Source organism: Cnephaeus nilssonii, assembly GCF_951640355.1.
Source record: "Cnephaeus nilssonii genome assembly, chromosome: 6".
Classification (NCBI taxonomy): Eukaryota; Metazoa; Chordata; class Mammalia; order Chiroptera; family Vespertilionidae; genus Cnephaeus; species Cnephaeus nilssonii.
The window spans coordinates 69,048,747-69,318,112 of NC_137077.1; the positions used below are offsets into that span (position 1 = coordinate 69,048,747).

Here is a 269,366-nt window from a genome sequence, read left to right on the forward strand (position 1 = left end):
AAGAGATGAATACTGTCAGTGATTGTGGAATTAAAAGTAATATCTAAAAGGAGTATAAAAATGTCTTAGAAAGGAGGATCTGTTCCTAAAAACAAACAAACAAACAAACAAACAAAAAAAAAACACAGAGCAATAGACTCAATTTAAGATGAGTGACTATATACATTTTATTATTGAGGATGAGAAGTTAATGGGTGGACTAAGAAAAGTGTTAACCACAGATGCAGGAGGAGACACTGGAATAAAATAAAAATACAAAAGAAACTTTTTGATTTGGTAAATTATAATTAGCTAGCTCTAGCTCATGTGTGTAAAAAAACTCAACAAATTAATATCAAAAATATTATCCAGGACATACATAAAACTCCCTGGGATTTTTAAAATCAGTATTCCAGGTTATGGGAAATAAACTTACTGGGATAGACTCCAGCTGACTTTCTAGTTTTCTATTCCTGAATTGGAAATTTCAGGGTTATGTGTGGAATCCTGTCAACTTATCCTTCTGAATAAGGGAATAATATGAAGAATCCTGCTGAGTTCATGGAAAGATCGATTAAAGAAAGCAACCCCTGAGGGAGCAGCTTAGGCTCCTCAGATCTAGCCAGGGAAGTGTAAATGACCCAGGAATCAGCATCTCCAGTTACAGGAGACAGCTTATTGTCAAAGATTCCAAGGATGATTTCAGATCCTATGGGTAACTTAAGTCTTTGCATAAAGAAAATATAACTTTCCCACTAGTCAGACAGTTCCCTTACTCCATCATTTGCGTTACTTGATACATATAATCGCAGCTATTGAGACATGGTTAGAACAGCCACATAATCCTGGATTTTCTGAGGCTGTACCAAATTAAAATTTTCAATCATGCTATTGATGTGTGTGTCCTATATTTGGACTCAGGAGATGATACCCATTTGCCCCCGACATCACTGTGCATTTAAGAAATCCCTACCTTAACTCAGTCAGGGCAAGGAAAAGAGAAGGAATTTTTACACTGTCTTAAAAGAAAGGATTCAGGCTTTGAAGTATCAGAAATCAGAATAGTGAAGGGGTTATCAGAAAATATGAATTGTTTTTAGATAAAGGATACTTAAAGACCATAGATTAAGCTAGACTCATCTGTGAAATTTCTGGTATAGCTACCAATCTAAATTACTATAATGATCTCATTTATCATCATCGGAGCAGTTAGAAAAGACCCTAACATGACCTAGAATTTAGGGTAGACATTATATAGATACATCTGCTCTTGTCTCTTCATTTGTTATGCTGTTTGCACGTGTGTGTGTGTGTGTGTGTGTGTGTGTGTGTGTGTGTGTGTGTGTATGTGTGTCCTCAGCATTCTTCCACTACATTGTGAGTATCCTTGTGAGTTTCCTTAGGGTAGGGATATATTTTTTTGAAAGAAATTTTTCTTAAGATTTTTTAAATGTTTTTATTTATTTCAGAGAGAGAGAGAGAGAGAGAGAGAGAGAGAGAGAGAGAGAGAAACATTGATAGGTTGCCTCCCTTACGTACCCTACTGGGAATCCAACATGCAACCTGGGGCATGTGCCCTAACCAAGAATCAAACTGGTGACCTTTCAGTTTATGGGAAAATGCTCCAACCAACTAAGCCACACTGACCAGGGCAGGGATATATTTTTAAATATATTTTTGTTCTAGAACCTGACATAGAATAGGCATCTAATAAATGCAAGCTTGTTACATCAATGAATCAATGCTGTTCCCAAGATAAGAAAACTAAAAGAGTACGTACATGAGTTTTAGCTATCAAGCTTAAGTGCCTTGATGAAGAAGATAAAATGTTGTTTTTAAAGTGGAATGCAATTCATTTCTCTAGCTTGTATGTTTAAAGCAATAGGGGCATAGACTTGGGATGGTTGCCTAGCAACTGCTTACCACTATTAGGGAAAGGTCTTGGAGAGAGACCCAAAGAAAGGATCCTAAACCACCGCAGCACAGAATTCACTTACTAGCTCACGTACAGCTAGTTCTTGATTATTTAACTCAATTTCATGATATGGCTTATGACTAGCTATGGACCACTTGACGTGCCTCCTAGGAGCATAAACCAAGCAATAGTCCCCATTTGTCATATTCAATCAAACCTTTGAATTTCTTTCTGCCACACTCAATGCTGAAGAAATAAAGTTGAGTCAGCGTTCTCAGTGAAGGGGTGAACAGAAAGGCATGTGGAAAACAGGGAGCCAAAGAACCTGCTTGTCTGGAACCAGATCAAGGTGTGGGGAAGAGCCACATGGAGCAAGGATGGCCACTCCTGATGATGCTGGGAGCTAATTGCATCCAATGTAACTAACTGCATTGCTTACCTTAAAATCTGCAGGTTGCACTGTGCACCAACTCATGACCTTCAGACTGGACATATCTGACTAACATGTTTTCTTCATTCTATTCACTACTGGTCCCATGCTTTTTTAAGAGTTGATTTATCAACAATCACAATTTGGGATATTTCACAAACAAAATGTGTAACTTTACTCTTCCTGAAAAATTGGAAGTTTTGGCAATACTGGGTGATGACAGCTGGGGCTTTCTAGTAGCTACTTCTTTTAAACAAAGGGGATAGTCTTGAATCTACCACAATTTCTGTCACTGCCAAATAATCAAATGACTGTCCTGTCAGGACTCTTCATGAATACAAACGTCCATGGTTGGACTGAGGCAGTGTGGTACAGGGGCTGGCTGCCTCTCATTCAAGAGAAATAGTACGCGCATAGTATGCATACCTCTTTCCAATGTCAAGTTCTGTGGCATCATGCTGGTAGCCTGAATTTGGCCAGGGTGGAAATATTGATACAATAGAAATCTGCAAATGTTATCAGTCGGTCTCTCCACCCAACCTCAGAGACCAGTGATAAACATTTTACCAGGGCAGCAGTGGACTGAGGTGAAAGGAAGAGCAACTGCAATTCACAAACCCACTTTAGTTACTTAGTTACCTGACTTACAGAGTAAAATCATACCCTCTCCCTCCCCCCCAAATTAACACATACAAATCTATCATGAATCTACCATTCAGCCATACTGAACTATTTGCCATTTCTAAGATGGGACACTTTTTCTCTGTTTTTTTGTAAATATTGTTCCTTTCTGGATCTTTCCATCTTGTCCATGATCAATGCCTGTCTGTCCTCTAAGATTCAACTCAGGTATCCTACCGTCTGCCGCATTACCTCTTAACTGCCCTCAAGGCACATGCTATGCTCCACCTGTGTGCTTCTGAAAGAAAGCGCACACCTCTAGTAGTTTTCCAGAGTTGGGCAAAGGCCTGTTTGATTGTCTTTTTCTCCTACTGGATGTTGTGCTACTTGAGAATACAGTTTTGCTTTTAAATATCCTTCCAGAGTGATACATTGCCTGCTACCTAATAGGTGTTCAATATAAGTTTCTTTATTTTCATAAATATTTAGAATCCAGGAATTTAAGTTCTTTGTATTTTGAGACATTTCATGTCCGCTTGTTATAGTCATGAGTACTTTCTGTCTCTTGAAAGGAAAGTGCTTCCCAGGCCTGAAACATCAGAGGTAAAGTATGGTGAGGAGAAACAAGAGAACAAAGAGAAACAGCATGGCTCACCCTGAGCCCAGGCTCTGGGTAATGGATTGAATTAAGACTCTAGTCCAAGGCTACTATTAACAATGCAGTTATCTTTCCACTGGGTTTCAGCTGCTGCTCTTGTTTAATTTTATGACTCAAACTTTGCCTCCTTACCGCAAAAAGTCCGGCACAGGTATTATTTATCTTACTCTTAAAAGCACAGAGATTCAGTAAATATCCTAGATATCTACTTTTATTATTTAACACTTTAAATCTCTACTTACAATGTGAGTCCAATACTACCTTTCCTGGAGTTCCTCAGAGACATCCCCTGTCATCATTTTATCATTCAGATTTATTGATAACATTTCATGTACCAACTACCTTTTTCACTTTATATCAGATGCAGATGTTCAAGCTGGCATCTTCGTCAGCTGCAACCAATGTGCATAATGCCACCGCTCCTTGATTGGCCTCAAAACATTTTCCTGTCTACAAACAGGAAAACAGCTTAAGGTTTCTGTGAGTGAGGTGACTTTAAAGGACCTTTCTCACAAAAATCATAATAGACAACACACAAATGATTTTTTAAATAATTTATTTGGTTTCTAGAGCTGTATTTACTTTGTTTTCTTATTATAAATTATTATTTTTTTATAAAGATTAAAACAACCTGGTATTTGGAACATCAAATATACTGGATTTTAGGTTTTTACTCTCCATTTAAAGATATTTTAAAGAGTTGTTTTAGCAGTTTCTGGACCAGAGCATGGCCAGGATACATCCGGAAGGCAGCATGAGGTAAGTGCTTTGCAAAGTGACAGTTATAAGTGAGTAAGACATAAGGAGATGCATTACTTGGTCATCATATTGATCTGAATTCTTGGAGGAAGAGATCACACTTTTGAAGGAGAAAGGCAGTGCATTTCTGCAAATGGACAGTACTTGAGTCCCTAAAATGCTCCTTGAAATAAATGGGGCACAAAAGAGGTTTCTTTACCCTAAAACCCTCTCACATTCATTCTCGACAGATTTCTGAATTCTTGAGATTTCCAGACTATCGCCTTAGAACAGTGTATCTTTAAGCGGCTAGGGAGTGGGGTTTTTATGGATGTAGCATCAGTGGATTCAGGTTTGAAAATAAGCCTCACCTCTTGCTTTAAGAAAGTCACCCAAAGCAAACGAGTCACCCTGAGTATTAATTGTCTCCTTTGTAAAATAGTTTGTGGAAGAAAATCTTCACAGATCTCAAAAAATCACATGATGTATAATAGTGCCATGCAGCCTCATGGAAAAGGCCATTCCATTTTCTCCATAAAGTTGTTTCTGTTTTAGTGGCTAGTGGAAAATATTCCACTAGTAATTTCTGAAAATTCTGATGCCAGATATTGCATTATGTTGATGTAGTTTAGGTTTCAGTAAAATTTATAATTGGTTTATTGCCAAAAGTTGGCAAGCGTACATATAAATACACAAAATCTTGAATTTCACTTTTGCTACATAAGATTTTCATTTTAACTATATAGTCTTAGCCATCTCACTTAACTCCTCTGAACTCCATTCTTTTTTCTTCTACAAAATGGAGAGAATAATCCCAACTCTGATTATATCAGAGGGTTATGGAAAAGTAAATTAAATATGTAAAAATTAGCTATTATATAACCTAGGAATGGACTGTATATATGAGTACAAGTCAAGAGTCTCTCATAAACAGTGAATTGCTTTAGAGTCAATGCTTGAAAGAGGGACTGATTATCAGGTGAGATTCATTCATTTGTCCAACCCACACTAATACATTTCAATTATTGTACAAAGGTGTAGGTCACTGACATACATAAAACACATCTCTTAATTTCAAGATATGCATAGTTCAGAAAGGGTTGTAGACTCAGCTCATCATGGCCCACAGGTATATATATTTTGCTAGAATAGTTTATTTAAAGTTTGAATTAGAAGACCTTTTGCTATACTCTCTAGACAACCACATGCTCAGTCTCTCCTTTTATTCTTACATTAACATACTTTAATCAAACATGGTACCTGTACTTGTCTCCCAAAGACCATGCATTATAGGTACTCTTTCCCTCATCCAAATGAATACTGCATTACATATGCCTAATTGATGTTGCAATTTGACCTTAAGGCTACTTTCAAGAATTTTTGTTACCATGCAAGCTGTTGGAATAACATCAGATCATCTATTCGTATTTATATATTTATCACAAAAGCTTTTTTCATTTTTCCTGTATACCATGCATACCTCTAAATATTTATTGGATTTGCTGTATTTCATTATAATTTTGCCAAAATGCAGCTCTGCCATATAGAGTACCCTTCTCTTCCATCCCTCTGAGGCCTGTACTACTCTCAAACTCAACAAAGTAATTGAGAGCTTCACCCCTAGACTATTCCAGTCTTCAACTGTTCCCTTTTCTGAATGCCTGTAGCATTTCTAATGCCTATGCCATGAACTTGGGACTGTAATCACATATGAAAACACTTCTTTAGCTACTCCATATCTTTCCAAACCCCATTGTTTATTTTATAAAATACATTTATATTGATTTCAGAGAGGAAGGGAGAGGGAGAGAGAGATAGGAACATCAGTGATAAGAGAGAATCATTGATTGGCTACCTCCTGCATGCCACCTACTGGGAACTGAGCCCGCAACTCAGGCATGTGCCCTTGACCAGAATTGAATTCCAATCTAGTCATGATAACATGACAATTAGAGATAACAACAGCAATAAGAGTTGACTGAAAAGGTACAATTATTAGAATAATTAGTTAATCAATAAGAAAAAATTAAAATGAAGTTGTTTTTTTAATAAATAAAGTGCACTGGCTAAAATAACCAAAATTTCTGTTTCAAAAAATACAAGACAGATTTGATATTTGGTCATCTAGCAATGCCCATAAGAATATTTTTACTCCTATCATCAATACTCTCAAAATTTAACCTGGTGTTTGTATATATTTCAGGATGAGATCAAAGATGGCACTAATAGGCTAACCCACTAGTGTTAGAGGAGTTTCATTCAACTCCATTGTACATCTTGACTTTAGCAAGTTTATCATGAATTAATTGAAAAATTAACCTAAGAAGCACACAAGGCAGAAAAATTAAAATGGTAGTAAGGACTATATAAAAAAGTTGGTGATACTATTAAGCTTCTAAATTGGGCATTTACTTACTTCTATGTGCCAGTGAAATTATCTGAGAAACTAATAATTGAATTGAAGTATGAGGCAGAAAGAAGTTAAATGGTGTGGAAGATGAAATAGGAAGGAAACATTCAGGCAACAGAAGAGTATATAGTCTCATTCAAACGTAAGTAAAGCTAGAGTACTGAGAGCAAAGGGAAGAATGGAGAAAAAAATGAAGTTGTAAAGGTAAATAAGGTTAGGTCTTGAGGCCCTTCTTTGTGGGCCTTGTCAAATATTTTGGCTCTATGAATAATGGAAATTTTGAAGTAAAAAGTCTATGTCTAAATTTAGATTTCATAGAACATTGTGGCTTCAGTGCCAAGAAGGGATTTAATAGTGCAGCATTGGGTATGGGGAGAAAAGTTAGAGCCTATTGCCGTAGGAAGAAGACAATATTGTGTGGACTGGGGCATAGACAGTGGAGATGGAAGGAAGAATCACTTGAGAAATATTGAGGATGCAAAATTTATTCATAATGCTGAACTTTCTGCTGGAGGAAAGGAGAAGGAAGTGGATGCTGATGCTGGAAACACTAGAAGAGATCCCATTTGGGGAGATAGTAATGAGTCCACAGATGTTGATGTGTAGGTGCCTTTAAAACATCCAACTAGGGATATTGGAAACCTAGTTGGCAATACATTTCCGGAGCCCAGAAATCACAGAACTATAATTATAAATGTGAGAGTGATTTGCATATGACTGGAAGTAGAATTGTTGAACAGCATTCAGGCCTATTTTAATTTGGCAATCACTTAGCTGCATTATGAGAATTTTCTCAACAGCGCATGGCTGGTCAAGTGCATTCACAGAGACAGCAAGTGGTTGGCCATATTTATGAGTTGGGTTTTGCTGGAAGGACGTGACAAAGCATAAAGAGAAGCCAGGGAATGGAGAGTGTTATTGAGAGTGTACTGACATTTGGGTTGTAGGCTCTAATGAAATTGGAGATATTTGGACTTGAGATGCCAATGAAGTCAAAAGTGGCTGGAATGGAGAAGTCTGCGATCAGGGTGGAGAGTGCTTTAATTCTGATTGAAGAAGAAATAGTTACAGTGAGAGCATGATGTGCATCCGAAGAAAAGTCGTGGGGGAGTGAAAAAGAATCCCTTTGACAGTGAGGTCAAGGAGCTGAGGAGCTGCTTGTTGAATATTTCATGACCACAAAGCAATGATGAAGAGGAGGAGTGAAGGGTTATCGAAATAAAATCATGAAGGCCCACATACTATTTCCTTTCTTAAGAATATCATTGAGCCCTGGCCCATAATGTTCAGTGGTTAAAACATAGGCTCCACACACTGAAGGATTGCAGGGTTTAATTCCTCATCAAGGGTACATACCTGGGTTCAGGTTCAATCCTGGCTCCAGTTGGGGCACGTGAGGGAGGCAACAAATTGATGTCTCTTTTACATCAATGCTTCTCTCGCTCTCTCCACTTCTTTCCCTCACTTCTGCTCTCTCTAATAACCAATGGGTGAAAAATAGCTTTGGGTGAAAAATAACAAAACAAAACAAAAAAAAAAGAATATCACTGAAACCAGAGCATACACTGTTCCAGGAGCTTTAAGTAAATTATCACAATAAACACTTTGGAGTCTCTCAGTTTTGCATTTCAGTGCCAAATATTTGTACATCAGAACCTAGTGCTTTTGGATATTTCATATTCCAGCTGATGTGACACTCATATGTCTCATTATCATAAAAATAAAATATAGTCCAGAAAATATCTATTTTGATCATTAGGAAGCAGTGAAGACACAAGATATTTCCTAGTAGGCTCTTGGGCAGAGAAAGGAAATGTAATTAAGATGCTGAATAATTCAATGATGTACGTTCTCCAGAGCATATCAACTTTTACTGCTGTTGCTATTTCCAGGTCCTGTTTTCCAGCCAGCGATTTTTTTGAGTTGAGATATTCACTTGAAACCTTACTGACTCTCAGAGATCCAGCTCTAAAATGGAAAGTAGGGCTTTTCCCTCCACCTGAAACTCACTTGAAAGAACTAGAGCTGCTCTGTCAACTGCTTTCAAGAATTACGGAGGGCAAATCAAGAGAAGTGCTTAAGAATAGGTTTTGTTTTTTAAGACACCGGTTACACAGAAACTTCAATGCTGAATTTTCAGATCCCAGGTTAAAATACTGGTTACATGCACCAGATGATCTAGGTAAGAACCTCTAATTAAAAACTATGACATCATAAAATGAACTATTGGTGGCATCTTAAAATAATGTAACTAGAAAATAAGTGGGAAGCAACATTTTTGCACTCAATACTCTAATTTGAAGAATTCTATTGATTAATGTTCACTCTACCTTTAGTATTATTTCAATGAAGTTATTTGCGAGATTCTATCATTTTTACCTAATACTATGTACACACTTTTACCTTTGCCCCAGGCTTTAAAACATAATCCTCATTCAGTCCCAAATTGTTTGCATCCTTAGCTTTGTCTCTTTTGGTCTCCTGGCTGTATCATCGTCTTCATGCAGTCTTTACCTCATGATACTCTACAAAGTGCCTCCTCAATTTTGCAAATGTTTTTCTTTCCCAAGTGAAGTAAAATACAGTGATTGATCTCCTCCCACCATTGATTTCCAAGCTGCAGCAGGCAGAATAATGTTTCCCCAAAGATACCTATGTAATTATCCCAGGAACCTATAAATTTGTTATGTTACATGACAAAGGGGAATTAAGGTTGCAAATGGAATTACATTGCTTATCAGCTGACCTTCAAATAGAGAGGTTATTCTGAGCTGTCCCAATGTAATTGCAAGAGTCTTTAAAAGTGAAAGAAGGAGACAGGAAAGGGGTCAGAGTCAGGTTATTTGATGGCGCTACACTGCTTGCTTTTGAAATGCAAGTGCCCTTAAGAAGCTAAAAAAGAAAAGAAAAGAAAAGAAAAGAAAAGAAAAGAAAAGAAAAGAAAAGAAAAGAAAAGAAAAGAAAAGAAAAGAAAAGAAAAAAGAAAGAAAAGAAAAGAAAAGAAAAGAAAAGAAAAGAAAAGAAAAGAAAAGAAAAGAAAAGAAAAGAAAAAAAAGAAAAGAAAAGAAAGAAAAGAAAAGAAAAGAAAAGAAAAGGCAAGAAACAGATTCTCTCCTAGACACCCTGGAAGGAACACAGCCCTGCCAACATCTTGAGTTTAGACCTGCAAAACTCACTTTAAACTTCTGACCTCAAGCACTGTAACATAAAATTGTGTTGTTTCAAGCCACTAGGTTCATCAAAATTTGTTACAGCGTAACACAAAACTAATACACAAGCTTTTACTCATGTGTCTATCAGAGATTTTCTGCTCTAAATTCTTATCTTGATCAACAACTTCCACAGATTCTCTATTCATATCAGTGACTAGCAATGTTATCAAATCCGCTGGGTTAGTTTACTGCACTTTAGTTAGGGTTTTCCATTACTCAGAGAAAATATCATAATATTGAAGAAACGAAGAGTGTCTTAATAAAAGTCACATAGGAAAACCCAGCATTAGATATGATGGAGGTTTACGGTAACACTGCAGAAAAGGGTCACTTTCCTTCCTGGATGTCTGTTGATGTCATTCACCAGGCTATTTCATCTGCGGGGCTGTTTTACCTCTACTCCTGAATTCTCTTCTCTCATTGTTTACCAGATCCAGAGTCAAACCTATTGGGATGCACTCGATGTGTGCCCCTAATTCTGTGTCTCAGATACATCCTAATGTCCCTATTGTTGCTTATTCAACAGCTGGTGAAGTATCTCTTCTTCCTAGGTATTCCACACCTAACTGGAAGAGACATGTTGATCATCTAATTTATCTAAATAAATAACAACTTCCAAATGCATTAACTTCTAATAAACTCTAATAACAAAAATGTAAACTGTCATAAAACCTTTCTAATTAGTATTAAATGCTAAAAAGATGAAGAAAAGTCCATAGATGAGGAAATGTGAATTGTAAGATACATATAAAGCACAACGTTTTAAATTTATATCATTTGACCTAATATGATTTCTAGTAGTTGTCAAGTATTGAGCTACTTTTCTTAAGATAATATCAAGGTTATGGGTAGCCTATCAATGTTTGGATGCTTAAAGATGCTTTCAGGTTGTGAGAAAATAGCTTGTCCTCAAAAAAAATAAAATAAAATAAAGGTAGAAAACTAAGTTCTTGTGCCCAAGGTGTTAATTTCTATGTTAATGAGCTAACAATTGATTGGGTTACTTATGAAACTGATGCATATTTGTCCACACCTATGATTTTTATGCTAGGCTGTGGCATCTATAGGCAGAACCCCTATATTATGGAACAGGAATAAAAATGTGGTAGATGCATCTTTTTTTAAAATTAGCAGTCGCCAAAACTGGTTTGGCTCAGTGGATAGAGCGTCGGTCTGCGGACTGAAAGGTCCCAGGTTTGATTCCGGTCAAGGGCATGTACCGTGGTTGTGGGCACATCCCCGGTAGGGGGTGTGCAGGAGGCAGCTGGTCGATGTTTCTCTCTCATCGATGTTTCTAGCTCTCTATCCCTCTTCCTTCCTCTCTGTAAAAAATCAATGAAATATATTTTTTTAAAAAATTAGCAGTGGTAATGATCTTAGTTATCAATTTTTTCATCTCTGAACCGACAAGTCCTAAATTCTCAGGCAGAATGTTTTAACTAGAAAATAGGATATAATAAATACATTATCTTGAAGGGCTATCATGAAAACCACTATCCTGATTGTGTACATCAGAGAATAATTTCAAAACCTATTTGAAAGAATTAATATATTGATGATTCAGTTAGAAAACAGGTATTCTTTTTTTATAATTTTTTAAAATATATTTTTATTGATTTCAGAGAGGAAAGAAGAGGGAAAGAGAGATAGAAACATCCATGATGAGAGAGAATCATGGATCGGCTGCCTCCTGCAAGTCCCCCACTGGGGATCCAGCCCACAGCCCAGGCATGTGCCCTTGACAGGAATCAAACCTGGGACTTTTCAGTTCAAAGGCCGACATTCTATCCACTGAGCCAAACTGGCTAGAGCAGAAAACAGATATTCTTAGAATGTCCTTTCTGTGGAAAAGAAATGTCATGCTATAGTTTACAGGAAACATGAGCAATGGAGAAATTAACACCAAAATAATAGTAATAAATTAATTAATTCCTGCCACCAAGGATTGAATATGTGCCTTAGATTGATACTGAATAAAAAATATTTTTTAAAAGTTCTTCCCAGAGAAACATAATACCACAACATTTTAAGGAACATTTTATTCTGAGATGGTAGCCTTTAAAAAAAATCTAACATGTGTGCAAGTCAGCATAAACTCAGATCATAGGAAAACAACAAAGCCCAGGAAAAATATTCTGAATCTTTTTTTCTTACCTTTCTTTCTTGAAAGTTAAAATGAATAAACTTAGCTTTCTTCTATTTGTGGAAAATAGCTATTCACTTATAATAGTTAGAGGTTGAAAAGTATTGAAAAAAACACTTGTTTTAATTACTTTAAGTAAACATTGTACTTAAGAAAGGAAGAAAAAGGAGAGAGAGAGAGAGAGAGAGAGAGAGAGGAATGGAAGTGGATTGTTGCAGAGTTTGATGATTAAAATAAAAATGCCAAAAAGTCAGGCCTTTTTGCCTATATATAGATATCCCCATCATGCCATTAAACTTTTCAACAGAAATATTTTATGCCAATAACCTCATCTGAACTGCCACAGAAAATAATATCCTTTTTAGTCTCTTCATAAAATAGAGCTCATGGAAGGCTCACAATTTTGCCATTCTGAGTCATCAAACAATCTACATCACTTGAGATAGAGTTTTTGTAAAGAGGCATATAATCTCTCTTTACACACTGTTACTTTAATAGTCAAGAATCCTTCATTTTTTTTCATAAAGCTTCATGCATACCACACAACATAAGCAAAGTTTCATTATTATCCTAAGTTTCCCACTGCAATTTAAATTATCATAGAAATAAAATAATGGGTATTCACCTTAAGGACAAATGCAACTTCCTACATTTTCATTGATAGAATTAAATGGCCCTCTAATCCTTTGAAGTTTAAATATCTTCAATAGCTGAAATATTAATTTCATCTTTGAGAATTCATACCTTCAAGAAAAAAGACTACTAGTGCCAAATATATTATATTACCCTCAGGATTATAAAACAAGTTCATTTCTGGGTTACATAATCAACTATAAATTTGGGAAGATTTTCCTTTTTTTTATACTGCCATGCATTTCCATAGTTGCCAAACCAAAGATAGATTTAAGGAAATATATGAAAAACAAGAGTAATTTGGATCCAAAATCTCATCACTAAGTCATGGAATAAAAAAGTACTACTTTTATTCAATTACTAGAGGCCCAGCACACAAAATTCATGTACGGGGGGCGAGGTGTGTGTCCCTCAGCCCAACCTGCACCATCACCAATCTGGGACCCCTCGAGTGCAGTCGGACATCCCTCTCACAATCCAGGACTGCTGGCTCCCAACTGCTAGCCTGCCTGCCTCATTGCCCCTAACCACTTCTGCCTGCCAGCCTGATCAACCCCTAACCACTCCCCTGCCAGCCTGATCAATGCCTAACTGCTCCCCTGCCAGCCCGATTGCCCCTAACTGCCCTCCCCTGCCAGCCTGGTTGCCCCCAATTGCCCTCCCCTGCAGACCTGGTTACCTCCAACTGCCCTCCCCTGCAGGCCTGGTTGCCCCCAACTGTCCTCCCCTGCAGGCCTAGTACCTCCAACTGCCCTCTCCAGCAAGCATGGTCACTCCTAACTGTCCTCCCCTGCAGGCCTGGTCCCCCACAACTGTCCTCCCCTGCAAGCATGGTCACTCCTAACTGCCCTCCCCTGCTGGCCTGGTTGCCCCCAACTGCCCTCCCCTGCAGACCTGGTTGCCCCCAACTGCCCTCCCCTGCAGGTCTGGTCTCCCCCAACTGCCCTCCCCTGCAGGCCTGGTCTCCCCCAACTGCCCACCTCTGCCAGCCCGGTCACCCCTAACTGTCCCCCCCTGATTGCCTGATTGCCCACAACTGCCATCACCTGCAGGCATCTTGTGGTGGCCATTTTGTGTCCACATGGGGGCAGCCATATTTCACCATATGGGGGAGGCCATCTTGTGTGTTGGAGTGATGGTAAATTTGCATATTACTCTTTTATTAGATAGGATGCTCCAACAAGAAATTTATTTATAGTGAAAAATGGCCTAGAATATAATCTTTAAATATTTCATGAGCCCTAGCTGATTAAGCATCATCCCATGCACAAAGAGGTCAAGAGGTCACCAGTTCCTTCAGGGGACTTGCCCAGGTGGCAGGCTCCATCCCCAGCAATGGACATGCAGGAGGCAGCCAATCAATGTGATGTTTCTCTCTCTCCCCCTCCATTCCTCTCACTCTCTCTAAAATCAATAATGACACATTTTAAAAAATATTTCATGAAAGCTTTACATTATTAGATTAGAACCTATTAACAGATTAGAACATTAGCTGTTATTTTGATTGTTTTGTCAATTAATTATAACACAAAAATCAGTGTTTAGGAAAAGATTGAGTTGTTGATTTTGAATTTTTTAACAAAACCAATTTGGAAATTTTAAAATTATTTTTAAATTTTTATTTAAATTTTTTTTAAGTTATTACATTTTTAAATAATTAAGGAACCCAGAGCATCAGCTTCACATAGGAAACAGTCTTTGTTTACTGATGTATCCAAAGCATTTAGAAGAATGCCTGTAAAAGAGGAAACAATCAGAACATATTTTTATCATACTCTGAACTAAAGCTACCACACACTTAAAAAAATTTCAGAGAATAGACATCCATCTTTCTCTTTGAAATCATGTACCAATGTTTATTCATTCTATTCAAATTTAAGTAAATAAAATATATTTTAGTTACTGAAAATTTGATAAACATCTTGAAATAATTATTTTTTAATTTTTTCTAACTTTTTCTTTTTGATGTGATATAGCAGAGATTCAAAATATAATATTGCAGTGTGCATTTAATAATACATTCAAATTACTGGTCAATTCTATTTTAAATTTAAGCTACATGTCTTCAAGAACAATAGATTTATAATTTTTCAGCAGTTTACATCAAGAGTTTTCTAAAGTTGAAATATAAAGGTCTTTAGATTCTACTTTTGAGGGTGCTTCCATTCATAATAACAACATACATTACTTTTTTATTTAGCACACTGAATATAAGCTTAGGTTTATACCTGCCTTCCCTCCTCCCCACCCCATCATCGGAAAAATGAGAGCTCTGATTCTTTAGTGAATACGACTTTTGCAAAGAAAATGAAACCCACTTGATCATGAAATTTAATCGAAGGCATCTGTTGTTTTTTTTTACATTTTGTTCTATTTCAGAATGAAGATATTAGAACTTGTGAATAAACTTCAATCTGTAAGTTAAAGTGATCTTTTGAAAAATGCATGCATAAAAATTATACCTTTTTTATCGATATTTAATACAGAAACTCTATATTGTACTATGTAGCCCAAAGTTTATTCATATTAGTAATTATAACATAATCCCACTGCCACAGCAGAGTTCTAGGTAAGATAGTCGGTATATATTTTATTATTAATTTGGTATGTGAAGAGAGAAGCCCCATAATTATTCCATTTGCAGAATATTTCATTCCTCCGGTAACAAAAATTTTTCAATATTTTTTTTAGTTTTTTGTAGTGTATATGTGTGAATATATTGAAATAAAATGCTAAAGAAATGTATTTTATGTAGTTTTATTTAGTCACAAATGTAAAATTTCACTTCTCTGATATGTGGTATTTTTGTAGTTTATGATTACTATCCATATCTGTTGTCAGACAATATCTCAGGACAACTGCAACTGATTTTACTTTCTAAACAAATACTGTCCTGCTAATTTATAACCTCAAATTTTCCAGTTTTTTATTTCTGAAGAATAGGTATCTTTGATAATTATTTTGCAAATAACTATTATCTTAATTCATTTTCCCCCCTTTGGTCCTCAAATGATAAGAATTGAATTAGTCACTCTCAACAGTTCATGGCTCTCTTTTTAAATTTCATTTTATTTTATTTTATACTAGAGGCCCGATGCATGAAATTCGTGTAAGAGTAGGCCTTCCTTCCTCCGGCTGCAGGCACTGGCTTCCCTCTGGTACCGGGGACCGGGCTTCGTCCAAAAGGTCATCCAGAAGGACATCTGTTCTAATTAGCATATTATGCTTTTATTATTATAGATTTTTATTAGCAACTATAACCACTCAGTCTCCCACATAAATAGTTGTTGTAAAATATCTAATTTGTGACCAGAAAATATTGTATACATAGAAAATATATGGGCTCTTCTTGTGTGTAAGTTGTGTTGTGGATCTCATTCTTCCTTAAATTTTCCCCTTGACATTACGGTTTTAAGACCCATTCATGTTGTTGTATGGTATGCTATTACTGCTTCAGAGTGACCCATATTTTGCTTTTCCATTGTCTTAAAACTACAAACCTGTTTCTTTCAGTTTTCTGCCACCAAATTAGTATTATGATGAAAATCTCCATACGTGTACACTGGCATACCTGTGTGGGATTGTCTTTGTAATCTCTGAGTGTGATTGCAGAGTACATGCATACTCACTGTAATATAGCAACATTGTTCTGTGGAACAGTTACGACCACTTACACTTCTTCTAGAAACACATGCTTTCCACAATTCCCCAATGCTTGGAAATAATCTGACCTCTTAAATATATCAACTTTTCAGAATAAAATAGCATTGCATTGTCATTTTAATTTGTACTTTCCTGATGAGGTTATGAACATTTTTACATATGCTTTTTAGTCATTATTGTTTATTTTTCAAATATACTTTTATTGATTTCAGAGAGGAAAGGAGAGGAAGAGAGAGAGATGGAAACATCAATGATGAGAGAAAAATCATTGGTCAGCTGCCTCCTGCATGTCCCCATTGGGGATTGAGTCTACAACCTGGGCAGGTGCCCTTGACCATAATTGAACCCGGGACCCTTCAGTTCGTAGGCTGGTGCTCTAGCCACTGAACCAAACCAGCTAGTGTTAGTCATTATTGTTTCTTGTTCTATGAATTACCTCTTTTGCCTATATTTCTATAGAAGTCCCTGGGATGTGTATGTGCGTGCATGCATTACCACATTTTCTTGGAAAGACTAATCCTAAACACTCGTCTTACTGCTATTGTTAGCAACAGAGGCCAGTGCTTCCTTTTTCTCAAGCTAAATGAGGGCATGCTTTCCATTTTCATAAGATTTTGAGAAATAGCTAAGCAAATAACTACATGATTATAACCATTACTTTAACCAGCTCAGAATAGAAACTCTTCCTAATGTGAAAGAATAGACAAGGTACTTTTGTGAATTTTTATAATTTCCTTAACAATCCTCAATAGACTATGGATGTACCAATACCACACCAAAGATTATGTTTAATTTGGGGTGATCTTAATGTGATCCTAGGGTAATCTTGGAATCTTTTCAAGATTGAAATAGAATATTGAATAAAATAAAATAGAATAATATAGAAATTACATAGAATTATATTTTCATGTTCTCCAAGAATTATGTTAAGACTTCCATCATTTTACATTTTTAAATGCCAAAGATATTCTGCTAATTTCTATACATTAAAAAAAAACCACTCCATCTCTGGAGATTTAGTCTGTAAACTATAAGAAAATCACTTGAAAGTATGTTCATATTGCTGTTAAGATGAATTTAAAAGGAAGATTTCATTATCTTTAAAAGCAATTGGAAATGGGTTTAGAAACTGTTGCCAAAATTTTGTTTAATAGTATCTACTACTATAAAAAATCAATACTAGAGAAAAAATTTACAAATTGCTATACTATAAAATGTCTTGTGAAAAAATCAATGATAGCATAATTATAATCATTATAGCAGTTTACAGAATAGCAGAATGTACACAATACTGTACTAAGTATATAGTAAATGTGTCTTTTCATTCAGAACTCATGAAAATATTATAATGTAGGTGTTATGATTCTCACCATTTGTTTACAGGTTTCTATAAAACTTAGTTTAAATTACTTTCCAGAAGTCATAGCTGATTAAGGCTGAGAACAAGATTCCAACTCAAATTTGCCATGACTCTAAATGTCACTTTCTTTACCATAAGTTACATAAATTTATTTACAAGGCACAATAAGACCTAACTACTTGTGCTAATTGGTGGCATGGGATGAGGGAAACCAGGGAGATCTGTAAAGTGAATTTCTGGTCCTGGCAATTAACTCTGGCATGGCTGTTGAAAAGATTAAAGAAATATATAAGAGGTTTAGATTATAATAACTGTAGAATCTGGTTTAATTTAGACAGAAATTAGTGTTTCAGAAGCTCCAGTCCTGTGGGTGAGGCAGGCAGGACAGCAAGGGATCCAGAGACAGTGATAAATGCTGTATCCCATTTTGTGAGGCCCTGCAGATGCTGAACAAAAGAACCAAACAATAGCTGACCCTACATGGTAAGGAGGAGCCAAACGATAGAATATCTTGAATGGCAAGATTAAAAGTTTGTATTTTATTCTGATGTTGAAAGATTAACAACTAAGAAAAAACATAATGAGATGTGAATTTCAGAAAAATTCAATTTAACAAGTGTTCATGAAGACTCTTCCATGAGCCTGGTAGGGTGCCAGGCAGTGGAGTGATGGGTGTCTGCTGGGGGACTCTAAGAGGCAGTGCCCAGCAAAAGGCCAGGCCTAACTAAATCACTTTATCAAGTTCCTTGGCTGTGGCATGTGAAGAGATGAATGGCTGCAACTTATCAGTTTGCTTACAGCCTTGTGTCAATGTAATCATCTGAGAAAGAAGAAATTAACTGTTTCGAAAAAGAAAAACAAATCACTGATTTTTAATAATTTTCAAATAACACTTCTGATAGTATTAAAATCTTCTAAAAATCTATTTCAAAATTAAAGTAACTAAACAAGGTTGGAATCCACTCCACCCCACCCGACCCCAGTCCTTATAAGTCCTCAAAGCTGTTTGTTATGATTTGCCACAATATAATATCTCGCAAGGAAATGTCAGAGACAGATTGTACCAAAGAGGCTAAAAAAGATTTTATTCAGGAATGTTGCAATAAGGGAGAGAGACTGAACTCAACTCCGCTGCAACAAAAGCAGGAGAATTCTTAAGTGATGGGTGACTAGTGGAATAGCACCGGAGGACGTGAGGGGAGAGGCTGGTCAATGTGATTAGGCCATCTGCCTTTGCTAATTGGCATTTAATTGGCTTTAGGAATCTAGCCTCCCACATACTGGTAGATAAAGGTGCTATCTTTGGTCATTTTTACATTTCAAAGGAATGACTCCCAGGCCCTTGAGAAAGACATTCCTGGGTTGTAAAACTGGCCAGAACTAGAAGACTTACATTTCCAAGGGGCAGAGAAAGAATTATCTATAGCAGTTTTTTGTTTTGTTTTTTAATTGTTGAAAGTATTACATATGCCCGCTTTTATCCCCCAATGACTTCTTCTTGCCCACCCCTGGGCCCTCCCCCCGCCCCAAGCCTTCACCACGCTATTGTCTGTGTTATGCATACACATGCAAGTTCTTTGATTGATCTCTCCTATCCATACACCAACCCACCCCAGCCTTCTCTCTGAGAATCCAGTCTGTCCATAGCAATTTTTAAAAGTAAGTGCTCTAAGACAAGGGAAGTCAGGAAGAAACGTGTAAAGTTGAATAGAGTTGAGGTGAATATTAAGGCATCTTGGTCATAACTACCAATTGGTAGTTCAATGTTTCTTCGGGTAATATTTAACCTCATCGATAATAATAAAAGCATAATATGCTAACTAGACTGAACAGCCAAACGGCCTTCCAATGACCTTCTGGACGAAGCTGGGTCTGTGAGGGCTGAGGCAGCCGCCGTGGCTGCGTGGCTGCGAGGGCCAAGCCCCTTGCACAAATTTTGTGCATCGGGCCTCTAGTGTTTAATATAAGAAACAGTCACATATTTAACTGGGTATGTTTAGATGAGGATAATTTGATGGTGTGAGGCTACAGAAATTTCTGCCTGTCGCTCTCTAGCGTCACATGTCAGTGAAGGTCTTCTAAGTATTAATTCTCTGTGTCTTTTATTCCACATGTCCAACAAATCGCATGTCAATACATGGACATTTAATGCCAAGAAATGCTGCTTTTAAAAGCAAACAGTCTTCTTCTACCTTAACATTTTGACACTCTGTGTTATGGTTGTTATGCACAAAATTATCAGATCTAAAAACATAAGTGGATAGATTTAAACTACAAAAAATTAAATTTTGGAAAATAAATCTTATTATAATATTTGTCCTAGGACTCTCATTGGTCCCATTAAAATATATTTTTATTTATTTCAGAGAGGAAGGAAGAGAGAGAGAGAGAGAGAGAGAGAGAGAGAGAGAGAGAGAGAAACATCAATGATGACAGAGACTCATTGAGCAGCTGCCTCCTGCAGGCAATCCAGGCATGTGCCCTGACTGTGAATTGAACCATGACTCCTGGTTCATAGGTAGATGTGCAAGCATTGAGCCATGCTAGCTGGGCCCCATTAAAAAGTTTTACATCAAAAGGCAGTATGTTCTCAGTAGTATTCTGTCATTAGTTACGCTCTTATAATAAACTAGAGGCCCGGTGCATGAAATTCATGCAGGGGGTTGTCCCTCAGCCTGGTCTGCACCCTTTCACAATCCAGAACCCCTTTGGGGATGTCCAACTGCCCGTCAGACAGTCGGATATCCCTCTCACAATCTGGGACCACTGGCTCCTAACCACTCGCCTACCTGCCTCATCACCCCTAACTACTCTTCCTGCCTGCCTCATTGCCCCTAACCACTCGCCTGCCTGCCTGATCACCCCTAACTGCTCACCTGCCTGCCTGATCACCCCTAACTGCCTCTGCCTCAGCCCCCGCTGTGGCGGCTTCTTTTGGAAGGATGTCGGGAATGACATTTAGAAGGTCATTTGGCTGTCCGGTCTAATTAGCATATTATGCTTTTATTATTATAGATAAGAGACCAAAAACTTTCACAAGTACACTTTTTTACAAATCAAAATGGAATAAAGCCAGTGACATTATATATTTTGACAGTCATTAGTTGACTCTGAAAACATTTAACCATAATATTAATATAAATATAAAGAAAGGATATTTCTTTGTCAAAACTGAAAGAAAAAAAAATTTATAAAGCATCTAAGATAAAAGTTGTGTGAATCCATTCTTCACTAGGGAATGTGAAAATTGGTGGTCTCTTCTCTTACCTATGTTATGCAATGCAAACTTTTCAAGGTCTCCAGTGAAACAAAGTCTGGTCCTTTTATGCAAAATTTATTCTAACATTTATGAAGCAGAATTATAGAATTACTTCTTTACCTGTAACTTGTCTTTTTGTTTATTTCACACTACAAGACCTTGCTTCAGGCAATATTCAGTTTTTGCAGTTTTACTTTGACTTTTCTTGTATACCTTTTCTTTACCTCTGTATATCCAGCTGTGTGTATGAGTGTGTATTTCCATCATTATTATCTTAGATTCTGGAGCTTTTTACCAGCTAGCCATCCAGAATGCCTGCAGATTTTAGGCTTCCTGCTGGCATCCAGTGGGATCAGAGACAGCATGTAGGGCATTTAAACTAGTGCTTTTGTTTTCCAGAGAGATGGAGTTATTGATAAAATGTGAGCTCTCAAGAAAAAAAAAATATATATATGTATATATATATATATATATATACACATATATATATACATATATATATATATATATATATATATATATATATATATATATATATATATATATGGTCTGTTCTTAGGTACTGGCTTCATGCTTAATCCCGGGCAATAAAGTTGTAAGTTTGGTTTGCTTTCCTTTTGTTTTGTTTTTTTCTTTTATAAATTTTTATTTTATTTTATTTTATTTTATTTTATTTTATTTTATTTTATTTTATTTTATTTTTTCCAACACCATTTCCCCCTCTATGTCCTCTTGTTTAGTTTTGTTTTTGATCAGCAGGTTAAACTTTTCTTTAATATAGCTTTCTCTTGGCTTTTAAGAAAGAACAGAATTTACATAACATTTTAGATACTTGCGAAAGGATCTCAAAGGGAAATAAAATCCCGAGGCCACTAATTAAGGAAAGGCTTCAGGAACTGCCATATTCAAATTATATTAAGAACCCTTTACATATTGGTATTGTTTCTAGCTGTTTTATGTAACTTCACTACTTCTAAGAGAAATGTAACATTTTCACGAATGCCAAAATATTTTAATCATTTTGGTGTGATAATATCTCTTTCTGGCTTATAGGGGAAATTTCTTAATGTTTACCTTTAATTTAACAAAGATTAAAAAATATCCCCCCCCTCCCCGGAATAAATTACTTAATTTTGAGTTACATGAAATATCCTTGTCTCATTTTTTTATAATGAAAATACACTGAAAAATTAAGATACAAGCTCTACACTTGACAATACATTCACACTACTTTACAAACAATGGTACATCAAACTTGTTTCCCAAATAAAATAAAATAAAAAGATTTTCCTAATAAAGATGCTTGACTAGTAAGTGAGTAACTAACCTATAAGGTAAATAAGGGCATGGTATTTATAAAATCTATAATGGTTCAATTCATGCCAATTTCTGTATTTTGAACTTAATTAAACAGACCATTAATAAATAATCATTGCCAAGATACATGATATTAATATGATAATAATATGCATAAAGTCATCACATGAATGTTTAACCAACTTTATTCATGATTGTCAAAACTTGGAAGCAACGAAATTGTTTTTCAGTAGGTGACTGGATAAACTGTCACCTACTGGGTGAACTGGAATATTATCCAGCACTAAAAAGAAATGAGCAATCAGGCCATGAAAAGACACATAGAAATCTTAAATGTACATTACTAAGTGAAATAAGCCAATTTGAAAAAACTACGTACTGAATGATTCCAAGTATGTAACATTCTGGAAAAGATAAAACCGTGGAAACAATAAAAAGATTAATGGCTGCCAAGGGTTAAAGGGAAGGGAGGGATGAATAAGTGAAATACAATTTTTAGGGCAGTGCAGGTATTCTGTATGATATTACAATGTTGGATACATTTCATTATACACTTACCTAAATCCTTAGAATGTAGGACACTAAGAGTGATCCCTAATGTAAACTAAAGACTTTTGATGATAATTATGTGTCTTTGTAAATTCATGGATGTAACAGATATATCACCGTGGTGTGGGAAGCTAATAGTGGGGGAAGTTTATGTGGGGAGAGGGAGGGAGCAGATGGGAATTCTGTACTTTCTGCTCTAAATTTTGCTGTGATCTTAAAACTGCTCTAAAAAATATAGTTAACTTAAGAAAAAAAATGAGTATTAGGTTGCCTGAGATTATAGATGGAGGTTACTATAGTCTTTGAAGATCTTAATGTTTAAAATGCATAATAAGTGGTCCATTACTTTGACATGACAGTGTGATAAATAAAAAACAAAATCATATACTACTAATTCAATTAAATTATTTAATTTCATACAATAATAAAAATAGTATAGCCTCAAAGCAGAGTTAAAGGGAGAACAAGAAATTATAAAATTTAGGATCAGTGTTAATAATATTGAACACCTCTTAGAGAAAATTAACATCTACACTAATAAAAGAGTAATATGCTAATTAGACCGGGAGACCTGCTGGAGACCTTCCAGACTTCCTTTCGGACAAAGCCGGGGCTTGGCAGACCTGCAAACCACCCCAAACAGCCCTCAGCCCCTCGCCCATGCCAGCCATGCCCCCCAGCAGGGACCCCCACCCCAAAGGGTGTGTGGCCAGACTGAAAATAGTCGTCAGCCCCTTGCCCAGGCTGTCCATGCCCCCTAATGGGGACCCCCACCTCGATGGGGCATGGCCATTCTGCAAACTGCCCCAAGCCCCTCACCCAGACTGGCCCCATCCCCTAAGGGGACCCCCACCCTGATCCAGGACCCCCTTCAGGTGGCCCCCACCCATGCACCAGGCCTCTGTCTATATTAATAAAAGGGTAATATGCTAATTAGAATGGGAGACTTTCTGGGAGATCTTCCGGACATCCTTCCAAACAAAGCCATGGCAGTGGGGCCGAGGCAGAGGTGGTTAGAGGTGATCAGGCCAGGAGGGGAGGACAGTTGGGGGTGATCAGACCAGCAAGAGGGCAGTTGGGGGCGAGCAGGCTGGCAGGGAGGGGCAGTTGGGGGCGAGCAGGAGGCGGGAAGGGGGTGTAGTTGGGGACGATCAGGCCAGTGGGAGGGAAGTTGGGGGCAAGAAGGCCAGCGGGGAGGGCAGTAGGTGGTGAGCAGGCCGGCAGGCAGAGTGGTTAGGGGCGATCAGGCAGGCAGGCAAGTGAGTGGTTAGGAGCCAGCGGTCCCGGATTGTGAAAGGGATGTCTGACTGCTGGTTTAGGCCCAATCCCACAGGCCTATACTGGCAGTCGGACATCCCCTAAGGGGACCCAGATTGGAGACGGTGCAGGCCTGGCTGAGGGACACGCCCCCTCCCATGTGTGAATTTTGTGCACCAGGACACTAGAATACATATATCTATTGTTTAATAATGTTCAATGATTTAAACCATTAATTAAATTTTGGCAGGGGAAATTGGAAGGATTTAATTCTTTTTCAATAAAAAAAAAAACATTTTAAACCACCTATTTTAATCATTATAAACTACTAGGGATTTTAATGTTTTAATAGATTCACTTAGCTCTAAATGTCTTCAAGCACGTTATAAATTCTTTAGAGTTCCTGCTTAGTAATATTGCATTTTAACATATTCATTGTCTCTTTCCAAGTAGAAGTTCTCTATTGCTATTTCATTAGTCTGTCTTATGATTTATTTCAAAGATAAAGTGAATGTCTTCACTTTTCATTTATAATGATTTAATTTATTTTTAAATAAAAACCTGATGGCAATTATCATCTATTAAAATGTATTCTGTCCCCCTCATACATATTTTTTTCTTTTTACAGTAAATCCTACATTCTGATACCATCAATAAAAACATATATTGGTAATTATATTTAGACATATACCATTTTTCTGAGCTCAGTTTCTTAATAGTCTCTTAAAAATAAACACAGCATTTTTAGACACAGAAAAGATTCTGTTGACGCATGATGGGGAAATGTTCAATTTGCCAACCTGGTTTCTCTTTTTCATTTTACCTTTCCCTAATCCTATGCTTTCATAGAATGTTACAGGGTAAATTGACATGTAACCCCACAATGTAAGCAAAATGCCAGATACATGTGGTGTGCTGCAGAAACCGAGGTCCACACCCAATGTGAGACAGAAGTTATCTTGAGATGATAGGGTGTTTACAACTAGAGGCTCAATAAATATTTCAACTATGAGAAGTTGTGCCAGGGAAGATGATCAGTGGCAAAAATATAACTGAACAGTTCTGCCTCTCTGATCTTCCATTTAATCATTAATAAAATAAAAGCAAAACGTTTCTCATTTCAGAACTGTGATGATTAAGTTGGAAAGTGTAAGTGAAAATTCAGTATTAATCATAAAATGCCATATACATATCAAATACCATAATAATTCATAATTTGGCTATCTCAAGTTATAAGAAAATTTAGATAGACAAAGCACTTAGAAGGGAAAAACACTGGCTATGTGCTTGAGAGTTGAATGAAAGCAAGTTACGTATATTTATAAATCCTTTCATCCCAATTTCTTTCTTATGTGTGAGCGTCTTGTTTGGTACCATGAAGCATAAAGATAATAAAGCCTGTTGAGAACTCCAAAACAAAGAGAAGAATATGAATAATTGAATCAGATGAGATTCAAGCTTATCCCCAATTTATTTGCCTTTTATTCTGGATTTCAGTTAGTTACATTTTCGTGGTTATCACCAAGGTTGTACATGCACCTCGAAATGCTCACAAAAGGTCCACAATACAGGGGTTCATAACTATGTTATATATTATATTCAGAATCCCAGGGGAACTAATAAGTTCTAGAAATATCGATTAAGCAAGAAGAAGAATTATACAGTTTCAGCAACAACAGTTTTAAAGACAAGTACAAGCTTTGTTTGTCACAAAACTCACAAAAAAGTAATTGATTGAAGAATATCTCTTTTATGCAAAATATACATTTTAGGATATAATTTGATTAATATTCTACTATATACCAACATTGCTCCTTGATCATTTAGTAAAAAAATACTCTCATTGCCAGAATTTTTTCTATAGTTTTTATAATTGAGGTAACAATGACAAAAGACTATGAATAATGTTGAGTGTGTGTGTTTTTTGCCATAGCAATTTTTCAAAATTAAACAAATACATGACTAAAAACAGGTCAGTTTTGATAAATAGGCACTGAAAATTTCACAACGTAATATGACAAGCTGATAACATAAGTGGTTTATAAGAAAATGATACAGTCCATGTTCATGGATCCAATCAAAAAGGAGAAATAAGGGAAATTAAGACAGACGGACACCACACCAAAATCACTGCCTGGAATGATTCACAGCACAACCTACCGCGGGCCCGTGAAGGGTCATACACAGAGGTACGGGCCTTACTTGAAGCTTCAGAGATGTGGATCATGAATTTGGCTTCCTTGGATGTGAGATGGCCAACAACGATTGACCCATGCACACATGTTGGTATTTACAGTTGTTTCACTGACACAGGCCAGTCCACAGCAGACCGCTCCTCTGGGAGCACCGGATGAGTTCCAGCCACAGTTCTTTTATGAGCTTTAAATGCTTCATGAAGACGCCAGGACATCTTCCAAGTGCAATCGGGTTACCTCAGGGCACGTTCAACAGCAGAAGTCTGTTTCCAGTACAGTCCTTGCTATGGCTAAATTCCATCCGTCAAAAATCCATAGTAAATTCTGTGCAACACTGCAGTCAATAACAGCAGCACCAGACAGCATATGAACTCCTTTACCATAAAGTTGTGTGCAATTATAGCTTTCTATGTGTGGTGTTATCAAGAGGATCACTGAATCTCTAAATATCAGATGTGTATGTCTGGGTAAATACATTGCTGTACAAAATCTCTGACATGCAGGTCATGCTCTAGGACTTGGGGATATAGAGTAATACAAGTTACGTGGCCAAGAATAAAAGTGATAATTGTCCTCCTAACAAAAAATAAACATAAGAATTAGAAATTAATCAACAATCATCTCAATGATCTTGAATGCCTTAGAAATATTGTTTATCCCTAAAGATATATTATGGCATTTTTCTTCCCTCACACACCCAATTCACCAGACACACTATTACTTTTGCATTCATGGGGATGTGGAAACAGAAGTTTTTCTACTTGGACTGAATAAGACTCCCTAGGGTTTCACTGAAATGTAGAGATGAATGCTGGTAGCAGAAATGGACACTGCAGCAGACAGCCAAACACAATGGTGACATTGCTGCTGCCTAATTCCTGTTTTTCAGAAAGGTTCACAGTACTGATTAACTTAGTCTACAGGGCATCCTTAATTTACACATGAAGCAGAGAAGCTGTTTCAAGTAGCAAAAAGGCAAGGGGCAGGAGAGAAGACCCAGGACTAAAATCATGAACACCTTATCAAGGCATTTCTGTGCTTTATGGAGACAGATGACATATACAGTTAAGACAGGGAGCTAAGACAGACAGACAGAACAACATTCAGGACAAAGCACCTGATTAAACATTGACTGAAGTCTGATTATTCTTGCAAGTCAGAAACCTAAGGCTAGTCAAGAAAGCCATCTATGAACAACAATGCTCTTTGATGTTTGCACATAAATTAATAAATAAAAATAAAGGAAGGAGGTAAAAAAAAAGACATGAGAGCTTTGGGAAATATTTGGCACTCTGCCTCTGAAAATAATGACAAATTGTGAGGTTTTTAAATAAAAATGACTCTTGTATCAAGCAGCAATTCCTGTTTAAACAATGCAAGCCTGGCTGGCAGTTACCTGTCTCTCATGTTTTGTGCCTTCCCCAAGCCATTAAGTCAGGGATCTGGCCTCGGCTTGCGTGTAACCAGTAATGACAACCTCTTTGTAGTTATCTGTGTGCAAACAACCAGAGACATTCAGAACTCCAATACATAATTTTTGAAGAAAGGTAAATCAATCAAGAAATTAAGCTATTTCAAACAAATATTTCTTTCACAGAATAAAAAATGTCAAAGAGAAACTTGCCCTCCCTGCCCCACCATTCAACATGCAGAACAGTCAACCAGTTTCATATCAGCGGGATGGTTTGATGCAAGTACACATATCCTGAGCCATCCATGATCTCTGAACTCTGTGATATTGCTTTCAGGTGATAGAGACAAGATGGTCCATGCAAATGAGCTGACCAAAGTCATGTTGTATGCAAGCAAGACAGGATCCCAGACATCTTCAGAATGGTTTAGAGAGTCAAAGAAATGAAGGTCGAGTGAAGTGGCTGGCATTTGGAAGCACACTGTTTTAAATATATCTCCCTGAAAATATGTTTGTGTATTAGTGTACTGGCCAGTATGTGATACTACCTTGTTATTTTATTGTGAAAGGAGATCAGGGCAATTAATATGGAGAAAGAGTTCCACTAACTTTAGATGCTCTTTAAAACCAGGGTAAGATTTGTTAGCTACCCACATGGCATTTTCTGACTTCAAATAACATCATGCAGCTTTGTACTGTATTAATGGAGGTTGGAGTAATTCTATGTTTAATTATTTCCATTATAGAGCAGACAGTACTTGAAGTAATACAATTTAGCCGACTGGTGCAGTTTGGTTTACAAGATAGATGGGATAGGAGATCGAGAACGCCTCAGAGGACAAGGAGAGTTGTAGGGTGATGTTACTGGAGAAAGCCTCAGAGCATTGCCTGCCAAGCCAGCTATGTTGTTTAAGCTTCGAGATTTTTCATATCCTTTTATGAAAAAAGGCACAGACATCAGTTGAATTCAAACAGAAAATAGACACAGACAAACAATACCACACAGAATAATCAAATGTGCTATTTTTGAGTTAAAAAAAGAATTTGCTTACAAAGAATTCAATATTGAGACAGTTTTTAATTGTAAAAAAACCCTGAAGTTCACTGTAGCTGTCATTCCCAAAAGAGTAAGCCAGCTTTCACAAATTACAGTTGCAATACTTCAAAAATGATTCCCAAATTATACTTTGTATTGATGTAATTTTGGCATATCCAGAACTCTTTTAGAATTAGGCAAAGCAACTTAAGTAAGATATACATTTGACTAATATTATTAAGTATCAGAATATGTTTCTGGAAAAAAAATGGGCTATGTTTTCTCTTTTCATTTTTTAGTATTTACTAAGCTACTAAAGAATGCTTAACTTTAAATGGACAAGTCTTTTTATAGCATATTTAATCTTCCAGCTTTATGGAGTTAAAATAATAATAAAAATGATTCTCAAATAATGACATTTGATGCCATTATCTACATGGTGTAGAATGAATGCCAATATCTAATCTTTTCAAGAAAAAATAAAATGGATGAAATATAAGTTGAGTCATAATTTCAGTGAGTTAAAGTTATGCTGTTTTCATCTGACTCCCCAACCAGGACTTGAGAATAATTTGAATTCAATTCACCTTTTCTTTATATTATTTTGCATGTTGACCTTTTGTTCATGATAGTCGTGGAATTATAGAATTAAAGGTCCTTCTCACAAGCTTCAACACAGTAGTTCTACTCAAGAAGCACCCCATCAAAATAAGTAAGTAAGTAAGTAAATAAATAAATAAATAAAATATAATTTACAAAAAGAAACACCCATCAAGGTCACCTTTGGAAGAATTTAAATATCATAGTACTGTTTATTAGAAAAGATTAGAGGTAGTTAAATGAGGTAAGGCGTGCCTAGTGTAAAGTTAGAACTTTACTATCTTAAAAGCAGGGCAACTATTGACTGAAAAAGTAGTCATATTACACATCTTAGAAAAGAAATATTCTGACAGCTCCATTGAAGAAGTGTTGTATGACAGGAAAATAAAATTTCAAAAGCTGAGCATATATATACAATTCCAGTCAGCTTATTTGTCTCCCTTAGACTTAGGGTTCACTCCTTGGGCCCTGATTAGCCTGGGTGTGCGTGATGACCCTAGAGAGAGAAAGTGGATCTGTTGTGTTCCTTTCAGCTACTTCTTTCCTTATTTCTATACTTTCATGGAACTTCTGGGGAGGAAGCCACTGCTCTCTCTCTGCCTTTCACTGGGAGAGAGGGGATTGATTTAGTGATGATTTGATTTGCAAGTGTCCAAGACAGACGTGGATAGGGAGTGCAATATCAGCTCTGCTGCAGGGTAACAGCGGACTGGACGGGAGAGGAATCCCTTCCTCACATACATATATACATTTCAGCAGACTAGGTGTCTTCTTTGATATTTTGTAGATGGAAATGTATGCCATCCATTAACTATGGTAAAGTTCTCCAGGAAATAATTTCTGCTAATGAGAGAATTATGTGCCAATATATTTTGTTAGTATTCTGGGCTATAAAACATGGGAGCTATAAAACTCTGGTGAATGATGGAATAGTCAATGGGAAGGTGTCTTAAATAGTTGAAAAAGAATTCCAGGTAATTTATCCTTACATCGGGACCCTCATGTGCCTAGAGGGCTATTAATTTTTGCTCTTTGGTAAAATGATTGAATATATAACTTTGGAAATTTCAGAAAGAATAATTTTTCCTAATTGACTGTGTCACATGAAAATATAAACTTCACCATAAACACTGATTGGTTTGATTAAAAGCAAACTTGTGAATATGCATGAACTAAAGGGGTTGCTAATATTTATAAATCATCTACATAAAAATGTATATCTTATCCTCCAAATCTCCACACTCCCTACAGGACCTCCAAAAATGTAAAAATCTGTTTGACACTTTTATATTAATCATGATAGTTATACATAAATCTTGGCTGTCATTCTAAATGTTTCATTATTTTTATGAATTACAGTTTTAACATAAATATTACCTATTTTGCTTATAAATTCTTTTATTTTTAATAACTATAATTTCAAAGTTCATTTTAAAAGGCTTCCCTTCTAATTTAGTAACAAGTATTTCATTAGTAAAATTATAAGTTATTCATATAAATATGCTGTTCTTTATTCTGCAGGTTAATTTCTGATTAGAAAATTTGATATAAAATTTTTCTCAATCAAAATTTTATTGAATAGAATGTTAATTTGAACTAACATCTAAATACATTATGTTCATTTTATATAGTTCTTAAGATCAGGTATTTATTAGAGGCAATATTGAATCTCCCTATGCATTTTCTATAAATGGGTATGTCTTTGTTTTTATAATGTGATTTTCTAAAAATTACTGCATAAAAAAAATCATAGTTTCTAAGTACTGGGAGCTTACTCTTTTAGGGAATCCATAAGTTTTCTTAATGTATGCCCAACTATATTTATATTTGTCCACAGAAAAAGAGTTCAATGGGAATCCAAATTTTTTTTTCCATCTATATAGGGAAGAATTTTCAGAACTCTAAAATCATCTCAGTAGAGAGACCAATTTAAAAGGTTTAAACAATGGTATAATATAGGAAATAAATGTCTGAGTGTGATTAAAAGGACTAATCTATAATCTACATAAAAGTAAATCTATAATTTACATAAAAGGAAACAGAAGAAAGGAATGAATTCCTGATAGACATGACAAGATAACACACCAAGACAATAAAATGAAGTTAGCCAGAAATGTTACCAGACCTAGATGAAAAACACAAAGCTGCAAAAGAATTAACCAAGAATGAAAAAAGAAAGGTGACTATGGTAAGAAATGACAGAGAATAAAAAGCTCATAGATGAATCTACAAAAATGTTTTCACTGATAGAAAATTTGTATTTTGTGAAATAAGATTGTATGTATAACTTTTCCATACAAACTAAATATCTTATTAATTGCTTTGCTCATGAAACTTACCATTTAAAAAAAAATCTATATTTACATAGTGCTTTATAATTTGCAAAATTTTTTTCATACGTGATCTTTGACAGTTTAAAATTCAAAATATTGTCTAACATGAAGAAAAAACTTGTAAGTTCTTAAACATGTAACCTTAGTATAATCAAAGCATGTGATACATTTTAGAATATGCTCAAAAATGTATGTAAATTTAACCACATATTATATATAAATACTTACATATAAATATATACACATATATACATCTGTAGTAAATTAAGATATGTAATGTACTTAAAATATTATGTTCTACATAAGATATCATTAGTTAAATATTATTATAATGGTTATTTAATGTATGTACATATATTTTGCTCAAGTATTAACTACCTTTATAAAATATTTAAAAATTGTTCTAACATAATATTTACAGGTGAAATAGCAAATGATCGAACATATTCAGATAACTGAAATACATTTTGGTGAAAGGAATAGATGCAGAGAGTGGAAATAATTGAAATGAAGAAAGATTTAAAATATTGCCTACTGAAGAGACAAAAGAAGAACACTTGGTCTTCTGAAACTCAAAGGCATGGAGACAGGACAATGTAAAGTGTTCAGAAGAAATGAAAGAGAAGTACAACATGGGTAATGAGGTATATTAAAGAAACAGGGCATCACAAAATAAATATATGAGGCCTAAAATGGTAACATATTCAATAGGGAGAAACTGCAATGAATAGCAAAGAGCACAATATTTTTTAAATTCATTTGCATGAATATGAAAGTTTTGGAGTGGCTTTTATTTAAATTAAGTCCACTGCATAAGAAATTATTATAGTTCTTTCTCCATTCTGTCAATAAAAAGAAAATAACCATGGTAATAAGGTAACTTGAACCACGAAAGGAGGAGGCAATAAGGAGCATACCATCACTTTGTCAAGGGTGGGTAGTGTCACAAAACTATTTCTTAAGGAGGAGAAAAAAGGCTCAGCTGTCCTTTTTTTGTTGTTAATCCTCACTGGAGGATATTTTTCCATTGATCTTTTAGAGAGAGTGGAAGAGAGAAAGAAAGACAGAGAGAAACATTGATGTGAGAGAAACACATCCATTGGTTGCCTCTTGCATGGCAGGGGAGGAGCCTGCAACTAAGGTAAGTGCTCTTAAAATCGAACCCGGGAACTTTTGGTGCGCAGGCCAACACTCTATCCACTGAGCCAAACCGGACAGGGCTCAGTTGTCCTTTTTTTCTGTAAAGTTTGCTCAAAACAAAAACAAAAACCAGCACCTAGGAAATGGTCAAAGTAGCCCTATTTAGAAAAACAGAACCACGTGATGGAGTGAAGTCTCAGTATTCTGTTACATTCCTTAGTCAAGATGCCTTCCCAACAAAATTTATCCATTCCACACATCTTCTATGTGCCAGGCACTTTCAGTGTGGATTGAAAATTAGTAATAAATTTAAAATTATTACTATTGCCCTAAAGAGAAATTATGTAACCATGTTTTATAAGTACATAAGTAGCCTTTCAAGTGATTGGGTATACTGTTCTGTAGGGCCAAGGATCTTGCACCTTTTCAATCTTCTTTCACTCAGCTAAATCATAGCAAAAAAAAAAAAGTTCAAATGTTGTATAAAAGACTTAACTATAGTATGTTTAATGCTTTTCCTTGAGGAAAAAAAAAGGCTTATTGTTTTATAATTATAAATTACTTATCAAGTATATGCATAGTGCCAATTAGTGAGTTTTATTAGTTGTAAGAGAAAAGAACTTTTAAAAAGACTAATGAGTGACTTATATTAAAATAATAAGATGAGTGTCTTATTCATATAATTTCATATAGTTTTTAAATATTCCATTACAATACTTCCCATAGACACATGGAAAACCAAAAAAAAAAAAAAAAATGGAAGTGAAGAAAAGAAAGAAATTCCTTTCAGATATGATAGCCAAGTAGACTGCTATGATAAAAATTTTTAAATGTCTGTAATGAGAAAAGGTGTGATGAAGAATGATAAAGAGCACTATGTGTGGTTTTTCTTAGAAAATGACGGGAGGGAATTTCGCAACACTCTGGGTATTTTGCAGCGCTTAATTTCTAAGTCACCTGTGAGGATCTGATGAAATGCACGCCTACCTTTCCTGATCCCTCCATCAGAAGTGCACGTGTAATCCCCTGTCGTCAGTAGGAAACACGTTTCCCCTCTTCTGTTTTTGTCTCTGGTACTAGAGCGTCTGATAGGGAGCCTTTCGGGGGGTGATAATGGCGACTCACGTCCCGAACTGTCATCACCTGATAGCACTGGTCACAGCACCATGCCCATTGACAGACAGTGATAGATGAGGAAATGAGACAGACAGTACAGAGAGTTTACACCGAATGTCCATAGTACAGTCGCTCGATATACAAAACAGAATAATCACATCATGATAAGAAAAAGATTGCCATCACTCAACACAAAAATTTACATGGAGCAAAATGGAAATGTGTTGAAAGAAAGATAAATGTTCTTGGGGAAGTTTTAATTCCACTTTGGATTCTATCTAATAAGAAATTTACTTTCACAAAACTAAGATGGATTCAAAATGAGTGTAATGGTGAAGTAGCACACAAATTAATATCTTATAATTTTTTACATGCTATCTAGTTACTGTGAAAGGGATCTTTTTTTAAGTGGAGCCTATTAAGGAAAAACTCCTAAGTAAATATATGGCTTTGCAGCTCTTTAAGACACACACTTCTATTATTTTCTGAGTGTAATTTTTCCCCAAAATCTTAATAAAAATAACTCCAAAGCTAACAAACTTATAACCAGGTTCTCTAGTTTGAAGTGATAAAATAGTTTTAAACATAATGGAATGAGATAAACTTCTCCAAATACCCTTGAAATTTTTGCTTACTTCTGTATATTTGTCAAAGATGGTCACAATCTATCAGCCTGGATACCAGCCTGTTATAACAATGTTTACCCTAGGCTGAGGGTGTGTCCTCTTTATCCATGTTCTTCATAAGACACAGGTACTATGAGAACAGTGTGAGGCCAGCAACACCAACTAAACTCCACCTTTCGTAAAGACATTCTTGGCCTAGCAGTTTTCGGGTATATATTGACAGAATTTACAGAACAATTTACTAAAAAAACAGGAGGACTGTGAATAAAATCTTTAAAAAGCAGTTCAACGACATTTTTCCCCCATTTACTCCATAAAAAACTTCTAGAAGCTAAGAAGGAAACCTATGAAAATGTCACCTGACTTTTTTGTTTGTTTGCTTGCTTGCTTTGTTTAATTGCTGGTATTTCTAAATATGCAATATTACTCACATGGGATTATCAGAAAAATTTTTATACAATAAAAAATTACATATAAACAACTTATAGTGAATGCATATATATATATATTTTTAATTTTCATCATAGGTAATTAAGTTGTTTAATCTACAAAATATTTTATCTGTACGAGACAATAGACTAGAGATGACACTACTGATGATCACTTTAGCAAACTGAATGTCAACTGACAGTCATTCTTATCAGTCTTCTCTGGATTATCTATGGCAATGGAGAGGATTAGGGGTTCAGCTAATGTCAGGCAGTAAATCATACAATATTCAGTTGTGGTAAGGAAGAGAACCTAATGCATTGTGACCAGGTTCTCTAGTTTGAAGTAGCAAAATAGTTTTGAACATAGTGGAATGAGATCAATGTCTCTAAATGCCCTTGAAAATTTTGTTTACTTCTATATGCTTGCCAAAGATGGTCTCTGTGGATAAAAAAGGAAATCCACAGAGAAATTCAATGTTGTCATTGATGAGCCAAAGCACATCATCTATCCCCAGAATAACGATAAATTGATTATATAACACCTTGATCAATCCAATGGGATTAAGTTGAATACCCTACCTAATTTAGAAATAATAAAAATTTAATCAATTCTCCAGAATATTATTAGGGAAGGCCTTCGTTATCCAAAGGGCTACCTTCCATATCACCTCTTTGATTTTTAGGCCTTTGAAATGTAAATATCCATTCCTCTTAGGTAACTGCTTCTTGTGAATTAGGTTGAGATGCATGGCCCCATGTGGCAGAGATAAAGCTGAGACAAACACACCAAGCCAAATGATATGGAGATCAACATTTTGAGGATGAAGGATGGAAAATGGCCAATATCATACCATCACATCGTGCAGGGAAACAAAAACATTGGCACAAAAGCAACACACAGGCAAAAGAAAATATTGGCACCATCAGCAAAGGGCAGGAAAACTCTATAGACCAGATATGCAGACTTCTACTTGGAATTTATTTAGAAAGGTACAATCTAGCTATCTATAAGCCTGACACAAACACATGTTTTGTGAAGGGGAGAACTGAAAACTCATGAACATTTGCAGAAAATGAGAATGAGTGCCTTCTACCTATTGGATAATACTGGTCTATAAAGTACGTAATGGCATGCATTTAAAATTGTGCCTTACCTGATCTATTATGTTCCAGAAGTCGATTGTCTTTGCCCAGACAGGTGTCACCCTGTGTGCTGTTGCAGGCCATATTTAATTCGGTCTTGCAAAAAGTAGGTGAGCTTGCCTGAGGGGCAGGAGGGATGTGCTTCTTTCTTTTCCGTGGAAGTTTCTGCTTCGCCATTGCCAAGGAGTAGTACATCCCAAAGTTGTTGACAATGACAGGTACCGGCATGGCTATTGTCAGCACTCCAGCCAGAGCACACAGGGCTCCTACCAGCATCCCCGACCAAGTTTGGGGGTACATATCCCCATAGCCCAATGTAGTCATGGTCACCACAGCCCACCAGAACCCAATAGGGATGTTTTTGAACTGCGTGTGCTCACTAGCTGAAGGGTCATTAGGTTGAGCTCCTACTCTTTCGGCATAGTAGATCATAGTAGCAAATATCAAAACTCCCAGAGCCAAGAAGATTATCAGCAGCAAAAATTCATTAGTACTAGCTCGAAGAGTATGTCCAAGCACCCTCAGACCTACAAAATGGCGGGTGAGCTTGAAGATTCTCAGGATCCTCACAAATCTTACCACCCTGAGGAAGCCAAGTACATCCTTAGCAGCTTTGGATGAGAGCCCACTGAGTCCCACCTCCAAGTAGAAGGGTAGAATGGCCACAAAGTCAATGATATTCAAGAGATTTTTGATGAATTCAAGTTTATTGGGGGAAAAAACAATACGGACTAAAAATTCAAAAGTAAACCACACCACACACACCCCTTCTACGTAGGTCAAGGCAGGATCCGTTTCGATTTCATACTGTAGAACAACACTTGTGCCATTGATGACTGGTTCCGTCTTGTTTTTGACAATATTGAAAGCTTCATGGGTCTCCAGGCAAAAGGTAGTGATTGAAACCAGGATGAAGAATAAAGAAGCAAAAGCAATAAACTGTAGGGGGGGAAAAGGAGAGAGTGATTGAAACCATAATATACTTTGACCCAGATCTAAGAGCATCAATCCATCTAGAGGAAAAACATTGAAAGCATTTTTTGAAGATTTCACTTGGGATGTTGCTCCAAGAAAAGATGAGATGTACCGCTAACATTAATTAGAGTTGCACCTGGATTGTGTTTCAAGTTCTGTTATCAGCTGATATAGGTAAAAACTTTTTTGATTTATGTTGGAAAAAAATTCTTGACTATTTTTTATACCTGTGAAGAGAGCATAAAAATCACTTCCAAAGAATGTTGAAGGGCAACAGACTGAAAAATAATAATAAAAGTAGACAATGGCTCCAGATAATTGTTTATGATCCTAGTAATCTTCATGTATTAGATCAAGTTCTACATTATACTATAAGGTGCAGTCCACACTGATGGAAACTAGGAAGCCACTCATATTTACCTGCAGGTTTCTACCTGTACATAAAATGTTCCTGTTATCATGAAAGTATGAATATGAAAAAAATATTTGAGTTATGTTATTATTTAAATGATATTAATTTAAGGTGGAGACTTATCCAAAGAGCAAATCTATAGAAGATAGGCAACAAGACTAAAGAAAGAGAAACAGAGTTAAGGAACAAATTAAAAAGACAATTTTCTTCTTCCCCTAAAAAAGAACTCCAAATGCTTAAGTATCATGTTATAAAGTCGCAAGTGTGTGTTTTTTTTAAATTCAATTCTTTCATTTCTCAAGCCAATAATATATGAATACACACAACTACTAATACAGAATAATCATAAAAGTTCTCACTTATATAGTCCTCACCAGTACCAAACACTGTTAAAAGCAATTTGCTTAATTAACTCATATCAATACTTATAACAACACTATTCCTACTGCATTTTACAGTTCTGGAATATTAGCCACAGAGTTTAAGTTACTTTCCAAAGTCGTAAGATACAAAGTGATAGACTTGAGACACTATCCTGACACATTTCATTCAAGATTCTGTTCCATTAACTACCTAACCCTCAAAATTAGAATACAAATATGTTGAAATACTTATCTTGGGATCACATACTTCTTAATGTTAAAGTTCTACGAAAGTGAAATGTAGTTGTTTGGGTGAATGGCACTGTTGCAGTCAGTACCGAAGCTTTCAAAGTGGCTGGCAGATTCCTAGTGCTCTCTGATTTAGCATACCTAATGAGCACCAAGAGGCCGTTCCTTGACTGTCTAAACCAATAAATTATTCAGGAGCAGGTGGTCATCAGTCAAGTGGAGAGAGGTCCTTATCTATATATATAAAAGGCTAATATGCAAAGTGTGCCCTTGGGAGTTCGACCGGGAGACCGGGAGTTCAATAGCTCACTGTGACATGCACTGACTACCAGGGGGTGATGTGGAACAAAGGTAGGCCCCAGCCAGCAGCTGGCAGCTGGGGAAGGAAAGCCCCGGCTGGCAGCAGGAAGGCCCCAATCGGCCCTGATCACTGGCAAGGCCTAGGGACCCTACCTGTGCTCAAATTTCGTGCAGTGGGCCACTAGTTTGAAAATAAAAGGGTATTCCAAAACCCAAAGTTGCTCCCTAATACCTATTCCTCAATTATGCCATTGAGATCTAAGTTTCCAGAAGAGATTGAAACCAATTCCTTATTTTTTTTTTAACCTCTTCAGGCTCAATGTGAGAGATACAAATCTCACCAAATATGTAAGATATACAAAAGGATGAAAAAAATCTTAGGACTTTTACTATCTGCCCTAAAGAAACACCCAGATTATGGAACTGTCTCTTCGCAGTGTGCCAGTTAGTACAGCATCATACAGTATTATAAGGCATGTCCTTTTCATGGCTGTGACTTATTTTCCCATGTCTATCTTCCAACTTCCTTTCTTGTTTTTTTCCACACTGGAGGATATGTTTATTAATTTGAGAGAGAGAGAGAAAAGGAGAAAGAGAAAGAGAAAGAAACATCACTGTGAGAGAGAAGCATTGATCAGTTGCCTCCCATAGGTGCCCAGACTGGGGATCATCAAAAGCGACCTAGGTATCTGGCCTGACCAGGAATCAAACCTGCAACCTTTGGGTATATAGGAGACACCCGTAAAGGTTCCCTTTGGTTTTGACATTATGATTTGACTTGTCTTTCCCAGACATATTGTGAGATATCAGCTTATTTTTTTCCACTCATATTTCCCTTTGTACACATAAATACAGTCCTTTTGTTATTCAAATACTTCGTAAAACAATATCACTAAGACCCTCTAGATTCTTTAGAGGTTAACAACTTGTGGGGAAGAATCAATTACCTGTGGTTCACACATTACTTCTTAAATTAAAATATTATCTATAGATTTGATAGTCACATTTTTTTCTGAAGCCCCATAAAATCTTTTGGCATCAGAACCATACTAAGGTGTTTACATATTGATCCCCCTCCAATCACTCCATCACATTCTCCACCATTCCCACCTAGTCTCAAGCTTTTCAGGCTATGTTAAAAGTTTTAGTGCACTAATTCTGTCTATGAGGCAGTTAGAGAATATAAGGCAGTTAAAGTAGACTGCAATTTTATTTTATGCTTTTACTATTCCTCAATCAGCATTTTTCCAGCTAATTTTGTAATCTCAAACCCTCTGCACTTACATTCATGATTGAATGTAGTGGGACTTCCCAACATTGTTCTTTCACAATCAGTCCAAGCTTACCCGCCCACCTTCCATACAACAAAAATAGTTTACTAGTCTGCTTTGATGTTTGTCAACTGGGACTTTTCCAATCAGACATTTTCTACGTTTCATTCATTCATGCAACAAGTTGGTATTAGGTGCCTCAGGCTATAGGGCTAGGGTATTAATTTAACAGTAGTTAAAAAAAGTTAATCCCTATCATTAAGTAAATCACAATCTACTAGGGATACAGAATTAAATAATGAACCATTCAAAAATTAAATAATTGCAATTGTAATAAATGCAATAAACACAAATAAGGATCAAAGGAGACTTTATTTAAACTGAGAGATTATAGAAACCTCCGAGAAAATATCAATAGTTTGAAATTTGACAAATAAATGGAGGTTAATGTGATGGAAAGACAGACATATATCACACAGTAGGAAGTTTAAACAAAAAAAAGTCTGGACTTTTTCAATTTCACTTTCTCAAGTGATGCTTTGACTGGAACATCACAGGAATAGCAAATTTTCCAAATCTGCCTCTTGCACAAATCATGGTGAATAACTCCCAACCTGGCACAGAAACCCTGACTTTTTAAAGAGTAACTTCTTTTTCTGAAGAGTTTCAAGTCAACCAAAATTATTATCTTGGTTTTAATATGAGGCTATAAGATGACTTGAGAACAATCTGACTGCAGGTAGTGTTCCATTCGACTTGCTGACCTATTGGGAAACTTACAGAATTCACTTGTCTTAAATTATTGTTGCCAGCCCCATTATTTAGGGTGAAGTGAAAACAAAAGACATATATTATATATACAACTTAAAAGGAAGATAAACAATCCAATCAAAAAATGGGCAAAGGACCTAAATAGACACTTTTTGAAAGAGGACATACAGAAGGCCCAGAGACATATGAAAACATGCTCAAAGTCACTAATTATCCAAGAGATGCAAATCAAAAAAATAATGAGGTACCATCTCACACCTGTCAGAATGGCTATCATCCACAAATCAACAAACGACATGTGCTGGCGAGGATGCGGAGAAAAAGGAACCCTCATGCACTGCTGGTGGGAATGCAGACTGGTGCAGCCACTGTGGAGAACAGTATGGAGTTTCCTCAAAAAACTGAAAATGGAACTCCCATTTGACCCAGTAATCCCATTTCTAGGACTATATCCCAAGAAACTAGAAACACCAATCAGAAAGGATATATGCACCCCTATGTTCATAGCAGCACAATTCACCATAGCTAAGATTTGGAAACAGCCTAAGTGCCCATTAGCAGATGAGTGGATTAAAAAACTGAGGTACATCTACACAATGGAATACTACGCCACCATAAAAAAGAAGGAATTCTTACCATTGCAACAGCATGGATGGAACTAGAGAGCATTATGCTAAGCGAAATAAGTCAGTCAGAGAGAGATAAATATCACATGATCTCTCTCATATGTGGGATATCATGATCAACATAATTTGATTAACAAGAATAGATCCAGAGACAAATGGCAGGGGAGGGGGGGGGTTAGAGAGCAACCAAAGGACTTGTATGCATGCATATTAGCATATCCAATGGACAAAGACACTTGGCCGGGGTGGGAATGGCTTGGGGGAGGGGTCAATTGGGGAAAAGAGAGACATATGTAAAACTTTAGACAATAAATAAATTAAACGTAAATAAATAAATAAAAAGACATATATTAACTGTTTTTTTCATTTAAAGCACTACGAAAATATTAGAAATCATTATTATACATACTTGAGTATGCATTCAAAATATAACAATTAACTCTATATGAACTACTAGAACTTGATGCCTATGTTTATTAAACAAACTATTACATTGGCCGGCAAAGGTCAACAGCTCTTAAGATACCACACTTGGTGGTTGGAATAAGTAACATGAATCATCTTACACTTGGAAATCATTTAAATTGCCCACCATATTCCTAAAAAAGGAGTGTGGCCTAAAGATCACACTCATTAAAATATACTTGGGGAGTACATACAAAGCAAACTCCTTACCTCCATATCAGATGTCAGACTTGTGGGGAGAAATCTGCATTTAACCAGCTTCCCAGGTGATTGCTACGCATACTAAAGACTGAAGACCAGAGTTGCAGTGTTTTTGTTTGTCTGTTTGCAGCAGACTGATAACACAGGATTGATAAATCATTATTAAATGAATTGGATCAGTTTTTTTAAAAAGATTATAAGCATCTGTAAAATTTTAAGAGAACCTTAGTAATTATCGTTTACTACCTCCTACATAATGGGATGTTTGTGCCTTTGTGTGTATGTTGTGACATCATTAAAGCTTTCACACAAATACCTGTGAGCAAACAAAGCAACTGAACAGCCTCTATATAGATACAATTCAAAGACACAAAACTTTGGAATCCAAAAGTTGTCTGTTTTTATAAGTCATTTGGAACTTGCATTTATCAATATTTTTATTGGCATTATTTAAGATACAACATTACAATTTTGTATTTATATTATTATTCTTTGTAATTTTTATAGCTCAGTATATCTAGCTTTACATACTTTGTAAATCTGTGACAATATTATAATAGGAAAGTAAAAATAGTATAAATAAAGAAAACAAACTTTGGCATCTGGGAAATAATATTAATCTCAAAGGTAGGTGCAGTAGGTGATTATTTTGCTTTTTAAAAAAACCCAGCTAGACACTAGATAGCTGCTGTGTGTGTGTGTGTGTGTGTGTGTGTGTGTGTGTGAGTGCGCGCGCACGCGCGCGCATGTGTAAGGAATTAAGGACACGAGGTATGGTCTAGAATGAGAACACTGAAAAGAGAACCAGAGTATGCCTCATAATAACATGGTAGGATATTGGAAGTTGGTTTGACAGTGTGGAAGTTTGAAAAATGTTGAATTCTGAAGAGAAGGAAAAAACGGGAAAGGTATGAGTGCCGACAAGGGAGACATTCCTGCTCATGTACAGCTACAGAACATTGGGGTAACAATGAGAATATTACATTTTAAGATGGTATTCTTTTATGCCTTCAGCAAAAGGAGGTTGTACAGACCAACTGGGTGTGACAATGCTTTGAGTAATGAAGGTACTGAGCCTGGGAGGACAGATAGAGGAGAGCAGTCAACCGTTGCAGGTAATATACACAATGTGGTTCAAAAACATAGGATGGCAACAAATAAGAGTGAAAGGTAATCAGGAGAAATTAGCCTGCACGAAAGACCTTGGAGATAAGGGGGAGACAGAGTTTTCCATGAAAGGAAGAGTAGGAGCTCAGTTTATTAGGAACTTATTTTTCTGTCAAATGAAAGGGTGACCCCAGAAGCCTTGAAAACCTGGAATTACCCAGAGGCAACACTTGATTGCATCAGCAAGGAATTTGTGCACTTTATCTGAACTTAATTCATAGATCCTCGGGTATGAAAATGTATTCTTTTGTTTCTGCCTCACTGTGTTGAATTGAAATGGAAAAATATGAGGCTAGATTAAATAATATTAAGACAAAAATTAAAAAGAAAAGTAATAGAGAAAAAAGGTTTTATTTATTTGTCTTTCTCCTCCACTGAGTTGGGAACTCTTAAAAACTAGAATGATGTCATGTTCATTTTTGTAACTCTTGCTCCTCATTCAGTTGTTAGTATTTAGTATGGCTGGCTGGATGAATAGGCGGAATTTAAGAAAGAATGAATAAATGAACAAAATAATAAAGTAGAACACGTTCTACTGGAAGTAAGAATGATGTAAAAAAAAATAACATATTGAAACAAGAAAGTATAATTATTGAAGCAAAAAATGCCAAATTTATAGCAGAAGCAAATTTAACCAGTTTATTAATCCAAATGTTGCCACTAGTAGCTTCCATTCACGGGGGTTGGGAACTTTTTTCTGCCAATGGTCATTTGGAGATTTATAACAGCATTTGTGGGCCATACAAAATTATCAACTTAAAAATTAGCCTTCTATATTTGGTCAAACACTTAATTAACTTACCCCTAATGACATGGCAGGGCCAGACCAAATGAATTCATGGCCTTACATTACCCGTGGGCCAGACATTCCCCACCTCTGTAATAATGGATCTTGTGTCTTAGCTGGGAGTTGGAAAATAAAATCACATTGTCAGCTTACTTTCTTTTCCCCTGTGATAAGAACACCAATTTCCACAGGCGTTAAATGAAAACAAAACGAGGCATGTTAAATAATCACAATTTAGAAAGCTTTCCAAACAAGGCATGTCATTATGACTGAGTTCACAGAACCGAGATAGCATTCCAGGCATTTTCAAATAGAAAGTCCTGCTAAAGTATTGGCTTGTGGGTCCACTGAGTGGCCCTTTCCTCTATAAGCCCAGTGTCCAATATCCTTAGCTACACAGAGTGCCCAATACCCTTTGTCCAATTAGCAACTATGAAGAGGAAGTCCTGAGTCCAAATTCTACCTAGAAGGTGTTATGTCAATCTACCTCAACGCAAACATCCAAGTAGGTCTTTAGTATGTGTAATAGGCTGAGAGAAAGCAGGATGGGGGGAAGTGGGTATATTTTTATGTTTCATCATTTTCTCTTTCCTGTTAGTATTAAATATAACTAGACCTGATAACTAATTTGAAAATGCCAGAACTTCCAACATGAAAGGAAGACCAGACCCATTAAGTGACCCTTCTCTGTGCTCTCTGAGCCCAAGATCACTGCTATTGTAGCAATGTTCACACACTTTTGTTAATGATTCCACACATCCACAAGTATTCAAAGAGAGGGACTGAGACTCGGTCTGACCAAATACAAAAGGAGATACTCAGTTCTTGTGAAATTAGTTTAGGAACACATTTTTAAAATACGTTCATTTGGTAGATAAAAATTCATTTGTCCCTCAAACAGAATCTGTACTTTAAAGGTCATTTTATCTTCTTTATTCATAATTAGAAATCTCGACATATTTTGCAAACCTTGAAGGCAAAAAAAAAAAAAATGAAAAAAAACAACAACAACTCAGCTCTATTTTTTAAATGAAAATCAGTAAGAGCATTTAATATTTGGAGATTAGCATTGCCCAAACTGGTTTGCCTCAGTGGATAGAGGTCGGCCTGTGGACTGAAGGGCCCCAGGTTCGATTCTGGTCAAGGGCATGTACCTTGGTTGTGGGCACATCCCCAGTAGGGGTTGTGCAGGAGGCAACTGATCAATGTTTCTCTCTCATCGATGTTTCTAACTATCTATCCCTCTCCCTTCCTCTCTGTAAAAAATCAATAAAATATATTTTTTAAATGATTAGCATTAAGGAAGATTTTTAAAACAAGTTAGTTTAAATATAGGCTAAGGAATTTCAGTTTTTAAAATTCCACATGAAGTATATTTATTTTTAGTTTGTATTCCAAGGACATTATATGTTTTCCAAATGGGAATGATTCATTCCTATTTTGCCTATTCTGCTCTTCTCTCTTAAATAATGAAATGAAGACATGAAAAGATCAGGGACTTCAAGTATCTGAGCTCATAGGGCTTCCTGATCCAAAATTTCCACTTTGGAAAATTTACTCTGGTAAAATATTTATATAAAAATACAAGGATATACTCAGAACATTCACTGAAGTATTCTTTGTACAAAACAATGCAGGTATCCATGAAGTGGAGGTATGTTCATAATACAGCATTACAAAGAATGGCATAGCTCAATACACACTGATAAGATATAATCTCCAATGAAACATTAAACAAACAAACAAACAAACAAAGACTGTGGCACAACATTTTTGTATATAACTAATTCATGTAAATAAGCAGAAACTGTATATCCTTAGCACTGGTAATGTCTGGGTGTAAGAGTGGCATGGGTAAGTGTCTTAATAATGGGCAATTCTGACTCTATAAAAGTTTAATGTTTTTTTACAAAAATTGTAATCATGTATTATAGGTTTACTGTTTAAAAATTTCAAAGAAAACAATCACCCAGAGAATATTAAACCTGGATCTGGATCTTTATTCTTAGTGACCATTAAGCTGCTTTTACTAGTCTGTAGAAATTACACACTGGCAGTTTGCCATTTTTCTTCTTTTCTGCAGCATCATAAATTTGGCAGATGCTCTTAATTATGTATGTGTTCAAGTCCCATACACTAGCTTTGCGATAATTAACAAGTGTGCTGTTGTCCACAGAACTGTGGTCTCCAGAGAGAGAAAAAGATTTTCATTACTAAGTCTGTCCTCAAGGGCCAGCCAAACGGGGACAACCAGTGCCCGTGTCTGCTGGTTCCATGCAGAGTTGAAAATTACTTCAGATTCTTCTTAGGCTGGTAAATGGATTTTGCTTTGTCCAAGTTTTACCATTTTTAAGGAGTTCCCCAAACTCTGCTGCATTTGAGGTTATTATTTAAATGAAGGAAGGCTGAGCTTCCTTCAATGGAATACCACACACATTCATGGTAGTACATTCAGAAGTCAGTGAAGATGAAGAAGATGAAGTTTCAGGTATCTGTATAATCACGTGGGTGTTTATAACACATTCTATGTTTTCTGTCTACACCTGCGTATAAAATATGTTTAGTGTATGTATGGATATATATGTATAAATTATATATAGGTATACAAATAGATATTAAAAATATAAGATTTAGATTCTTCAAATCAAGAAAACATACCCCAATAGTACTTTTGGCCTCTGAGATTTATGTGGCCTCTGATAAATACTTCCATGTATGTTTTTTGGTACACTTGTCCAACATAAATACACATCATTCCTTTACTTCTTTTTTCTAGGCCACAGACTGATTTCACTGAAATTTTGATTGTTTACAGTCAAGGCCTATCTACTCACACCCAATTGTAATTTTCTGGGTTACAGGAAATGGGGCCTATACATCTATTAATATTATTGCAGTGAATTATGGTGTTCAAAATTAGGTAACTGGAATTAGAAGTCACCAATTATGAATATGCAGCATCATTTTGCTTTTCTAAGTCTTGCAATAAAATTTAAAGTGTTTGCATAATTAATATATTTCATAAAAATAATTTTTATAATCGCTTCATTAGATAAGATAAATTCCACATTTCTCAGTCATAAAACAATAACAGATTAGAAATAATTATTTCACAATATAAACATGAATTGTAATTCCTAAATTTTCATTACTGAAAACTTTCCCCAAAAGTGTCTATCTTTAACATATTAATTCATTTTAAGTGTATTTTAAATGTAATTTTTGAATGGTTCAATTTGTCTTTGAATGATATGACCTATACCACATGATCTAGGATTACTTAGAGGGCCACATTTTTTAGTCCTATCTACCTGTCTACAAGTCCCCATATATCTTTCATGAGGCTAACAATCACTTTCCAAAAGAAATTATGCATGAATCTGCTTTTATTAAGTTGAAAGTGGAGGGACAGTGAAGGAATGATAAACTTGAAGGTGAAGGGACGTGGCTAGCTTACATGCATCTACCAGAGATACACTGATTTCAATATAACTGTTTCTTTCAACATCATGGCACTGTGGTTATAACATACCCTACACAATGTCTACCTGTGTGGATGAGAAAGGGGCCACATAAAAATCCTGACAAGCTCAGGGGAGCCCTGCATTGTGGCCTTACAAACTCAGAGACCAAAAGTAACCACATAGGATGGTTTGAACATAAAAGTTCCTAACTAAACGTGAGTCGTGGTGGGTAGTCACCTCCTAAGCTAGTGGCTTCCTTGACAAAGGTCAGTCTTTAAGAGAGACTGTCTACTGTCCTTTTGCATATAAGATAATACACTCTTGGAGTGTCATAGTAAACCCTTTTTTGCTGAACCCCTCAGGGTACAACCTCCCAGCAAAGCAGGAGACCACAGAACCCCTCATTGTTATCCATATGTACTGAAAAGTAATTAACTATCCTGTACCCGCCAATGTAAAAGAAGTATGTGTGTCTGTTTTATTCTTTCTCCAATCCCAGAGATTTCCCCACTTTGCTTTCTCCTGCCTCCCTAATCTACCACAAATGGATCTTATATAACCCCTCTCCCCTTACGTCTCCTCCTTTGATTCTCATGTATAAAATAAGCTGAGAACTGCCATTCTCTGGAGCAAAATTGCAATCCATTGAGATTTTTGTCTCCAGCAATTATAGTCAGGCAAAGGAGGTTCAAATAAACTAATAAAAATTCACTACCGGTTTAGACATTTCTTACATTGACACCTGCAGTACTACTTTTGCTGGTACAGGGACACCAAAGGATGCCTAAACTTCATTCTCAAATATTATTGTTCTCTCTTTCCTATATGTACAGTACACTTGCTCAGTAATCCTTTTTAAAAACATTCCATTATGCCTACATAGTGAAATACTCAGTCTTCCCAACCACAGCTCCAAAGAATCTGGTCCTTCCCCCACACATCCTATATAATAAAGAGCTAATATGCAAATGGTCATCACACCCTTGTGCGCTCACGCCCTCGCGCTGGGGAGAGGGGACCTGAGGTTGGGCCGTGGGACCTGAGGCCGGGCCAGGGGACCTGAGGCCAAGCTTGGGGACCAGAGGCCATGCCCCATGCCCCGGCGCCGGGGCCAGGGGACCTGAGTCTGCGCCCCCTACCCTGGCACCAGGGCCAGGGGACCTGAGGCTGTGCCCCCTGCCCTGCGGGGTTTGACAGAGGTGAGGCCAGCCAGGTCTGGGTCTTGGGTTATTTTGAGGTGCACGCAGGTGGGCAGGGCCTTGACTCTGGGTCCCACAGCACGCCCCAGACTCTGACAGGAGGGAGATTTTCATATACATTTTACTAATTTTCTTTCTTCTCTGACACTTCTATTATAGAGAAAGGACAAATAGCAATATTAAAATATTTCCTCTAATTAGTTCCCTTTTCATGCACTGGGATTTCATGCACCAGGCCACTAGTATTTATATATTAAAGTTAGAACTTTTATACTCCTTCTTCCTCAAGTTCATTTTGTTTAGTGGACATTTGCTTTTCCTGACCACAGCCTAAGTCAGGAACCTCCATTCCAGTCTAGTCTACCTCAGCAGGTGTTCTTATGTGGACCCAGAACACCAAAGTTTCAGTGGTTCCTCCTGGGCCTGAAGGTCTTGGGCACTCTTGCAAATAGTTGCAAATTCTTCCCAGAGGGCAGAGGCAAATTTTCTATATTCCATAAAACAAAAGTTCCTATGGAACTTGTAATTTTGTTAAAAGAAGTAAAAAAGCCATTTTTAAAATCTGGAGGGGATTGATTGGCTATGTAATTGGAAATCCAGTAAAAGTCAACATTAGTGTTGCTTGCCTTAGCAATTTAACTGTATCAACTGCTATCAAAGTGTGGTCTGGGGATTTCTGGTGAATCTGAGACCTTCCTAGGGATCCGTAAAATCAAAATTAGTTTTGTAATAATACTATTTTTTTTCTTTTTACTCTCATTGTCTCACTAGTTTACAGGGGAGTTTTCCAGGGGCTGCATGACCTGTGATATCATGACAGAGTGAATGTTCACGTAGATAGAGAACCCAGCCATCTTCTGTCAAGTCAGACATGAGATTTACAAAAAGATAACACAATACCCCTTTATCACTTTATTTTTTCCTTTTAGTGATTTTTTAAAAATTATTTTTCATGAAATATGTGTTTTCTCACACTCAAATGTTAATCACCTCTAGAAACATCCTCACAGACACACTTAGAAATAATGTATTATCAGCTACCTGGGCATTCCTTAGTCAAGTTGACACACAAAATTAACCATCACAGTGACTAGTATACATTTTCTTTTTGATGGTTTCAAAAGAACCTCAAACTCTAATATATCACTCAAATCTGATCTTCCTATTCCATTATATATCTCTGTTATTTTGAACCATTATTTACCAATTAACCAACTTAGTACTTAGACCCGATTTTCTTCCCCAACACCTCTGACTGTTGAATCACTGAATCCTGCAGATTCTCAGACTTGAAATATCTCTAGTATTTTTCTCTCATCTCTCCATTCCCAGTGCCAGTAGCTTAGCTTTTAATTTGCCTTTAATTAGCTTTTCCAGGAGTACTAGGAATAAGCACTCCTTGGAGGGAGCAAATGTGATTATGCTATTCATCTGCTTAAAATAGTTTAATGGCTCCCAATTACAGGGTAACACACATTGTTCTTAATATGTTATTGAAGAAATTTCTTTCTGTGGACCTTACATACCTTTCTATTATGAATATTACTATCCTCTATGATATGCAGGTGCTCCATCCTCATGTCTCTGTACATGAAGTTCTTCTCTCAAAACTACCTCTTTCCTTTGTATGGCTGGCAAAGAACTACTTAGTATTCAAGACTCAGCTCATAAATCAATTGGTCTTTGGAAAAAAAATCCCTGGAATCTGAGACAAATTTAAGCACTTTCTTATACTTATCTATTCATATCTCTACTGTAGCACTTACCTCATTTCTGTAACATTTTATTTTCTGATCCTTTGGTAGAATACAAGCTTTTGCCAGCAGGAATTTTTATTTGTATTTTATGTCAAGGGGTCTGAGTTGGCGCTTAGTAAATATTGATAAGAAGTAATAGCAAAAACTATGGACATACCAAACATAAGGCTTAATTCCATTTTGGTCCATTTATTTACACCAAATACTTCCCCCAGATGTAATATTAAGAAGGCTTATGAAGACAACAGCATAGAAATAAAACTGTAAACTTTTACTTACAATAATAAAACTATAGTATAAGACTAATAAGGAAACAGATTGTCCGTCTGAGTGACAGGAGCAGGGCAATGTCAGAGACGAAAAGAGAATGCTTCGATGAGGAGGAGTTAACATAATGTCAATTTCTGCAGAGTTCGAAGAAGATAAAAATAGAGAAAGGCCTATTGGATGAGATCATTAGGCCCTCATTAGTTTCTCTTGGTGAACAGTTTTAATTTAAAAAAAAGAAAGAGAATCCAGATTTAGGGATTAACAAGCTAATGGGTGTTGAGAAGTATGAGTGGCAAGTAAACACACACACACACACACACACACACACACACACACACATTACTCATTCACAAGGGTTTGAATCCGTTTTGCCCATAGAGATCATTACAAATTTAAACATTTTTCTGGCTATTCTCTAAGAATAAACAAAATGGGCTAATTCTAGAAAATATATAAAGGTAATACAGCACTGGAACATATTTTTGAAAATGTAAAGAACTTAATAATGAAAGCTAATACCAAATATTCCTGAATACTATTACCAAAATTGTCTAAATAGACATTCCTATCCATAATCAATCAGAAAGCTGATGGTTTTGTATTGTTTTTAACTAATTCTACCCCCAAAACCTAACTGTGCTTCCATTGTACTAAGAGGCAACAGGAAAGTAAGAAATTCAGTGCTATACCACTGGTAACAGTTCTACAGGATTAATAAGTAACAATAGAAAAACTAATAATAGCTTTAAGATGCCATACTCCCTTTGCCATTCAAAAGATCACAACACTAAGAAATAAAATGCATGTTTTCTTCTAAAAATAACAGCACTACTAATACTAATCCTATCTAATAAAGAGGTAATATGCTAATTGACCATCACACCCTCACAAAGATGGCACCCACAGCCAATAAGGAGGGAATATGCTAATTGACTGTCACACCCTCAAAGATGGTGGTGCCCACAGCCACAAGATGGCGGCACCCAGTCCCCTCAGCCCACCGGGACGGCAGGCGTGCGGCATGGCCAGGCCTGCCCCCAGGCGGGTCCAGCCACTCCATGCGCCTGCCTCCGGAGTCCTCCAGTCCCCTCAGCCCCGCAGCCGCCCAGGGCTGGCCCGAGGCACAGGCAAGCCTTGGATGGAGGCTGCCCAGCCGCCCAGGGCCACCTGAGGTTCAGGTAACCAGGGCCGGCCAAGGCTTGCACTGCTGGCAGTGGCAGCAGCAGAGGTGTGATGGGGGCATCGCCTTCTCCTGATTGCTGGGTTGCCTCCCACCACTGAGGGCTCCTGGACTGTGAGAGGGGGCAGGCCGGACTGAGGGACCCCCCCCCCCCTCCAGTGCATGAATTTTCATGCACCGGGCCTCTAGTAGGTAATATTTAGTCAGCACATCTGTCCTAAAAAATAATTTTCATATCATTTAATCCTACAAATATACTGCATAATAGATTCTATTATTTCATTTTACAGAGAAGCAAACTGAGTCATAGAAGCAAAGGTCAAAGCTCTCTGTTTTTGTAACATATTGCTTCTCTGAGTTACCTTTTTTCCTACAATAATCTTCAACCCCACTGAACACAAATATTTAGGAAATAAGTATTATAAATAGTTATACACATATGTGCATGTAATCACACACTCATGCACACCTGCCCAACACACTGTAAATTTTGGTCATCAATAGTGCTAAAATAATAAAGCCAGGAAAGTGAAATTCCTAAGCTTTATTCCTGATTTGTTTGATGGATCTTTATTCATAGTACCTCTTCAAGGTCTTTATAAAATAAATGGTTTCGTAACCAAATGCTGATTCTAAATAAGCAAAGATAACTAAGCAAATGAGTTTGAGGCTAAAACGTAATTGTATTTTCACTATTTGAACAAAGTTAACTATACATTTTGGGCCTAAAGTATCTAAAGAACTCAGCAACGTGCATGAATGGACATGGATGGGCTGGGTTCTTCTTCCTCCTTTGTATACTTCTCTTTTAATCTCTATTTTCTAGCTAGAGAAAGAAATGGCTGTTTTCATGGCTTATTTAGCTCATTTCAGAGCTATCATAGCAAGGTTTACAGGACTTGCCCTTGATATAGAGACAACAGAAGAAAAGCTTCTGAATATTTAATAGAGCTAGAAAATACTACATTTAATATTCTCTTGAGCTTGCACAGTGCTGACTTGGAAGGAAACCTAAAGTGTCCCCTTTCCACATGTAGAATCTAAAGAAATGCAGTCAGTAGAGCATTCTATAAAATGACACGCACAACTGAAATGGTTATATTCTTAAAGGTAAAATGATTCTTTTAAAATATGTGCTGAAGGGAAAACATAACTGAACTGGGCTTTAAAGTTGTGTTCATGTTCTATATTTACCACCTTATTACTTCTTAAAACTTCAACAATTTGACAACAGCCAGAATTTTATCTAGCCTTTGTTTATTTTGTCCTGCTTGTCATTTTTGTTTTGTTTTATTTGAGTAAAGGAAAATTTTAGGAACACTAAGCAAATCAGCTATCTACTTTCATTTAACAGTTTTGCACATCCAACATGCTTTGTCAACTTTGATTTTAAGAATGTGAAAATCCTGCCTGGAGGTGTGGCTCAGTGGTTGAGCATGGACCCATGCATCAAGAGGTCACCCCTTCGATTCCCTGTCACAGCATATGCCCAGGTTTTCGGTTCGATCCCCATCTATGTTTCTTTCATAGATGTTTCTATCTCCCTCTCCCTCTCCCTTCCTCTTTAAAAACAAACAAAAAAACAAAAAACACACAAGAGAATGTGAAAATTCCTTTAGACGGTAAGCTCTTGAAAGACTAGAGAAGGAACCCTTCTCCCACATACCTACAGTAAAAGTCCCTTTGAAATGGTTATAGTCCTTCATGTGATTATTTTGTAATACCCTAAAATTTTGTTTTTCTCTGTTCTGCAATTTCTCTATAGGTTGTACAAGAGTCTGTAATTCAATAAATATTTCTTACCCAACTGTTAAGTTGAAGGCTCCCTGCAGTGAGTTATGGAGAAACCAAGGTAACTATGACACTTGTGCACAAGGAGCATGTAATCTATTTGGGGGGAATGATGAACCCCCTGACCTTTCCTCCCTAGAGATAACATCTAGGCTTCGGTTGTGCTTCAGCTCCAGGCCCAGAAGAGCAACAAAACCAGCAGCTGACCTCAGGACCAGCTGCCTTGAATAATGATCCCCTGCCCTGGCACCGGCCAATCAATTAGTGGAGACCTAGACCCTGAAAGGACACAACTGGAAAGCTGCTGAAAATTCTATTGAGATCTTCCCCTGAAACCTCCCTAAACTCTCCACCCTTAAAACCCTTAGGAGGGAGGTCCCAGCACACCCTCCCTCCAGGGGCCCCCTGGTGCCTTTCCCTTCCCCTCCCCCAAGGCCCATTACCATGACTTTCCTCACTCCCACGCTCCAAGGTCCCTTCCTTTACTCCTAAAACTTGTTTCCTAAGCCCATTTCTTCTGGGAATTACTGTTTCTCCCTCTCTGATTTACCAAATAAACGTTCTCTTATAGTTGGAAAAAATAAAATAAAATAAATAAACACCTCAAAGAAAGGTAAAATATAGGTCATTCAGTAAGAGACAACATGCTTAAAAGACAGCCATCAACCCACCTCAGTCTGCCTTCCAGTCGTATTTCTCCAATTGGAATCGCTAGCTCTTATGGAGTCATCAGTTGTAAGCCCCTTTCCAATTCCAATGGGTATTTTTTGTTCACTCTCTCAAAAGCAGCAAAAGCTATAGGTGCTTTCCCTTTGAGACACTCTCATTAAATGAATTCCAGGATACTATATTCTTCTGATTTTCTTCCCACTTCTCTGGACAATACCTTACAGTTTCCTTGGCTTGGTACTCTCCTCCATCTGATCCCCAAATGTGAGAGAAACTTAGAATTTGGCTCCAGACCTCTTTCTGTGTTTAGGTGCCACAGTATGGTCCAATTATTATAACTCCATTAATTTCCTTGGTTCAAATTTATATCTCCAGCCCTGACCTCACTGAGCTTTAGGCTGCTTTCTTGCTCAATTGTTTTCTTGTCATTGTCAGAGGGCATGATGTCAAATAGGTTAAGCACATTTTTTATTTCTTCTCAAATCTGTTCTTCCCCTCCTCCTCTTTCCCACAGTAAATGGAACACTGTTACTCAAGTCAAAACTGAGAGGTCGCCCTAGCTGATTTGGTTCAGTGGATAGAGCGTTTGCCTGCGGACTGAAGGGTCCCAGGTTTGATTCTGGTCAAGGGCACATGCCTGTGTTGTGGGCTTGATCCCCAGTGTTGGGAATGCAGGAGGCAGCCAATCAAAGAGTCTCTCTCATCATTGATGTTTCTATCTCTCTCTCCCTTGCCCTTCCTCTCTGAAATCAACAATAAAAAGAAAAACAGAACAAGACCAAAAAAAAAAAAAAACAAAAAAACAAAACCTGAGAGGTCATCTTGGTGCCTTCCTTTTCTTCCTCACTTCACTGCCTAATCCACTAACTCATCGGAGTCCAAGTGACAATCATTTCTTTGAGAAATTATCATAGTCTCCTAATTAGTCTCTTCGTTCCCATGCTTCTGGACATGGCTGTAGTTATCTATTGCTTATAAATATCACCCCCAAAGAATGACAACTTAAACCAACAAGTGTTCATTATCCCAATTTCATATCAGTCAGGGTGGGTCTGGCTCAGGACCTCTCATGAGCTACAGTCAAGATTTTGGTCAGAAGTTGTGGTCATCTGAAGGTTTAACTGGGACTAGGAGATCTGCTTCCAAGGTGGTTGGCAGGAGATCTCAATTCCTCACTGTCTATTGAGAGAAGACCTCAGTTTCTTACTATGGGGCTTCTCTATGACATCACATGTCAACTGCCTACCACAGAGTGAGGGATCCAAAAGAGAGAACAAGAAAATGTGATGCCTTCAGTAATTGTTTTATGCATCATCACTTTCTCCATATTCTGTTTGTTAGAAACACATCTGTAAGTCCAGCTCACATTCAAAAGCGAAAAATTAAATTCCACCACTTAAAAAAAAGAATATAAAGAATTTAAAAAATATATTTCAAAACCTCCACATCCTTGCTTTGCCCGGAGCGCAGGGCATTTGCATAAAATAAGTCCAAGACCATTGTGACATGTAGTGAAGTGGAACAAAAAGTTTAAGCAAATGAGTAAATTCAAGAACTGTGAATTTGTGTGGTTATTGGTGGAGAGAATAGCATTAAAAGAAGTCTTGGTGAAAAAGCCTGATGTTAACAAGAAAGATTGGAAGAGATTCAGAAAATGTGTGGGTAATTTTAATGAGAAGGAATGACCTAAATGGAGAAAGCACAGCTACAAACTTTACTTCAAACGAGGAAAGCTTCAGTCGTATGAACTTGGCAACAGGGAAGAAAGTGAAAAAGTATTTCTTTCCAAGAAATTGCACAAGGAGGAAACACTAATTGAAAGCAATCTCAGGAAAATTTAGGTTTCATTTAGGCAAGGAGGTAGAAGAATGACAGGAAAGTGAACTATAAACTGGATGTATTAGTCGGCTCAAGGAGCCGTAACAAAATGCCGCAATCTAAGTGACTTAAACAAAACAGCAGAAATTTGTTCTCTCATGGTTCTGGAGGCTAGAAGTCTAAGTTTCAGGTGTTGGCAGGGTGGATTTGTCATAGACCTCTCTTCCTGACTTGTAGATCAATACCTTCTCCCTGTGTCCTCACATGGCCTTTCTTCTGTGTTCATTTCTCATGCCTCTTCCTTTTCTTGTTAAGGATGCCAGTTCTATTGGATTGGGGCCCCACCATTATGGCCTCATTTAACCTTACATATCCCTTTAAAGGCCCTGTCTTCGAATACAGTCACATTGGCACCTGGGCTTCAACATATGAATTTTGGGGGCAAGGAGGAGAAAATTTTCACTCCATAACAATGAATTAGTTAATTTATAGTAAAAACGGATTGCAGGTTTCATGGGACCATGTGAAAGAAGAGAAGCGCATCATGGTCCAGGTTGTTGTAGGCACAGAAAGGAGTTCAGATAGATGCTAAGAGGATGGGGACACCTGGAAGGGAGGACACAGAGTCAGATTCAGGAAGGCAATACATGAGGAATAGTGGGGTGCTGGTCTACAAGCAAGAAAAATTTGCCAGCAGTGCATTGAGATGGAGAAAACTCCCTTGTTGCATGAGTACTATGAGAAGTTGGAAATTAGAACTCATTCGATGTTCAATTCATATATTAATACATTTGATTTGAATTGGTATCAAATTATTAGCCTTCCCAGAGTACTTGCCTGCCTTGTCTAATCCTGGAAGAGTGATTATTCTGCACACAAAAATGATTTCAACACCAAGAATGAGAGAAGTAGGACAGTGATGTGTGTGTTAGCACAAGGCAGAGAGGGTGCAGAGGTGAACAGGCTGTTATTTCATAAACTTCGTGAACTAAATCACCTCAACTATTTCACTCAATAAACAATAATTAACAATGTTGATGGTAAATTCAATAAAATACTTGAGATCTTTTTATGATACATTTTGGAAGCAGAAGATGCATGTGAACCAGAGACAGGACATATCCTTTCACATGGGCAGGTTTAGCCCAATGAGAAGCAGATGAGAATAATTAGATGCAAGGGTAAAACTCGTCCAGTATGCCTACACTTCCTTACCAATGTGTTAATTTTCATAATAGATTACTATTTTTCTCCAAAAAGGATTCCTAACAATTTGGATGAATTTTTTAACTTTGCACCAAACAATTTCATAATTTTCTCTTTCTTGGTGTTAAATAAATGACTTCTTAACTATTAATGCCTAAAACAGGAATACAATAAAAAATTTTCACCATGTTTACAAATTTTATTTATTATGTTAATAAAACTAGATTGATTCCAAGATACATAAATACTGAGAAGCAAAAAGTGATACACGTGTCACTTAATCTCTATCAAATTCTATTTTGAAATAATCTCTCATCACCTCCTTTATTCCATTACTACATTAAAGTGTTATAAGTTGCAATCTCTCTTATTAGATTCTAAAATATTCTAAAGCCAGAAAAAGCCACATTAGGAGAACAGTATCACCTCCCATAACACCTTTTCTCTTTCATCGTGCAGCTCCATGTTATGAATGTGACTATCTTAGTGAGGTGCTCTTGAAATAACTATAACTTTTTACTTCCTGGGGAAAAATACACTAAATGCCACCGATCAAGAAATATATTAAGTATTAGAAGCCGGATGCATGAAAATTCATGCACTGGGGAGGAGGGGGGGTGTCCCTCAGCCCGGCCTGCCCCCTCTCACAGTCCAGGAGCCCTCAGGGGCTGGAGGCGACCCAGCGATCAGGGGAAGGCGATGTCCCCATCACATCTCTGCTGCTGCCACTGCCGGCAGTGCAAGCCTCAGCTGGCCCTGATTACCTGAGCCTCGGGCGGCCCTGGGCGGCTGGGGGGCTGAGGGCAGGTCCGGCCGCACCGTGCGCCTGCCACCCCCCGGGCTGGGCTGAAAGGACTGGGGGACTCTGGTGGGGCTGTGGGGACTGGGCACTGTCATCTTGTGGCTATGGGCACCGCCATCTTTGTGATGGTGCGATGGTCAATTTACATATTCCCTCTTTATTAGATAGGATTCCATGTAACTGTAGTAGAAAGACTGAATAACTATTTCTCTAAATCATATGGATTACAGAGAAGATACGTGACATGTCTGATTTTTTTGTTATTGTTATTCAAAGACAGGTTTAAATTTCTTCCATTCAATTTTTGCTCTAATATTATCAGCAGTGACAATTGTTTTCAACAACATGGATACTTTCAAGAGTGGAGGTGGGTGGGTGAGAAGAGATCAACCAAAGAACTTGTATGCATATATGCATAACCCATGGACATAGACAATAGGGTGGTGAAGGCCTGGGGAGGGGAGGAGGCAGGCTAGAAGAAGATATCTGTAATAATTTTAACAATAAAGATAAATTTGTAAAAACAGCAATGGAACTTATGCTCCAAGTTTATTTCTTCTGGCAGAGAATATCACCTTTTCAAATGTGACTGTTCAGAAAATGTTCTCTTTTTCTCTTTTTTTTATTTTAAATTTTGAAGTTTCATGCTTGAATTTGTGGACTAATGTTCTATTAAAATATACCATTTATAACTTTACTCCAGGCAAAATTTTTTAGTATGCATTAGATTGTGAACATACACACTTCATTATGTGTGTGTGTGTGTGTGTGTGTGTGTGAGTGTGTTTGGAACATAGCACCAACAAATCGATATATATAAAAGCCTAAGTGACTGTTAAGACCGAACAACCAGAAAGACTGGAACAACCAGTCGACCAGTCGCTATGACGCTCACTGACCACCTGGGGACAGATGCTCAATGCAGGAGCTGCCCCCTGGTGGTCAGTGTGCTCCCACAGCCAACCTCCTGTGACCCCTCCCCCAGCCGGCCCCCATCAGCCTCTGGTGCTAAACCATTAGTAGAGACCTGCTTCTGGGTTGGGGTTTCGTATGCAGCAGAGCAGCTTCCTCGCTGCAATCTATTGAAAGTTGGCCCTCGACATAAAGGTTTGTCTCACTCCTGTCCTCTCCCTTCCCTGCAGGCCACCCACCCACCATGGTGGCAGCGCATTGGTGAGGTAAGGAGGAGGGAAGGAGGTCGGGAACCACGTGGAGGCGGGGTGCTGACCGTGGTGTCAGCATGCAGCATCTGTTCCTTCTGTGCCAGCCCGGCAACCATCGCCTCCTCTCTCGATCCCGCTGGGGCCTTTGGGACTCAGGCTAGGACAGAGAACCGGGGGTGGGTGGCAATGGATATGGCCCCTTTCCCAGGGGGGCCAAGGGCTGGCTCATCCTTGTGGCCTGCTGGCCAACCTCCACAGTCCTCCCTCCCCCTGCACAAATTCGTGCACCAAGCCCCTAGTATTATATAAAAATTTGATAAAACTTATAAAACTATGAGTTTATTTTCCCAAATAATATAGACAACTAGATTGGGGGAAAAGAAACTATCAGTGAATTTCTTTACAAAATTAAATATACTTATCAGACCCTGAAAAAATGAATTTCAGTGGTAACACAGGTTGGAACTACTGGGAGTCAATGAATCCCTAGTGGAGACTCAAACAGTAATGGCCAACAAATATTGGCTCGATTTCTTCAAAAGACCCTAACAGCCATGGGAATGTAGTAATTTAATGTACTGGTGTGCCTCAGGTGAAGTCCCAGTGAGATCTAATTCTAGCAACACTTTTGAAATTGATGAACATATGATTTTTTCCTTAAACAATGATAGTTTTATGAATATTTAAATATGTATATATATATTTATGATATTACCAGATATCATTAGTTTTCTCTGCAATTTTAACTTTGTAAATGCTCAAAAACAGTATTTTATATGGTCAGGCTTCCCTTGACGTCTTAAAGTAAAATTACATTCATGTTTCAATTTGCTACATATCCCTTTTGCACCAATTAAAACAATGTCAAATATATATCAAAACCTTATCTTAAAACAATATTAAATATTAAAATATATTGTTCTTGTATAAAAAATATAAGAATAATTCAAGAAGACCTAAATTTATGATAGTAATATTTTCTTTTCAGACTTCTTTATAATTTCTGATTTCTTCATTTATCAGCACTATTTTTTAAAATATATTTTTATCGATTTCAGAGAGGAAGGAAGAGGGGGAAAGAGACAGAAACATCAATGATGAGAGAGAGTCATTGATCAGCTGCCTCCTGAATGCCCCCTACTGGGGATTAAGCCCACAACCCGGGCATGTGCCCTTGACCAGAATCAAACCCAGGACCCCTCAGTCCACAGGCCAATGTTCTATCCACGGACCCCAACAGACTAGGGCACTATCAGCACTAATTTTTATGGTTAACCAATGTTTAAAATATCACAATAACATTTCTTCTCTGCATTGTTAAATTTTGCTACAGATTATTTTGTTACATTATTTCTAATGTAGGTAAGATTAATATTTCCCTACAAAGACAAAGGTTGAAATATCATGTGTTTCTTACTCAATTGGAAGTAGTGGTTTGTTTGTTTTTAATAGAGCGATTTCACTTATAAATTTGGATCACATAATGTCATAACATGTGATTAAATTAAAGTTTCTGAGATAATTTAAGCCTTTGGGTTATAATTGGTGCTCAGTTGAAATAATTCATGTGCATATAAAAATGTAAAAATGTAAATCGAATTACTTACTTTAATTAATTTCACTGAAATGAATAACATTTTATTATTACTGGAATGACATAGTTACAAAACATGGACCCGACTTTAAGCCAGATATTCTTTCTCCTTAAGTAATCAATAATTCATCATTTAATAAATGACATTAAAGTATTAATTTCAATAAGTCCAATATAATTTAGAGTTGGAATTTATCTATGTATCTTGTTCTTACTAGTTAATTGCAAATAAATATTTTCAAATTTATCAGAATGTCTTTAAGTAATGTTTTACCTTCAATATACCAAATAAATGTATTCCAACTCTTTTTATTTATAACAAATAGATAGAAGAAGAAATTTTAAATGTGTAAAGAACTTTAAACTTATTTTAACTTCTTCAATTTATGGATGACAAAAAAAGCCTTAGAAATTAGATAACACATCCAGAGTCACCGAGGTTTGTGTCAAGGTCTAACCCACATGGTATTTAGATACAGTTCTAATTAAAGTTTCGCACACAGATAAATTACACAATGTTATAGTACATTAAGTTCAATTCCAGAAGTTCATTATATGTGCATTCAGCCAACACTTATTGAGCACTTGCAGTATATAAAACCCAAAATAGACCAGCAAATGTGACAGGTACAAACAGAGTCCTATAGAAATGGAGAGACAGAAAAGATTAATCTTCTTGGGGGAATATGCAAAGGCTTCACTGTGGCAGAGATGCTGTATTCCACCTATTCCTGTAAAGACTTCCCTGACACTCTTCTGCGTGGCTAATTGTGTTAGAAGAATCTTATCTAAAATCTACTAAAGCAGCATTGAAAGTCGATTCCAACTTAACTACTTCTCTAAGTATATATAGATCTGAAACGTCACCAATATGGAGAATGCATTCAAGAGCATATCCTCTGTAATCCCCTATGTCCATGATTAGCTCCCCCTTTCCTAATTCTCATGATATTCTACCAAAGTGACAATGTTTCTCACATCCTATCCGCATCACTCCCTATAGACTGTGAGCTCTTGGGGAGCAAAGAAAATGATTTATTTCTCATGTTCTCTTCCTTACACAGACAGGGTCCCCTAACATAAGGGGGTCCAATGGAATGGTCACGGGGTTTATCTCTGAAGAAAAGAAGCTGGGAAAATAACTTCCCAAAGAAGAAAATGAACATGAAGGGTACAGAGTTTTAAAAACTCTAGTGAGTCTGAGGTACAGTTGAGCAAAGTATGCACCTCTGGAGGGAGGGCATGGTATGGAAAGCAGGAGCAATTGCTTGTAGAGTAAATGATGGGTGATGAGTTGGATCTAAATTGAGAATGGCCTTGGAAGCCATAATAACCACTGTGTATTATTCTGTTCAACACAGGTACCCAAAGGATGCTTTAAAAATGGAAGTGACATAATCAGTCTTTATGTTTGTATAATTTTAAACTAATGAGAAGAAATAATTTTGGGAGAGAAGACTTAATAGAAGTATGTCCCAATAGACTAAGCAATAGAGCATGAGGGAAAGGGTTAAAGCCATGGTAATGGCCATCAGAATGAAGAAAGGAAACTGGTTCAAAATGAATTTCTGAAGCAAAACAGAAATGACTAAATATTTTGTTAAAAATTCTTTAATGAGATCAATTATTTGTAGAAAGCAGAATTAGAAATAATAGGAAGCTAAATAGACAAATTAAGGGTGCCTTAATTCTGTAGGCGTTGTCTACTGACAAAAAAAAATCTATAATAATAAAAGTGTAATATGCTAATTATATTGGACAGCTGAACAACCTTCCAGATGTCCTTCCAGATGACCTTCCCGATGAAGCTGGGGCTGTAAGGGCCGAGGCAAGCTGCCACAGCTACGAGGGCCGAGCCCCCTTGCATGAGTTTCATGCACCAGGCCTCTATTTTATATATATTTGTACTGATAAGAAGCTTGATTTCCAAAAAGCCAAAAGAGATTTGAGTAGCGTATAATGAACAGTTAAAATTATTAGGAAGAAATCAAAGAGAACTTAAAATTAGTCTTTGGATTTGGATATGGGAAGTAATCAATGACTAGAACAATTTTTTTATGAGATTGTTGATCCCAGAAGCAAACTGTAATAAGTTCAGGAATGACTTGGGTATTCTTTACAAAACTCTTTATAACACTAAGGAGATATTCAAAGCAAAGTCGTGAAGGAGAAGAACAGTTAAAGAAAGGTCTGTTTGTCTTCGCTTAGTTTTTGCTCCTTTTAGAAGATGTTTTGAGTATGGTATGTTCGTAGGCAGAAGAAAAACCAGTGGAAAGGAAGAGCTTGAATATACAGCAGCAAACACACTTATCTGTGAACATACCTTAACAGAGAATTAAAATTAAAGAACTATTAATTGTGTTCTTCAAAACATGTTCTATTAAAAGATGTCCAAAGAACTAAAACAGCTTCAATCTTATGTAATCTAAAAATCAAAACAATTTTCATCGAATGCTCAGCATACTGTTTCCATTGAATGATTCCAATGGACTAAGATTTCACTATGCAATATGATTGTTACAGAATGACTTCTGGGGACAAATTTTGGTGGTTTTCAGAGATCATATTTCAGTTATTCCTACCCACTCATCATTGGGCTCAATTAACTATTCTTTTTTACCAAACACTTCAAAGAGGAAAGGAAGTCCCTTAACTGGGTATATAAAGAAAAGGAATGCATGTCTTCCCACACCTTCTACCTCTAGGTAGAACTTCTTGCAAATATAAGTGTACATACCTTTTGAATAAATGAAACTTCAAGCCAATGAGCAGTTAATACTTCCTCTATGTCTCAGCTACACTGACTGCATCTTTCCTATTCAGAGAGACCCAGGATAGAAGGTTTGGATCTCAGAGGGTCAATTTTTGAGGCCGTAAAACTGTAATAGCCCCATCTATACATCAAGAAAGCAATAAACAGGATCTAATTGATTCTTCTGCAACAAATTTCATGAGAAATGGGAAATTTCTCTCACTGGTGCCTTTATTCATGCATAGTAATGTGGCTGTTAAATGTCATTAGCTAAACTATATGAGCTAACTTAAGAAAATACACTAATAAGAATATTCTTCTGGTTAATACAAAAATATGATTATGATACATTTTAAGCAACTCTTTAAGTTGAAAAATATTAAAAATTGCAAGGATAAATTATTTTAAAGAGAATTAAATACTTTCAGAAGAATATTTCCATAGTCTTATACTTACATTGCCATTTCATCTCTACCCTTAAGGTGAAATACTACAAATAGAACTTTAAAAAAAACAACCTTTAGATATTCTTAAATACATTACAATAAATGATAAATATATAAATATGTAGGTGTATTTATAGTACATTTAATTTATATGCACCCTTTATAAGATTTATATTTATTTAGTTTAAAAGAAAATTTCATAATTTATAAATGTTCATTAAAATAGCATTTGTGGGAAATAAACGAAGAGTACAAACATTTTGAAAAATATTTTCAGACTAAGGTGCTAAAATATACCCATAGACATATACATGCTGAGACAGAAAATTAATTATTAAAAATACATGTCTTATAATTAATAGTCCATTTCTTAGCAACAGACATATTTTTCACATAAATTCTTATATTTATTTTGCTCAGCTTTTTATTTTCATCTTCCTATACCTAAATACATTTTCATGGTTTAGTAGAAAGTACATTTACAGGATTGGAGTTGAATCATTCTTCACCATTTAGGATCTGTGTAACTCCAGAAAATTTATTTAGGCTGTGTCCCATTTTAGGGACAGAGACACCAAAGCTCTTTATATAGTTACTGTTTGTTCCTCAAAATTATCTTATCTATGTAAAAGGCATTTCATAATGTCAGGGTCTCTTCTAGCATAAAAGATACCTTTGCAGCAATTTAAATAAATATTTGCTCAGAATAGACTAATTTGTAAAAATGCCCCAAAGTCTCACAGTTTAAAGAACTGAGAGAGGGGATTTCAGACCACAATTATACTCAAAACAAGAGCTATTGCATAGGATACGACCTACAAAATCTGTACTCAGCCCTGCACATTGATTGTGGAGGTACTGTAATGAATAAGTATTTTTCACCTACCCATCTTCTTTGACATGCCAGGTTTATGACTAAGAGTATTATAAAAATGTTGGTATACATTTTTAATAAATTTAAATTTTTCATACAAACAATCCATATTTCACATTGTTTATTTTAAATGGTTAGGTCCATAACTTATTGAGAATTATCCAATGTACCTTAGGCATATTAGCTACGTTTTCAAAAGATTAGAAAACAATGTACTATTCGTCCTACTAAAACGGTACCGACCCAATACACTTCTCATGAGTCAGCAGACATTTCAAAATACTCTAATTCCTCAAAGCTGTTATTATGAAGAACAATTAACCACCGTCCAAGTGAGATAGTGAAGGTGTTGGATAATAGAGCACCAAATATAGACATTTTATTTAATTAAATCTCTTGATACAAAAACTCAAAGGGATTATTCTTTAATATAATGTCAACTTGATCTGTGTAATTCTGTTGATATAGAATTAATATGCCTTGAAGCGAGGTGTGAAGTTACATATAGCTCTCTTCACCTCTGTTGATTTATGTGTTTGTAGCTGTTACTAAACATCATGTAATCAAGAGGGTGAGAATTAAAGTGACCTTCACATTTGTGAACACTGTGGCGAGACAAATATATCTAATCTAATTCAATTAGGAGGGTTTTAAGTTGTGGTAATCACTGGTAAGTAAATCCATTATAGGTGATTCAAATTGATATTAAAGGAAATAAAAAGATACAATGGTAAAAGGAAAGAAATTTTTAAATATATTTTTATTGATTTCAGAGAAAGGAAGGGAGAGGGAGAGCTAGAAACATCAGTGATGAGAGTCAATGATTGGCTGCCTCCTGCATGCCCCACACTGGGGATAGAGCCACAACCCGGGCATGTGCCCTGACCAGGAATTGAACCAAGACCTCCTGGTTTATAGGTCCATACTCAACCACTGAGTCACAATGGCTGGGCAGGAAAGGAATTTATTCTTCTGTGATTAGCAAAAACAAATGATACTTCAGAAATATGACTGAGATCCTTCCGAAAGTCCTAATTAAATGTGTATTAAATAAATGCTTACCCTCTTTACATAGCTGACATCTTAAAAACAGACAACATCTGGGAACCCCAAAATATAAAATTTTAGAATAATTAAAAGGGAAAACCAATATAAAAATCAAGTAAGTCCTATATATAAAAGGTTATTTTTATGATTAGCTTTTCAGAGATTCTACAAAACTCAAAAATTTCTCTGGAACACGCTGAGTGCCTGGGAATAACAACCTTAACTTGCAATTTTCTTTTTCTTGTCAGTTTAAATAAGGCCTTTAATATTATTTCAGTAAAGGTTCTTGAACTAAAGATCTTGAAACAGCTTTGATCTGATATGATTTAAAGGCATAAATCTGTCAAAATTGCCAAGTAAATATAACTTGCGGACTATTATAAAATTTAGGTCTTTCAATAAGACAGTTTCCATTGAAGTGAGCAGGACAGTGCCCATTCAAAGGAATAGAAATAGATTCCTCATTACAAAAATGTCCATTTATGTCAAAGAAAAACAAGTATCAGCAAATTGCAGCAAACCAAACTGGAATTATAAAACTCATTCCCTGACTTTATAATTCTACACAGGTTGTTTTTCTGTTGAGAACTGATATTCTATCATCATAAAAGAGCTACTGCCATACTTTTGATTATTCTATACATATAATGTCTGGCTGACTTTAAAGCTGTTCTGAAACAAATGCTGTCATACAGAAATAACAATAATAATAATGTTATTTTTAAAATAAACATAATTCTAAAGTAAGTGCTTGTCTGGCTAAATTCTGCTGGAAAGATCTTTTGAATGTAAGTAGAAAATACATAATAAATCTTTCAAAGTCAAAGGAATATTTCTATACCAATTTCTGAAACTCATTTTATTTGTAATTTTGTGTGTCTTCTTATTTCTTTAGAAATGTAAAATTTTCACAAAATTAAATTTAGGTAAAACTCAATGAGGGATGTCAACATGTTCAATAAAAGCTTCCTCTCTATACTTATAATATTACACTAGTTTCAGGTAGATCCAGACCATTGTATTTTAAGCATGTTGTTTCCTTGCTTAAAATATTCTGCACTGTTAGAAAGACTGCATCTAAATGTAGGAGACTGGGAGTTATTCACATAAACTATGTGTAATTAAGATAACTGTTAAGAGGAAGAAGAATATAAAATTACCAAAGTATAGATATAGATGATTTTCAAGTGCTTATATTGAATAAAACAAGGAAATAATTTAAAATACAAATGTATGGGCTATCTCATTCTAGATAGCAATTATCTCTAAGATATTACTATGTTTTTTCATATGCAACTTTCACTCAATGAATCTAAATAAAACTAATATACCTAATCAAATTAACATGGCTGCTTTGTATTAAAGTTCTTCCTACATAGTTTGGACGAGTGAGTTTTCCCTATAGCAGTTTTACATATAGCAGCAGTTGACCATCCATTCTCTTTCATGGCTCTTCAATTTGTCTACCTATTGAAATTGTAAACATATTGGGAGGAAAGATACCATAAAAAAAGAACCTTCACCAAAAAGAATAGATTTTGAAATGGTTTTAGAATTATAGTAAGAATCTATTTATATTAAAAAATAATCTGTTACAGACCTGGTCTGCATGGCTTGGTTGGTTGGAGTGTCCCCCTCCACCCTCCTGCACAACAAAAGATGGCAAGTTTTATTCCCATTCAGGGCACGTACCGAGGTTGAGTTCGAGCCCCAGTCCACATGTGTGGGAGACAATCAATCAATATTTCTCTCTCACATTGATGTTTTTCTCTCTCTCCTCTTCCTCTAAGATGATTAAAATAAATAAAATAAAATAAAATAATAATAATCAGTTACAATAATAGTTATAAGAGAAATTAAGTAGAAAATCAAGCTGGGACAGAAAGTCTAACCAAGGTTAGCTAGTGGATAGTTTTTTGCTGTTTGGGTAAAATTGCTGTTGAAATTCTGCAAAACTCACCAGTGGCCTGTTTCCAAGGTAGAAAGTATAGAAGAGTCCCTTTAGCCATATCTGAGTTAAACGCAGGGAGGAAGGAAGGTAAGGAGGGCCATGGTGTGTTCTCTCTGATATCCAAATATTTACGGAATTTTTTCTACTTAATCAATTCCACTTTCCTTACTCTTCGGGAAACCTAGCATCAAACTAAGTTGCCTCAATTTAATAATTGCAATAACCCAGATAGTTATAGGTCCAGGCTCGTTTAGAATTTTGTTCTTGATCTGTCACTGAAATCTTAGACTCTTGAGTCCTGTGTATAATTTAGGATTTGGATATAATCTTGGAGGTCCCTTTCAACCTTAAAAATATAAGTCTGGCTATTTGTTCAGGTCTCATTCATTTTATAAATATCAATTATACACCCATCATGTTCCCAACATTAGACATGAGATATTGATACCATAAAGATGTATATGATATATTCCTGCCCTCAAAGAGACATACATTAATAGTTAATGTAATGGTATAATGCATTGTATTAGGGAAAAACAGTGTGCTTACAGAAGCACAGAAAGTGGCATAACTAACTCAGGAGGACAGGGGAGGGCTCACATGAATTAAAGTCCAATTACTGAAGGAAGAGAAGGTGTTCCTGTATCAAAAAGAAAAGAATAGATAGAAATGTTAAATAGCAAGATGTGTTGCTACTGTTGTGTTGTTGGATTAAAGTTTCACGTGAAGGAGGAGAAAAATGTGATTCCAAAAAGATTATACAAAAAGAAATCATTTAGGGATATGCATGTTAATCTACAGATTTTTGAACTTCACTCCCAAAACAACATTGGAGGTCTGTGCAAGAGAGTGACAGAATTAGATCTATACTTTTGAACTCTATTGAAATGTGAAACAGTCATATGTCATTAACTTTTTGTTTGTTTTTAGTCTTGTTTTATCCATTTATCCAAACCCCCAGCACACTAGGCCAATGCTGGTGGTTAAACTGTGCTCTTGTCAAGAGATGCAATGTGGCTGCTGCATCCCGGTGGTGTGTGAAGGCCAGGCACCCTGGACATGGCTGGGAGCAAATTCACTGTGACCTTGGGTGTGACTCAGGGCTGATGGCTCTGACTTGAATACATGCTAGTGGTCCCTGAGGATGCCTACAGCTTCAGCTACCTCTGGAAGGAGGCCCTAGACAAGTCTTACAACTTCATCAGCCGAGACTACCACATGAGCCCCACCAGCTCATCCCAGTTCTGCCAAGATGCCACCACCTCTTTCTCCCTCTTCTATAACAATGGGGAAAAAATTTTAAAAGAGAGATGCTATGGTTCTTCCTCTCATTATCCCTTCAGAAAAAAATACCCTTAATCTCCTTAACTTCTTTGGGGGAAATTTGAATGTCTCCAAACTTACATTCCAATTTTCAGGAAAGCAAAACACACTAATTTGAAGACTGAAAGGGAATTAGTGGAAGCTTCTTTAGGAGAAAAACACATAGATAGTCTTGAATTAGGGTTGGTTGGAAGGCAGATGACAGCTATGATTGTGTTACTGATTTCTAAAATGGTAGAGTCTTTGGCCTAAATGTTGAAATTTCTGACTTTATAGTTTTGAAAATAAAGGCAGTTATAGTTGTATTAATGCTCCAATTTTTTTTAAAAAATTATAGACCATTACTCACATTAACTCCTCAATAAATACACCTTGGAAAAGGCAAAATATAGGATTTTTTAAAATATCCTTTTACAAGACTCCTTTAGAATGGATCAGAATAAATTAATTCCTATCTAGATCTGTCTTAACAAAGATAATCTCTCTTGATACTTATACATTTCAAAAACCCCAATGCACATTACTGTAGCTTCATCAGGGTTTTTTACTTTCTAAGTATTTACTTTAATATTTTGTTTTCCAGTTAAATATATCTATTTTTCTAAGTATACAAATACATTACAAGCTTTATTAATTGGGTTTTAATAAAGATTAAGAGTAACATTTTTTGTGGTTGGAAATATTTTCAAATTTAATCTAGTCAATGAAAAAACATGAGTCAATTTGTAAAAATTTTAGTTTCACCAACTTTTATTATTAGATTTACTCTACCAGTAATATACCTTATTATTGCCAGTGCTAATTTCATTAGTATTTGCTTTGGAAAAAAAGTCACCTCAGGCTTCCTTATTTAAGCAAGAATGTAACCATTTCTATATGTCAAATGCCATTAAATTCAGTCAATTTTCTAAGACTTAATATATTCCTGTTTTTATGGATCTGAATGACTCATTCAATAATTACTTTCCACACATGGCCATTTTGGTAATATTTCATCCCGTGCTGTCTGAGCAAAATTTAAGTTTGTTTCCTTAATGGGATATTCCATGGCTCCAGTAACCATAATGAGAAAACAAAGTAAGATTTCCAATGCAAATCAACTTTGTGGCATTACTCATTTGTTTTATTGTTTAGTCCGCAATACCTTGGAAGGACTAAAATTTCCATCCTTCTAAAGGATGCAAGATACACCTTAATTTTTAACTATGGATCTGTTGATGATCTTAAAATGAACATGGTATCATTAGAATCTTAGGCAATTTAGATAATGTCCTTTGTTAGAATAGCTAAGTAATGATAGGGTAAGACCTCTAAAGCATATTATACAAAAATATAAGTACGAAGGCAAATGAATTGAGTCTCCACTTCCTCTGGTAATTCTGAAAGGAAAAGAGGAGGGAGAGTGGAACATTTAGGGTGAAAATACATAGTATACAAGCATACCAACAGGAGACTGATGTTGGGAAAAACTAAATATCACATATTCAGTTATTCTCTGAGTTATAAGAGGAGATCCCCAATTATCATTATTATCACATCCCACATTCTACTTCAAGACACAAGCTCTCTGGCTGCTTTGTTTTTGTCTTTATGTATCCTTTATACTTGTATTTACCTGTGAATATGTTAAATAAATAAAAGATAATGAATTCAGTCCATTTTAGGTATCTTGTATATAATGTCCATTAGAGAGGTTGGGCCAGTGGGAAAACATAAACTGTGAATGAGTGCTAGGAGAAAGTAGTCTAAATGAAGGCGGGGAAATGCTGGGAGTGCTTGTCCAAGGGGACAAAAGGCCAGAGGGGTACAGAGCCAACCTGGTGGGAGGGCATGGCATGGCACAACAACTCAGGCTTTCAGGCTGCATCAATATAAGGGAGTTTAACTCCCACCTCTGCTCAAACTTATGTATCTGAGCATTCAATTCAATATTTTCACATAAACCTATCTCTTATCATTGTACTGACTTTCAACAATGTGATCAAGAGAATACAGAAAGAGTTGCTGAATGGCAATAGCAATTCCTTCGTCACGGTCAGTCTTCACCATCATCACAGTCAACACTTACTGAGAGCCCTTATTACAAAACCAGTTCTGCACATTTGTCAACTCCTGCAATCCTGCAATCCTCAGGAGAAACCCTTTTGGGGCACATCCTACTCTTTTCTTCGTTTTATAAATGAAGAAAGTGAAGCAATAGACATTAACTTGCGCAAGTTCACAGACTAGTAAGTGGAAGAGCTGGGATTCCAATCCAGTCAGTCTGCTTCTGTATTAACCATGAGAGTGAATTTGACAAGTAAAAGAAATGACTAGACAATGTGTGAGGATACTTTTATTATAATTTAACATTCCTGCTATATGGAAGTTTCCATATTTCTCACTTAAATGGTCTTTGAACTCCACAGGTTAGTTAACTTGCAAGTAGATAGAATCTAGAGGATTCCAAGTTTTACATAAGGGCACAGGAAACTTTATTAAACTGTGCTTTTTTTCTTACTTCATTAAGTTAAGTATATACTAAAACATAAAAGCTTCAAATTTTACCATGAAAAGTTGAAATTAGACTAGGAGGGAAGAGAAAATTGAATTACTTGTTTTAACATAGATCCTAGAATACAATGTCAAATAGTGTTTGCAATCCAGAGAAAATGTTTTGGTGTGAATAAAAGAACATAAGAATATGCTAAAAGGTATTCATGGCTGTACCTCTTCCAATGAGGAAACCTGTTACACTTGAAGGAAGATCAACCTTTTGGTTTATCACATGAATAGATTCGCAAATGCCCTAGAGCTATGATTTCCCCAAGATTCCCCAGAAATTCTCCAGGGACCTATCACAGGGATGAAGTTTTCTCCATCCCTGAATGGAAAGACTACATGTAAAATTTTAATTTCAAAAAAAGTTCAACTTTGAGAAAAAAACAGATCTCAAGCTCTTAAAAATACTATATTTTTGTAATTGGCATACAACATGTATTAAGAAACACTTTAACTAAATGAATGAACTAATAAATGCATACTGAACCCCTTTGCTAGTATATTTGTGTATTTATAATGGATATATGTTTGCATGTGTTTATACAGGGGTGAGCAAAAGTACACTAAGGCATTTTTATATTCTTTTAAGTTAATAAAGCTATTGTAATAATACAACCTGTATGTCTTTTTCTAGTGGAACATCTGTAAACCTATTTTTGCGCACCCTATATATGCTTATGTACTATCTGATCATCATAACTACCTGCAGGTTAAATCTTATCATACATGGTAAAGTAATCAGTAGCTACACTAGGCTGGAATTTTAACCAGAAATAAAACAAAGATTCAGTTATTACTGGATACCAAAACTTTGAATATATCTAAGCATCCAAGTAGCTAACTGAAGCTTACAGCTCTCAATCAGAGTTTCTCAATATAAAATAACCAAATAATCAAAGGTAATTGATAACTAATAAGATAGTTCTCTTAGCATTTGAACATAGCTTTTAGCATTTGAGAAATAGATGGGGGAAAGTGCATCTCTGTATGATATAAAGCATTTCCTTCATGGACGCAACTCTTTTGAGGGAGACAATGATTTCCTGCTCTTGTCGCGAACCCTTTTCCACATTTCATTAGCAATGAGAATAAAAGGGAATAAACGAGATGCTAGGTTTGGCAGTGATGCAGGAGAACGTGCTTGGTCAGTGATTACACTGATCCTTCAGTGAAAACTCTTTCACAACATTTAGTTTTACAGGAAATTGTTTTTTAACTTAAAAATATATCGCTCTTCCTATTTCCTTGCTCAATCTCATGAGATCTGTTGGCAATAAATTATTCTTCCAAAATAAGTTAAGGATTTCATTGAAATTTATTTTCAAAATAAAATATGTAGAAAAGGTAATTAACTAACTTGCTAAGACAGACACAAACATGCTGTGTAAATAATCCTTTCATTGGAGCATTTGTACACCAAGTGTTCAGATCAGAAACTTTTATTTTGAATATGTGAGAGAATGACTGCGAGTTCATAATCATGCATAAGCCCCACCTAGAGTGGTGGTGCTATAAAAGAAAAACTCTTAAGAAACCGCTCAAGTCATCTCTTGATATAAACCAACGAGTCATGCATAAAGAGGACATAGAGTTCAATCTAACACTAGCAATTTAGCTTTACAATAAAAACAAGGCATTATTGAATATATGTAACTTCTCTATAATGGAGATACTGAATTGGGCTAGAATTGCACCAAATGACACGTGACAGATCCCTTTTCAAGATCCAATTGTCCTTCAAGGATAAATCAAGGACCACTTCTACACAAAACCTTCTCTGGTCCCTTTAGCACACAGAACCTTTCTCTCAAGCAGCATGTTAACCATCTAGTCTCTCTCTCTCTCTCTCTCTCTCTCTCTCTCTCTCTCTCTCTCTCTCTCTCTCTCTCTCTCTTCCCCTCTCCAGTGCAGGGTGAAGCATGTATTATAAATCATATATATTAACTGACAGAGATTGATGGTTTCTAATTTTCTCATAGTGAATACCTTCCAGAAATACTATACGCTAGCATAGGATAAAACTGGCGATTTTCAGAATGCCTTCCTATTTTCAATAATTATATTGTAACTCTTGTAACTCTACACACTAGCTATATCCTCTGCATCTATCCTATTATAAATGAGTGTGTTTAAATAACTTTTCCCCAGTGATCATTAAGTTGTGTTTGGTTTTTTTTACAACAAGAAAATGGCAACAGATTTTAATATCAGTGTATTGGTCACATTTAAATCCTGGACAATGTGTACTTTGTTTATATCAATATGTTCTTATTGGAATAAAGCATACACAATCTAACAGTGCCTGTTATTTTTTATTTTTCCAAATTGCTACTTTTTAAACATCTATTTTGACCTTAGAATCCCCTTTAGCTGAAGGCTAACTTTATAGAGACAATAAAATCTAATAACAAGACCTAACACTGAATGGACCAACCTCAAAATGCCCTTGTTCTAGAGATTTATAGTTCTTTCTTAACATAATAATTTGGTTGCTGGTGATAGTTTGCTAAATATCTTATCTACAAACAGTCTGATTCACTTCTTGTAATAAATTCACCTAGCTACCCTGGGAAAGGCTAGCAATAAAAATTTCCATTGCAGGTCATGCCCATATAATAATTTGAAAATATAAGAACATAAGAGATTTTTACTATTTATACCTCAGGAAAAAAGAAGCATAAATGCTTCAATGCACACACAGAATTGAAAATCATGATGCACATTTGCTAAATTTAGAAAATAAGCATAACCCCTATAGTTGCCTTCTGCTGATGTAGCTGATTGGTGCCCAGAAGATTCTGCTGGACCCAAAGTCAATCCTACATGTATCTTTCTACTGGTTTCTTCTCATCCCAAACATCTTGGGAACTATCTCTATATATAAAAGCCTAAGTGACTGAACGAGCAGTTGATTGGTCGCTATGACACGCACTGACCACCAAGAGGTGGACGCTCAACTCAGGAGCTGCCTCTTGGTGGTCAGTGCGCTCCCAAAGCCAACCTCATGCGATCCCTCCCCCTCAGTCCCTCCCCCCCCCCCCCCCCGGCCACCCGAACCTCACCCCGACTGGCTGGCCCCAATTGGCCCCAATCGGGTGGCCAGCCAACCTCCTGTGGCCTCTCCCCCCTGTCGGCCAGCCGTGATGGCCCTGATCGGCCCCTCCTCCGAGCTGGCCAACCTCCTATGCCTGGATTGGCCCTGACCCCAATCGCTGGCCAGGCCAATGGACCCCACCCATGCACGAATTCATGTGCTGGGCATCTAGTTATATTTATAATACAATCATTTTAGTTTCCTACATGTATGCATTTTCATATACTCTCTTGAGAACCACTTAATTTCTGTTTAGGCTTGAACAAGTTGTCTTTCTGCTAAGTATTTGCAGATTGTATAAAAGAGGCACAGCCATACTTATTTCTTACTATTATTTCACAGGGATGGTGTGAAGATCAATTAAAGCACTGTTTGCTGACAACTTTGAAAAGTGCTATATAAACGCAAGGTATTGTCACTTTGAGGAATAAGAAATTATCTCAGGGAAGTATTGAATCTTGGAAATTCAAAATGCACCACAAGGTGTTGGAATCATCTGTAAAATCCATAAAGTCATAATACTTATTATAAAATTATTAACAATATTATCATAAGCATAATCCTATCTAATAAAAGAGTAATATACAGATTGATCATCACTGCAACACACAATATAGCTGCCCCCATGTGGTCAAAGATCCTGCCCCCATGTGGACACAAGATAGCCACTACAAGATGGCCAGCAGGAGAGGGCAGTTGGGAGGCACCCGGCCTGCAAGGGAGGGCAATTGAGAGGGACCAGGCTTGCAAGGGAGGGCAGTTGGAGGTGATCAACCCTGCAGGAGAGGGCAGTTAGGGGTGACCAGGCTGGCAGAGGAGGGAAGTTGGGGGCAAACAGGCTGGCAGGGGAGCAGTTAAGCATCAACCAGGCTGGCAGCAGAGTGGTTAGGGGGTGATCAGGCTGGCAGGCAGAAGCGGTTAGGGGCAATCAGGAAGGCAGGCAGGCAAGCAGTTGGGAGCCAGCAGTCCTGGATTGTGAGAGGGATGTCCGACTGCCCGTTTAAATGGGCAGTCGGACATCCCTCCAGGAGTCCCAGATTGGAGAGGGTACAGGCTGGGCTGAGGGACAACCCCCAGCCGTGCACGAATTTCATGCACCGGGCTTCTAGTATTGAATAATATACTTACTATTTTACTTAAAATTCCAGAATGATAATGGAAGTGAGGTTTCTACCCCTGACCCTGCTACCAACACCAACATTTTATAGTAAAAGGCAAGTGTTCCATAGACAACCACTAGAAAAATGCAGTAGTACCCTTGACATGCATATGAAGGAAGGACAGATTGCATTAGTTATAAAACACTATATTGGGTGCTACAACATACATCACTTGGTTTTACACAATTGTCTCACTGTGTCTAACAACAATCCTTAAGGTATACGGGTGTTGTTTTAAAACTTATTTCAGATTGGTGAAGCAGTTTCTGGCATGGTCAGTAATGTGCTCAGGTCAAACAGCTTCTAATGACCAGAGCTAGCATTTACATTTAGGTCTTCTGTTCTTTGCATTTCAAATGTTGTGTTTCCTTTTCATGATCATTGACCAAAATATAATTAATATTTCTCCCATTTAATGATAACTTAAAATTTTTGAAATGAGAGCAAATGCTCTGTAAGATTAGATGCTTCCCCATGTGGGAGTGGCAATCACTTGGTGTGCAGGTAACTATTGCCTTAGGTATCTGTACATGATTAAAATTTAGCTGTGATTGCCACCGTGCAGAGGACAATTGAGATTGTTAAGATCACACGTAAGATGAAAACACAAAAAACAACCTCAGAAGAAAATGGCATTTGGAACATATGTGACCTTGATTAATATACTTAATATGTAAAGAACTCTATTTTTAAATTAGTTATACAATAATTTTAAATGTGAGATATGAGTCAAAGAACACAGCAGTGAATTCACAGAGTAGAAATATAAGTATCCATTATGTGTTTTTTAATATTTAGTTTCACTAGTAATAAAAAATATGCAATTAAAAACATCAGATATTTGCTGTCAAGCAAATGTATATTTGAACCAGTGTTGATGAAATTCAAGAAAGTTTATGCTTCTTGTTGGAGTGTTACTGGAACAAGATTTCAGAAGATTAATTTAGCAATATGAGACCAAAATCTTCAAAATTTAAACTTTATTTGATCCAGAAATTCTTTAAGAAAATCACCTAAAGTAATTAAGCATTGATGTGTTTTTAAAAATTAGTTATAAAAATAATAATTGTGGTGTTGTTTTTCAAAGTAAAAGTATGGAGATAAGCCAATATCCATGTAATAAAGAATAATTTAAGTAAATTTTGGTGGATTCATATATTGAACTACTTTGTAACCAATTAAAATGATATTCTGGAAAAATACTTAGTGATATGGAAAAATGTTCACAAATTAACTGAAAAGAATCAGGTTACAAAAAATAGTAAAGATTATTCTATTTTTGTTTCTGTAAAGATAGCATATATTTTATTTTTGCATCCAGAAACAGAAATATCTATGTAGAGAGACAGAAATGGATCTGTACAGCTAGAGTAGAACTAGACATAAATTGAGAGAGACAAAGACAGACATACCCACAGAGATAGACTTGGAGATAAACATAGAAATAGATATATATATATATGGAGTAACAGAAGTATATCTATAAATATATCTATATAGAGTTACCAATTAAGATATATACAGTTTGTATGTAGCATATGTGTAAATATATTAATCTGTAATATACACAGGGTATGGCAAATGTAGGTTTATAATTGTGAATGCATGAAACAGAGTTTAGTCTTTTATTATTTTTTACTAATTATTGTATTACTAGAGGCGCAGTGCACAGATTCGTGCACCAGTAGGGTCTCTTGGCCTAGCCTGCACCCTCTTGCAATCTGAGGCCCTCGGGGAATGTTGGAGAGCCAGTTTGAGCACAATACCCACAGGCCAGGCAGAGGGACCCCACCAGTGCACGAATGCATGCACCGGGCCTCTAGTATGCATATAAGATCTTTGGCTAATCTCTTCCCACCCTCTCTCCTCCCCTCTTCCCTCTGAGATTCATCAGTCTGTTCCACATTTCCATGCCTGTGGTTTCCACTCCTGCATTGAGCATGTGCCCCCTGGTGGTCATTGTGCATCATAGCTACTGGCCATTCAGCTGGTCGCTTAGGCTTTTATATTGAGAGAGATTTTCCCATATGAACAACTGTAAATCTACTTTTGTTCCACCCTAAATATATATATAGAAACATTTAGAAGTGGTTATCTACAGGTAGTGAGGGTTAGAATTTTTTTCTTCTGTTTATCTGTCTTATTTTGTTTAGAAATTTAGAAACCTTAGACATTTTCCAAAATATATATGGAATAGTTGTGTTTAGAAAAGGCAATTTGTAAAGAAAAAGGTCAGCATTACCTTACCAAGAACAGTACCACTGCTGTTTTCTGTTAGATGTTTTAATTCATAAAGAATTAAATGTAAAAAAAAAAAATCAAGACCCTTTTAGTCTTCTCTAATCACAAATTAATTTATCTGTAAATTATATTGGTAATTCATTGGCATCACATTTGAAATTTTCTAGGTTTCAAGAAAAATCCTTAAAGATAAGATATTAGGTAAATTTAACTGTTCAATGTGTGAAGAACATAGTAATTTAGTAGTTAATCTAATAAATCTATGAGGGTACATGTTAAAGTTGGAAGATAATAATAAATTAGAAGTCATGAAAATAAGAGCTCTAATCCTGGTTCTGCCATTTATGAGGCATGAAACCTTAAAATGTTTCCTAAAATTTCCATGTATCATTTTCTTCATTTATAAAATTGGGCTAAACACAGACAATAGTATGGTGAGCTAAAATAACTGCCATTCTACCTTAAGAGAGATAAGTGAATATGGACTTTGATAATATGCATAAAATCTATGAAGGTTTCTATTAGCACTAGAGGCCCAGTGCACAAATTCGTGCACAGGTGGGGTCCCTCGGCCTGGCTGGCGATTAGGGCCGATTGGGGCCAGCCTGCCAGGGAGGGACTGCAGGAAGGCCCCAGGGCATGTCCAGCCCTCTCACACAGTCCCCATCAGCTGGACCCCAGCAGCAAGCTAACCTACCAGTTGGAGTGTCTGCCCCCTGGTGGTCAGTGAACATCATAGCGACTGGTCGAGTGGTCCACCGTTTGGTCGGACACTTAGCATATTATGCTTTTATTATATAGGATTATAACTAGTGTTATTATTTTAATTTAAAAATAAATCAGGAAATTGACAATTTGAATTTTTACATTTGTACAAAATATATATATTTTTAAATATTTTTTTATTGATTTTAGAAAGAGGATCGGAGTGGGATAGAGAGATAGAAACATTGATAGGCTGCCTCCTGCACACCCCTTACTGGCGATCGAGCCTGAAACCTGGACATGTACCCTGACGAGGAATTAAACCATGACCTCCTGGTTCATGGGCTGATGCTCAACCACTAAGTCATACTGGCCGGGCTGTACAAAATATTTAAATCTAAGATTTTTAAGCCTTTAGGAAGATGCTTTGCAATAACAAATGCATCCTTTTTGTTATCTTACTCCTTTTTTTATAGACTAGAAATACACTGTACTATAATTAGCAAAAATTCAAAAATACCAAAGATATATCAAATAAAATGACAGTTAAACTCAAAGAATAAATATATTCCTTTTTATTCCTTCCCTAATATATTCTTGAACCTAGTGGAATATGTGTAATCACTGATGTTCCTAAATTAGATGCATCCTTTTAATTAGAATCATATTTAATTTTTGTTTTGAGAATCCCTACCCGTCTTGAAGTATCCCAGAATTAAACCACTTCAAGAGTGTTCACAGAGAAAGTTGCAAAATGCAGATATCAAAGAAAGGAATTTACCCAGAAATATCTATGTAGCATCTCCTTTGCCAAATACAATGGAAACCTTGCTCTCTAGGGACTCATAATCTAGTTGATTACATGTATATATGTATATGTTTTATATATAATACACACATATTAATATATTTATACACATCCTATATACACACATGGGGTGGGCAAAAGTAGATTCATAGTTGTGAGCAAGCAAAGTTTACTCTTGTATTACTATTTCTTATTACATTATTTTCCATATGAACAACTGTAAACCTGCTTTTGTTCCACCCTGTATATATCAGCTAAAAATGCAAAGCAGTAAAGGATATTTTAAACGCCATAGGAATTCACAAAAGTAGGATGTCATCCAGTTTTAGTATTTTTAAATGATTTAGTACTACTCTTAGGTTCCTATGATTAATTAGTAAGTGGCAGATCTAAGATTCAAATCTTTCTCATTTGAATTCAGAGCCTATGCTCTTAATTACTACAGATGACTGACACATTTGAAAACACCATTAACTGCCTTAGGTCACATATAGTAGCTTAGTGTTCTCAAATAGTCATTTCTTGATTGGTATATGTGTCTCTAGGGAGTTTATTAGTCTGATAAAAGCTTTGCCTTTATTACCACCAGACTCTCACAAAATTACTCCCCAAAACAGATTCCACTTAACTGATTATAATCACTTATGTAGTAACTTTCTAAATAAGGGTCCATGTCTTAAAGTATAAAGAACAAGAAAACTAAAGATAACTTCACAGCTGTGTCATTAATGTAATGGTTGGGATGGAAGAAAATTGCATTGACATTCCACACTTGTTGATTTATTGACGATAGCCATTCTGACAGGTGCAAGGTGGTATCTCATTGTGGTTTTAATTTGCATTTCTCTGATGATTACTGACATTAAGTATTTTGTCATATGTCTCTTGGCCATCTATATGTCCTCTTTGGAGAAATATCTATTCAGATGCCCCACCCATTTTTTAATTGGACTGTTTGGGGGGTTATTTTCCAAATGAGTCTGAGCCCCCATGTGTTTTGCTGGAATCTCTATGTTTAGTCTTTAGACCCGACCTTGTGGAAGCATGTGCTTTCTCAAGGATACTTACCCTGCTGATAGTACCTAGAGGTTAATTTTAGTTCAAACTGTTGTTATGATAAAAGCCTAAGGAGGCAGGCAAATTGGGCTGTTTGGATCCTATAACCAAGCAGACCCTTAGCCTCTTTTCCACAGAAACATGTGTCAGAGTAATCCATTCATCCATCGCTCAGGGTCTGGGGGTCAGCCCCCCCCCCCGTATGTAGCAGAATTTTGTAATTAGTTTATGTGTGCCATGAAATGAAAAAGTTTTAAAATCACTGATCTAGAGGGTATTATGCCAGGTAAAATAAATCATAGAGAAAAAGACAAGAATTTTTGGCTTCATCTATATGTGGAATCTAAGAAACAAAATAAATGAACAAACAGAAACAAAATCATAGATACAGAGAACAAATTGATGGTTGCCATATGGGAGAGGGATTGGGGGGTGGGTACAAAGGCTGCAAGGATTAAGAAGTACAGCATAGGGAATATAGTCAATGAAATTGTAATAACTATGTATGGTGTCAGATGGGTACTGGACTTAGGGTGATCACTTCATAAGTTATATACATATTTAATCATTATGTTTTAAACCTGAAACTAATATAATATTGTATATCAACTATAATTATAAAAAAAATGAAACAAAAAAGAGTCAATAGACCTAATTCCCTACCCTCTAAACATTTCTCGTTGAAATATCTTTTCTGCTGAAGTTAGGAGCCTGACCCATGCTCAAACCAGTTCTAAAGTTTGTCATTTTAACACAATTCACCTTTTACAAATAAACATACTTCCCCCTTTATTATATTTCATTCATAGACTAGGAAAGACTTAGGATGCAAGAAATATCAACAGTGACTCTAAAAGTTCTCTACTTCCAAATTCAAGAAGCCACCATTTTACTCTAACACCATCTGGAAAGGCTTTCCTTGTTGTGTGTTGGGTGGGGCAAAAGTGGGGGTGGGGGGGCGGTTAGTGGAAGAGGTAATGGGTGAGAAATCTGGTCATTAGAAGATAAGAACTGTGCCATATGTGTTCAATCACAGCGTGTTCGTGGCTGTTGAGCCATCTGCAATCCCGGTCCTCTGGCAGTTTTGTGATTTAGATAATTTGGAAGAGCATGCATAGAGAATAAGAATAAGAATTTAGCTGATATGAAAAATAAGATACATTCTTCTACCTTAGTTAGCTTAGTATGTTTTACTACTTTGCCACTCTCTCTTGAAATACTGAAATGCATATGAGTAAGTCAGATATTTCTAATTTGTTCTCAACCTACATTTGGTCACGTAGTCGACAAGCTCAGTGAGTCAGCACCAGGCTTCAGGGCTAAAAGGTATTTTTAGTTCACCTTCAAATGAGTAGAATACAGTCCCTTAAAAATAAGATTCATTTAGAAAAAAAAAAAAAAAAGCAAAACTCAATTAAGATAAATGATAAAGGCATAGTTCAAAAAACGAAGGAAAAAAATGAACATTAGAAATGTCCCACAGTAGGCAAGATATTAGATATATCAAGTATTTATGTTACATTCTAAGTGAAGTGGGTTCATTTAGCAATTGGTTCAAATAGTAAATTGAAGTTGAATGAGCATAAAATATGTTTTTACAATTATTTTTAATGTTCAAAAGTACTTTCTGATTCATTTAATTAAATTCATGTAGTCATTCAACAACAAAAAAATCATTAACAGATTTTCTAACCAAGTACTTTGTTAGCCCTTATACTTATGGAACTTGGAATTGAGAAACAAGTCATATAAATAAATTATTGTAATTCTATGTGATAAATACAAAAAAGAAAGAAGTTCAAAAATTTGAACCTTTTATTTTCACAATAACCCCATGAGCTAAGCAAGGTTAATACATGCATCTCATATTAAAGGTTGCATTGGAGTTTAGAGATGTAGCATGATTTTTGTAAGGCCTAAAAGCTCACTGAAAGCAGAATTGAGAATGCTCATCTCTAATCATTCACCTTAACATTAATACATGCCACCTCTTCCACTAGTTAATAAAATATTTTAGAAGTTTAAATTTATAAACCCTTTGGCTTTATTTTAGGTGAGCAGAGTAATATCTATTGGTTGTCTTCGCATCATCTTATAAGCAATTATTTCTATGATTGGTCATTTCAGTAATGTTTAACCCTCTAATAATCATGTAAAGAAATGATACATTTTTTATTAATTAATCTTCCATAGTGCTTTAATTATGTTGAGGTTTGTAACATTATCATTTAAGGACATTACCAATGGTTTTTCTTTTCAATGTCTATGACCTTAGTTCCACTTGTCCACATTAAACTCTTTTAGAATAAATCTCGGGAAACCCAGTTCAGCACTGCTAGTTAATTTACAGTTCTCCATCTGTAGGTGCACATTACTGTGGAGCCTAAAAAAATCAAAGCCTGGGAGCAGGAGGAAAGCTGCTTCCTCCCTTACTAATCCAGAACCACATTCAAAGAACCTTTCCAAAAAGCATCTTCAGGAAGGTATTCCTATGACATAGACCAACGTATTTCAAATGAAACCCTTTGGCCACCAGCACTTAAGACTTTTATTGCCTTAAATGACATAATCATAAATTTCATGATAACAGAAATCAGCTTGCAAAGAAATATGCCTAATAATTGAAGGATGGACTTTTTATCTGACAGACCTGGGTTAATATCCAGTCTATGACATTTATCAGCTATATAACATTGGCAACATATTTATCCCTCATCTGTGAACTGGAGATGAAAAGAACTATTAATCCAATAGGGTAATTATAAGGATTAAATGAGGCAATGAACATAAGTAATTAGCACAGTGTCTGGCATATAGTGAAATCAATGGGACTGACTAAGTTGTACAAAGATAAAATTCTAAGTTTTAGTTCCCACATCCGTGAAATAAAAATAAAAATAATATACTCCATAAACATAAAAAATTTAATAAGGTAATGCATGAAAGTATTCAACTTGGTGTCAGGACTATAATATGAACACAATAAATGTGAACTCTTTATGTATGTATAAGCATAAAGTTACAGTGGAATCTCTCTTGACATCCATTTAATTGACTACCCATATTAACAAAAAATGGTATTCTTTGTGTAAAACACTTGAACTAATACCCAAACTAACCAAATGCAATGGCTAACAATATAATCTCTAGCTAGGGTAACCACAGGCCTCAGTTAATCCAGGCCAATCACAGTTTGTCATCTTTTATTCCCCAAGCATCTAACTTGGATGATAAATCACATGATCAACCTATGAATACACCCATGGCCACAATCCCTGCCTGAAACTGTGTATGCTTACCAAGTACTCCCTGTATCAATCACAATGTTCTTTTGGCAAATTTAACTTACTATAGAAACTTTGTAATTCAAATAAAATCTACATAAACTAATGAAAATGTCTATAGCATAGGACATGAGAGAAAAAACTTTAAAAGATCAAGAAGTAGGGCTGGAGATATTTTGAAAACATGTAAGTATCTACACTCATATTTTCCAATTTTCTTTCTTTCTCTAATTCAGACAAAGTTAAAGGAAAAACTGTAGAGAATGCAAAAAAAAAAAAAAAGTGAAATTTGCCAGTGGATGCATACCCATATATACACATTACAATTAAACTCAAAATAATCTTGCAAGGAAATAATGTGTCTGAGTCCATTCATCTAATAAACAAGTGCTGAGTCACAAACCCAAATATGCTTTAAAAAGAAGTTCCTGCCTTCAGTTGCTAGATAATAGCCTTTCCTGCTCCCCATAACGAATAGACAATATGTAAAGGCTGGAGTGAGCAAAAAGATATAATATCACCATTAGAATGTAATTTATTAATTTTCGAGGACTGACTACAAATCAATTTTTTTATAAGAAAAGAGCATCACAAATTAAGGATAAATCATTATTCTCTACGTCAGCATTCCATATGTATATTTAAATTACAACACAAAAAGAAGTGAACAGAGATTGGGTACATCCTGGTGATTTATTTTCTCTGTTAATATTCAATTCAAACTAAATGTCAAATCAAAGCATAAACTTTTATGTTGAATGAGAAGCTGTCATTGCATCCTCAGCATTTACTAGGTAATACTTCTAAATTGAAACCATCTATTAGAACACTGTGTAGTATAACTATAAAATAAACTCCAGTTTCATCAGTAATTGAGTTGGGCTGTGCTTTGAAAGATTATCTTAATAATCGTGAAACCAAGAAAATAAAAATGCCACCTCGTTTGATTTCAAATATGATTTATGAATTTTTAAATGTGAAACATTATTTTGCCTACATGTTTCATTAACATCAATGGGAGATGTGCAGCTAAAAGATTACATAACACTAGAGGCCTGGTGCACAAAATTCGTGCACGGGTGGGGTCCCTAGGCCTGGCAGGCAATCAGAGCCAATCGGGGCAGGGCAGATCAGGGCCTGAAGGCCCTGGTGGGGTCAGGAGAGGAGGTGACGGTCACCAGGCCAGGTGTAGAAGGAACGGACGCCAGACTCCCATGCTGCCCTGCGCGCCCTGCCACCCTGCAGTTCCCTGCCTCCCCCCTCCTCCTTCCCTCACTGTCTAGCTGCCACAGGGGCCAGCTGGGGGAGGGACTGCGGGAGGTTTGCTGGTGGGGTGGAGGGGCCACAGGAGGTTTTGATCCCCAGTTTGGAACATGCAGGAGGCAGCTGATCAATGATTCTCTATCATCATTGATGTTTCTATCTCTATTTCCCTCTCCGAAATCAATCAAATATATATTTTTAAAATGCAAGCGTTTTAGAGGAAGAAAGGTAGGGAAAGGGAGTTATTGAAAAAAAAAGGACAGGGGGCATTTGAGTTCTTGCTCACATTTCAAATAGGATAACATAAGGTGGTCCTCAGAGGGTGACAGGCGAGGAGTGGCAGTGGGTGGAGCAGGGCGCTGCGGGCTGAGGAATGGGCTGTAATGACTGGGAATGTCTGTGACAGTGACACAGAGTGTGTGTTGGGGTCATCACTGGGATCATTCATCCCCAAGAAGTTTTGATTCCAGACAGGAGGAGAAACACAGAGATCAGTGGGCCTTTCTTAGCCTAGAAGGTGACGTGGGTGGCAGGAGCAGGCTGCCCTGCTTCCCTACAGATGTAAACATGCATATGAATGTCATATATAACTACATATGAATGTCAGTCACGCAGCCAAATCAATGCCCAGCCAGCCCTGGTGGCTGTGTCCTGTCACTCTCTGGCTGTGCTGTGGTGCTATTGGCTGGGAAGGCCGGAGCCACACCCCCAAGTTCACATAGTATACAAAGGGACAGATAGGAAGCCGGAAGCTGGAGCTGACATGGCATGGCCTGGCAGCCCTGCGTCTGCCATGGAGCAGGACAGGAAGCAGCTGGCTTTGGAGTCAGAGGGGCTGCGCTTCCTGCACATCACCAGAGAGTCGCTGCGAGCCTGTGGCTCCCTGGCCGGGCCGGGCGGGACCTGGGAAGTCCTTTCCCTCCTGGAGCCGCTCTTCCCAGGGTGGTGGCATTGGGCCACTTTTTTTTTCCAATTTATTTTTTTTTAATTGGAAAGTAAGCTCTGGGCTTACAGTTCCTGGGATCCCTGGGCCGTAGTGTGTGCCTCCAGGCATTGCTGCGTCCCCCTCCCCCTCCTCCTGTGTTGAGTGTCTGCCCCCTGGTGGTCAGTGTACATCATAGCGACTTGTCAAGCGATCGTCTGGTCATTCCAGTCTTTCCACCCTAATAGTCACTGGGCTTTTATATATATAGATGTAATAATGTTACTCTTAATTGGACCCCTTTTGCTATTTTCTTTATTATTGATGAATTTGGTGGTATTATTACAAATACAGTTATGGTCTCCAAATTGTTAACAATGTACTCTGTTTCTGGTTAAAATATCTAGACCCGTACTATCCATCGTGGTAGCCACTAGCTATATCTATTTAATTTTAAAGTGATGAGAATTAAATGAAATGTGAAATTCAGTTCCTCAGTTTTACTAACCAAATTTCAAGCACTTAATAAACACATGCGGCTAGTGGCTACCATATTGGGCAATACAAACATTGGGCAGTTACATCATCTCAGAAAGTCCTACATGATAGCCCTAAACTAGGCTTTAGTAACAACTGTTTTTAGCTTTGATTTTTTTTCTATGCATATGGTCCAGAGGTTAAGGCTTTCTAAGAAGCTGGAATGAGATATGTTTAAAATAATATATTGTATTATCATTTTAATAAGCCAGTTGAGTTTTGGATGCTACCTTCTAAGGAGCTCCAAATCCTCCTTTCAACAGCCTAAGTAATATCTCTACCCAGAAATTTATACATACCCTCAAACTTATTACTTTAAAAAAACTCTACTCATCTTTCTTTACTGTTCTCTTAAAGTTCTGTTTTCCTGCCTCTTCATTTTATGTTTACCACGTTAAGCACCAAGCCTGTTTTGTCTTCCGGACGGAAAGTATAGTGTCAGTCACCGGTGACTGGAGTGGCACTTAACATGTTACAGTACTTCCATCTCCACAGTCAACTAAACATAAATCTTCAAAATTGTCTTTGCTTTTTTTTTCTCTTCATCTCCTGGTATCTCTGAATTGGCCAATATGCCCTGTTTATTCAACTACATTTATATATATATATATATATATATATATATAATATATATATATATATATATATATTATATATATATATATATATATATATGTTATATTTTTGGCTTTTCCTCCTCTCCACCCTCACTGCCACTGTCATCCATCTTTCTCTCACTGTAATCCATCTTCCAATCAAAAGCCATAGCAGTTTCCTAGAACACAGATTAGATGGCAGCTCCAACTACAAAAAGAGGTGCAAACTGCTTAGTATAGCATTAAGAGGCTTCATAAACCCTTACATGTGCTACCAACTCCCCTCACAAAGCCTTGGTAATTACTGTTGGGATTTTTTTAGGCCTTTTCCAAATACCTGAAAATAAGTTCAAGGTCTTAATCTCTGTGACTCTCAGTTTCTCCATCATAAAGTGGAGGAAAGAATATTGGCTTTCCGGGATAATTTAGAGGTTAAAATTAAAGCATGTAATAAAATGTTAATATCATTATTATTACAACCATGACAGTTTTGTTCAAACTAGAGATAACATCTAGGCCTCAGTTGTATTTCAGTGCCAGGTCCAGAAATGCAGCAAAACCAGACAAAGCAATGCCATGGCTCACATCAGGACCAGATGCACTGACCAATGAATGACCCCCTTCCCTAGCACCAACCAATTAGTAAAGACCGTAACCTTGAACATGACCCTGACTCCCTTAATCACTCCATTTTTTCCCCATACAACCCATTCCCCAGAAGCCATGGGGAGGCAGGTCTTTGAGTATTAGTTCACCTGTCTCTGGGAATAGGCCACTTTCTAAAAATAAACCCTTACTTTGCTGCAAACTGCTGTTTGTTTCCTATTGGGCTCTGATGCATGCTGGCCAACAGACCCCTTTAGTCCAGTAACATCATCATCATCTTCTGCATCATCATTAATTTTGTTTTAGCCTCCAATTTCTAGTTGCATTCTCAAAGAAGTCTGCATAGACAAATTGGTAAAGACCCCAAGTTTCATTTCACTGGTGAAGGAAAATGGGTCAGACAAGGCACCATCTACTTGCCATGACTAATCATATCACCAAGGAGTAGCCTCAGGATATCACTGACCTTCTCATTGTCACTCAAAGTTAATCAAAGGTTATTGAAGTCCAATCCTATGAATGACCTTAAATTGTTTTTATAAGATTTCAGAAAGATTTCCTTTATATTTCTACCTCCTGATGCAAAAATCACATCTGTAGTCTGCTTTATTGCTCAGATGCATAATACCACGCCTATCTAGTTAGTAATGTTATTTATCCTATTACCACCAAATAAAAATTACTGGATTATTTTTTTCAGCTGTTCGTGTAGCAACAATTTAGTAATAGTGCTCAATGAAAATAGCTATCTTTTAATTTAATAAAGGCAACTTATTAGCAAATGCATAGAATTTGCTGAATGACCATAACATCTGTGAAGCTGTCTTTGCAAATTAATCTTCTTGAATCTCAGCCTTCCTCATATACAGTCCTGTTTTGAGTAACAATACAATAATGCTTGAAAAGCAAGTTATAAAATGAGAAGTTTTTAAAAAATAGTACTTTGATCCTCATGGAAAATGGAGGATAATTTAGATTTTAAGTTGCTCTAAGTAGAAGGTCTTCAATTTCTAAGAAGCAAATTGTATTTTCCTTTTCGTTCATTTTATTTTTAAAACAGAGTTTAACAGCTGTTAGAGTATATGAAGAATTCTCTCTCACTGATGTAAAAATATTTATCGTTTTCAAAAATAACCAACAAGTGAGTTGGTCCCTATAGAGTGCTCAAGTATAAAAACATATTGCATACTGAATAAAAGAATGCCATATGGACTGCAGGGAAATATAAAACTGTGTCCTTTAAGATAGATCTGCAAATACTATACATTTTGGTTGTAGGCCAGAACTTATAAGACCTCAATTATTTTATCATAAATGGTAAATGTTCAGCAACTGAATTATGGTAACTCATTCATTGAAAAAAATAATATACATGTAGTACTTCATTATAATTTCCCTCAAATACCAGCATCATTCCATATAACCATAACTCTCAGAATGTGCTTCCTGAATCAACAGTATCAGATCCAACTAAAATGCTAATTTGATATAATGCAGATTCCTGGAAGAAACTAAATTTTAGAGGTAGGGCCAGATCTGCATTTTAACAATCACTCCAGGTAACTTCTAGATACTCAAAAACAATGCGCTATATTATTTAGAATGAAATCAATTGAATGACAAAGCCAAAAACAGATGAAAGGACTTACTTTAGTTTGTATAATTAACCATTAGCATAACATCTAGTTTTCAATTTTCTTGATAAAACTTTGATCATTTAAAGAGTAAAATAGACTAAGGCTTATATACTCAACATAAATTTATTTGTAAAACGATTTTAATCAGTGTAACACTTCTCTGTGGGGAAAAGTTATTTTTCATTGCCTTGCAAACATATTCAAATACATTTTACTTGAGTTTGAATTAAAATTCATTGATGAAAACTTATATAAATATCTTCAAGGCAAATTAAACAAAGACATCTATCCTGAAAAATGAGACTCTCTCTTGAGTAAGTGATTATTATAATAATCAGTTGTACAAAACTCTAAACATAATAATAAAAAGTATAGTTTAAATAAATGAATAATTGTTGATTTTCCTTCTTCTACATCTTCAAATTTCTGTCAAAATCCCTAAAGGAGCCCTAACCAATTTGGCTCAGTGGATAGAGCGTTGGTCTGTGGACTGAAAGGTCCCAGGTTTGATTCCGGTCAAGGGCATGTACCTTGGTTGTGGGCATATCCCCATTAGGAGGTGTGCAGGAGGCAGCTAATCGATGTTTCTCTCTCATCGATGTTTCTAACTCTCTATCCCTCCCCCTTTCTCTCTGTAAAAAATCAATAAAATATATTTTTTAAAAATCCCTAAAGGAAACACATATCAAGTATTACATTTTAGTCCTGAAGACAGCCTTCTTTGAATAAAAGATACAAGTTAATAGCTTTGCTCAAAATTAAACAATAGTTGAGAAAGCTTATAATATTTCAGTAGAATTCATGCTTACATATAATGTTCAATCAGTTCATCACAAATTGTTATTACAAGAATGACTATAAGTTTGAAAGGTCACGAATCCAGCATGTGATTCTAACTTGACCTTCAGATTTAAAAAAAAAAAAAAAATGGCTGTATAGCTATCCTTTCCTTCCCCAGTAGTTAAAAACTCTCAAGGAAATGAGGGTGGAGGGTAGGAAAAACCAATGCAGCAATTGTAATTGTTCCTTTTTAACTTTTCATGAATTCATAGAACCAAAATACTCTGGCAACCATAACCATTAGGAATGTGCATATTCAGATGAAATGGCAACAACTCAAACTGAATGAAATTCTGAAAAGTCTTTTAAAATCTGTTCTCTTTTTTCAACATCAATGGCCTCAATAGTGTCAACTCTGCATATGTTACAAGATCAGTTTATGCCCATAAAAAAAATATGTGAAAATATATTTCTTCCCTCATGTGATTATGGAAAACCACTCCCTGTAGGGAGCTAATGGCCCAGCAAGCCTGATTTCTCCAGATGCAACATCCATTCTTATTGAAAATCAGATCTATTTACCACGGATTGGTCACCCAGGGATTGGTGGGTTATTAAAAGACTTGAAGCCCTCTTTCAGCTTATTCAGGGATAAAAGCACTCCTTTCATCTACAAATTTTGACAACATACTAAAAACTGAAGGATTTTTCTATTGAAAGGGTTAATGAAGTTGTCAAAGTTGCTGACTTTACAGCGGGGTCTGTATGTCAGTATGGAGATCCTAGCACAACCTGACATTGACAAGAGCTTATTGCACTAATTTTGCTCCAATTTAAATGGCCAATAGCAACTAAGACCCACGGTTACCCATAAAACATTCAAAATTTTCAGAAGAATTGTTTAGAATCATAATTATTTCTAATTAGTAAACATATATCTAATGACCAGCAAGAACACTGAGGTAATGTGAGACTGCTTTAGCAGAAGGTTACATTTAAAGGGTTCAATTTAATACATTCTGAATTATACAATGCATAGGCTGAGTGTAGTGCTTCACTAGGTCTTTCTTTTAAATTTTTTATTATGTTTTTATTGATTTTAGAAAGAGAGAAAGAGAGAGGGGGGAGATAGAGAGAAACATTGATGTGAAAGAGTAACATTGATTGGTTGCCTCCAGTCTGGGGACCAAACCCAAAATCTGGGCAGGTGCCCTGACCGGGAATCAAACTGGTGACCTGTTGGTACCCAGGATGATGCTCAATTAACTGAGCCACACCAGCCAGGGCTCTCTTAATTTTTTAAATTATTTTTCTATTAACTAAAGAGGAAACTCTTGGCTCCTTTTTGGTCTGAGGTTCAGAATGCCAGTATTACTCATTTAGTTACTGGTTCACAGTTTGGGTGGGTACAACTTCCTGCTTGTTAAAAGTAAAGTTAAATATAATTTTTAAAGTTGTCTTTTCACTTTTCAGTTACATAAAATTTAAACATGTACAAAGTACTTATCAAAAATAAAGTTAACTGCTCTTCCTACACAAACATCAAATATTCCATCAGCTAATCCTATATAATAAAAGGGTAATATGCAAATCGACCAAGTAGCTGAAGGACAGGTCGCTATGATGCACACTGACCACCCTAGGGGGCAGACACTCAACGCAGGAGCTTCCCTCTGGTAGTCAGTGCACTCCCACAGAGGGAGCACTGATCAGCCAGAAGCCAGGTTCATGGCTGGCACGCAAGCACAGCGGCCTGCCTCTGCTGCAACACTAAGGATATCCAACTGTGGCTTAGGCCCTCTTCATGGGGAGCGGACTAATGGCTTAGGCCCGGTCCCCATGAAGAGGGCCTAAGCCACAGTTGGATATCCTTAGTGTTGCATTAGTCGGACTAATCCCCCAAGGGCTCCTGGACTGAGAAAGGGCGCAGGCTGGCCTGAGGGCTGCCCACACCCCACCCCTGGTGCACGGTTTTCATGCACCAGGCCTCTAGTATTTTATAAATGGATCAACATAAAGCATTGCTCTGCCAAGACAATACATAGTTTAATGGGTGTCATTCTCAAATTGAGCAAAGTAGTAGCCTGATTTGTTAAAGGTAATACAGCAAAACAGTAAAATTATTCTGCTCTTATATGCTTAGAAGTAAATGCACATATTCTCATACTCTCCTAGCTTAAAAGTTGAACTTGAACAGCAAAATTCTCCTTCACCCCTTCAAAATTATATTCACTAATATTTTGCCTTTTCTAAATCAATTGGTGAATATAACCCCTCCTCCAAGAAATGCCTGCCTTGTAAAATCCTTGTTTCTATTTAATAAGAACTTTCACTTTCCAAACAGCAAGGTTTCCATAGGACAATTCAAGAAGACATTGAAAAGTTTCCTGAAATGTTTTAATTGAATTAGAACTGATAAGGATTAATTAATTACATCTGTCCTCCTGACAGTCCTGATGTAGAACTACTAATCAAATGAAAGCTCTGTCAACAGAAATTGGCAGTGATAAAAAGTTAATGCATCTCTCTCTCTCAATGCAAATCCCAACTGCAGAAATTACAGAAAATGATACTATAATGAGACAGAGGATGCATGACCTACTGTGCTTGGAGACAGACCAATGTAGTCTAGGAATAACTAACTCTTTTTAAAGTAACAATGGGTAAAAACAGAAATTCACAATACCCAATGTCTCCTAAATCCTATGTAATAAAAGGCTAATATGCAAATTGACCAAATGGCAGAACAACTGGTTGCTATGACACACACTGAACAACAGGGGGCAGATGCTCAATGCAGGAGCTGCTTCCTGGTGGACAGTGTGCTCCCACAGGGGGAGCGCCGCTCATCCAGAAGCCAGGCTCACGGCCGGTGAGTGTAGAGGACAGTGGTGGGAGCCTCTCCTACCTCCACTGCAGGACTAAGGATCCCTCGGGGGATGTCCACCTGCCATCTTAGGCCCACTCCACGAGAGGGTGCAGGCCAGGCTGAGGTACCCCCACCCCAGTACATGAATGTCATGCACCGGGCCTCTAGTAAATAAATTAAAAGCTTAAAGCGTCATGTTTCACATACAGTGGACTACACATTGTCAGCACATACAAGTACTGAAGGCAGAAGATCTGTATGTATTTACTCATCGGTTTTATAGATAGCAGAAGTATAAGAATAGAAATGGTTCGCAGCTGATCATTAATAAAGAAGATTACACAACCATACTGACTGGCTATTCTCATATCCAACATATAATCTTAAACTTTAAGTGACCCCTCAGTGCTAGAAAGCAATTTCACTATATTTTCTTAGGTTAAGAGGCATGAGTTTATTTGCACAGGGCCCACACAAAGAAGGCCCCATGTTTGGTTTAATGCTTAGCTGTCACTCTCTTCCATTTCTAATAATTCAGTAACAGAACTCTGACAGTTTCAACTTTTCTCAGGCCCTGTAAATTACATTGCCAGTTCAATGCCTAGTCAAACCATTCTTACACTCTTCAGTTCTCCCAAATGACTAGTTCATACATTGCTTTCTTTTATTCCTCCAGTATCTTCTTTCCCTTTCTTGCTCTCAGTTTGTGTATATATCTTATTCTTGATGGTTTGTGTGTATTGTTTTACTACAGAGAAAATAAAAACAATCAAACAATCAAACAAACAACCTACATCTGAACCCATATAATCTTGGATCTCTGCCTATTAAATTGGAAGTATCTTTCTTGCTTTTATCTGAAGCCACCTAACCCACAGGGAACATGAGTTCTACTCAATGTCTGGTCTACTCAGTCCCATGACATGCCCATAAATCTGCTTAATTCTGGAATACAGTGCTAGGAAACCCATTTTGCCCTTGCAGCTGAGCCACATTCCCCATTTCCACCATATTAGTACTAGAGGTAATATTTCTGGATCTCTATCTTTTTGTGTGGTTTTTTTTAGGAAAAAGTACTATTTCTAGGAGTCCTTCAAAGGCTTCAAAAGCAATCATCTAATAAATATTTGTTGAGAGAATGAATGATTGAGTCTAATAATGTTCTTAAACATTTGTTTACTTAGTCTGCCAAGTAACCTTATATTTTAAAATTTTTCTGATCTTGACTTTCCTACCATAATTGTGATATTTTATTCGTATTACATCAATGTGGATAAGTACTTTATTTGTGACTTTACCAACTATAAAAATGTACTTCAAGTAAAATGATAGTGGTCAAAGATTCAGTTTACTTGAGAAAGTAATTTATAATGTCTTTTGGTAAAATGGTAAAGCTAAGTATGACTCTATATAATTCAGGCTTTACCCTCTCCCTACCATAGGCCATCTACAGCTTGGTTGAAGTCCTTAATTTTCCTCATATACCACAATGAAAAAATCCCACAATTTGCTCTTCCATTATACCACTTTTAGACAAGTCGAGTGCAAATAGTTCAGTTCAATTTTATGTTTCTTTAGGAATAAAGATACAGTTCAATTTTCCCATGCATATAGGAGATTCAATTTACATGTGAAAACTGAAAATAATGAATTAGATGAATGTTTTCTATTCGGATTGGCTTCATGAAAATATTTTAGGAATAGTCTTGGGAAGGTGGAGATGGGAAGGAATCCCAGTTACCTTTACTTTCTATCAAAGCAAATCTGTATTTATCTTCCTTATGCATTGAATAACATTTAAGATATTCTGCTAAAAAGTGTCTAAGTTGCCTTACAGTTCTAAATGCTTAAATAAAATATTTTGTTGAGCATAGGAAAATCACATAATAAATTTGTTACTCAAAAAATCTAGATCAAAGAAAGAAATAGTAGGTTTCCTCAGAAAAAAAACTAAGTGACAGTAAAAGTGAAGTTATTTTATGTGGTTACAGGAGAAAAAAGAATAACAAATAACAGAGAAATAAGAGAAATGCAGAAAATACATGCCACAACTACTACCATTATCCTACTACCCCTTAAACATTTAGGAAACTAGTTTACCCAGATTTGAAAATTTGATAAATTTTTGCAATTCATTCATTAGAAAAGAAAATTTAATTTAAAATCAAGTATAACTCCTAATGTTTAGTGCATAAATAATATCCTCATTATTTTCAGGCCTTTAAGGAATTCCCACTTTAAAATCATGGGGAATAATTTCATTTATAGAAATGTAATTTAAAAAACAATGAAATACGTTAATGCAAAAAACTGTACATGAGTGCATATATCAGCTTTTATTTTATTGTCGAACTTTGGAAGAGACCAAGATATTCTTCAAGAAGTGAATAGATAAACAATTGTGATACATCTATACAATAAAATATTATTCATGATAAAAATAAAAATGAGCTATCAAATCATGAAATGACATAGAAAAACTTTAAATGCATATTACAAAAGAAGAAAACTATGGAGAGAATAAAAAGATCAGTGGTTAGCAGAGCCAGGGGGAAGGAGAGAAGGATGAATAGGTAGAGTATGGGGGATTTTTAGCACAGTAACATTACTCTATATCTATACTAATAAAAGGGTAATATGCTAATTAGACCTGGAGACCTTCTGGACATCCTTCTGGACAAAGCCATGGTGGCGGGGCTGAGGCAGAGGCAGTTAGGGGCAATCAGGCCAGGAGGGGAGGGCAGTTGGGGGTGATCAGGCTGGCAAGGGGGGCAGTTGGGGGCAAGCAGGCTGGCAGGCAGATGAGCAGTTAGGAACCAGTGGTCCCAGATTGCGAGAGGGTGCAGGCCAGGCTGAGGGACATCCCCGCCCCTGCCCCATGCACGAATTTCATGCACCAGGCCACTAGTATATATATAAAAGGCTAATATGCAAAATGTTCCCTCAGGAGTTCAACTGGGAGACTGGGAGTTTGATTGCTCACTATGATGTGCACTGACCACCAGGGGGCAGTGCAGAATGAAGGAAGGCCCCAGCCAGCAGTCGGAAGGAAGGCTCTGGCCAGCATCCAGAAGGCCCCGATTGTCCCTGATTGCCAGCAAGGCCTAAGGACCATACCTGTGCACAAATTTCGTGCACCGGGCCTCTAGTGATACTGTAATGGTGAATATACAGTATGTCATCATTGTCCACACATACGAAATGTACAACACAAACAGCAAACTCTAATGTGAACTAAGGACTTTAATTAATGATATGTATCAATATAAGCCCGTCAATTCTAACAAATGTATCACATTAAAGCAAGGTGTAGTAATAATAGAAGAAATGGGAGGAGGGAAAGCATGTACAGGAACTCTGTACTTTCTGCTCAATTTTTCTATAACCCTGAACTGCTCAAAACAAAACAAAATGTCTGTTTTTAAGGCCCATTAAAAAACAAGAAGAAAACAAAAATATACTAGTGAAATCATTCTACCCTTTAAAAAAAGCAATTAGATGTTATATAGCATGGTTTTTAATTGCAAGGACTTTGAAGACAAAGAGGCCAGCATTTCAATTTAAGCTTTGCTATTTACCACCAGTTTGACCTTGGAAAATAATTTTAACCTCTCAAAATCTAAGTTTCATAATTTACAAAATAAGGACAACATCTGAACAGATATCTAGATTTGTTTTTATCAGTATGATATATTCAAAAAAACAAATAAAATCTATTTGTTCTTGTGGAAATAAGAATAGTATCAAGTTATGATATGGTTTATTTGTATAAATTTACCATTTTCTACCGACTGGAGTTCTGTAATAAAAACTTTATTATTTACATTATTATGAATATGTACAATTAAGAAGTATGGCTCATTTTTAAGCCTTAAAGAGAGAGGAAATTTACAGCAATAATGCTCCAATCTGAACTTTATAAGTAGATGCTGCTCCCTTCTAGATAAGGGCAACTTAAGGACATGACCATCTTGTTGAATATTTTATGTTAAAACACATTACCAACATTTAATAGAAAAGAAGTTTGCTTTTGTCCTTCCCAATAAGAACCATGAGCAGCCCTTTAAGTATTCACATGTCTTTCTGAGCACTTATATTACTGTGCAATCTGTTGCTATTTGTAAAATATTTATTTCACATTACTCTGGCTGGTAGACTCAGGTTTTATTTCCACGAAAAACTACAGAGAAGCTTTTCAAACATTCTAAATCTAACTTAAATCCCTTTTCTCTGTGGAATTCTTAAATTGTGTTGGTCTGGTACTAGAAATTATTTCTCAGAAATCATACTAGAAAAATTCTGAAGCTATACAAAGTCATAAGCCAACTGTGGTCTGAGAAAGGCTTGGAGAGCTGATTCACAGAGTGGGGCTTCGCCCTCAGAGAAGCTGGAAAGGTTCTGCCCCAGTGTCCTGCTGATTCATTGTTTGCCCTTGCTCAAGGTCTCTTTCTCACTGAATGCAGCAAATGAGCAAAGGGTGTCAATATCTTGTACATTCATTAATAACAGCTCATGAGTTAAGATACTATATTAAGACACAAATCTTAAAAAGACATCCTGCTAAGAAATGTCTATTTGTGATAAATAATAAAAATCACTATTATTTATGTGCAATGTAATGGGAAAACTAGAATAGTTATTTTGAAAATAATTATGAGTAGAGGGCTGGCACAAATACAAGATGCCACTTGTTCTGAGGTAAATTTACTTTCTAAGATTCAAAAAAAAGAAAGAAATTGGCTATTGCACACAGAAACCCACAACTGTACAAGGCATTCAGGGATTTGGGAGTTGAATTTAGTTGACACTTAAAGTTCAGTTTTTACACACTTTTGCTTTGTTCTGTCCATGAAAGGCCCAGCTGCTTGCCCAGCTGTCTACCAATCATACTTGATCAGAGCCTTATTTGTGGGATTTTGTACTCCTGCAATTTCCTTTGGAACTAAAAATGGTAGACATACATTTTCTTTGTTCGAAGGTCATACAAAAAAGCTCCTGACTTTATGAACATGAAGATTTTCGAGGGGTATTACCACCATTTTGGAATCTCTACTTAGGGATTCTTAAACAAACATATGGCATTTATAAGAATCCAGCCCTCATTGAGTTACTAAGGCTTCGTTAGACAGCTTTGAATGGTCCATCATCTCAAGATAAAGAACTCAGCTTTTGCTCAAATACCAGATTTCTATTATTTCCATTTCAATCTCAAGTCTCTATTGAATAACTTCAAATTAATAAAACAAAACATATCATGTGAAATAATGCCACATCTCTAAGACTAACCATTTGTCAAAATGAGCAGAACCACTGTGAGCTGTAGACGAGTGGAGCCATAGACAGAGTCAGAAGCACTTTTCTCTGACATCAAAGGATGGTGTGACCCTGGGCAAACATCTGCACCTCTGTCCACACATAAAAATTTAGGGAAAAGAATTAGATAAATGATTTTCAAATTGTGTTACAGAACGTCTGTGTTTATTAAATTATTTTAGAGAAGGCTAAGGTGCAACAAAAGAAAAAGAAAATAAGTTCAGATGGGTAGAGTTTTCACTCCACCTTCCATTGGAATCACTTTGTACTTACCCTCCTTATTCTTGGGGTTCATTACAAGGTTTAGTTCTGAAAATGTTTCCTATTTTATTCTTTAAGTAATTGGGTAAATTTCTATAGTCTCTATTACTCAGTGGGGATCAAGAGACCTAAGTCCTTATTATCTGCAAATCTGATCAAATCAGTTCACCATAATAGTACACATTTTCTTTTAAAGATCTCTTTAAATGTTAAAATAGCTAATTCTCTTGGATGGCAAATGAAAAGTAAGAAAATGTAGTTTTCCAAGCCACTTATGCCAAGACATCAAATTTTAATTATATTATTAATAACATCTTAAAATTTTTTAAATCTTTAACTTTACAAAGTGACTTTACATACATTCCTTCATTTTTAGTGCACAGTTATTGTTTTACATATTTTTAAAAATTTTAAGTTCTAATTTGTCAATGTAACTTTTTCATGATAACTAATAAATATTTTATATAATTATATATTTATCATATATGTATCAAAATATATGTATTAAAAACTTATCAATGTAACTTAGTAGTGAGAACTTGCTAGTTAATAGGTGAAAGAAAAGTATAAGTGTGCTGTATGTTGTCACTATAGTATGACTGACAACAATTCCTGAGTTTTCTGGACAACTGAGCCATAGTGAGAGAATATTTTGCCAGATTCACCTACATGTGTATTAAATTTGTTTTTATTGTATTGGAAAAGGAAATCAGCCTCCAAAGTAGAGCTGGTTGAGAGACATCTTCAATCACATGCTGGTATATTAGTTCATTATGACACTGAACTATGTAAGATAATTTGCTTTTAGGGAAAGAAACTACATTTAAGAGGAGGATGTTTCCTTTTCTCTGTTACAAGTATATTGATAAGTTTAAATTAATGTTTCAGTTGTGAATTCTTATTTAATGGCAGATTCATTGGCTATTTTGAACATGAGGTTTTTCATATACTTCATGCTCCTTGTGTTGGAATTGCAAAGCCCACACATATACAAAATTAATAAGACAAGTTTTTACATTAAGGAGACTTATAGCCCATACTCCAGATACATACTTAGAAATTCAATCCAGCTCAGTATAAGAGAACAGTGGTATCAAGTTTTACTTGATGAAAATATGACTATTACAATGAAAATGTTTTCACTTTTATGAGAATGGTTAAACTCCAGGTCACACAGTATTCAGAGGCATGCTAATTCATTCTGGGGCAGTTTCACAAGTTGGAATTATTCTTGGAATACCTAAAATAGGTTTTGATGAGACTAGCCAAAAAGACACCTTGTTTCAGAGTTGGCCATTTGGTCTGTTACATCCATTGACAATACAACTCTGAATTGAACAGAGCAACAAAAGAGAAAGAATTCATTGATTCACTATGTGAGCATAAAGAAACTTTGATTTCTACAGACACAAAAAAGAACATCTTTAAAAAAGAGAAAAGTTGTCCTAGCCGGCTTAGTTCAGTGGATATAAGTGTTGGCCTGCGGACCAAAGGGTCCTGGGTTTGATTCCAGTCAAGGGCATGTACCTAGGTTGCAGGCTCCTCCCTGGCCAGGGCCTGGTCAGGGCTCGTGCAGGAGGCAACCAATCGATGTGTTTCTCTCACATTGATGTTTCTCTCCATCTCTCCCCCTCTCTTCCACTCTCCCTAAAAATCAATGGAAAAATATCCTCAGGTGAGGATTAACCAGAAAAAAAAAGAAAAAACTTGACTAGTCTCTAATATCACCTTTTCTTCCTAGGAGTTAACTAATGTAAACACACTTCTCCTTGGGAGATTAAAAGAACCAAAAATAATGGTTCCATACTGTCCAGTTTAACAGAGATTTTCCAAAGCTTTTGGTGTAGTACTAGAAATTCTGTGGAGTTCTTCTCTATCCTCAGCACCATATTTTCCTCTGTGACCTAATTTAACAAGCTTTGAAATGGCTGGAAAATGAGGTTTCACTTAAGGGGAAGAGAAGGCATTTAAAACAAATCATCAAATTCAAACTGCTTATCCTAGCAATGCAAGCTGACAGCATATGCATATACATAATCAAATGGGGAAAAATAACTGCACATCTCGATGGACTGCCCAGCACGAGAAAGTCAACTGCCCAAGGGAGATGTCAAGAAGAATTTCTTCACATGCATTGCCCTCACGCTACGCTTTGTCACTGGGTGATTTCATCAATGGAGTGTCTGAAGCTCTCAGGCAACAAGACTGGATCTTTTGTTCTACACTGCTTCCTTACAGGGGAAGAAGGAATTAGGTTATCTTCCTGAATCAAGCAGCTCTTTTCTCAGAATAGTGGTGGAAGCTTTTTCTAAACAGCCATATTTCTATGTGTGCACAGAAATTGAGAGAGAAGGAAAAGGAGCTATTTTCAAAAAATGAGTTCAGACCAAAGAGAGAATTATGTGGTGAGGCCTATTTGACTCTTCTTTTCCAGAGAAAAATCCCGTCACTTAGAATAGTTTTTACAGTATAATCATTAGATGCAAATTAGATGACTAAGGTGACATCTGCCCTGCTTACATACCTCTAATTTTGGAAAGGCCTGGTAGCTAGCCCAGGAAGAAAATGCCAGCAGCCAAAACAACCCTCAAAAAGAACCTTCGCATGCAAATGTGGTCTGGACATTTCTTCAAGGTCTGTATTTTTTAGAAACCCCTCCATAATAATTATTACCAATGATCAAAGAAAAGTAGGATTTCTAATTATGTATGCATGTGTATATGCATACTCATTACTCTAATTACATATACTTTAAATTATATATACAGATATTTCTAAGTATATATACACTAGAGGCCCAGTGCACGGGATTCATGCACTGGTTGGGGGCACGGCCGGCAGGGATTGGCCCGCTATGGAAGCACCGCTAATCCAGGTCAACCAAGCAGCTGTGGACCCGCCCTCTGAGCAGCTGCTCCATCTTCCATGGAGCCAGAGCACTCGCCTCTCCAGGGGACCAGGTTGGGCCAGGCCCAGGGACAACAGCACTGAGAGGCAGCGGAGTAGGCCTCAGTCCCACGGCAGCCACGAACCCGCCTCCCAGCCTCTGGGGTCAGCTCTGCGAGCCCAGCAGTGGTGCTGCACAACCTGCGGGCATCCAGAGGAGGCGGCAGGGAGCGAGGAGGAGCCTGGGTCGAAGAGGCGACTACCGCAGCCCGGGTTCCTGCCCATCAGCCCTGAGCTCGCAGCAGGAGCAGCCACTCATCCCGGTCAGCCCAGTGGAGCTCCCACTGTGGTAGCGCACTGACCACCACGGAGCAGCTCTTGTGTTGAACGTCTGCCCCCTGGTGGTCAGTGCGCATCATAGTAGTGACTGGTCGACCAGTCATTCTCGTTGTTCTGCTATTAGGTCGCTGGGCTTTGATTATATAGAATATATTTTAAATTACATATATGTATGTATTTCTAATTATATATTATACATATTTCTATAATATATGTACATATATATATATATGTCATTATATATGTGAATGTTTTTAAGATCAAAGATTTATATCTTAATGGAACTAATAAGGGGCAGTGCCAAAAAAATTATATTCTCACTGACATGGTGAGCTTACAGAAGTTTGCAGAAAGTGTCCCTGCCCATGTCATACAGCCCCTCCTATACACGTTTAGGTTACAGTGTCTTCAATCTTACATGATTTGTTTCAAATAGCAATATATGGAATTAAAGGTTTTTATTTGAACCTCCTATGTGATATAAAATATCGTAACTATTCTTTCTTCAAAACAGGTCTTCATAGTTGGATGAAGGGCACTGGGACATGAGACGCCTCATATGAGTTCAGGCACAACCAACAGAGCCAGGATACCAGGAGGGAGATTAAGAATGTTGAAGACACGTTCTAGCTTTCCTTAAGAAGGTACTTAGTTGCTTGAAAAATAATTTCCATAGGTTCTCTAAATGAAGACGTTTAAAAGGGTTAAATCTAACTCCGTGAAAAACAAACAAGCCAATGAATGTAATTGGAAATTCCCAACCATGACCCAGACTAGATGTATAGGTTCTATATCCACTATTATGATTCCCAAATGTGTGGAGCTTTTTCTTACCTTATTATTGTTAAGTAGAATTGTTAAGGAAAGCCAATGGTTTGTCCTTATCTTTTGTCCTGAAACTTGAAAACATAGCCATTCATCAAATTCCACCAGTAATTTCCCATAAGATATTGAAACAAGGGCGATAGTTATATACCCTGGGCATTGATCCTTATTCTTTACTGCCAGAGTTACTGGGTTATTGGTTTATTTAATCAACCATTCTGTAGGGCACTCTATATTTGTTCCCTCATTTGCTTATTATACCAGACCTTTATGGTGCATAAATACCCTGTGTTGAAATAAGGTAATTCAAGTTTAATATTAGTAACCTGAAGACACACAGCTAGTGGGAGGACTGGGACCACAAACTTATTGCCCAAATCCAAACTCATTGTGTAATGTGATACTAATATTCAGGGATGAATACAGCATGTTCTCTCCCAAAACAGGACTTGAGAAATCTATAATAATAAAAGCGTAATATGCTAATTAGACCAGACGTCCTTCTGACGACCTTCCGGACTAAGTCGGCCTGTGAGAGAAGCCTGGGTCCTGGGTGCCAGAGGGAAGCCTGTGCCAGCAGCCTGGGGAAGGAAAGCCTACTATTGCATGAATTTCATGCATCGGGCCTCTAGTAGTATAATAATGATTGAGTATAATTAGACTGCAATTGTAACCTATATATAATATAACCTGTATATTGAATATAATCAAACTGTAGCCCTGCAACCACCAATATTTCAATATATTTTACTTCTGAGCACAGTTTTAAAATATGTCAAGTTCAGATGTGAGTTTAGTAATAATAACAATAATAAAAATAAACTTATACCTAGGATTTATGTACCAGGCCCTGCTCTAAATGCTTTTCAAATATCAGTTTATTTATCTTTATAATTAAAGGAAATTGACACACAGAATTAAGTAACTCACCAAGGAGCACACAAAGTACACAATAGAGCCAGGATTCAAACCTAGATGGTATGGCTCCAGAATTAAGAACTTACCACTAGGTAATATTGCCTTTAAATAATGCAAACATTCTCTCAACATTAATGGAAATCATTATAATCCAGTTATTCTACAAATATTTTTGAGTGCCTACCTTATATCAGTCCCTAATCTAGGTGCTTGATATGAAGCTAGGATCAAAGTATATCAAAGCCCTTGTCCTCAGGGAGGTTATATTCTAGTGGGGAAGTCAGAAAACTGGCATTATCAATAAGTAAAATCTACAGCATGTCATTCCTACAGAAAAAAAATTAAGCAAATAAGTGGAAAAAGAAAGTCTTGGTGTAAATAGAGTAAATATTTACTATTTTAAATCTCCTTACTGTAGAAGAGCAGTCTATCAAAAGGAATAGCAAGTGCAAAGACCCCGAGGCCAAAGAACATTTAACTCTCTTGAGTAACAACAAGAAGACCAGCATGGCAGGAGTAGTATGAAGAAAACAGATAAACTTTAAAAAGTGAAGTTAGAGGTGACCTAGTTTTACAGTGCCTTAGAAAGACTTTGGCGTTTACTTTGAGAGTAATGACATGCTATTGTTGCATTTTGAGCTGAAGATTGTTTTGGTCAAGAATAAACTAAGCAGGAAAAGGTCAAAGTAGGAATGTCTGTTAGAAGGTTATTGTACAAACTAGAGGCCCGGTGCATGAAATTCATGCACTTGGTGTGGGGGGTCCCTCAGCCTGGCCTGCACCCTCTTGCAGTCCGGGAGCCCAGGGGGGATGTCCAACTGACGGCTTAGTGGGCCTAAGCTGTCAGCCAGACATCCTTAGCATTGCCACGGAGGTGGGAGAGGCTCCCACCACTGCCGCTGTGCTCGCCAGCTGTGAGCCCGGCTTCTGGCTGAGTGGCGCTCCTCCTGTGGGAGCGCACTGACCACCAGAGGGCAGCTCCTGCATTGAGTGTCTGCCCCCTGGTGGTCAGCACACATCATAGTGACTGGTCATTCCACCATTCAGTCATTTGCATATTAGCCTTTTATTATGTAGAATATGCTATAGATGAGGCCCCCTAGAACCATAAGAAATGCAAAAAATTCACTGTTAACTCATTCTCGAATTGCCCCCACTTAAAATCAAATTGCACCCCTTGTGGGGCGTGTGCTGCACCTTGGGAACCACTGAGCTTGACACTTTTCCTCTCTGAGCTTCATTTCTGAATACATACGCATATACCATGGGAACTGTAATCTCTTCTCCGCCTACCTCACTGGGTTGTCATGAGGAGGTTCTGAGCTAATAAAGCTAGAAATATTTCATCAAGTGATGTCTAAATGAGAAGGAATTGTTATTTTTAAGCTCACAGGTACCCTCGCAGGTAGCAGGTGCTGATTAGGGGAGGAGGGCATGATTGTTTCCCGGGACTGTAGCTATGGAAGCTTTGCAGAGGGTTTCGCAGGCCTCCGAGGGGCGGGCTCTGGCCAGCAGCCCTATAGCAGTGGTTGTCCCTGGAGGCGCTGGTGGAGGGGGGGGGGGGCGTTAGTGGTGCGCTAGGGGGGCAGCGAGGCCGAAGCGGGAGTAACTGTCAAACCTTCCCGCTTGACACCATCCTTTAAATTGTACCTGGCTGTTTTGCAGCTGTACCTGCTCAGGGCAGGGCTTCAATCTCCTAGAGCGGGGTGGGGGCCAGGCCAGGGTGGAGCCAGGCGGGCTAGGAGGGCAGGTTTAGCGGCGCCCCTAGTGAGGTTCAGCACACTTCCACTGCAGAGCCGGCACTGCTGCTGTCAGGGGGAAGGGTCTGACCCTGGGGGGCCGCTCAGGCCTGCCTCCACCAGGGTCTGGAGTTGTAGGGAGGAGAGGCGTGCCTGGCCCCAGCAGAGGTGGCCCGGCAATGGCAGGCTGCGGGCCCTGGGGGCCTCGGGGGTGCTGACAGGTGGTTGCCAGTGTGCTATTTTTGTGGGCGCCTCTAGTGGGGGTGGCAGGGGAAGAGATCTGGAGTTGGAGGTGTGGGATGCAGCTACCCCCCGAGTCTGGGTCTTCTCCCCATCCAGGCAGCCTCTCCATCACCCCTGTGGGTGCGGGGGCTGTGGTAGGGTGTCCATCCGTCCCCCCGGGGGTGCAGGGGCTGAGGTAGGGTGACCATGCAGGGGGATTGGAAGAGCTCCCCGTGGCCACTTCCTCTTCCTTCTTTGCAGTCCGGGCTCCTGTTAGGCACTCTCCTCAGACCCCTGGGAACTTGGCTCCGGCTGCCCACCCCCTGCTGCATGCACAGCCTCCTGCTGGTCTGTCAACATGCAAACTGGTCATTACTGGGACACCATAACGGACAATTAGCATATGTAAAGATACAGATGAGATTATATTGGCTTGTGCTTGGGTAGTGTGGTGAAGATAGAGAGGAGTATCAAATTCTAGATATATTTTGAAGGCAGAGCAAATAGCATTTACTAAAGAATAGAATATAAGAAGTAAAAAAAAGAGAAAGAGGTTAAACTTAACTCCAATGTTTCGGCCCATACAAATTACAGGATAAAGTTGGCAGGTCTTGAGATGGAGAAGATGTTTACAGAAGTTGATTTAAAATTTATGAGAATTTCATTTGGTGGCATGTTAAGTCTAATGACTATAAGGCAACTAGGAACAGATGCCAATTAAAGCAATTGAATGCAAGAATCCAGAATTTTGGGAAGAGAACTATATGTATCACCATATACATGAAATTTAAATGTCTCAGACTGGAAAAGATCATCTACAGAGGGAAATCCAGAGGCAAGGTTTGAGAACAGAGAGATTGACAGAATTTAATCCTTAGGACATTAAACAGAGGAAAAAATAGCAAAAGAGACTGAGAAAGAGCAGACAGAAGGTAAAAGGGCAATCAGGTGATCTGTAAAACAAATGTTTTAAGCAGGACGGGATGATCAATTGTGCCAAATGGTGCTGATAAACATTACTGTTGTCAGAATCAATTATTTCACCTTAGTTTTAGCAAATATAGGTCACTGAGGACCTTGAAAATAGAAGTGTCTGAAATTGAGGGTTGAAACCCTGAGAGTGGTAGATTCAAGCAAGACTGGTAGGACAGGAACATAGAAAAGAAATATGGACTACTTTTTGGAGAATTTTTTTCTGTAAAAGAGAGCATAGAAATAAGGTGATGGCTGGAAGACATAATAATATGTTTCTTTGCTGATGAGAAAACATATTATTTACATATTTACCATCTTTTATCCAGTGGTAAAAGAGAAAGCAATGATACCTGAGAGAAGAGGGATAATTCCTGGAGAGGTGTTATTGATGAAATGAATACTGAACTATTAGACTATTTTAGTAACCTCTCTGTCAAGAAAAAATAAAATTCTCTACGGCTAATCAATAAATGACATGGCCAGTCAATCTTCTCAAATCTTTGCTAGATTTATGGTTTCAACTAAAGAGCAGAGGGAAAACATGAAATGCATCCATTTATTTGAATGTGTTTTTTGCACAAACCTTTCACGTGACACAGCTATAATTTTTAAGTTTAAAAACCAGAAGAGTAAAAGGAATGTGATGGTGGCAACCATAAAGTAAGTGAATTTTAGAGTAAGCTGTAAGAGAGCAAACAGAGAAAAACAAGGCCTAAGTCACTGGTTATTTTTACCTTTCCTAAAATATTCAGGAAAAGCAGCAAGGGCATCACTTTTACCTGATATATATTAAAGCATAGAGCTCTCCAGACACTCTTATTTTCTGAAAGTAGCCAACAGAAATCTGTACATAAACTGACTTACTTTTAAATTCTTATTCACATCACAAAAGATTTAAAAAACAAAAAAACAGGGAAGAGAAAGGAAACAATAACAGAGTAGAAAATAAAGTCACCAGTCTGTCCTTAGGCCTCTGACCTCTGGGAGCTGACACATTACTTCAATGAACAGTAAGCAAGAATATTTGCTGAAGAAATCAATGAATAAATACCAAGCAAATATTTGATACAATATTTTGAGTTATTTTCCACATATCTCTTTATAAAATGACCTCTCAGAAGCTAATGAATCCATCTAAAATAATTAACAGCTTGTATTTTAACTTAGAATGACTAGTGTTTTAAAAAATATATATGCAGCCAAAACAGGTTTGGCTCAGTGGATAGAGCGTTGGCCTGAGGACTGAAGGGTCCCAGGTTCGATTTCAGTCAAGGGCATGTACCTTGGTTGCGGGCACATCCCTAGTAAGGGGTGTGCAAGAGGCAGCTGATCGATGTTTCTCTCTCATCGATGTTTCTAGCTCTCTATCCCTCTCTCTTCCTCTCTGTAAAAATCAATAAAATATATTAAAAACACACACACACATATATATATATATATATATATATATATATATATATATATATATATGCAATAGAATAAAATGACCTTGGGCAAGTTGCTTAATCTCTCTGATCTTTAGTTTCCACATCCACCAAATAGAAATATATATTTAACTAGAGGCCTGGTGCACAAAATTTGTGCACGGGGGTGGGGGGGTGTCTCTCAGCCCAGCCTGCACCCTCTCCAATATGGGACCCCTCCAGGGATGTCCGACAGACAGTCGGACATCCCTCTCACAATCCAGGACTGCTGGCTCCCAACTGCTCACCTGCCTGTCTACCTGATTGCCCCTAACTGCTTCTGCCTGCCAGCCTGATCACCTCCTAATCACTCCCCTGCCTGTCTGATCGATGCCTAACTGCTCCCCTGCCAGCCTGATTGCCCCTAACTGCCCTCCCCTGCCAGCCTGGTCACCCCTAACTCCCCCCCCCCTGCTGGCTTGGTCACCCCTAACTGTCCTCCACTGCAGGACTGGTCATCCCCAACTGCCCTCCCCTGCTGGCCCGGTCACCCCTAACTGCCCTCCCATGCCAGCCTGGTCATCCCCAACTGCCCTCCCCTGCTGGCCCGGTCACCCCTAACTGCCCTCCCCTGCCAGCCTGGTCTCCCCTAACTGTCCTCCCCTGCTGGCCTGGTCCCCCCCAACTGCCCTCCCCTGCAGGCCATCTTGTGGCGGCCATCTTTGACCACATGGGGGCAGCTATCTTGTTTGTTGGAGTGATGGTCAATTTGCATGTTACCTTTGTATTATATAGGATGAGTTATTATAGGATAACAAGATAATGCAATTAAAACATTTAAGAAGGGTTTCGGAACAACACAAAATGAGACATCTGCTGTCATAATTACACCTTTCCCTAGTATAGTCTTTCCTAACCTCATTGTGATGAAATATTTTTCCCTCCTGATACATAATTTTTCATAAGCTCAGAAATACCCATGACTGTTCTTTAGCCATCTCACCTCCGCAACTACTTAATGCCTTATATTATCTTATGTCAGTGAATTTGAGAGTAAATTTTACTAAAAATTAGTGGAAGAAAGAATAAAATGGCTAAAAGTTGGTCCCAATTATAGCTCTATAAAATAATTATTTATATTTGCATATTTGGGTTTATCTTGCCTTTTCCATGTTTATTGAACTAAAGACTGTTTGGGGCAGGAGCAGGAAAGCCTCTAGGTTTTTAATCCTCCACAGCCTCTAGAACAATTTCTCTAATATTATTGTTCAAGCACCTCAGAAGCAATTATTTCAAAAATAAGTTCAGAATTGGGAGTACTAGTTATCATGACTAAGCCTTTGACTGCTCTTATCCATTCCCAAACTGAATTTCATAAACCAAACAATTACAACTTGCCCATCCAAGTCTCACAGCTTCTTGTAAATGGACTTCTTGTTTAAATTTATTCTAAACAAAATAGAAAACGATGTTTTTATGAATCCATTGTGCTAATTTCAAGGCTGAGATAGTTTTGCTGGGCATGGATACTTAAGCATTTTTTTCCCTAAGGAGTTCAGCTGAAATTCACAGTATCAGATATATTCTTTTAACTGTATACTACTTATTATCCCCAAGTAATATTTTCATATACATGCTAGAAGGAAAAGATGGACTATTGTATCAATGCTCACAATTTCTCAGCAATCAAGTTCAGGCTAACTTGGAAAGTAAGACACTTAGCTACTGAAAGAAAGGCAAATTGGAATCAAAATCATAGCCACTTTCTAATGCAACTGTGGGCATATTACTTATTTATCTAAGCTTCACTTTCCTCACTTAAAGCACAGCAATTGCCCTGGCTGGTATGGTTCATTTCGTTGACTGTCATCTCATGCACAGAAAGGTCACTGTTGATTCCCTGTCAGGGCTTATTCCAGGTTATGGGTTCTACCCCTGTTGGGGCATATGGAAGGCAACCAATCTCTCTCTCTCTCTCTCTCTCTCTCTCTCTCTCTCTCTCTCTCTCTCTTTCTCTCTCTCTCTCTCTTTTCATCTCTCTCTAAGAAATCAATAAAAAATATATAAAAATTGAGCAATTACTATATATTAGACAAATTGATGTGATGATTTAAACGTAGATACTGTTTGACACACAGTAAACTCCATAAATTCATTCACTTTTATGTATAACTGGCCAGTCTTACAGAAAGACCTGGCCGCATCTCCTGAACTTAAACATTAATATTCCCACCACACTGCCTTGAGCTCTATGGTTCGAGATAGCAGTCACCAAGATAAACTATTCACTAGCCTCTGTGTCTTGATGGGAGTCCAGAAACCAGAGGCCTGGGGTGATGATTTGGACCTTGGTGCACCCAGAGATAACTTCATCTTTAAAGATCTATGAGTTATTTTAAAGAGTTCATGCTTATGTGGGGGCTGATAACCTATAGGGGAGCCATAATTGGGGCCATATTTCTAACAATCTTTGAAGTTAAGTGAGTATCTAAGGCTTGCATTGCACCCTTGCAGGTCTGGAAGCATCCCAGAAGCTTTTAATGTTGCCACATCAGATTTTAAGCCCCCTGTCTATTTATTGCAGGCCCAAAGGAGCAAAAGCTATTGGACTTATCCTCTTCCCTGGTTGGCCAGCACTTATGGGACCCTAATAACCTGACCTAATGGCTACAAATGGGCACTTGAACCCAGAAATCTACAGGAGGACTTTCAAGCAGAAGATCCAAACTGAAGGCTTTTATTTTAAACTAGAGGCCCGGGGCACGAATTGTGCACAGGTGGGTCCCTAGGCCTGCCAGCGATCAGGGTTGATCAGGGCCAAGCCAATCAGAGTCGGGCCAATTGAGGCCTGCTGGCCGGGGGGAAGAATGGGAGGAGGGACCACAAGAGGTTGGCCAGCTGAGGGGGAGGGACTGCAGGAGGTTGGATGCTGGCACTGAGGAGGGAGCCGGCCCTTGGCCCCCGGGAAAGGGACCGCATTCTCTGCCACCCATCCCTGGTTCCCCATCCCCTGGCAGGGTCAGGAGAGGAGGTGACGATTGCCAGGCCAGGCGTGGAAGGAATGGACGCCAGACGCTGATGCCACTGTTGGTACCCTGCGGTTCCCCACTTCCTCCCCTCCTCCTTCCCTCGCCGCTGCACCACCATCGTGGCAGGCAGGCGGACCCTGAGGAATGGAGAGGACGGAGGTGAGACAAACCCTTGTGTTAAGGGCTGACTTTCAATAGATCTCAACAAGGGGGCTGCTCTGCTACATATGAAACCCCAACTCAGAAGCAGGTCATCTACAAATGGTTTAGCATCAGGAGCCAATGGGGGCCAGTCGGCCGGGGGAAGGACCACGAGTGGTTGGCCGGCCATGGGAGGTTGGCTGTGGGAGCACACTGACCACCAGGGAGCAGATCCTGCATTGAGCGTCTGCCCCCTGGTGGTCAGTGCACGTCATAGTGACTGGTTGACCGGTCATTCTGGTCGTTCCAGTCATTTGGTCATAATGGTCACTTAAGCTTTTATAGATAGATAGATAGATAGATAGATAGATAGATAGATAGATAGATACATACATACATACATACATACATACATACATAAATGATAGATAGATCACTAAGAAGAGTCTGATGATAACTAGAAACTAATAAAAAGCAATAAGACCACATAAGGATATCCTTTAGGTCTTAAAAAATAATCTGGATTTTTTTTTCAGTCAATAAAGAAAATGAGGTGAAAGAATTTGCAAAGATCACAAGAGCATGGAAGGACCTATAGAGTGTTATGTTGGGTGAAATAAGCCAGTCAGAGAAAGACAAGTACCACTTGATTTCACTTATATGTGGAATCTAAAGAACAAAATAAACAAACGAAATTAAAACAGACTCATAGATGCAGAGAACAGACTGATGGTTGCCAGAGGATAGTGGAGCTGAGGGTGAGGGATTAAGAAGTACAGATTAGTAATTACAAAATAGTCAAGGAGATGGAAAGTACAGCATAGGGAATATAGTCAATAATATTGTAATAACTACATATGGTACTGGATGGGTACTGGAAATATCGGAGGAAGGGGGAACACTTCATAAAGCATATGATTGTCTAACTACTATGTTGTATACCTGAAACTAATACAAAATAATATTGAATGCAATCTGTAATTTTTAAAAATTGGCAAATATCAATAAGCAAGAATATAACAAAAAAGAGAAAAAATACAAGAATATTTTTAAAAATCATGGGAGAGAAGAGTCTGGAAGAAAAAATATAGGAGACTTGATATGCAGATAGTAAGGTTTTCAGAGGAAAGATAGAGAACAGATGGAGGCGAGAGAATAATCAAGCCAACAATAGACAAAACACTTTCTGAACTGAAGAAACATTTGGGTCACAGATTGAAAATATTTGCCACATTCCAGACACAATTAATGACAAACAAAAGCTCACCTTGGTTTTATATGTAATCTGATAAATCATTCTGAATTCCTAAAATGGGATAAACTGTTGTAAGCTTCCATACAAAGTTATTTTCTTTCATTTAAAAAGAATTAAACTAACATTTGAACTTATCTGAAATCCCAAAAGATAGGAAAAACTCGTATTTACAGATCATGAGAGAAAATGATTGGAATCAAGTAGAGTCACCTGTCACCTGGGAAAATAAAAGTATACCTCTGGATATACACAGATTCTGAGAATATGTCACCCACACATTTCCATCCAAGAAAAATATGTGAGAAGGCACCAAATATTAACTGAGCAACACCGGAGAGCTTGTGATAGGAAAAGGTGAAAAGAGGAGAGAGTGCTGGGTGAGGCATAAACCTTAAAAAGCACATAGACATATGGATAATACAGAACATTACAAACTGTTGAACAAAAATAGAAAGAGGCAAAGAGGCATCGAACAGATTGTCAAACTACAGCGGGAAGGTAGGGGAGGGTTGTGGGGGGGGAGGGTAAGAGATCAACTGAAGGACTTGTATACATGCATATAAGCACAACCAACAGATGCAAGACATTGGGGGCGGGGGGACAAGGGCAAGTGCCAGGGGGTAGGGGAGGCCAGGGGGAGGTCAGTGGGGGAAAAAAAAGAGACATATGTACTACTATTTGTAATATCTTAAACAATAATTTTTTTATAAAAGCACATAGACAAATCTATATGAATGATCTCCATAGAGAGGCTGATAATTGATATGATATGTTATAAACATACATTATTTTCTTCAAATCATTTTAAGGCAATATTTTTATTTATAAAACATGTTTAAAACATATTTATAAAGCATATTTAAAATTATAAATATTATATTATTTTCTTGATTTTTCTGAACTTCTGTTTTTTTAAATACATATGTATATCTTTATATGCTATATTAGTTGCTTTTACTGTTCTTAAGGTTTATAAAAATTTTCATTACACTGTATGCAATTTTCTGGAACTTACTGTTTATGCAATAATAAGCCCCTTAAATTCATACATGTTTTTCTGCAGATAATCTGCTTTTACTGCAGAATCATACACAGAGTGGCCAGATTATTATGATCTCTGAACACATAATAACCTGGCCAGCTCAGGGCAAATAGGTGGTTGATCTACAGCAAAAGTCTAGAATACTTTTGGTACCCATTTGAGATACAAATACACTGAGTGGCCAGATTATTATGCGCTCAGAAATCATAATAATCTGGCCACTCATTGTAATCCACTGCATGAACCCACTGCTCAGTGTCCATTTTCCTGTTAGAGAACCCTGGTGGTTAGCAATTACAAATGCTATTGCTATGAATAACTTTATTCATATTTCCTACTGCAATAGCTTCTATAGAGAATATACAGAGGTAAATATATCAACTTATTATATACTAATAAATACCCATCCTACAGGTAATATTAATTTTCATTGTCACTAAGTATGAGTTTTCAATTATTGTTGTCAAAATTTGGCATTGACACTAAGCAACTTCTAAAATCTAAAGTGATGTATTAAAAGAGAAAGCTTAATTAGTCTGAAAGTCAAAACATTAAACAACATCCTTTAAATCTAGAGTCTGGAAGTGTGTTAGGTAAAGGTGAGAAATATATACATTCAAAAAGTTTTCTTCCTTTGTGAACAGAGGAACATTATACTTGTTTCATTTTTAAAATAATAATCACACAATATAAACTTAAAAACTAACAATGTAAATAGAAAGGTAAGCAGCAGCTTAATGGAAATATGAACTAAAACTCTAAATTTATCAATTTAGAGGAAAGAAATCTCTGATCACTTGATATGAGAAAAATAAGAATAAAAGTAAATAAATTCAGACAGCAGAAATAAAAATCATTTAACAAAACTATCATTAGTTACACTAAATGTGACTGACTTGACTAACTTTCCCTATTGCAGAAGAGGACAGTATAAATAAATAAATAAATAAATAAATAAATAACCCTGAAACAAAACCCTGTTCTCTTTTTTTCTGTTATTTAGTGGTACTCCTAAAACAAAGAGGTTAAAATTAAAATGATGCTCAGTTACTAGATGAATGCAAACCAAAGCAAAGCAGAAATGGCAACATCAGAATAGAATATAAAATCATAGCATTCATAGGACATGAGGCACATGATGAATTCATAAAAGACAATTTACAAAGATCTATAAACTTTGCAGTTAAATATAAAAACTCAAACTTACTAAAAGTACAAGGTGGCCTAGAGAAACATACAATTATAGAATGAGATGCTAAATCACATCTTCTGAATAGAGCAAAATCATTTTTCTTAAGGAATGAGGGGTTTGAAAAATACAAATTGAAAGCTCAGTTTGTCATCTATATTTTCCATCTATTTCTGTATCCTTCTAATTGTGTTTTCACTATAAGTACTGAATTTCTATTCATAACTTATGACCAAAGAATATTTATTAAAATGCATCGTGTGGTTAACAATAAAAATATTCAATATTTCTTAAAAAGAAAGAAATTTTATAGGCGATTAACCAATGAACTTAGAAATGATAAAAAAGGTAACTGAAAAGGTAACTACAATGGCATTTTCTAAATGTTTTTCATGATCCCTGGGTCAAAGAAGTAATCAAAAGTAAATTTACAAAATGTATTTTTTTAATATATTTTATTGAGTTTTTTACAGAGAGGAAGAGAGAGGGATAGAGAGTTAGAAACATCGATGAGAGAGAAACATCGATCAGCTGCCTCCTGCACACCCCCTACTGGGGAAGTGCCCACAACCAAGGTACATGCCTTTGACCAGAATTGAACCTGGGACCCTTGAGTCCACAGGCCGACGCTCTATCCACTGAGCCAAACTGGTTTTGGCGCAAAATGTATTTTTAATTAAATCTTTATTGTTGAAAGTATTGCATATGTTCCTTTTTCTCCCCCATTGACCCCTTCTAGCCCAGCCCCATCCCTCACCCCTGTACCTCCCCAGATCCCCACACCCAAGGCCTTCACCACCCTATTGCCTGTGTCCATGAGTTACATATATGCATACAAGTTCTTTGGTTGATCTCTTCCCATCCACCCACCCACCCCACTTTCCCTCCAAGATTCCACAGTCTGTTCCATGCTTCTATGTCTCCGGATCTATTCTGTTCATCAATTTTGTTCATTAGATTTCACATATGAGTGAGATCATGTGATACTTGTCTTTCTCTGACTAGCTTATTTCACTTATCATAATACTCTCCAGGTCCCTCCATGCTGTCTCAAAGGGTAAGAGATCCTTCTTTTTTACTGTTGCATAGTATTCCTTGGTGTAAATGTCCTACAGCTTTTTTATCCACTCATCTACTGATGGCCACTTGGACTGTTTCCAGATCTTAGCGATTGTAAATTGTGCTGCTATGAGCATAGGGTACATATATTCTTTCTGATTGGTATTACGGGTCTCGTAGGATCTATTACTAGAAGTGGGATCACTGGGTCAAATGGCAGTTCCATGTTTAATATTTTGAGGAAACTCCATGCTGTTTTCCATAATGGCTGCACCAGTCTGCACTCCCACGAGCACTGTACTAGGGTTCCCTTTTCTCCACATCCTCACCAGCACTTGTCATTTGTTGATTTGTTGATGTAGCCATTCTGATAGGTATGAGGTGATACCTCCTTGTCATTTTAATTTGCATCTCTCTGATAATCAGTGGCTTTGAGCATTTTTTCATATGTCTCTTGGCCATCTGTATGTCCACTTTGGAGAAGTGTCTATTTAGGTCCTTTACATAATGTATTTTAAAAGGACCTATTTAGAACAGCTAAAGAGAAAATTTTGTGGACTTGAGTAGCATCATTAATATAAGAACTGAAAAAAGTAACCTCATACTCATTTTAAGAAACAGGAATATTAAATAATGAATAAATTTGGAAAGTAAGGTATAAATAACACATACAAATACAAAAATAAAATAAATATGAAATAAAAGGAATTTTACAAAATATACGCTAATATTTCATTCTAGCTACCTTTGTCAAAGTGTACATTAATTACATTTTATAATTAGCTATCAGAACACATTCATAATAATAAAGGGTTTTGAGTTTTTAGAAAGATGGTCTTAATTAATTCATCACTGTTACTTCAGCTCATTAAAATGGGTTACAAACTCAAATGCTAAACAGATCAGATAAGTGACATGATTAAGTGCAGCCAAACAAGTGAGGGCACAGCAGGGAAGGATGTGCACTGCTGTGAACTGGAACACAGGCTGACCTAAAGGGGCTGCCACCTGCTTCAGGCAAGCACTGCCACGGGTACAGACCCAGTGTAGCCACTTTTTCCGCTTTTCAAAAGAGCCCATTAATTCATTTTTGTTTTGCTTTTATGTAAAACTAGAGGCCCGGTGCATGAAATTCATGCACTGGAGTGGGTGTCCCTCAGCCCAGCCTGCACCCTCTCCAATCCAGGACATCCCTTTCACAATCCAGGACTGCTGGCTCCCAACTGCTCGCCTGCCTGCCTGCCTGCCTGATTGCCCCTAACCGCTTCTGCCTGCCAGCCTGATCACCCCCTAACCACTCCCCTGCCAGCCTGATTGACACCTAACTGCTCCCCTGCTGGCCTGATTGCCCCCAACTGCCCTCCCCTGCCGCCTGGTCTCGCCCCCAACTGCCTTCCCCTGCTGGTCCAATCTCGCCCCCAACTGCCCTCCCCTAAAGGCCTGGTCGCCCCCAACTACCTTCCCCTGCAGGCTTGGTAGCCCCCAACTGCCCTCCCCTGGTGGCCATCTTGTGCTGTGGGGGCAGCCATCTGTGGAGGCCATCTTGTGACGCCGTGGGGACGGCCATCTTGTGACAACGTGGGGGCAGTCATCTTGTGATGCAAGGGCGTGAAGGTCAATTTGCATATTACCTCTTTATTATATAGGATTACTTGGCAACTAACTGAAATTTTTCAAAGTAGTAGGCAATTTATATGAACTATATGAACTAAAACTAGTGGGCCAGATCTATATCAATTTGGTCCATGGACCACTTGTTTTCACTCTCTTCTATATCCTCAAAATTGAATGCTCTGAAGAGTATTACAGCAAACATACCAGCAGCAAATGGTGATTTAATTTTTAAAGTTCCTTCAACAAGTTATCAGTGTTATATATAGGGAAAATTAGACAATTTTAAGATATTCTTGTTGTTTAAAAATAGATAACCTATAGACAACATAAAGAAAATTTGAAAATTTTGAATAGTCCATACAATTTATACTAGATTATTTATCTTGAAATAATTTTAGAAACCTTTGCTATTAAAATATAAAATGTCTGTTATAATATGTTTTAGGTTAAATTTTCTTTACTTATCACTTTATGTAATTTTAAGAAAAATAAAACTACCAAAAAATTACTAATATCTTAAAGATATTATGATCTATACTTATTATTCATAATTCACAAATGAGTCTCTATCAAATATTAAGAAAAAATTTCAAATGAAGTAAAGTTCTCTGAATTATTTTATATATATAAAAGGCTAACAGTCAAAGTGGCCCCTAGGGCGTTCGACCGGGAGACCGGGAGTTCGATTGCTTACTATGGCATGTGCTGACCACCAGGGGGTGGCATGGAACATGGCGGGCAACCAGCAGGGGCAGCGGGGCTCTGAGGGAGCTAGGGAAGGAGGAGGAAGGGAGGTGGGGAGGCAGAGGGAACCACATGGTGGCAGCACGTGGGTGGTGAGGATAGGAGGAGGCGGGGAGGCAGGGAACCTGATCAGCCCTTATGCCAACCAGGCCTAGGGGCCCTACCTGTGCACAAATTTTGTGCACCGGGACTCTAGTATAAAATAATTCTTTCTTGATAGCAACAACTGCTGAAGATTACATTTAGTTTAATAGGACTTCTAAAACCTGAAGATATTTTTAAATATAAAAAAAAATTATATGATTTACTTGTTAACCCTTCCTACAATTCCCTGTCCCTGTTTTTTATTACTGTCTCAAGTGTGGCCATTCCATGTTTATTCAATCTAATCTAAAAATTCTACTATGTTCTACATTTCCCCCCATTTTATCTTTATGCTTATTTATCTTTGTTCCAGTATTTCCTTTCTTTATGCTTCAGCTGAAAATTCCTGCCTATTTTCTCCATTTACTTGTATGATCAGAATGTACCTAAACTAATGAATGCAAGCCTGCCCAGAAGTAGGCATACCACAAGTATCACAAAATATAACAAGCCATCAAAATACATATAATGGGTATAATTTAGCATAAAGAGACCAACTGTCTAGTAGAAATCTTAAGAACACTATTTTTTAGTTAATTGTAACCATACAAGAATAAATACTAATAAAAATTCACTATGCCAAAATTAAAAATTTGAAAATGTGGAAGATATCACTAACAAATACCTCAAGTATACAAATATTTAGTATTTTCTTAACAATCCGGCTTGCCTTGATAGTCAAGTGATAGGAAATTAAAACTTCAAAGAAAATTCTCAAATCTATCAATGTAGTTTAATTAGAAAACCTGAATTCAATTTATTATGTATCTTAAAAGATAAGCAATAAATAACCAAGTATAGTTTAGAAGACACCAAAAGAAGCACATTATATGTCAGAAGACAATAATTATAATTATATACCTAACAACATTTGAACATCTGACATGTTCAAAGTGAGTAGGCACATGATAATGGCTATCACTTGACAAATTTAAATGTTTAAAATTAATATGCTGACTTTAATAACAATTTTCAAAGCAAGGAATTTGGACCAGTAAGGTGAACACACTCAATTTTCATAAGATAGGATCTCAGCATTATCTCTTGAACACTGAATGCCCAACCTTAATTCAAAAGTAATCTTTGAGATATGCAGCCTCTGCCCAAATGAACTTTAAAATCACTATTTCACCTGTAATTTTCCAAAGAAAGGAAAGAGAATTTAGTTCAGTATAATCTTCCAAAATATTCTTGCATTTAGGGTTAGTATTTATAAAGTAGTCACACTATTCTATGCCAGAAATCCTAGACTGATAACTTCCTCACACCACAACCCAACTTCCACATCTCCAGCTCCAAATAGTATACACTCCCTCTTCAAATGGAGTTTTGAGTCACTAAGAGTACATGGACTGCCCACTATTTATGAAAAACTGTCACCTAAATTCAGAAACCCATTTTTGTAAATTCAAATATAACAGAGAGGTGAGGAGGAAAAAACCTCTTATCCACTTACATTTTGATTCTTGAGTTTAGTCTTGTCCATACCCATCACAGGACGTTAGTCCATTCTCTTACCCTGCATCATAAGAATACTGTGCTGATGTTAAGACATGGAACACTTAGCCATTTAAAATCTCCTCTAGAAAAAGATTTTTTTTGATCAATCAAAATTCAACTTAATTATGACTCATTTATTTGTAACTCTATTTTTCCTTTCCCAAAGTCAGCCCCAACACACATATTATTTATGAAAGTTTAATTCCACAGACCATGGCTTAAGATAATTTTTTAAAATCAGACAATTCAATTAATCTAATTTACATTTGAACTTCACCCAACTAAATTTTTAATTTGAAGCAGAATGAAAAACTTTCAAAATCTAATGAAATAATATATTAAAACTTGAACCAAAATGAGGATTGTTTTGACATTTTGGCTTAGACACTCAAAACCAATTACAGATAGATATATTTTAATTTTAAAAATCACTAAACAAAAAAAAAATACAAAATTGAAAGATAAAATTATGGATGGTAGCCAGCTTTAACCCTGGCCTCTTTTGTATTCTATAACCAATCGGGCAGTAAGTATGGTGGAATCTTGTTCCTAAATATCTTGGAGGCATTATTCATTTATCCAATGAATATAGAAAGTATTTAATAAATACCAGGCACAATTCTACCAACAAAGACAGAGTAAGTGAGCAATATTGATTAATCATTGTCCTCTTGAGCCTATATTCTATATTGTACTGCTGCTATAATTTTTATCTAGAAAAATAAATCAGGACAAGGAAATGATAGAGGATAATATTTCATATATTTCCCAAAGAGGTTAAAATTTGATCAAAGCCTAAGGGATGTGAGGAACTGAGCCTTCCTCCAAGTGCAAAGGACCCGGGGTCTTCTCTGTTCTAGAGTTATTCTCATCAGACTGTTTCCTTTATCTATACCTTGGCATATATTGTTCTCTCCCTAAAATGCTCACCAATTTTTCTGCTGCCTTTGGAATCCAATCAGTTCTTTGCATGTTTTTATGACTCTTTCTCCAAAAAGTCTAGACAGTTCAGCTCTTTTCGTAACTAACTATCCCAATTATTGTGATTTGTACCAAATGTCATTGCACTTGGAATCTAAAAGACAAATGATACTTAAAGGAATTTTAATATGAACCAGGAACTCTGCCATTAGCCTTTACATATTATGTCATTTAATATTCACATTTCTAGGTATTACTATTCAATTTTATAGATGAGGGAACTGACCTTTTGAGATATGCTGATCACACAGCTAGTAAACAGCAGAGTCAAAATATGTACCCAGTTTCATACAACTTCATATATTTCATTATATTTATTTATTTATGCTCCCATATAAAAATATAGTTTGTTCATCACTTGTTTCAAAGATAAGAAGGTAGATGAGCCCTGACTGGTTTGGCTCAGTGTATAGAGTGTTGGCTTGTGGACTGAAGGGTCCCAGGTTTGATTCTGGTCAAGGGCATGTACCTTGGTTGCGGGCACATCCCCAGTAGGGCATGTGCAGGAGGCAGCTGATTGATGTTTCTAACTCTCTATCCCTCTCCCTTCCTCTCTGTAAAAAAAGATCAATAAAATATATATTTAAATAAAAGAAGGTAGATGATTTCCAATACCTTTGCCTGGAATTCTGTTGAGCTTCTCCTCTGCATATCAAATTACTTAAGGCTCAGCATACTATAATGTTTTTCCAAAGTAGTTAAGGCCACACTGATATCTCTTCTCTGAACTTCTGGTCCACTTGGGATCAGAATTGTACAGACTGGTACCATTTATTTCTCTACTTGTGTGATTCTTAATCCTTTCTTCTAAACAAAATTATTTTAAAAATCTAGTAAGAGGCCCAGATACCCTCCCTAGAAAAAAGAATGAATATAATTATCATATTATGCATACCTGAAACTCATCCCTAGACTCCTGGCTTTAAATTCATCTACTTAAACTAGCCAAGAAAATTGAAAACAACTATAACTTATTTTCTCTTGAGCTCCCTGCAGTGCCTGGCACAGTGCTGAACAAATACTAAGTAGCTAACCTGTCAAAAAAACAACAACCCTGTGCTCTAGATGATGTTGGTTTTCAGCATAAATTCATCTAAGTCCATTTTGTTAAATAAACAAATAAATTTTTAAAAATGTTGGAATCATTTTGCAAAATCCAAAAATCAGAGGATTATAACTTTTTTTAAAAGTATATTTTATTGATTTTTTACAGAGAGGAAGGGAGAGGGATAGAGAGCCAGAAACATCGATGAGAGAGAAACATCAATCAGCTTCCTCCTGCACACCTCCTACTGGGGATGTGCTTGCAACCAAGGTACATGCCCTTGACCAGAATTGAACCTGGGACCCTTGAGTCTGCAGGCCGACACTCTATCCACTGAGCAAAACTGGCCAGGGCAAGAGGATTATAACTTTTAAAAGGGAGCACAACATTGCTCAACCCCAGTGTTTTGAGGTCAATTTTGAGCTGTGAATTTTGAAGCTGACTGCAGAATCTGGATGTACATGAATGTCTGAAGGGAATGTCGGCACTGCTGGGCTCAACTGGGACTTCATACTCCCTAGCTCAAAGAGAATATCAGCAGAATATTTCCTCCTAGTGATATTGTTGGAATTGCTCATTATAAGTAATAATAATAATTAAGTGAAAGGAATTAATTGAATTTTGAAAAAGAAGACTATAAAAGCAGCTACTAAAAAAAAAAAAACACACACAATTTTGTGAATACTTTCAATTCTTCCATAATATAAATTTCTTATTCAGATTCAAATAAAATGAACATTCCAACTGAACTGAAATATATATATGAATATTCCAACAGAGAAAAATACTGCAAAAGCAAAATAACATTTCAAAATAACCAAACAGGAACAGTAGGAATAAAAGAGAAAACACAGTATATTACTTGTTTTAGCCTGAAATTTAGATCACTAAATAACACAAAGATTTATAAAAGTGGAACAAAGTGGCAATGTTGTAGGAAAGGTTGGGCAAGATGGCACCATTTACAGCATTCTCTGTCTTGGCAATCTCAGCCCAGACCCGACCCTGGACCCACCCGCCTTAGTAGACCCCTCACCCACATATCTCCAACACATAGTGTGATTGATCAACTTATTCCCTGCAGCCAACCACCTCTAAAGAAACCAGCCTTGCCTTAATCATCTAACTTTAAAGGTGGCATCTTCCTTGTCCTAGCTATCATTCCCAGCCCAGCACAAGAAAGCTCCCCCTTTACAATTGTTCTCTCTAAGATTTTATTCACATAGCAACACATTTTTTTTTCTTCTGTTTTGGGCACAGTTACTCCCTGACTCTCATTATAACTGGTAATTGGACTTATTAGCATTGCAGTTAAAAAAAAAAAAAGAAGAAGAAGAAGAAAGAGAATACAAAAAGAAAGAAATAACTTCCAGATTTAATTACACATTTGTCTCCATACATCGAGAAGTTTCTGTGTTTAAAGTCTTAATATTTTTGGTGCTTTCTGATGCTCTGAGAAGGTTTTGTTTTGAATTAATTTTGCCTGCTCTGTTCAAAATATACAAAGGAGAAAATCTGGGGAAGACACAAGCTGCACCATCCACAGGCTGGCACTGTGCTGCTTTGACTGTAGCCACCAATAGGACAGCAGACAATTTACATCAATTATCCAAAACAACTGTCCCCAAAAAAGGCTGGAATGCTGATTTTCATATGTGGTAATTGTTAGGACCATGGATAGTCTTGGAATATCCAAATGACTTTTATGATCAAGCACTATTATTTCTATATCTCTAAGCACTTCACTACAATTTTCATCAGAACTCTTTAACAAAGGTAATGCTAAAGAATATTCAGGAATTTTTTTAAAGGGAAAGAAATCATCAATATTTGAGAACAAACTAAAAATTAGAGCTCCTAGTTTTGAAAATATAAGTTAGAGAAGGCAATAATTAAAGCTTAAATCCATGCAATATATAAATAATGATAGCAAATATACACTCCCTCATATTATAAAGGACTGTAAAAATGAAAATTAAAGTATCCTCCTCATCAGTTTCTTATAAGTATCTGCTTGAGTTAATATTTTAAGTGTTTTAAAAAATGCATAAAGTAATTTAGGGCAATGAAGCTGGGCACTATATACCACAAATTGTTCAAATGGCACCTGCAAAGCTGTTCAATGCTGCAATTCTGCATCGTAATCAAAGTGTCAAAGCTATTTGTCTAAGTACTTACCTACCTCATTGCACTGTGCTCTCCTGAAAACAAGACATATTCTTCATCTTTATACCTCAGTCCTACCTGTTACAGTTTGTTAACAAGGCCTTAAAAGGTAAGTGCTAACATTTTTACAGTTTCACAAAATTCCTAGGAATTTGGAAAAGAAAATATTATTATCCCCTTTAGAAAAACAAAGAAACCAAATCACAGAGTAAGTGACTTAATCAAGAACTTTTCATTAAATGCTCTCTGGTCATTTTCTGAGCACCATTACAAAATACCTGTGGTGTTCCAGACTCCAGGGTATAGCCAAGGACAATACATAACCATTACTATGGATAGCTAATAGTCTAATGGGTGTAAGCAAATAAATAACTTCAACTACTACTGGTGAGCTAAAAAAGAACAATAAGGTAGGGTATTAGGGTCTATCTTGGCTTGGATGGCAGGTGTATATAATATACTTGGGGAAGGCCTCTCCTAGGTGACCTTTGAGTTCCAACCTCTATGCTGAGAAGGTGGTCATGCCAGAACCAGAAGATAGAGCACCCGGGACAGGACATCAAGGATAAAGACTTGAAACAAGCTGGCAAAGAGCACAAGTAAGCCCAGAGTGGCTGGAATGCTATGAGGAAATAGGAGGTTTTAGGAAGAAGTCAGAAGGAAAGGCAGGGTATTATAAGTCATGGTCAAGATATAGATTTTATTCAGGTTACTTTGAAAATCCACTAGATGGCTTTAAGCATAGAAGCAGTGGAATTTCATTTAAACTTTACAAAATTTACTCTAGCTAATATGTAGAAAACAAGGGTAGAAAGGTCAATTTAAGGGCCTAGTGCAATAATCCAGGAAAGAGATTATTTTTGGCATTATAACCCTTTCTACCATTGTCAGAGAAAGAACATCTAACTGAACAGAACATAATACTGATTGAATATTATTTCCTGAATTTTATGATTTTATGACCTACTAGAGGCCCAATGCATGAAGATTCGTGCAAGAATGGGCCTTCCTTCCCCTGGCTGCCGGCACCGCCTTTGCTCCGGCCAGAGCCGCCTTTTCGCCTTCCCATGCTGCCTAGAGGTCCAGAGTGGCTGGGGCAGTGCGGAATGCCCTCGGCCAGCTCGGTACCTGCATATCCAAATTAACCAGCCATCTTTGTTGGGTTAATTTGCATACTCACTCCTGATTGGCTGTGGGCATCACGAAGGTATGGTCAATTTGCAAGTTACTCTTTTATTAGTGTAGATAGGCACAGGAAAAGGGAATTCGCTTACAAGACAATGTGATACCTGCACCTTACTTTTGATCAGCTTCACTGTAGGTTACCAGACCTGCTGATAGTCCATCTAAATCATGGTGAAACACAGAAAACACAAAGAACAAAACAATGCACCAATTACAATGAGCAGTTCTCTGGAATGTATTTGCATCCTGTTAAATCCTTTCCTTTCAGGCATTTCCTTTTCACTCAGTGGCCCTGTTAAACAGATTGATATTAAATGCACAACTTGGTAACTGCAGGGCTGGGATCTGAGGCTGCTCACCGCTGCTTTCAGGAGTACAACCAAAACCCATGGAGAGACTGCACAGGAGCCATTCCATACATAACTTCAAATTGTAGATTTTCTTTTAAAAGTGGCTTTGACCAAACCTAATCACAGCTAGGAAAATAGATATTCTCTAGCTCTAAGGGAGACAGTGAAAAGGAGTTGGTTAAAAGTAATTAAGATTATATACCACTTTACTATGTGTAAAAGAACTTTCCCATGCAATGTCTCATAAGATCCTCAAACTAACACTATGATGTAGGATAATAATAATAATTATACTTATATACAATATAGAGATAAATAAACACATTCAGGGGAGTTAATGACTTAACCAAGAAAACTCAACCAGTAACTGGCCAACTGGGCCAGAACTTGAAACCAGTTTGAAGTCATGCTAGTTCCATCACTCTGCACTGTTGCATTTAGTGAGAGTCTTGGCCCCCAGAAAACTGTGTAGTGCCGGGGTCAAGAGCACAGGCTTTGAGGTCCCATGTAGCTCCATTCAACTGTGCACCGACTCTGCTACTTCATTGGCAATATCTGTGTAACTGAAAGTTTTCAGTTTCCTTAAATGTAAGAGGGGATAACAAACTCCACCTCAAAGATTTTTTCATTGCAGATTAAAGCAATATCTAGAAAGAGTTTAGCACAATGTCTTAAGCAACAAGAATAGTTCAATAAATGATAGTTTAAGAAATAGATGAACCCTGTCTTCAGGACACAACTGTAAAAAAAAAATCAGGGATGCGGTGACTCAGGCAGTTATTACACTCTGCCTAAAGCTTACAAAGACAAAGACAATTTCAACCCATTCTCTACACTTGACATAGCTAATAGAAGGCTCAGGATTTAAGTGTAATAAATACAGAATAAATAAAACAGAAAGTTAAGTCTCTTATGAACTTCAGTTTAATATTTCTAGTCATCTGTATTTAAAGAGTGTTCAGAGCATCTCACTTCCCATTAATCTCAAACATGCTATCATTTAGTAGTTGCAGAGATTTCACCAGTTGGCAGCAGTGTCTCGCTGATGTCTAGGATTGATTTGAGTTGGAGCACAGACCTTAGATTCCTGGGCATCCTGGCAATGAACTTGGCAGACACAGCATCTTGCCCTGGCTTCCCACCAGGAGCTGCAACCTCCCCCTGCTGGCCTCCTTTGACCCCATATTCTAAATCAAGCAGGATGTACAGCTGAGATTGCGTGCACCAGCACTTCTTTATGACGCCATTCCTTGACCCCGGCCAATTCTTTTCACAACTGGAACTAATCTGCTATATGCTATTGCCTATATCCTAGGGAATGACATACTTTTGAGATTCTGAAGATGAGTGGACTGAGGCTAGAAATGAGGCCAAAGCCACCAAAGGAATGTCCTGACCCTGACACAAAAGTTCTACAATTGATGAAAGACTCTAACAACAAGGCGAATCTCTTACACAGCATTCCTTAGCACATGGCTATTAATTATCCTGCCAGGAAAGGCAATTGCTGGTCCTTAGAAAGTGCCTCTGTAAGAGGGTATGTGGGAATTACTTGAGAGGGGCTCCATGTATCTTTAGAAGGCTTTGAGATTATGCTCTCGTTTTTTAGCAGCATACAACTTTTCACTTACTTTTAATCATTGTAACATTTTTTCCTTAAACTCTAGCACTGAGTATAAATCCACAAAAGACTTACTCTATACATTTTTTTTTACAATAAGTAATGCTGCATATGTATCCCCTTCTCCGCAGCTGGTAAGAGTTAATATGAACAACTCCTCAACAGCAGGCTTCTGGACAGTCTGTCCTCTGTCTACTCCAGTCCTCTGTGTACACCTCTCCCTGGGCCCATGGTCCACAGTGCTAAGACTGACCTTCACACCTTCTGTTTTTCCATTCCTAGCCCTTATGATGTTTCTAGTTCTTAATTTGTCTCACCCCTAGTTCCTAATACTACAGCCTTCTATGGCCAGTGCTATTTAATTGGCTATTTGACCTTGAAATACATATCTGAGTTCAATGGATTTCCTAGTCATTACACCTGCTTTGTTTCCAAATTTTCCTTTTTCAGACTCACAGAGAAGCCAAGCATTCTCTCTATCAAGTCAGCTGCTTTAGGACAATTTGCTAACAAGTCTTCCTCATTCTGTGATTAGTTACTGAGCACAGGGCCAGGCACGGCATGAGACACTAAGGACATGGCAGTGAAAAATGGACTTGATCCCAGCCCTCAGGAAGGAGCCAGTGCTAAGCAAATAATCACACGTCTAACTAGAAAGTGAAAGTTGCAATACGTGCCTGGAAAACATGTAGGGGGTAGGAGGGAGTCTGAGAAGGTCCCTGAAGAAGTGATTGCCTTTGTCATAGGATCATAATCACTCTTCTTTGTTTAATTGTGCTTTTGATTAGCAATTGAAATCAGATGTTGTATTAGTTTGGCTAATATTCAGCATGTGGCTCAGATACTCTGCAGCTGTGCCTGGAGAGCTCAGTCCTGTTTCTTTCAGAATGAACACATTTTATAAATTAAAATAAGAGCTACTCATTTTTTCAGCTCAGTTTTAATGTCAGAATAAAATGTTCCATTCTGTTTCCGATGTTCACTGTGATCCTTATCTAGCTCCACTTTATAGAGGAGAAAAGTGAGGTCCTTTATGCTTAAGTGACCTCATCTAAAGGCCTCTGCAAGCTCGTGACAGAGAAAAGGTCAGAACATGGAGCTCTGGGTTATTAGCTTCTTGAACACTGACTCAGTGTTTAGAGTGAGTAACCAGAATCCTCACATGGAGGCTGCTAATGACAGTGCTCAAGGTCACACCTGCAGTGGCACAGTCAAAGTGCTAACAATGATGGCTGGCGCACTGAAAGAGAAAGTCCATTTGGAAAAATCCAAAGCCATGTTCCACCACCACCAACGCAAGCCCATTAGTCTTCTTGCCAGAAAGACGAGGCCATCTCTGCCTCTGATAGACTCAGGGACAATAGAGCTCATTTGTTAGTGTGAAGGGAGAAGGGAAATGGGGACTGCTTTATACAGTCATGAACAGGAGCACTCTACAAAACTTGTCATCCAAATCTTGCAACAATCCTAAAGGGAAAGGATAGGCTCTAATTTTACAGATGCAGAAATTGAGTCCCAGGGCCATTTACACAATGGAAAGAGACAGAGTTCATCTTAGAGCCAAACTTCCCATTATGCCCCCTGACCCCAATGTTGGGGAAAAAAGCAGCGTATAAATTAAAAATTAAGTTTGTTCTAACATATGTACTATTTTCCATTAAATATTCTTGATAAGTGCCCATTTAATATATTTGATTTATCAACAGAATTTTTATTTTTAGGAAGTCAGAAAATCAGGGAAAGAAGTTCAAAGCTGAAGGCTCTGAAGTCAAACATACATTGGTTTTATCCTAACTGCTGCTCACTCACTTTACTATCTCCCTGACCTTTTATCACCAGTAAAATTGGGTCAATACATTAATAATTTTTCAGATACTATCTTGAATAATGCAGGCTTATTGTTTAACTCAATGTTTAGCACACACTCAGGAAATGGTAGCTATCTTTTTTAGTCTATATTCATACGAATGAAATTGTTCCTTGAAACTTTTTAAGTGACTTTGAAAAACCTAGCTGAATAAGTACACACAACACATTTTTCATAAAAGCTGAGCTTTATAGTACATATCCTAAGGATCTTTAATCTTTATGTTCCATTGCTTAAATCTCAACCTTCTGGAAAACGTAGCTGATACATCCTTGAAGCAAAACATAAGAAAAGCCATATAACAAAAGAACCACAGAATTTCAGAACCCAAAGATGAAAGTTCAAATCCCAATTCCTCCCATCTGTAGTTGTGTGATATTAGACATTCACTTAACCCTTACAAGCCAATCAGTAGTCCTATATTTAAGACAAGAAAAATAGGATTCACCTGTTCCACATGGCTTCACTATCAAAGTACACATGTAAAAACATGAAAATTTAGTAAGTAAAACAGAAAAATTCCAGGGTAGAAGTTTCTTATTTGACCTGTTAAGGCAAATAAGCACTAATATAATTAAAAGGAATCAAAGTTAAATAAATCAAAGCAAATCAGCAAGTATAAACTTTTTTTTTCATCTATAGGATATTCATTATCTTCTAACATTTTCTAATGTTGTATAATGAATATCAGAAAGCTGGAAAAATATCAAGTAGTGTTGTAGGTCATAGTATTACTGAAATAAATTTATTCTTTGAAACTCAGATTTTTTAAATCAGAGAATGTTTTAATTCAAGTCTCAGGCCAATCTACCTTGATAATTTACAAAGATATTTTATTAAGTAGTATATTTTTAAATTGAGTGGTAACGAATTCTAGATGAAATAAAATCCCTAGCTAATGAGATCAAACAATTGCTTTAAATGAAATATATTCCTTTAAAAGTAAGTATAGCCCTGGCTGGGTAACTCACTTGGCTAAAGAATCATCCCAATATTCCAAGGTTGTGGGTTTGATCCCCAGTCAGGGCACGTAAGGAATGCATAAACAAGTAGAACAAGTCGATCTCTCCGCGCCGCTTCATTTCTCTCTCTCAAAGTCAATAAATAAGTTAAAATTAAATGTTTTAAATTAAGTACAAATGTTGTAGAAAAAAATTGAAGATTGGTATATACACCCTACTCATTTTAAAGAATGAATATTTCTGTAAGATCATTATATGAATTTGAGGTGCTATGCTAGGACAAAAATCAAAGCAGTTTTATGAGATTTCGGCTTCAAATTTGGGTATAGAAGAGACACACATTAGGTTTTTTAACGCAATTTTTACTGTACAGATTAAGCATAAACACTAAGCTTATTTTACTTGGCTTAGAATCAGTGATATGTAAATCTAAGCAAAGTATAACTTGAAACCAATTCTTTTTCTATTAGTACAAAAATATGTACAATGCAATGCTTCTCTTCTAATTAAATGTTTTAAAGGCATATTTAAGGAGAAGAGCAAAACAAATAACTTGGTATCCACCCACCATCCTAAGCAAATACCTTTCCCAAATGCCTCTTTTAGGTATGAGGGGTAATCCTTACTTCTGCCTGAGGTTCCCTTTCCTAATCATTCATTCTGCAAAGGAAACCACTATAACAGCATCATCGCATACTCCATTTCATATGGGAATCTACCAACTGTATCTGACAAGCTTTAAGGTCTGGATTCTACACCAGTGATTTTCAACCTCTTTCACCTCATTGCACACATAGACTAATTATTAAAATTCTGTGGCACACCAAAAAGATATATTTTTTGCTGATCTGACCCCCCAAAAATAGATATAATTTTGATTCATTCACACCAGATAGCTATTGTTTTTTTGGTTGTTGTCATTTTTACATTTGGCACACTAAAGGAAAAGAGGTCAGTGCTTCTAAGTAGTCATGTATTGCATGTTTTAAAAATTCTTACAGTGCCCTGACTGGTGTGGCTCAGTTGGTTGAGTGCTATCCACACAACAGAAGGTCATGGGTTCAATTCCCAGTCAGGGCACATGCCCCGGTTGCAGGCCTGATCCCCAGTAGGGGGTGTGCAGAAGACCGTCTCTGGATGTTTCTCTCTCTCTCTCTCTCTCTCTCTCTCTCTCTCTCTCTCTCTCTACCTCTCCCTTCTTCTCTCTCTCTAAAAAAAAAAAATCAATAAAAACATTAAAAATTTAAATTTAAAAAATTTCTTGTGGCACACCAGTTGAAAATTGCTGTTCTAGACCAATGAAGTCCAGAGTTAAAAGGTACCAAGTTCCCTGACCTGATGTCAGCCCAATACAATCTGAATATAATTCTGTTTCTGGGTTTTGCACCACTCCCCTTAAATTCTTTCCCACCATGGTGCAATCCCAAGGACCTGATTCTCTTAGGGACCCAGGAATCAGTGAGTATCTCTCAGGATCACAAAGGAAGCACAAAAAAACTTCAAAACCAGCTAGCCCTTAGCACTTTGGTTACAGAGGAAGCTCCAAAGGTTGTCAAAAACCAAAATTGAAGACCACTTTTGCAACACAATGAAGCCATCCTTCAATAAACACTACATTTTTTGAAGCTTTATATATTCTCCATTCATCTAGTCAAGGAAATACAATTTCACTTAAGACTGTTAAAGAACGATAATAGAAATTCCATAAAAGAGGCCAAACCTTTCAAATTTTGCTGCATAAAATTTTATTTCCTTCTGTACACAGGGTTTGGTTTTGTATCAACTTAAATCATCCTTATTTCTCCAAATCAATTTTCCATGGCATATAGTTCCAGAGGAAAAAATAATCTGGCCTCTACTGATCAATTTTTATGCTTCAAAAAAACAGAGATATGATTATTCCCACTTTACAAAACATATCTATGTTATTTATATGCCTTAAAATACCATTACAGCATATTTTTTAAGTTAAAAGACTGCAAGTTTACTTGATTATAATGTTCAGCTCTATGATTTACTACCAAGAAGGAAACCAGGTGTTTTTCTACCTTCACTGAGGACAGAACAAGAGTTTAGATTACAAAGAGAGAGATTTTATGAGACGTGAATATGAATTGTTGGTAGAGGAGGGAGATACTTTAACATGTTATTGAGAATTAACTGTCTGAAATGGTTTAAATATTAAAAAAAAAAAAGAGCTCTGGGGATCCCTTGCAGACCTCTGATTCTGCAGAAATTGGCGATGATACAGGAAATTCTTTGAAGATAAAGATGTTTTCTGTGTCAAAGGAGGATTAAAGATGTACAATTCAAGATGTAGAATTTGCATAAATTGTGATTAAATCTGTTTCTCACCAGGCTCAAAAATTTTTCAAAATTAAAAACAATTTGCTTTTTCAATAGTGACTACAATGTTCTTCAAAAAAGTTTATAATCCTCTCACTAAAATTTACCATCTCATTGAAAGTCATATCTTTCTTACTATTCCTACTGAGACGACCTTCATCAAAATGCACCAAAGGTTCATGGCGAAAACAATAACTAAGCTGGCAAGGAGCATCAAAAAGGTTCATGCCGACGGGCATCTGCCGCCATCCATGGTGGGGAATAACTCTGCCAGTTGGCATTCTCAGGAGGTTACCATTCTCCTGAGCAATTTGTTCACAGTGTGGGTGATAAATGGATTAACAAAGCATACAAAAGTGCATATCTAAATTGAGGATCTTGGAAAATATTCTCTAAGCCTTAGATTTGAGCCCAAATCAGAACAACCTACCTTAGCCAATCAACCAAGAGTTCAGGTCCACATGAAGCTATGGTTATTCTTCTTAACAGAAACCTTTCCAATATGCTCACAATTAAAAGTAATCAACTGCTGCAATCTCAGAGGGAAGGGTGGGGAGTGATTAACCAAAGAATTTATATGCATATATGCATGGACACAGACAACAGTGCACGGTAAAGGCCTGGGGTGGACCAGGTGCAGGGGGTCAATAAGGGAGAAAAAGGGGACATCTTTAATACTTTCAATATCAAAGTTTTAAAAATAAAATAAAAGTAATCAACTGAGCAAAAAATCCAAACCAAGAGAATAGAGGAGCAGGTGGGTTTCTTAACTGCGCTATTTGCATATGCTTACGGAATGGTGGAACCTTTCATCCTTGTACTTCAGAAGGCAGTCATTCTGAGCATGAGCCAAGGCTCTGACTTCTGCTTTAATATTGCCTTTTATAATGTATTTAAGCCAAGATTATTACAACATGTAGGGTCAGTCATGGGAATAACTGTGAAATAGGTAAGTTTTATTGCTATTTTATGTGCCAAACATGCTTTTTGTTCTCCTTTTGCCCTTTTACATGCACTACCATCAAACCCACACATACTCAAGCTGCTGACCAGGACCTTCAGACTAAATTCATCTCTATTTCTTATTCCTCATCAAAATTCTCAGCTCTCCCTTTCCTGGACTCATCCATTGTGAAATCGAGTGTTAAAATACATATTTCCACTTGAATATTAACCTCGGATGTATAAAGTACACATATAAAACCATATATGTATAACATTTTGCTCTTTATAATAACTCCGTAGCATGAGTATCATTTTCTTCCTAAGTGATAAGGGAACTAAGGCTGAGATGGACATCGGGTGAGGTGTGCAGCCAAGATTAAAAAGCAATATTTTTAAACCATGTGGTAGAGAGCCAATGCTTCCAAATGACCCTGACATATTTAAAAATAAAATAAAACAAACAAAAAAACCTGGTGTATAACAACCAAACATTTCAAAAAATGTCCTATCATGCCTACTAAAACAACACTGCGTTAAACATTGCCTATTCTAGTTATGTATTGTGTATCATTAAGGAAATTTGCTTTCTAGTTTGTCTGAGTTAATGTTTTGGTTCAAAGATTTATGAATGCGAACTCACTGTGGAAATTATAGAAGACAGGTAGTAACAATCTGTGCTCTGACAAAAGCCATGTTTTAACAAAGTGAGAATTAGTGGCTACATGACAGCGCTAGTTTGAAATGTAGCTCAAATTAAATTCAAGCAATACTGGAAATTAAAGGATCTCTCACTTGGCTTTCACAGAAAAAGGTCAGTTCTCCAACTGTTGGCAAGGCGTGAAAAAGGAGCTTGATATTTAAGGAAAATTGCCTATGGCTTTATGAAACAATGGAACAAACTGGCAGTCTCAGTGGTCTGTTTTATTTAATCCTAGTGAGGCTTTGAAAGTAATAATTGAGCATGTCAATTGGAAAATATAAAGAAAAAGGATGGGAAAGAAACTAGTCCTTTATTGGATAATCAAGACACGTAGGATCTCATTCCCAAACTGGAAAGTTTCAAAAGGATGATGAGGCAAATAAACACATTGTCTTTAGGCATTAAAATAACAAAGACTAGAAATGACAGAGAAGTAAAAAGGGGGCAGTACACAGTATTTCTCTAAAAGGAGGAGGCAAGTGAAAAAGATATAATTTACCACTTCTTAAAAAGATGCAGATGTGAGCATGTTTGGAAGACAAATGTAGTGACAAGAAGGTTGATTCCATGAAAAGACATTACAAGGGAATATTTCCACCTCACAACTCAATGTACCTTTCCAAATAAGTTATCAATTATGAAATTACTAATGGAATTATCTCAATTTTGAGTTAAATATTAAAGATTTTTCATGGTTTTTACCTGTAGAAAAACAGACTATAACCACCTAAAAAAAATAGATATGACTTCATTCCAAACTAAGAAAGAAGCATATCAAGCCAAAAACCATTAATAAAGGTCATAATGATGAACATATTTTAACATTAAAGTGGTATAGCAATAAAAATATATAGTAATATAATTGAATGTCCCAGCTTCAAACAGAATTCCATGGAAAATTCTTATTACAGACTTCCCTATGAAATCTGTTTTCTATCACTCTCTCTACTAATTAATCTTCTTTTCTTATTATATTTTAACTTGAAAATATTTACAATACATATTTTTAAATAAAGGAAAACCTGCCATATAATAAGCATAAAATTAACCAATGAAGAAGAATAACTCAAATTATGTTTAATTCTGGCCTACAATAGAAATCTATTCTCTCTAATATATTCATTTAGAAGTATAAATATATTCAACATAGAAAGATATGCTTGTAAATATCTAAATAAGATTTATTTATGTAGAAAATGTTCAATGATCAAAGCAGTTGTATGATTGAAAGGTATAAATAAATTCTCAAACCACCTTCATACCTGCTGTGCATTAGAGCATTCCAAGGTAGAGCTCAACAATTAAATTAGTGTACCTGGGCCTCTCAAAGTCCTCATAATTCTATGATTCCAATATCTAACTTATAAAATGAACTGAGTCAACAAACTCCACCATTAAATAGATATTGCTTAAAGACAACTGAATATTTAGAGAGTGAAAGTCACTTATAATTTTAAGGATAAGCACCTACTCTCCCCATTTAGAGATTCAAAGAAAAACATGCTTTGTTACCAAAGAGTCATTCAGCCTTGGTCAGTGTGGTTCAGTGATTGAGTGTAGGCCCACCTACCAAAGGGTTTCAGATTTGATTCCTGATCAAGGGCACATAACTGGGTTGCAGGTTTGATCCCCAGCCCTGGTTAGGGGCTCAGGAAGGCAAACAATCCATATCTCTCGCTCTCCTCTCTCTCTTTCTTTCTCTCTCTCTCTCATGCATGCCCCCACTCTTCCTCCCTTCCATTCTCTCTAAAAATCAATGAAAAAAAATATCCTAAGGTGAGGATTAACAAAGAAAAAAAAGTAGTTCATATTTTCACATCAGGAATTTTAGGCTTTTATATTTATGCATATTCAATGCCAATCTCCTTTTTTCACAAGAAGAAAAGAAAATCATACCTAGGGTTTTGTTCTTTAAATCCTACAAGAGGGAAAAAAATAGATAATCAAGCCTCCAGAGGGTTTCCTGTGCCTGATATTATTCAAATAGATGGTTAAGCTTTAAACTAATTTATTTTATATAGGAGGCATAGAATCAGACTACACCATTGGCGAGTCCATTATTTATTGATTCATGCTTTATTTGTTTCCTTGTTTTCTCTAGAGAAGATGCAATTAACCTCTTACCTGTTAATCAGTTGCATGGCTTCACGCTTCTCAGCATTTCAATTGATATTGATTCATGACAGTAAGGTCAGATTGCCACCAAATATGGAAATCTTCTTCACTTTTACAAGCCAGGTAAGAGAAGCAGTTTGAAGAGCCATTTAAAGTGTGGATCAACAGGTGTGATGAAGGCTTGGGGGCAAGGGTGGACTAGAAGGGGTCAATGAGGGAAAAAGGGGGACATATGTAATACTTTCAACAAAAGACATTTTAAAACAAATCAAACAAATAAAAAGAATTGACAGGATTTTCAAGGGTGTAATGGTGGCAGGAAAATGAAGGGATCAAGGTCTAAAGAAATAAAAAGTTGGCTGTGCTTATCAAATGGTTTGTAGATTGAAGGTTGTAAGAAAAAGAATTTTATTGTCTAAACTAGAGGCCCCGGTGCACGGGATTCGTGCACTGGTGGGGGGCGTGGCCTGCGGGGATCGGCCCGCTGTGGGAGCACCGTCATCCAGGTCAGTGGAGCGGCTGTGGACCCACCCTCTGGTGGCTGCTCCCTGGTCTGGCATCTCCCTGGAGCCAGAGCACTCACCTGGGCAGGCCCAGGCCCAGGGTCAATAGCACTGAGAGGCGGCAGAGTAGGCCTCAGTCCTGCGGTGGCCACAAACCTGCCTCCCAGCCTCCAGGGTTAGCTCTGTGAGCCCAACAGTGGCACTGCACAGCCTGCGGGCTTCCAGAGGAGACAGCAGGGAGTGAAGAGGAAGAGCCTGGGGTGAGGAGGCGATGATCACAGCCTGGGTTGCTGCCCTTCGGCTCGAGGTTCACAGCAGGAGCAGCCGCTAATCCCAGTCAGCCAAGTGGCCTCCCATTGCGGTAGCACACTGACCACCAGGGAGCAGCTCCTGCGTTGGGCACCTGCCCCCTGGTGGTCAGTGCACATCATAGCGACTGGTCGACCACTCATTCTGGTGATTCTGCCATTCGGTTGCTGGGCTTTTATTATATAGGATGATTTCTCACTATTTGTCTAAGTTCTTTTCCTTTCTTTTTGTTCTTATAGACCATTTTAATGAGATTCACTTGTTTCAAGTGTATAATTTAATAATTTTTAGTATATTTATAGAGTGCAATTATCTTTTTTTTATTATATTTCTTTATTGATTTCAGAGAGGAAGGAAGAGGGAGAGAGAGATAGAAAAATCAATGATGAGAGAGAATCATTGATTGGCTGCCTCCTGCATGCCCCCTCCTGGGGATCGAGCCCGCAACCCAGGCATGTGCTCTTGGCCAGAATCGAACCTGGGATCCTTCAGTCCACAGGCCTACGCTTCATCCACTGGGCCAAACTGGTTAGGGCAGAATGCAATTATCAACACAAAATAATCTCTAAACACTTTTAAGTTGTCTTGTGAATACTTTATATTTATGTGGTTTAAAATGGAATAAACATTTTAAGGAAAATAATTTCTCTATAAAATTAATTTATTTCTAAGTATATAAAGTAGCATTGGGATATAGAGCCAGACTAAATTAATAGCAAGTTTTCTGCTTTTGAAGGAAATCAGTAAAATGAGTAGTTTGTATTTAAAGTATTTCAATATCAACCATGATAGATAATACACTTGGTGTTATCAAAATTATCATCCCACCATTCTTTTGTATAAATTAGACTGACTTATAAACCCTAAAATTGGTTTTCTTTAGATTTTAAGACTAGGGGTAAAAGTCAACCAATGAAAAAAAAAATTTTTTTTAAGGCTCATACTGCAGTTGCCAAGGTGCCAATTTGAAATCCTCGTGAGCTAGTTATACTTCTGCTCTGGTGACCATGGTTATATGCTTTACCCTTAATTCCTGCCAGACTACTGTTGTAACAAATGACCCCATGGCCGGCCATGGGTCTTAAGGGAAATGGACAAAAGGTGGCAGATGAGCACAAACAACACATTGACACCACTGGCTGAACAAGTCCTCAAGCACATGCTCTTGCCAAGGAGTCAGGACACCAACACTATGAAAGTCTCTGATCCTCCTACAGCTCTGCCTCGGTTGCCAGTTAGCCTGGGTATTAAGTCAGGACAAATATCCAGTGATATTTTTCATGGGTAAAGTGGCTATATTGAACTTGATGTTCCCTACTGCTCAGTTTACCAAATGCTACTTATTAAATGGCAGCGAGCATTGCACTTTCATTGGTGTTTGTAATTTTTCCTTTGCTTACATTCTAATTTCCTTAAGGGCAAGACTGTGTCCTGACTCTAGTCAGAGGTTCCTTTCCAGAGCAACAAGAATTGCTCCAAATATATACCTTGAAATAGAAGGAACTCAGAAGAGAAAGCAGAAGAAGGACTGGCGGAAGAAATAAAATGATTTCCTAAAATCTGTACCATGATGTGTAAATCATACAGAAAAAATGCCTAGAATAGAAGCCTAGAATAGCCTGACAAATTTCCGAGGAAAGGTGGGGGAGAGGGTGATGGGGAGAGATTAACCAGGGAACCTATATACATATATGCATAGACCCTGAACACAGATAATACTGTGGTGAAGACTTGGGAGAGGTGGAGGTAGGGTGGAGGGGGTCACTGGGAAAAAAATATAAAGGGGACATCTGTAATACTTTCAACAAGATGAATTTTTAAAAAAGTCCATATGAGAAGTGTTTGCTAGAGACAAAATAATCTGAAAGGTCATGACAATCAGCATACTAACAAGACGTTTATAGAATGGTATTATGCCTAAGAGTTTGCTGTACTTTAATACATTTTAAAAGACTGAGAAATGAATGGTGGAGTAATTTGATCATGTATTTACTTCATAGGGTAAATATCTAATCTAAAGACATATGCAGAAATAAATCTCATACATAGTTTCCTAAAATCATTAAGTCTATATAACACTATTTAAGTTCTGTGTGGTATCCGTGATATGCCAGTAGCCTTAATTTTTAAAAGTATGGGGACTGTCCTAATCAGTCCTGATGTGCTATCCCAAAACAGATTCAATAAACCACTCTAAAATATGTAATGTATAGAAACATATATATATATATACTAGAGGCCTGGGGCACGAATTCGTGCATGGGTGGGGTCTCTCAGCCTGGCCAGCAATGGGGGCCAATTGGGGCTGGCTGGCTGGGGGCAGGGACCGCGGGAGGTTGGCCAGCCGGCCCCTGCATTGTGTGTCTGCCCCCTGGTGGTCAGTGCGCATCATAGTGACCAGTAGACCGGTCGTTTTGTCAACTGGTGGTAACAGGTACTTAGGCTTTTAAATATATAGATATATATCTACACTAATAAAACAGAAAGATGCAAATTAACCATCACTCCGCTACACCCACCGGCCAATCAGAGTAAGTCTGCAAATTAACCCAACAAAGGTGGCGACATCCATAGCAGCTAGGCGGCGCTGGGACTGCCGGGGGCCAGATCGAAGACACAAACCCGCAGGGAGGCCGGCACCCAGCAGCCCCAAGCCCCACCATGGCTGCGGGGGCAGGATCAGAGACACAAACCCACAGGGAGGCCGGCACCCAGCAGCCCCAAGCCCCGCCATGGCGGCGCTGGGGCTGCAGGGGGATGGGTGGGGACACAAGAGTCACAAACCCGCAAGAAACCTGTGGGAAGGGAGATAAACTATCATAACTTTATCTCCCTTCCCACAAGATGAGAAAACTGCCCCTGGTTTATTTAGTGATGTGGCCCACACCTTTCTACAAGCACAGGGTATGTTATGACCACTCCCAGGAAGGTCTGGTCAGAATACCGTCTCCAGGGAGTAATGCTACTGTGGCAAATCATCTAAGAGAGGAAACAGGCTTTTGTTGGGTTTATTCTGAAGGTCAGAGAACATGCCACCCCAACATATGCTGTGTTGTTATATTGATGATCTTGAGCTGCAGATGCTTGAAAAACAGCAAATGCATGCAGAGGCTTTCACTGAAGTCTCCTGATCTGCCTAAAATCGGACCCCCCTAATGGAGCTTAAATGTCATAGGTCCCCTTGACAGGAGAAGTGCCATCAGGCAGAGAAAACTGACTCCTGTCATAGGACAGGAGAGTAGAAGTTGACATCACACCCAAACTTTGTTATAAACTATTTCCCCCCACCCCCATTCTTCTTTCCTAAAAATAATTTACTCTCCTCTAAGAGGCCTATATCTCCCGTCCCCTTTCCCTAGGAAGAAGGTATTTAAATCTGCATTCTAAGCCACCTTGGGGAGTTACTCATTTTTTCCCTAGGATCTCCCACATATACACAAGGTACACATGTTAATGAACTTTTATTTTTCTCTTGGTGATTTGTCTCTCATTACAAGGGCCTCCACTAAGAACTCAGAAAGGTAGAGGAAAACTATTTTTCCTCTTCCATAATTCTATCTCGAGAAATCAAGTCCCCAGCTGAACAATGAGGTTGGCTCAAGTACCAAGCAGTCTTGGCTGATGGGAGGGAAGCTTCTAGGGAGAAATCAATGATCTTGGCATCAAAGTGGGACAGAGGGCACATGCATGGTTGCTGGTGGAAGTTTAAAGTGATTCAACATTTTTGGAGGATGATTTGGCAAATTCGAAAGAAATGTTCAAGGTACATCTTCTACTAGGAATCGCATCTGCTGAGATAAAGCACAAGCACATAAGCCCTGGTCAGAACCCAGGATGCTACTGCAGGCTCCCCTTCCACAATAGGAAAACCTGGGAACAACCTGCATTTTTAGGACAAGGTGGCATCCATACTAATAAAAGGGTAATATGCTAATTAGACTGAACATCTTCCTACGACCTTCCAGATGTCCTTCTGGACGTCTTTTCCGACAAAGCCATGTTGGCGGGGCCAAGGCAGAGGAGGTTAGAGGTGATCAGGCAGGCAGGGGAGAGCAGTTAGGGGGATCAGGTTGGCAGGCAGGTGAGCCAGAGGTCCTGAGGGGTCCCAGATTGGAGAGACTGCGAGAGTGCAGGCTGAGCTGAGGGGACCCCCTTCCCATGCACGAATTTCGTGCACTGGGCCTCTAGTGTATATGTGTGTATATATATATTTATATATATATGTGTGTGTGTGTATGTGTATACACATATACACATACACACATATATACATACACATATACACACACACAGTGAGTGGCCAGATTATTATGATCTCTGAATGCATAATAATCTGGCCACTCAGTGTGTGTATGTGTGTGTGTGTGTGTATATATATATATATATATATATATATATATATATATATGAGGCCCAGTGCATGAATTCGTGCATGGGTGGGTCCGGCCAGCCTGGCCAGGGGGAGGGGACACGGGTGGTTGGCCGGCCTGCCTGCTGGTCGATCTCCTGGTCGAAGGGACAATTTGCATATTATCCTTTTATTATATAGGATATATACTGAGTGGCCAGATTATTATGCATTCAGAGATCATAATAATCTGGCCACTCAGTGTATATATTTAATTAAGCATATGCATATATAAAATTGCCCAAGGCAAGTAGAAATCTAATTGCTTATAACATATTTTCAGTCTTAGTAGACCTTCTTTATGAAGGTGTGCAAGCACAAATATTTATATCTTTCAAGTTTTAGCCTCAGTTAGGTCTCTCTCCTCTATCTTCCTTAATACTCTTATTTTAGCACTCATTAGAATGTGAGTGCAAAAGTATGAATTGCCTTGAAGTTGGCAACAGCAGAAAGTGGTTATCATCCCTGGGCCTCAAAGGGACAGTATCAGGGATCTACAGCTTTATGGGAGAAGCATTTGGTCAAGGAATGCAACTATTGCCAGTTTACGATGCAGCAGGAAGGGAGATGGAGGAATAAATATAGAAATTTCTGGTCTTCACCTTCTGCTTTCTGCCAGTTCCTCCAACTGACTGATCCTATTGGGACACAGAGCAAGGAATGTCGCACAGTGAAAGGTCTCTAGAGCACAAAGGGAAGAAAGGCAAAGGATCTAGAGAAGCTAATAAAAAATAGCCTACATGATTCCTATTGCCAAACACAATTCATTCCTTTAAACAACAACAACAACAAAAGTGGGATGAGCAAAAATATTGAGAAGAATTCAAAATGTGGCAGTAGAAGTTTTTCCTGTTCTCCAGAGGCTGAGCCACGTGGCTCAGTAATTCCATTGATGTGGCCTGAGCCAAGTCAGCCCTCTCCCAAAAGTGGTAAAAGGGAACCGTTCCCCATTTAAGTAAAAAGCACTCAGATTTTTTTTAAAATATATATATATATTTTTATTGATTTTTTACAGAGAGGAAGAGAGAGGGACAGAGAGTTAGAAACATCGATCAGCTGCCTCCTGCACACCCCCTACTGGGGATGTGCCCACAATCAAGGTACATGCCCCTGACTGGAATCGAACCTGGGACCCTTCAGTCCGCAGGCCGACGCTCTATCCACTGAGCCAAACCGGTTTCGGCAGCACTCAGATTTTTACCATTAAGTATGAGGATATTAGCTGTAGGGTTTTCTTATGTATATTTCCATTGATTGAGGATATTCTGTTTTATTCCTAACTTACAGAAAATATTGCTTTGTTTTCATATATTGGGAAAATTATATCATTTTCCTTTGTTAGTTTGTTAATATATTGATTTATGTTGTTCTGTTTTCAAATGATAAAACTACCCCCCCTTGTATTACAGGGAAAAACCCCAGTTGATCAAGTGATATTATCTTTTTATATACTGTTAAATTCAATTTGACAATATTTCATAATGATTTTTGAGTGTATGTTCATGATAAATTCTGATCACTAAGTAGTTTTCTTATCACTAATGTCTTTCATTTGAAACCTGGATAAAACTGGCCTCACAAAATGGGTTGGGAAACATTCCCTCCTCTTCTATTTTCTGGAAGAATTTATATTATTTCTTCCTAAAATATTTTAGAGACTCTACCAGTGAAGGTATCAGGGTCTGGTATTTTCTTCATTGAAGTACTTTTAAGCATAAATTTAATTTATTTAATAAATTTGGGGCTATTCATTTTATCAATTTGTTTTTTAATAACATTTTATTGAGATAATTTGCATATCATACAATTCACTTTTAAAGTAGGCATTTCAGTAGCTTTTAGTATATTTACAGAGCATATATATTTACAGAACCACTAATTTTTTGACATTTTTATCAATCCAAAAGATATTCTGTGGGAAGCCACTGCTTGCCAATACTGTCAGGAGAGTACGCCAAGGAACACGAAAGGCCTATGGACCCTGGGCATTAGCAGGGCTGACTCTAAGCACCAATTGTTAGTGTTGAGATAAGTGGTTGCTTAAGGCAATTCCCTAACCTGATAATCCTTTTACTGTTTACCAAACTTTACCTTTGATATGCCTCTATGCATTGCTAAAGGGCAAATGTGTATTCAAGTAAATAAATAGAGGACCAGACCAGAGGTCGTTTGTCTCTTCAAAAAAGAGGCTCCACCTGGCCCCCAATGCCTTCTAAATTCATATTTCTTGTATAGTATTTTCATTTGTGTGTAGGCCCCTCCAGATCCTGAACCCCACCACAAAGGTCACAGCAATATTTCATACCCTTAGTAGTTACTTCCCATTCCTCCCTCCCTTCAGTCCATGGCAACTACTACTTTACTTGTTGTCTCTGTGGATTTACCTATTCTGGACATTTTATACAAATGGAATCATAAATGGTCTCTTGCGTTTGGCTTCTTTCATTTAGCATAATGTGTTTATGGCTCATCCACATTATAGCATATGTTAGTATTTCATTTTTGTGACTAAATCATATAATGTGGTGTGGATATACCACATTTTATTTATCCTTTCATCAGTTGATGAGCATTGGGTTGTTTCCACTTTCTGTTTGTTATGCATAGCATTGCTATGAACATTCTTGTACAAGTTTTTGTATGGACATTTTTTCAATTCTCTTGGGGATATACTAAGAGTAAAATTGCTAGGATATATAGTAACTCTGTTTATCCAGTTGAGGAAGTACCAAACTATTTTAGAATGTGGCTACATTTTACATTCTCTCCAAAAAAATGTGTAAGGGTTACATCTTCACATCTTCCCCAATACTTGTTATTATCTGTCTTTTTAATTACATATGTATTATTAGATGTTGACTGGCTTCTCATTGTGATTTTGATTCACATTTCCTTAAAGACTGATGATGTTGAGCATCTTTTGATGTGCTTATTGGTCATTTGTATATAATCTTTGGAAAACTGTCTATTCAGATGTTTTTTAAATTGAGTTATTTGTCTTTTTATTGTTGAGTTGTAACTGTTCTTTATGTATCACGGATATCAGTTACTTGTTGATATATAATTTGCAAATATTCTATTTCAATAAATGGGGTGTCTTTTCACTTTCTTATTAATGTTATGAATTAGTTTTCATTATATTAATTTTGTTTGTGTTTTGTTGCTTTTTCTCTTGATTATTGGTCTGCATTTTTCTGCTTCTTTGCATAATTTTTGATGATTTTTCAGGATTTCCTGTGTGTTAAATCCTTCCTCTCTTCTTTGTTGGAGCACGAATTAGCCCAAGTCCTATGTGACCTTTGAGATTGTTCTACCTTTCACTTTCCAGTAGTTCTTTACCTGCATACACAAGTAATGACTACTCAATCAAAAACTGAAAGGGACTTTTTTGCATATATCTGAAATAACCTGTGTAGTTCCATCTTATTTCATATTTTGCTCTGAAAATTACAGCATCCCTGGCCTCTCTACATACTGGACTTTGTTTCTACTGAGAGACATTATTGGGTTATTTTTGTATTCTTTCTCCAGGGAGCCATCTGGGGCAGTGGTAGAAATCACCTCATTTGTTTTCCTTCTCTTATGGATCACTACCCTGTGGCCTGTATATAGTTAAGACAGAAACAAATCAAGAGTTTATAAAATCATAAACTCCCTGCTATGAAATTTACCTCTACTATTTTTATTGGGTGTTTTTTTTTTGCATTATTTCCCCCCAAAAGGGACATAATCAGTTAGTTACATAATTAGAAAAATCACAAAGTAGTTGTGTGAAAGATAGATTAAAAACAAAAGTTATGATTAGACGGAAATTGCTGAAATGATGAATGGCTGCATTTAACACTCACTCTAGAAATAAATTCGTTCTGATGTATTTACCACTGAATCTAGAGAGTAACCCAAATGAAGGAATCCACAATGATGCTAAGTTTGTAGCTTAAGAAAATTGGTTATAGCCCTGGCCGGTTTGGCTCAGTGGATAGAGCACTGGCCTGTGGACTGAAGGGTCCTGGGTTCGCTTCCAGTCGAGGGCACATGCCTGGGTTGTGGGCTCAATTCCCAGTAGGGGGGAGTTCAGGAGACAGCCAATCAATTATTCTCTCTCGTCATTTGATGTTTCTATCTCTCTCTCCCTCTCCCTTCCTCTCTGAAATCAATAAAAAATAAAAATAAAGAAAATTGGTTATAATTTTTCTAGGAGAAAAAAAATAAGGAATGAAAAAGGAGGAGTATTATTTTATAGAGAAGAAGCTAAATAGTTAAAATTAGGATATATGTTAAGTTAGGCATTCTATGTTAGCTAAATGCATTAAGACTCAAAACTGTTTCTCTTTGACATTTGTAGACACTATATTTTAGTTGTTTACCCTGTATTTATATAGTAGAAAGAAATTAGAATTAAACAAAAAATCTGTCTTGAAACCAGAGCAGATCAAGTTATTTCATCGCCCTTGAGAAGATTTGTGGGGTTTTGGCAGAAGAGTCAGGATGCCTAAAGACAATGTTGAATACCTTGAACAAACTAAATAAAAAGATGATTCTTACTTAAGTAGATATTTAGAGCAAAGTTGAGCCAGAACTTTAAAATAACACCTTTTCTGTATTGCCAATAAGAAAAGACTTTTTAAAGATAATCTGGGTGAAAACAAAATAAGGAAAGCAACAATATGTGCTAGGAGATGGATAATTCCATCAGCAACAGGTACTGCAAGTTAACTTGTATTTCAGATGAGGACTATAATTTATCAAAATTGCCCTGATCTAAATTTTTGTCCCTTAGCAAAGGAAAATTAGTTCAACTAACATTTAAACTATAGCCAGAAGCTTTTCCTAATTAATCAGTTGTTCATTTCCACTTCTGGGTTCCTTTAGAGATTTTCATCATGTCTAATGTCCATACAGGCATACATCTACAAATTATGACTTTTTAAACACATGATGAGAATATCAGCAACACTATTTTACTGATTTTCAAAAATGAGTTTTTTATTTATTTTTTTTAATCTTACTGGCTTTTATTCCCCAAGAACTCCTGCTAGCTGGAGAAGTATAAAAATTTACTGAAAGTTATAAATAACTTCCTGACTTCATCCATCACTGAAGAAATATCTATTTGAGCTTGCCTTGAGTAATAAAAATTATTAATTTAATATTTTCAGGTTTAAAGGATATGCAAGACTCAATAACTTCAAATCAAACAACCTATACAAGTTTATAGAAGAGGGGAAATTTTATCTAGTAATTATCTTTCATGTTTAAATACATATTAAATTCTGGCTACCCAATATCATATACATTAAGAAATATGTAACAGAATAATTTATAAGCCAAGTATTTGATATTGATTGAGCATTGTTTATATGGAGGAATTTGTAGCTAAGCTCAGAGGCTCAAGGGCATTACTTTCCATCATTTAGGACAGATGAACACCCACTGCATTTGTTATAATTTTCATAAAATGAAAGTTTATAAGAATCCACTCAAACCAATCCCAGAGTTTATAGTTGAGATGACAAATATTATTTTCTCGGTGAGAGTTCTTCAACAATTGAATATCAATCACTAGGCTTCATGTGTAAATGTGGTTACCATTTTGGGCACTCGACTAGAAGCCTGAACAGTATGGAAATGATCCACTGCAGAAGGGTAGAAGTGAGACCCAGAAATAAAAGAAATAAATTCTGATTCTGCTTCTAGTTAGACTTGAGCACACATTTTGATTTCTCTGAAATTCATTCTCTGATAAATCGAAGCTTAATCATCTAGTAAGTATTACAGAGAATATGCCCTGTGCAATAAAACTGGGCTAGACAATAGTGAGAGAGTGATGAACCAACCAGATATGATTCCTGTCTTAAGAAAAATAGTAGAGATGAAAAACTAAAAATAAGAACAATAATAAACTTTAAAAAACACAAAAGAAAAGGAAAAAAGGGTGGCAAAGGTGAAAGGATATGAGTATTGCAAGAGTGCAACACAGTGGGTACAAATTAATATTTATCCAACTTTTCTCAAAAGTGTATTATGCAATATGTATGAAAGCGTGAGACAAATAAAACTTGTCATACAAATAAAAAGCAGCCTATTATTATCTCCAATGGTGATTAAAATGCGCCTGGGCAGTGTTCAGAGTTAGCCAACATCTTACTCGTTATCCACTTAAATTGGTATAGTTAAAATTGAAGCCTAATGAACTGCCTATAATACACATTAAGTGATTACCTGCTGAATAAAGTATTGTGATACTCCAAAGATATAATTATATTGTGTTTCTCTTCATACCATGAAAGCATATGATTAATACACACATTCTTCTTTACAACACAGAAGGTGGCATATCTGTGTTCTCTGAAAGAAGAATAATACAGTTCTATTCAACATAAATTCTTTTAAACATGATGTTGTAACTGCAGAAAAATAGACATGATTATCTTTGTGATGACTTAAAAGTGATGAAAGGTCTAAGTTCAGTGTTGGAAGATGTACTACTGCACATATTTGTCATAATGCTGCTGGTCCCAAAATACCCATAGCAACAGAGGGCATTATCAATCTCTTTTCATGTCAATTAAATATACTGGGTTAAACTCACAATAGTTTCTCCAAGGCACTAAGATTATAAATTATCTTAAAGCAATATCATTCTTTCTGAAAACATCTATTCACAGATAATTAATTGATATAATTATAATCTATATATTTAAAAGCCTAAGCAACTGTTACGACCGAATGACTGGAATGATGCGCACTGACCTAGACCTTGCTGCTGGGCCCTGACAGCTCCGAATCTGGTTTACCCGCATCCTGGACCCAGACAGGAGGGAGGAGGGAGCCCAATTCTTCTCAGAATCAGCCATTGGTTAGCTTGCTACTGGGGCCAACCTCCCATGGTCCCTCCCCGCAGCAGGCCGGCCTCCCCAACCGGGCCTGATTGCTGGCTAGGCTGAGGGACCCCACCCATGCACAAATTCATGCACTGGGCCTTTAGTCATCTAATAATAGAGTACGTTTTCTTAAAGCCTCCTCTTTGAAAACAATTTCAATCTAATATTAAATGCAATGTGAATTTGCAAGTAATAAAACCACATTTACTTTACACGTTCTAAATTTCAAATTCAAACTGGAGTTCTCTCCAGTTAGTCTGATTAAGCAGGTTTTGTATAATTACAATTACATGCACAAAAAGAAATGGCTTTTAGTAAACTCATTCATAACCAATATCAGATCATTTTTCTCCAAATAAATTCAAAATATTTTCCTATGTGCACTCTCAAATGTTACATAGTCCAAGTCACTATACAAACATTTTATTAATTCTTATGACCTGAGGATACTAATAACTGTTCTCCTTATAATCCCTATTCACAGTTACATAGCAAATGGGAATTAGTCCAGGACAAAACAGATGGAGAATAGCTGGGTTCATTAGGCAACATTCCAGGTGTTTGTTCTGACAACGTTCTGACAAAAATAAAAGGAAAGTAAATGCCACTGAATCCCTGACCATTATGCACTCTCAGCTGTGTGTGAATGTGATAATGATGGTAGTTAAATTAATGCATCCCTCTTTGCTATATAACAGGTCTGTGTTATTTCAATCATACATTCAAACTATTACTGCATGCAGACTTAATGTTCAACTTTTCTGCTTTCAATGTCCTTAAATTCTTTCTAGAAAAACTAAGAGAAATACATAGCTAACTAAACGAATAATTAAATGCTTATAACCAAACTTTGGACACCATTCCAAAAATAAATACTTTTACTCCAAAAGGGAATTTGAAGTATCCTATATAATGAAAGTCTAATATGCAAATAGACCGAATGGCAGGACGATCAGTGGAATGACCGATCACTATGATGTGCACTGACCACCCGGGGGCAGATGGTCAATGCAGTTGCTGCCCCCAGCCCACAGGCCCCAGGCCAGCCAAGGCAGGTGCCAGCAGGGGGACCCCCAGTCACCCTGCTGGATGCCCCACAGAGGGAGGCGACTGGCGATGGCGACAGGGTGATCGGGGGCCGGGAAAGGGCCGGTGAGCAGTTGGCACCAGGCCGGCCAAGGCAGGTGCCAACAGGGGCCCCCCAATCGCCCCACCGTTCACCCCACAAATCGGCCCTGATTGCCAGCCAGGCCTAGGGACCCTTCCTGTGCATGAATTTCATACACCGGACTTCTAGTTTTAAATAAAAGCTTATTGAAAATCAAAGGAAGAAAATGTAAGGACATTCTACATTGCTTCTATGACAAATGGCTTCCCCTCTCCACACATCACAGAATTGTGTTTAGCACAATGGATGTGAACTCTGCCCACTCATTTCCTCAAATTAATGACCGATCTTAGCTCTTAAAAATAATAGAGGTTCATTATAATGCCCATTTTTGAACATTAATTGTGTACTGTGGATAATAGCACTCTACATGCACCCTGAGCACGATGACATTCTAATTTAACATGGTTCCTTCCTTTGACAGGTTTGGGATAAATTGAGAAAGTGCTAAGCATTTTTCATTCTATACATCAAATTTACCTTTGACTCCTTTTCTCTAACCTCAGAGGAAAGGTGCCCCTTCAGTGAAGACTAATCTGTCAATTTAAACACTAAGGTTTCTCCATGTCATTTAGGACTTAGTTCCATCTATTATCCTTTCTCTGTTTTGTAAATTTAATCTTTCTTCTCACTATCGCCTTCTCTTCAGCTGGCAAAGAAGTCCAAGTCCCTCCCACTCTTTAAAATAAAACAACCTCTGCCTTCCTAAATATGCCCCCACTGCAGCATTCCCAATCCACTGCAACTTTCTCTTCCTTTCTCAAACTTGCTATAGTAGCCTCTCTAGCTGTCTTCCTTTTTCACTTCCAACTCACTACAGTTTCTCCTCAAAATGCCTTTGCCAAGGTCACCAATGACCACTTAATTTTTAAACCCAATGAACACTTTTAGAGTTTTTCTTCTCTCTTCTCTGGTCTTCAAGATGCTGTCTCCCCTAGCTCTCTCCTACCTCATTGACTATTCCTTTTAAGTCTAGAGTAGTAGATGTTTTCTCCTAATTTCTCAAGAATCCCACCCTTAATTCTCTCACACTCCACAAAACTTCTAGAAAATCTCCTATTATCTACTGATCATATAATAGAGGTTTTTTTGTAACTGCATCTATGGGCTTCGTCCCCAAATCCCAGGATCCTATCCTATTTACAGCTACATATTTGTCATAACCAAATTCTTCATCCGGCCAAGGAACAATGGACTAAGCATCTCTTTTTAAAAAATTGGATAAATTAAAAAAATGATTATATAATCATATTCATTAAAAATAGGACTACAATTAATATTTTCTCCCAGTGCACTCTTTGCACATGTATCTTCATGCTGAAACATTTCTATACAGATCATTTCTATTTCTGCATTGCAGTCAATGTGACCTTTAGAACCAACCAAGTAAAGGATATTAATAAGACATAAAGTCAGCTTAAATTCTTTTCTTCAGTTTGCATTCCATTAACAAATATTAATCAGCATCAAATATTCTCAACTCTTCCACCTGGGAAGGAGCAGAGCATCAATACCTCTGATTTAACCTTGATACACAAAACTGTGCCTGTTAGCGGTCACATTAATTTTAATGTACCAAAATGAAAATACAGTGTTGAGTTCATTTCCCTAAAGAGAAAAATCTAATTCATCAAGATTAGGAGCATTACTGAAAGCCCACTGCGGGAATGTAGCGGCTGCTTAGAACAGGTTGTCATTAATCAACAGTCACTCATGCTGTACCCGCCCATTAACTAACTCGCTGATATGCACATAAACAGAAGGCTGTGAATTCCATTTTAAAAGCAATACAAGGAGATTTCATATCTGGAATTTCACTTGACATGAGAACACAGCAATCATCTGAATTTTTTATTGTTGCATTTTGTGTTTTCCAAGAAAAAAATATCCATTTTTTAGTCATCTGCATGTCTCATATCCACTACAAAAAGCTCTACCACTGATTGTTCTCACTCTCTTTGTCATAGGCCTTAAAATACTGTTTTAGACATATGTGTGAATTACCAATATCAATTGGAAGAAAAGAATAACAATATAAGTATACCTGAGGTTATTTAGGCCAGTTGTTTCAGAATCACCTAGATGCTTAACAAACAAACAGATTCTCGGAGCCCCCAGAAAATCTTTTATGTTATAATATTTTCAGTGCCACAAGAGTCTATTTTTTAATATTCATCCCAGATAATTCTATGCACACTAAAGTTGAGAACAAGACATATTATTATGACTTTTAATAAGTTGACTTTGAACAAGAAATCAGAAAGAGAGATTGAAGGCAGAGAAATTGTCAAAATGTTTTACTTTAAAAAGAGGGTAGGGAACCTCATTAAGAGAATGTTCAAGAGGATGTGTGCCAGTGCTTGCTACTCACCTGAGAATGCCAAAGCAATGAAGGCATTCTAGCATGACTTCCTTAGGTACTGAATCAGTCACATTATTTACTGTCTACATGTCTAAGATCAGCTTAACTGCCTGTGCTCTCTTTAGAGTTAAAATAGCCAATTCACTTCACTTCATTCTGCTACACAACAAGCAGTTGCTTCAAGGATCTAAGATGGCCCAGATATAATAAGGCCATGCCTTTAGGAGAAAATTAAAAAGAATAAAACATGAACCAAAATTTTACCTTGTCTTCAAAGGAAGCTGTGAATTATGTTTAGGGAAAAAAAAGCTGATAAAACTATAAGTGATGCTCTGCTTTAAAATGACAGCAAGTGAAGTACAATTTGTCAACCAGGAGAAAAGCACAAAATTCTCTTTAAAAAGAGATCATGATTGAGGATAACATTTTCTTATATGAACAAAAATTTAGGGATAAATTTAGTTCAACTCTCACTGCTATTCCACATCCATAATTACTATCTTCACTCAGTCTTTTTCTCTAAGTACGTTTTCTAGTGGTAGCTAGTATAAAGGAGATGTCTTAGCAGAAATGTGTTCAAGATATTCTTTCAAATATAAAATAAAATAATTTTGACTTTGGAAATATAACTCATATTTTATCTTAGAATTTTTTTAATTTATTAAAACCTTATGACATATTTACTAGATTTTGTTTTTCTTCCAAAGTTGCTAAGGGAATTAATAAAGTATAGAAGAAAACTAATAGTGATCTTATATTTGCACCATCAAGTCCTCATATGTAAAACTGAGATAGCAATACCTTTCCTAACTGCTTCACAGGGTTGCTATGTTTCCAATAGCAATATGTGTATCAGCTACCTATTGTTGTATAAAAAATTACCCTAAAACATAGGAGTCTAAGTAAAAACCATATATTAATTTAATATTCTGCTTTAGGAGGGGTTTAGCTGATGGGGCTTCTAATAGTCTCCCCTATGTGCACCCAGGAGAAGGATATATTGGGTCTGGAGGGACCACAATGGTCTCACTAATGTCCGGTGGTTCTCTGGGACTTTTATTCTGGCACTTCTGGTCTTCACATACTTCAGCATCTTCCAAGTGAACAAATCATAGTGTGCAAACATCTATCAAGCCTCTGCTTGCATCACATTTACTAATATCCAATTGGCCAAAGCAAATTACAAGCCCAAACATAGACTGTGGGAGGAGATTGTATAGAGATATTGGATTGATATTCCCATATATTGATTCATCAGGGGTGTGAATCATCAGGGAACATTATCATCATAATCTGTCAAAATTATAATACAATTAGAAAACTGTAAAGAATCACACAAGTATAAGAACTTTAATATTAAAAGTAGTAAAATAGCAGAATAAAAATATTAAAAATATTATAAAAGTAAATTTGAACTAACTCTATCAATGCCTTTCCCCCTTGACCTTATTTGCTGCCATATAGTAAATCTGATTTATATTTCATCACCTTTTAAATATTTCCTTTGAAGTATATGTCAATGGAAACTCATCTGAGATACATATCTGCTCAAGAATAAATGGAAGGACCAGGCAGACAGAAAAGGGTAGCTGAAACTTAATAAGCCAAAAAAGAAAAAGAAAAGTTAGGCAAATAAATAATCACAAACTTGGCAAAATAAAGGTTAGAAACATATACAATATATCCTCGTTTAAAAGTGGAATGATGAATATCCTAGGCCCATAAAGATTAAAACAATTGAGAGACTACTGATCTCCTCCAGAACACCATTTAATGTCCTTCCAAGAGTAAAAACTAAACTTATGCTTTAAAATAGTGAAGGGAAAAAAATTCATCCATTAGCTTCACTCAATGTTAATTACTGTCAGTGAGGGAAAGACTGTCTTGTGTCTAACCTCTGCTATGTATGCTAAAACCTGGGCTTATTATCTTCACTCCTGTCCTTGGGCAAGTGCACGAAATGGGTTACCTCCTTTACATAGTCACATAATCCTCCTTATAATTGAAAGCTGTTCTTCTGACATCTCTTATTTTTCTCTTCTTTGACTACATTGCAGTTTCTAAACTGTTCCTCAAAATGTTTTATTTTCAAACCCTTAAATCACTTTCACTGTGTTCTTCCAAATCCATTCAAAAATTTCAACACTCTTCTCTAAAGAGTGAGAATCCTTCATCCTGGGTTGTGATTAACCAGAGAAAACTATTAACTTCTCCAACATTAGATTTGTCTTAACAATTAAATAGATTTATAAATTTCCTTAAAATTAGATTAGAATAGTAATTAGTATAAAATATGGTTAGCATCCTAGCTGGTTTGGCTCAGTGGATAGAGTGTTGGCCTGTGGACTAAAGGATCCCGGTTTGAATTCTGGTCAAGAACACATGCCCAGGTTGCAGGCTCAATCCCCAGTAGGGGGCATGCAGGAGTCAGCCAATCAATGATTCATTCTCATCATCGATGTTTCTATCTCTCTCTTTCCCTCTCCCTTCCTGTCTGAAATTAATAAAAATATATTCTAAATAAATAAATAAAATATGGTTAGCAATTGGTTGTTACAGTAGCGGTATTAGTAGCACATTAATTTAAAACATTCTCATATATTGGCATTTTTACTAATAGTGCTATATTTTTTACTGATATGGGGCTTCTCAGCCACCTTGGCTATCAGCTCTACACCTTTATTCAGGCAGAATCAATGATTTCCATTTGAGCATTCCATTTTTAAAAATTATTCAACAAAGTCATTCAGAATTTAAGTCTTACTTACAAAGTAAATTTTCCAACTTTGAGTAAGGTTGTAACTAATATAAATTTATTAGAGTTGACTTAGTGGGCCAAGACGTCTTGAAAAGGAGCTGGGATAAGGACAGTACTCTTTAGTGGGCATGACAATGTACCAGAGCAGGGAATAGTTGTGTGCTTTGAAGGATCATCTGATTTAATTCCAATAATAGTAATAAATAACAGCTAACATGTATTGATGATTTACTATATACCACATTATGCTATATAATTTACATGAACTACCTTTTTTTATCCTCACAAAATTACAATGCTGGACTAGATACTCATATTGTTTTATTTTCCAAACTAGAGGCCCGTTGCCCAAAGATTCGTGCAATAGGCCTTCCTTCCCCTGGCTGCCAGCACCGGTTTTCCTCTGGCACTTGGGACCCAGGCCTTCACTCTGGCCGCAGCCTTCCATCTTCAATCCGGCCGGAGCCTTCAGTCTTCACTTCAGCTGAAGCGCCACTCCTGTAGCTCCCTCTACCCCCGCCCTCTCCCTTATAGTAGGCGTCCCACCCTGCCTGGCTGCTCCATGCCTGCATGCATGCTGCCCAGAGGCCTGAAGCGGCTGGGGGGGCAGGGCTGCCGCCACTTTTTGTTGGGTTAATTCGCATACTCACTCCTGATTGGCTGGTGGGCGGTGCAAAGTGACAGTCAATTTGCATGTTTCTCTTTTATTAGTGTAGATGAGAAAGTTCAGTCTTAAAGAAGTTATTTGCTTAATGCTTTGCACCTTATAAGTGTCAATGTCTACATTTAAATCCAGGTCAGACTCTAGAAGCTGAGTGCCTAATTCTTGAATAAACTTCCTATACAATTGCCAAAAAATAATCTTGTGTGAGAGTTATTGGGTCTATTTCATAAGTGAGGAAATTGAGGCAGGGCAAGATTGAATATCTTGTCTAAGACCCCCCTGTAAATGGCAAATCAAAGATTTGAACCTAGTATGGTCTGGCATCAGAATAAGACAAACAAACATGCTTTATTATGTAAGATTATTATGGTCCCAGAAAGCACAAATCTGCAAATGTGCATTTCTTGTTAAGCAACTTAGATAGACTTATTGTTCATAAGGCCAAAATTAAGTTTTTTGGGGAAAATATAAACAATGAAACCTGTAAGCTAAATAGTTTTTAAAGCCCTCTTTAAAGCAGGTCTCACTGATAGCCATCACTAAGTAAGCAAGCACACTGTATCTGACATGCCAAATCACCCCCAAGACATAGCAACTTAAAACAACAGTCATATATTTTTCTCATGGATAAACAAGCCACTTCTACTCCATGTGGCATCAGCTGTTGGTGGTTTGAATGGTGATGAGAGAGTCCATTTTCAAAATGGTTCTATAGATTAAAGATCAGTACAGACTGCCAGCTGGGGCCTCAGGCACGGATATCCAGCCCCTTCCCAAACTTCCTTATGGTGTGGTAGCTGGACTCCAAAAGTGAGCATCCCAGGAAAACTACCTGGAAGCTGTATGATCTTTTAGGATCTATCCTGGGAACTCAGATAGTGACTACTTTGCTGTAGTCACAAGTCGCCTACCCATATTCAAAGAAAGAGAACACAGATGGGAGGAGTGTCAAAGCGGTAATTATACCCTTGTACTCCTTTAACTTTCAAAGCTGCAGTCCTTTAACCCAAATTAATAACTTTAGTCCTATTCCCAATTCTCAAATTAACTCTGTCCCTATCAAAGAGGAATGTGCAAAGCCCTGTTCAAACAGTTCATCAACTTGGTGATGAGTCATTCTTGCAGGAATACAGATATAATGATGCTGTTCAAAGAGCATGCATCTCAGAAGGTAGGAGATCCAAGCTCTAATTCCAAGAGGCTGCATAACGCATGTGACAGAGGCCTCTATCGTCCTCAGTTGTCTCATCTATAAAATGAGGCCTTTGGTCCAGCTCAGTGATTTTCAAGGGTTCGGCCTCAGAACACTGGTGTGCCACACACACAAAAAAAAATTTAAATCAAGCAGTACCTGACTATTTTGTCAGGGGCACTGACCTCTTTTCCCTTAGATTGCCAAATTTAAAAATGACAACAGCCAACACAGCAATAGCCATCCGGTATAAATGAATCCAAATTATACCTATATGTTTTGTCAGATTGGCAGAAAATACAGTATATTTTTTGGTGTGCACAAAATTTTAGTCATTAGTTTATGTGTGCCATGAGATGAAAAGGGTTGAAAATCGCTGGTCCAGGTGATCTCCACGGCCTCTGAGATTAATGATCCAAGTAACTCTTTACCTACTATTCTGCCATACTTGTATCTCAGACCACAAATTCTAGTGCCCAACCAGATACAAAATCTGTCTGCCTCTGAAGACCAGCTTGGTGATTATGCACACAGTAGTTCCTGTTTCTACAACCCTTTCAGAGGACAACCTACCTCCCAGGATTTCTATCGCACGTACCTCTGTCATTCAGCTGCCTCACCTGATTAGAAGTACATGCTAGTTTTGGTAACATCCCGATGAGGGTTTAGCTACCTGCCTCTTCTGTTGATTGACATGTTAGAGACTTATATTCAGACTCATGCCCTGCATATCTTTCCCTAGAATAGAAGACCCTGTCCCCAATCCCTTGCTTTTCTTGACCTTCATCTGACCAAGAGGGTTCAAATAGAAACCTCTCATTTTCTGGCTTAGAATTCCTCATGCCATCTGATCCTGGCTTCTTATGTTTATTTTAGACTCCTTTCTCTTTCCATAACTAACTTTTTAAAAAGTACCCAGTGAGTTCTTGTATTTTTCACCTTGATTTTGGATTCTTTTTGAAAAAACAGTAGCAAAACCCTTTACCCAAAGTCTTCCATAAGTCAGCTTGAAAACTCTTATCATGTATGCTATGTCTTTAGGGGAGTTTTAATTAGACATATAAAACTAATTTAAGTCCTAGAAATAAATTGTTTTAATATGCATGTAGACATACTTTTCATCTAATACTAAAAATGATAAGAAGGTAAAGAATTAGTGCATGCTAGTAAAAGATGGCCTAAAATAGCACTGCCATTCATGATGAATACCCATTTTTATATGACTGACTTTGTGTTGATAATTATAACTTTCACTTGTCACTGAAAGTTGAAAAAGGAGTTCTAGTTTTATTGTACAAAGATAGATTCAACAAACATATTGTCTGATGAGTGCAAGCATTATTTATTTTTTAAATTATCACCTGTTTTTTAAATTAGTATGTCATAAGTATCCACAGTTATTGAAAGATATGGGTATTATAGAATCTGACAGGCTCATAATGTCAGATTATGAGATAGCAATACCTTTCCTAACTGCTTCACATGTGCCAGAGCAAATATTATCAGTGAGTTGGTAGAAGAGTGGTTTTCCATTATTATATTACTGTTTTTATTAATTTACTAGAGGCCTAGTGCACAAAATTCATGCACAGGGGCAACTCAAGCCTCTTGCTCTCTCCAGCTCCATAGCCACAGCCATTTTTGTTGGCATTTATTTATCTTCTATAATTGAAACTTTGTAGCCTTGAGCGGAGGCCAGGGCAGGCCAGGGAGCTTGGCTTCCTCCATTGCTGGGGAAACCCAAGCCTCCTGCTCACTCTGTGGCCGCAGCCATTTTTGTTGGGATTTATTTATCTTCTATAATTGAAACTTTGCAGCCTTGAGTGGAGGCCAGGGCTGGCCAGAGCAGGCAGGAAGCTTGGCTTCTTCCATTGCCAGGGAAACCCAAGCCTCCTGCTCGCTCCATGGTCGCAGCCATCTTAGTTGGGTTAATTTGCATACTCACTCCTAATTGGCTGGTGGGCGTGGCTTGTGGTCATAGCAGAGGTACGGTCGATTTGCATGTTTCTCTTTTGTTAGTGTAGATTAAACAATTGGCTATTGTACTAAGTTGGAGTCACTAGAACTGCAAGAGATGCTCGTACAACACACTGAGAATACATTCCAGAGTTTCCTCGCTGCCTTGTTTTGTCCTTATCTATAGCCTAACCTTGTTCATTAATACTTTATAGACATCATTAGTTGTTGCTCAAAATGTGAATCATCTCTGGTGAATGCCCCTTCCTTTTGACATAGTCATTGCATTACCAAGACTCAGGAATCAAAGAACCTCTCTGTCATCGAAATACTCAGTGTCCCTCACCAGCTCCCAGTCCCAATAAGTTTTATCTAAAGTGAATGAGAAAGTCTTCAACAATAAAGATTTTTTAAAAGAATAATAATAAAATAAATAAAATGAATAAGAAAGTCAAAGAAAAGAATATTGTTTACAGTATTCATGCTTCTCACAAATCTACTGAAGAGATTTTAGACCTGATCTTCTGTAGTGTTTTAGCCTTCTTGGTATATGTATCCAGAAGTCTAAAGCCTTGCTCAGACTGTTTGCCAATATAAACCCATAACTAAGTCATTTACCTGCCCACCTCAATTTTCTGATTTCCAAATTATAGAAGTTGATCTGTGTGTTAACAATAGAAACTCTGGATCCTCTCCACAGAAAAATGTGCCATTAATGGATGAAATTTCAGGATGTATAACTGCCTTACCATGTTCTCTTTAGAATATCCACAAATACCAGTTTAAAATGCCTGGCCCAATGATTCCTAAGATGCTATGTATAGGTTCCATAAATTTTATGTTGGCTGCTGCTTATTTACATAGTGAGTCTAAGCCAGTTTCATTAAATTCGTATCCTATCTTTTCTCTTGTAAAAACAAAAACAAAATGACAAGTATCATCCTTACAAAACTTATATAAGATAATGTTCACATCCTAAGTCCTTTCTAAATCATTAATCTTACTTCACAAGGCCACGGTAATATACCATTTTGATATTTTCTTGATGCTTATCATCATCATTTATATCAGTAAAATGTGAGACCCAAACTAAATATAATAATTTAAAGAATTTAAACAGTGTCAAGAATAGTAGAAATATAATTTTTCAGGGACCTACTTGCCATATATTCTGGTAAATAGTTCAATATGTGTGTTCTAAGGTGTGTGTTTTGTGTGGGGGATTTTTTGGTAATTGTGAAATATTTCAAAAATATTTTTAAAAACTGAATAAAGTATAAGGAACAATGATGTGCCCATTCAGAATTAATGTATATTGTGTTATATATTTGTTTCAAGTCTTTTGTTATTATTGCTTATTTCATTAAAAAAAAAAAATGTTAGCCCAACCGGTGTGGCTCAGCGTTTGAGCATTGACCCAGGAGCCATAGAGGTTACTGGTTTGATTCCCAGACAGGGCACATGCCTGGCTTAATCCCCAGTAGGGGTGCATGCAGGAGGCAGCCAATTGATAATGTTCCTCTCTCATTGATGTTTCTATCTCTCTATCCCTCTCCCTTCCTCTCTCTCTAAAAATAAAAATAAAAACATATTTTTTTAAAAATGTAAAAACTTTTAAAAAATGTTATAGCTACAGCTAAAGTCCCACAACCACATTCATTTTCCTTCTTCCCAGAAATAGGAATTGTAATGAAATACATTAATTACACTTTCCTGTAATTAATGTATTTCATCCCAATGCAAGAATTTTAAACATACAGACATACCCACAAAAAAGAGATACAATAGTTTTGTGTGATTTTAAATATTTATACAAATGACTTCTATTTTTTAATATATTATTTGAATCTTGCATTTTATTCAATATTTCATTTCTGAGATTTATAAATGTTATTAAAAATATATCTTGTTTATTAATTCTAACTATGGATAACCGTATTTCATTTATTTAATCTGCTACTGAAACATATTAGTTTCTTATTTTCACTGCTAAACATAGTGCAACAATCACCATACTGCTCAGGTGTGTGAGTTTCTCTATGATAAATACCTAGAAATAGAACTACTGAGTCATGAAGTATGTGCCTTTTCAGCCTCAATCAATGCTGATAAATTGACTTGTGTAGCAATTATAACAACTTGCACTTCCAGTCAGTGAGCATGTTTCCATTTCCTCACCTCTTGCCAACTGTCAGTGTCAATAAACATATTTATCATTTCTCATGGGTATGCATTATGTCCACTCATTGATTTAATTTGCATTTCCCCAGAAAACACTTTACACTTAGTGCTGAGGTCTTAAAGAGAGAAATAATAAAATAAATGTAAACAAAATAAAAGCTACCAAGGATTAGAAAGAAATATATTTGCAGATCATAAGACTCTACAGTAGTTACAAAATCCAGGAGAATTTACACAATTTTAGGTGTCATAAGCGAGTCTGGGAAGTTATTGACTATATAATCAACATATGAAAGTTCTTGGCAGCCCTAAAAAATTAAATAAGTAACTCAATTTTGTTAACAATAACAATAAGAATCATAAGACACCTAAGGATAAACAAAATGTGTGCAACATATTTATGGAGAGGCACAGAAAACTTTATAAAAGTTATAACTAAATAAATGAGGAGATAAATCATTTTTCTTGGGAAAGAAGACAGTCTTCTTCACATTAATCTAAATTTTTGAGGCTGCTTTATCACTATCCAAACAAGATTTTCATAAAATTTTACTGCCTTACCATAAATTCATATGGAAGATTAAGGCCCTATACTAAACCAACTTATGGTTCTGGTTGATTTGAAGTCATTTGAAAATAAAAACAAATGCCTAACAATTCAAGAAGCGATCGGTTTTAAAAGAATAGTACAGAAAATGAAAGCTTTAGTCATCCTACAAAAGGACTTGCATCTCAGGTGGTCACAAAGGATGTTTACCTAGGTTAAAATTGAACCTGGAACTTGGGATAAAATTTGATTAGACAGGAAAGAAAATAATCATTCCTAAAAGGTAAGATGGCTTAAACAGGCATGATGCTTGCCTTGGCCAAGACCACAAACATAGAACTGAAGGGGAAAAGCAGAGTTAGAGCCCTGGGTTTATTTTACATTTATCCATTTCAGTTTCCAAATTCTTTCCTTGAAAAGAGCAAAGGTGCCCAGCTTTCAGATAACCAAGGTGTACAGCATTTGTGGTATGAAAGGTATTTCTGGGCAAACATACAAAGTTTAGGGTCTGAGACATAGGAAATAAAGATGGAAAATATTTTATTGAAACTATAAAAGCCCTTAAATTCCAGGACTACCAGTTTGAACTTCAAAAACTGGTAAAATTTTATCTGTTGCATACAAACTTGGTAAAGAACATAATGTACTGATTAAGAATCTAATATGTCCTAATTGTAAATGAAAGACAGTATAATAACCTCCAAAAGATACAAATCTATGACTCATTGTCACATACAAATTTAACAAGTCCCCAATTTTATCCTTCACATAGCTAATAAAAGAGTAAATGAGATAAATTGCATCCAAACTGACAAATTTTACAGCCTTTTTATGGCTGAAATCCAAACTGTAACAAATGTTTGTTTAAAAAGAGCAGCCAGGAGATAGTTTTCACCCTTGATTGGCCATTAAACTTTGAATGCTTAGGTCAGAAGTTCTGTCTAGCCCTAAATGTAAAATAATACAGAAAAAGTGTTTTGTTCTGTTTTTTATTTTTATTTTTTGGACATGTTTATCTAATGTTAAAACTAATTAGTTATTAAATCAAAAAACTAAATTCATGACTATGACTTCAATATTTCCATTTGGCAGATTAAAAGAAAAAATATTTATTATCTTTTTATGTGGCATTTTGTACGTAAAATAAAAATGCATTGTTTAATAGTTTTTACCTAAAGCAATGCAAGCTCATTGGCAAACATTGCTGTAGTTTTATAGGTTCTCATCAAACTTTGGCCCAACATTTTGAAAGAATCGTGAAATCCTTTTATGGCTTAATTCTCCTTAATATCTATCTAGAGAAGAAAGACTGAGTCAGCATTCCCAGTACATTTTTTTCCCTCAATTCCAACTCAACAGTTTGATGTTTTTCCCTGTCTGCCAATGCAAACATTTTTAAAGGCCTTATTTCTTACAACATTTATTATGTCACATTGCCTTCATGCTGTAAATGAGTGTGAAAATATTTTAAATGAGTGACGTATTAAAACAAAAATGTTCTTGATGGAAATGAAAAAGTGATATCTCATAACTGTCTACCAAAATATTAGAATGTTAAGGGCAAGTGATGAATGGCCAATTTCTAGTAACTCAAGGATACAATTTAAGAAGACCTTTAACCAGTCAATTAAAAAGGTAATGATGGAAAGTTGGAGGAACACTGCATGTGTACATGTGGCAAGTATGCATTTTAGTTTATGGTGTTCTCAACTACTCTACTCCTTGTAATGAGTAATATTAATATGCAAAAATAAGTGACTCTTCTGTCCACAAATGTCCATTTACAAATCAAGGCTGTGAATTATCTATTTCTCACTAGTCTTCTGAAGATCACATATTAGCCTCTCCTCCAAAACAATGTTCAATAACATAGAGGGAAAAAAACAAACAAACAATGTATGCCATTGTAAAATAAAATAAAGTATCAGATTCAGCCCAAACCTTCATTTGTGCGAGACTGTTTTCTCTGCCAGTCTTTTAAGAAGTCACACATAAGCAAAAACAGTCACTGGAAGTGGCATGTATTCTCATAAATACCCCACTTCAAATCTCATATTAGTCATTGTTAAGCTCATTAGTGCTTCACATTTATAAATTAAACAGCCAATGTTTGTTTTCATTTGTTTGTGACCCATGTTTCAGTATTTAAAATATTCATTGGAAGGCATTTTAATTGTCTGCTAAAAAACAAAAAGTTTAGTGTAATTATCTATGACATAAAAAAGAAGTCAATACACATATATATGGTTATAATTTGGATTTTTTAAAAACTCCAATGTCCTCTTACTCAAATCCTTAGCCTCTTAACTAAGTTGCAACTGAAAACTACTGAGACAAATTCAATAAGAATCCTGTTTTATTCAATCAGCAGATTCAGTGTTTTTAAAACACCCAATCTGAACATTTATAGGTTGAGCATGGACTTTTTTTATTCGGCCACTGTGCCCATACTCCCTGCTACTAGTATTTTACCTGACCCGCCTGCTACCTGCCTGACCCCTGAAGGCATTTAATTGCACATCTTCAAATATAAACTGACATTCTGCACCTCTAGACAGAGTCTACTAGAGCTCACTTCTGCTAAATATATACTTCTCTATAGTGCTATCGCCTACATATTACTTTTTAAAATTAGAAAATTATTCAGTGTCAATAATTTGGATGGTTCACAAAAATAACGTCATTGACCTCTGCTTAATAGCTCAATCCATTTTTCACTACATCCTCATGTCTACATTAACACACATTGTACTCTCTAGTAATAGTGAGCTTATAGTTCTATAAAATATACCATACTGCTATGTGTGTAATGTCATGCCTTTAAAAGCCGCCATTATCATTATCTGCAATTTATTCACTTGATAGATGCTCATTCATGTACAAATATCAAGGCCATTCTTAAGACTTCCTTAACACTCACAGGAAGACTGAATTTATCTTTACTCTAAGCACCATTAATTGGTACATACCTTTTGGGTTATATTGTAGCTACTTCATTATACTGCTATTCATTTACTAAATTGTAAGTTTCATCAATGCATGAATATCCCAAGGGCTTTGTGCAATTCTTTCAACATAGTAAGTATTCAACAAATATTCTTCAAAATGTAGGAATAAACTGTTGCATTAAAAACATCTTCCATTTTCCAGTTCAGTTAGAAAATCAGTACAACACATTTAAGAAAATTGGATTCTGAAACCAGACTGCTTAAGTGATCACTCTGACTTGGCTGCAATTAGCTCTGACTTGGCTGCAATTAACCATATTTACAATATGGGTGAGTTTCTTAGACTCTGACCTCAGTTTTCTCATCTGTATTGTTAAACAGATATTAAAAAGTACCTTCCTCGAAGGGTTATAATGAGGACTAAGTAAATACATTTTAATATCTTAGAACAGTTTCTAGCACAGATTATCAACAAATTTAGCTATTTTTATTACTGAATCTAAGCATAGAAATAATGCCTTTTTGTGTGTACCATAAATATAATATTCATAATGGCAAACAAATACAACTGTGTAATTCTCTCACTATTCTTTTCTTTTTAACAGAAGTTTTAAAAATACTGGAAGGGCTTACCCACCAAGCATATTTATATATATATGAAATATACAGTCTTCAGAAAGAAAATATTACATGGCTACATTATTCTCATCAAGAGTTTGTAGTTGTGTTCAATATAAAAAATACAACAATATCTTATACATTCACTTTTAATAAATAATGCTCTTCTGAATATCAGCAGTGCTTCATTCACTAAATGTGTCTTTACATGGTTAAAAGAATAAACTGTATATTATAATAAAAATTCAGCTATGTAAAAACATAAACTTTAAAACCTTACAATAAAACTTAGAGGTAAAATACTTCCACGCATTTGTAGTTCTTAAATTAACAGTAGGATATCAGTTTCCTTAAGTATGGTAGATTATACCCTGCATGATCCTTCTCACTGAAGAATGTGTGTGTGTACATGTGAGTGTGTGTATAGTACATATATCATTTTGAACACATCACTGAATACATATTAAAAAAAAAGGAAGCAAGAACTCTGAGAGGTGAGAAAATACTAAAGATGGCTATTTGCTTGACAGTTTTTGTCTGAATCCAAAAGATTTGAGCTTGATAGCTGGACAGAGGGACAAGACTGACAAAGCTCAACACCCTTACAATGCAGGGAGACTAATAGGAAAACCTTGCACAGAAGGTGAAGTATCAAAGAAATAAACCCTTCCATTTGAAAAGATACATCAAACAAAATGGCTCTCGAGGCCCTGGACGTGGTTGAAGAGAAAAATAAAAATTTCCCCTGAGAATCTACACCAAGCATGTCAAACTCAAAGGCTAACATGGGCCAAATAAATAAGGTTTAAGTTTATGTGGGCCACAAAAAAACAAAAGCTTCAATTTTCATAGAAACATAGGTTTATTTCGATAGAGACAAGCTGAATACAAAGGGCTGAAATAAATGAGTAATCGTTAACATAAAATAATAGAACATTTTAATAAAAATTAATTTTTTCTTGAACATTAACTTACCAGACACTGAATAACTGCACAAATTAATAAGCATAATACAAATAAACCTGTTTTTCTTGTTCTCCTAAAGCAAAATATTTCCTGTTGTGCACACCAAACAAGTCAGTCCAAGACTAATGACGTGGCCATCGGCTGCTAAAATATTCGCTGCTAGTATTAGTGGAGAGAAATGGTGCGCCTGCGGGTAAGGCGTGTAAGGGAAATGAATGCAACATGATTATAGTAATCAGTCATTAGAGAACATTGTAGTTCTTATTAATAATTATGTGTAACAGAATATTGTAAAAATTAAGTTATGAAATTTTTATTAAAATGTTTCTTACATACCATTATATTGGCTGGGCCACAAAAATATTCACTGTGGGCTGCAAGTTTGACATGCTTGGTCTACACCACTGACTAGCTCTGTCCAGGTTTGCAGTTGGCATTCACACTGTCTGTTCAGTCCCAAAGTGCTCAGGTGGAGAATTGAAAGGTGTCCTGGGTTGGTGCCCTGACAAATGGCTGGCAGAAACAAATATAAATCCTCTCAGGAAGATCTCAACTTCAAACCAGGCCTTAAGGAATTTCCACACATAGACATTCCAGAGAAATTTATAGCTCACAACCTAATAAAAATTCACAACCTGAACAAAAGCTGAACCACAATCAGTAAGAGAAAAATGTAATTTATAGATAGACAGATGAGGGAGGAAAGGAATAGAGAGAGAGAGATTAGATAAGTGATCAATAGATAGATAAATGATAGATATATCCTATATAATAAAAGGCTACTATGCAAATTGTCCCCTCGACCAGGAGTTCTACCGGAATTCAACCAGGAGATGGGGCCGATACCCCAGCCGCCCATGGTCCCTCCCTCCAGCCAGCCCCGCTCAGATCGGCCCTGAATTTGTGCACTGGGCCTCTAGTAGATAATAAAAGAGTAAAAAGAGCATATTCTGGAATTATCATACACTTATTTAACACATTTAATAAATCCCTAAGTAAACGATGTTTGATAATATGACCAGAAATCAAGCATATTTGAAGAACAACTAAATAGAGTTTTACAGAAAAGAAAATATGAGACATGGAGGTGGTGAAAGTGTAATGCATGTACAATCATAGGTTTAAAAAAAGTAGCCAACAAAGAGAAAGGAGAGCAAATGATATTCAAAAAGACAATGCTGAAGAAAGTTCCATGACAATGGCTAAAGACTCAATTCTCAGATTTAGCAAGCTCAATGAATCCTAAGCAGAAAAATAAAAATAAAAACACACAAACATATCACAGTAAAATAAAAATTACCAAACTGAATGGGAAGATCTTAATATGAACCAGAGAGAAAAACACAATCTTAAAAAGAATGGTTAAAATAATTGCTGTTTTTTAAGCAATACAAGCCTGAAAATAATGCATCCCATGGTTTGCTGAGAGCCAATAATGGTCAACATAGTTCCATGTCCAGTATTATAGATTTCCAGTCATTTTCAAACAAAACTTATTGAGAGAGTATATTACCAAAAGATCCTCAAAAAAGAAATTTTCTTTTATACCCGTTAAGCTAAAGGAAAATGATGCCAGATATAAGATTTGAGATGTAAAAAAACAAACAAAAACATACTATGAGATGTAAAAAAACAAACAAAAACATACTATGAGATGTAAAAAAGCAAACAAAAACATACAGGCCTCTATGTGGATAAATCTAAACAAACACTGATTATATACATTAGCAATAAAAATTGTATGTAAATATGTGGGTAAATCTAAACAAACACTGATTATATACATTAGCAATAAAAATTGTATGTTCATATGTAGTAGGGATAAATAAAGATTAAATTACTGAACAATAATGATACATAAATTGTTATTGGAGTGATCAACTTAGAGATTCTAAGGTATTTGATTTGCTGTAGAGAAGAGTAGAGGCATGGCCTAATACTTCAGATATCTCAAGTAATGTATGCATGTTATAGGTGTTAACTAAAAAAATAGTCACAGGCCATAAAACCAAAAAATTATAAACAAAATACATAATAAGAAAAATAAGTTTAAAAAGTGAATATATCCCAAAAGACTGGAGTGGGGGCAAGGCAGGGGCTAGGGATGAGGAAAGAATGGGGCAAGGGAAGCAACAGTAAACATAAATGAATTTCAAAATATTATGTTGAAGTGAAGTAAAAGAAAAATAAATACCGTATGACTTCATGTATTTAAAGTTCACAAAAGGTCAACACTAAAACCATGTGCTCTTTAGGGATGCATTTAAAGCAGGTGAGGGTAACATCTGAGCGTATATGGCCCTCGAAATCATTGGGTCTGGTCCTACCAAGGCATTAAGGGTGAGTTAATTAAATGTTTGACCAAATATAACAGACTAATTTTTTAAAATATATTTTTTATTGATTTCAGAGAGGAAGGGAGAGGGAGAGAGAGATAGAAACATCAATGATGATGAGAGAGAATCATTGATCTGCCACCTCCTGCACGGTCCTCCACTGGGGATCAAGCCCGCAACCCAGGCATGTGCCCTTGTCTGGAATCAAACCTGGGACCCTTCCGTCCACAGGCTGACACTCCATCCACTGAGCTAAACTGACTAGGGCCAGGCTAATTTTTATGTTGATAATTTTGTATGGCCCACGAATGATATTATAAATATCCATATGGCCCTTGGCAGAATAAAGTTTCCCCATCCCTGATTTAAAGAAACTTATTTGAAACAAGAGGCCCGGTGCACAAAATTCGTGCATGGAGGGTATGTCCCTCAGCCCAGCCTGCACCCTTTCCAATCTGGGGCCCCTCAAGGGATGTCCGACTGCCCGTTTAGGCCCTAAACGGGCTGTCGGACATTCCTCTCACAATCCAGGACTGCTGCCTCCCAACTGCTTGCCTGCTTGCCTTCCTGATTGGCCCTAACTGCTTCTGCCTGACAGCCTGATCACCCCCTAACCACACCCCTGACAGCCTGATTGATGCCTAACTGCTCCCCTGCCAGCCTGATTGCCCCTAACTGCCCTCCCATGCAGGCCTGGTCACCCCTAACTGCCCTCCCCTGAAGGCCTGGTCCCCCACAACTGCCCTCCCTTGCAGGCCTGGTCCCTCCCAACTGCCCTGCCTTGCTGGCCATCTTGTGGCAGCCATCTTGTGTCCACATGGGGTCAGCCATCTTTGACCACATGAGGGCAGCCATCTTGTGTGTTGGAGTGATGGTCAATTTGCATATTGCTCTTATATTAGATAGGATAGAGGCCTGGTGCACAGGTGGGGGCCAGCTGGTTTGCCCTGAAGGGTGTCCTGGATCAGGGTGGGGGTCCCCTTGGAGCATGGGGTGGCCTGGGCTAGGGGCCTGTGGTGGTTTGCAGGCCAGCCACATCCCCCAGTGACCCAAGAGGCAGCACTGTTTATCTGGGATTTATTTATCTTCTATAATTGAAACTTTGTAGCCTTGAGTGGAACCAAGCCTCCTGCTCTCTCCAGTTTCGTGGCTGCCGCCATTTTTGTTGGGATTTACTTATCTTCTATAATTGAAACTTTGTAGCCTTGAGTGTAGGCCTGGGCCGGCCAGGGCAGCAGGGAAGCTTGCCTTCCTCCATTGCCAGGGAAACCCAAGCCTCCTGCTTGCTGCAGCTCCATGGCCACAGTCATCTTGGTTGGGTTTATTTGCATACATGCTCCTGATTGGCTGGTGGGTGTGGCTTGTGGGTATAGTGGAGGTATGGCCAATTTGCATATTACCCTTTTATTTGATAGGATAATAGATATCTGGAGGGAGAGATGCTGGTGGGATAGTTGGACATGGAGATTGTCTCAGTGATGTAGCAATTATGTTTATTTTCTCATTTTTCTTAAAGTATGCATATAATTTTATGCACTGGTTAGTATGGTATATATCATAGTAAAAGCATTTTACCATCAGGGCTCTTTATAAAAAAAGCCTACTTTAATTCCATTGAGCAGTTTCATACTAGAACTGACTGGAGCATGCTGAAGTAGATGACTCCTTAGGGTCTCTCCTCTCCCTGATATTTAACTATTTAACAAAACATACAACTACTCCATTTGTTGTATCAGAAGAATTAATTGTGGAAGTTTTAGATGGGAGCATCTGAAAGATAGGCATCTCAGACAAGCCATATTCTTTAGCTAAAACTGGCTGTTACAGAAGAAGCAGCTGAGATTGGGAAGCCTTAGTTGAGCTCTCCTTGCCAGGAATCACCACATCTGTCTTCACAGTTGTCTATTTCCACCTCCCACCCTGATGCTCTCAAGGAGGTTCAGTGACTATCATTTTACGCAGCCTTACACTTTGGCAAATGTCAGGCATGAAGGACTCATCTCTGGCATTTGTGGCATGTGGAAGATAAGCTACAATAAATCAGACTGACTAAATTCCCCAGTCCCATCTGCTGCTTCTGTCACATAGATAGATGCTATCATATTTTAAAAAAGAAATCTGACTGGCAATGTTGTGTCCTGAGTCATGAAATGTGAGCTGGTCACCCAAATAAGTAGAAGAGAGAAAAATAACTTAACTCTCTTATAATTCTGAGCTGTTTTCATTTTATGTCATTTCATAAATCATATGGTATTGGTGCTATGAAAGCAAATACACAGTGTATAAATAGATAATAGAAAAGCCACCAGCTTTCTACAATTGTTGAACAAGGCAACTACTATGTAAATTTTCTTTCACATTTTAAGTATTTGCAAAAACTAACATCTGAAAAACTAAAATATTTCTGTCAATTTTCCTGTTTTTATTGACACTACCAAGAAGTGCCTTCGAGCTTCAACACACTTTTTCAATGATGCTGTGCTATATGCTAAGTATGAAGAAAGTTTCATAACTACCATGTTTGGAGCTCACACAAGTTCAGGAAATCAAAAGATGCCAGATTCAATCCTGCCTTCCAACTCCCTCTCCCAAGAAAACTGCCCCTCTTTATCATGCCTGCACAAACCTTGGGCCCAAATATTGCAGTAACAATGACCAATGTACAAATTGGATTAGTAGCTAATTAAATATACTGAGAAAATTATAGTCTACGGTGACTGTAATTAAGTCAGGTTCTCTCATGCACTCTTACATTTAACAGCTAATTTGGAGACAGTGGAACAAGGTGGAAACAAAGAAAAACTAAGAATAGCAATATTTTCTTTTCCCAAAAGCTAGTCTTATATTCAGTTTTAAATAAAATGTCAGGGACAAGTAAGACAAAGAAAAATAAACTCACAGTCATCTAATATATAAAAGGCCAGGGTTGTAACCACCGATCAAAACGGAAGGCTGACCAACCCAGAAGTCCTTCAGTCAGTGCTGACTGCCCCGCTGCAGCCTGGTGACCCAGCACTGACTGCCCAGTGGGCTGAGACCCAGAGAGAGAGGCAGGGTCTGATCCACAGCCTCAGTGGCAGCTATTGATCAGTACTGGCCTCTCTCTTTCTCTCCCTCTTTCTTTCTGAGCTTCACCAGCAGTCAGGCTTTTCTTTCTCTCCCAGCCTCCAGGGCTGCTGTTAAGCCCTGCCTCTCTGATCAGGCCAAGAGATAGGCCTGGAGATGCTGACTGGCATAGGAACCAACCAATCAGAACCAAATGTGGGTGCTGTGACGAACCAATGTCTGCTTAGAAGGCGGAGCTTCTGACGCTGACTGGCATGGACACCGACCAATCAGAACCAAATGTGGGTGCTGTGGGGAGCCAATGGCTGCCTAGGAGGCGGAGCTTTTGATGCTGGCATAGAAACTGACCAATCAGAACCAAATTGGCCAGCAGAGGAGGGGAGGGCAGTTGGGGGCAAGATCAGGCTGGCAGGGGAGGGCAGTTGGGGGCAAAAAGGCCGGCAGGAGAGGGCAGTTAGGAGTGATCAGGCTGGCAGGCAGAGGCAGTTAGGGGCAATCAGGCAGGCAGGCAGGTGAGCAGTTAGGAGCCAGGGGTCCCAGATTGCAAGAGGGGCCTAAACCGGCAGTCAGACATCTCCCAAGGGGTCCCCAATTGGAGAGGGTGCAGGCTGAGCTGAGGGAACCTCCCCCTCTCTGTGCACAAATTTCGTTCACTGGGCCTCTAGTTTAAGAATAAAATCAGTACCAACATGACTGTTCAAAGATGGAGTCCCAATCTAGATTTCCTTCAAAGTTAGTTTGTGACTTAGAAATTGGGAGAAAATAAAGATAATTTGTCTTTATGTTGGCAATGCTTTTTATCTAACCCTGATATGTGAGTTCATGTGTTGTCTTTACCCAATGATGAGAGAAAATGACCCTTGCTTGATAGGGTATTTAGCAAGGGAAAGGATGGGAGATGAATTAATGAGTTAGACATTGCCTAAGCAGTTGATGAGATGATGAGGTTAAGGAGGTTCAAGTCACTGGGCTAAGTCCTTTAGTTATAGTTGATCATTTTCTCTCATAATAAAGCTTTGAGGTAGATATTATTTACACATGAGGACAATGTGAAATCCCAAAGAAATGGGACCTCTTATATCTGAAAAGGGAGAAAATGCTGTCAAGGGGGGGAGCATAAATCCTACATAATAAAATGGTAATATGTAAATTACCATCACTCTGCTACGCCCACGATTGGGCCAGCAGGAGGCGCAGGGGGCGGGACTCAGGGTGGCCGGGGTAGCTGATTGGGCCAGCAGGACGCTGAGCTCAGCGTCTGTGCCATGGCTGCGCCGGAGGCTTTCGGAAGGCCTGGTGCACCGGCGGACAGCCGGCCAGCTCCCCCGCGATCAAAAGCCAAAGCGGGGGAGCTGGCCGGCTGTCTGCTCCGGCACAAGGCCTTTCGAAAGCCTCCGCCGCGCAGGAGGCTTTCAGAAGGCCTGGTGCACCGGCGGACAGCCAGCCCGCTGGTGCACCAGGTGCATGATTAAATCATGCACTGGGCCTCTAGTAAAATATAAGTACTAGCCCTGCCAGGCTGAGTAGCTCAGTTGGTTAGAGCATCATCCTGATAAGCCAAGGTTGTGGGTTTGATCCTGTCGGGGCACATTCAAGAAGAAGCAACCAATGAATACATCAATAAGTAGAACAACAAATCAATGTCTCTATTTCTCTCTCTCTCTTCCTCCATCTCTCTCTCTCTCTCTAAAAATTAATAAATAAAATTAAGAAAAAAATAAAAATAAGTACCTATGATGCAGCACTGTTTATTTAAAGCAGGCGTCCTCAAACACCGCAGGCCACATGCGGGTGTTTTTGCCGTTTTGTTTTTTTACTTCAAAATAAGATATGTGCAGTGTGCATAGGAATTTGTTCATAGTTGTTTTTAAACTATAGTCCAGCCCTCCAACGGTCTGAGGGACAGTGAACTGGCCCCCTGTTTAAAAAGTTTGAGGCCCCCTGATTTAAAGGAAATATAGAGTTGGGCTTTAATGTTTAGAAAAAACTTTCTAATGGTCCGATTTCAGGTCACCAAGGAAGATTATATATTTCTTCCTTGTAGTTTTTGAAGGTGGAAATGTCAGCGTGCAGACACCTAGAAAATGCCAGGTTGGTATGTCTACAGTAGCTAGATATAGCCCAAAGTAGCTATAGTATATAGTAGATATAGCACCAAAGTCAAATGTACAGGACTTAGAGCAGTGGTCAGCAAACTATAATCCATGGACCAAATCTGACTCCGTGCCCATTTTTTGTACATTCCACAAACTAAAAATGGTTTATAGCCCAGCTGGTGTGGCTCAGTTGGTTGAGTGTCATGCCATGTACCAAAAGGTCAATGGTTCAATTCCTGGTCGGGGTGTATGCCTGGGCTGCAGGTTTGATCCTTCGTAGGAGGTGTGCAGGAGGTAACTGATCGATGATTCTCATCCATGTTTCTATCTCTCTTTTACTCTTTCTCAAAATCAATTAAAAATATTTTTTAAGTAGGGGAATAAAGTTTATATATTTTAAGTGGTTGGAAAATATGAAAAGAATAATATTTCATCTCATGTGAGAGTCATGGCTCCTGCATACTGAAATAATTATCATCTGACCTTTTACAGAAAAAGTTTGCCAACCCTGCTCTATAGTCATTGTGTTTTAAACTCAAATATTGATCAATGTCTATCCCTGTTGTCTATCCCTGTTAAGAAAGTCATGAACTTCTTTGAAATCTCAGTGTCCTCGTTTTTAAATGATACCTACCTGAAAGGTTAACTGAGAGACAAAATAATAAACTAAAGCACTTAACCTGGTGTCTTGCACATAATAAAAACAAAAAATCATACCCATAGATCCTTCATTCAAATAACTCTAAATCTCTAAGTAACATTACAGCCTATCATTTTTATATGCCGTGGGTTCCATAAGCTCATTTAGAATTTTTTGATATCATTATCATCACCAAGTAAATCTATCATGTTATCATTTTTCCAGTGAAGTACCTAATGTGTTTATAAGCTGGTGAGGATGACTTAGCTAAAACTAAAGCTCTGTAAGATATCAACGATGTAATTTAAATAAAATTAATTCAAGAAATGTTTATTAAGAGTCCACTATGGTCTAGAGAAGATCCTAGGTGCTACTCTGGCTCGTCCCTGTGCAGAACCTGACGGTTGTATTCTCCCTCCTTCCTTAGGGACAGAACTTCGGTTGTGAGTAGCAATGTGCCCAAGGAACACAAAACACTGCACTTTCCTACTTACCTTGAAGGTAGGGATGATCTTGATAATGAGAAGTGGGAGTTACTAGATGAGAGGTTTCCCATTTGGGCTGTGTTGCCCCTTCTGTTCTTTGTTCTTAGTCCTTGCCCTTCCTCCTCCCTGAACTGTGCACATCATGGCTGGAGCTCTAGCAGTCACTATGTGTTTAGGAGGGAAAGGCTTAAGCAATTACAGAAACCTAGCTTTGACATCTGTGAGCTGATGAACCAGCTACTCTGTACCTCAAGACCTCTTAATAAATCAGAAAAAATAAAGGTTTAATTTGTCTTTCATTTCAGTTTCTTTTGTTTGTTTGTTTGTTTGTTTGTTTGTTTGTTTTTACAGAGAGGAAGGGAAAGGGATAGAGAGTTAGAAACATCGATCAGCTGCCTCCTGCACACCCCCTACTGGGGACATGCCCACAACCAAGGTACATGCCCTTGACCGGAATTGAACCTGGGACCTTTCAGTCCGAAGGCCGACGCTCTATCCACTGAGCCAAACCGGTTTCGGCTCATTTCAGTTTCTTATAGCCATATCCAATCTTAACTAACATATTCATATAAAAAATGTATTTAATGCAGCCCTGACTGGTTGGGCTCAGTGGATAGAGCAACAGGCCATGGACTGAAAGGTCCCAGGTTCGATTCCAGTTGAGGGCATGCAGGCTCGATCTCGAGAAGGGGGCGTGCAGGAGGCAGCTGATCGATGTTTCTCTCTCATCAGTGTTTCTAGTTCTCTATCCCTCTCCCTTCCTCTCTGTAATAAAATCAATAAAAAATATTTTTAAAAAATTATTTAATCCATATACTTCTTTGAGCCCAAGTTACAAGTATATTTAGAAAGATACTTAAGAATATATTTAGAAATTTTAATCAGTTTTTTTATTGAACTTATTGGGGTAACATCCTATATAATAAAAGGCTAATATGCAAATCAACCCAACTGTGGAACAACCGGTCTTTATGATGTGCACTGACCACCAGGGGGCAGACGCTCAATGCAGGAGTTCCCCCCTGATGGTCAGTGTGCTCCCACAGCGGGAGCACCACTCAGCCAGAAGCTAGGCTCACCGCTGGTGAGTGCATCAGCTGTCTCTGTGGCAGTTGGACATCCCCCGAGGGCTCCCAGACAACAAGAGGGCACAGGCCAGGCTGAGGGACACCCCCCTCCTGCCGCCCCCAAGTTCATGAATTTCATGCACTGGGCCTCTAGTTGGTTAATAAAATTACATATATAGGTTTCAGGTGTACAATTCTATAATACAGCAGCTGTATATTATATCATGTGTTCACCACCCAAAGTCAAGTCTCTTATCATCACCATTTATCCACCCTTTACCCTCTTCTATATCCCCCACCACACCCTTCCCCTCTGGTAATCACCATACTATTGTCTATGTCTATGAGTATTTTTTGTTTGTTTGTTTGCTTAACTCCATTACCTTTTTACCCAGTCCCTCTCCTCTGACAGCTGTCAGTCTGTACTCAATATCTATGAGTCTGTTTCTATTTGTCAATTTATTTTGTTCATTAGATTGCACATACAAGTATTTGTCTTTCTCTGACTGGCTTATTTTAGTTAGCATAATATTCTCCAGGTTCCATGCTGTCACAAAAGGTAAGATTTCCTTCTTTTTATGACCGTGTAGTATTCCATTGTATAAATGTACCACAGCTTTTTTATCCACCCATATATTGACGGGTACTTGGGCTGCTTCCAAATCTTAGCTATTGTAATAATGCTGCAATGAACATAGGGATGCATATATTCTTTAGAATTACAGTTTCTGGATTCTTTGGATATATTCCCACAAGTGGAATCGCTAGGTCAGAGGCAGTTCTATTTTAAATTTTTTGAGGTAACTCCATATTGTTTTCCACAGTGCTGCACCAGTCTGCATTACCACCAACAGTGCACAAGAATCTCATTTCTCCCCATCCTTGCCAACACTTGTTTATTGATTTATTGATGATAGCCATTCTGATAGGTGTGACATGATATCTCATTGGGATTTTAATTTGCATTTCTCTGGTAACTTGTGACATTGAGCATTTTTTTCTATGTTTATTGGCCATCTGTTTTTCCTCTTTGGAGAAGTATCTATTCAGGTCCTTTGCCCATTTTTTAATTGAATTGTTTGTGTGTTGTTGTTGTTGTTTTGGTGTTGAGTTGAGTAAGTTCTTTATAAATTTTGGAAGTTAACCCCTTATCAGATGTATCATTGGCAGATATGTTCTCCCATTCAGTGGGTTGTCTTTTCATTTTGTTGCTTGTTTTCTTTGCTGTGTAAAAATGTTTTAGTTTTAGGTAGTCCAATTTGTTTATTTTTTTCTTTTGTTTCCCTTGTTTAGAAAGATGTATTATAAAAAATATTGCTAAGAAAAATATCCGAGATTTTACTGCCTACGTTTTCTTCTAGGACTTTTATGGTTTCGAGTCTTATATTTAAGTCTTAGTCCATTTTGAGCTCATTCTCTTGCATGATGTAAGAAGGTGGTCTAGTTTAATTTTTTCCATGTATCTGTCCAATTTTCACAACACCATTTATTGAATAGACTGTCATTACCCCATTGTGTGTTTTTCCTTCCTTCATCAAATATTAATGGACTATAAAAGCATTGGTTTATTTCTGGGCTATTTATTCTGTTCCATTGATCTATATGTGTTTTTATGCCAATACCATGCTGTTTTTATTACTATGGCCTGGTAGTGTACTTTGATATTAGGTAGTATGATTCCTCTAACTTTCTTCTTTCTTTAGATTGCTGTGGCTATTCTGGATGTTTTCATATAAATTTTTGGTATATTTTTTCTAGTTCTGTGAAATACACCATTATTTTCTTGATAGGAATGGACATTGAATCTATAGATTGTTTTGGGTAGTATAGACATTTTAATGATGTCCATTCTTCCTATCCATGAACATGGTATATGCTTCCATTCATTTGTATCTTCTTCAATTCTTTTCTTCAGTGTCTTATAATTTTCTGAGTATAGGTCTTTTACATCCTTGGTTAAATTTATTCTTAGGCATTTTTTATGCAATTATAAATGGGATTGTTTTCTTAGTTCCTCTTTCTGATAGTTCACTATTGGTGTATAAAAATGTGACTGATTTCTAGATATTTATTTTGTATCTTGCTACTTTACTGATTTCATTTATCAGATGTTAATTTTTTGGTGGAGTCTTTAGGGTTCTCCATATATAGTATCATGTCATCTGAAAATAATGACAGTTTTACTTCCTCATTTCCAATGTGAGTGCTTTTCATTTATTTTTCTTGTCTGATTGCTGTGGTGAGGACTTCCAGTACTATGTTTTTTATCATTCATGCCCTAGTAATCAATGAGCACCAATCATCCAAAGTGATTAAAAAAAAAACGATAAAGAAATAGGATGTGTCATTCCTTGGAGAAAGGAAATTTGAGATGCTGAACTTTGAATGACACTTCTTGCCAGCTGACTACTGACAATGGCAATCTTAAGTGACAGAATCTATTATTTAAGAGCTTGAATTCTGTACTGCAAATCAGCACTACATTGCATTACCACTTAAAGACATTTTTAATTGGAAACTTCATAAACCTTTGGTTCACCCACTCCTCTGGAAACTTTAGCTCCTACAAAGATCAGATTAAATGACAGAGAGGCTTGATTGATGTCAAGGTCATTTAAGGAATAACTCACTCAGGCGGGTCACTGGTTCAAGTGACATTGGAGTTTGCCCAACCTTTGTCATAAATCGATTCCCTTGGACCTTAATTACACAATTTACACTTGAAGTCAATACAAGTCAATAGGAGACTTACTTACATTTTCTCACAGTTTTCAGTAATGGACATAAATTTTATCAATCTTATCATTTTTTTAATTTATCTGAATAAACATATCATCCACCAAAACTCAAGCTGTGAACTAGAACAGTAATAAAATAAATAGTATTGCTTTATAAACCAAAAAGTGCATTTCTAATTTTCTGAACTAGTGGAATCTAACTTTTAACCTTAATTGAAATTGGGAAACACTCTTCCTCACAACTTTGCTGTCTACCTTTAATAAGAATGAAAGCATACATACTGTATACTGTATTTGGAAACCATTCATTAAATCAGTGAAGATTATATTTTTAGATGTTTAAAAGAGAAGGAAGCAAGTAGTCACACCTTTTTAATGAATGACAAAACAAGTAACAGCCTGTATCCTCTTATCTGTACATTGGCTATAACCTTGGTTATTTCCCACCAAGAAGGCCTGGTGCTTTGAAATCCAAAACAAGGTTTTTTCATGGTTATGACATTTCCCATGAAATTTACTCAAAAAAATCAATCTGTCTTTTCAAGCATTGGAAGGTCTTATGAAATGAGGAAACCATAACAAGGCTTTAGTCAACAAAGTTACTTTGATTATTTTGGCCCAAAAACCTTCTGAGAAGTTCTACCTGAAAAAGAATCTAGTGAACTTCAAAGGCAAAAGCCATCTAAGAGGCTTTTCATTAACAGCAGGGCTATCTTCCTCTGCAGATTTAATTTTAGTCCGCTAAGACTTTTAATATAATCAAGTTATAGAGTCAACACTGAGCAAAATCTAATTTGGTCTTGTCTAATCAGACATAAGAGATACAACAGCAAAATTTTTAGTTTTAAGAGGCTTGGAGGTATAGGGTTAAAATGTGACCTTGTTAAGGGCTTAGGGAGCAACAAAAGATTTGGGCAAAGCACTTAAGAAATATCTGAACTCTAAGTTGCAAGACAATGTGGGTCTTGTTTTCATTTTTGCTTTTTTCCCCAATAACACTTCCTTAAGTTCTAGTAAAATTTAAGTATTATTCCACTGATGGCTTTAGAAATAATAGTATGACTGGCTTTGCATACAGAACCCTAAGGTTCAACCCTAATGGAACCAATGGTTTAAGATTATCTCATGAAATAATTAAAGATTTTTTGTGTGTGTGATGGGAGAATGGAGTGAGAAGGCTCAGTCCAAGCCCTCACTCAAACCAGGCAAAGCACTTGAAATTTTCTTAAACTCAGTTTCTAACCTCCGTGGACTACATAGGATTAGAGGGCATAATGATCACAAAAGGGCTCAACTATTTACAAAGAAGTTGATATATATAGTAATTATTTCCAGTTTTATTGGTGGTAGCCAAACCTCATATCTCCAAGAGAGTTTTTTTATAACAACATATTCACACCCCACTCTGGGAGATCCTACCCACTCAGTAGTCTGTATATTTTAAAGTCCTTCATGTTATACTGCTGTGCAGCCAAGTTTGCAAACCACTGAAACTTTACTGAGTTCATTGAGGGCGGGGACAGTGTTGAACCATTTTTTAATCTCCTGAACCTAGCACAGGTGTCTGCCCCAGAATAGGTTCTTGATAAGTGAATGTTAAATGGAAAATATACAAACAAATTAACACAGGATAAAAACATTATTAGTTATCGCTATGGGATTCATTGTGTTCCCTCCACTAAAATTCATTCACATGTTGAAGCCCCAAACCCCCAGTACCTCAGACTGTGACTATATTTGAAGGTAGAGCCTTTAAAGAAGTAATTAGATTAAAATAAAATGGTTAGATTGGGCTCTAGTTCAATATAACTGGTGCCCTTATAAAAGGAGGGAATTAGGGCACACAGAGAGATACCAGGGATGTGCCCACACACAACAAAAACCACAGCAATAAGGTGGCTGTTTGCAAGCCAAAGAGAGAAGCCTCAAAAGAAACCAGACCTGCTGACACTTTGATCTTGGACTTCTGGCTTCCAAAACTGTGAAATAAATTAATTTCTGTCCTTTCAGCCACCCAGTCTGTGATATTTTGTTACGGGAACCCTAGTAAATGAATAAATTTAGCAAGAAAAAATCAAAGCCACCTTAGAATTTGCTATAAACTGACAAAGAATGTTTTACACTTATCAATTATGTTAATTATTTCAACACGAGCCAAAGAATTTAATGTCTTACCCAAGATCACATATCCAGGAATCCAAGTTTATTCCTAGCCAGAGTTTGAACATAGATTTAATAGGCTTTGTAATTATAACTCAAATAATTTACCCACTATACTACAGGACTGCCAAGTGCTCCTTCTAGTAATCCTATATAATAAAAAGCTGATATGCAAATCGACCAAACGGCGGAATGACTGGTCACTATGACATGCACTGACCACCAGGGGGCAGATGCTCAAGGCAGGAGCTGTCCCCTGGTGGCCAGTGAGCTCCCACAAGAGAAGTGCTGCTCAGCCAGAATCCAGGCTCACGGCTGGCAAGCGCAGTGGCGGTGGCGGGAGCCTCCCTCGCCTCCATGGCAGCCGGCAGGTGGACAGCCCCTGAGGGGTCCCTGACTGCCAGAGGGCACAGGCCGGGCTGAGGGACCCGTGCACTGGGCCTCTAGTAAGTCTATAATTATAACTGTCTTCTAAAACAAGATCCAATCTATAAAAAGGTGAAGATTACTTGTTTATAAACAGCATGTTTTTCTGATAACATTGTCAAATGCACATTGATATGTTCTGTGTTCAGAGCTCCATTTGCTCATCATAATATAAATATACTAAAAGCTTTATTAAGATCTAAAAGAAAGCATGCAGTTTTAACATCTCAGTTAAGTGCATTATCACAGTTTCACAAGAGATAGGCATAGTGGGTAATAATAAGCACAAGAAGCAGTTTTAAAACATGTAACACAATTTTCAAGTGTATTATCAATTTGAACATTTTGCATCTACCATGAAAAGCAAATGAGACCAAAACAAATTTAATGAGATATGTGTTTTGTATCTATTTTTTAAATAAAGATTAGAATAGAAATAAAAAATAAACTAAAACAGAGTAAGTTTCATCCCCATTTATTACTGGGTTATGCAAGGTACCAAACTTACATGTCTGGGTATTAATGAGCCAATATCATTGAAGGTGGTAGGTCTCCTGTTATAGAGATTAATGGACACTTAGATATTCTAAAATATAAATTCATGATTGCTTTTGGCCTTCAAAAAGAGTCACAATGGCAACCATCATAAGTATATGCAAAAAAAAAATAATAATATATATATATATATATATATATATATATATATGCCAAGCAATCGTAACAATGGAACAACCAGACGACTGGTCGCTATGACACACACTACAGCAGCCAACCAGCCCGATCAGGACGCAATCGCCCCCTCAACCTCTCCCAGCCTCTCCCCCGGGCCAGCCCTGCCCCCAGTTGGCCCCCATCAGGGCGGGCTGGCCAGGCCCCACCTGTGCACAAATTCGTGCACCGGGCCTCTTGTATTTTCAGAATTAAATCAAAGTATTGAATCTAATATTTTGTAAATATCTATGGATTTATTTCTACAAAAGCACTTTAAAAATGTAAATGACATCTACTCTAGTAGAAACTAATTTCACCCAAAACCAAATGGGAAGCTACTTTCACATAGTTGTCCAAAAATGAAGAGTTCAAAGACATGAAAACAGTCTGTCTAAAAGAGCACTCATATCTTTTAAATAAAAATAAAAAAATTCACTTTATCCAACATCAGGGCCTTTTATATAGTAAAGTTCTGAGATTGTTTAACAGCATGAAGCTGAGGTGTCCCAATTTCTACTTAATGAAAAGATTTATTGGCATATTCTCCTTCACAATGTAAAGGAATAAAAGTTACCACTTCTAATCGAGTTGGTAAAATTTATATTCTGTCAAGTTTAACAATCTAGACCTGCCACATACAGTTAGTTACTCAGATTGGCCATTGTCCAATTCTGGAGAAAGTCATCCACAAGGACTTGAATGTGTGCATTGCACTCACCTGGAGTCATGCAACACTTTCTAACTAAGGAATACATTTGACTCTAAATGTTCTTACTAAGAACAGCCTTATTCTTCTATCCATGGTGTAGTACTATGGTATCTTAAAGTGTGTGTGAGGCAGGGAGGCACTGCCTTGGAGAAAATCCCACACTCCCCTTTTTTGAAATTTGCAAGAACAATACGAATGAACGGAAAGAGAATGGTACCTGGACTCAGGAACTCTTAAAACTCTCTTTAAAGAGTGACCTTTAATATATGATTTAAATTCCTTGTTATATGTCTAGCTTCTCTGGTCATTTAAGGAAAATACAGATCCAGCAATCTGAACATCATCAGTCTCATATTTATGTTTTTATTGTACTTTTTCCTATATGTTTTCAGTGGGTGAAAATGGTTTGGACTTTAAGTAATTCTCAAGTTTATGTGCTAGCTGTGTCTATGTTCACTCAGCCCAGCCCAAGATACCACCATCTAAAATTGAATTCCATTCTCTTCATTTTGTTCACAACAAACCAGCATCCATTTTGGTTTGATAATATAACCAGAGTTATATATATACTAATAAAAGGGTAATGTGCAAATTGGTCAGGATGCCCTCATGCAACAACCAAACAGCAGGCTGCATGGGGTGACCAGGCTGGCAGTGGGGGGCAGTGAGGGGCGACCAGGCCAGCAGGGGGGAAATAGGGCAACCAGGTCAGCAGGGGGGGCAGTTGGGGGCAACAGGCAGGCTGGGCGGGGGGGGGGGGGTAGTTAGGGGCAATCAGGCAGGCAGGCAGGCAGGTGAGCAGTTAGGAGCCAGCGGTCCCAGATTGTGAGAGGGATGTCCCAGATTGGAGAGGGTGCAGGCTGGGCTGAGGGACACACACACACACCTGTGCATGAAGTTCGTGCACTGGGCCTCTAGTTATCATATAAATATCATGAGGTGTCACATGTCAAACTTTTCCCTCAGCCCCACACATATCTAACACTTTGCACAGTATGCACTAACTAGAAAACACCAGTTCCTAAAAACCATTCCGATTTCTGATCCTTTGCCAGTAGCTGCTGTCTCTTCAGTCTTTCAGTTAATGGATTTGGGCATAACTATTTATCCTTAACTGATTGCATTCCTCTACACTAAAGTGCTGCCAAGGTAGAATTTTGGTAATGGGCCCAGCAGGCATCTGCAGGAAAGATGTGAATGTCTCTGAGTAAGTAAATTATAGTCCCTTAAACACTGACCAGTAATGACTGCTGCTTTGCTTCCCCTCTCAAATCTATTTTTTATCTATGACAATAGCCAATGGTATGATGCCTGGAGGCTTCTATATATTATTCATAGATTAAAAATTATTGAAATGAAAGTATCTTCATCTGCATGAATTATTCAAAATAGAATTGATGATTGCTGGATATTCATTAACACTTTGAAAGCCTATTTAATAAAACTTGTCAATTTTCCAATTATGTGCTTCCCTAACTTCACCACCAAGGGAACCACCAACCTACTTCATCTTAACTAATTTGACACAATTCAACACTCTTTCATGATAAAAATACTCAAAAAATTCTAGAAATAGAAAGGAACTTCCTTATCCTGATAAAAGACAGGTATATAGCAAACAAACAAACAAAAACTAGCATCAGTATAATTTTGGTAATATTATTATACTGAAAATCCTCTTATTCTTAAAATATTAATGTTTATTGCATGTAATATTATTATATGTTAGGTCATTTTTATTGAACAATTGATGTTTATTGTATGTAACATTATCATATTTAAAATCATTTTTCTTGAAATAAAAAAACAACAACTAGCATCATACTTAATGGCAGAAGCCTAAGATAAGGAACAAAGGATAAAACCAGGAACAAGACAAGAATATCTATTCTTGCCAATTTATTCAACTTTGTACTGGAAGTCCTAACCAGAAAAATTATTCAAGAAAAAAAAGGCATCCAAATTAGAAAGGAAGAAGTTTTTCTACCTGCAGATGTCATTATCATGATAAGGAATCACTAAAAAAATAGTTACAATGTATGAACAATTCTAGCAAGTTTACAGGATACAAAATAAATATGCAGAAATCAACTGTATTTCTATACACCAACAATGAACAATCCAAAAATGAAATTAAGGAAAAAATTCCTTTGAAAATACTTTGTAATAAATTTAAAAAAAGAACTAGAAGATTTATACATTGATAATTGTAAATATTTTTTAAGAAACTTAAAAATCTCTAAATATATGTTCATGGATTGGAAGACTTAATATTGATCAGATGACACTACTTCCTAATCAGTTTACAAACTCAACGAAATCCCTATCAAAATGCCAGATCCCTTTTTTACAGGCATTAATAAGATGATACTAAAATTTCATCTGGAAATTAAAGGGACTTAGGATAGGCAAAACAATTTTGAGAAAGAACATAGTTAAGGGACTCACTTCTCAACTATAGAACTTACTACAAAAGTATAGTTATCAAGACAGTGTAGTAATAGCATAAGAATAGATACATTGTTGATTTTGACAAGGTGCTCAGACAATTCAATGGGGAAAATAATTGTCTTTTCAACATGTGGTGCTGGGATATCCACAAGCAAAAGAAGGAAGTGTTGTTTTTTTTACCTTGGACCATACACAAAATTAACTCCAAATGGATAATACTGTAGACTAAATGTAAGAGTGAAACTATAAAATTCTTCAAAGAAACCACAGGAGTAAATCTTTGTGATCTTAGGTTAGGTATTGCCTTCTTAGACACCATACAAGTACATAGAGAAGTGCCTAGCAAACAGTTGGGTTTTGTTTATCTTTTAATCTGGTTAAATAATATCTGTCTTTTAATTGTAGTATATTCAGTTATATAAATAATGTGTCTGCTGATATATTTTTTTGGTTTAGGTCTATGATCTTGTTCTTTTCCCACTAATTCTTTGCCCTTTAATTCTCCTATCCTGCCTATTTTGGATTAATCAAGTGTTTTTAATTATTATGTTTATAGTTATTATATTTTAGTTATGCATTTTGTATGACAATAGTAATCCTCAAGATTACAATATGCCTCATAAGATAAATTATTACTTTTACCTCTTCCCAAGTAATTCAATAACCTCAAATTGTATAACACCATTTCCATCCTCCTGCCCTTTTTCTTATTGTCCCATGTTTTACCTTACATAGGTTAGAAGCCCTATAATGCATGTTAATCATTGTGGCTTCAGTCAATTGTCTTTTACATTTGCCCACGTCCAGTTCTCTTCATGCCTTTCTGCGTTTCAATGCTTACTTTTTGGAATATTTTCCTTCAGTATAAAGAACTTTGGCACTCCTATGTTTACTGCAGCATTATTCATGGTGCCCAAGACATGGAAACAACCAACGTGTCCTGCAATAGAGGACTGGATAAAGAAGATGCAGTACATATATACTATAGTCAGCCATAAAAAAAGATGAAATACTGCCCTTTAAGACAACATGGATGGACCTTGGGAATATTATCTTAAGCGAAATAAGTCAGAAAAAAGCTAAGAACCATATGATTTCACTCATATGTGGGATATAAAACTGAAACTCATAGACACAAACAACAGTGTGGTAGTTATCAGAGGAAAGAGGGTGGAGGGTAATAAAGGGTAAAGGGGTTATGGAAGATGATTTGACTTTGGGTGGTGAGCACACAATGCAATAGATCAGGTATCATAGAAATATACACTTGAAACCTATATGATCTTATTAAGCAATGTCACCCCTATGAATTTAATAAAAATTTTAAAAATAACTTCCTTTGGTATTGCACTGCTGGTATGCTGATAGTGAATATGTTCAGCTTGTTGTTTTTTAAATCTAGAAATGTATTTATTTCATTGAATTTTTAAATGATAGTTTCACTGAATGTAGAATTCTAAGTCAGCTGGTTGTTGTTTTCCATCATGATCTAAAGATGTTATTTTATTGTCTTGGACCTTCCATAGTGTGTTAAAATGTGAGCAATTCCAGTTACTCCATTCAAGGCAATGTCTCTTTTCTCTGGATGCTTAAGAGTTTCTTTTTATCTGTAATGATCAGCAATTGGAATATTATTTGCCTAGGTGTGCTTCATTTTTCCACTTAGGGATCTCTGAACTGCTTTAACCAGAATTTGTAAGTTTTGGAAAATCCTCAACCACTATCACTTTATTTACTTTTTATTGAATTTACTGGGTGACACTAGTTCACAAAATCCAGGTTTCAAGTGTACAACTCAACAAAGCATCTGCATATAGCACTGTGCACCCATTGCCCAAAGCAAAGTCTCTTTTCAGTTTCTATTTATCCCCCCTCTGCCCACCTCCACCTACCCTCAACTTCCTTTCCCTCTAACTCATACCACACTATTGTCTCTGTCTATGTGTCACAGACAATAGTGTGGTGTGAGTTAATCCCTTTACCTTCTTTCATCCAGCCCACTAACCCCCCTCACCTCTGACAGTTGTCAGTCTGTTCCAAGTATCTGTGCCTCTGTTTCTAATTTTTTCATCAGCTTATATTTCAGTTGTAGTTAAAATTCTTGTCTTCCAACCCCACTATTTGTATTATCTGTGTGTCTGTTTCCATCATCTATTTATCTCTTGAATTTTGGGGCCCTTCACTTGTCTTTTAAGTTTTCATTTCTATATCAAACATTATGTACTAAAAAAAAAACACATATAGGCTAAAGTTGAAAATATTTTCCCCAGAGCAGATTAATTCTTTCCACTATTATGTAGATATCTTGAGGCACTAAATAACCAATCCAATAAGGAATTGAATTGGATCAGAAATACTTTATATTTTCTGCATAATTCAACACATCTCTGGATTTAAATGTCTAAAGATGAGACCTAGGGAATGTTGCTGCATCAACACTGAGAGTGTATGAGATATGATGCTGCTTTTCCAGCCCAAGATTAATCTTAACTTTACAAAGTTGTAATTTTTATCATTAATCCATTAAATCCTCACAACAATTGTGAAATAACTGCTATTATAATTTTTGTTTCACCTGCAAGGAAAGTGATTAAAATAGTGATTAAGAAACTTTCCCCAAATCACTCACCCATTAGCAGCAGAGCTGACATATGAACCATAGAAGTCTAGATCTAGAAACCATGCTCTTAACCATTATACACCCATTACTGCCTTTCATAAATATTCTAAAATTTCAAAATATTCTAAATGTTCAGAATGGGAATGGGTTATATAAATAATGTAGCTTTCTATAGAATCCTATCTAATAAAGAGGGAATATGCTAATTTACCATCACACCCTCACAAAGATGGCGGTGCCCACAGCCAATAAGGAGGGAATATGCTAATTGACTGCCACATCCTCAAAGATGGTGGCACCCACAGCCACAAGATGGTGGCGCCAAGTCCCCTCAGCCCCCCAGCTACTCAGGGCCTGCCTGAGGAGCAGGCAAGCTTCAGATGGTGGCTGCCCAGTTGCCCAGGGCCATCCCGAGGGACAACCAAATGACTGAACAAGCAGGCTACGTGGGGTGACCAGGCTGGCAGAGAGGTTAGTGAGGGAAGACCAAATGACTGAACAGCAGGCTGTGTGGGGTGAACAGGCCGGCGGGGGGACCGTGAGGGGTGACCAGGCTGGCAGGGGTGGCAATTGGGGGCAACCAGGCCAGCAGAGGGGGGCAGTTGGGGGCAACCAGGCCAGCAGGGGGTGCAGTTAGAAGTGACCGGACATCCCCCAAAGGGTCCCGGATTGGAGAGGGTGCAGGCTGGGCTGAGGGGACCCCCCCCCCCTGTGCACAAATTTGGTGCACCGGGCCTCTAGTATTATATATTATGTTACCATTATAATTACCATGTAGATCAAGATTCAGGCACATTAAAATGACAATATGTATATATTGTTAAGTAAAAGAAGAGAGAACAAGACTGTATTATAACATTATTTAAATTTTGTAAATAAAAATGGTATGGAATGTGCATTCATGTATATGTGTGGTAAAGATGTGTGAGCACATGAAAAATATAAAACAATATACATCCAAATAGTAATGGTGGTTATCAACAGGCATAGGGTAATAGGTGAATTTTTACTCTATTATCTGTATTTTCATTTTCTCCTTTTGTTTCTCTTTAACAACAAGCATGGACTACTTAAGTTTTTCACTTGTAAAATAAAATTCAATTAGTAAATACCACATAAAGTAAATTGATTTATTAAAAATAATTTGACACTTTTCTCAAAAATGCAAAATAAAAGCTCCCTATGGCTCATATTTTTCTCTTTATAAATAATGATCATTGCAAGCTAGAAATTATTTATAAATATAATGCATAAAATTTATAGGTAAATGCAAAATGACAGAATGAGGAAACTGCACAAAGAAAATAGCCTTGAGGTTAAATATGTAAAGATGCATGAATTTTAAAATAAGTAACAAAGGTTGATGACTTTAGTTGCCTTAGCAGAGTGGTCTTTCTTCCACCAATCTGAGTTGTAACAGATGCATTGTATTTAAATGGCTTTATGCCTTTGGCTCTTGTCTTTTCTCAAAAGTGCAACTGAGAAAAATTGAGGTATTAAATCATTCATTCTACCTAATACATTTTTTATTATTTTCATTAAAATTCTCTCTTTTCGTGTATCTACTATTTTATAATAGAATTTAATCATGGTTGTATATATGACAGTATCTCAAGATTTTCTGACTCCCTGATGGCCTTTAATTTATAATGCATAAAAAGGTTATGTTAAATCTTCAATTATCATTTCCTATTTTACTTAATCTCTGCATTTTATCTTCTATATTAAAATGACAACTCTTTGTGAAAAATGCATAATGTGAGATTGCCAAAGACCAAAATGAGCTCCATATACAAAGAATCTGGATCTACTGTCTCCAAAAATCTAATCTCTCCTTGCTGTTTATCATTCACCCTCCTGTAACTGACAAAAATGAACACAGCTTTTTCTTTTAAAAATAAATGGTTCGAGGGAAACTGAAAGTCATGGCTATGTAGACTGAGGCAATCGAGTACTAGAGAAAAAAATTATATGGTGACTTTCAATTTCTTTTAAGAGTACTATTTTCCAGCCTAGTGGTGTACATAATAAATATATTCTACACGGACATAATAATAATGCATTATTAATCAAGCACTGTCTATTTACCAGGTGTTGTGTTCAGTCCTTTACTAAAGCAACATAGAACTGCATCAGAGAAACTGATTGCCCAACATCATAAAAAAGCTAGAAAGTGCTTCTTTCTAGCTGAGTGGCTCAGTCGGTTGGAGCACCGTTCTGTACACCAAAAGGTTGCAGTTCCATTCCCAGTCAGGGCACATACCCATGTTGTAGGTTCCATCCCAGATGGGGACAAGTATGGGAGGCAACTGATCAAAGTTTCTCCCTCATAGCCAAAGTTTCTCTCCTGTCTCTCTCTCTCTCTCTCTCTCTCTCTCTCTCTCTCTCTCTCTCTCTCTCTATCTCTTCCCCCTTCCTCCCCCCCCTTCCTCCCCCCCTTCCTCCCCTGCTTCCTCCATCTCTAAAATCAATTTAAGAAAATATCCTCTGGTGAGTATTAAAAAAAAAAGGAGCTAGAAATTGGTGATGCCAGGCTGTCTAGATTCAGAGTTGGTCTAATTGCTCTGCCATAAAATTATCAATTGCATGGGTAACGTACACCAATAAATTTCATATAAACTTATTAAGAAAAATATAATTAAGTAAAAATCAAACAAAACAAAATTGTTTTCAGAATCACAAGTGATAAATATAATCTTTTGATTTCCTTTTATTTTGACAACTGTATTTTCTGTTTCTGACTAAAACTATATTGGCAGAAGGAAGATAATTGCTCAAATATAGTATATATATTTGAAGTATTTCCTCATCAAACTAATCACCAAATAATTTTGTAATCAGTAGGAGTTGTAAATAATGTATCAGTCTATTATTGACTAGAAACTGGAATCTGTTCAAATGTATTTAATTCAGCCAAAATAAGTATCAAAAATCTAATTCAGCCAAAATGAACATCAAAAATCTGTTTCAGTATTTTGTTTACACCATCTTCATTTAAGGTTCTCTTAACTTGAGTTAGGTCATAGCTATGACTATTTATAAAGACTTTCTCAAAAATATAATCCAAATAATAAGACTAACAGAAACACTAATGGAAACACTTCCCTTTGCAAAAGTCAGGTAGATGATATTTTTAATCATCAATCTTCCCTTGATCTAGATGCCAAAAAGAAAAGAGCAAACATTTTTGTTAAACTTATCTCTCCACCAGGCAATTAATTTACTATGTGTAGCTTCCTTTTTTGAAACCAAGAGATCAATGCAGTCATAAATAAATCATAGTAATTAAAAATCTCTTTCAATCATAAAGCTAGTTGGGACTTTGAGGGCCTTGATAGTCTTTCCCAGGTAAATCTCTATTCAAGCCCTTAGCACAGTGCCTGGCACATGGTAAAGACTGAACAAAAATATTTTTGAATAAATGGATGAATCACTGACTATCACAAAGTAGATATAAGCTGCAACAACTTTGAAAAACTAGTTGAATTAATAATAATTAATAAAATAACACAACTTATTTGAAAAAATTGTTTATTTATTTTTATTTATTTATTTAGTTGTTGTTCATCTTCACCCAAGGATGTTTTTCCATTGATTTTTAGAAAGAGTGCAAGGGAGGGGGAGAGACCGAGAGAGAAACTTTGATGTGAGAGAGACACAATTGTTTGCCTTCTGCACGTATCCCAACCAGGGCCAGAAATTGAGCCTGCAACCAAGGTATGTGCCCTTTACTGGGATCAAATCCAGGACCCTTTAGTTTACAGACTGACTCTCTATCCACTGAGCCAAAACAGCTAGGGCTCAAAATTTATAATCAGACCTTCGATGATGTTCCATTATTAGCAATAAGATAATTTATATCATTTAGGATGCAAAATATATTCTCTCTTTTAAAATTCATTAAATCAAGATATATATAGTTTATTTTTAAACAACCAAACTTCATTTGTACTTTCTCTTCACTGAGCATCAAGGTAAAAAACAAATTTTAACCAATACAATTAGTTTCAGAGTATCTTCATTTCCTCATTTTCTGAGTTTCATTTTATTAATTTTTAGTATATACTTAATCCTCCCCCCAAAAAATGTAAATGGAGTAATTTATTTAATATTGATTTTGATAAAATTTTGGTTAAATATTCTCCCTCATAGTTCTAACATTTCTCTAACCAGGTTCTTTAATTTAATCAGGTTATGAAAACAAGAGCAAACTTGAATATTCTAGATCATCAATTAAACTTGATTATAATTTTTAAATATTATAAATATATGACTAAATTGTCATAAAATGGATAATAATATATAAAACTAATTTTTCAAATGTTCTTGAATATAGTAATTGGATGACCATCTTAATCACTTTTGATGCTGTCTATGACATATGGATGTAAATGTAAATAAAGCTTAGCAAAAACCTATCTTATCTTGCCTCATTCTCGACACAAGAGAGATGGAAACATTGCAGCATTGCTATACAGGCTAAACATGTCTCCTATTAAGAAACAAATGACTTTTCCTTGACATAGTTCACATGTTGACTCTAATCCCCACCTTTTCTGGTTGAAATATAATCATTTAAAGCGAGCCTTCACTTGGAGCTGGAATCCCTCAAATTCCTTCCATTCCCCAAGTTTTTATATTTATGGGAATGTATCTTCTCAGTTGTTGGAAAATGAAGTCTATTCCTGGTAGAAACCCATCAAAACCTGATTATTTATCCCAAATGGATTCAAAAGAAGTCACTCATTTGAATACTCAACATATTTCTCTGTATGTTCTATTGAATTGACTGTGGTTTTCTACACATATGCTTATCTATGTGAACGTCTATCTGACATGACTGAAAGGATAGTAGAAAAGTAAAAATATGAAATTAATACTAAATTAACTCCTCTAAGCTGGAGACAGCCATAATGAAGAGGTACAAAAAGCAGAGAAGCTATAGTGCTCAGGAATAGAGAGATCTGTTTCCTGTCTGTCAGAAAGAACCTCCAGTACTGTGGTCAGCAAACTGCGTCTCACGAGCCACATGTGGCTCTTTGGCCCCTTGAGTGTAGCTCTTCCACAAAATACCACGGCCTGGACGAGTCTATTTTGAAGAAGTGGCGTTAGAAGTTTAAGTTTAAAACATTTGGCTCTCAAAAGAAATTTCAATCGATGTACTGTTGATATTTGGCTCTGTTGACTAATGAGTTTGTCGACCACTGCTCCAGGAAAACAGCGAGAGGGGACCACCAGGCACATGAGAAGCGGAGGACAGCCTATGTACTAGAAGGCCAGTGGAGACCACAACACTGGCTATAAAAACCCTAAAATAAAATCACATCTTTACACAGAGCTGGGTCTACAGTGATATGAGTAAGGTACTCACCTCAAGCACAAAGTGTAAGATCAATTCAACACACATGTATTGAAGGTCTACTTTCTGTCAACATAATTCTAATATCCGCCTCAAATAATTTCTTATCCCAAAAAGATTAAATAAGTCGAAAATAATTAAACTGTAAGTTAAAATAAGATACATATCATTAGGGAATTATAAATAAACTAGAGGCCCAGGGCATGAAATTCGTGCACAGGTAGGGTCCCTAGGCCTGGCCGGCAATCTGGGCCAACCGGGGCCTTCCGACTGCCATCCAGGGCCTTCCTTCATTCCGCGCTGCCTCCTGGTAGTCAGCGCACATTACAGTGAGCAATCGAACTCCCGGTCTCCCGGTCAAACTCCCGAGGGGACACTTTGCATATTAGCCTTTTATATATATAGATTCCTATGGGTCTCAAGAAAGAGATTCCACCTCTGGGAAATTGTATCTACGGATTACATCATTGGTATACTCTACATAGTTCCAGTCTTTCCCTGGATGTGGTAGGATTAAATGTCCTGTTCCTCTTCTGTTGATGGGCTCAAGAGACTATTTCTGGCCAATGAGTAAGTAGCAAGTGGCAGAGATGTTTGTCACTTCCGGCCACAGCATTTATTTGGGAATGTGAGACTGCACAGTTCTCTTTCTTCCCCTCTGGCATGGTAAGGAACAAGAAATGGTAGTCTTCAAGAGCTACAGTTAATAGGGTTTTTCTGCTGCCCTAAAAAATACATGTAGTATGAGCAGGATATAAAACTGTGTTGTCTGAAGTCTCTAAGACTGAAATTTCATGTTATTGTGGCATAACAATACCTATTCTGGCTAATATGACACCAAACTTAAGTATTCGAGAACAGTTTAAGAATAGGATTGCCAGGTAAAATTCAGAATTTCCACTTAAATTTGAATTTCAATAAACAATAAAATAATTAGTACAACTATGTTCCTTACAGTATTTGGGACATACTAAAAATTATTCATTATTTATCTGAAATTCAAATTTAATTGGACCTTCTATGTTTTAATTGCTAAATTTGACAGTAGTATCTGAGATGAATTTCAGATCATTAGTAAAATTTTGACAGGTACGTAGAAAAAGTAAGCAAATGCTGAAGCAAAGGACCAAAGACCAAAAAGTATAGAAAAATGTTCAAAGAGTAAGAAATCTAACAACTGAAAATCTGTGAACCTGGAATCTGCGTATCCTTATTTCTGAATTCCCTAGGGTTTCATACTTGGTACTATTCGAATTATTCTAGATGCTTGCCCTAAGCATTTCATCCACACCTGCCCTTCCTCTCTTATGAGCTAGAATGGGACTATATTCTCTTCCCTGGTGACAGCCAATATCTCTTAACTATATTCTTACAATAACCACCCAACCCTGATTCAACGCTTGCTCCCTATAATGTGTTTCAACATAGTGACCACAGTAGTGTTAGAACAGAAACCAGGCTCAGCAGGTGCGGCTCAGTGGTTGAGCGTCAACCTATGAATCAGGAAGTCACAGCTCAGTTCCGAGACTCGATCCCTAGTAGGGGGTATGCAATAGGCAACCGATAGATGATTTCATCATTAATGTTTCTCTCCTCCCTCTGAAATAATTTTAAAAAACCACACAATTTAAATAATAAAAATAAATAAATAAATAAATAAATAAATAAATAAATAAATAAATAAGACGCCAGGTAATGTCACTCTTCTGCTCAAAATGTTTCCATGGTTTTGATCTGACAGAGTGAAGACTGAAGTGCTTACAGTGGCCTGCAGGCCCTACAACATCTCATGCTCTGCACACAGGCTGAATTCATTTACTCCCACTCTCCTCTCAGCCTGGCCCTAGCCAAACCGCCTCCCTGGTGTTCCTCAAATGCACCAGGCGTAGTCACATCATGGAACCTTTGTACTTGCTCATATTTCTACCTGAAAACACTTTTCCCCTATTCTTTTACACAACTTGCTACCTTATTTCCGTCAGACCTCCACTCAAATGTTACCTTTCCAGTGAAGCTTTTCCTGATGGATATGACATTGTACCTTCATCTCTTATTAAATATTTTCCTCCATACTTTCATCACCATATAATATACAATATGTTTAATTATTTACTTATTTACTGTCTGCTTCCCCAATAAAATGTAAATTCCACAAGTGTTAAAAGCTTTGGCTGTTTTACTCATTGCTGCATTTCCAGTGCCCAAAATAGCAACTTGTACAAAGAAAGCACTCAGTGAATATTTTAAATAAATGAATGCATAAATGTTGTGGAAAACAACAATGGCCTTTGCTGGTTTGAAGTGGGTAAGCATTTCATCTGAGTTGTACTTCAGCAAGATAACTTTAACACCAGAGAGTCAGAGGATTTGGGATACCTTAATAAACCATTTAAAACTTATCAAGTATAAGAAGTCCAATATGCCGAAACCAGTTTGGCTCAGTGGATAGAGCGTCGGTCTGCGGACTGGAGGGTCCCGGGTTCGATTCCGGTCAAGGGCATGTACATTGGTTGCGGGCACATCCCCGGTGGTGGGTGTGCAGGAGGCAGCTGGTCGATGTATCTCTCTCATCGATGTTTCTGGCTCTCTATCCCTCTCCCTTTCTCTCTGTGAAAAATCAATAAAATATATATATATATATATATATATATATATATATATATATATATATATTTAAAAAAAGAAGTCCAATATGATTATTTTCTAAAATGCCTTTTTCAATTTATTTTTAAATAACTAATACCAAATTTTAAATTACATAATCACCTTCTAAATTCCTTTGTCTACCATCTTTTAGCAGACCATGTTTCAATCAACTTTTTTCATCCCTATCCCATATCAATGATTAGCAAACTGTTTGCATTAGCTCAAGAGTATAAGAACAATTTTATTATATCTTAATTTTCAATAACCAGAAAAGTTCTTTCAGGAGATATGCTGCTTTCATTTTTTAAGTAGTTTAACTTTAGACACCTAATTATTATAGTTTCATTTTAGACAATTCATTTTGTTAGTCATAAGATCTTAAAAGTAATCCTTGTGGTGATTTGTCATTAAGAAGAAAAGCTTGATGATGCTGGGTATGGCAATGATTTCTTGGGATATGAAAAGCAAAAGAAACAAAAGAAAAAATAGATAAGATAGACTTTATCAAAATTAAAAACTTTTGTGCATGAAATGACACTATTAACAGAATGAAAAGGTAACCCACAGAATGAAGGAAAATATTTTCAATCATACATCTGATATGGTAATGATATCCAGAATATATAAAGAACTCCTACAAGTCAATAATAAGAAACAAACTAACCAAAAAATCAGCAAAAGATTTGAATAGATATTTCTCTAAAGGAGAAATACAAATGGCCAAAAATCACATGAAAAGATGCTCCACATTACTGTAGATGCTAGAGAAATGCAAGTCAGAACTACAATGAGATGCCACTTCACAGTCATTTAAAAGGGCCCTTGAAAGAAAAATAAAGTGTTGGCAAGAAAGTAGAAAAATTGGAAGCCATGTGCATTACTGGTGGGAATGTAAAATGATGCACCTGCTGTGGAAAATGGTATTGTGATTCCTCAAAAAAAATTAAACATAGAATTACCACATAATTACATATAATTGGAATTCTGGGTATAGGACCAAAAGAACTAAATGCAAGGATTTTTACAGATATTTGTACACTCATGTTTATAGCAGCATTATTCACAATAGCCAAATATGAAAGCTACCCAAGTGCCCATCAACAGATGAATGGATAAATAATATGTGGTGCATACATATGATGAATATTATTCAGCCTAAAACAGGAAGAAATTCTGACATATTCTATAATATGAATGAAACTTCAGTATTTTATGCTAAGTGAAATAAGCCAGTCACAAGGTGACAAATATTGTATTATTCCTCTTATATGAGATTCCTAGAGTAGCCAAATTCATAGAGACAAAGTAGAATGGTGGTTACCTGGGGCTGCAGGGGGGAAAGGGAATGAAATGCCAGTGTTTAATGGGTAAAGAGTTTCAGTTGGGGAAGATGGAAATGTTCTGGAGATGGATGGTGGAGATGGTTGCACAACTATGTGACTGTGTTTAAAGCCATAAAACTGTACACCTAAACATTATTTAAATAGTAAGCTTTACATTATTTATATTTTACCACAATAAAAAGAGATAAACTATTTCACATTCTTTGAAGCTTCCAATTAAAATACCATAATTTAAGCCATGGCCAGTTGGCTCAGTTAGTTGGAGAGTCGTTCCATATACCAAAAGGTTGTGGATCCAATTTCTGGCCAGGGCACAAACATAGGTTGCCAGTTCGATCCCCTGTTAGGGTGGGTACGTGGCAACCAATAGATGTTCTCTCTCACATCTATGTTTCTCTCCCCCCCCCATGACAAAAACACAAAAATTGGTAACAGTTCTATATAACAAAGATAGTATATAACATAATATATACATCACAATTTCCATTAGCTGTCAGCTTGCTGAGAAAGATAAGAACCAAGAGATTTTTCCCTACTCTGCTTCACCTCTGTCCACACTCATCTCTCTTCATTGACAAAATCTCCAAGCCCAGACATCTATCTATATAAAATCCTAAGCGACCATTGCAACCAAACGGACGACCGAACAGGCTGCGTGGGTCGACCAGGCCAGCAGGGGGGTTAGTGAGGGGCAACCAAATGACCGAACAGCAGGCTGCGTGGGGTAACCAGGTCCACGGAGGTGGGGGGCAGTTGGGGGCAACCAGGCTGGAAGGGGGGCAGTAAGGGGCAACCAGGCCAGCAGGAGGGCAGTTAGGGATGACCAGGCTGGTGGAGGGGGGGGCGGTAGTTGGGGGTTACCAGACCAGCAGGGGGGGTAGTTAGGGATGATCAGCCAGGCAGGCAGGTGAGCAGTTAGGAGCCAGTGGTCCTGGATTGTGAGAGAGATGTCCAACTGCCGGTTTAGGCCCGATCCCCTGAGGGGTCCCAGATTGGAGAGGGTGCAGGCTGGGCTGAGAGGACCTGCCCCCCCACCCCCATGCACGAATTTTGTGCATTGGGCCTCTAGTATTATGATAATTGTGTAGCAAACTTTCCTCCTAATAAGTTCTCCTTTTCTCAGTAATTTAATATGTTACAAGTCTTTCATAACTTCTCAAATGTATTATTCAACTTATCATTTCCTACTTCATCATAAAAATCAAGAATTCAGACATGAAATGGCTCATCTCTTGACCCATTTAGAATTTTACCTAACATTTAAACCTAATACTACCCAATTATCTTTATGCTCAAGGGATGTGTAATTCTTGTATTATTCATTAATCCTTTCACCTATATGCACTCATTCATTCATTTAGGAAATATTAATTTAGAGTCTAATATGAATAATCTCGTTTTCTGCCCTTTCCTTGACCCATTTAGAAAATCATTTCCCTTTTTTTTCAATGTCTTGCTCTCTCCTGATTCTGAATATGTTCAAGTCATATCCAAACTCAAACAATGTCCTCCCATAAATTCAAATCCACAATTCTCTGAAGCTACAACACCTTCATATTAGGACCCTACCTTTCACTCTGCCTTCTTGGGCAAATTTCTGGAAATAATTTTTTTTCTATTTCCTCTCATCCCACTGACACTTCAGCTTACTGGAGTATGGAATCTTCCCACACAGAAACTGTTCATCCAAAGGTTATCAATAATCACCATGTTGACAAATTGGATAAGTACTTTTCATGCCGTATATTATTGGGCTTCTAGACTGTACATAGCATGTCGGCCAATGTTTGGATTCTTTGTAAAAGTTTTGCTCCCATAGATTTATGATTGGTAATATCTTCTATGACCATATCTTACCTCCCTTATTTCTCAAGCAACTTTGTTACTCCTTCTCTGACACTTTTCACATTTTGCTATTTCCTAGAGTTCTATCCTTGAGTGATATTCTCATCACTCTACATGCTTGCTTTAGGCCATCTAACCCACGCCAGTCCTTCCTCTCATTTGCACTTCAGGCATAAATCCAAATGCCCGATGGAAACACTTCAAATTCAACAGGCCTAAACTGTACTCATCATCTTTCTCTTATAATCCCAATCTCATTTAACCACACCAGCTCGGCTGGTGTGGCCCAGTGGTTGAGTGTCAACCCATGAATCAGGAGGAGGATTGTTAGATTCCTGGTCAGGGCACATGCCCAGGTTGTGGGCTCCGTTCCCAGTAGGGGGCGTGCAGAAGGCAGCCGATCAGTGATTATCTCTCATTGATGTTTCTAACTCTCTCCCTCTCCCTTCTTCTCTCTGAAATCAATAAAAATGTATATCTATTTTCAATCCTAAGGGCCAGATGTTCCGAATTTTTTAGATTTTCGATTTATAGTACCTTTAACAGGTGTTCTGTAACACCTCCAGCAGGCTCTGGGGCAGCAGCACATAATCAAGCACGTTAGTATTTCTGCAGCAATCAAAACATTCACACTAAGTGGGATAAATAAAGACTGTAAATAGCCTCTCTCACTTCAGAACAAGCTTTACTGCAGATCAGTTATTAAAAAATGTTCTGCTTTCAGAGCTTTTGCATTTGGGAATTGAGGACAAGAGATTGTGGGCTGCTCTATGCCAGGCACTCTGCTGGGTGCTGGGGACAGGAGATCTCTAACAGCAGAGCAGTACAGACAGGATGAATACATTATCATCTCCACCGCCGATCCCACAACAGACTCATATCTACCAGACTCGCATGGATGGTGCATTTAGCAATCGGATCATTAATTCATGGCAGTGACTGTGGCAGAAAAGAACGCAACAGGTTGGTTACTCCTCTCAGGCAACATATTTACATGTTTACAGCGACCCTAAAAAATCACAATGCCTGAACTGAAAGGAATGACTCCGTTGATAGAAGTTCTGTTGGCATTCTAGCAGAGTGACACTGGTACCATAACACAGGTGCCGAGATTTCGGTCCCCTTCAGCTCAAATAGTCTCCACAAACAGACTACAAAGTCTAAATTTGACAAGCCCTTTGTGTGAAGCAAGCAGGAGCTTCTATAATCATGATAATTTCTAAAACTGTAGTCTGTTACAGAAGATATCTACCATAATCAAGGTTAAGCTTTCTTCTCAGTGCTCAATCCAAAGAACAAAAAACAAAACAAAAAAATACAAAACTCACTGCTTAATGCATCAAAATTATCAGTCATATTCAGGAATGAAATAGCCAGTTATTGGAAAGACCTGGATATGACAAGACCGTAGAGATAAAAGCACAGTACATTTGAAATTTCTGTAAGGCTTTGAAGTGCCTTTGAAATATTATCTACATGTTAGGAATTTTAACATAATCATATGCTTCCTTTCAAGTCCAACTGAATGATATCTCGTCTTCTCACCATAAAAGGGATGTAAGAATACAAATTGTCAACTCCCCCAAGATGCGGCCACAACTTTAATAACAGAAATCTGGTTTGCCCTTGGATTTTAAGTAAATTAAATAATATTCTTGTCTTAAAATATTTTATTGATCAAAAAACGTGAAACTGCTACTATTTTTCCTGTTTAAAAAAAGTGTAAAGTCCATATTGTCCTTGTTTTTAAGAAACCTGTAGTTGTTCAAGTCTTTTATTCACTGTGTTCACTTCTATGTAAGCAAAAACTGTATGACAATCAGGCATGTAGAAAGGTATACTAAGATGTTCAGATAAAAAAAATCCTGCCTAGATTAGTGTAATGTCTCTTTAACTAGTTGCTGTCATTCCATTCTTGCTCTACTGTACATTCTCCAAACTGTAGCAACAATGTTTCTAAAACTGAAAATGGATTTTGTCACTCACTTGCTGCAAATCCTTCACTAGCTTTTCATTGCTCTTCAGATAAATTCAAACTCCTTGACCTGGCTTACCAGGCTCTCCAGTTTCTATCCACCTTTGCAATCTCACCACCCTCTCTGTCCATCCCCCACTTAGGTTCTCAGAGCCCAGCCTTACTCAGTATCATTATCTTCCTCAAAAGCATCACACTCACCACTTATCCACCTGATACCCTTCATCACACAGCTCACACACTCCCTGTTCACACCCACTTCTTCTAATCCACACTCTTCCTTCAAGAACCTATGTAAATGTCAATTCATCTAGGTTTTCTCTGATCACCTATACTTTGCTAGATCCACTTTCTACATGTTCCCTGTATTCCTCTTATTATAATGCAGTATATTTTTATTATAATAACTGGTGGAGCTTTTTTAGATGGAAATTTTATAAGAATTTGTATAGTATCTTTTATACCCCCTTTAACTAACACAGAGCCTTCCATTGTGTAGAAATGCAAAGAATGAATAATTTTAACAATCACACATGCCTTTGTAAAATCTGAACATTCTTCATGTTATTCAAGAGCATATATTTGCCGAAACTGGTTTGGCTCAGTGGATAGAGCGTCGGCCTGTGGACTGAAAGGTCCCAGGTTCGATTCCGGTCAAGGGCATGTACCTTGGTTGCAGGCACATCCCCAGTGGGGGGTGTGCAGGAGGCAGCTGATCGATGTTTCTAACTCTCTATCTCTCTCCTTTCCTCTCTGTAAAAAAATCAATAAAATATATTTTTTTAAAAAAAGAGCATATATTTATAATGCCAACTTAATTAGCTAGTTTAAGAATCTTCATAGGTATCGATGGGCTAGGCTAAAAATCTGGATTTAAACAATAAGAATATCAACTCTTGGATGAGTGCCTTCTATGTGAATTTATATATTTTTATAACTTCGCCCTTTCTACATCGCCCTTTTCAGCAAGGAAAGGGAAGTCACTTCCTGGAAGTCAACAACTTCATGGGCAGAGCTGGAATGTGAACCCGGGTCTGATCCATCAGGCACTTCTTCCTTTCACTACCTCACACTGCACTGCCTGAGAGAATGTGCTGCTGCACAGTATTTCTTTCCTGAATATTGAATGTATTGGTCACCAGGCACAGTGATCCTTTTCAATTATTTCATTGCACCTGGGAAAGATTATATTAAAATTATTCATCCAGTCCTGTACGATGCATTGATTGAAGAACCATTCACATATCTCAGTGCCTGCTTGTGAAATAATATGTGAATCCACAGAGATAGAACAGGATTTAAATGTGTGTGGTGGTTACATGCCAAATCCTCAGTATTCAATGAGCGTGGCTGTGACAGGCAATACCCCTCACGAGAAATCTTTAGTGTGTAAATACTCATTAATAGGGATGTGAATGCAGGCTCTGTCTCAAGGGAGCAGAGGTGTTTAGAGCTGGAAGAATACAAAGAACAAATCTGGAATGGTAAGAGCAAGTTCTACATCTGAAATGATTTAAGATCCAATGAATTTTCTCATAGAAGAAATGGAATAATCAGAAGTTACAAAAGGGCCCTGGCTGGTATGCCTCAGTGGTTAGGGTGTCGGCCAGTGCACTGAAGGATTTTGGGTTCAATTCCCAGTAAGGACATGTACCTGAGTTGCAGGATCCATCCCCGCCTTGGTCAAGGTGGGTGCAGGAGGCAACCAATTGATGTGTCTCTCTTATATCGATGTTTCTCTCTTTCTCTCTCTCTCTCTCTCTCTCTCTCTCTCTCTCTATCTCTCTCTCTCCTTTTCCCTCCCTTCCACTCTCTCTAAAAATCAATGAGCATGTGATTTTATCCTCCAATGAGGATTAACAACAACAACAACAACAACAAATGGTACAAAAAGGATAATGGGTAACCTTAATAAGAGTGGTAACAGCCCTGGTCGTGTGGCTCAGTTGGTTGGAGCATCATTCCATACACCAAAAGTTTGCAGGTGCAAGGCCTGGTCAAGGCACATACCTAGGTTGTGGGTTCGATGCCTGAACTGGCACATATGGGATCAATGTTTTTCTCCCACATCGATGTTTCTCTCTCTCTCTCTCTCTCTCTCTCTCTCTCTCTCTCTCTCTCTCTCTCTCTCTTCCTCTCTCTTTAAAAAGCAATGAACAAATCCTTGGGTGAAGATTAACAAAAGAAAAAAAATGGTAACAGATGCTGTAGGTAATCAGATCATAGAAAATAGAATTATGAAAGACATTGTGGGTTGCCACAATGGTAGCACATGCTACTAAGATTATGTGACTTAATAGTTTGCATAGTTATTCAATTTCTATGTATTTCAGAAAACAATACTATAAAATCTGTAGTCTACTAAATAACCATAGTCTCCTATAAATGTTACTTTGGTTACTAATTCAAATTTCATTGTAATGCCAAACAAGAAAAATTACACATGGTGTCCCACAGTACAAAAGAGTCTACAAATTCTGTTTCTGAACATTCCTTTAGGCTTGAGAACACTTTTTAGAATTCCAGAACCATGTAGTGTATTTTGAAAAAACACACTGGGCGCTTCCCCACCTCTCCTTCTGTGCCTCTGATCACTGCTCAAGCCGAAACGATTGACTTGTGGCTGCCCTCAAAGGAGGCTTTCCCTCTGCCAGGAACATCTTTCTTCTTACTCTTGTCCTACCTACTTTGATCCTATCATTTAAGACTCAACTCATGCATTGCCTCCTCAAGGAAATTGTCCCGATTATTAAATCTGGGTTAGTCATTCCACGGGTTCTTAGGACATTCTGTTCTCTCTCATGAATTTATCAAACTGTGTAATTTTCTGTCTAACTTTTTGCTGCACCCCCAAGCCCCAGTTAAACAATATGATTCTTTGGGCTAGATATAATCTCCAAGCCAACAGCACCTAGGCATGAAGCTCAGTAAATATCTGATCAATCAATAAATGAAAATTAATTTGGTTACTTAATTTTTCTCACTGATAATTTCTCTCTGTGGTGTTCATTAGAGTTGAGACATTAGAGGTGAGATTTTTGATCATTTCACTAACCCCTTTAAAGCAAAAAGACTTATGGAATTCCAAACCTGCAACATATTCAGTGCTACGAGCTTCAATAAATAACCACTGAACAAAAGTTAGAAATACATATTTTTAGGATGAAAAAGTAAATAATCTCAAATATTTATAATTCAATTTGATGTAACTTTTTATTAGTTCTCAACATTTATTCAGCACATGTTCATTTAAATTTTTAATAATATAGCAAATAAGTAAAATTTAAACTTACTATGATAGTATTTTAAAATAAGTATTTTCCATATTGCTAAGATTTTTTTCATAAAAATTATTTTTTACAATAGAATGATATTCCATATTGTGGATTACTATAACTTATATATAGATATATATCTTATCTCCCTTTGTTGGATATTTCAAAATTTCACTACTATAAAATAATTATTCAAGAAATACTTCTGTTCAAAAATTCATTTCCTCCTCCTAATACACTCTCTACTAATTAAGTCCTAAAAGTAAGGTTACCAGATCAAGAAACAATTTTGCCTCTTAATGAAGCTAGCAGCATTTCACCAGTCTTTTCCATGATTGAAAGAACACATGATGTTAATTTGCATGAAGGCATTCTTATTTTCATTTTACTTTTGTTTTTACTTTTGATTTTTTACTCTATTATGGAATTACATGATCAAAACCCTCAAATGTTGTCTTGAATAGTGGCCAAACTCAAAGGCACACAGACTTGCACTAAATCCTCATTTCAGAAAATTAGCGTATTCCCATCATTTAGATATGTGAATCACAGGTGTCATTTTCCTCTCATGAGCCATTTTAACACATTCACTGCAATTCATGACTCTACAATAATGGCTTTAAAAACGCAAAACTCAGATAAGCAATGATAATGATCTCCTTTTAAAAGGTGTCTGAAGGACAATATTTTACAAAATATATCCCATGAAACTAGATGTTTTTGTAAAAAGAATTGGAAGATGGGAAATTTTCCTTTTTAAAATGGGATTTCTCAGAGGCTTTATACCCCAAGTGCACTGTGAATCAGCATCTCAAAGGACTAGTGTACTAAAAAACACAGTTGCTTGGGGAGATTATGTCCTTAATATGACATTGTCATTGTTTAAACATATTTAGAAGACCTCTGTTGGAACTGATTTCAACAGACCATCTATGAAACATGGGAAAATCAGTCCCACAGAATTACAGTTATAGGACAGGTTCTTTTGTTCCAGCCTCTTCCTTTGTCTTAATTTTCTCAGCAGCATTCCTTCACCTGCGTGTTTCTCACTTACTGAATTATGAGAAATTCACAGCGAGGCATGCTGGCACTGCTTGGGAGGAGAGGTATTTGCAGAAGACACACAGTGAATGCCAAAGGGAATGACGGTGGGACCAAATTGAAGGCAGAGGGAAAAAGCAACCTTGCCAAGAGTATATCCTGGGGCAGACTGCTTAATTTAAGTTTAATTGCCCACTGAATATTCCCTGTCTGAAAATACCACAATTAATAATATAAACATAATAACCTGAGGACTATAAATGTAAATTATGAGAACTCATATTGCCAGAAGTTAGGAATACATATACCCACATACTTAAAAACATACCTGTAATAAAAAGATGAATTTTTATATGGCAGTTACTGAGTTTTCCTCAAATAACACTGCCTCTGTGTACAATTATTGAGTAAACATTAAAAGCCCTCCTTTTTGCAACAACCATACCTTTGATAAGTAAAATATTCTAAGAGGTTATTAACATACAGACAGAACTTGCATTAAAGCTAACAATAAGAGAAAAAACTGCAGGGTCATTTAAAGTGTGTTGGTCCACGTACGTTTGAATGAAAATTATATTAAATTTTACCTCTTCTCCAGTTCAAGGGACATGGAAATCCCATCTGGGAAGGATGCAAACATCCTTGTTGTCTGGCAGTGGTGTCCTTGGATAGCTGGAAGCATTATCTGTCTATATTTAAGTACTAATTGCTTAAAAAATTAGAGGTAAAGCTACAGTAGACACTATACAGCACACCATGAATATGCTCAGTCAGAAAATTTGGATAGGAATGAATGCTAAAACAGAGATAAACACTGCCAAGTGAGAGCACCAAAAATTTCTTTCTTCATTCTCATTAAAAACCAACAGAGGACTGCCAGATATAGCAAATAACAGTGCAGGTTACCTACTTAACTTTGAATGTCAGATTTTTGGTATATGTATTACACAGTATTTATACTAAAAAATGTATTTGCTGTTTATCTGTAATTGAAAGTTAGGTAGGTGTCATATTTTGTATGGCAACCCTACAGCCATAAAAACATATAATAATGATAATACATTACACTAGCCCAGAAAATTAAGGACAAAAATTAACAGCATGCTAAGCACCCTCGAAACAAATGACAATGAAAACACAACAATCCAAAATCTATGGGACACAGTGAAAGCAGTCCTGAGAGGGAAGTTCTTAGCTCTATAAGCCTACCTCAAAAAAGCAAGAAAAAATGGTAATAAATTTTCTAACCCTACAACTTAAAGAATTAGAAAGAGAGCAACAAGAAAAGCCCAGAGTAAGCAGAAGGAAAGAAATAATAAAGATCAAAGTGGAAATAAATGACATAGAGACAAAAAAAAAAAGATCAATAAAACCAAGAGCTACTTCTTTGAAAGGATAAACAAGATTGATGAACCTCTAGCCAGGCTCACCAAGAAACAAAGAGATAGGACCCAAATAAGCACAATCAGAAATGAAAGAAGTGAAGTAACAACTGACCCTAAAGACATACAAAGGATTGTAAAAAAATACTACAAACATCTTCTCGTATAAACTGGAAAACAAACTGTTAAATGGACATATTCTTAGAAAAAATACAAGCTTCCAAAACTCAATCAGTAAGAATCAAAAAAACCTAAATAGGCCAATAACTACTGATGAAATTGAAGCAGTAATCATAAAACTTCCAGCAAACAAAAGCCCTGGTCCAGAGGGCTTCACAGGGGAGTTTTACCAAAAATTCAAAGAAGAACTAAAACCTATCCTCCTCAGACTATTCCAAAAAATCCAAGAGGATGGCATACTTCCAAGCTCTTTCTATAAAGCTAGCATTACCCTAATCCCAAAACCAGATAAAGACCCTACAAAGAAAGAGAATTACAGACCACTATCTCTGATAAACATAGATGCTAAAATCCTCAACAAAATTCTAGCAAATTGGATCCAGCATTACATTAGAAATATCATACACTATAACCAAGTAGGGTTTATTCCAGGGATGCAAGTATTGCACAATATCTGCAAATCAATAAAGGTGATACATCACATAAACAAACTGAGTGACAAAAATCACATAATCATATCAATTGATGCAGAAAAAAAACATTTGACAAAATCCAACACCCTTTCCTGATAAAAACTCTCAGCAAAGTGGGAATAGAGGGATTATACCTCAATATAGCAAAAGCCTTATATGACAAACCTACAGCCAACATCATTCTCAATGGGCAAAAACTAAAGCCATTTCCCCTAAGAACAGGAACAAGACAGGGATGCCCACTTTCATCACTCCTGTTTGACATAGTATTATACTAGAAGTGCTAGCCATAGCGATCAGACAAGAAGAAGAAATAAAAGGCATCCAAATTGGAAAAGAAGAAGTAAAACTGTCATTATTCACAGATGACATAATATTGTACATAGAAAACCCTAAAGACTCCATCAAAAAACTACTAGGTTTAATAAATGAATTTGGCAATGTAACAGGATACAAAATTAACACCCAGAAATCTATAGCTTTTTTATACACCCATAATGAACTCACAGAAAGAGAAACTAAAAAAAAAAAAAATCCCATTTACCATTGCAACAAAAAAATTAAGATACCTAGGAATAAACTTAACTAAGGAGGTAAAAGACCTATACTTGGAAAACTAATGGACATTGAAAAAAGAGATAGAGGAAGACCTAACACATGGAAGAATATACCGTGTTCATAGATTGGTAGAATCAACATCATTAAAATGCCCATACTACCCAAAGCAATCTATAGATTCAATGCAATCCCCATTAAAATGCCAACGGCATATTTCACAGACCTAGAAAAAAATCTCCAAAAATTCATATGGAATAAAAAAAGACCCCAAATAGCCACAGCAATCCTGAGAAGAAGAACAAAGTTGGAGGAAATCACAATACCAGATATCAAGCTGTATTACAAAGCCACTGTTCTCAAAACTGCCTGGTACTGGCATAAGAACAGGCATATAGACCAATGAAACAGAGCAGAGAACCCAAAAGCCATTATGCTCAATTAATATTTGACAAAGCCATTATGCTCAATTAATATTTGACAAAGGAGACAAGAGCATACAATGGATTCAAGGCAGTCTCTTTAATAAATGGAATTGGGAAAATTGGACAGATACATGCAAAAAAATGAAACTAGACCACCAACTTACACCATATCCTATATAATAAAAGCCTAATATGCTAAGTGTCCAGCCGACCAGCCGGCTGTTCAACCAACCAAAGAGTAATATGCTAATGGTATGCTAAGGCTACTCAACCACTTGCTATGAAGTGCACTGACAACCAGGGGGCAGACAGTCAACCGGTTAACCAGTCACTATGATGAGCACTGACCACCAGTATGGAGTTTCCTCCGACCGGTAGGTGAGCTTGCTCCTGGGGTCCGGCAGATCGGGACTGAGCAAGATGGAGCGGACACACCCTGGAGCCCTTCCACAGTCCCTCCCTGGCTGGCCAACCTCCCACGTCCCTCCCTCGCCCCGATCGTGCACCCGTGGGGTCCCTTGGCCTGGCCTGCACCCTCTCACAATCCAGGACCCCTCAGGGGATGTCGGAGAGCCGATTTTGGCCTGATCCCACAGGCCAGGCTGAGGGACCCCACTGGTGCATGAATTCATGCACCAGGCCTCTAGTACAAAAATAAACTCAAAATGGATAAAGTACTTAAACGTAAGATGGGAAACAATAAAAATCTTAGAAGACTCCATAGGCAGCAAAATATCAGACATATGTTGCAGCAATATCTTTACTGATACAGCTCCTAGGACAATGGAAACTAAGGAGAAAATAAACAAATGGGACTACATCAAAATAAAAAGCTTCTGCACAGCAAAAGAAACCATCAACAAAGCCCAATGCATGGGAAAACATATTTTCCAATGTTATATCCAATAAGGGACTAATCTCCAAAATTTATAGGGAACTCATACAACTTAACAAAATGAAGATAAACAATAAAATCAAAAAATGGGCAACAGACCTAAATAGACACTTTTCTAAAGTGGACATACAGAAGGCCAAGAGACATATGAAAACATGCTCAAAGTCACTAATCATCTAAGAGATGCAAATCAAAACAACAATAAGGTACCATCTCACATCTGTCAGAATGGCGATCATCAACAAATCAACAAATCAGGAGTGCTGGAGAGGATGCTGAGAAAAAGGAACCCTTGTGCGCTGCTGGTGGGAATGCAGACTGGTGCAGCCACTGTGGAAAACAGTATGGAGTTTCCTCAAAAAATTAAAAATTGAACTCCCATTTGACCCAGTAATTCCACTTCTAGGAGTATATACCAAGAAATCAGAAACACCAATCAGAAAGGATATATGCACCCCTATGTTCATAGCAGCACAATTTACAATAGCTAAGATCTGGAAGCAGCCTAAGTGCCCCTCAGCAGATGAGTAGATTCAAAAACAGCATGGATGGACCTGGAGAGCATTATGCTAAGCGAAATAAGTCTGAGAAGATAAATATCACATGACCTTACTCATGTGTGGAATATAATGAACTACATAAACTAATGAACAAAAATAGATCCAGAGACATAGAAGCATCAAACAGCCCATCCAACCTAATAGGGGAGGCAAGGGAGTGTGGCAGGGAGGGTAAGAGAGCAACCAAAGGACCTGTATGCATGCATATAAGCATAACCCATGGACACAGACAATAGGGGGCTGAGGGCATGTACTGGGGGATGGGATCTGCCGGGGAAAAAGGAGACATGTGTGATACTTTAAACAATAAAGAATTTTTTTTAAAAAAGAACATATATGCATAGCAAAAAAAAAAAAAAGAAATTAACAACATGCTGAAATATAAGGAGAGTTCATACTAATTAAAATATGTATTGGTGGGGTGGTGAAACAAAAGAAAAAAATACGTATTGGTAAGAATAGTTAAGAATCGATATTCATAGCAACTTGTGCTCATTCTTGAAAAGGGGTGGAGTAACCGTAAACCAGAATTGGAAAAATCAGAAAACTCTATTGAACTTAAACGTTATCATTGGTGAAGGTTTTACCTCTGACTAGGAAAACCACGTTATCCAAGAATCAGTCCACCATCAATCTTTCAAGGAATGGGAACTACCAGTACTTAATAAGAGAGAAGTCTATTTCTGCAACAATATTTTTCCTTAGCTGTTACTCCTTAGATTCAGGAAGTGGAGAGTGGCCAGTGTGGTCATGTTCTCCATTCCAGCATTGTAACACTGGTTGGGAGCACTCCTGTGTCTTGTTCCTTATCATCTGACAGTGATACCACGCAGCCACCCAGCTGAGGGAGGAAGGAGGCTTACAGTTGTTTCCTTCAAGAATGTATTTGTAGGTCGAAGTAACAGAAGCCTTTGGAGTGTTGCATGCTAGGAAGTTTGCCTCTCCACTTACAAAACAGTCAGTTGGCCAATCTGTCAGGAAACACATCTTTAACTGCATCCTGTGCACCAGTCTGTCCTGGGCAACGATAATTCACTAAACAAAGGGATCTCAGTCTCCCCTGTGCCTCTTGATCATTCACTACCTTCACCTAATTCAAAGAAGTAGACAATGGAATTAGAAATGTTATCTTAGTTCATTTCACTAGAGAGTTCAAACATAGTGCAGTTACGGTCAAGGCAAGAGAGAAAGTTGTCTACTGTACTCCACAATCTATGGACAAACATACAAATAATCTTTAAAACTCTACCACAGCCTCCTGGATTTCATACCCTTGATCCAATGAAAAGATACTCTCCTGTTCCCAGACATAGACATACAACAATCATTTAATAGAAGCCACCAATTACTAGACTAAAGATTCTGCACATCTGCCTGCCCTTAAGCTTCAAATAATAACAATAATAATAATATCAAAACTTGTAGGCAGCTTACTTTATGTTAGGCATTCTGTTTCACACATTAAATGCATTCTCTCATTTAGTTTTCATATTTTTTAATCCTCATAATACCAATTGGAGGTTCTTTTACACATAAGGCAACAGAAATGTAAAGAAGTTAATTAGTACATCATCCAAGGTCATGCAACTAATATGACAGAGTCATATCCAAATCCAGATCTGTCTGATAACAAGATCTGTACTCCTAGCCATCAAAAGGTCCTGCCTTTGAAAGGGAGATTATGCTAGAACATAAATGGATCATAAAGAAATTCAGGACAATTCTCAGTCTTGGCTGCATTCCAACACCAGGTACAGATCCATCTCTGTAGGTGGGATGGGGAAACTTGGGAGCTGGAGAATAACAAGAGCAACAGAGGATAAGGATGGAGGCAGAAGGGGAATTTGCAGCAAGAGATAAGTGAAAAAGCCTTCTGATGTTTGATAGTGAAGTTCTTCTTGTAAAACTACCTCCTTCAAGTCCTTAAGACATAGATACCGATTCAACAAAACAAAAGCAAAGAAGAGAATGAAAAATATTTTTTAAATTTAGAAAAAGTGTGAACTGATCTAAATGATAAAAGAACCAAGCAATTTAATAAAAGAATGTACAAAAACCAGAAACATGATAGAAAATATGCAAAATATATAAACATATATTAAAATAGATTCTGTTAAATACAGTAAAGAACAAATTTGACACTGCAAAAAATTGAGATAATCATAAATGTAGAAGACTACTTAGGAATTTTTGCAAGAATGCAAAAATAAGAAGGAAAAATATAAAAGTGATGAAAGATAACAAATAAAATGAAAAAAGGAGAATGAATATAAATATAGATAGATTCATTAAAAAAAAAAAAAGGGATGTGAAAACAGAGAAGCTTCATATGGCTCATGACATCCTCTGTGATTGCTCCCTAATTACATTTCTAGGGTCTCTTTCCATAGTTCCCCCCTGACCTCCACCCCTACTCACACCTATCTTCTTTCAGTTCTTTCAATCCACTTTGTTCCCTTATCTCCAGTAGGCCTTTCATCCCCCTAGTTTCTATTTCTTAAATACTTGTTTTTTTCCTTTGGCTAAATTTGACTCTTTTGTTATATGTTAGCTCATGTCCATCTTGAGTCTAAGATTTGTTTAGGGTTCTGCTCTGTATTTACAACACATAGAAATTTCCCTATCCTCTTTTTCTCCTAAACTTTATTATTTCTAAATATCAGACAGAAAACAACAGACTTTAGTAAACAAAATTGTGTATCAAAAAATTATACACTGAGCCAAGATAACTGTTACATGTCAATGCAACAGAAAGATATTCTCATATATACGTATGAAGATCCATAAAAAATAGATCATACTCAAGTCATTCCTGAAAAATAAAATTTAAAATATAAAGCATATCGAAAAAAAGTGTTTCCAAACTGGCTCAAGTGTGAGAAAATAATGACAGGAAAGCAATAATGATAATTTGTTAAACAGGTACAAATATGTCTTTAAGTTATGACCATAAATATAGTTGTAAATTATATACATATAATAAAAATAAAACAGATAAGATATGTCCTATATAATAAAAGCCTAAATGCAAATCCACCAAACGACAGAACGACCGGTGGAATGACCAGTGGAATGACTGGTCACTATGACATGCACTGACCACAAGGGTGCAGATGCTCAATGCAGGAGCTGCCCCCAGCCCACAGGCCCCAGGCCAGCCAAGGGAGGTGCCAGTGGGGGCCCCCGGGTCACCCCACCAGTCACTCCACAGATTGGCCCTGATCGCCAGCCAGGCCTAGGGGCTCTACCCATGCATGAATTTCATGCACTGGGCCTCTAGTATTAATTATAACTCTCAGAAATTATAAAATGAGTTATCATTTACCAAATGTCATATCTACAAAACCTAAAACAATATACTGAAGTACTATTTCCAGCAATAAAGATTCAATAAGATAACCATACATATGATTGATTAGTATACTAAAAGCTATAGCTTACTCATACACCATCAGCAACTAGTTAAAATGTAATGATAAGCCTAATGCCGTAGCTCAGTGGTTGAGCATTGACCTAGGAACCAGGAGGTCACGATCAGGGCACATGACCAGGTTGTGGGCTCGATCCCCATTGTTGGGGATGTGCAGGAGGCAGCCAATAAATAATTCTTTCTCATCATTGATATTTCTCTCTCCCTCTCCCTTCCTCTCTGAAATCAATAAAAATATACACTGAGTGGCCAGATTATTATGATCCCTGAATGCATAATAATCTGGCCACTCAGTGTATATCCTATAAAATAAAAGGCTAATATGCAAATTGTCCCCTCGACCAGGAGTTCGACCAGCAGGCAGGCCAGCCAACCACCCATGTCCCCTCCCCTTGGCCAGGCTGGCCAGACCCCACCCATGCACGAATTCATACACCGGGCCTCTAATATATATATACGTATATACACTGAGTGGCCAGATTATTATGCGCTCAGAGATTATAATAATCTGGCCACTCAGTCTATATATACATTTTAAATGTAATGGAGAGCCCTAGCTGATTTGGCTCAGTGGATAGAGTGTCAGCCTGTGGACTGAAGGATCCCTAGTTTGATTCCAGTCAAGGGCATGTATTTGGTTTCAGGCTCAATCCCTAGCTGTCATCAGGGTATATACTGGAGGCAACCAATTGATGTGTCTCTCTCACATCAGTGTTTCTCTCACTGTCTCTCCCTCTCCCTTCCACTCTCGCTAAAAAAAAAAAAAAAATCAATGGAAAAATATCCTCTGGTGAGGATTAATTTTAAAAAATGTATTGGAGAGCAAGATACTATTCACAATAACAACTAAAAATAAAAAAAATAATAACATTTGAAAGAAACATGTAGGACATATGTGAGAAGTAAACAATGAAATTTTTTTTTTAGATTTAAAATTATATTTGAATGAAATGGAAAGATACAGTGGTCCTGATTACAAAGATAAAACATTGTATTTAAAAAACTCCAAATTCCCTATGATTAGAATTACCTTAATGAAAATAATTATACTCATTTTAATAGTATTTTGGAGATAAAAGGGAATCTAATGAACAAAATAAACTCACAAGCAAAATAGAAACAGAGGCACGGATACAAGGAACAGACTGAAAGACTGTCAAAGGAGAGAGGGCAGAGGGGACTGGATGAAAGAAAGTGAAGGGATTAGCCAAAGAACATATTTGCATAACTCATAGACACAGACAACAGTGTGGTGATGGCCAGAGGGAAGGGGGGGTGGGGACTGGGTGGAGGAAGGCAAGGAATGGGGGAAAATGGGGATATCTGCAATAGTGTCAACAATAAAAATCCTATCTAATAAAAAAGTAATATGCAAATTGACCATCACTCCAACACACAAGATGGCCACCCCCCTGTGGTCAAAGATGGCTGCACCCATGTGGACACGAGATAGCCGCCACAAGATGGCCTGCAGGGGAGAGCAGATGTGGGAGATCAGGCCAGCACGGGAGGGCAGTTAGGAGGGACCAGGCCAGCAGAGGAGGGCAGTTGGGGGAGACCAGGCCAGCAGGGAAGGGCAGTTGGGGGGACCAGGCCTGCAGGGGAGGGCAGTTTGGGGCAATCAGGCTGGCAGGGGAGCAGTTAGGCATCAATCAGGCTGGCAGGGGAGTGGTTAGGGGGTGATCAGGTTGGCAGGAAGAAGCGGTTAGGGGCAATCAGGAAGGCAGGCAGGTGAGCAGCTGGGAGTCAGCAGTCCTGGATTTTGAGAGGGATCCCAGATTGGAGAGGGTGCAGGCTGGGTTGAGGGACACACACCCCCGTGCACGAATTTCGTGCACTGGGCCTCTAGTAAATAAAATAAAATAAATTTAAAAGAGCTGTTTTCTTCACTATATTTTATACCTCTCCAACTTTTCATAATAAAAACACTTACTTTTATGATTTAAGAACATTTTTTATTTTAAAAACAAATAAACTACAGTGACCCTTCATCTTAAAAATATAAACTTGTTCTAATAGTACAATGTATTTTATAATTTTTATTTGTATCTATTGTCTCCAATATTTTTTCTAAAAATAATACATGTAGTATGTTTGTATAAATGAAGGCTTTTCTCATTCCTTTTATTTGTATGATCACTATAGTATATACATATTTCATTAAATGTCTTTCTCGGTCATTCTATTTGTCACAGCTCAGAGGGAATAATTGGACATAATTAGGTTTTAGATGTACTGATCTTCATTACTGCATTGGTTTGATAAAGTGCATTCTAGATAGCATGGGGAGAAATTCACCTTGGGATATTTATATTTTATAAAATGAAATGAGATAACAATACTGTGATAAATAGGAATCTATTTTTTCCCTGCTTTCCTTGTCTCATTTCCTTGCTGCTACAACATTCATTCTTCAGCATCTCTTCTTAGGACACAGCATCCTTCAGTGAAGGCCTCGTGTCCATGTAATTAACAGGACAATCGGTGCCATCTATTACCATCAGCCAGATGCTTCTCTACATAATAGGGACTAGGCATTTGGTCCCACTGGCAATGTCTCTATGTAAAAAATTAAAGTGCACTAATATGTAAACATTATTTCAACTTAATGCTGTTACTTTATTTAGGGACTTTAAGTACCACAAACATCTGTTAAACCATCAAAGTTCATGTTCTTACAAATGTATTCTCAGTGGGCAGTTGACAAATTACAGTATCACTGTCCTCCAAGTGCTAATTTTCTAGCATTTTGTATTAGTCTAACAAGCTTCTTATAATAATGATGAAATCACACACTATATATAGGCTTTGAATTTCTTCACTAAAATTATATAATTGGGGGTCAGAATAGATAAAAAATAAAGAAGAGCTCAAAGAAGGTAAGAAGAAGCATTGACTTTTTTAGGGGGAATCATAGGAGAGAGCATTCTTGGAGTTGGTCCAATTCTTCCCAGGAGATCCAGAATCAGAACAACAGGCTGTGGGACAACTTCTTGGAGCTCCTACTTCCCACAGAATTTGCCCCCAGAATACAGACAGCAAGATCAGCTTTCTAAATCAAGTAGAGAATCAAAAGAGAAGACAGTTCCTAATTAGATGTGTTGGTGTGTTAGAGAAAAGTGAAATGAACTTCTTACCACCTCAGATTTCTTCAAAGGGCACTGAAAAAAGAAGACCAGGGGAAGGTCACTCCACATTAACTAAAATACACTGAAGTCCTGTCTCCAAATGAAGGTTCCTTTCTAAGACATTGAGAGTGTTCCTAGTTTGCCCACCTGCTTCTACCCACCCACCCTGAAGGGAATCCTATCCTTCTGCATGATCCTAACTATCTACCCACATAAAATCATAATCATCCCCATCATCTTTCAAAGGAAAAGATATTTGAAGAAGCCAATAGTATAAAAAAGAAAAAAGGTGAAAAAATTGTTTTAAAAATCCATGAATGGACCAGAGTTAATACCAGAAATTAAAATAGAACTTTAAAAATTGCCTAACTAGTGTTTTCAGAAAGATATATGAAGACGATGTATCCATTAAATGGGATTACACTGATATCAAAAAGGAGAAATCATAAAATAAAAGATGTATAAACATGTTGTCGAAAAGGGAAAGTCAATGCGCTGGGTTGAATAATACCCCTCCAAAATTCATGTCAACCTTAAACCTCGGAATGTGACCTTATTTTGAACTAGCATCCTTGCAGAGGTAATTAGCTAAATTTAAGATGCAGTTTTACTAGATTATTATTGGCTATAACCCAACCACTGGTGTCTTTATAAGAAGAGAAAACTGAGACGTAAGACACACAGGGAAGACTGGCATATGGAAACAGAGGCAGAGATTGGAGTGATGAATCTACAAGCCAAGGAACCCCGAGATCGCCAGCAACCACCAGCAGCCAGGAGAGAGTCAGGGAACAGCTTCTCCCTGACAACCTCCAGAAGAAACCAATCCTGCTGACTCCTGGATATCACATGTCTAGCCTCCAGACTGTAAGAGAATAAATTTCTGTTGTTTCAAGACATCCAGGGTATGGTAATTCATTCCAGCAGCTCTGGGAAACTAATACAGTCAGTTGAGTGCTTTACTGTGTCTACAAAGTGAAATGGAAACTCAGAGAAGGAAACTAGCTGCTTTTAAGAGAACGTAGAAGGTGTCAAGTAAGACTTGATAATTATCCACGATATTGAAAGATGACTGAATCAGCCTGTTAAATCCAGAAGGAGAGGTGTGTTCCAAGCTCTAACAGTGTATGCAAATGTACAACTATGGGAACACATCTTTCATACTCAGGAATGACTAATCATGTGGTCTGACTTCAGCAGTACTTTTTACAGGTGAAGTTGTAAGAGGTGCAGGGGTCCTCAAACTTTTTAAACAGGGGGCCAGTTCACTGTCCCTCAAACCGTTGGAGGGCCGGACTATAGTTTAAAAGAAAACTATGAACAAATTCCTATGCACACCGCACATATCTTATTTTGAAGTAAAAAAACAAAACGGCAAAAACACCCGCATGTGGCCCGCGGGCCGTAGTTTGAGGACGCCTGATTAAGAGCACAGGTGGTAAAAGACCCTGAGGAATCAGGCTATGTAGCAGCCAAAGGAAAGAGATAAAGAGATTTTCAAGTAAGAAAATGACATGATATATTTATGCTTTAGAAGGAATTACACTTCCTTGGTTCTGAAGTCAGCATCTTCTTCCCAGTGTAACTCCTGTGATGCCTGTTTTCATTTTTTTATTTCCTTCCTCTCTAATCTTTGCTCTTTCCTGGACTTTTTTCTAAATACATATATATATATATTTACTTAAAGCAAATTTCTAAAAGAGTTTAGAGTATAGATTCTTATTATCATTTTTTAAATCTCTAGTCAATTTTATCATCTACTTTTGGAGTCAGAGCAAGTTGGGTCACCAGCAACTCAACTCTACTGGAGCCATCTGAGAAAATTCGGCCAGGGTTCTCCTTCTTGCCACGTCTGCTCAAACCAGCAAGGTCTGATCCAGAAACACAGCCTCAATATGTGCTGCAATCAGTATGCGGAGGACATAGGCTTCATTAAATTGGACTACATGAACTACCATGAATGGGTCATTCAAGATACCTACCTTACCACAGAATGTTATCTGTTTGTACATAAAATAAAATTTTAAAACTTCGATTTTAAGTGTTTTAATGTGAATGGAATTGTCACGTGATCACAGAACTCTCCTGCTATCACTAAAATCTGATCTATGCATTTGCCCAGAGGTGGCAGTCCTAGCTTTGGGGATAATTCACACAGGAAAGCTTATAAATTTCTCTAATATATGTATACAAGGGAGCAGTGATTACAGACATGTCAGGTATGTAATTGCTGAGAAAGCAGTAATTTCTTAGCATTTGGAGGGATGAGGGTAGAGGTTGTATAAAATTTAATTACAATCTTGAAAACCATTTGCCGAGAAGCCTTGCCTTTAGGCAGAAGTAAGTATAGGTCCCAACGGGGAGAGAATTCGTGGAGCCTTCTAGGAACAGCAAAGTTGTGGCTGGAGCAGAGTGAGAAGCTGAAACTTAGGAACTCTACTGAGCTCTGTAAGACATGGTTAGGGAATGTGAGGTAAACTTCTGTTTGGAGAACAGATTAGCGTGCTATGAACTGTTGTTGTTTATTTATATTTTTAAATTTTATTTATTGATTTGAGAGAGAGAGAAAGAGAAACATCACTTTGTTGTTCCACTTATTTATGCATTCATTGGTTGACTCTTGTATGTGCCCTGTCTGAGGATCAAACCTGCAACCTTGGCATATCAGGATGATGCTCTAACCAACTGAGCTACCTGGCCAGGTTGTTGTTTTTTTAAAGGTTCATTAGATATTGTGAGCAGAATAGATTTTAGTGGGACAAGGCTGGAAGCAGGGAAACAAAGCTATTGGTATAGTCGGGCACTGGTCGGCAAACTCATTAGTCAACAGAGCCAAATGTCAACAGTACAATGATTGAAATTTCTTTTGAGAGCCAAATTTTTTAAACTTAAACTTCTTCTAACGCCACTTCTTCAAAATAGACTCGCTCAGGCCATGGTATTTTGGGGAAGAGCCACACTCAAGGGACCAAAGAGCCGCATGCGACTCACGAGCCACAGTTTGCCGACCACTGGTCTAGGGGATGGAAAGAGCTACAACATTGAATAGTCAGCTCCATTTCAAGGAAATGGTACAAAAATTAGTATTTTCTTGGGCTTTAACAAAATAATAACAATGCAAAGCTGACATTCCTTATAGAGAAGACTTCTTATTCTTCACTCCCTTTTTATGGTGGTGATTTACTGCAACCAAAAAAATGAAAGGAGCATACTTTACATTTATTTTGCAATCATAAAATTTATGAAATTGTTGTCTATAAGCCAGAAATATAAAAGAAAAATCACAAAACATAATACAAAATATTATAGTGTTAAAGCCAATGAAAGAAAAACTACTAATAAACCAGATTTTCAAATCATAAAACCAATGAATCTTGAATTAGAAAAGAGGTTATAAAGGTTTTCCTGTCCATTGTGCAAACAGAAACTAGGGGAACATTCTTGACTTCTCTTTCTGTTTCACTCACTGCACCCAATCAATCAACAATTCCATTTTATGTAACTATGTCTACTTTACTTCATCCCTCAGGCCACTATCTTAATTCAGGTCACCAGAATCTCTAACGTGTGAAAATTAATAAAGGGAAACCTCACTAAAATGGAGCAGGGAGGCCAGAGAAGAAAGCTCTCACACTCAATGTCAATTACAGATCACAATAGAAAGATCTGTCCTCAACAGGAAAGAATAATCAATGATAGGCCCCAACAGAAAAGATATACATTGCATCTCCCTAGAACATATTAGCCAATGTTATCACCGATAAAGGTTTAATCTCCAACATTTACAGGGAACTCATACAACTTAATGAAAAAAAGATAAGCAACCCAATCAAAAAATGGGCAACAGCCCTAACCGGTTTGGCTCAGTGGATAGAACGTCGGCCTGTGGACTGAAGGGTCCCAGGTTCGATTCTGGTCAAGGGCATATACCTTGGTTGCGGGCACATCCCCAGTAGGAGGTGTGCAGGAGGCAGCTGATCAATGTTTCTCTCTCATCTATGTTTCTAACTCTCTATCCCTCTCCCTTCCTCTCTGTAAAAAATCAATAAAATATTTTTTTTAAATATGGGCAACGGACCTAAACAGATACTTTTCAAAAGAAGACAGAAGGAAGGCCAAGAAATATATGAAAACATGCTCAAAGTCACTAATCATCTGAGAGGTGCAAATCAAAATGACAATGCGGTACCATCTCACACCTGTCAGAATGGCTATCATCAACAAATCAACAAATGAAAAGTGCCGGTGAGGATTCGGAGAAAAAGGAACCCTTGTGCCCTGCTGGTGGGAATGCAGACTGGTGCAGCCACTGTGGAGAACAGTATGGAGTTTTCACAAAAAACTAAAAATGGAACTCCCATTTGACCCAGTGATCCCACTTCTAGGAATATATACCAAGAAACTAGAAACACCAATCAGAAAGGATATACGTACCCCTATGTTCATAGCAGCACAATTCACCATAGCTAAGATTTGGAAACAGCCTAAGTGCCCATCAGCAGATGAGTGGATTAAAAAACTGTGGTACATCTACACAATGGAATACTACGCTGCGGTAAAAAAAGAAGGAGTTCTTACCATTTGCAACAGCATGGATGGAACTGGAGAGCATTATGCTAAGCCAGTCAGAGAAAGATAAATATCACATGATCTCACTCATTTATGGAATATAATGAACAACATAAACTGATGAACAAAAATAGATCCAGAGACAGAGAAACATTGATCAGAATGTCAAACCTCAGAGGGAAAGTAAGGGAGGGTGGGGTAAGGGAGAGAGATCAAAGGACTTGTATGCATGCATATAAGCCTAACCAGTGGACACAGACAACAGGGGGGTGAGGGCATGAGTGTGTGTGTGGGCCGGGGGGGGGGGGGAGGTTGGGAGGGTAATGGGGCAATAAGGACACATATGTAATACCTTGATCAATGAAGAAATTTTAAAAAAAGAAATCAAGTACCCCAGCAACTCAACCAATGAGAAACTGTCATCTCCCTGAACTTTCCCTTTTCTCTTCCAACTTCCTCCATTTACCCCATAAAATAACCTTCCTGTCCTTTGCTGAATTTACCTATGGCTTTTGCTGTAGCTTGCTTATCCTGAATTGCAATTCTTTGCTGTTCCCAAATAAATCCATTTTTGCTGGTAAAATAATTGGCTTTTATTTTTAAGGTCAACACATGCTAAACTGTTGTCCTCCTGACAAATGTGTACTCACTCGTTCTCCCCAGCCCGATCCCTCTTTATTCAGAATAATATTCCCAATTACAAATCTGCTCGCTATTGTTCTGCTTAAAGTCCTTCAAAAGTTTCCCATTACCACCGGACGATGACCTTTCAATCCAATCTTAGCTTCTCTCTCTACATGTGACCTCCACATCTCCCCATCTCTTACACAGTGCTGCGGCTGTACTGAGTTACTTGCAGTGTTTTGCACAGGCCATGCCTTCTTTCTCATTTAGGACTTTGCCTAGGCTTTTTCCTCTGTCTCAAAAGTCTGGCTATTTCCTCTTAATCCTCTGGTTCCAGTAGTGACATACTTCCCCGGGGAAGTTTTTTCCAACCTTGGAGAGACTATGTTTACCTCCAAAGCATCCTGTGCTTACTCCTACTGGAGATCTCGTGACATTGCACTATCGTTTCCCTTTTATTCCTCTTTTCAAGGAGACCACAAACTTCTTAAAGGCAGGTGATATGCCTTGACCTTGCCACTTGTAAAATGCCTGGTATGTCATATGTACATATTAGATATTGTTCTAGTTCATCACTATGTATTCATGAAGGATCGAATTACTTTTATAATTTTTCCAACAGTTATTCAGCATTCACATGAAAAATCTCAGGGGCAAATTACTTTTTCATGAACATTCTACCTGACGGAAGGCTTCCTTAAGGTAGCTTATTGCAACTGCACCATCCTCCAAAATAATAATGCTTGCCCTATGGGATGATGATGATGATACAAATGACACTATAGAACAGGCACTATGCTGGATTTTTCACATGAATATGCTCAGTCTACCCTCATAACAATTCTTTGAATCATATACTGTTAATACTTCCCTAGTCCAGTTAAAAAGAAGGAGGTATAGAGAAGCAATTATACAGCCAGCAAGTGGTCAAACCAGAATTAAAACTCAGCTGGCTGAGTCCAGCCCTTAGCATTACTTCACTTCCATCTCAGAACCAACTGTCAGGCAGTGAGCCAGTTTTTCAATTCTTTTACACTAACAATATTTGTAGTTTAAAAAAATAATAAATAATTATTAAAAACTAGAGGCCTGGTGCACGAATTTGTGCATGGGTGAGGTCCCTCAGGGTGGCCTGCAGGGATGGGGTCCCAGCTCACACCCCCTGGCTCGCAGCCCCACAGCCCCGCCTGACACCCCGCTGTGGCCTGGCACCGCCCCCTCACCTGCTCCACCATCCCGCCTGTGGGGCAATCGATCGGGGCTGGGCCCCCCACCCGGCTTCCTCAGTGCCTGGGAGCCAGGCGGTAGCCCCATCCCCCACCACTGCCACTGGTTGCCATCTGCAGGGCGATCAGCGGGACAATCAGGTCCCTGCTCACACCCACATTGGCCTGGCGCCCCCCACTCACCTGCTCCACCATCCTGCCATGGCCCAGCTCTTGTCAGGGCCCATCAGGGCCGGCAGCAGCTCCACTGCTGCCCGCTGCCATTGCCGCGTTGCTGACGCCTGCCATATTTTGTGCTAACTCCTGGTGGTCAGCACACGTTATAGTGAGCGGTGGAACTCCCGGTTGAACAATTTGCATATTAGGGTTTTATTATCCTATATAATAAAAGGCTAATATGCAAATCAACCAAACAGCAGAACAACCAGTCACTATGATGTGCACTGACCACCAGGGAGCAGATGTTCAATGCAGGAGCTGCCCCCTGGTGGTCAGTGTGCTCTCACAGGGGGACCGCCGCTCAGCCAGAAGCCAGGCTTATGTCTGGCGAGCGCAGGGGCGGTGGCAGGATCCTCTCCCACCTCCGCGGCAGTGCTAAGGATGTCCTCCTGTTGGCTTAGTCCTGCTCAGCCATCAGTTGGACATGTCCCGAGGGCTCCTGGACTACAAGAGGGCACAGGCTGGGCTGAGGGACCCCCTGAGTGCCAAATTTCGTGCACTGGGCCTCTGGTATAGGAAAAAAACCTATTTAACTTTGCTTTAAACTGATTTCCAAGTTCATCTGTCCATAGAACTCTTTTAAGGGGCAATACCTATTCACATCCTGAATATCTGCAAATCTGCAAAATGTACTTTGAGAAATACTGGTCTAAACATGATTATTCTCCTAGTTCATTGCAAAATTGTATTTGCTTTTGGAGCAGTCACTTCACAGTAGTACAACAATGTCCACCTCATCTGAATCCTAATAGAATCCTACTGAATTAGAATCTCTGGAGTGAGACCTGGGAATTGAAATTTTTAGTCATCATCTTATGTTAGTTCTAAGCACATCTACTTTTTAAAACTACTCTTTTTGAATAAGCTGAAATAATGGTGTTCAGTCCTGCCTTGGGCTAAGCATCTTGTATCTCATCAGGGAATCTCATTTATAAACCCAGAGGTTACTTCATTCCCAGTTTCAGCCCTCTCTGCTTCTCAAGTCTGCTCGCCTGCCTTCTGGTCCTTCTGCTGGCCCATATTACATGGCATGGAATTCTCTGCCAATCCTCTATCATGTTTGCTCGCTACTGGCTTGATCTTCCCCTTGATTGCTGGAAAACACTTCTCTTCTGGGAGTTGACTAAAATGTTATCTCCTCTGTATAGAAGAGTGGGTTCCTCTCTCTTCTCTGGATCCACATTATACCAATATCTCATTATAGTGTTTAATGCATTCTATTATAACTAAGGATGTGCAGTTCTTTTCCAGCAGAATACAAGTGTCTTGGTGGTAAATGCTAAATTTTAACCCTTCTTGCCTTCTCAGTACTAATGTAGTCCTAGCCAATAGTTGAGGCTCAATAATTATCAGTTGAGGGATTCAAGGCAATTTAAAAGACTTTATCTTTGAAGGTTGACTATCTCCCTGATTGTTTAGCTAAGAAAGAAATACACTAATGCCTGGTGACAACACATATCAACCGATCAATGCAAGCCAGGATGGAGGAAATACAAAAGGGTGTTGATGAACCTAGCGCTGAAGCACAAAGGCAAGTACTCTGACAATTACATTTATTTCTAGAAAACAAATGTTACCAAGAAGCCACCTAAGGCAGGGAAATCAGAGGTGAGTTAAATCAATGATTGATACATAAATAGAAACAGATTTTGAAAACAATCACTAAATTAAAAAAAAAACCTAAAGAACTGATAGCATGCACAGCTAAAAATTGAGCAATGGACTCACAGGAGAAATTGAAACCGTTAAATAACCCTATTTTGACACTAAGATGAATCAATTTTGAATATCATTGAAGCTTATTGGTGCATTAAAATGTTTGTTTTCATTTATTTGAATTCTGTATTTCTAACATTGTACTCTGAATATAAAAGCACAGTCAACACCATTAAGAACCAAGGAATTAAGCATAAGCTCACAAATGTTTATCTTTCATGATACAAATATGATAATTGTTCAACTTAATGTGCCCACTAATCATTTTATATGACTGAGAGAGGTTCATTGAGGCCTGATAGATAATAAATTTTCAATAACTTATAAAAAGAAAAAGGCTACTGACTACTTAAGATTCTGTTTGCATAGAAAAGTGCCAGTTAAGGCTCTATTCTGTCCATTTCCTACTCAATTTCCTAAGGTTTCATTAAGGATATATTAATAATTTTCATAATTGCCCACCCCAAAAGAAAAACAGGGTAATTTAAATAAATCAAACTATGACTGTATTTTTCTATTTTCCTAAATGTTAATTGTATTCATTTTATACAAATTAATATGTCAAAGGAGTGAGGATGCTTATTTTTGCTATGATTACTTTGCTATTGTTTCCGATTTAATTATTAAACAATATTCACTTTTAGCAAACAGCATTTTATCCTAAATCAATAAACATAACCTCATATCTGAATTTCTATTGTACAATTTGCAAACATAGACACAAATTTTACATAAGTTCTGAAAAATGTCTGGCCCTTTCATCAAACCCAATCTAACAAATTACTCAACTAATAACTTTGTATTGGTCCAAATAGTTTTTACTTAAAAATTCATAATCATGTATAAAATTTAGAACTAACAATACTGTTTGAATTTATTAACAATATTATTAAAATAATCCTTTGCATTTTATCAGTTAGTGAGCAACTTACAAATTATAGGCACAGTATAAGTAAGAAAAAGTCTGCAGCCAACAGATAGCATAATTTTATCTCTGCTACTGTCTCCGTAGAGATAACTCAAAATTCCATTGATGAGACTAAATCAGAGAACACCTGTCAAGAATAACTATCTTGACCTTTGCTCCAATTTTTAAACATGTCACCAGTGTTGTCAGATACATAAAGAATGGCATTGCTCTAAGATCTGACAGCAAACCCACCAGGGTCTTCACACAGAAAATGAAGAAAATACTACTGGATTGTCTGCATAAAATTTTCTTAATACTTGGAACACAGAGGAAATATCAGATGACACAGATGTCTTTATCATTTTCAACTTTCAGAAGAAAAGATCAGTCAAGTGACTGTAGCAATTATGGAGTATTTTTTTCTGATATTACCAGCAACACTTTGGCCCACGTTCTGTTTGATTCCTATAAAATGCATCCTCTCAAACACCCCTAAGCTTATAATGTTGCTTTACATCACATCACAGTGAAATAAACACAAACTTTGGCTAACTGTCCACTAAAGAAAGGTCCAAGGAAAAGTTTTTCTGCCCTGTGTTTACAGACCTCACAACATCCAGTTTCATTTGCAGATCTTAACAGTTTCGAACATCTTTCACTCCTTTAACTCATCAGTTATCTTTATGTAAATCCTCCCTGATCACATTAATTACATGTGAAAAGAAAATGCTCTATAAAACACATTAACCATCACCAGTAGGTTAAACCAGATTGCATTTAAAAATTCCAAAGACCATAATCAAACAAGAGTCAAAAAACATATCACAAAAGACACACACACATACACACACACACACACACACACACACACGAATAAAGGGAATATAGATATGATTTCTTAATTATCTAAATCTCTCCTGAAGACTCCCATACATGGCTCAGTTTGGAAGCTGAGGCTTCTGTAGATCTTCTCATGGAGACTGTGAGCCAAAGGGGGAAAAAATAGTAGATAAGTGCATAGGCAGGTTAGTGTGGAGCTTTAAAGGTAATAGAGCAATAAGACGTAGAACTGGTAGAGGAGGCAGCAAAGGAAGGCCGCATCTGGAGAGGGAGCTGGAAATAAAGTGAATTTCTGAGACAGTGACAAGTCCCTGCTACTGTTGAACAATAGGACATGGAAGAGGGCAGGCCTTACCCCAACTATTCCTAATATGATCACTGCTTCCTGCGGGCTACAATGTGTGTATCTAATGTTAAAACAGTCCAGACTAGGCAATCAAGATTGAATGGGAAGAGCATCAAAAATCAGATCTAAGTTCTAGTGCTGCCACTGTCATAGCCACAGCTATGAACAAGGCAGCTGCCCTATCTGTGAATTGAGATACATATGCTAGATGATGGTCAGTTTCCTTCCAACTCTAAGTCTCATGAACACCAGAAGTCTGTCATATGTATCAGTCAACAATTCTATTCAAACAGTATATATTTTGGATATATGTAATACACATGCATGTACACACACACACACACACACACACATGTCCTTAATCAAAACTCTAAGCCATACTTCTACATGTCTCTTCCATTTTTTACCCATATAAAAACTTTATAAACATATTCTGTGAGTATAGATCTATGTTATAACCATAAATACAACTTCTTTTTATGTGAACATGTATAGCCTGAAATAGAAAAACTATTTTCTCAAATGAGAAACATGGAGCACTACATAATACATAATATTATTCATTAATGAGAACATTAAAACATAAACTTATGAACTGTGCTAGACAGTATTATATTCTCTATGTTTATTCTGATAAAGGGAGTTATGACAGAGCTAGAACTGAATAATTTGACACTATTTTGTAAACACTTAAATGTGTCAAGCATATCTGTAAATCTTCAAGTGAATAAGATTTTCCCTTCTGTGTAAGATACAGGAAGGGGAAAAGGATGGTGTCTTTGACAAGGCACTTTTCAAATGGAAATAAAACTGAGATTTTCTAATCAGTTATCCTTGTGGGTAAATGGATTTACACCTGCACTGAATCTGAGACTTAGGAAATGACAGAGCCCATCATCTTCATGGGTTTCATGATGGAGCCACAGCAAAAGATTTCCTGAGATCAAATATGTGGTTGAGAGAAAGCTGTTTTCAATGGAAACAGGAAGCAAGGCGCTAACCTGTTTCTATGGTAACTAGAGCAGTAGCTACCAACAGCTGTAGGGGGGAAAAAATGGGCAGAAAGTTATAAATGCAAAAAACAAACAAAACTAATGCTGGTTTACTTTATCAGTGTGATGCTCCGTATAGTGCAATCAAAATCGGTGCAGACATGTCCCTGCACCACTAACCCCAGAGATCTTTTTCCTCCAAACCTCAAAAGGTTGGACCTGGAAAGAAGTTAGCTACTATCTAGCCCAAAGCATTATGCCCTTCCTTTTTTTTTTTTTTTTTTTTTTCCCCAGAATAAGGCAAAGAAAATAGACTCAGAAAGATGAAGTGAATTCTCCAAGGTCACACATCCAATGGTAAAATCAGGGTTAATTCATAGGTCTCAGAAACCCCAGTCCAGGCTATTTTTCCAATGCTGTTTCCATATAGTCTCTCCTCCTAATCCCTTCTCTCCCAAATACTCCCATTTTAGTCGCTTTCTGTAAAAATATTCACTACAGAATATTACAATTAATTACCACCTTTCGACCTATAAGAGAAGGAAAAAGCAGTGCTATTCTGTCATTAAAGAAAAAAATTCTTAGCCCTGGCCAGTAACTCAGTTGGTTCCTGATACACCAAGGCTGTGGGTTTGATCCCTGGTCAGGGCACATACAAGAATACAAGAAACAACCAATGAATGCATAAAAGTGGGACAATAACTTAATGACCTCTCTCCCTTCCTTTCTCTCTCAAATCAATCAATAACTTTTTTAATCTTGACTAATCTTCTAAAAGAAAAGGCCTTTATACTTCAAGCAGAATTATATTTTTTATATAATACATGGATGCTTATTATTTAGACTATGTTGCCACTATATATTTCCCTCTGGAGATCTGTGTTTACCTTTTACCAGTCCTTTAGTGCCCTTTACTATTTTACTTAGACATATTTTTAAAGGTTGCTATAATAAAAAAGGATATATGACTCAGAAGTTCAAAAATATGAGACCTAAAAACTGCATTTACTTTATTTGGAGTCATAAATATAAATGGTTATGATATACATTTTTCAAATGGGAAAGGTTGGCCTGAGTTTTTTATATAAACCCACACATTTCCTTGTTTTCAGTTACTTTGAAAATGTGCTTCTTGACAGAGAAAAAATTTCCTTGTCTCTTTTCTTTAACTCTTCATTGTTGAAAGTGTTACGTATGTCCTCCTTTTTCCCCATTGACCCCTTTCAGCCTGCACCGCCCCCCGCCCCGCCCACCCCAGGCTTTCACCACACTATTGTCTGTGTCCGTGGGTTATGCATATATGCATACAAGTTATTTGATTAATCTCTTATTTAGTTTTGTTAATTCAAGTTTGCAAATGAGCTCTTAGAAAAATATTACACACACACACACACACACACACAAAAAAAAATGTATACCTAATCTGTCCAACTACTAGTACATTCACCTTTGGCATGCCTAAAGCCCAACCTAATGCGTAGATCATCTAGTTTGTGACCAAATATACTACTGAAAATACAATTGACTAATGAAATTACTAGGTTCTTTTAATGATGTATTGAATTAGGTACTCTCTGGTCCTATCCAATGCTCCGAATATAAGCATATATTCTGAGAATATAAGCATGTGAACTTTAAAATAGTGGCCTGGAAAAGGTCAAAAGACACTTAGAGGCTTATAAGGCAAATGCAATCACACCAGACTGTTACAACAGATTCTTTTCAGGGTTCTGAAGGTTGGATTTGCATTGTTATATGGTTGGCCATGACTTTTAATTAATATGAAAGAGATGAAGACACTTGACCATACCTCCAGAAATCCAGTTGTTTGGTATAAGTACAGCCTTCATCATCTTCTCCAATAATATTACAAATAGACAGCCTATAAGTCACTTTGAAGGCACAACAATGGAGATTAAAACAGCCTAACATTTTCATAATAAAGACTAACAATATGCTAAGACCATCATTTCTAAATAGAATATTGTCAGGCATATGTCAGTCAAAATTTCCATTGAGCTGTTTTTGAAAAAAAAACAAAAACTTTTTAATATCTCTAGAATTTTATTTGTTGTTATTTTGTTGTACTTTTTAAAAATTTAATAGATATTATCTTTTGGAAATGTTTAATTATAAATATAATGCTGAGCCTATTGAGGGCAAAGGACTATATTTTCTCTATGAATTCCCAGTTTGTTGCATAGTTTCTGGCCTACAGTGACTGCACTATCAATATGCATTGAATAAATAAATGTTCTAAAAATTTTAATAACTGACTACAATATTTTATGAACAAGATATATTTGGCTACTAAATCTTTTAACTGGGGCAATGTTTACAAAACAAGAATATACTGTATTTTCCTTCTTTAACCTAATTTTTGACTAAAATTGTCCCTACCTTATTATATTTTTAATTAAATATTACATTTAAAATTCACAAATACTTCCAGTAGTTAGGTCATTTCCCTCTTGTTTTTGTTTGTTTTGTTCTTTGTAGTTTGAGAACAGGGGGGAAAAAATGGCCCATAAAAATGAACAGATGCAATTCTAAATCCAATTCCAGATCTAGAAATTTAAATTTTAGTAGTTTTAAGAACTAAAATTGTAGAAATAAAACAATTTGAAATGCTAATAAAGTGAATATTTTCGTAATTAAAATGATGAATTCACTATCATAATCCCCATATTTTTTTCTCAAATGTTGGGTGGTGCAGGGTAAAATTTCTACCAGCCAAAGTACAGGAATACATATATTAAAAAAGTCACAGATGACCTTTCAGAGTTCGAATGCCAGTGAATATCTTATGCTGCATTAACTCTCAGGAGCAACACGGTCTGCAGAGATTTCACCAACCAGTCAGGTGTAATCAGTGGCTGTGGTGGAAGGGCCTGGAGAGGATGTCATGAGACCTCCAGATAATTTCGGTTCTGCCTTTGTTAACTTGCTGCCTGACCTTGGCCATCACTTAGCATCTGCAGTCTTCATATTCCTCCTCTACATCTGAAGGGTCTTCACAAGGTGACCTCAAAGGAATGTTCCATGTCTACAATTCTCAGCTCATTCTACTTCTAATGGCTCTTTGACCTTGTGTTAATCTCTGATCTGTGTTCTTTCCTCACCTGAAATGGATGCAAGCCGAATTCTTAATAATATTATAATGAAATCTTAGATTTTTTTTAAAAAAAAACTATTTTCAAGTTAAGGGTCTACCCTTTGACCAATAATCAATTGAATCAATTTCCATAGCAATAATAAAAATTGAACACATTCTTATTTAAATTTTTGCTATGCAATTTGTCCTACAATAAAAGGTATTAAATGTATTATATGCTCATGTGAGAAAGATAATAAATATTCTGTCTTTTTTATAGCACATGATCTGGGGGGGGGGGGGAGGAATCACATGATGAGTCTAAAAACAAATTCAGATTATCTTTTTAGCCACCAAGTGGGAGAGCTGGGTAGGTAGGTAGGGGATGGGGAGAGGAGGAGACACAGATGTTATGGTCAAGAGTCTATGATTTAGTTTAAATAAATACGTAGTTGTTTCTTCTGAATGCCAACTTTTGTTTTATTTATAGAATGATCTTAAAAGGAAGATTTCAGAGTTGAAGTTTTGAATTCAATATTCAAATATGGAAATGTGGACCTACTAGAATTTATGCATGCATTTAAATTCCAGATCCAACAGAGTAGCAATATTTTACATCTTTTATATACTTTTTCACACTGAAAACAAAACATATCTTCAGACTTCTAAAGTGGTATCAGAAGCACATCTGAGAAGTTGGTAGAGACAGCTGCAGAATATCTCAGAGACAAAGACTTCTAACATGCAAAGACAATAATAAGAACAGAGCCAAAGTGAAGCTGGGAGAATTCCCATTATGCCCAGGGGGGGTATCTTTTCTGGGCGTCAGAAGCAAACCAGACACTTGCAGTTGCAAAGATTGAACAAAATACAGTATTCTGTTCTCACATATAATTAAAAACCACTCACATACTATGTAATTTCTGGTTATTTATATTTCTTTTGTTTCCTTTAAACTGGAGAAACCATTACTGGTTACTTTTATAGTCCCTTCATGGGATTTTGAAGAATTAATTGGGAATGTCAAGAACCAACTTCAAGCTGTCACTCAAGCTAGAAACTGAAAAAGAAAAATTAAGGATGGGATCACAATCTAAAGAGTAAAATAAAGTTCGCTACAATCTAAATGACCCAGATGTAGAAAATCGGATGAAACTTAGATCACCGAAGTGACTAATTCACGTCCCACCTGTAAAATAAACATAGATACAGCCCAAAGGGAAAGACACCTGCCTCCAAAACCCAGTGCGCAGGTGGGCTCTCGGGTCACCTCACTGGGACCAGCACTCCCAGCCTCCTTCCCCCTTGGAAAGCCGTGGCCCAAACAGCAAGAGGAGGAAGACTCTTTATAACGTGAACCCCCGGCACACCCTCCCCGACACCAGCCACTCTATCCTCAGATTACGTCCCTCATTGCAGCCTCTGCTCCCGGTGAGTCCGCCGTGCAGGGGTGCCGGGCCTCACTGAAAGTGTCAAATCCTGGGGACCAGGAGGCCCAAAGAGACATCGGAACTAAAGGAAAAGTTGGAGCAAAAGAGTCAGGAAAACACAAACAACAAAACAAACTCAAGATGAAGTCTGACACCGGTTGCAAGACAAGGTTCCAGACAGACGTGCACAGAGGGCTGGACATATGCCCTTCAGGTCCCATCTGCTAAAGTAAATCTCAGTTTGCGTTGAGGAGGAGGAGAAGGAGATGAAGGGGAACTGAGGTGGGGGGTGGGGGGGGGGCGCCCAGGGCCCCTGAGTTCCCCTTTCAGCAGATGGGCCTCCAATTCTCCCCTCCCCCACGCCCATCCCAGGGCCCCGGGTGTAAAGGAACAGCAGGTGCGGGACGGAGTTGGCAGGAGCTGGCGGAGCAGGGAAAGGGGCGGGTCTGGCCTTACCCTGGCGGCTCTGGAGGAGTAGGGGTCCTCGAAGAGCGCCCACATGCGGGGCTGCAGCCTCCTCCAGCGGCCGGACTTGCCGTCGGGGCCCCCCAGGCCCGCGGCCTCCTCGATGCCCAGCCTCTTGGCCGCCAGCTCCTCCTCGTCGCCCGGGTCGCCGCCCATGAGGTCGGGGGTCTCGAAGATGTCCAGGGCCTCCTCGGCGTCGCGGTGCTGCCGGTAGGTCATCCAGCAGCAGGGCTCCACGTCCGTCTCGTCGATGCCCCAGAAGGCCAGCTCCTCCTCGAAGAGCGGCCCGCACACGTCGGCGGGGCAGTGCAGCTTGCCCGTGCGGTAGTAGTTGAGCACGTAGGCGAAGACGCCCGGGTGCCGGTCGAAGAAGAACTCGCAGCCGCCCCCGGGGTGCTCATCGCCGCCGCCGCCGCCCCGGGAGCTGCAGTGGCCCGCGCCGCCCTCGAAGCAGCCGCGGGGGCCCGGGGACAGCGGGGGTGGTCGCGGCGGCGGCGGCGGCGGCGGCGAGCGCGGAGGGGGCGCCGGCTGCAGCGGGTCGCCCGCCGCCGTCAAGCAGTCGCCCTGGGGCTCGGAGGCGGCGAGGAGGGCCAGGCGGGTCCCGGGCAGGGTCTTCAGGGTGCTGCGGTAGGTTTCATGCCGGGTGCCCCCGACATTGAGGATCACCCTCTCGTTGTTCTCGATCTTGCCCATCTCTGTGGCTCAGACATGACTGGGAGGGGGGCGGGGAGGCGAACACAGCCAAGTTAAGGACCTGGGCCGGCGGAGGCGCACCGCGGCCCCCACCCCCACTCCCAGCCCCAGGGCTCCACCATGCAGGGTAGGCTGAGAGGCAGCGGGCAAACGACCCTCCCTGGGGGGGGGGGGGGGAGGGGGGTCAGCGCCCCGTCTGCCCCCACTGAAGCCTCACACCTCCCCCGGGGTTTCCAGAGAACCCAGAAGGGAGCAGTCCGAGTCTCCCTTGACCTTTCCACGACACCCTTCCCCCAGCTTCACACCTTCCTCCCTCTGCTCCTTCACCTTTCCACCCGGCACCCTCCCTCCCCTAGGTCCTCGCTCACGTGTAACCTGCTCCCAGGCCCTGCTCCCCCCGCCCCAGCCCTGAGCTCAACCTCCTCTTTCTCCCCGTCTCCTGCCCTTTTCTCCTCTCCCCCTCACCCCCGCCCGGGTCCCTCTGTTGGACTCTCCTAACCTTTCCCCCTCCCCTAGCCTGGAAACAATTCCCTGAGGCGGGGAGTTCTCTCTGCTGATGCAACTTGGCAGGCTTGGCTGAGAGTCCCCCCGCCCCAACCCCCGGCCCCCCACTCCGCCGAGCCCCCCTGGCCGGCAGGCGTACCCTCGGTCCACGGGATGGCTGGCGCGCTGCTCCCGGGCGCGCAGGGCGTGCCCTCTGAGCGACCTGTTCCAGCTTCACCTCCACTTTCCCTCGCGCACCAGGCACAAAAGCCTGAACGCAGAAGTCAGAGCAAAAAAAAACCCAAAAATCTCCCCTGATGCTGCCTTTCACCAAGGAGACCTCGGACCAATTTCCTGATCCAATTTCCTTAGTCCCCTTATTGTTGTTACTAACATTCTGGCTCGGGAAAGGAGAAGACTAATTAGGATCCATTCCTGAGACTAGTGATCGGTGCATCCCACCCCATCCCCCTTTCCCAAGAAAAACGAACGCCTCGGGGATGGGGGGGGGGGATGGAGGGCTGCTTTCGAGGAGGGGCGAGGCCGAGGGCAGCGCCGCCGGAGGCACACCCCCTGAGCTGGAAGTCCCGGCTGGCCGCGTCCCCGCTCCCAGCCAGCCGGCCGCCTCTCCCCAGGGCTGCGCCTCCCCGTTCCCATTCCTGCGGGAACGGGAGGGGATGCCTGCCTGCCTGCCTGCCTGCGGGGTACAGCCTGCCCTTCCCGGCAGATCGCCCCCTGGCCTCCCGGCCCCAGGTACCTTGAGGAGACCGAGATAAAAGTGGCTCTTGCTTCGATTTCCGCGTGGACGAGCTTCTCCGGGCGGCCGGGCTGAGTCCCGACGCCCAGCCACGCCGCCCTTCTCCCACGAGAAACTACTTGTTGGCGTTTTCCGGGCTCAGGCCGCGGGGCCGCTCGTCTGGGCGCCGGGGTCGCGGAGACAGCCCCTGGCGGCCCCCCGCCGCGCTCCTCGCCTTCATGGTGCGGGCGGCGGGCTCGCCCCGCGCCAGCCTCGGCGCCCAGAGTCGGCATCGCGCGGGGCCGGGCGCACCATGGAGCTCGGGGCGGGTCCAGCCGGCGCCCCGCGACCCCGCCGCGCGCGGGCAGATCGGCCGGCCGTGGCAGCCGCGGAGCTGGCCGGACGGGTCAGAGCTCACCCTCTCGAAGGTGAAGTCAGCCTGCCCCGATTTCGACCTGCAGATGTTGTTTCTTCCCCGCAAGCAGCCGCTGCTGAAACTGCCCCTTCCGCACCGCCGCCAGAGCACAGAGCTCGGGAAGGGTGGGTGGGTGGGTGGGTGGGTGGGTGGGTGGGTCTGGGAAGCTATGTTGTACCAACCAGGTTCATCTGCTTTTCTCTGATGAAGCTCTATCCCCACCCTCTCTGGAGCTTCTGCTACCTTATTGACACCCCGCTCTCCACACCCTTTCTCTTCCCACTGTCCCACCCCTCCCAACAAGTGAGAGAGAATCTAAAACCAATTTGCTTTTTTGTTTTTTTTTTGTTTTTCTTAATGACTGTTGATGGGAGAGAGAGCTCTACTTACAGGTGACAAGTGAGTCTGGTTTCTAGTGTCTTATTCATGGCTCTGGCTTGCTTTTTTTTTTCTGTCAAATGTAGGTCTCCAGGCACCACATCATGATTATATAAAACAAAACAAGTTTTAAAAGTTTATTCCAGAAACACGCTCTAGCAAGTAAAAATAAGGGTTTCTTTATCAGAAAGGGAAAGGACAAACTACAGATATCCAAGTACCAAAGCAGTTATCTAATTAGCCAGTCTCTCGCCTTCTTAAATTCGTATTGTGTTGGTTTGCTAGGGCTGCCATAACAAAGTATCACAAACTGCATTGTTTACAGCAGAAATGCATTATCCCACTGTTCTGGAGGCCAAGAGGTGCTGTCAGGGTTGGTTTCTTCTGAGGGCTCTGAGAAACGGATCTCTGAGCAGTTCTCTCTCCTTGGCTTGCAGATGGTCATCTCCTCCCTGGGTCTCTTCACATCATTTTCTCTTTATGCAGGCTGCCTCTGTGTCCTAATTCTCCCCCCCCCCAACCCCCTATATAAAAGCACTAGACCTAATGATTAGGACCCCCCTTAATGACTTCATTTTAACCTGAACCATCTCTATAAAGAACCTATCTCCAAATAAGGCCACATTCTGAAGTGCTGGAGATTAGGACTTCAGCATCTCTCTTTGGAGGGCGGTGTAGGGAGGCTGGGAGACAATTCAACCCTTGTCAGATCTCACCACCACCAAAAAAATATGTGTTTCTGTGTCTGCGTGTATATTTCTAGGAAGTGAGGGAGTGGAGGGCGGGGAGGAGGAAGTGAGCGCCTATTCCTATGCTTTGATAGGATTGGAGTCCACAGAGTAGGTAAAACACCAGGTTGTAAGTAGAAGGAAACCTGTTTGAAAAAGTTATTGATATTAACACTATGATCTGAAAAGAGCAAGAGTTATGAGTTACTGATAAAGTTTTAGCATTATAGGGGACTGCAAGGTGGGCAGTAAAAAATAAACAATTTACTAAAAACATACCTATCTGTTATGACAATAAATAATTAAACAAAGTGAAGAACTAAAAGGTCTTTAAAAGCTCATTGATATCTAGGAAACTAATGTAAGAAAATATGGTATATATACCTTTATAAAAATATACTAACAATATGACAATAAATGTGCAGTAATAAACTAAGGAGTAGCTTTGTGAAAATATAAATTTCCTTTGCTAACACATAGCAAAATGTGTAAAGGTTAAATACTGAGGGAGTGATTCTAGTTTTTTACTATTATCAATCACTGAGGAATTTCTAAAAATAACAGTAATAGTTCATTTCAATTGCCTGAAATTTTACAAAGAAAAATTATATTCTGCCGAAACCGGTTTGGCTCAGTGGATAGAGCGTCGGCCTGCGGACTGAAGGGTCCCAGGTTCGATTCCGGTCAAGGGCATGTGCCTTGGTTGTGGGCACATCCCCAGTGGGGGGTGTGAAAGAGGCAGCTGATCGATGTTTCTCTCTCATCGATGTTTCTAACTCTCTATCCCTCTCCCTTCCTTTCTGTAAAAAATCAATAAAATATATTTTTTAAAAAGAAAAATTATATTCAAATTCTAACGTGCATCTTTATATTGTCTATATGGTTCCTTATATAGCTTAATGTTATAAATTCAGTAAGGCTAAAAAGTTATATGGTTTGCTTTAAAATAAACTACCAATAATAAATATAGTAGCAGAAGCATTTATAATAATAGATAACATTTTCTGAGCTCTTACTCTGTTCAAAATTCTTTACATAAATTACTCCTTTTTAATTTAAATAGAGGATATATATTCACATCTTATCTAATAAAGAGGAAATATGCTAATTGACCCTCACACCATTGCAAAGATTGCCGTGCCCACAACCAATAAGGAGGGAATATGCTAATTGACTGCCATGCCCTCAAAGATGGTGGCACCCACAGCCACAAGATGGTGTTGCTCAGTCCCCTCAGGCCCGCCAGGATGGCAGCACGCACCTGCCTCTGGAGTCCCCCAGCCCCCTCAGCCCCCCAGCCACCCAGGGCCGGCCCGAGGTGCAGGCAAGCCCCTGGTGGCAGTTTCCCAGGCGCCCAGGGCCGGCCCGAGGCATAGGCAAGCCTTGGATGGCAGCTGCCCAGCTGCCCAGGGCCGTCTGAGGCTCAGGTAACCAGGGCTGGCCGAGGCTTGTGCTGCTGGCAGTGGCAGAAACAGAGGTATGATGGGGGGGTGTCGCTTTCCCCTGATTGCCGGGTCGCCTCCCACCCCTGAGGGCTCCCAGACTGTGAGAGAGGGCAGGCCAGGCTAAGGGACCCCCCCGTCCAGTGCATGAATTTTCATGCACTGGGCCTCTAATTAAATTATAAGACTTCTAGAATGGTAACTTATACAGTTGGCAAGAACCAATCATGAAAACCTTTAGTTTGATTATATTAAATTTGTATTATGAGGGATCTATAGAGAAACCAAAAGAAGGGGGGCAGGGAGAGATACAAAGGACTCATGAAGGGCAAATGAGAAAAAGATGTAATTAATCCATTTGAGTCTAAGCTTATATAGCTACCTAGAAATAATCACATTAACAAGAGGGATCATCTTTTAGAAGTCAGACTTTTCTTGATTCATAAAGGATTAGATATAAAATTAGAGAACATGTCAGATAAGTTTGAAAATAAGAATGTGAGAAATAAAAGGATGAGATTGCATTTCACTGGAGAATTGATAAAGCAATGAATGAAATAGTCTTTGTTTTTCTGGTCAATATAAGAGGGGAAGATCCTAAGACAAATATCCAGGTTTTATTATATAAGACATGAGAGTACAGAAAACCCCTCCAGCTAACTCCACTGATCTTGCTGTAAAAGACAAAAGTGAAAAGAAAACAAATCTTTAAAAGATGGCAATGGAAAGCTGAGGAAAAAAAAAACAGTTGTGGTTTCCTTTGTTGGTCTGTGTAGAGCAAGGATTTAAAAGACCAGAGACATTACCCCCTGTAGAGAAGTGGCTGAAATGCTGCTTTCTTTATAGCCTTGAGTCAACATTACAGAGAGCTATAGAAACCTAGCATGACATCCCCACCAGAAGTGTGGCTTGATCTCATGAAGCCACACTGTGAATGTCAAAATGACATCTTGTAAGTTTAACATTTGAACAATTTAACTCTTTTAAAGTCCAGTATAAGAATTTTTAAAATATTCTTCACCTTCAAAAAGCAAAATACTATTTATAGACAAGTTCCTCTTCAGTAGATTAAAAAAATGACCACAATTTCCCATCCCTCCCTGAAGGTATGACCCTTTATAAGGTCATATGAGGCTCTTCACCTTCTCCCTTCAAGTCTATTTCTCCAGCCCTTGAATCTATACCAGCTGTACACTTTGCTTTGGCCAATAGAATGAAATGAAGTGATGTTGTGCCTGTTCAAAGCCTCAACTTTAGAAGGTCCTTCAGGCACTTGTGCTTTCTCTTTCTTTCTTGGAGCCCTGTTCTGGTACTATGAGAACAAGACTTAGCTTTCTCTCTCTCTCTCTCTCTCTCTCTCTCTCTCTCTCTCTCTCTCTCTCTCCATTCACACACACACACACACACACACACACACACACACACACACACACCCCTCTTTGGTACAAAGAGAAATAGCATTAGGAAGAGAGTCAGAGAACAAAATAGACAAAGATTTTTTTTTTAATGAAATAAAGTGCTTCCCAGCAGCTAAAACGCCTCATCTCTTCCCCTAGATCAAGGGTATGGAACGTCTGGCCAATGAAATCATTTGATCTGACCCTGCCAAGGCATTAGGAGTAAGTTTATTAAATGTTTGACTAAATATGCTAATTTTTAAGTTAATAATTTAGTATGGCTCACAAATGATGTTATAAATATCCAAATGGCCCTTGGCAGAAAAAAAAGGTTCCCACCCCTGATCTAGATTATAGTCAGCTAATCCCCAAAACTAGAATTGTCTTGCTCTCATGCATGATCCAGAAGAACTGTCCAGTTGACCCTAGTCCAGATACACTGAGCCACAGAATCTTGAGCTAAATAAAAAACTATATTTAGGCTATCATGCTTTGAAATTGTTTGTTATACAAGATGATTCATCCTCTACGTTTCCTTCAGCTGAAAAGTAAAAAATATAAACTTACTTACCTGCCTTCTTAACAATAACTATCATCATGTGTTGTGAATCCTAAAAGAAAACGAATATATGATATATATATATATATATTCTAATTTCATAAATTTTTGAGAGGGAGTACTTTACAGTGGTTAATTGCAAATTCCACAGGCCTTGGAGGCAGATAAAATGGAGTTTATCTTCTAAGTATTGTTCATGAGATATCTGACCTGTAAAAAGTTGTACAACTTGAGCCTCAATTTCCTCACCTATAGAATGGGGATGATGACAGTATAGTTACCTTGAGGAATAAATGACATAGGCCGATACAATACTTAAGAACATCATTGGCACATTTTAGGCATCTATTCATAGTAACTAGTATTATCAAATGAAGAAAAGCTTTCACCCCAAAATCACAGTTAATACTTGGCAGAAGCAGGACTATAACCCATATCCTCTGACTCCTATCTGTTATTCCATACTGCCTTGTACAGAAGTCAAAACTAGCTCAAATGTAGGATATCCCTTCTATAGGCAGTCCTCAGGTTATGTCAGGCTCAACATACATCGTTTCATGGTTACATCACCATCTCTCATTTACAGTATTTATAAAAAAAAATTCCGTCATTTTGACATATGTACATATGTGCTTTATGTTTTTTATTATTTATTTACCACAAGTAAAGGTCAGGAATTGTTTTCTTTCTTTTCAATTTTTTTTACTGTTTCACTTCATTACTGCTATGTATGTGCTTCATGTAAGTGACGTAGGTGCTTCTGTAGGTGGGTTCTGACTTACGGCGAAAATCGCATTACGTCGCGCCATAGGAACAGATCTCCGACATAACCCGAGGACCTACTGTATATATATAAAAGCCTAAGTGACCATTATGACCGGTCGACCAGTCTCTATAATACATACTGACCACCAGGGGGAGAGAGAGAGAGAGAACCTTAGTAAATGGTTATCTATCATACTACTTGAAGTCATTATAACTGACAAAGGGGGCAATATGCAGGAGCTCTTCCTAGGGTGGCTGCTCTACCTCTAAGGGTAAATTATTGACAGATATCAATAAAGTGTACTTTACTTCCTATTGTTCTTGTTCCATAATAGATCATGGATGCTAAATACGACTTTTCATTAAAATTTTATAATCTGTACTTTTAGTACTTTCCTGTCTTCTACCGCTAATGATTTCATATGTGTATGACTTACTCTACTACATTATATATGTTTATAGATTTCCTCTCTTTACATTGTCTTTATGACCTCTCAGCTATGATAGAGTTCTATGCTTTGAAGTGCATTAGACTCCCCTGTGAAGCTTTTTAAAGTGCAAAAAGGTCCCTCCCTGGGTTTATGATTCAGTTGATTGGTCTGCACCAATTTCTGCAATTTCAAATCTGTATTTTAAAAAAGCATCTTATACATTTTGAAAAATTCATAAGAAGCTATATTGAAGTGAATGATTATAAAACTATGACAAGAAATTAACTGAACTTTGCACCTACAAAACATATTAAAGGAGGAGTGAGGCAGGAAGAGAACTAATATTTATTAACAACAAGCTATAGACTCCATATTTACATATTTATTTTATTGTCCATTTCAAGCAAGTATTGAGATACTCATGTTCTTCATATTAAACTAGGGATTGTCAGAGTGATTAAGGGAAAAATAATTATTAGTAATTGCAGTAGTCAAAACTTTTTTAAGTATGTAAGTGCAAAATAAAATACCAGGAGGTTTAGAGTTAACTCATTTGATGTACAACCTGTGATTTTACCAGCATTTTACTGATGTGGAGACTAGAATTCTAAAATAACTTGCCCAATATCACCAAGCTAGTAAGGGACAGCTGGTAACATTCACACCCACAGGTGTTTAATTCCAATGCTTGCATCCCAGGCAGAGAGTAAATGGTAGAGCCATGATTTGAATATACATAGAACCAAGATTTGAACAGAAAATAGAAGATCATAGACATGACAAAAAATAAATACCATACTTGAAGTATACCAACTATTTAGTGAATGAAAAACCAATTATCAAAATATCTCAGAGCTATATTTCCTCCTTCTGTTGAATAAATAACATATGATAAAAACATTAATCAAAATAGGTAAGTAAAGCAGATTTTTTTTTAAAAGACCATGTTTGGATTTCTTTAATACAGAAGAATAAAATGGAAACCATGAGTCACAAATATTTTTCTGCAAAAGGCTGAAAATAATCAGGTTGGTTTCCCCAGGAAATAAAAGTAAGAGCACAGGAATGAGAAAGTTGAAAGACACTTGTAATAAAAGTAAAGCAGATATAAGCACACCAGTTTAGCTTCATTATTTAGAAAGACATCTAGACAAGTGGAAAAGCAGGCTTCTGAAAAGCTACTATATGCAGGTTTCAAACAGAATCAAGGGAAGTAAAAATAATGTCAGAGCAAAGAAGCAGTTCTAAAGAAGAACCAGATAAAGGCAAACATTATTGAAATTCTTTTCCTTTAACCAGACCATGAAAACCTGCGTTTCAATTTATTTAAAAAAAAATAAAACTATGGGGCCCTGGCCAGTGTGACTCAGTTGGTCTGAGTGTCACCCTGTATACTGAAAGGTTGCAGGTTTGATCCCTCGCCAGGGCACATACCTAGGATGCAGGTTCCATCCCAGGTTGGGGGGATGTGTCTCTCTCACATTGATGTTTCTCTCTCTCCCTTCTCATACCTTCTCTCTAAAGTCAATAAGCATATCCTCTCATGAGAGAAAGAGAGAGGAAGAAAGAAAGAAGGAAAGAAAGAAAGAAAACTATAAAATAGCTTAGAGTAGTCTATCATGCAATTTGGGGGACAGAAATGAAAAAAAAAAAATTATAACGCCAGTATGGATTAGCATGGCAAAACAACCTCTCAAAGAAAATGTTAAACTGCATTCTGAAACACACAGTTGTTTCCAAGAGATATAAAACACTTTTAGAATTTCTGTCAGGAAAAAACAACACATCAATTCCATTCCATATTTAGATACTTAATCTTAAAAAGTCCAGTATTCTTTGAATGTCCTGAGTCTTTCTATTGCCATAATTAAATTTGTACATTTAGTTAAACAGATTTTAAGAGCATCTTTTTTATATTTTATTCCATTACTGTGATGGGTGACACAATTTATTAATGTAATATAAAAACAATACTCATAATACACACTCTTCCCTAATTCTAAAGACAATACTTTCTGCTTTTACTACTAATCGTTTCATTTATTTTGTTCCCTTTTTTGGCAATAACCACAAAAAAATTATTGGGCCATAGAACCAAGTTAGAAAACATAATCAAAGACTATAACTAAAAGAAATAATTTGTTCCAAAGGCAGACTACCTAGAACTAAGTTTATAATCCATGGAATTTCTCCAGTATGGCAGCACAAGGGATACCAGGGGAGTCGGACACTTTACATTGAAGCTCAGGGCTTTAAAAGCAATAGATCTTGGTGGACACTACAAAGATTCCTATGATATTACAAACCTAACCTTACGTCCAGTCCCTGTAGTCTTATTTCTATTCACTAATGTACTGAACTAGTTCCTAACTTGGGACCATATCATTTACTATCTTTTCCCTCAATTGCTATTCTCACGGATTTTTTTCTGGATTGCCCTATATATCATTCAAATCTCTGCTCAGATTCTTTGTTGCATAATTGATTGTCTTCACATAGTTAACCTTGCAGCAGTCACCCAGAGCCCTAGAAGGCATGTCACTCTTCTTAAGGATATGATGTTGTGCAGTGCAGAGGGCAAAAGGAAAAAGAGGACCCTCTTTGGTAGATGGTGAGATACTGAAAATACTTATGACTTCATTTTTCTCTCCACCTTGGAGTCTTTGTGGCTTTATGAAAAGAAAAGTTTACACAATCTAATGATATACCTCTTTTTTTCTTGTCTTTCACCTAAGTTTATAATCCATGGAATTCCTCCAGTATGTTTCACCTATAAGTTTGGGAAAGGTGTAAATATAAATTTAAAAAAATAAGTGAGGATCCAGGCTAAAAAAAAGTGGGGACCACAGACAGAATCTTCAGCCCTAACAGTCTTCAACTGTGCTCCCATCAACTGCATCAATTACCATCTTCCTTATGTTTTACTCCCAAACCCTGAGCAACACAAACACTATATGGAGAACAGAGAAAATGTTCAGTATAAAACAAATGCTTATGCATTTTTATTATCTCAGAAATAACTTTTAAAATGTCATTATTTCTCATCCAAACAAGATAGCACCAAAGTTTAGGAATTTATGTTAGATGTAGGGAAAAAGTTCTGACTTCAGTGGTTATAAGAGAATGAAATGTGTCGTGTTGTCACAGCAGATGCAAAAGAAATTATTAGAAAGCAATGCCTGGATCAGCTTGGATGAACTCTCCCTCTAGGCAATAGAAGAAACTAGAAATTTAATTGTAGTCTTGTCCCAGTCTTAGAAATGTGCACTCCAAATCACAAGGGATCATCATTAAACATCAAGTTTCATCACTTCCACCAGGACTTAGAAGCAAGTTAATTTCCTATGCATTTTTTTTTCTTACTAAGGAAAACGTTTTCACAGATTCTAACTCATGGGAATCATACTAGAATCTATTACACAGTGAAAAAAAGCAATACAGAAACATCTTTGTACCATTGCTGAACTTAAACACACACACACACACACACACACACACACACACACACACACAACACGGGCAAGGATGATAACTTGCACAACCTATTAAAAAAGAGTACCCAGAAGCCCCATTCTCAGGCTAGCAAACTAAAAGCCCAAATCTCTTCTTATGAAGACAAAACTACTTTGTTTGAGCAAAAATACTTGCAATAAAAATGGAATGAAAACATATGGCCATGAAGCATACCTGGAAATATAATTTTCTAAATGTTGCTAGCACATACCCACTACACATATGCCACTGGGAAAAGAGGAGACCCCCATAGGGTTGGACATTTTACTTCCAGGAAAAAAGTAGCAGCTCTCATTTAACATATGAAAACCTTAAGATTTTGTTTTCTGATATCTAGGATAGCTGGTAAATGTTCTGGTTGTTCACATTTTCAAAATATGGAGGAGTGATTCCTTTAGATTTCAAACATTTACTTTTTAATATAAGAAAAGATATTGAGAAATTTTCCACATTTTCTGCCTTAGTAAATGGTGTAAGAGGCATAATTTATCCTTTTTATTGAGATAAGAGGGAAATGCTTTATTATTGCTTGATTGCTTTACATTCATTTCATTGCTGGTGAGCTTAACTCACTCATTAAATTATACAAATATTTAATTACATTTATATGCATACACATTAACATTATATATACATGCATGCAGGTATTTGTGTGTATATTGCTGACTCAATTGAAAATATCAATAAAAATGATACATCACATAAACAAATTGAGAGATAAAAATCACATAGTCATATCAATTGATGCAGAAAAAGCATTTGACAAAATCCAACACCCTTTCTTGATAAAAACTCTCAGCAAAGTGGGAATAGAAGGATCATACCTCAGCATAATAAAAGCCTTATGTGACAAACCCACAGCCAACATCATACTCAATGGGCAAAAACTAAAACCATTTCCCCTTAGAACAGGAACAAGACAGGGATGCCCACTCTCACCACTCCTGTTCGACATAGTGCTGGAAGTACTAGCCATTGCAATCAGACAAGAAGAAGAAATAAAAGGCATCGAAATTGGAAAAGAAGTAAAACTGTCCTTATTTGCAGATGACATGATACTGTACATAGGAAACCCTAAAGACTCCATCAAAAAATTATTAGACTTAATAAATGAATTTGGCAATGTAGCAGGATACAAAATTAATGCCAAGAAATTTATGGAATTTCTTTACACCAATAGTGAACTTATAGAAAGAGAGACTAAAAAAGCTATCCCATTTACCATCGCACCAAAAAAATTAAGATATCTAGGAATAAACTTAACTAAGGAGGTAAAAGACCTATACTTGGAAAACTACAGGACACTGAAAAAAGAGATAGAGGAAGACATAAACAGATGGAAAAACATACCGTGTTCATGGATTGGTAGAATCAACATCATCAAAATGTCCATACTACCCAAAGCAATATATAAATTCAGTGCACTTCCCATTAAAATACCAACAGCATATTTCACAGATCTAGAACGAACTTCCAAAAATTCATCTGGAATAAAAAAAGACCCCGAATAGCTGCAGCAATCCTGAGAAAGCACAAAGTAGGTGGGATCTCAATACCAGATATCAAGCTGTATTACAAAGCCACTGTTCTCAAAACTGCCTGGTACTGGCACAAGAACAGACATATAGATCAATGGAATAGAATAGAGAACCCAGAAATCGATCTATGCTCAATTAATATTTGACAAAGGAGACATGAATGTACAATGGAGTCAAGACAGTCTCTTCAACAAATGGTGTTGGAGAAATTGGACAGATACATACAAAAAATAAATGAAACTAGACCACCAACTTACACCATACACAAAAATAAACTCAAAATGGATCAAGGACTTAAACATAAGATGGGAAAACATAAAAATACTAGAGGAATCCACAGGAAGCGAAATCTCAGACATATGCCAAAGCAATTTCTTCACTGATACTGCTCTTAGGGCAATGGAAACTAAAGAGAAATTAAACAAATGGGACTACATCAAAATAAAAGGCTTTTGCACAGCAAAGGAAACTATCAACAAAACAATAAGAAAGCCCACTGCATGAGAGAACATATTTGCAATGATATCAACGATAAGGGTTTAATCTCCAACATTTACAGGGAACTCATACAACTTAATAAAAGGAAGTTAAACAACCCAATCAAAAAATGGACAACGGACCTAAATAGATACTTTTCAAAAGAAGACAGAAGGAAGGCCAAGAGACATATGAAAACATGCTCAAAGTCATTAATCATCCGAGAGATGCAAATCAAAACAACAATGCGATACCATCTCACACCTGTCAGAATGACTATCATCAACAAATCAATAAATGAGAGGATGCGGAGAAAAAGGAGCCCTGGTGCACTGCTGGTGGGAATGCAGACTGGTGCAGCCACTGGGGAGAATGGTTTGGAGTTTCCTCAAAAAACTAAAAATGGAACTCCCATTTGACCCAGTGATCCCACTTCTAAGAATGTATCCCCAGAAACTAGAAACACGAATCAGAAAGGATATATGCACCCCTATGTTCATAGCAGCACAATTCACCATAGCTAAGATTTGGAAACAGCCTAAGTGCCCATCAGCAGATGAGTGGATTAAAAAACTGTGGTACATCTACACAATGGAATACTACACTGCGGTAAAAAGGAGTTCTTACCATTTGCAACAACATGGATGGAGATGGAGAGCATTATGCTAAGTGAAATAAGCCAGGCAGAGAAAGATAAATATCACCTGATCTCACTCATTTGTGGAATATAATGAACAACATAAACTGATGAACAAAAATAGATCCAGAGACAGAGAAACATCAATCAGAACGTCAAACCTCAGGGAAGGTAGGGCACAGTGGGGGTAAGGGGGAGAGATCAACCAAAGGACTTATATGCATGCATATACGCCTAATCAATGGACACAGACAACAGGGAGGTAAGGGCATTAATTGGGGGGGGGATGGGGGTAATGGGGGAATAAGGACACATGTAATACCTTAATAAAGAAATTTAAATAAATAAATAAATAAATAAATAAATAAATAAATAAATAAATAAATAAAATAAGCTGTAGAAGACCTGGAACTTCATTTCTAAATATTTTAGCATGTATCTCCTATGAATAAAAACATTCTCTTATATATTTATAATACCTAAGAAAATTAACAATGATTCCATAATGTCTAATAAATATTCCACGTTGATTTTTTCTCAATCCAGTACCTAATTAATGTTCACATATTTGCATTATGCTCATTATGTCTCTTTTATCTCTCTTCATCTTGAACATGTTGCTCTTCCTTTGTTTCTCATGATTTTTTTTTTCAAAAAGTCCAGGCCATTTGTCTTGCAGTGTGTCCCATGTTCTGGAATTGTCTAATTTTCTCTCATTATTAGATTCAATTAAATATTTTTGGAAAGCATATCACATAGATGATATAGTGTACTTTTTTTTACCAAATCCCACCTGAAGACATGCATAGGCAGTTCTAGTACTATTGATGATGCTAAGTTTGTTATTTGGTAATTAAGCGATCAGGAAATCTCTTCATGTAGAAGTACATTTTGACTATTGTAATTAGTATGTACTCTGTGAAATGATTCTTTAAAATCACATGAAAATTCTTTTCCCCAGCATTTCCTCTCTTTGTCTGAATTATTGTATTAGTTGGGTTTTCCCACACAGAACTCCTGCAATACTCTTTCCTCTGCCTGTAAACCTCTTACTTGCTTGATTGACAGACTCTTGAACTCCACAGCTATACACTAGCTAACTCAATTCATCCTTCATGTCTCAGTTTCAACATTGCTTCATTATGGAAACCTTCCCCTCCACTCCCCTCCACTCAGGACACAAACATTGGGCAAATTTACCTGTTATATCCTTACTTCTTCTTTCATAGCACTTATCACCTTTATAATTGATTAGTTGTCTGGATAATTACTTGTTTAATATTTGACTTTCTCATCATACTGTAACCTCTATTAGGATGAGAAGCATGTATATCTTACTCATCTCTATACTCCAACCATCCAGGCCAGAGAAATTTAGTTTGTGGTTATAGGCAAGGTCTTGTAAAGAAAGATGAAGAACTATGAGCTATGAGCTGATCATGGTTCAGTTAGATTATATAGCAACTTTAAATTAAATGACTATATCAGAGAGATAGAGAGTAAAGATAGTCTAGAGACAGTATATATTTATTATGTGTACAGTGCTAAATCACGTGATAAAGCAGTGATTCATTATCTTTAGTGTGAACTGGAATTGCCTTTGCACTTACCAAAAGCTAAAGTCAGGGCCCATGCTCAGCTATTCAGGTTAATGAGATTCTCTGTGCTCTCTCTGTAAGACAACTTTCCAAGAATTTTGTGGTTTTCTGCAGGGTCTCTGACTGTAATAACACAAGGACACTCTCCCATTGATCTTTTTCTCTCAGGCTTATTGTTACAAACTACATTAGTAAGAGTCTGTTTTAGTGACTTTTCTATTTTAGGCTACTATCTAAATGACATGCAGGATAGAATTACAGATCAAAGAAAACATTTTACCGTGGGGAAAAGAACAAAAAAATTACTCCCACAACAGATTTTTTAAATGAACATTTTAATTTAGAACAGTTTTAGATATACAGAAAAATTGAGAAGGTAGTAAAGAGAGTTTTATATTTCCACAGCCTTAATATCATACCTTGCTATGGTACATTTGCAACAATTAATGAACCAATCATTATTGTTAACTAAAGTCCATATTTTATTCATATTTTCTTAGTGTTTAGCCTAATGTCATTTTTTTCTGTTGCAGGGTCTCCAGGATACCACATGATATTTAACTGCCATGTACACTTAGGTTTCTCTTGACTGTGACATTTTCTTAGGCTTTTCTGGTGTTGGGTGACCTTGACAGTTTCAAAGAATGCTGATCACATATTTTGTATAATGTCCCTCGATTTGAGTTCTTCTGATTTTTTTCTTAATGAGTAGGCTGAGGTTATAGGTTTGGAGAGAGAAGCCATAGGAGTTAAGTCCCCTTCTTATATGGTCAACATGTCTAATTGCTGTTTATTACACTTGGCTGAGGTAGCATTGTGAGGTTTCTTCACTGTAAAGTTACTCTCTTTCTTCCATTTCCACACTGCATTCTTTGGAAGTCACTATGTGGAGCTCACTTTTAAGAAGTGGGGAATTATGTTCCAACTCTTTGAAGACAGAGTATCTACAAATTCTCCTGCTTGAAAGATTGCTTATTCTCCCTGATTTTATTCAATCATTTAGGTATATCTGTATGGACTTATGCATATTTATTTCATAGTTTGGGTTATGATCATAGTTTGTTTTTATTTTGTTGCTCAACTTGTTCTGGCTATGGCCATTAGGAGGGGATTCTTTTGTTTGTTTTCTTTTTGTTTTGTTATTTTAAATATATCTTTATTGATTTCAGAGAGAAAAGGAAAGGGGAAGAGAGATAGAAACATCAATTTAAAAATATTTAAATATTAAATTATACATTTATAATTTAAAGAACTACCAAGTTATATATTTATAATATAATGAATACATCTTAACTACATTAAAAATAAAACATACCAAATAATATAGGAGGCAATCAAAGCTATAACAGAAGTATAAATTTTTTTATAAAATAATTTCATTATTTTAAAATACATAACAAAATAAGTTTAAAATATATTTATCTTCATTTCTAAAATCACTATAAATTAAACCTTAGGGAAAAAATAATAAAAAGTAAACACAAAAATTATAAATAAATTGACTAATTTATTTATCAAAGGAAAAATAATAGGATCAGTTACTATCAGGAGCTAATTTTTGGCAGCAATAACAGTACAATACAAAATGTGATGGTAAATTTTGAAAAAAGAAATAAACATAAATGAAATAATAAAATAGATAATATACTGAAGGATTATAAATTATAAGAAACATACTGTACACAGTTTGTGTTAAAAATGTGAAAAGAAAATGGATATTGTTTTAATTGTCAATATTTCTGAATAAAAAAATTTAAAAATCAAATAACCAAAGGTGATAATAAAAATCTTAAAAACCCAAATGAGTGGGAAGCAAAAATACTCTATGAAAGATTACTGACAGATATAAAGAAGACCTAGAAAAGAAAGATGGGTCATGAACAAAAGGAGAACAATTAAATAAATCTGCTTTTAAATGTCACCTCAGTCAATTACAACAGAAATTAACAAGTAACTAATTCTATGTCTCTGGATCTACTTTTGTCCATCAGTTTATTTTCCACAACCTCTTATACCTATTCCTTCTTTACTTCTCCATTATTACAAAACTTGCTCTGCAGGGGAAGTTCTTTAATATTTGGATAATTGCAATAGCTGCCACCACTAACCTATTGTCCAAATAATTCTCGCCAACTCAACGTATCATCAAGAAACCTAAGTCAGTGCTACTTTTCTACTTAAGAATGTACAGTATTTCTGTGAACTTTTAGGTAAAGTCCCACGAATAAATCTATAACTCAAAATCTTCTTAATATTTATGATTCCCATTGTTCTTTTTTAAGATCTTGTGTTTCTTCATTTTAGTTATGTCACAACATTTTTCTTTTTTAAACAAAGTCACATCATCTTCAAGTGTCCTCAGCAAATTCCCACCTATTCTCAGTTGTGATGTTTTCTAACACAATTTTAAGCTGTCTTTTTTATTTATTCATTTCTTTATCTGTTAATGTTAGAGAGAGGAAGGGGGGGGGACTTCCACCTGTCGCTCTACCCACTCATGCATTCATTGGTTGGTTCTTGTATTGCACTGCAACTTGTATCAGGATGATGCTCTAAACAACCGAAGTTACCTTTTTATTTTGTTAATCAGTAAATCATTTGATGCTTAAATGATTGACTTAAGTTCAGATTTTGTTTAATAGATGTCAACTGATGCCTTATTATACCTAGATGAGAACAGTATCTCTTAAAAGTAAAAATTAAGCATTTCATCCCAAGGTTAGCATTACTTTGTTAATTATCCCTTCAGGCTAAAAAACCACTAACACCCGCAAATGTTACTTTCTTGCTAGACTTACACTCAGTAATTCCAGGTTAAGCCCCACCCATCCTAATAGCCTCAAAAACACAATCTGGAAATTTTAATTCCTGCCTGTACCCAATTCATTTAGCAAGTCTCCTTTTCTGAGACCACTGTCTGCCTTTTTAGAAAAATTCCCTTTTGTCAATTGCTCCAAACTCCCAATCTCTTTCAACTGGCTTGCTTTTAGTTCCTTCTGGAAATGACTGCAGCTTTTTCAGGTAGACTGAAAATATAATTCTTTAAATTTCAGAATTTCTTTTATAAGTTTTCTTTATTTCACCATTCATATCCCTACCAGGTTAAATTATTGCCATGTGGTCATTAATAAATTTTGAAGTTAGTTTATCTGAAGATAATGTGCCTGCTTTTTCACAGATAGGAAAAACAGGAACTAAAACTCAATATCCAATAACATTTGAAGAAGAAAGCTTTTCTTCACAAAGCTGTATAGATGAGAGTGCTTCATAATTTCAAAATAACAGAATCATCTTGGCAATGGAAGAAAAGAGCCTCAAGTGTTCTGAAATATGTCTTTAATCTGATGCATTTTTAGGGATCTCTTATGAGGAAGAAATAGCCTTAAAGGGAAGTAAACCAGTGTTGCTGTAATTGTTGATAAAAGTAAATAGTTCCAAGAACCAGGATTAAAGACACTGTAAGTGGAAGCCCAAAGAGCTGATATTGGGGGGCTTAAAAGTTAAGTTTGCTGAGGAACTCAATGTTGTTCATCAGTTTGCACAACTTAACTGTCTTAAAGAGGTTGAAGAGACAAGCAACATAGAAACCTAATAAAATAAAATAAAAGGTAAAATCCTGTTTCCCAGTCTTTATTGGTTGTCTCTGACCTGGCAGGTAGCAGTTATTGAGCTAAAGTAAGCTATCTTGTCACCATCAGAATTAATTATAAGACACACTACACTGAGGGTTACATGAAGGAACATAATGACTCATCACTGTCTCTCACACCATGAAAACGCCCTGAAATTGTCAGAACTCGATACTTGCAGAAAATCTCCTCACACAGTCTTACTGGCTCCCTGAGATAGGCAAGGCACATTATTTTCAGCACACAAAAAATGACTTGTGCAAAACTTAGAATTGAAAATATTTGAGGACAATCACTAGTGCCAACCCATGGTCGTTGGCACCAACTCAACACCAACAGGAATCCCCAATTTAGGATGCAGTGAAGAACGAAACTATTCTGAACAAAACTGCTCAATTGTGATACAGCACAGCTGTGAGGCTGCCCTAGGGCCAGGCCCCTTCCCTTGACAGCTCTGCTCCTCAATGGTCTGCTTGGCTCTGCTCCATGCTGCACTGGTCTGCTCCACTGTGCTTTGGTCGCTTTATTCTGTGACAGTGTGCTCTGGCCTGTGCTGATCTGTGCTGGTTTCCTCTGGTCTATTCTGCTCTTTCCCACAAGACATCTTGAGTGTTTCAGCTCAGTCAGGGAGATGCAGGCTTCAATCTTCAGTGCAAAGGGAAAGTAGCTCTCAGAGACAGAGGGGAGTTGGTTTATATGAACAGTAGTCCCTGCCCTTGGTCTGTGATTGGTCTGTTCTCATGCAAATGAGGACTCCAAATCCTCAAAGTTTGATTGGTCCAAAAGGCACTGTCCTGATTGGTCAGAATAGAGCCACTCTGGTTGGTTGGAGCTGGGCAGCTCCAATTAAATGGGGAAAGTTTCAGTCCTATTGGATGAAATAGGATTCCAGGAACTCCTTTATAAAGGCTGGCTTGGATGGCAGAGACATAGTGTAGGCAGGCAGTTGAGTGCAGACTTCTCCCTGAAGTGCAGTTTGAGAGGCCCAAGTAGGTTCTGGTTTTTTATTGTTGCTGTTTGTTTTGTTTTGTTTTGTTTTGTTTTGTTTTGTTTAATTTGATCCCAGTTAGCCACCAGGAGTCCTTCTTAGTAGGTGTTTTCTTTCTCAGGGTTCACATCTGTGAACAATCCTCATTCTCGTTTTTCTTAATCACTGAAAATTTTAATATCCTGGACTCTCTTTACTCTCTTTTCTTTTTTAGGACCCCTGCATCATTACTGTTTTCAGACTTCTCTTCCTGACCTTTCTCTCTATTGAACAACCCAACCACCCAATTCCTCTTCTTTATTGCCAGGCAACACCCTTTTCTGTGGATAATGAACTGCCCTATCTCAGCCTTTCCGTTGGGATCTGTTCACCTCCCCTTGCCTGTTAGATAACTGTAAAGTATTTTTACACAGAGAACAGTGGAAAGACAGTCTTCCAAAGGAACTAGAGAATTAGCCCAAAGTAGCATTTCATAAGTATAAATTTTCTTAGGAATTTGGGGGGTTTTTTTACATTAATATGTACATAAATTTTTTTACCGTACTTCAAAATGTATCTGAGTTTGTATTCATCTAAGATGTGTAAAATTGTTTAGTATGTGTGGAAATGGGTGCTACAGGAAGAGACACCTTGATTCATTATGGCTTTCAATACTCGCACAAGCCTCTCTACTGGAAGCTACTCTTTCCCCCACATCCACATGTAAGTTTAGTGAGAGATAGTGGAAGTGACATTCCACAGCTCCTCCATTTCTTCTTCCAGATCTTTACTCTTCCATCTGCCTATAAAAGTCCTCATTGAAGGCTTATTATCTTTTAACATCCTTGTTAAGCTCACTTCGTTCAGTGTAGACTTTCAGAACTGGCTCACAGTCTCTTTCTGCCACAATTCTGGGAGAGTTCAGTGTTCATGTAGACAAAAGATCGCATCTTAATTTCATCCTAGGTCTTTTCACATTACCTTTTCCTTCTCTACCCTCCTCCAAGGCACACATCTTTAACAGGTCATGCAGAAATTTCAAAGTTCCATATTCAAAATTTTGTAAACAAATTCTTGTGTTTTTTTTCACCTTTCTCATACTATCCTTCACACCAAATCTGTACAACAATCTCAGCAAACACTCCAGTCCCTGGATTCCCTACTTCCTTTGAATTTTTTAGTTCTGTTCCTAGGTTACCTTCCTTACTTACCTTGGGCTTCAAGATTGTTCATCTGAAGTTCAATATCACCAGCAATCTGCAAAACCCAAACGTTTGAGCAGTAACAATTAACCTTTCTTGTTTCTACATTTTGGTAGTTGTGAATATTTGATAAAAAAAGCCCCTAGTTCTTTGACTTTGCACTCCTGTAGAGTTATGACTTCCAACTTTGGCTAGGACCTCAGTACCCTTACTTGTCCTTGATTAGTTTCCTCCAAAATTTCCCTCAAAACCCATTCAGAACCTGCACCACTCCCCCTAAATTTCTACTCAGATTCTGTTCATTCTCAGCAGATTTCAGTCTCCTACTTCATATTAATCCAAAAAACAAATGTTCTCTCCTTCAGCTTCTTACATCCATACCCACAAAGTCTATTATCTATATGAACAAGTAGGTAAAGATCATTTTTATTCAGAGAAAAAAAAGTGCTGATATTAACTAGTTTCTATCATTAGCGAGGTCCTCACTCATTTGACAGCTTAGAATCTAAAAACAGACCCAATCTGGCCTGAATAATTATAGACAAGAAGTGTTCCAGTGTAGGTATTCCTGTCTAAATGAGAGCTGGACAAAAATACAACCTAATCCCTCATTTATTGTTTATAAACTGTATATACACATACTTTCAATCCTGTCACAGTACAATTAGATTTCTAAAATGGACAGCACAGAGACTGTGCGTGCCACTTTCAAGTTGAAAAAGAAAAGTGCATCTTTGATCACTGTCAGAGAGAGAGCTGCTGAGACTTCATTCTCTACAACTCACATCTTCAGAGTCCTCACTTTCATCAAGATGCTACTCGCTGGTATTACTGACAGCTCAGGAACGCTCTAGTTGCTGTCTTGGAAGGTCTGGGTTCTGTACCTAGAAACAATCCAAACCAACTTTTTGCAACCTTCAAGAGAAAATATTCCGCTAGGTATTTAGAAACTACCTCTCTCCAGTAAAAACAACTCAGTGTCCTTAATTGTTGAACACTTTATAACAAGCAGGAGAACTTACAATAGTTTAATGAATTAGGTTTCTAATTCTCAATTGAGAAGGCACAAAGCTAACCCAGATGGCTTTGCTTTTGAAAAGACTGGTAGAAAATGTTATACTTTCAGCTAAGCTTCCAGCTTATCAGGGCTCAATATTTCTCCTCTTTCTTAAATATAAAATTAATGTCTTATATAAGTGAGAGAGAAAAAAATAGGAGACAGCAGTTTGTGTCGTTCATAGTTGGGATTTTTTTTTCCAGAAGAATTTTTCCTTTTCTTTTCTGCCAGTGCATTTACATGGACTAACCTGGATTATTTCATGAGTAGATGAAACATTGCATTCTTCTTCAACTATTCTGGAAGCCAGCAAAAATAATAGACTCCAATGCAAGAAAAATTTTAGGTTCCACCATCATAAAAGCCAACGATCTACCCAAAATATTGGTAGCCAGGATAAAAGTTTACGTGCAAGATCTCTCCCCGCTCCCCACCCTCACCAAAAAAGTTAGTTAAATCCCTTAGATTTTGACATTTCTCTGTCTTTGACACAAAATGTTCTTGTTCCCAATGGTACTCAGTTGTCATCAAACTGAGCCTTTTCCCCTCAGGATTAGAATGTCTGTGCTTATTCCTGGTAGTGTTACAAGAACTCAGAGAGCTGCGCTCATTCTAGACTGCCAAGAGCTACGCTCCCAAGTCCTTCACTCGGTGGGCGGTGCCGCAGCTGGCCTAGAGAGGTGAGCATAGAGGAACATAATGGACTCTTCCATGCTTCAGGCACCCATCAGCTCAGCAGTGCCCCACCAGGCATCCACCCTCCACGGCCATGGCCATCTCCTAGCCTCACAGCCCAGCTTCCTGCCACCGCCCACGCCCAGGCCTCCTGCTGGCAGCACCTCGTCCTGCAGACTGCTGGCCTCCCAGCCGCGCTGGGGTCTTACCATGCCACCAGCAGAGGCTGAAACAAACCTCTTTTTGTTCATCACATTTTTAATTTCCACAGTTAAAAATTGTTCTCTGATTTTTATTTTTTCATAAGAACATGTTTTGGTTTCATAGGCATTTTGCCTTTGCTTATATCCTTGAGGATACTGGCTTCTTTTTGTTTCCTCTGTTCCACTGATTGTTTTTGTTCACTTTTTGCCCCCTGTTTATTTTCGTACCTGTCTCCTAAGTTTATCTTTTCTCAAATGTCTAGAGATTGTTGGCCGCCTCTTAATATGTTAAAACCAAAAGCTCCCTGGAAGAAGTGTGTTATTGGGGAGGTTATACTAAACCTGGCTCTTGAGGATTCTAGGAACAAGGCAGGAAAAGCAGGCTGCATTTCAAAATCTAGATTTTTCTATAATAGTGCTATTCTTAGTTCCTATACTCGCCCCTACCTCATCCTGTATCTTTTACTCTGAATCCTGAAGCTCTTGGGCTCAGTTTCTCCAGACTAAGCCTCTTGCTAACTAGGTGGATGTAAGTAGGGCAGTTTCCCGAATGCTCAAGGGAACTGAGCAACTTCAACCAATTGGTGTATGGGTTTTCAACCAATCATGCTGTCAATCATATCTCACCCTATGTTATGGACATTCTGTCAGGCAAACTAGATCACTTCTTATGAGTGTTCCACTCCTGCAGGCACTGGATTCCTATTTCTTCTAGGTCTGCTAAGTCTATTAAATCTCCATTAGTTTATGGTGTAAACATTTTCTGAAATATTTCATGCACTGTCTCTGATGTTCTCTTTGTCCTCATGGCTAATAGCTCTTTAATTCTTCATTGATAGTTTAATAAAGTTTTTAGAGGAAGAGCTGATGGGCAAGGATGGTCAATCTGTCAAGTTTAACTGGAAGGGCTCAGTAGTCAGCTGCTGACATTTCTAAAACATTGGACAACATCATAAGTGTACATATGGTCTGGGAGCAATATGTAATGCCATGTTTCATTTGTAGCACTAGAATATATATTTTACTCAACCTTCAATGTATAATCAGAATTTAAATTCCCCAGTAGCTATCATCCTAATCCGGTGGTATCATCCTAGACCAGGTTTCTACAATCTGTCATGTGAATTGAAACAAATGTAGAAAATGTCAGAAACTAACCTGGATTTACTGCCCAACAAATTATTTATAATAAGTACTTAATATATGAAGGAACAAAGGAGAAGAACCATGAGCTTGTTTAAGGGTAAAAAGCAATTAGGCTAAATGCTTTCAATTAAGATTAGTATTTATCTATAGCTTCATAATTATCCAACCATAGGAATACCATTGACACTGTTAATGAAGAAACTAAAATTTAATAATGTAATTGGAAAATAATACTGAAACAGGGACTGTACACAATAAATTGTGTGTGTGTGTGTGTGTGTGTGTGTGTGTGTGTACATACACATACACATTCTTAGGTTCCGTTTTTCTTTTAATTGAAATTTATTTTTAAAGGGAGAGGAAGAGAAACAGTGAAACCGATATGAGAGGAAAACATCAATTGGCTGCCTCCTGCATGCCCTCTACCAGGGATGGACTGGCCACGTTTCAGTTCATGGGATGACACCCAACCAGCTGAGCCACCTGGGCAGGACTCTGTTTTCCTAAAAGATTACTTCGTCTCACTGGGTGCTGAGGAAAAGCTGGCTCAGGAGATGCAATTGTTAGGTCCTAATCTGAAGTTGAGAGAGGAGAGTGTGCAAGAGAGGAAAATGGGGAACCATTAATCTGACTTCAGTGAGAAGACAACATCTTTCATATAATACAATGATATAATGAAACCTAAACATGCCATTTATAAAATAGAAGATATAGATTCAAGAAAAATGTAAAGATCAGCAAAAAATTTTATATAAGAGAATATAGAAATAGATATGGCTATTATATCATTGAAATAAAATCTTAAAATATATGAAAAAATCTGATTAATAGATCAAAATTAATAATGAACATTTTACCAGAAAAAAATTTGAAATTAAAATAACAAAGAGAGAAACAAAAAAAAAGTAGAAAATATGCCTGATATCAAATGAACAAGCTGAAGTCAGTACTGTGATATGTCATAATAATGGCTGTAAAGTTCAAGAAAACAAATAGAAAGAATCTCCAAACTTCAAAAGTGTGAGGAAAGTAAACAGATTACTACCAGGAAACCAAATTAATTTCAGAGAGTTTCAGACTGCCAAAGACAGAGGAGCGACATCTTCAAAAGTCGTACTTAAAGAGAAAGCCTGTGACTCCTGCCTGCTGTGCTCTCACGGGTCCCTATTGCCTGGAGGCCACAGGATCATTCTAGGATAGGCCAACTCCCAACACTTTTTCTACTTATGTGTCTTTCTTCAGACAACAGTCGAGTATTGTACTGAGAACACCAGTAACTAGAGGATTACAGGAAAACTCAAAGTCTTCAAATGTCTTGTAAACAAACTACTCACTCTAGTCATACATAAGAAATATGAAGGAGGAAAAGATAAAAGAATGATCATTAAAAGGGTAAAATACAAACACCCAGAAGGACACATTGGTGTGAATTTTAAATAATTCCAACAATTTTTGGAACAAAGTCATATTTTAAGTGTCAGTTCTTCATATAGAAATCATAAACAATGTGACAGGATAGAAACAGAAAAGATTTAAAAAGTATCAAATATCTGATAAAAAATAATACAAAAGTATTGGGATTGCTGAGGCAGATACAATTTCATGTATTATACCAGTCAACAAATATGTATTGTGTATTTATGTGCCAGACACAAAGCCAGGAGCTGCACTAGACAAAGAGAATCTATCTCTCTATACATAAAAGCCAAGTGACCAAAAGGCAGTGGAACAACCAGAATGACCAGTGGCTATGACACACTCTGTGGCAGCCAACCAGCCCAATCAGGGGTGGGGCTGGCCAGCAACTGCCCTCAGCCCCTCCCCCATGCCAGCCCCATCCCCAATGGGCCCCCCACCCCAATCACTGAAGTTTGACCTTCAGTGATTCTAAGTAAGTAAATGCTCTCCAGTCTTCATAGACCAGGAACCTGAATGATGAGTGATCAGGAGGAAAACTGCTCATGGTCTGGACTGTCAGTCAGGTGTCAGGAGAGGTGCCCAGCACAACCACCATCTTCCTGCGTTCTCTCTCCACTGCTTATTACTAAAGAGGGCAGCCACATCACACCACGGCCTCTCTTTAGAGGGTTTGTCAGCAGGGAACTAAACCGCATTACCTATCTAGGGAGAGGCTTAGAAACAGGAGCTATAAGTGTCCCTGACACTAAAGCGCCTTTGAAGCTTCAACTCGTCTGAAAGCCAACAGCAAACCTGTATACACCCTGCAAAGATCTTTGACACTAATAACTCCCCCTGGCCAGCCCTACCCCCAATTGCCCCCCAAACCCCGATCAGGGGTAGGCAGCCGGACCCCACCCGTGCATGAATTCATGCACTGGGCCTCTAGTACAGTGATGAACAATAAAAAAGAAACACCAACTGCCTCTCAAATAAGAATAACTGATACGGACTAATGTAAATGGGAAAAAAGATACAAATGATACAGAGGCTATGGAGGGTATAAGGAGTCCTAATGTTTCTGGCATTACAGATGAGACTTGAATTTACGTTTTAAATTGTTTACAAGAAATTTCATAAATAGGATACTTACATTCGGGATGATGCTGTGTTTTCCAGCCTTCATTGCCCTACATAACTCCATTCAAACTTGCTCAAGTATCATCTTCCCTGTCTTTTCCTTCCTCTTCATGACACCTGTACAGATACACACACACTCACCTACAGTATCATTGTGATATCTATCCATGCTGCCCACCACTTATCTCATGTACTATATAGTCACTGACTTCTCCATCCGCAGTCTCCAGGACCCACAAAGCTCCTTGAGGACAGAGAGTATGCTTGTTCTACTTTGCACCATCAGGGGCTACCATAGGAAACCCTTTCCGTCTCTGTCTCAGTAGAAACTCCCAAAGTTCCCTCTTCCACTTTAGGTGGGACTATATCTACACTAATGAAAGAGAAACATGCAAATTGACTGTACCTCCGCTACGCCCACAAGCCAAACCCACCAGCCAATCAGGAGCAAGTATGCAAATTAACCCAAACAAGATGACTGGGCCACAGAGCGAGCAGGAGGCTTGGGTTTCCTCGGCAATGGAGGAAACCAAGCTTCCCCCTCGCTCTGGCCAGCCCTGGCCCCCGATTAAGACTACAAAGTTTCCATTATAGAAGATAAATAAATCCCAGATACCAGGGTCTCTGCTTGGGTCACTGGAGGGCATGGCCGGCCTGCAAACCACCACAGACCCCTCACCCAGGCCACACCATGCCCCAAGGGAACCCCCACCCTGATCCAGGACACCCTTCAGGGCAAACCAGCCAGCCCCTACCCATGCACCAGGCCTCTATCCTATCTAATAAAAGTGTAATATGCAAATTGACTGTCACTCCAACACAAGATGGCTGCCCCCATGTGGACACAAGATGGCCACCACAAGATGGCCTGCAGGGGAGGGCAGTTGGGAGGGACCAGGCCTGCAAGGGTGGACAGTTGTGGGCAATCAGGCCAGCAAGGGAGGGCAGTTGGAGAGACCATGTTTGCAAGGGAGGGCAGTTGGGGGTGACCAGCCCTGCAGGGGAGGGCAGTTAGGGGCAAATAGGCTGGCAGAGGAGCAGTTAGGCATCAATCAGGCTGGCAGGGGAGTGGTTAGGGGGTGATCAGGCTGGCAGGCAGAAGCAGTTAGGGGCAATCAGGAAGGCAGGCAGGCGAGCAGTTGTGAGCCAGCAGTCCTGGATTGTGAGAGGGATGTTCGACTGCCCTCGAGGGGTCCCAGATTGGAGAGGGTGCAGGCTGGGCTGAGGGACAACCCCCTCCCCCCCATGTACGAATTTCATGGACCAGGTCTCTAGTCCATTATAATCTACTTAAGCAAACTTGTCACACACACACACACACACACACACACACACACACACACACACACACAGGAAAGTTCAGATCCTGAATTGAATTGTTGGCATTTCTGCTTCCAACCCTGGGACAAGAAAAACAAAAGCTTGCCTGTATTCTTGAAATGGATTTGGAGTGATCTTTTATTCTTTTCTGTGTTTTATAGCAATAAGAGCCATACATAAATAGTCTCTACAATTTATCTTGTCCTGGGTATCATGCGCAAGTTTTTCAGCAAGAAAATTATATAATACTTAACACAGTAATAAATAAACTCACCAATTGCCAGAATTAATACCACCTAATGAGTAACTGTTGCAGTGGTAAAACATAATGTTCTGCAAATTTTCAACTTTATATTATGGTTCAATTCAGTTCACCTTTTAAAAAGTGTTAATGTTTTTGGCTGGCGATGCGGGCTGTGAAAGGACTCACAACTAAAAGAAGAGACAGATGCAGAGAAAAAGTTTATTTCCCCCAAAGGGAAAGAGCCTGTGCATTGCAAAGAACAAAAAGCTGCTCTCCCTTTTAAAGCCTTGGCTGCTGTTGCTAGGTGACAAGGAAGGGAGGGGGACATGGAGGCTGAAATTGAGCAGACATCAGGGAAGTTGTAGTTTGTTAGTTCTAAAGCCTGTAAAACATTCTTAAAGCAAAAGTTACAAAGAGTTCAAAAGAGCCTTGTTTGAAGGGGAGGAGGGAGGAGAACTTTCTACCTAGAGACTTCTTGATCAAATTATCCCTGAGTTGTAAAAATAGCAGGAAGGATGGGTATGTATGTAAGAATGTAGCCTTGAGAGTAGCTTATCTTTTCTTGTACTTTGAACACAGGGGCTGTTTGAATCAGAGGAGCTAACAATCTAGGGGTTTAATTACCAGATGCTTCTCATAAATTGTGGGAGGCCACAGCAAAGAAAAAGAAAGGCCTTTTTTTCCATCCCTAGATAAAGTATGACCTTTTGGATTCTGTGTATCACACATGCCATCAGATCACTTTCCTCTACACACCTCAGATCCCATAGACTTATCTTGCCTATTTTCTCCTATAACTTGTCAAAAAAAATCATAAATGTGGGGCATATTAATTTAATCCCCTGAATATTTAACAAAATGTTTTAATAACCTTGCTTTATTAAAATTCTAATTAAGGATTTAGTCTACTTACTATTTGTATATTAAAAAATAATCCCAAAATATAGCAGCTAAAAGCAACCATTTGATTTTGTTCACAAAGATATGGCTCAATCATTACACCTTAACACATCTGAAAAAATTTTAAAAGAATATTGCCCTAGCCAGTTTTCTCAGTGGTTAGAGCGTGGCCTGCAGACTGAAAAGTCTTGGGTTCTGTTTTGGTGAAGGGCATGTACCTTCACCAAAACCGAACCCAATCCCGGATACAGATGAGTGTGGGAGGCAGCCACTTGCTGTCTCTCTCTCACATCATGTTTCTCTCTGTGTTTATCTCCTCCTCCCTTCCACTCTCTCTAAAATGTCAATGGGAAAAAAATATATTCTCTGGTGAGGATTAACAAAAAACAAACAAAGAATCTGAAAGGGCTCAGCTGGGTGCTTCTCACTTGGTTCTGTCCTGTGACTATAGTGAGATGTTGGCTGGGGCTGTAATCAGCCTGAGAGGGCTCACTTACTCGGTGGATAACTGAGTAGCTGGAGCACCGGTCTGCTACTCCCCAGAGCACCTGCTGTAGCCTCTGCAGTTTGGCAGCCCCACAATCGGACTCTTTTCTTACTTGGTGGTTCAAGTATTCCAACCAACAAGGCAGAGGAGGTTCTTTGTGGCCTAGTCTGACATGTAGCACAGCATCACTGCCACAATCTAATGTTACAAACAAGTAACAGGGCACCCAGACCCCAGCAGAGGGGGACAGACCTCACCTCTCGATGTGAAGTCAAGTTCACTCTGTAAGAACATTATATGGGATCAGAGATACGGATGCAGCCATCTTTGGAAAACCCATCTTTGGGTTAAAGGCCATCCACTGTTTTGTTGTATACACCAAAAATATCAGGAATGTTGCCTAAGTCTCTACAGATATAAAATTAGTCTTCCACCTGTATCATCTTACAATTAATTTCGGTAACAATAAATTTTGTTGCTAACCACCTTTTTAACCTGTCACTTTGCTACATAATTTGATGGAAAAGAGAGTTGCTAGTCTTAAACGAGATTTTGATTTTCCTTCATAGGCTCTGATGAAAGAAGAAAATTGATAATAATGTTTACTAGATTCCAGAGGAAATAGTGACATATAAATTATTCCTACCCATTTAATTATGTCTCTTTAAAAGAATGGCTTTTATGGTTGCCATTTGATATTAATCAAGAAAAAAATGAGAAAAAATGTTTATTAATCTTTTTATTAATTAATTTCTTTAAAACTTTTCATTAAAACAAAGGAGATAAGTGTATATGGAGTTCTATTTTCCTACTAGACTGTGATAAGTACTACATATCTAGGTATATACCTATATCTACATCTCTAAATATATCCATATCTATATTCAATCCTCATATCAACCTTCAGATGAAGCAGAGATTCAATGATGTTAAGTCGTTTTCCAAAGTCATAGAGCTAATTTGTAGCAGAGCTCATTTGAAATCAGTATTCAGTGAGTTTAAAGCTTGTGCTCTTTCTACAACATCATTTATATTAAAATATTACTCCAAGTGCATACTTTTTCTTGCTAGTGTGGTCACTGAATACTTTCTCAAAATTACTTTTCCTTGACAACTTACATTTTCTTAAATTTTTTTCAATAAAAATATTTCCAACTACTAGATAAGTATGCAGCTTTCATAAATGACACATGATGATTCTCTTGAACTTCAGTTATTTGTTTCATATTGGCTTTCTCATCATCTGAAAATCTCAGGAAACTCAACACAGTTGCAGAGGTGAGAATCTTTTCATTTATAGCTGCACTCATTCAGCCATGGCTCAGAAATTCCATTCTAACTTGATAAAAAGAATCGTTAACACAACAGGAACCTTGTTTTCTCATTGAATAAAATTTGTCACCAGATAGGTAATTTTATAACTCAGATCCTTCCAAATAACTTTACTTTGCTCAGATATCCAAAAATGGTACAAATCAGCTTACATATATGTTATTAAAGAGAGAAACCTGAAAATGCATTTCCATTAATACATTCCTGCAATCTATACAATTGAATCTCTAAAATCTTTACTATTTCAGTTTTTATGTAGAACACATTAGTTGCCATCTAAAATATACTTTTTTTTAAAAATCCTCACCAGAGGATATTTCTTGCACTGATTCTCAGAGAATGGAAGGAAGGGAGGATGAGAAAGAGAAACATCAATGTGAGAGAGACACTTGGATTGGTTGTGACCTGACTGGGCTTGGGATCAAGCCCCTAACCCAGATACATGCCCTTGACCAGGAACTGAACCTGCGACCCTTCGGTGTGCAGGCTGGGGTGCTCTAACCACTAAGCAACACTGGCTAGGTCTCAATGATACTTTAATAAATCATATGTTTTCAAAGTGTGAATTATTATCTAGTTGAGATAATACTAATAGTCCTTCTATGTTCCACTGTGCCTGGTTTATGCTTGAGTTATACCAATCAAGGACTAGGGCTGGAGGAGTTTTTTAATCTTCTACCTTAGGCACTGTACCATACCATTTTGGAGTCAGTGAGGACTACTGCAATGTCTGTCAGAGAATTGTCAACTGACACCTAAATTAAGGGCAATTTAATTGTGCAAAAGTAATAGGTTTTTTATAGTGATTCACTGTGGACCGCCCCCCCCCCCAACTAAAATGTTTTTTTTAAGTATGTTTTTATTGATTTCAGAGAGGACGGGAGAGGGAGAAAGGGATAGAAACATCAATGATGAGAGAGAATCATTGATTGGTTGCCTCCTGCATGCCCCTATTGGGGGTCAGGCCTGTAACCTGGGCACATGCCCTGACCTAACCAGGAACCTAACAGTGATCTCTTGGTTCATAGGTTGATGTTCAACCACTGAGCCATGCCAGCCTGGCCCCCATTAAAATCTTTAAGGTAGGTGAGAACTCGCTGCTTCTCCTAACTTCACTATCCAGTTACAATGAAACTAGAGGCCTGATGCACGAAATTCGTTGAAGGGGCTTGGCCCTCGCAGCCATGGTGGCTTGCCTCAGCCCTCGAAGCCCCGGCTTTGTCCAGAAGGTCATCCGGAAGGATGTTGGGACGGACATCTGGCTCTCTGGTCTAATTAGCATATTACGCTTTTATTATTATAGATTATTATCTTACCTTATAATAGACAAATATGCAAATTGACCGCACCTTCGCTATGCCCAAGCCACGCCCACGAACCAAGCCACGCCCACCAACCACGCCCACCAGGAAACCGTTTCAGGGACGCTGGGTGCGGCCTAGCCCAAGGCCGGGAAAGCCGCCCGAGGCTTTCCCGGCCTTGGGCACCAGCTGGGAGCCTGCACGGATCGCAGGAAACCACTGGGGGTTGGCTCCTGCGATCAGTAGCAGGGACGCTGGGTGCGGCGAGCCCAAGGCCACCGCCCTGGGCCAAGCCCCCACCCTGAAAAAGGCAGAAGGCGGTGGCCACAGCCAAGGCCTGGGTCCCTGGTGCCGGCAGAAAACTGGTGCAGGCAGCCAGGTGAATGAAGGTCTATTGCACAAATCTTCGTGCAAACGGGCTACTAGTTATAGATAAAATTCAGACCAAATTCTCCCACACATACAGACATTTATTAAACAAGTGTCATAGCAAAGAGGCACACAGAAGTCATACAACCTGTTCTGTAAGCTCAGTGAAATCCCAACAGTTTCTCCCTGGGAGTTCCAACCACCACTGTCCATGAAAAGCTTACCAGACTGAGTCCAGCGAGATGAACTTAGGGAAATGAGATTACTTAGGTTTTACGTCTTAAGGTAAGGAGTTTAAACTTTTCTGAAAGATAGAGGAAACCACGGGATAACTTTAATCATGGAAGCAATGTACATTTTAGAAAGATCACTACCAAAGCAACATGTAGAATGGACTGAAGCAGGATTGGGAGGGGGCAGAGTTGAAGAGGGATTCACACAGGTGAAAAGTGATAAGAGCTTGAGCAAAGGTATAAACATTGAGAGCAGTGAAGGGGACAGGTTCGAAAGAAAGAATTCAAAGGCTTTGAGAATGAGTAGGCTGTATGAGTGTGAGAAAATTCTAGAATATCTCAAAGCCTTGGGTAATTGTGGTAGTGCTACCCAATAAGTATGAATGACTAAAAATAAAAAAAATAATCAAATGAACAGTGGGTTTACTACAGGACATCCTTCTTTATATGTGATGCCATCCAATAAATAATTTTTTTACAAGTTTGTTTAACCATAAAATAAAAATGGCCCTGGCTGGTTTGGCTCAGTGGATAAAGTGTCAGCCTGCGAACTGAAGGATCCCAGATTCAATTCTGGTCAAGGGCACATGCCTAGGTTTTGGGCTTGATTCCCAGTAGAGGGCATGTAGGAGGCAGCCAATCAATGATTCTCTCTCATTGATGTTTTTTTCTCTCTCTCTGCCTCTCTGAAATCAATAAAAATATATTTTAAAATAAATAAATAAAAATGAAAGGCTATGACAGGAGCTTCTTATCATCAGACTAGAGGCCCAGTGCATGAATTTGTGCACGGGTGGGGTCCAGCTGGCCCAGACCCAATTGAGGCATATCCGGGCTGGGCCTGTCAGGAGGATGAGACGGCGGGAGGTTGGCCAGCTAGCCCTCCACGGTTGGGGCGATCAGGGCCAGGCTGGCTCGGGGGAGAAGATGAGAGTGATTGGCTGGAGGGCCCTGCCCCCAATTGGGGTGTGGGAGCCGATTGGGAGTCAGCAGCCGGGGGAGAGGCCAATGGAGGTTGGCCGGCCAGCCCCACCCCAGATTGGTGTGGGGGGACCAATCGGGATCAGAGCTGGTTGGGGGAAGGGGCCATGGGCGAATCAGGGTGGTGGGGACTGATCAGGGATGGGGCCGGCTGTAGGGAGGGGCTGTGGGCTGCCTGCCTCACCCCCAAATGAGATGGAGGGGCCAATCGGGGGCCAGCTACCTGGGGGAGGGCCCATGGGTGGTTGGCCAGCTGGCCCTGCCCCTGATCAGAGTCTGGGGTGCCGATCAGGGGTGGAGCTGACTGGGGGGAGGGGCCGCAGGCTGATCGACGTGGGGTGGCTGATCTGGGGTGGGGCCGGGCAGGAAGAGGGGCTTCAGGAGGTTGGCCAGCTGGCCCCACCCCCTATTGGGGTGGGGTGGTAATCAGGGGCGGGGCCAGCCCAGGGGAGGGGCTTCGGGATCGGGGGGGGGGGGCGGGGGGAAGGGCTGGCTGGGGGGAAGAGCCGCAGGGGGTTGGCTGGCCACCCTGCCCTTGATCGGGTTGGGAGAGGCCAATCAGGGGTGGGGCTGGCCAGAGGGAGGGGCTGCAGGATCAGGCGTAGGGCTGGCAATGGGAGGTTGGCTGGAGGCCTCATCCCCTGATTAGGCTGGTTCTCTGGCCGCAGTGGGCGTCATAACAACCAGTCGTTCCAGTCGTTATGGTGTTCTGGTCGCTGGCTTTTTATATATAGAGATACCAATACATCCCTGTCAACCCACTGGATTCTCTTTTCTCTTGCTTGGCTTGAGTAGTCTCAGTGCCTTCTACTTCTTTAAGTATATTCACTGGAGATGTTTGCCCTCACTGGTCAACCAATAATGATTATCGTTTTTCACAATACATAAACTATAATCCCACAAAGGCATGTTAATCTGCAGTAGGCAAAATTTATTGTGAATTTTCTCTAGTAGTAACTGACAACTTAAACTGACTGGAAATCCAAACTGATTAATAAAATGTGTTTTATATCTGTATCAAAATTATGAATTATTCTAGGTAACTCTTCCTGTGCAATCACTTCATTAAGCATTATATATTTATACTAGAGGCCTGGTGCATGAAATTCGTGCACTGCCGGGGGGGGGCGGGGTGTCCCTCAGCCCAGCCTGCACCCTCTCCAATCTGGGACACCTTGGGGGATGTCTGATTGCCAGTTTAGGCCTGATCCCTCTCACAATCCTGGACTGCTGGCTCCCAACTGCTCACCTGCCTGCCAGCCTGATCCACACCTAACTGCTCCCCTGCTGGCCTAATTGCCCCCAACTGCCCTCCCCTGCTGGCCCGGTAACCCCCAACTGCCCTCCCCTGCAGGCCTAGTACCCCCCCAACTGCCCTCCCTCCTTTGCAGGCCCAGTTGCCCCCAACTGCCCTTCCCTGCCAGCTTGGTTACCCCTAACTGCCCTCCCCTGCTGGGCATCTTGTGGTGGCCATCTTTGACCACATGGGGGTGACCATCTTTGACTACATGGGGGCGGCCATCTTGTGCGAGGGACAATTTGCATATTGCCTCTTTATTATATAGGATACTATAAAATTTAAAACAGGAACACAAAAAGAGGGACATCTGTAATACTCTCATCAATAAAGATTTTTTAAAAAGAAGAAATAAAAGTTACATACACTTTTGTCTATACTGTAATTGGCCCATCATGCACATGTACATTTTTCCTAATTAAATAGAGCTAAATATTCCTAAAGTATAGCTCCAGTTTTCTGATACAATGTGAAATTTTCCTTAAATTTCTATAAAACTTTATTTATAAGAATAGAAACAGTAAAGTAAATCAATATATTGAATTCAATAAATAGTATTGTTAATTGGGAAAGCAATTCTATACTAGAACAAGTAACTACCTTTTAAAGATCTAGAGAATGATAAAATGAACTTAACTATAAGCTTTGTGTACCATCATTACAACATTTAACTTAATATTTTAAAGTTAATCAAGAGATATTTTAGAATCTTGAAGATTATTAAGACTAGAATTTCAAAAGTCAATTACTATGCTTGGGAAGTTTGAAAAATATAATTCCTATTGGATGCTCTTCTATTGAATTAAATATTAAATAATAGATTTTATTGTGCAAAAGTCAAAGAAGAATGCAGACAGTGAGGCAAAGCAGAATGATTTATTGTGCCACCAATTATAATTTAATGAAATAAACAAACAATACTGAATATGTATTTTATACCTCTACATGAGAATAACTGTGTAAAATAAGAAATTAACTATAAAAATGTTATATCATTTAAATAAACTTCCCACAGATAACCACATACGAATATTTATACTAATAGGGTGGAGGCTTATTTAAAAGTATGCTGTCATATTAATATGCTAAACCCCCAAAAAAGCTCTCCTCCCTTTTAAAAATAATATAACAGCCTATACATTTTCTGATTATATGCGCAGGAAAATGTGACATAACACTATTGAGAATAGATTTGTTAAGGAGAACTAAATACAATTTTATCAGTGAAAAATACTATATGTATACTGAGCACCCACAGTATTATGAGTCATTTTAACAGTAGAGCAATTTACAGGGTTTAAGATGACTACAGTTGGATGAATTTTTCCAAGTAAAAAAATGTGACTCAAACATTGTTAAAGATTTATATCTGCCAAAACATCTTCCAGCACCTTGATTTAATTACAATAACCTAATTGAAAAAAAAAAACAAACTCCAAGGAATGAAGAATTCTGCTAGTGAAAACAACACTAAAATAGTTATACATATATTTCTGATATTTTAGCAGTGAGTTTTGGTTCCTTCTAAAATCTTGAAAAGGTACATACTACTTTGAATTTATTTAGTTCACACACATCACATTTTTTAAAATGTTGCCAAGAGTTAGATGAATAAAAATATATGACAAAAAGTTGTATTCTACAAAGAATATATTTTCAATTTTTAGCCACTTATTTTACTCAACACTGCTTTTTCTATAATTTATATTAACATAAAAATGTAAAATTATGAACTT

The 269,366-nt window shown here is 37.7% G+C and overlaps 1 protein-coding gene across 8 annotated transcripts; it reads right to left on the reverse strand.

Annotated features, from left to right (window-relative positions):
* Positions 1 to 26,629: 26,629 nt before the first annotated feature.
* Positions 26,630 to 232,652, reverse strand: KCNC2 (potassium voltage-gated channel subfamily C member 2; the record flags this gene model as incomplete). Of its 8 annotated transcripts, none has more annotated exons than XM_079773751.1 (4): positions 26,630 to 26,673; positions 33,847 to 34,011; positions 36,187 to 37,114; positions 231,951 to 232,652. In XM_079773751.1, the coding sequence occupies 4 exons, from the start codon at positions 232,650 to 232,652 to the stop codon at positions 26,630 to 26,632; spliced, it is 1,839 nt and encodes a 612-aa protein (XP_079629877.1). The 8 variants fall into 8 exon arrangements, with proteins under 8 accessions (XP_079629877.1, XP_079629881.1, XP_079629875.1 ...); XM_079773749.1 differs by lacking the exon at positions 26,630 to 26,673 and adding an exon at positions 27,769 to 27,830; XM_079773748.1 differs by lacking the exon at positions 26,630 to 26,673 and adding an exon at positions 28,547 to 28,683.
* Positions 232,653 to 269,366: the final 36,714 nt, after the last annotated feature.